This window comes from Vulpes lagopus, chromosome 1, assembly GCF_018345385.1.
Source record: "Vulpes lagopus strain Blue_001 chromosome 1, ASM1834538v1, whole genome shotgun sequence".
In the NCBI taxonomy this organism is placed as follows: domain Eukaryota; kingdom Metazoa; phylum Chordata; class Mammalia; order Carnivora; family Canidae; genus Vulpes; species Vulpes lagopus.
The window spans coordinates 105004100-105268937 of NC_054824.1; the positions used below are offsets into that span (position 1 = coordinate 105004100).

Consider the following 264838-nt stretch of genomic DNA (forward strand, 5'->3'; position numbering starts at 1 on the left):
GTAAGGGATAGGGATACCGTATGGGTAAGGGTAGGGTTAGGGTATGGGTTACGGTACGTGTTAGGGTTAGGGTTAGGGTACTGGTTAGGATTAGGGTTAGGGTTAGGGCATGGGTTCGGGTTACGTTTAGGGTAATGGTACGGGTACAGGTAAGGTTAATTTTGGGGTTAGGGTTAGGGTTAGGGTACAGGTTTGGGTTATGTTTAGGGTTAGGGTTAGGGTACGTGTTAGGGTTAGGGTTAGGGTTAGGTTTAGGGTTAGGGTACTTGTTAGGTTTAGGGTACAGGTTAGGGTTAGGGATAGGGATACGGTATGGGTTTGGGTTAGGGTTAGGGCACGGGTTACGGTACGGGTTTGGGTTAGGGTACTGGTTAGGGTTAGGGTTAGTGTTAGGTATGGGTTCGGGTTAGGTTTAGGGTAATAGTATGGGTACGGGTAGGGTTAAGGTTAGGGTTACGGTTAGGGTTAGGGTACGGGTTAGGGTATGGTTAGGGTTAGGGTTAGTTTACGGGTAAGGGTAAGGATTAGGGTTAGGGTCCTGGTTTGTGTTAGGATTAGGTTTAGGGTACGGGTTAGTTTTAGGTTTAGGGTTAGCTTTAGGGTTAGAGTTAGGGTGTGGTTATGGGTTAGGGTTAGGATTAGGGTTAGGGTTAGGGTACGGGTTAGGATACATGTTATGGTTAGGGTAAGGGTTAGGGTACGAGTTAGGGTTTGGGTTATGGTTAGGTGTAAGTTACTGGTTAGGGAACGAGTTAGGGTTATTGTTCGGGTATGGGTTAGGGAATGGATTTGGGTTAGGGTTAGGGTAAGGGTACGGGTTAGGGTATGGGTTAGGGTTCGGGTGAGGGTATTGGTTAGGGTTAAGTTTAGGGTTAGGGAACGGCTTAGAGTACGGGTTAGGGTTAGGGTTAAGTTTAGGTTACGGGTTAGGGTTAGGATTAGGGTTAGGGTACTGGTTGGTGTTAAGATTAGGTGTAGGGTACGGGTTAGGTTTAGGTTTAGGGTACGGGTTAGGGTTAGAGTTAGGGTGTGGGTACGGGTGAGGGTTAGGATTATGGTTAGGGTTTAGGTACGGGTTAGGATATGTGTTATGGTTAGGGTAAGGGTTTGGGTACGCGTTAGGGTATGGGTTACGGTTAGGTGTAAGTTACTGGTTAGGGAACGAGTTAGGGTTAGTGTTAGGGTACAGGTTAGGGAATGGTTTAGGGTTAGGGTTACGGTTAGGGTACGGGTTAGGGTTAGTGTTAGGGTACGGATTAGGGTTAGGGTTAGGTTTAGGGTACGGTTTAGGATTAGGGTTAGTGTTAGGGTACTGGTGAGGGTTAGGTTTAGGGTTTGGGTTAGGGTTCGGGTACAGGTTAGGTTTCGGTTAGGGTTAGGTTTAGGGTTAGGGATAGGATACAGGTTAGGGTTAATTTTAGGGTTAGGGTAAGGGTACTGGTTTGGTTTAGGGTTAGGATTAGGGTACTGGATAGGTTTAGGGATAGGGTTAGGGTTAGGTTTAGGGTATGGTTTAGGGCACGGGTTACGGTTAGGGTTAGTGTACGGCTAGGGTACAGGTTAGGGTTAGGTTTAGGGTACGGGTGTAGGTTATTGTTAGGGTAAGGTTACGGGTTAGGGTTAGGGTTAGGGGATGTTTTAGGGTTAGGGTAGTGTACTGGTTAGGCTGTGGGTTAAGGTTAGGGTAGGGGTTAGGGTTATGGTGATGGTTAGGTTTAGGGTATGATTTAGGTTTAAGGTTAGGGTTAGGGTTAAGGTTAGGGTTAAGATACGGTTTAGGGTTACGGTTAGGGTATGGGTTAGGGTACAGGTTAGGGTTAGGTTGAGGGTACGGGTTATGGTTCAGGTTATGGTTAGGGTTAGGGTACGGGTTAGGGTTAGGTTTAAGATACGGTTTAGGGTTTGCAACAGGATTGGGGTGAGGGTACTGGTTTGGTTTAGTTTTAGGTTTAGGGTACGGGTTAGGTTTAGGGTTAGGGTTAGAGTTAGTGTACGGGTTAGGTTTAGGGTGAGGGTTAGGGTTAGGTTTAGGGTAGGGGTTAGGATTAGGATTAGGGTTATGGTACAGGTTAGGGTATGCGTTATGGTACTGGTTAGGGTACTGGTTAGGGTACGGATTAGGGTTAGGGTTAGCGTTACGGTAAGTTTTAGGGTACACGTTAGGGTTAGGGATAGGTTATGGCTTAGGGTTAGGGTTAGGGTGAGGTTAAGTGTACGGGTTAGGGTAAGATTAGGTTTAGGGTACGGGTTAGGTTTAGGGTTAAGGTATGTGGTAGGGTATGGTTTAGGGTTATGTTGAGGGTTAGGGTTAGGGTACTGGTTAGGGTTAGGGGTAGGGTTAGGCTTAGGGTACAGGATAGGGTAGGGTTAGTGTTAGGGTTCAGGTTAGGGTAGGGTTAGGTACGTGTTAGGGTTAGGGTTAGGGTACGGGTTAGGGTACGGGAAAGGGTACGGGTTAGGGTTAGGGTTAGGGCTGGGTACGGGTTAGGGTTTGGGTACGGGATATGGTTAGGTTTAGCGTTAGGATTAGCGTACTGGTTAGTGTTCAGGTTACGGTTAGGTTTAGGTTTAGGGTTAGGTTTAGGTATAGGGTTAGTGTACGACTTAGGGTTAGGGTTAGTGTTAGGGTTAGGGTACTGCTTAGGGTAAGAGTTAGGGTTAGGGTTAGGGTACGGTTAGCATAGGGTTAGGGTTAGGTTACGGGTTAGGGTTAGGTTTAGGGAACGGTTTAGGGTTAGGGTGAGGTTACGCGTAAGGGTACAAGTTAGGTTTAGGGTTCCGGTTAAGGTGAGGGTTAGGTTTAGGGTATGGGTTAGGGTAAGGGTTACGGTTAGGGTACAGTTTAGGGTTAAGGTTAGGGTTAGAGTTAGGGTTAGTATATGGGTGAGGGTTAGGGTTTGGGTTAGGGTTAGGGTTAGGGTAATGGTTAGGGTTAGGGTTAGGGTTAGGGTTAGGGTTAGGGTCAGGGTACGGGTTAGGTCTAGGGTTAGGGTTAGGGTTAGGGTTAGAGTACGGGTTAGGGTTAGGGTTAGGTTAAGGGTTAGGTTGTAGGGTTAGGGTAGGTTAGGGTTAGGTTTAGGGTACGTTAGGTTAGGTTGTTAGGTTAGGTTAGGTTAGGGTAAGGTAGGTTAGGGGTAAGGTAGGTTAGAGGTTAGGGTAGTTAGGGTTAGGGTAGGGTAGGGTTAGGTGTTAGGGTTAGGTTAGGGTACAGTTAGGGTAGGTGGTTAGGTAGTTAGGGTTAGGGTTAGGGTTAGGTGATAGGGTTAGGTGGTTAGGATAGGGTAGTTTAGTACGGTTAGGGTTAGGGTTAGTAGTTAGGTTAGGGTAGGTTAGGTTAGGTTAGGGTTAGGTAGGTTAGTAGGTACAGTTAGGTTAGGGTTAGGTTAGGTTAGTTAGGTTAGGTTAGGTTAGTTATCGGTTGTAGGGTTTAGGTTAGGTTAGGTACAGGTTAGGGTAGTGGTTAGGTTAGGGTTATGGTTAGGTGTTAGGTTAGGTGTTAGGGTACGTTAGGGTTAGGTAGTAGTAGGTTAGGTTAGGGTTAGGTAGGGTTAGGGTTAGGTAGGTAGGGTTAGGTTAGGTTAGGGTTAGGTTAGGTTAGGTAGTAGGGTTAGGAATTAGGTAGGTTAGGGTTATGGTATCATGGTTAGTGAGGGTTAGTGTTAGGTAAGGGTTAGGGTTAGGTTAGGGTTAGGGTATAGGGTTAGGGTTAGGTTAGGTTAGGTTTAGGGGTTACGGTACGGTTAGGGTTAGGGTTAGGGTTAGGTTACGGGTTAGGTTAGGGTTTAGGGTACAGTTTAGGGTACGGTGGTTAGGGTAAGGTAGGTTAGGGTTAGGGTTAGGGTTAGGGTTAGTAGGTTAGGTAAGGTTAGGGTTAGGTTATGTACGGGTTAGGTTAGGTTAGGGTTAGGGTAGGTTAGGTACTGGTTAGGGTTAGGGTAGGTTAGGTAGGTAGGATTAGGTTAGGGTTAGGTTAGGTTACAGGTTAGGGTTAGGTTAGGTTAGGGTACGGTAGGGTTAGGGTTAGGTTAGGGAATGTTAGGTAGATAGGGTTAGGGTTAGGGTAGGGTTAGGGTAGGGTAGGGTTAGGTTAGGTTAGGTGTTAGGTTAGGTTAGGTTAGGTTTAGGGTTAGTTAGGGTTAGGTACGGTTAGGGTTAGGTTAGGTTAGGGTTAGGTTAGGGTTAGTTTAGGGTTAGGGTTAGGACGTTAGGTTTGGTTAGGTTAGGGTTGAGGGTACGTTTGGTAGGGTTAGGGTTAGGGTAGGGAGTTAGGGTTAGTAGTAGGTTAGGTTAGGTAGGGGTTAGGGTTAGGTTAGTGTACGGTTTAGGGTTAGGGTTAGGTAGGGTAGGGTAGGTTAGGGTTAGGGTTAGGGTAAGTGTAGGGTTGGTAGGGTTAGGGTAGGGTTAGGTAGGGTTAGGGTAGTTAGGATAGTTTGGGTTAGGGTAGGTTAGGGTTAGGGTTAGGTTTAGGGTAGTTAGGGTTAGGTGGTTAGGGTTGGTTATCATAGGTTAGGTTAGTTAGGGTAGGTTAGGTTAGTTAGGTTAGGGTACGGGTTAGGTTAGGGTTAGGGTTAGGTTAGGTAGGGTTAGGGTTAGGGTGAGGTTAGGGTTAGGATTAGGGTAGGGGTTAGGATTAGGATTAGAGTTATGGTACGGGTTAGGGTATGCGTTAGGGTACTGGTTAGGGTACGGGTTAGGGTACGGGTAACGGTTAGGGTTAGGGTGATGGTTAGGGTTAGGGTTAGGGTTAGGTTCAGGGGACGGGTTATGGTACGGGTTAGGGTTTGGGTACAGGTTAGGGTTAGGGTTACGGGACTAGCGGTTACGGTTTAGGACGGTTAGGGTAGAAAGTTACGCATTAGGGTACAGGTTAGGGTTAGGGTACGGGTTAGGGTTAGGGCTTGGTATGGGTTAGGGTACGGGTTAGGTTTAGGGTACGGGTTAGGTTGAGGGTTAGTGTTAGGGTACGGGTTAGGTTTAGGGTTATGGTACTGGTGAGGGTTAGGGTTAGGGTACGGGTTAGGGTTAGTGTAAGGGTTAGGGTTAGTGTTCAGGTTAGGGATAGGGTACGGCTTCGGGTAAGGGTGAGGTTACAGGTTAGGTTTAGGGTGAGGATTAGGGTTAGGCTTACGCGTTAGGGTTAGGTTTAGGGTACGGATTAGGGTATGGGTTAGGTTTAGGGTTAGGGTTCAGGTACTGGTTAGAGTTAGGGTTAGGGATAGGGTTACGGGTGAGGGTTAGGGTTAGAGTTCGGGTTAGAGTATGGGTTATGTTTAGGGTTAGGTTTAGGGTACGGGTTACAGTACTGTTTAGGGTTAGGGTTAGGGTTAGGTTACGGGTTAGGGTTACGTTTAGGGTACGGGGTACGGTACGGGTTAGGGTTAGTTTTAGGGTACTGGTTAGGGTTAGGTTTAGGGTTAGGGTACGGATTAGGTTTAGGGTTAGGGCTAGAGTATGGGTTAGGATTAGGTTTAGGGTTAGGGTTAGGGTACTGGTAAGGGTTAGGGTTAGGGTTAGGTTTAGGATACTGGTTAGGGTTAGGGTTAGTGTTAGGGTACCGGTGAGGGTTAGGGTTAGGTTTAGGGTACGGGTTAGGGTTAGGGTTAGATTTAGGTTACAGTTTAGGTTAGGGTTAGGGTACGTGTTACAGTACTGGTTAGGGTTAGCGTTAGTGTTTGGTTACGGGTTAGGGTTAGGGTTAAGGAATGGGTTACGGGACAGGTGTTGGTAAGGTTCAGGGTACTGGTTAGGGTTAGGGTTACAGTTAATGTATGGATTAGGGTTAGGGTTAGGGTTAGTGTACGGGTTAGGTTTAGATTTAGGGTTAGGGTTAGGGTACTGGTTAGGGTTAGGGTTAGGGTTATGGTTAGGGTTAGGGTACAGGTTAGGGTTAGGTTTAGGGTTAGGGTTAGGGTTAGGGTTAGGATACGGGTTAGGGTTAGGGTTAGGGTATAGTTTAGGGATAGGATTTGGTTTAGGGTTAGGGTACTGGTTAGGTTTTGGGTTAGGGTTAGGGTACAGGTTAGGGTTAGGGTTAGGGGTAGGGTTATTGTACGGGTTAGGGTTAGGGTTAGGTTACGGGTAGGGTTAGGGTTAGGGTTAGGTTTAGGGGCTAGGATTAGGGTACGGATTAGTGTTAGGGTTAGGGTAAGGGTACTGGTTTGGTTTAGGGTTAGGGTAAGGGTACGCGTTAGGGTTAGGGTTAGCGTATGGGTTAGAGTTAGGTTACTGGTTAGGGTTAGGTTTTGGGTTAGGGTAGGGGTTACGGTTAGGGTTAGGGTTTGGGTTAGGTTTAGGGTACGGCTTAGGGTTAAGGTTAGGTTTAGGGTTAGGTTTAGTGTTAGCGTTAGGTTACGGGTTAGGGTTACGGTTAGGGTACGGGTTAGGGTATGGGTTAGGGTTAGTTTTAGGGTTAGGGTTAGGGTACGGGTTAGCAATAGGGTTAGGGTTAGATTTAGGTTTAGTTACAGGTTAGGGTTAGGGTATGGGTTACGGTACGGGTTAGGGTTAGTTTTAGGGTACTGGTTAGGAATAGGTTTAGGGTTAGGGTACTGGTTAGGGTTAGGGTTAGGGTTTGGATTAGGGTACAGGTTAGGTTTAGGGTTAGGGTACGGGTTAGGGTTAGGTTTAGGGTTAGGGTACAGTTTAGGGTACGGGTTAGGGTTAGTGGTAGGGTTAGGTTTAGGGTTAGGGTTAGGGTAAGTGTTAGGGTTACAGTTAGGGTACTGGTTAGGGTACGGGTTAGGGTTAGTGTTAGGGTTAGGGTTAGTGTACGGTTTAGCAATAGGTTTAGGGTTAGGGTTAGGTTTAGGGTACGGGTTAGGGTGAGGGTTAGGGTATGGGTTATGGTACGGGTTAGGGTTAGGGTGCGTGTTAGGGTTAGGGTGAGTGTGTGAGTTAAGGGTAGGGTTAGGGTTAGGGTTAGGTTACAGGTTAGGGTTAGGGCTGGGTACGGGTTAGGGTACGATTTTTTTTTTTCCTGTCGGGTGACACCATTTATTGAAAGGCAACTTTGCTTTATCCTCTTCACATACATGGAGGTAGCTGCACACAAACATCTCTTCCCCATGACAAATCAAAGCAATCAAACATACCCTAAAGCCAAAGCACAACAGAATATCCTCTTGCCTTTGTCAAATGACACTCCGAAGCAGGGGGGAAAAATTATAAAGGTATGCGATGATTGTCTCCTCAGCATTGCATTTGGCCACATATTTGTTATTAAATAAATTTTTTTTTCTTTTTAAGCTAGCTAAATATTCTTGAGTAGGGTTAGTTCTTAAAGCAATGAACAAAAATATGAGTATATAATAAAATCAAAGAATGATAGCATGTTAGAGCTGGAAAGGAAGGACCTTGCGCCCTGGTCCTCATTTATTCCAGGCATTCTTGGGCTCTGGGAGCACACGCCCCATCAAAGTCACCCCCTGAACCCTCCCTTCAGGAGGGTTTTTTTTTTCATTCAAATTCCTTTTATTTTTCCGTCAAAGAAAATGAAGTATTCCTGAAGTCTTGAATCAATTATTTCTTCTTAGTTTTCCAGTAGCTGTCATTGGTCTTCTTTTGTCATTGTTCTTCTGTTCAGTAGAAAGTGAACTACCTGAAGTAGGACATCGTCATTAAAACCTTTCACATTATTATCCTCAATTGTTTCATAGAGAGGTTTACTTTGTGTCCCCCAACATATATTTTTACGAGGGTTATTTTGATCAGCTTGCGTAGTCAGTGCCAAAGTATTTAACTGGTAGCAGAAAAAGGAAAAGTACTTTCCATCTGTGATCACATCCTGAGAGACAAAAGGCCGAGTAACATCTGCTTCACTCCAAAATCCTTGATACATAGCTTGTGCTCCAGTCCAAGCAAAGAGGCTTGCAATAGCATTAGCTCTAAAACCAACTTCTATCTGATCAGCACAGTTCCTTTTCAAAAGCCTTTCCCTTTTTAATTTGTCAGGTAATAGATGAAACTGTGTGTGACCATAACAATATGGATCAGCTGTCTATTAGTATGGACAGCGGGTTAGCGTACGGTTTAGGGGTAGGGGTAGGGGTAGGGTACTGGTTGGGTTTAGGGTTAGGGTTAGGGTTAGGGTGTGTGTTAGGGTTAGGTGTAGGGTTAGGGTTAGGGTATGGTTTAGGTTTAGGGTTAGGGTTAGGATACGGGTTAGGTTTAGGGTACTGATTACGGTTAGGTTACGGGTTAGGGTTAGGGTTAGGGTATGGGTTAGGGTAATGGTTAGGGTACGTGGTAAGGTACGGGTTAGTGTTAGTGGTTGGGTTAGGGTTAGGATACTGGTTAGGGTTAGGTTTAGGTTTAGGGTACAGGTTACGGTAAGGGTTAGGGTTAGGGATAAGGTACGGATAAGGTTAAGGGTTAGGGTTAGGTTTAGGGTACGGATTAGGGTCAGGGTTAGGCATAGGGTTAGGTTTTTCGTTAGGGTACGGGTACGGGTTAGGGTTAGGGTTAGGGTAAGGGTACGGTTTAGGTTTAGGTTTGGGGTACGGGTATGTGTTAGGGTTAAGGTTTGGGTTAGGGTTAGGGTTAGGGAACATGTTAGGGTTAGGGTTAGGGTTAGGGTACTGGTTAGGGTTAGAGTTAGGATTACGTTTAGGGTTAAGGTTAGGGTTAGGATACGGGTTAGATTAAGGGTGAGGTTTCGGGTTAGGTTTCGGGTTAGGGTTAGGGTTAGGGTACAGGTTAGGTTTAGGGTTAGGCTTAGGGTTAGGGTATGGGATAGGGTTATGGTTAGGGTTAGGCTTAGGCTACGTGTTAGGGTTAGGGTTAGGGTATGGCTTAGGGTACGGGTTACGTTTTGGGTTAGGGCTGGGTACGGGTTAGGGTTAGGGTTGGGTTTCAGGTTAGGGTTAGAGTACGGGTTAGTGTTCGCTTTATGGTTAGGTTTAGGGTTAGGGTTAGGGTTAGGTTTAGGGTTAGGGTACGAATTAGGGATAGGGTTAAGGTTAGGGTTAGGTTACTGGTTAGTGTTAGGGTTGGGTCAGGTTTGGGTACGGGTTAGGGTTAGGGTTAGGGTTAGGGCACGGGTTAGCGTTAGGGTTAGCTTAGGTTACGGGTTAGGGTTATGTTTAGGGTACGGGTTAGGTATAGGGTTAGGTTACTGTTTAGGGTTATGGTTAGGGTTAGCGTTAGGGTACGGGTTAGTACCAGTGTTAGGGTTAGGGTTCGGGTGAGGGTTAGGGTTAGGGTGTGGGTAAGGATTAGGGTTAGGGTTAGGGTTAGTGTTAGGGTTAGGGTATGGGTTAGGGTTAGGGTTACGTTTAGGGGTAGGGTAATGGTTAGGGTTCGAATTAGGTTTAGGGTTAGGGTACGGATTAAGCATAGCGTTAGGGTTAGGGTTAGCGTTAGGGTTAAGTTACAGATTAGGGTTAAGTTACGGGTTAGGTTACGGGTTAGCTTTAGGGTTAGGGTATGGGTTGGGTTTAGGGATAGGGTAAGGGTTAGGGTATGGGTTGGGGGTCTGGTTAGGGTTAGGGTACTGGTTAGGGTTAGGTTGTTTTTTAGAGTACGGGTTAGGTTTAGGGTTAGGGTTAGGGTATGCTACGGATTAGGTTTAGGGTTAGGGTTACGTTTAGGGTTAGGATTAGTGTACTTGTTAGGGTTACGGTTAGGGTTAGGGTTAGGGAAGGAACAGGTTAGGATTAGGGTTAGGGTAGGGTACGGTTTAGGGTTAGGGTTAGGGTTAGGTTATGGGTTAGGGTTAGGTTTAGGGTACGGTTTAGGGGTAGGTTTAGGGTTAGGGTTAGGTTTAGGGTTAGGGTACGAATTAGGGATAGGGTTAAGGTTAGGGTTAGGTTACTGGTTAGTGTTAGGGTTGGGTCAGGTTTGGGTACGGGTTAGGGTTAGGGTTAGGGTTAGGGCACGGGTTAGCGTTAGGGTTAGCTTAGGTTACGGGTTAGGGTTATGTTTAGGGTACGGGTTAGGTATAGGGTTAGATTACTGTTTAGGGTTATGGTTAGGGTTAGCGTTAGAGTACGGGTTAGTACCAGTGTTAGGGTTAGGGTTCGGGTGAGGGTTAGGGTTAGGGTGTGGGTAAGGATTAGGGTTAGGGTTAGGGTTAGTGTTAGGGTTAGGGTATGGGTTAGGGTTAGGGTTACGTTTAGGGGTAGGGTAATGGTTAGGGTTCGAATTAGGTTTAGGGTTAGGGTACGGATTAAACATAGCATTAGGGTTAGGGTTAGTGTTAGGGTTAAGTTACAGATTAGCGTTAAGTTACGGGTTAGGTTACGGGTTAGCTTTAGGGTTAGGGTATGGGTTGGGTTTAGGGATAGGGTAAGGGTTAGGGTATGGGTTGGGGGTCTGGTTAGGGTTAGGGTACTGGTTAGGGTTAGGTTGTTTTTTAGAGTACGGGTTAGGTTTAGGTTTAGGGTTAGGGTTAGGGTATGCTACGGATTAGGTTTAGGGTTAGGGTTACGTTTAGGGTTAGGATTAGTGTACTCGTTAGGGTTACGGTTAGGGTTAGGGTTAGGGAACAGGTTAGGATTAGGGTTAGGGTAGGGTACGGTTTAGGGTTAGGGTTAGGGTTAGGTTATGGGTTAGGGTTAGGTTTAGGGTACGGTTTAGGGGTAGGTTTAGGGTTAGGGTAAGGGATAGGATTAGAGTTAGGGTTAGGGGTAGGGTCCAGTTTGGTGTTAGGAGTAGGGTACACGTTAAGGTTAGGGTTAAGGTTAGGATACGGGTACAGTTTAGGGTTGGGGTTAGGGTTATTGTATGGTTTATGGTACGGGTTAGGGTACTGGTTAAGGTACGGGTTATGGTTGAGGGTTAGTGTTAGGGTTAGGGTACGGGTTAGCGACCAGGTTAGGGTTAGGGTTAGTGTTAATGTGAGGGTTAGGGTTAGGGGTAGTGTAAGGGTTAGTGTTAGGTACGGTTTAGGGGTAGTGTAAGGGTTAGGGTTAGGGTACGGGTTAGGGTACGGGTTAGCATTAGGGTTAGGGTACGGGTTAGCAAAAGGTATAGGGTTAGGTTTAGGTTTAGTGTACGGGTAAGAGTTAGGGGTAGGGTATGGGTAAGGGTTAGGGTTAGGGTAAGGGACGTGTCAGGGTTAGGGTTAGGGTAAGGATTAGGGTACCTATTAGGGTTAAGTTTAGGGTTGCGGGATTGGTTAGGGTTAGGGTTAGTGTACGGGTTAGGGTTAGAGTAAGGGTTAAGGGTAGGGTATGGATTAGGGTTAGGATATGGGTTAGGTTTAGGGTGAGTGTATCGGTTAGCATAGGGTTAAGGTTAGGGTTAGGTTACGGGTTAGGGTTAGGGCTGGGTACGGGTTAGGGTACGGGATAGGTTTAGGGTTAGTGTAAGGGCAGTGTTTAGGGTTAGGGTTAGGGTTAGCGTTAGGGTTAAGGTACGGGTGAGGGTTAGGGTTAAGGTTCGGGGTGGGGTACGGGTTAGGGTTATTGTTAGGGTACGGTTTAGGGTTAGGTTTGGGGTACTGTTTAGGGTTAGGGTTAGGGTTAGGGTACTCGTTCGGGTAGGGTTAGGGTTACAGAACATGTTAGGGTTAGGGTTAGGGGTAGGTTAAGGTTACTGGTTGGGGTTAGGGTTAGGGTTAGTGTTAGTGTACGAGTTAGGGTTCGTGTTAGGGTATGGGTACGGGTTAGGGTTAGGTTATGGGTTAGGATTAATGTTAGGGTTAGGGTTAGGGTACGGGTTAGGGTAGGTATAGGGTACGGGTTAGGGTTAGGGTTAGGGTTATGGTTAGTGTACGGTTTAGGGTTAGGGTTAGGATACGGGTTAGTGTTAGGGTTAGGATACGGGTTAGTGTTAGGGTTAGGGTTAAGGTTAGGTTTAGGGTACGGTTTTGGGTTAGGGTTAGGGTTAGTTTTCTGGTTGGGTTTAGGGTTAGGGTACGGGAACACGTTAGGGTGAGGGTTATGGTACGGGTTAGGGTTAGTGTTAGGGTTAGGGTTAGGGTACTGATTAGGGTTAGGGTTAGGGTAGGGGTTAGGGTTAGAGTTAGGGTTAGGTTTAGGGTACTGGTTAGTGTTAAAGTTAGGGTTAGGATTACTGTTAGGGTTAGCGTTAGGGTACGGGTTAGAGTTACGGTTAGGATACGGGTTAGGGTATGGGTTAGGGTTAGTGTTAGGTTTAGGGTTAGGGTACGGGTTAGCAATAGGGTGAGGGTTAGGTTTAGGTTTAGTGGACGGGTTAGGGCTGGGTACGGGTTAGGATACGGGTGAGGGGAAGTGTTAGGGTTAGTGTACGGGTTAGTGTTAGGGTTAGGGTTAGGTTACGGGTTAGGGTTATGTTTCGGGTTAGGGTTAGGGTAAGGTTTATGGTTAGGGTTAGGGTTAGGGTACTGATTAGGGTTAGGGGTTAGGGTACGGGTGGGTATGCGTTAGGGTATGGGTTAGGGTACGGGTTAGGGTTATGGTACGTGTTAGGTTTAGTGTTAGGGTTAGGGTACGGGTTAAGGTTAGGGTTAGGGTTAGGGTACGGATGAGGGTGAGAGTTAGGGTTAGTGTTAGGGTACGGGTTAAGGTACAGTTTAGGGTTAGGGTACGGGTTAGGTTTAGGGTACGAGTTAGGGTTAGGTTTAGGGTTAGGGTTAGGGTTAGTGAATGGGTGATGGTGAGGGTTAGGATTAGGGTACAGGTTACGGTACTGGTTAGGGTTAGGGATAGGGTTAGGTTACAGGTTAGGGTTAGGGCATGGGTTACGGTACGGGTTAGGGTTAGGTTTAGGGTACTGGTTAGGTTTTGGGTTAGGGTTAGGTGCGGAAAAGGGTTAGGGTTAAGGTTAGGGTACGGGTTAGGAGTAGGGATAGGATGAGGGTTATGGTACTAGTTAGGGTTAGGGTTAGGGTTAGCATTAGGGTACAAGTTAGGGTTAGGTTTAGGGTTAGGGTTAGGGTACTGGTTAGGTTTAGGGTTAGGGTATGGGTAAGGGTTAGGGTTAAGTTTAGGGTACTGGTTTGGTTTAGGGTTAGGGTAAGGGTTTGCGTTAGGTTTAGCGTTAGGTTACGTGTTCAGTTTAGGGGTAGGGTTAGGGTTAGGGTACGGGTTAGGGTACAGGTTAGGGTACGGGTTATGGTTAGGGTTAGGGTTCGGGTGAGGGTGAGGATTAGGGTTAGGGTACGGGTTATGGTACTGGTTAGGTTTAGGTTTAGGGTTAGGTTACGGGTTTGGGTTAGGGTTAGGGTACAGGTTACGGTACGGGTTAGGGTTAGGTTTAGGGTACTGGTTAGGGTTTGGGTTAGGGTTAAGTACGGATTAGGGTTAGGGTTAAGGTTAGGGTACGGGTTAGGATTAGGGTTAGGATGAGGGTTATGGTACTAGTTAGGGTTAGGGTTAGGGTTAGCCTTAGGGTACAGGCAAGGGTTAGGAATGGTTTTAGGGTTAGGATACGAGTTAGGATTAGGGTTAGAGTTAGGGTTAGGGTAAGGTTTAGGGTTAGTGTTAGGGTTAGGATTATGGTACTGGTTAGCAATAGGTTTAGGAATAGGTTTAGGTTTAGTGTACGGGTAGGGTTAGGGTTAGTGTACGAGTTAGGGTTAGGGTTAGGGTAAGGGTACGGGTTAGGGTACGGGTTAGGGTACGGGTTAGGGTTAGGGTGAGTATACGGGTTAGTGGTGTGGTTAGGGTTAGGGTTAGTTTACGGGTTAGCTTTAGGGCTGGGTACGGGTTAGGGTACAGGTTAGGGTAAGGGTGGGGGTACGGATTAGGGTTAGGGTTATGGTCCATCTTAGGTTTAGGTTTAGGATTAGTGTACGGGTGTGGGTGAGGGTTGGGGTTAGGGTTAGGTATAGGGTACAATATAGGGGTAGGGTTAAGATTAAGTTACGGGTTAGGGTTAGGGTTACAGTACGGGTTACGGAACTGGTTAAGGTTATAGTTAGGGTTAGGTTACGTGTTAGGGTTCGGGTTAGGGTACGGGTTACAGTATGTGTTAGAGTTAGCGTTAGGGTACTGGTTAGGTTTAGGTTAAGGTTAGGGTTAGGGTAGTGGTTAGGGTTAGGTTTACGGTTAGGGTTAGGGTTAGGATACTGGTTAGAGTTAGGGTTAGGGTACGGGTTAGGGTTAGGGTTAGGTTTAGGGTTAGGTTTAGGGTACGGGTTTAGGGTTAGGGTTAGGTTACGGGTTAGGGTTAGGGTTAGGGTTAGGGTTATGGTACTGTTTAGGGTTAGTGTTAGGGTTAGGGTACTGGTTTGGTTTAGCGGTAGGGTTAGTGTACTGGTTAGGATTAGGTTTAGTGTAAGGTAGGGTTTAGGTTTAGTGTTAAGGTTAGGGTTAGGGTGCAGGTTAGGGTTAGGTTTAGGTTTAGGGTTAGGTTACGTGTTAGGCTTAGGGTTAGGGTTAGGTGACGGGTTAGGGTTAGGGTAGGGTACGGGTTAGGGTAAGGTTTAGGGTTAGGATACTGGTTAGGATTAGAGGTAAGGGTTAGGGTACGCGTTTGGGTTAAGGTTTGGGTTAGGGTGAGGGTATAGGTAAGGTTTGGGGTTGGTGAGGGTTCTGGAGAGGGTTAGGTTTAGGGTTAGGGTTAGGGTACAGGTTACGGTTAGGTTTAGTGTTAGGTTACGGGTTAGGGTAGGGGTTATGGTGAGGGTTAGGTTACATGTTAGGGTTAGGGTTAGGATACGGGTGAGGGTTAGGGTTAGGGTTAGGTTTAGGGTACAGGTTAGGGTTAGGGTTAGGGTTATGGTACGAGTTAGGTTTAGGTTTAGGTTACGGGTTAGGGTCCGGGTTAGGGTTAGGTTTAGGGCTGGGTACGGATTAGGGTTAGGGTATGGGTTCGGTTTAGGTTTAGTGTTGGGATTAGGGTTAGGGTACGGGTTAGTGTTCGGTTTATGGTTAGGTTTAAGTTTAGGGTTAGGGTTAAGGTTAGGTTAAGATTACAAGTTAAGGTTAGGGTTAGTGTTACAGTTAGGGTTAGGGTACAGGTTAGGGTACGGGTTAGGGTACTGGTTAGGGTGAGGTTTAGGGTTAGTGTATCGGTTCGGGGTAAGGGTAGGTTTAGTGTTAGGGTTAGGATTCGGGTTAGGGTTAGGGTTAGGTTTAGGGTTAGGGTACTGGTTAGGGTTAGAGTTAGTGTTAGGGTTAGGGTTAGGGGACAGTTTAGGGTTAGGTTAGGGTTAGGGTTAGGGTTACGGTACGGGTTAGCTTTAGGGTTAGGGTTATGGTACAGGTTAGGGTTAAGGTTATCATTGGGTTAGGGTACTCATTAGGGTTAGGGCTGGGGTACGGGTTAGGTTTAGAGTAACGGTTAGGGTTAGTGTGCGGTTTAGGGTTCGGGTTCGGGTTAGAGTTTGGGTTATTGTACGGGTTAGGCATAGGGTTAGGGTTAGGGTTAGGGTTAGGGTTAGGTTTAGTGTACGGGTTAGGGTTAGGGTTAGGGTACAGGTAAGGGGTAGGGTACGGGTTAGGGTTAAGGTTAGGGTTAGGGTTAGGGTACTGGTTAGGGTTAGGGTTTAGGGTTAGGGTACGGTTAGATTTAGGTTAGGGTTTGGGTACTAGTTATGTTTAGGTTTAGGGTTAGGGTACGGGTTAGGATACGGGTTAGGTTTAGGGTTAGGGTTAGGATTAGGGTACTGGTTAGGTTTATTGTTAGGGTTAGGGTACAGGTTATGGTTAGGGTTAGGTTTAGGGTTAGGGTACGGGTGAGGGTTAGGGTTAGGTAGTACGGTTACGTTATGTTAGTGTTAGGGTTAGGGTTAGGTTACGTTTAAGGGTTAGAGTTAGGTTTAGGGTTAGGGTACTGGTTTGGTTTAGGGTTAGGGTAAGGGTACACATTAGGGTTAGGGTTAGGGTGCAGGTGAGGGTTAGGGTTAGAGTTAGGGTACTGGTTAGGGTTAGGGTTAGGTTTAGGGTAGGGGTTAGTGTTAGTGTTAGGGTTCCGTTTAGGGTATGGGTTAGGGTTAAGGTTAGGTTTAGGGTTAGGGTTAGTGTTAGGGTACGAATAAGGGTTACGGTTAGGGAACGGGTTAGGGTACGGGTTAGGGTTAGTGTTAGGCTTTGGGTTAGGGTACGGATTAGCAATAGGGTAAGTGTTAGAGTTAGGTTTAGTGTACGGGTTAGTGTTAGGGTTAGGGAATGGGTTAGGATTAGGCTTAGGGTTGGGTATGGGTTAGGGTTTAGTTTAGGGTTAGGGTTAGGGTTAGGGTACTGGTTAGGGTTAGGGGTAGGGTACGTGTTAGGGTAAGAGTAAGGGTTAGGGTTAGGGTTAGGGTACGGGTTAGGGTTGGGTACGGGTTAGGGTTAGGGTGAGTGTACGGGTTTGCAGGAGGGTTAGCGTTAGGGTTAGGTTACGGGTTAGGGTTAGGGCTAGGTACGTTTTCGGGTACGGGTTAGGGTACGGGTTATAGTTAGCGTATGGTTTGGGTTAGGTTTAGGGTTATGTTACAGTTTAGGGTTAGGATTAGGGTACGGGTTAGTGTTAGGGTTAGGGTTAGGGTCCTGGTTAGGTTTAGGGTTAGGGTTAGGCTACGAGTTAGTGTTAGGGTAAGGTTTAGGGTACGGGTTAGTGTTAGGGTTAGGTTATGGGACAGCGTTAGGGTAAGAGTGAGGGTTAGGTTTAGGGTACGGTTTAGGATTAGTGTAGGGATAGGTTTAGGGTACTGGTTTCGTTTAGGGTTAGGGTTAGGGTACAGGTAAGGTTTAAGGTTAGGTTTAGGGGACAGGTTAGGGTACGGGTTAGGGTTAGGGTTAGTGTATGGCTTAGGGTACGGGTTAGCGTTAGGGTTAGGGTGCGGATTAGGATTAGGGTTAGGGTAAGGGTACGCGTTAGGGTTAGGGTTAGGGTACTGGTTAGGGCTAGTGTCAGGATTAAGGTAGGGGTTAGGGTTAGGTTTAGGGTACGGATTAGGGTTAAGGTTAGCGTTAGTGTTAGGGTTAGTTTTAGCGTTAGTATACGGGTTAGGGTTACGGTTAGGGTACGGGTTAGAGTACGGGATAGGGTTAATGTTAGGATTAGGGTTAGGGTACGGGTTATCAATAGGGTTAGGTTTAGGGTTAGGTTTAGTGTTCGGGTTAGGGTTAGGGTAAGGGTTAGATTTAGGGTACGGGTTAGGGTTAGGGTTAGGTTTAGATTATGGGTTAGGGTTAGGTTTAAGGTACGGGTTAGGTTTAGGGTTAGGGTTAGGTTTAGGTTACGGGTTAGGGTTTGGGTAGGGTTAGGGTACTAGTTAGGGTTGAGTTAAGGTTAGGGTACGTGTTAGGGTTAGGGTTAGGGTTCGGGTTAGGTTTAGGGTTAGGGAACGGGTTATGTTTAGGGTACAGGTTAGGGTTAGGAATAGGGATACGTTATGGGTTAGGGTTATGGTTAGGGTACGGGTTACAGTACGGGTTAGGGTTAGGATTAGTGTAATGGGTAGGGTTAGGGTCAGTGTTAGGGTATGGGTTAGGGTGAGTGTTAGGTTTAGGGTATGGGTTAGCGTTAGGGTGAGGGTTAGGTTACGGGTTAGGATTAGGGTTAGGGTTAGGGTACTGGTTAGAGTTAGGGTAGGGGTTAGGGTAAAGGTAAGGGTTAGGTTTAGGGTTAGGTTTAGGGTTAGGACACGGGTTAGGGATAGGTTTAGGGTACGGGTTAGGTTTAGGGTTAGGGTTAGGGTTAGTGTTAGGGTACTGGTTAGGTTTAGGGTTAGTGTTAGGGTATGGGTTAGGTTTAGGGTTAGGGTTAGGGTACTGTTTAGGGTTAGGGATAGAGTTACAGTTAGGGTTAGGGTACGGGTTAGGCATAGGGTTAGGGTTAGGGTTCGGTTTAGGGTACGGGTTAGGGTTAGGGTTAGGGTTTGGTATAGGGTTAGGGTTAGGGTACGGGTTAGGTTTAGTGTTAGGTTTATAGTTAGGGTTAGGCATAGGTTTAGGGTTAGGGTTAGGTTTAGGGTACGGGTTAGGGTTAGGGTACGGGATAGGGTTAGGTTTAGGGTAAGAGTCCGGGTTAGGGTTAGGGTTTGGGTTCGGGTTAGGGTTAGGGTATGGGTTAGGGATAAGGTTAGGGTTAGGGTTAGGGTTAGCGTTAGAGTTAGGGTACGGTTTAGGGTTAGAGTAAGGGTTAGGGTTAGGGTTAGGGCACGGGTTAGGGTTAGGTTTAGGGTTAGGGTACTGGTTAGGGTAAGGGTAAGGCATAGGTTACGCGTTAGGGTTAGCGTTAGGGTTAGGGTTAGGGTACGGTTTAGGGTTAGGGTTAGGGTTAGGGTACTGGTTAGGGTTAGGGTTAGGGTGAGGGTACTGGATCAGGTTAGGGTTAGGGTTAGGGTAAGTGTATGGTTAGGTTTAGGGTTAGAAGATGGGTTAGGGTTAGGGTTAGGATTAGGGTACTGATTAGGGTTAGGGTTAGGGTAGGGGTTAGGGTTAGGGTTAGGTTTAGGGTACGGGTTCAGGTTAAGATTAAGGTTAGGTTTATGGTACGGGTTAGCAATAGGGTGAGGTTAGGGTTAGGTTTAGGGTAAGGGTTAGGGTTAGGGTAGGGTTTAGGGTTAGGGTTAGGGTTAGGGATAGGATACGGGTTAGCAGTAGGGTGAGGGTTAGGGTTATGTTTAGGGTACAGGATAGGTTTACGGTTAGGGTTCGGGATAGGGTTACGGTTAGGGTAAGGTTACGGGTTAGGGTTAGGGTTAGTGTTAGGGTTAGTGTTAGCGTACAGCTTAGGGTTAAGGTGAGGGTTAGGCTTGGGGTACTGGTTAGGCTTAGGTTTATGGTACAGGTTAGGGTTAGAGTAAAGTTAGGGTTAGGGTGCGGGTTATGGTTAAGGTACGGGTTAGGGTTAGGGAAATGGTTAGGGTTAGGGTTAGGGTTAGGGTTAGGGTACAGGTTAGGGTTAGGGTAGGGTTAGGGTTAGGGTAAGGGTTAGGGTTAGGTTACTGGTTAGAGTTAGGGTTAGAGTATGGGTTATGGTACAGTTTAGGTTTAGGGTTAAAGTTAGGTTACGGGTTAGGGTTAGGGTTAGGGTACGGGTTACGGTACGGTTTAGGGTTAGGGTGAGGGACCTGGTTAGGGTTAGTGTTAGGGTTAGGATACAGGTTAGGGTTAGGGATAGGGTTAGGGTACTGGTTAGGATTAGGCTTTTGGTTAGGGTACCGGTTAGAGTTCGGTTTAGGGTTAGGGTTAGGGTACAGTTTAGGGTTAGGTTTAGGTTTAGGTTTAGGGATAGGGTACGGGTTAGGGATAGGGGAGGGTACTGGTTAGGGTTATGGTTAGGGTTAGGGTCTGGGTTAGGGTTAGGGCTGGGTACGGGTTAGTATACTGGTTAGGGTACGGGTTAGACTTAGAGTCCTGGTTAGGGTTAGGGTTAGGTTTAGGGTTAGGTTTAGGGTACGGTTTAGGGTTAGGGCAACGGCTTAGGGTTAAGGTGAGTGTACGGGTTAGGTTTAGGGTTAGGGTTAGTGTTAGGGTTTGGGTTAGGGTTAGGGTTAGGGTTAGGGTTAGGGTTAGGGTTAAGGTTAGGGTTAGGGTACAGGTTAGGGTTAGGGTTAGGTTTAGGTTAAGTGTTAGGTTTAGGGTTAGGGTACGGGTTACGTTTCAGGTTAGAGTAAGGGTTAGGCTTAGGGTTAGGTTATGGGTTAGGGTTAGGGTTAGGGTACGTGTTACTGTACGGGTTAGGGTTAGTGTACTGGTTAGGGTTAGGGTTAGGTTAAGGGTTAGAGTTAGGGTTAGGGTACAGTTTAGGATTAGGGTTAGGGTTACGGTTAGGGTACTGGTTAGTGTTAGTCTTAGGGTTAGGTTTAGGATACAGGTTAGGGTTAGGTTTAGGGTTAGGATTAGGGTTTGGAAAGGGGTTAGGGTTAGGGTTCAGTTAGGGTTATGGTTAGGGCTGGGGTACAAGTTAGGATACGGGTTATGGTTAGGGTTAGGGTTAGGGTACTGTATAGTGTATGGGTTAGGCTTAGGGGTAAGGTACAGGTTAGGGAACGGGTTAGGATTCGGGTTCGGGTACGGTTTAGGGAATGGTTTAGGGTTAGGGTTAGGGTACGGGATAGGGTTAGTGTTAGGGTTAGGTTACGGGTTAGTGTTAGGGTTAGGGTTATGGTTAGGGTTAGGGTACGGGTTAGGATATGGGTTATGTTTAGGTTTAGGGTTAGGGTACGGGTTAGGGAATGGGTTAGGTTTAGGGTTAGGGTAAGTGTACGGTTAGGTTTAGGGTTAGAATACGGGTTAGGGTTAGGGTTAGGGTACTGATTAGGGTTAGGGTTAGGGTAGGGATAGGGTTTGGGTTAGGTTTAGGGTTAGGGTTAGGTTTAGGGTTAGGGTTAGGGTACTGGTTAGGGTTAGGGTTAGGGTGAGGGTATGTATTAGGGTTAGGCATAGGGTTAGGGTACGGGTTACTGTACGGGTTAGGGTTAGGGTACTGTTTATGGTGAGTGTTAGGGTTAGGGTACGGGTTCGGGTTAGGTTTAGGGTTAGGGCTAGGTACGGTTTAGGGTTAGGGTACGGGTTCAGGTTAGGTTTAGGGTTAGGGTACGTATTAGTGTTCGGGTATAGTTAGGTTTAGGGTTAGGGTTAGGGTTAGGTGTAGGGTTAGAGTACCAGTTAGTGTTAGGGTTAGTGTTAGGGGTAGGGTTCTGGTTAGAGTTAGGTTTAGGTTTAGGACACTGGTTAGTGTTAGGGTTATGGTTAGGGTTACGGTACGGGTTAGCGTTAGGTTTAGGGTTAGGGTTAGGTTTAGTGTACGGGTTGTGTCAGGGTTAGGGTTAGGGTTAGGGTAAGGGTACGTGTTAGGGTTAGGGTTAGGCTTTGGTTTCGGGTACGGCTTAGGGTTAATTGTAGGGTTAGGGTTAGGGTACTGGTTAGGGTTATGGTTAGGGTACGGGTTAGGGTACGGGTTAGGGTTAGGTTACGGGTTAGGGTTAGGGTATGGTTTAGGATTGGGGTAGGGTTAGGGTTAGGGTACTGGTTTCCTTTAGGGTTAGGGTTAGGGTACGGATAAGGTTTAGGGTTAGGTTTAGGTTTAGGTTTGGGTACGGGTTAGGTTTAGTGTATGGCTTAGGGTACGGGTTAGGGTAGGGTCGTGTTAGGGTTAGGTTTAGGGTTAGGATACAGGTTAGGGTTAGGGTTAGGGTACGGTTAGGGTTAGTGTTAGGGTTAGGGTAAGGTTACGCGTTAGGGTTAGAGTTAGTGTCCAGGTTAGGGTTAGGGTTAGGGTACTGGTTAGGGTTAGGGATAGCGTAGGCTTAGGGTTAGGGTTAGGTTTAGGGTACGGGTTAGTGTTAAGGTTAGGGATAGGGTTAGGTTTAGGGTTAGAATTAGGTTACAGTTTAGGGTTATGGTTAGTATACGGGTTAGGTTTAGTGTTAGGGTTAGGGTTAGGGTATGGCTTAGCAATAAGTTTAGGGTTAGGTTTAGGTTTAATGTATGGGTTAGGGTTAGGGTTAGTGTTAGGGTACGGGTTAGGGTTAAGGTTAGGGTTAGGGTTAGGGTACTGGTTAGGGTTAGGGTTAGGGTACGTGTAAGGTTTAGAAAAAGGGTTAGGGTTAGGGTACGGGTTAGGTTTAGGGCTGGGTATTGGTTAGGGTACGGGTTAGGGTTCGGTAACAGGTTAGCGTTAGGGTAAGGGTACTGTTACGGGTTAGGGTTATGGTTAGGGTAGGGGTTAGGGTTAAGGTTAGTGTTAGGGATGGGGAACGGGTTAAGGTTAGAGTAAGGTTTAGGGTTAGGGTACGAGCTAGGGTTAGGGTACGTGTTAGGGTTAAGGTGAGTGTACGCATTAGGGGTAGGGTTAGGGTTAGGGTTAGGTTACAGGTTAGGGTTAGGGCTGGGTATGTTTTAGAGTACGGGTTAGGGTTAGGGTATGGGTTAGGTTTAGGGTTAGGTTTAGGGTCCGGGTTAGGGTTAGGGTTAGGGTTAGGGTTAGGGTACAGGTTAGGGTTAGGGTTAGGGTCAGGGTCCGGATTAGGGTCAGGGTTAGGGGACAGGTTGGGGTACGGGTTAGCGATAGGTTTAGGGTTAGGGTACTGGTTAGGGTTAGGGTTAGGATTAGGGTACGGTGAGGGTTAGGGTTAGGGTTAGGTTTCGATTTAGGGATAGGGATAGGGTACGTGTTACGGTACTGGTGAGGGTTAGGGTTAGGTTACGGGTTAGGGTTAGGGTTAGAGTACGGGTTACGGTACGGGTTAGGGTTAGGTTTAGCGTACTGGTTAGGGTTAGGGTTAGGGTACGGATTAGGGTTAGCGTTACGGTTAGGGTACGGGTTACGATTACGGTGGTTAGGGTTAGGGTGAGGGTACGGGTTAGGGTTAGGGTTAGGGTACAGGTTAGGGTTAGGTTTAGGTTTAGGGTTAGTTTAAGATGCGGGTTAGGTTTAGGGTTAGGGTTAGGGTACGGGTTAGGGTTAGGGTACTGGTTATTTTAGGGTTAGGGTTAGGGTACGGGTTAAGGCTAGGGTTAGGGTTAGGGTTAGGGTTCGGGATAGGGTTAGGGTACGGGTTAGGGTTAGGGTACGGCTTCGGGAAAGGGTGAGGGTACGGGTTAGCAGTAGCGTTAGGGTTAGCATAAGAGTACGGATCATCTGATCAGATACATCTGATCCGATTCTGGCAGGAATTAAAAATAAATTTTATTTATTTATCTATTTATTTATCTATTTATTTATTTATTCATTCATTTATTATTCATTCATTCTTTCATTATTTTTAAGGATTTTTTTTTTAGTCAGGGAGAGAGAGAGAGAGAGAGAGAGGCAGAGACACAGACAGAGGGAGAAGCAGGCTCCATGCAGGGAGCCCGATGTGGGACTGGATCCCGGGTCTCCAGGATCACACCCCAGGCTGCAAGCCGCGCCAAACTGCTGCGCCACCCAGGGATCCCTTAAGTTATTTTCTTAAAGTGTATTGATCTGGCATGGGATCTCTGCCTCTCTCTCTCTCTCTCTCTCTCTCTCTCTCTCTCTCTCCCTCCCTCCCTCTCCCTCTCTCTCTCTCTCTCTCTCTCTCTCGAATAAATAAATAAATAAATAAATAAAATCTTTAACAAATAAATGAATAAATAAACTGTATTTATTCAAGGGAGACACACAGAAGGAGGCCGGGAGGCAGGCAGAGGGAGAAGCAGGCTCCACGCGGGGAGCCCGGTGCGGTGCTGGATCCCCAAAACGCTGTGATGATGCCGGGAGCCGAGTGGAAGGCAGCCGCTCAAACGCGGGTATGCCACCCGGGCACACCTCGTCCGCACCTCTTCCTTCCCACCGCCACCCACGGTCTTGCGTGTTCGTTCATCTGGTTCCCACACACAGGACCTCGTGCTCCAGGTCTATCCCTAGACACACCCTAGGATCCCCAACTAGGGAATAGGTTCAGATGGGACCGATGCTCATGGGACCGTGCTCCTGTTTGAGGACTGTCCTCGGTTGCTGTAGCGGTGGCGGCGAGACAAAGGGTCTCTCTCCACACACCGCACAGGGTGTCGCGTCACGTCGTGGGGAGATGACGCGGGAAGGACGGGTTTCGGTTGGCGGACATTTCTACATCCCATCTGGGAACCGCTCCCACCCCCCCACCCTCCGGTGTCCCGGATCTGTAGGAGTGAGGGCAGCAGGAAGCCTCCCATGGATGATATTTGCAAGTGCGCCCTTGCCTGGGGCCGGAGCCTGGGCCGGAACCGGAACCGGACATGGAACCGGTGCAGCCTGGGTGGTTCGGAAGGCAGGCGCCTGCAGGACCAACCGGTGGCCAGCGTGTGGGGGTGGGCGCGTGGGCGGGTGCGGGCATGCCCCGAGTGGGGCAGATGTCCCCATCCCAAGGAGGCGGAGGAGGAAAGCCACCCCAAGGCCCCTCTTTGGCGCCCCGTCCTGCCGTCCTGTGTCAGGAAACGCTACTGACCCGGGCGGATCCGGACCGGGCTGCGACCCAGCTGCCCTGCGATCCCACATTCCTCACACCTGGACTCACTGGTGTGGCGCCTGCCTTTCCGGCTCTGCCTGCCTGCCTGCCTGCCTGCCTGCCTAACTATCTCTGCATCCAACTGGCGACTTTCAGTCCCTGAGGTTGGGGGCTTCGACTCTCTGGGTCTTGGCTAGAACCCAAACAGAGAAAGACGTTTGCCATACGATAGGTAGATACCACTTTCAATTAAGCGTCTGTGAAATGATTATGGAGGAAGGAAATTCTCAGCCTTGAACGTTTCTGGGCCCTGCTCCATTGGCTTTCACACTGACCCAGGGCCAAACGGCTCACAGAAAACTCAGCACTAGTTGGGCTCTATTTCCGTGCCACTGAATGCACGTTGCCTGTCTGCCTCCCCTGAAAAGTCAAGCAACGGGGACGCCTGGGTAGCTCCGTGTTCAGCATCTGCCTTGGGGTCAGGTCATCATCTTGGGGTCCTGGGGCCCCCGGCTCCCACTTGGGGCTCCCCGCGGGGAGCCTGCTTCTCTCTGCGTCTGTCAATGCCTGTCTCTGTGTGTCTCTCATGGATAAATAAAGAACACCTCTAAAACAGGAAAGAATGAATGATTAATTAAAAGGACTGACTGACTGACTGACTGAACTGATCGGCTGACCGACTGACCGGCTGAATGAATGTATACATAAGCAAGCCAGGAAGCAAGCAAGCAAGCAAGCAAGCAAATGAACAAATGAAATCGATGAAGGGGTGCGTGACTGCTGGCTGGCACTGTCGGTGGAGTGTGGGACTCTATATTTCTCGGTTGCGAGGATGAGCCCTAACCTGGGTGTAAACATCGCATACACCTAAAATCTTCTGAAAATTAAAAAAAAAAAATTAAAAGAAAAAAAGAAAAAGAAAAAGGTGGGCAGCCCGGGTGGCTCGGCGGTTGAGCGCCGCCTTCAGCCCGGGGCCTGATCCTGGAGGCCCAGCATCAGAGTCCCACGTCGGGTTCCAAGCATGGAGCCTGCTTCTCCCTCTGCCTGTGTGTCCGACTCTCTCACTCACTGTGTCTCAGGAGAAATATCTCTTTTTCTAATGAGTTATCTTTCTTTTATGCAATTGCCAATCATCTGCGTGAGGTCTGTTCTGTGGAATACGTTCTCATTGTAACCGGCCACTGTTGGAAGAATCCTTGTATCACCAAGGCCTGCCTTCCTTGAGTGCAATGGCATCTGTTTTTCTTTTCTCTTCTCTTCCTCCGCCGCCCCCCCGCCCCCCCCCAGGTTTATTTTTCAGAGTGATCTCTACTCCCAACGTAGGGCTCGCACTCACGACCTGGAGGTCAAGAGTCGTGCTCTCTACTGACCGAGCGGGCCACGGGCCCCTGGAATCGCATCTAAGACTCAGATAGGATCAGACAGCCTGGAGACCTCAATCCACTTCTCGGGGAGCCAGCCGAGCCCCTCGGAAGGAAACCCTGAGCCTGATACCTTCCTTCCAGAGGTCGCCAAGGCCTCACTGGGCGAGTCAAGAGTGCCACCTCCTGGCGGACGAAACCGAGAGTCAGCTGCTTAACCTCAGCGACTCTCTCACTCACTGTGTCTCAGGAGAAAATAAACAGAATCTTTACAAAAAGGAAAAAAAAAAGTTGTTTTGTTTTGTTTTGTTTCGATCGGATCGATCGATCACTAAAAGGCAACCTGCCAAAACTGACTATGAGAAAACGGAAGAAAACCTTCCTGGTTCCCACAGAGTTCAAGCCCTACAGCCTTGCCCGTACCAAGATCAGAGAATAAACTGTCCACTCTCTACAGCGTCCCTCCTCCCGAGGACGCCCCAGCTCCTTATGGAGCATGCACACGCACGTGCACGCGGACGCAGAAAAGCGGGGCGAACCGAACCAGACCCTAGAGAACCCTGCAGCGAAGGTTGAGCACACGAGACACACACACACACACACACACACACACACACACACACCGCCAGCCACAGGAAACTCTGGCAAGCTACCCCTGGGCTGCTTAGGGGGCCTATACTTACTTGCAAGTGCTCACTGACCTGGGACACGTGGAAGGGGAACCTGAGGCTCAGATGGCCCAAACCGGGTGAATGGGGTGCTTTGCTCATGCCTGAATGTTATGCTCTCCACGATTAGAGAAAGCTGGCAATGAGGCCAGCCCAGGGACCAGAACCTAACCTAAAAATCCCTCTGGCTCCATCAGTAATGTCCCGACTGTTGGTGAGGAACCAGTGCTCGGCTCGCTCGGGGAGACAGACGCTCTGGTCTTCTTCGGGTTGGGTTGTTGCTGCGGCTTTGGGTATCTTTGGAGGAAACTGGCCTCTTCTCTTTCGAAATGGAAACCAAAGGATGGATGGGGTCCGGACGCGGTCACGCTCGCTGGCCACTGGAGTTGTTGTCACCCAGCCAGTGGGGAGATCGGAACATCGGGTCTTTCATGACCTCTCCACAGATAGGAGTGAGACCAAGGCTATATACTTTGTTGGCATCTCGTCTGTGTCTACGTGTCCCTATGGGTTCTATGAGGGAGAGGTTTCCTCTACCTCCGGATGCTATATTGCTGACATCCCTTTGTAAAGGAACTGTAGCTTAGGAGTTCAAAGGCCGGCGCGGGTAAAAATCGGGAACAGGACAGCTCGGAGAGATAAGGACGAGTGACAATATTTCACAAGTTCCCACGATCTGGGATGAAGTTCTGTTCGTTCGTTCGTTCGTCCGTCCATCCGTCTGTCCGTCCGTCCGTTCGTTCATCCGTCCGTCCGTCCGTCCGTTCGTTCGTTCGTTCTGGACCCCCGGTTTCTCAATGGTTAAGCGTCTGCCTTCATCTCAGGGCCGGATCATGCGGGTCCGGGATCCTTTCCTGCATCTGTCTCCTTGCGGGGACGTGCTTCTGCCTATGTCTCTGTCTCTGTCTCTGTCTCTCTCTCTCACACGGGAATAAAGAAACAAAATAGTTTAAAAAAGGAAAGATGCTCGGTCTCGCACTCTCTCCCTCTCCCTCCTCCTCCTCCCCCTTCCCCACTTCACACAGTGCTCTCTCTCTGAAAGAAAGCTAATATATTACAATTTTGCAAAAGCCTGCCAATGGAACGGAGACTACTGGAGAACGATAAGGAAAACAACTCCGTGTGTGACAAGTAGGAGACGTGTAGGAAACGTACAAGGCGTGAGAATACATGTTTTGGTGAGGGAAAAGAAAATAATTCTGTCCTGAAATAATGAGCCTGGCTTTTTTTTTTCTTTATTAAGATTTTATTTACTTGGGATCCCTGGGTGGCGCAGCGGTTTGGCACCTGCCTTTGGCCCAGGGCGCGATCCTGGAGACCCGGGATCGAATCCCACGTCGGGCTCCCGGTGCATGGAGCCTGCTTCTCCCTCTGCCTGTGTCTCTGGCTCTGTCTCTCCTTCTATCTCTCAAGAATAAATAAATAAAATCTTAAAAAAAAAAGATTTTATTTACTTAATAGGGAGGGAGGGAGGGAGGGAGGAGGGAGGGAGGCAGAGAGAGGGAAAAGAAGGCTCCATGCAAGGAGCCGGGTATGGGACCGGATCCCAGGAGTCCGGGATCACGTCCTGAGCCAAAGCCAGATGCTCAAATGACGACCAGCCACCAGGCATCCCAGAGCCTGCTTCTTTAGACAAAGAACACTTAAGGCTGAATCTGAACAAAAAAGACCATTGTAGAAGGGGTTTCTGAAGGAAACAACTAGGGAATTTCTTTAAAGTTTTTATTTATGTATTCGTGAGAGACTCACAGAGAGAGACACAGAGACAGAGACAGAGGTGCAGAGACACGGGAGGAGAGAGAAGTGGGATCCACGCAGGGAGCCCACTGTGGGACTGGATCCCTGGCCCCCCCGGGATCACACCATGAGCCAAAGACAGAGGCTCAACCACTGAAACAGCCAGGCGTCCTGGAAGCAGATTTTTTTGAAAAGGAATTGTATGCATGCTCAGGAAAGACTGAGATTGGGAGAAGTGAGCTTTACTAGTACACTGGTATAGCATTAAGACTCGGCTCTTGTCTCTGTTAAAATGAAGAGATTTCCTTGCGTTGGTAGTCTAATCACGGCAACGGATTGTGAACAGAGAAGAAAAAAATATGTTATTATTTTCCCTCTCCAGACCAGCCAGGTTTTTATATTCCTTTTTATCCACGAATTACCTCCGTGAGAGAGTGAAAACTTCTCAATATTAAAGGAGCTACATTTTGGGGACAACTCTATAAGCTCCTGTGGAATCTCCTAGGGCCACCCTGGCGAAACAGATACTGATGTTGTTTTCAGTTTTGTAATGACCCATGATCCTTTATAGGCCTGGGCCTTGAAAGCTTCTGAGATGTTGGTTGGTTGGTTGGTTGGATGGATGGATGGATGGATGGATGGATGGATGGATGGATGGATTGTGTATCTGGCTGGCCGGCTGGCTGCTCAGCTGTTTGCTGGTTCCTTCATCCGTTCATTCATGGATTTTCAGCGGATCCCAGAAAAGTCTAGCCCTAAGTTGAGTCTCTTGACTAACATAGGTCGTTTACCTGCTATGTGAAGGCACGTGAGAAGCAGCGTCAGACAAAGAATCATAAGCCCTCTTAGATTATATTCGTTGTGTGAATGCTGTGGGTGTTCCAAAAGCGACATAAAGTCGTAAAGTGGTAACGTGCCCTGGTACATTGTTAAAATGCTGTGTGTGACAAATCATAATCCGGTTTTCTTCTCGACTGCACTCTAGCCAACTCTCCTCGGGTCTGTAACCACATCCACCGGTGACCGCCATGTCATGTACAGGTGTTCTGATGCTCTTGCAAAAACAAACAAACAACACACACACACACACACACACACACACACAGATACATTTATTTATTTATTTATTTATTTATTTATTTATTTATTTATTTATTTTTCCCAGATTCCAGAAGAACCACGCAAAGGACTTTTGACACATCTCAGTTTCTGGTCACCCCGAGATCATCGAACAACAGTATGAATTGCCAGAACTAGTGAAATAGCTGCATTTGCCCAGAACAAAACCAGGGATGCCTGGGTGGCTCAGCGGTGGAGCCCTCTGCCTTGGGCTTAGGGCGTGACCCCGGAGTCCCCGGATGGAGTCCCGCATCAGGCTCCCCGCATGGAGCCTGTTTCTCTCTCTCTCTCTCTCTCTCTCTCTCTCTCTCATACATGAATAAAATCTTAAAAAAACAGAACTAAAAGGAACAACATGGAACTGAAAAGAGCGAAAGACAATGATGACTGGTTTCTTTGTTTTTGTTTTTTAAAGATTTTATTTAGTTATTCATGAGAGACACAATGAGAGAGAGAGAGGCAGAGACACAGGCAGAGGGAGAAGCAGGCTCTGCAGGGAGAGACCCATGCGGGACTCCAGGATCACACCCTGAGCCAAAGGCAGCCGCTCCCACCACTGAACCACCCAGGCATCCTGATGACCCTTTTTAAAGGACTCTTGTTCAAATCACTGCTGATCCCCTCATGTTTGCTCTTCCAGTTTGAAGGAAACTTTGTAGAGATATCTATACCTTAGAGAAATTTTAGGAACGTGTGAGATTGTAAACAAATTAAAATCCTTATCCTTGGGCAGCCCGGGTGGCTCAGCGGTTTAGCGCTGCCTTCAGCCCAGGCCGTGATCCTGGAGACCCTGCATGGAGCCTGCTTCTCCCTCTGCCTGTGTCTCTGCCTCTCTCTCTCTCTCTCTCTCAATCTCTCTCTCAATCTCTCTCTCTCTATCTCTCTGTGTGTTTGTATCTCTCATGAATAAATACATAAAATCTAAAGAAAAAAAAATCTTTAAAATCTTTATCTTTTCTCCCTACCTGTGACCCGTCAGTGTTCAGAAACTCTCAGTGAGTTATCTCTTTTCTTTTCTTTTCTTTTCTTTTCTTTTCTTTTCTTTTCTTTTCTTTTCTTTTCTTTCTCTCTCTTTTTCTAATGAGTTATCTTTCTTTTATGGCAATTGCCAATCATCTGCGTGAGGTCTGTTCTGTGGGAATACGTTCTCATTGTAACCGGCCACTGTTGGAAGAATCCCTTGTATCACCAAGGCCTGCCTTCCTTGAGTGCAATGGCATCTGTTTTTCTTTTCTCTTCTCTTCCTCCGCCGCCCCCCCGCCCCCCCCCAGGTTTATTTTTCTGAGTGATCTCTACTCCCAACGTAGGGCTCGCACTCACGACCTGGAGGTCAAGAGTCGTGCTCTCTACTGACCGAGCGGGCCACGGGCCCCTGGAATCGCATCCTAAGACTCAGATAGGATCAGACAGCCTGGAGACACTCAGATCCACTTCTCGGGGAGCCAGCCGAGCCCCTCGGAAACCCTGAGCCTGATACCTTCCTTCCAGAGGTCGCCAAGGCCTCACTGGGCGAGTCAAGAGTGCCACCTCCTGGCGGACGAAACCGAGAGTCAGCTGCTTAACCTCAGCGAGCCTCCCAGGTTGCCCCTACAAGGTGCTTGGAAATGCTGAGGTTCTTGCCTCTTGCCTTGCTTTTGCAGGGATGATGACAGTGACCACGTCTGTCTACCTGGTGAGGAAGAGGAAACAATTCCAGGTTGCTGAACCCTGGTTTTCCACACTGCAGACGACAGGATATCACCCCCTCTCCCTCTTTCAACCTGACCCAGGAATTCCCTTACGCTGAGCCAAGGACAGGGTGGGGTGGTGGTGGGGGGGTCTTGTTGTTGTTGTTGTTGTTTGTTTTGTTTTGTTTTGTTTTCCCAGTTGTGGTAAAAAGAAAAATAGACATCACCTACAATGGAATGTTGTAGTCGTTTCTTTCTTTCTGTCTTTTTTTTTAATATTTTATTTATTTATTCATGATAGACACAGAGACAGAGACACAGGCAGAGGGAGAAGCAGACTCTATGCAGGGAGCCTGACGTGGGACTGGATCCTGGGTCTCCAGGATCAGGCCTTGGGCTGAAGGCAGACGCTAAACCGCTGAGCCACCTGGGGATCCCTGGACGCTCAACCGCTGAGCCACCCAGGCGCCCCATTCGTACTTCAGTTATTGAGAGTTCGTTCCTTCATTTTTCATCATCTCTAGACCCAACGTAGGGCTCGAACTCACAAGCCTGACTGCAATCAAAAGTTGAGCGCTCTTCCGACTGAGTGGGCCTGCGGGGGTGGGAGTGGGGGGTGGTGGGCCAACCTCGCCCCGTATCATGGGAGGCGATGGGACTTTGCACCCAAACCTGTCCATGGTCTATGGAGAAGAGAGGACATCGTGGACGACCACGCCCAGGATCCCTGCAGAGGAAGGGGCGTTGTGGTCGACCCAGACCTGGGTCCTGGGAGAGGTCGGGATGTCACAGTCAACCCCGACCAGGGTTCCATGGGGGGACGGGATGTCATGTCCGACCCTAACCACATACATACCCAGGCTGGGACAGGATGTCATGGCCATCCCTGACCGGGGTCCCCGGAGAGGAGGGGATGTTGCAGCCGACCGCAACCGGGGACCCAGGAGGGTCCATGACGTCACAGCTGACCCCGACCAGAGTCCTGGGAGGCGAGTTATGCGCGTTCAACCTCGACCAAGGACCAGGGAGGGGATGCAGCATCGCGGCAGACCCTGCACGTGGTCCCCAAAGAGGAGGGAACATCACAGCCAACCCCCGCCCTGGGTCCCCAAAGAGGAGGGGACGTCATGGCCGACCCCAACCTGGATCCCAGGAAGGGACAGGGTGTCCTGTCCAATCCCACTTGGGGCCCCGGGAGAGGACATGATGTCGCAGCTGACCCCACACATGGTCCCCAGAGAGGAGGTGATGTTGTGGCCGACCCTGCTCGGGGTCCCCAGAGAGGAGGGGATGTCATGGCCAACCACGACTGGTGACCAGAGAGGGTCTGTGATGTCACAGGTCGACCCCGACCAGGGTCCTGGGAGTTGATGGTTCAGAAACTCTGGGGATCAGGGCTGGGGATCTGTGTTTTAAGTCCTCCGGGTGATTCTAGCATAGATTCAGGGGTGAGAACCGTTGGCTTGATGTAAAACTTATGGGAATGCCTTTATTCAAACATGGAAAATACTGCTAATTGGTAGGGGTGATTTTTTTTTCCTTGACTTTTATTTAAGATCCTCATTGTAATAGTGAGGGGAGGTGTGCTGGCCATAGATGAAGAATTAATACAGATTAGGGGCTGGAGATGAGGAGGTGTTTTCATGAATCTGTCCAGTGTCTTCTGACCAAGAAAGCATTACAGAAACCAGCAGGGGCGGAGGGGCAAAGACAGTGGAGAGAAACCAACTCCCAACACACCTCCAGATCAGAGTCAAATGTTCCAAAGCACAGCTGTTTAATAGGACTGAGTTTTGTCAGCCACCTGAGTTTAAATACATTTGTAACTCAAATAAGTAAGTAAGGTGGCCAACATGTCCAGGTTTGCCTGGGGCTTTCCTGGTCTTAGCACTCAAAATCCCAAGTCTCAGGAAACCGCTGTGCATGTTTTTCCCACAGAACCAATCAATTCTGCAATTCTCAATAGATACTGACTTGGTGTCCTATAATTCAATTCAGTTCTGATGCTATCTACTTAGAGATAGTGTCAGATCCACTGGTGAAGGCCAGAATCCTACAAGGCAATCCCCTCTCTCTTCACTTCAGATGCAAGTTGCAAATCTGGGTTGTCACCTGTGCTTATAACCAATCAGTTATGGATTGGATGTCCCCACATCCTCCTCCGAGGGTTTGATGAATTTGCCACAAGAACTCATAGAAATCAGACAAATGTTTACTGAGTCACCAGTTTATTATAAAAGGATATAGCTCAGGAAAATCCAGATTGGGGATGCATAGGGTGAGGTATGGGGAGAGGGCATAGAGCTTCTATGCCCTATGCCATAGAGCTTCTATGCCCTGAGTGCATCATGCTCCTCAGATTTTCCACATGTTCAATGACCCAGAAGCCCTCTGAGCCCCATCCTTTTGGGGTTTTGTTGAGGCTTCATTTTACCTAGGCACAATTGATTCAATCATTGGTAATTGGTTGTGGAACTCCATCTCCAGCCCCTCCGTCCTCCCAAGAGCAGGGGATGGGACTGAAGTTTCCAGCCCTCCAATCACAAGGTTTATTCCCCTGGCAATCAGCTTCATTCTTTGGTGAGAAAGGGCTTTCTGGAAGTATCCTCATTAACATGACAAAAGACGCCTTGATCATTATCATCACTTTGAAAATTCTAAGAGGTTTAAGGAGCTCTGTGCCAGGAATGGGGACAAAGGCCAATTGAATATTTATTATAAATCACAGTATTGTGGGGCAAATCAAGGTGATTGGTCAGTACTCACTTTAGTTGGAATTACTGAGTGAGCTTTACAATTATGAATACCTGGGCTCACCTCCAGAGTTGGTAATAGACTTGGTCTCAGGCTCAGCCAGGGCACTAGGAGAGGGAAAGTTCTTCGGGTGACCTTATGGTGGCTGGCCATGGAGAACCTCTGCAGCTGCTTGCACAGCATTTCTCCAATTCAAAAAAAATTTTAACAAAAACAAAAGTTAGTGGTTCTGATGAAGTTAGACTCCTACCATGTACCACATAAAAAAAGGACTCAAGTAGGATCAACAGTGTAAATGTAAGAGCTAAAACTATAAAAAATGTTGGAAGAAAACATAAAAAAGTCTTCATGACTTTGGAGCTGGCAATGAATTCTATTATACTACTTCAGACTTTTTTTTTTTAAGATTTATTTATTCCTGAGAGACACAGAGAGAGAGAGAGAGACAGAGAGAAAGAGGCAGAGACACAGGCAGAAGTAGAAGCAGGTTCCTCACAGAGAACCTTATGCAGGACTCAATCCCAGGACTCTGGGATCACGACCTGAGCTGAAGGCAGCTGCCCAATTGCTGAGCCACCCAGGCACCCCACTACTTCAGACTTATACTAGTTCAGACTAGTCTGTACTAGTGTACCTCAACTCAGGCTGTGGATTAGAAATACTTTGTGAACTGTATTTATTGATAATATGAATTTAAAATAATATATACACATGGTAAAATTACAAAACTAGGTATATTAAAAAAGTATGAAAAAGTAAGTGTTCCTCTCAACCTGGTTGCTAGATTTTGACCTCAGTGTCAATTTTTGTTAAAATTTCTTGTGTGGGGGGCACCTGGGTGGCTCAGCAGCTCAGCATCTGTCTTAGGCTCAGGGTGTGATCCTGGGGTCCTGGGATCGAGTCCCTCATCGGGCTCCCCACCGGGAGCCTGCTTCTCCCTCTGCCTGTGTCTCTGTGTCTCTCTCTGTGTCTCTCAGGAATAATTAAATAAATATTTTTTTAAAAAGACAACTTCTTGTGGGTAGCCTTCCCTGTTTTATGCACATGTAAGCATATGTATACATATATATTTCCCTTTCTAATGTTCTTTTTACATACCAACAGTAGCACACTAAATTTCACTTTTCACTCAACAGCATGTTTTGGAGTTCATTTTAGCATTTGTAGATCTTCCCAATATTCTTTTTTTCTTCCAAAAAGTTATTTTTATTAACATATATTATCTATATAAATTTTCCTTTTTCTTTTTAGAATATTTTTGTGCTTTTCTTTTTGCCCAATATACTTTTTAATGACTGCATTGTGATCATCTGTAGTTGTATACTTGTAATATATATATATAACTTATTTATATTAAATCGTTAGTTACAACTATTAAAGAACATTATGTTGTTCATTACAAAGTGATAGTACATATCCTCTATGTATGTCTTTGAGTATATGATGTATCTGTGGGATGCAAGAATTGCTGAGAGATACACACATTTCAAAATTGTAAGAAATGATATAAAGATTCCCTCTAAAATGCAGTACCAATTTACATTCTTGGGAAACTTTAAAAACCGTGAAGTTTCATATTACTCTTTACTTTAACTCATGAGAATCTGTGTTTGGGGCCCAGACTTTTTATTTTCTTTCTTTGGTAATTATGATACAAGAAGGCTCTAGGATGTGATGAGAACCATAGGACAAACCATCTGGATGCTCCTACTGCATTTCCTCCTGCTCTTTATCTTTTGATGGGACTATCCCATCTCCTCACCAAGGGGACAGGTTCCAAAAGGACACGCCTCAAAGATGTTGCTTCTCTATGTTGCTACCCTGGTACTGTGCTTTGTATGACACTGATCATCTATGACAAGGCTTAGAAGAGTGGTTGCAGCTCATATGATAATTCTGTTTTCTTTTAGTCCATGGACCAAATAGAGAAAGGAACTCTGGGCCGGTCCCTGCGATCCCCACCATCCAACCTAAGAAGAAATGGATGTCAATGATGTCTTTCTTTTCCAAGATCTGTCACAAAATATTAGAAACAGAGGTCCCTCCCCAACAGCCACTTGTAACGTGTGTTTGCCTGGTCTGCATTCGTTCCATAGCTCCACTGAGGCGCCTTCTGAAAAAAGCCTGACACTTCTTATAACACAGACAGAATGTTTCCAGGATAACAAGATGAGCTGGGAAGAATTTAGCTTGCTGCAAACTTTATATAAAAGTATAGAATGAACTGCAATGAATACTGAGAAATAATGATGAGGCTCGGTAATCACCTAAATACCTAATAGGACTGTGGTCCAGTCTGCAGCCCTGCACTGCTCAGGATGGTGGGGAGGTGGCTTTTTCTTGGATCTTGTCTGGACCTTGCATCCTCTTGGTTCTGACACCAGCACATGTTGCTGTGTCCTCTAAGGCACAGAACACTGGAGCCTTCCTGGTATCAGAGGTTCACCATGGAGGTTACCCAGCTCTTGCCCTGCAGTGAAGAGTTTAGTCCTTGATGTAGATTCCTGCATTAGCCACACAGCATCCCAAATTTGTATTATATATGCATTTTTTTCCTAATCTTAATGGCTCAGACGTATGCATTCTGGGGTGGGACATCCTTTAGGTGCCCTGAAATGTTTGTAGATGTGCTTTGCTAGTTGGGTCAACTAGAAGACTGCTTCTCAACTGCTGTTGAGAAGTTGAGGAAGATGAGTACTGAGAACTAGCCACGTTAGGGAGGCATCAACCTCACTGCAGAAGGGTCAAGAGATCATGGAGAGAGGAACTGGAGGAAACAAGTATAGACACATCTTTCAAGGTGTTTAGCTACAAAGTAGAGCAGAAAATTGGGCAAGAGCTGGAGGAGTAAGAAAGGTTGGGGAAATGCTTTTCTTTGAGATGGAAGCAGTATAGCATTTCTTGTCCTGTGAAGGATCCCTGCTCTCAGCTCACAGCAACTGTCTAAAGCCCCCTTTCTTCTGAGCTCTAGCACACCCTTGGTGATCCTAGAACACCTGTCCCCTACTTCCCCCAACCTACCTCAACCAACTTTCCTCTAGCCCTGAATTATTTTTCTCTACGTCTTTCCTCTTCCATCTGTTTTCTTCATTATGTGGATCAAACTAATGTATTTGCAGCAAAAATTAGGTGTCTTTAGGTGGAGAAAGAAGGGCTAAGTTGAGCAGGCAACATAGAATTTTCTTTAGATGGAGGGATTGGGGTTAAAATGGGTATGACTCTGAACAGTTTCAGATCAATACTTTCTTGACTTACTCCCCTGGTCTCTTGGAAACAAGTTCCAGAAGCATGAGTCTCTGAAGAATGTGTTTTCCATCCTGACAGAAAGAGTCCGGGACCCCAATGATAAAAAGTGTCATATGGCAATGAGAGGCCTGAGCAACATGGTCTGTGAGACCCCTGACAAAGTAGGAGGGGAAGGTGTCACTTGGCCTGCCCTCATGGCCTGGCATCTCCAGGGCTGAAAGATGGCGCCTCATGTACTGGTTATCTGTCGCTGTGTGAAAGATCACCACAGACCCAGCACTCATCCTCTAGCATTTTCCTTAGGTCAAAAGCTTAGGTATGGCTTAGCTGGGTCCTCTGCTCAGGATCTCACAAGGCTACAATCAAGGTGTGGGTCAGACTGCATTCCTTTCTGAAGCCTGGGCTCCTCTTCCAAGCTTATGTGGCCATTGAAAGAATGCGGCCCCTCCCAGTTGTAAGACTGAGGTCCCTGCTTTCTTGCTGGCTGGCCACCTAAGCTCCTTGCAGCTGTACTCTCATAGCATGTGATCTTACTTCTTCAAGGCCAGCAGGAGAGCCTCTACCACTCGTGCCTACTAAGATGGACTCATATAATGTAATGTAACTATGGGAATGGTGTCTCATCACAGTTGTCATATACTGTAGGCTAGAAGCAAGTCACTGGTTCCTTCCACATTCAAGGGAAGGATATTGTAAAAGGCATGACTCATTTGGGGTTGAGGGTCATCATACCTCAATACTATCAGTGTTGGGAAACAGAGCTGCAGATGCAATTAATGCACACCTGGACATCACCCTCTGGAGTGAATTTCATTTATTTTTTAATAGTTTGTACCCATTTAGTAAAAGATGTTTTCCCCACCTCTGCTTTTAGCATCTGTCAACTTCAGTGACCATTTCATCTCATCCCCTATAAAAGTACCACTATGCCCTAGATGCCTAGATCATCCAGCCCACCACACTCCTTGATGTGCCCTTCCTGGCCTCATGTGCTCTTGGGCCAAGTTCTCCAGATTGCTCTTTCTGTTCTTTTTTTCAAGACTGAGCTGGCTCTTGGGTCAGGTTAATGGAAATACTTGTATTTCAATGAGAGCTGTTACAGCAATTCCTGAGGAAAGCCACACTCTCAGTCCAAGTCCTAGGTTATTGAAAGATTAGAAGTAGGATTGCTTTTAACTCACAGAGAGCAATTTCTGGATTACTCATGCTTTTCAAACCTTGTTCACAGGTGTGAAAGTATAAGAAAATTGTCCCAGACCTGCTGGTACATGGACTATATGGCCCTGTGAATGCTGAAGTCATCCACAAGACTCTGACCATCATCTTGGGCAAGATCCAGGGGAAAAGTTTGGGCTCTTTCTTTGTAGACATCACTCTTTAGACTAGGACTTTATTAGATGATGTGAGAGAATTCAGAAGAATCTGGGTCATTAAAGTGGAAGTGGGATTTGCAATGTGATCCTAGGGTGGTGTGTTGCTCAGAGAACATGGTCTGTATTATTAACTTATTTACTAAGAGATCATTGAGAGGCAAGTATTATACTGGAGGTTATGGAAGACATATAAAGAAGGATTTTTTGTTGTTATAGAGAAGTGAATATATGTACCCCAATGATGAAGATGGTGATGGATATGATGGTGAAGATGATGATAACAGTGCCAATGTATATTCAATGCTCTGTTATGAATGTGATGATAACACTAGTTAGCATTTAGCAACCAGTACTGTGTGCCAGGTACGGTGCTAGGCAGCTTTCCTAGATTATCTCATAGAATCTTCTCAATAACCCTGTGAGGTGGGCACTATTCATCTTCACTTTATAAATGAGAAAACCAAGGCACAGAGAGGTTAGGTGACTTGTCCAAGATCAAAGAGCCAGTAAATGGATATGAACCAGGTCTTCTGACTACAGGACCTGCCCTCTTCACTGCCAGGTGACATGGCAAGCTGAGCAGAAGTGCACTGATACATTGTTTACTCTGAAACTATGGGGACTCTGGGATCCATTCCTTTCAAGCTAACCAGCTAGCCTGCTGCAGTTACACACATGCCACATGCACACATGCCCTCTAACAGGGAGATGATACATGTGGAACAGGAAATGGACCTCTTATTTACTCACAAAGCACCTTGTGTGAGTTCCTCACACCTAATTCCCCAGATGGAGCTGCACCACACAAGAGGAAGAAATTATGGAACTTGGTGTTTCTATAGGAGCTTCTGGCCCATTTGCCTCTCTTCCCACTTGGAGAGACAGGAAGAACTTTGCTCTGGAATGCAAACCTGTCATCTCTGCGGGTAGTGGGGAGAGGAAGGTCTCTCTCTACTCTACCTCCCTGGAATGGAAACAGATATCTCCAAGATGTCTAAATCTCTCTGCAGGTGCCATCTTAGTTTCCAGAACTGGCTTGCAATGTAATCACTTTTTAATACCCAGATGACTATAGTTTTTGATCAGGAAGCCCTGGTTGTATAGTAACCTGGCAATACTCATGAAGAGTTGTTTCCTGACAGTTTATCTCTATTATTGCACTTTTGACCACCTGTCTTATGCTGTTGCTCACTTGTGCTGGGTTTGGATGATTGTCAGGTCCCTAGCAGGCTAGGGTCTTGTACGTCTTATTGCATTAGGGTAGTATTGGATTGAATTATACAGGAATGTCTGGGTGGCTCAGTTGTTGAGCATCTGCCTTCAGCTCAAGGCATGATCCTGGGGTTCTGGGATCGAGTCCCACATCAGGCTCCCTGCAGGGAGCCTGCTTCTCCCTCTGCCTATGTCTCTCTCTCTCTCTCTCTGTCTCTCTCTCTCTGTCTCTCATGGGTAAATAAATAAAATCTCTTTAAAAAAAGAATTTTAAACACATGCACGCATGTGCATGCACAGATGCAGACACGCATAGGTAAACAGCAAAGAAAGTGAAACACTAAAGTAATTTGTGAAAGTGCCCTATGGGCTAAAAAAATATTTTTAAATACTTCACGAGGAGTGCCTGGATGGTTCAGTTGGTTAAGCATCTGCTGTTGCCTCAAGTTGTGATCCCAAGGTTCTGGGATTGGGTCCTGTGTCTGGCTGTTTGCTCAGCTGGGAATCTGCTTCTCCCTCTCCTTCTGCTTCTTCCCCACTAGCGCGCTCTCTCTCTCTCTCTCTCAAATGAGTAAAATCTTAAAAAAAAAAAAAAGAAAATAAATACTTTGCAAAATGATGAGTGTCTGGGACCCCCCTCTCCATTCTAGTTGCTCCTCACCCCTGAAGAGGCCCAGCTCAGCTTGGTTCTCTTTGGTTTGCCTGGAGCTTTCATGGGACCAAGAAACATTGATATAAAATCCCTTCACCAATGGTCAGGAGACTAGGTACTACCCTGGTTCCTTGTCACCTGACAGTGTAACTCTGAGCAAGTCACTGAAATGCCCTGAGCCTTGGTCTCCTTATCAGGAAAGGGAGATACTCAGACTAGACCACTCACAGTGGAAAACTAGAAAGGACTGAACCCAGTGACACACGATCAGGGACAAACCAGCCAATGGTACTAAAAGCAGGGAGGGTTGGCAGGGTGTCAGGGAAGAAACACAATTGTTTTTTCTGCTGCAGGAGGGAGAAAGACCACAGGTGTGGAGAGGTGTCCTTCCAGAAACACTGGGAATGATCAACAGGAGATGGATCAAATGAATTACAATGCAGCCACCCCAAGTTCCTTTAGGTATCAACATGAAAAGAGCTCCCAGATAGATGGTTGGGTGAATAATCAAGGTACGTAACAGGGGCATGGTGTGCTTCCACTGAGTGAAAATGTGAGAAGGGACTATGTAATACACATTTTATTCTTTTTCTTCTTAGTTTTTTGGAGGGATGCACACACAATTTATAACTTTGTTCATTCATGGGAGAGAAATTTAATGGCAGGCAGAAAGGGATAGAAGGAGATTTACTTTTGTAAATAAAATGATTTGGTTATTTTGAATTTTGAACCATACAAATATGTTCTACCTCCAAAACACTGAATAATAAAGAACAGAGCTGGGAAGCCGGGATTATTAGCACAGTGATCCCCAGTCTGATTGTCTTGTCTGCTGGGGATGACATTCATTGAAGACCCAGCCTGCCTCCTCTCTGGTCCCCACCTCAGTCAGCTAAGAGCTTTAGACTGAATCTGACCCATCTCCTACCAAGTAACAAAGAACGATGGATGGCGGTAATGCATCTGGTGCAGTGGCCTTTTGGTAATGACCTGGGTTCTGTCCTTTTGTTCACCGGGATTTCCTGTGGTTTACAGGAGAATAACCACCTGAGATATTCAGCCTTTGTCTTGTTCGGGCAATTGGCGGCCTTTGCCAGGTGGAAATGGAAGAAATTCTTCACCAGTCAGGTTAAGCAGACTCAAGATTCCCTCCTGATACATCTACAGGACAGAGAACCCCAGGTTGCCAAGGTAAGTTTGTGACTCTCACCCAGTGTGGGAGAGCTCAGTGCCATTCCTAAAGTGAGCTGTGGTGCTGCCCTGTTGTGTTGCAGTGCTCAACCCTCTATTGCTGCCAGCTCTGCTATGGACACTCAGCAGTGTAGCCACATGAATCCTTGGAGGTGCCTGCCCAGTGTGTCATCTCTCTCTCTGCAAGCGTGCAAATTACCATTTGCTCCTGCCCCACCTGTCCCATCCAGCACCTGCCACTGGAGAGTGGGGGCCGAGAAGCATGGGGTTAAGCTGTGGGGCAGTAGCCCACATAACGAGAACATTAATTCATGCCCATTAGCTTCTGTCACTGTAGATTTCCCACTCCTGGCTTCTCAATCCTCTAGAGAGCTTTTGTCTTATTCTTAGAGGAAATATGTCCTAACGGGGTTGGATCGACGTCAGGCCTGCTTTGGAGTGGGTGAATATTTTTCAAAACCACTGCAAACAAAAAGGTTTCACCAAACCACTTGTCTTCTTTAAGTTATTGCACACAACAGAGAGAGACAGGGAGAGAAAGAGAATTTAGGAATTAAAGAATCCAGAACCCCTTTGATGGGACAATAACCAGGTAAACTCTAAAGTGATGCTCTCCCCACCAGCCCCAAGATGTGATTAGAGATGTGGTGATTTCAGAAGCAACATCCTTTAAGGTTGACATCTTCAAGCTTTCTGGAAGTTACTTTCATACCCTCAGTGACCCCCAGACCACATACTGGATGCAGTGCCCTTGCTTGGATTATAGAACTCTCTAATGCCTTTGACAGAAGGATGGAAATATTATTTTTCTCAGTCTTGCAAAACAACATTTTGAGCCTGTTCTCTGTATCTGAAAGGAAGAAAGGAAAACAGATTTCAGAGTGAAGAAGAATAAAGGAACCCTAAACTCTGCTGGCAGCTGGTGAGTAAGAGGGCAGGAGAGAATGCTCCCAGAGGTCCCTGCCCTCCTGGTGTCAACCCAGAAGGTGGCCAGCCACACAAGCAAGTTACTCCCCATAAAATGACTCAGGCCAATTATATTTCGACCGTAACTGACCCATCTTGCAATGTAAATGACAAAACGTCCAGAGGATTATGCACAAAATCTATTGGCACATCCAGGGTAGATCATTAGATCTATGCAGACCCTGATCTCCACCTCTGAGGATCTGAAGATCAATTGTCCTCACACTCTGCGTTTGACATCTACTCATTGTAGTCAAGGAGGTTTATTGAATCCTCCCCTCATGTGCACTTTTGCTGATGTCTTTCAGAGCCACTATCATCCAGAGCTCCAGCAGTTCCTCTATGCAAATAAGATTCTGTAAACACAGAGCAGCAGGGAAATTGTTCTAGTGAGAGCACCTTGCTGGGGGGCTGATATTGCCCCTCTTTTAACTCTTCGCATGCTTCTGCTTGCTTCTCATGATTGTAACAGAAAACGGGATGCTGGGAGAACAATTGATGGCAATTGCATGGAATTGTATAAGTCTATCCACAGTGAATTCTAAATTGTTTTCATGTATCTCATTTCCTCTCCAGACAAATTTGTCAGAAGTTACATGCTTTGTTTAAAACATTTAAAGTATATGTAGATTCGGGGCTTATTTCTCAACCTTTTCCTTCATAAGTTCATCTCTGTCACCTATCTTTTATTTTTTATTTTATTTTTAATTTCTGAGGCTAAGGAAAATATTACCTTAAGTTTTTTTGTAATCTGCTATTGATACTTTCAATTTGTTATTAATACCTTTTATTGGCGAGATCTATTTAAAGTTGGCCAAAGAATGTCCACAATAACCAAACTGTGGAAGGAGCCTCGGTGTCCATTGGAAGATGAATGGATAAAGAAGATGTGGTTTATATATACAATAGAATATTACTCAGCCATTAGAAATGACAAATACCCACCATTTGCTTCAACGTGGATGGAACTGGAGGGTATTATGCTGAGTGAAATAAGTCAATTGGAGAAGGACAAACATTATATGTTCTCATTCATTTGGGGAATATAGAAAATAGTGAAAGGGAATAAAGGGGAAAGGAGAAAAAAATGAGTGGGAAATATCAGAAAGGGAGACAGAACATGAGAGACTCCTAAGACTGGGAAACGAACTAGGGGTGGGGGAAGGGGAGGTGGGCAGAGGGTGGGGGTGACTGGGTGACGGGCACTGAGGGAGGCACTTGATGGGATGAGCACTGGGTGTTATTCTATATGTTGGCAAATTGAACACCAATAAAAAAATAAATTTATAAAAAAATAAAATAAAATAAATTTGGTCAAGGGACTGAGAAGGTGCTTTGGAGGGTATCTTTAGCTTCTTGTAACCCTCAACAGTCATTGCCTCCAAGATCATAATACAAATATTAAAAGAGAAAAAAGTCTGTAAAGCATGTGTTGAAAAATCTCAGGCTAATAGTAACATATGGATTAAGAAGTAACATTTGTGGAGAATATTTATTGGACCCTAAGTATTATTTAATATTTACAACAACCCTATAAGAAGTGCTTTGCAAGTATTATTTAGTACTTACAATAACCCTATGAGAAAGGTACTATTATTACCCTCATGTTCCAGGTGAGAAAACTCAGGCACAGGGAAATTAAGGAGCTTACCCGATGATCTGGTGAATGATTGGAGCCAGAAGTCAAGACTGGACAATCTGCCTTCTGGAGCCTATATTCAATCACCATGTGATTCTGCCTCAATGTGGAATAATTGACCGATGGCTAGCAATGTAAAAAACCCCCAAAACCCAAAAACTAAACAAATTTAAAAGCCCCCTCAGCTCCTGCTCTATTTAACCCAGTTAAGTTTTGCTTTTATATGTAGAAAGTACACACTTTTATTAATTTAATTTGTGATCTAAGTATATATTTTTACTTGTCATCTCTTGGCTAATTATGTCAATTTTTTGGAGCTCAATTCTAGTTCCATGAGGGATCACATGGCTCTTATAAAAAGTTTCAAGAAAAATCTCTTTGACCCTCCCCCCTTCTCTCCAACCAGTTTGCCTCCCAAGCTTCTCCTATAGATATTCTCATCACCAAACTTGGCGTTCAAGCTCTACTGGACCACTGTGTCCAGATTGGGAAATGGAAAACACGGAGGGTCATAAATGCTGCAGAGAGATCTTAATGTCGTTCTGAAAACTAGGAGCTCAGTCTTCTGGTCTAGTGCTCCAGAGACAGGACTGTGCAACATGGATGAGGACTCAGGTGTCTCCTAGGGGAGACGAGCATATGGTAGATGGCAGAAGGGAGAGCAGGAGCCAGGCATGAGTGGGTTTTCTTTCTTCCTATTTTTGAAGCTGGGCACATGATCTAGGGGCTCTTGGGAGTGACACAGGCTCTGGAGCAGGTGGGACGGTTCTGAGATGAGACCTCTTTTCCTTCCCAGTTGTTTGCCTGTTTGAAATTATGCTGCAAGGTCCGTTTAGAATCTGATGCAGTGATCAGTGAGTGGCCTGAGAAAAAACTGCATTTTGCTAGCATTCAAAAATGCGGAGGTAGAGTGAGGCAGGCAGAGTATGTAATGTACTCTAGAATAGAAACATCCATGTACTTACACCATTAGTTGATTAAAATTGTGGAAGATGCTGTTGAATGGACTTTAAGATTTGTGGTAGACTGTTACTTTGGTGGCCTCCAGTGAATCATGCCTCCCTGACACACATGCCCTCAAATAGACATTTCCACTTGAATCTGGGCTGGCTTTGTGATCCACTTTATCTGTTAGAATGTGCTGAAAATACCACTATGTCAATTTTAGGCTAAATTTTAAGAGCCCTAGCAGCTTCCTTTTTTTATGCTCCAGGTGAAGCCAGCTGCCACGTAAGAAGTCAGATAACCAGGATATCACCGTTTGGGAGGGAAGACCAAGCTCACTGCATGGAATGCCATGTTTCCACAAAGCTGAGGAACCCAATCCACCATGAAGTCTGAGGTCTAGACCTGTAACACAAGTTGGCCGTTCCAGCCAGACCCCAGCTGTGCAAGCCACTCCAGCTGATACCAAGTGGAAAAGAGACCGGCTATCTCCGTGAAGCCCATCCCAAATTGTAAAATTGTAAGCAATTTGATCAAATGACTATGGTTTTAAATCACTCCTTTTTGGGATTGTTTGTCACTCAGCAATAAGTAACCTAAAGATTCCTTATCATTAATTTTGTCATTTGGCCAGGTTTGTTTTGCTCTCACGAAGTCCTCTTTGAGTTTAAACTCTATTTCTAGAAATGTATGTTATCACAGCATTCTGTGGTGAGAGTGACGGATGCCTTTCCTTTCTTTTGTACCATAAAATGCCTTGTTTTCCTTTTTGTATCTCACCTTGTGTATCATAGCACCCAGCACATAGCAGATGATCCAGAAACATTTGCTGAATGACTAAATAGTTGCAAATTGTAGCAAGAACAGAGTCCAAACTAGTCTGATACTCTGGGCTCTCAGCCATGGGCTGACACTCTTCCTTTCCAGCTTTTTCTTCTGTTACTCTCTTTGCTTTAGCCAAGTTTGGCTCCTCTCTTCTTTCAACACTTCTTGGTCTCTTATGCTCCTCTGCCTTTGCTCAGACTGTTCCTTCTGCTTCGAATTATCTCCCCTGCCTAGCCATGCACATTTACAGGCACACACACATCTCCTGTGTATATCTTATCTGTACTCTAAGACTGATGAATGCTCGCATCTCTGAATTCCCAGAACATTCTAACAGCTTTATGCCACTTAACATGTTTTATATCATTTGAAAGTTTTTAAGTACATGTCTTTTGTCCCCTCCCCCACTCTGGTTCCAGTGAAGCTGCTGGAGGAAGGATCCTATCTTGTATAGTTTTTATCTGTCACGTGACCTCCAAGGTACTCAGTAGGTGTTTAGTAAATAAATGTGGATTGGGAGAAAAAAAGTCAGGAAATCATCTGAAGCTACTTCTCCTTGGGAGAAGCCCATTTTGTCAAATGAGGGCCATCATTTCTCTCCTTAAAACCAATCTGCAGGGACCCCAGGGTGGCGCAGCGGTTTGGCGCCTGCCTTTGGCCCAGGGCGCGATCCTGGAGACCCGGGATCGAATCCCACATCAGGCTCCCGCTGCATGGAGCCTGCTTCTCCCTCTGCCTGTGTCTCTGCCCCCCCCCCCTCTCTCTCTGTGACTATCATAAATAAATAAAAAATTAAAAAAAAAAACCAATCTGCAGGTGACTTTTATGCTTGTGGACTTAAAGTATCCTTTTCTCCATAAGATACCTGTTAACTTACTAAATCTTTAGGTAATGCTTTGACATTTTTTACTTTTAAACACTAGACATGCAACAGGTGAGTGAATTAAAGAAAGAAAAAGGTATGTCCAGGTGCTACTATGCTAAGTGCTCAGGGTAGAGATCTGCATAAAAATCTTGGTCTCTGCTTTCCGGTTGCCCACAAGATGGGCCTTCTTTAAAAAATAAATTTATTTTTTATTGGTGTTCAGTTAGCCAACATATAGAATAACACCCAGTGCTCATCCCGTCAAGTGCCCCCCTCAGTGCCCATCACCCATTCACCCCCACCCCCCACCCACCTCCCCTTCCACCACCCCTAGTTCGTTTCCCAGAGTTAGGAGTCTTTCATGTTCTGTCTCCCTTTCTGATATTTCCCACTCATTTTTTTCTCCTTTCCCCTTTATTCCCTTTCACTATTTTCTATATTCCCCAAATGAATGAGACCATACAATGTTTGTCCTTCTCCAATTGACTCATTTCACTCAGCATAATACCCTCCAGTTCCAACCACGTCGAAGCAAATGGTGGGTATTTGTCGTTTCTAATTGCTGAGTAATATTCCATTGTATACATAAACCACATCTTCTTTATCCATTCATCTTTCGATGGACACCGAGGCTCCTTCCACAGTTTGGCTATTGTGGACATTGCTGCTATAAACATCGGGGTGCAGGTGTCCCGACGTTTCATTGCATCTGTATCTTTGGGGTAAATCCCCAGCAGTGCAATTGCTGGGTCGTAGAGCAGATCTATTTTGAACTCTTTGAGGAACCTCCACACAGTTTTCCAGAGTGGCTGCACCAGTTCACATTCCCACCAACAGTGTAAGAGGGTTCCCCTTTTCTCCGCATCCTCTCCAACATTTGTGGTTTCCTGCCTTGTTAATTTTCCCCATTCTCACTGGTGTGAGGTGGTATCTCATTGTGGTTTTGGTTTGTATTTTCCTGATGGCCAGTGATGCGGAGCATTTCCTCATGTGCTTGTTGGTCATGTCTATGTCTTCCTCTGTGAGATTTCTCTTCATGTCTTTTGCCCATTTCATGATTGGATTGTTTGTTTCTTTGGTGTTGAGTTTAAGAAGTTCTTCATAGATCTTGGAAACTAGCCCTTTATCTGATACGTCATTTGCAAATATCTTCTCCCATTCTGTAGGTTGTCTTTGAGTTTTGTTGACTGTTTCTTTTGCTGTGCAGAAGCTTCTTCTCTTGATGAAGTCCCAATAGTTCATTTTTGCTTTTGTTTCTCTTGCCTTCATGGATGTATCTTGCAAGAAGTTACTGTGGCCGAGTTCAAAAAGGGCGTTGCCTGTGTTCTCCTCTAGGATTTTGATTAAATCTTGTCTCACATTTAGATCTTTCATCCATTTTGAGTTTATCTTTGTGTATGGTGCAAGAGAGTGGTCTAGTTTCATTCTTCTGCATGTGGATGTCCAATTTTCCCAGCACCATTTATTGAAGAGACTATCGTTTTTCCAGTGGATAGTCTTTCCTCCTTTGTCGAATATTAGTTCGCCATAAAGCTGAGAGTCCACTTCTGGATTCTCTATTCTGTTCCATTGATCTATGTGTCTGTTTTTGTGCCAGTACCACACTGTATAGACCACAGCTTTGTAGTACAACCTGAAATCTGGCATTGTGATGCCCCCAGCTATGGTTTTCTTTTTTAAAATTCCCCTGGCTATTCGGGGTCTTTTCTGATTCCACACAAATCTTAAAATAATTTGTTCCAACTCTCCGAAGAAAGTCCATGGTATTTTGATAGGGATTGCATTAAACGTGTAAATTGCCCTGGTAACATTGACATTTTCACAATATTAATTCTGCCAATCCATGAGCATGGAATATTTTTCCATCTCTTTGTGTCTTCCTCAATTTCTTTCAGAAGTGTTCTGTAGTTTTTAGGGTATAGATCCTTTACCTCTTTGGTTAGGTTTATTCCTAGGTATCTTATGCTTTTGGGTGCAATTGTAAATGGCTTTTTAAGATTTTGTTTATTTATTTCACAGAGAGAGCACAAGCAGAGTGGAGGGGCAGAGTGAGAGGGAGAAACAGCCTCCCCACACTGAGCAGGGAACCCAACACAGGGCTCCATCCCAAGACCCTGAGATCATGACCCGAGCCAAAGGCAGATGCCCCCCTGACTGAGCCACCCAGTCACCCAAGATGGGCCTTTCTTTCTTTCTTCCTTTCTTTTTTTTTTTTTCAAGATTTATCTATCCATTCATGAGAGAGAGAGAGAGAGAGAGAGAGAGGCAGAAACACAGGAAGAGGGAGAAGCAGGCTCCCTGTGGGGAACCCGATGCAGGACTGGATCCCGGGACCATGGGGTCATGCCCTGAGCCAAAGGCAGACACTCAAGTGCTGAACCAGCCAGGCGCCCCTAAGATGGGCCTTTCTTAAAGGGAAGGAGAAAGGAGAGAATGACAAAGAAGGGAATTGAGAATCTAAGAGGTAATCAGTCCTGGTACTTACTGTCAACAGAATCCAGTGGAATTCCAGTTCTTAGAGCAACTAATTGAGGGAGTGCTTCATAAATTACAAAAAGCATGAGTGTGTTTTACAGAGAAATAGCAGCTATGTAGGACAGCCAGCAGCAAATAGTGCTAGAAATAAGGCAAATGCATATTTGTGATTTTCTGCCTTTTCCAAGTTTTCTGCAATAAGTATGTATTACTTTTGTAATCATAGAACACATGCAAAAATGCTCTTTAAAATAAAAATGAGGGCAGTCTGGGTGGCTCAGTGGTTTAGCGCCACATTCAGCCCAGGGTGTGATCCTGGAGACCTGGCATCGAGTTTCACGTGGGACTCCCTGCATGGAGCCTGCTTCTCCCTCTGCCTGTTGTCTCTGCCTCTCTCTCTCTCTCTCTCTCTCTCTCTCTCATGAATAAATATATAAAATCTTTTTAAAAATAAATAATAAAATAAAATAAAAATACTTATTGATATGTGAAATGATATGCTTTGGAAAGCTGAGTGAGTAAAGTTATTACTCACTCTCGGTAGAGTGTGTGCCTTTGTCCTTTTGTGACATTCTTGTTTTAGCCTATTGATGACAAATAAAATGACTTATGTTGATTATCAGCGAATATAAGTCACTGAATTTACATTCTTTCCATATGACCATAGCAGATAAGTCTTTTGTTCCTGTATTTACTTACATGTTAAATGCTTTTAGAAAACCTTGGGTTTTAGAGAAACTCAATGCATCCCAGTTTATTGAAGAGAGATGGTTTGATATTGTAAACACCCCTTTAAATTATCAAGTTAAGCAGACTCCAAGCTGGACATATAAGATTCTTCCTAATGGTCACCAACTTATGATTGCCATTGGCTCTTCCTAAATTTCTATTACCTGGAATGCTTCATCCTCCATTTGCTTGTTTCTATCCATCATTGTCTGGGGTGATTCCAAATGCTCTTCTTTTTCAGAGGTAGAGCAGAGCAATTGGGAGGATGGGGCCGACAGTTAGGCCCTCGTTATTGTGAATCTGGCTTTGCCACTTACTAGTATAACCTTGGGTAAGTCAGCCTACCAAGCCTCAATCTGCTGATCAGTAAAATGGACATAATAACCCCACTCAAAGAGTTGCTGTGCTACAAAGATTCAATTATATAACATCGAATACTTTGCATAGTGCTTGGCACATAGAAGATACTCAGGAAATGTTAATTTTGCTTCTCATCCCCAATCAGTTATCCTGGTCCTGTTTCTTCTCTTCTTCATGCTGCCCAGGTCTTCAGCGAAGTCCATGATGGCTTTCAGTGTGGGATTTGAGTGTCATCTTGATCCTCCCAATGAATGATTATAGTTCTAGGGTCAGCTCTGCCTCTTGTTCATCACCAGGTCTCCAGAACCGTAGCTTTGAGCCTTGCCCGCCATGGGTGTTCAATAAAGAATGATCAAATTTGGAGCACCTGAGTGGCTCAATTGGTTAAGCATCTGCCTTCAGCTCGAATCATGATCCCGGGGTCTTGGGATCGAGCCTCATGTTGGGCTCCCTGATTGGCAGAGAGCCTGCTTCTCCCTCTCCCCACCACCTGTGCTCTCTGTCGTTATCTCTGTCTGTCTCTCAAATAAATAAATAAAATCTTTAAAAAAGTAAATTTAAAAAAAAACCGAATGATTGAATCTATGGAGTCACAAATACTGGTGCCCTGACCAAGCATGATACTGGCACCTCGTAGTAGGCTTTAGAATGGCCTGGTATATTTTAAGGAGAATGAGAATGATAACTGAATGAGAATAGCAAATTGTTCTTTCCCAGTGGGCTCCTGTAGGGGTGGCTGAGTGCTCAGAGCAGGAGCAGTAGCTTTTTATGCTCCAGAGCTGGCTTAAATGGGCTCTGCTCATTCCATTTGAACAGCCCCAGGGGCTCTGTTAGTAATTCTGTGTTGTATTGTTTGGGCAACCTCTTGTTAATAACTAACACCCTACCTTCTGTTTCTGAGTATGATTACTGTATTCATGTTCCTTTCAAGCTAATGAATTTCCTGCAGCACTTTGCACATGTTAACCAGGTAATGGCCCAAACATCTCCCCGCAAGAAGAAAATGTTTTTCAGAAATGTAGATCAGGGATCCCTGGGTGGCACAGCAGTTTAGCGCCTGCCCTTTGGCCCAGGACACGATCCTGGAGACCCGGGATCGAATCCCGCGTCGGGCTCCCGGTGCATGGAGCCTGCTTCTCCCTCTGCCGGGGTCTCTGCCTCTCTCTCTCTGTGTGACTATCATAAATAAATAAATAAAAAAAGAAATGTAGATCAAAGAGTTAAAATGTCATTTCCTAAACCATGCTGCTATAGGCATATGCCTTTGCCAGGCAAAAAATGCAATCGGAAATCCAAAGCTTTTCGAGATGCTCCTGTGGACCGCGTTGGCAGGTACAACTTCCTTGGAGAAGGAGGGAAACTCAGTCCCAAATGTGACATCACGTGTGCTGGAAGGACGTTATGAACTGGTGTCAGAAGACCTGGCTTTGTGCCAGTTATCTTCATCAAGTCACATAACCTTCTCAGAGCCTCAGGGTTTTCTTTTTTTTTAAATTTATGATAGTCACACAGAGAGAGAGAGAGAGAGGCAGAGACATAGGCAGAGGGAGAAGCAGGCTCCATACACGGGGAGCCCAACGTGGGACTCGATCCCGGGTCTTCGGGATCACGCCCTGGGCCAAAGGCAGACGCCAAACCGCTGCGCCACCCAGGGATCCCCGGGGTTTTCATCAGTAAAATGGGAAGAAGAACCTACCACACAAGATACTGTGATGGTCAAATGAAACAAGACAGTGTGTGTGACTGCAGAGCGCTACCCCACGACTGAGGTGTGCTTACATACACGGGTGTACACTTGCTCATGGAGCCTGTTTACACAAGCGAACGGATGGGAAGAAGGAAATGGTGTTGCCACACTATGAACACAGACCCTAACCTAAAAGTAATAGACAATTGATATTAAAAATCTTAAAATTATAAAAACAGTAAAGTTAGGTATAACACATTATTCTATATCAGGATGCTTCTCCAGGTAACATGTAACCCTGTTACAATGTGAAGTAGGATCAGTGTGCAAGTTTGACATGTACCTATTTAGTATGATTTAGTTACATCTAAACCTTTTTGATAAGATATGATGAGTAACATTCAAAAATTGTGGAAAAATTGGCCTTTTTCTTTGGACTATTCTAATATTGGGATCAAATTTAACTCCAAATACTTATGACTCTCTTAGGGAAAAGTGAAATTTTTGATCTGTTTGGATTTAAATTTTCTTTTAAATTTTTATTTATTTATGATAGTCACAGAGAGAGAGAGAGGGAGAGAGAGAGAGAGAGGCAGAGACACAGGCAGAGGGAGAGGCAAGCTCTATGCAGGGAGCCCGACGTGGAACTCGATCCCAGGTCTTCAGGATCACATCCTGGGCCAAAGGCAGCATTAAATCCACCTGGACTGCCCAGCAGAACTGTTTTTAAGCTATCTCCATACCATCACAACAGATAACCCAATATAGCCACAGTTCTTTTTTTCCTTTTTAAAATTTTTTCCCTCCAGGCACTTGAGATTTGACAACTAATCTTTGGGCTCTAGGGATAAATCCCTTCTCTGATCATCATTACAGTCTTAAGAATCCAGGGCCCTTAAAGACAACCAGGTCCTTTGCATTCTCTTGATCACTTTAAGAAAGTGTTCTCTGCTAAGATCTGCTCATCTTTTCCTCGGACCTATGCTTGGAAGTGCTGCCTGACAGATTCCGCTTACGTGGCTTAATGGCTGCTGTGGAACGTTCCTGGGAGGAGACGTGCTCTGTGGGGATTATGGCAAACAGAGGTGTCAGCAGGTAGCTTCAGCTGAGTGGGGAGGAAGGTGAGTGTGAAGCACTCCTCACTTCTCTGCATGGCTCATTTTGCTGATTTTAAACCAGGGAAGGTGTTAATAATACAGGATGCCCTTGGATCCCACACCCGTTATTCTCTCATCTGTCACAGGTGCCCCACCTTGGTGGTATCCCCTCCAGGCAGAGTGACCAATCACCCCAGTTTGCCAGGTCAGAGGACTTTCAGGGCTAACTTGGGACAGTCCAGGTCTCCTGCCCTCCAGGGGCTGAGCTGGGACTAGAAAGTAAATAGCTGTTAAATGGCCAGTGGGGGATGGGGGATGGGACAGCCAGGTGGCTCAGTGGTTGAGCATCGGCCTTCAGCTCAGGTCATGATCCTGGGGTCCTGCAGGGAGCCTGCTTCTTCCTCTGCCTTTGTCTCTGCCTCTCTGTGTGTATCTCTCAGGTATAAGTAAGTAAAATCTTTATTTAAAAAAAAAAAAAGGCCAGTGTGGGGGAGGTCGGCAAGGGGGCTGTGCCTGTTCATGGAGGAGCCAGAGCACGAGACCACAACACCCTCTTTTCTTCCCTCAGCTTCCCCTGGAGCAGTGACTGTCCCTGGAAGGGGCACAGGATGGGGGAGAGGTTGGATGGGTCGGTGTTCCGGACAATGCATTTATTCCCACGCCTCTCTCAGCCCTTGGGCAGGCGGAGGTCCTCACCCAGACTGCTCACATCTGTCCCAGGCTCCCGCTCTGAGGAGGTTACAAGGAACAGAATGGCTGCTCCTATAACCTCCCTCCCCAAATAGGATCATTTTAGAATCTAGTCTATCAGCTTTCTCGCTTTAAATAGCACATTTTTCCCATTCTGTTTCCATAGTCCCCAGGGGGGACAGTCTTCATGCATGTGGTCCCTACAGCTGGGGACAGGCTGCATGCTGAGTTCCCAGAATCCCCGGCAAGGGTGTGAGGTGCTGCAGTGCTTCCCAGAGGCTTCTCAGGGCCACGATGGCCACTTGGGGTCACTCAGAGTGTTGGTCAAAACAGCATATTCTTGAAAACTGAATGAGTAGGTCAGAGATGGGACGTGAAAGTCTGGGAGCATCTCAGGTGAGTCTCATGTGGTTTGGAGCATACTCACCCTGACCAGACATTAGAATCACCTGGAGTGTCTTAAAAACCCAGGTGACCCACTGCACCACAGACCTATGAAATCAGATGTTCTAGGAGGAAGACCTGGGAATCAGTATTTTTAAGAAGCTCTTCTGATGCTTTTAAAGATATAAAAAAGTACAGATGAAGACATTACACAAAGTGACATAAACCAGAAACAAAACAGACAAATACTACCTAATTCCACTCATGGGAGGTACCCAGAGTAGTTGATGTCATGAGGCCTACAGGGTCTGCGGAGGGGAGGGACATGGGGAGCCAGTGTTTAATGGGGAGAGAACTTCAGTTGGGAAAGATGGAAAAGTCTTGGAGATGGGCGGTGGTGATGTTGCTCAACAATGTGAATGTATTTAATGCCACTGAACTTTATGCTTAAAATGGCAAGTTTTTTTATTAAGTGCATTTTACCACAATTTAGAAAAAGGAGTGTCGAGGAAAATGTGCCTTTTTTCCCTTATACCCTTGTTCCCTTTCCCATAAAAATCACATCACCAGTTTATTGAGTATCCTTCCAGGCATATTCTATGCATTTATAAACACATATGAATATATATCTCTATATCTCTATATACTTCCGTTCAAATGGAAACACTCCACTGTATGACACATACCTTTGTTTTAAAGATTTTATTTATTTATTCATGAGATACACAGAGAGAGGGAGAGAGAGGCGAGACAGGCAGAGGGAGAAGCAGGCTCTATGCAGGGAGCCCGATGTGGGACTCGATCCCAGGTCTCCAGGATCATGCTCTGGGCTGGAGGCAGGTACTAAACCACTGAGCCACCCAGGGATCCCCCCCTTTTTTTTTTTACCTAACAATAAACCTTGAAGATATTTTCCCATTAGAACATAGTAAACAGCCTCATTACCAAAAGAAATTCATGGTGTTCCTTTGGTGGTTGTACTATGATTTATGTAACCAGTCTCCTAATTACGAATATTGGGGATTGCCCTTCTCTTCTGTTATTACAAGCTATGTTGCAATACACATCCTTGGCATTTCATCCATGTGCAAGTGTACCTATAGAATAAATACTTGGAAGTTGAATTGTTGAGTGAAAGCATCTGTGCATTTAAATTTTTGGCAGGCATTACTGAGTGGCTCTTTGTAGAGGCTGTACCAATTTGTGCAATGGATATGGAAGTGTCTGGTGTGTCCACTTGCTCACTGGCATGGCGAATTATCACACTTTTAGATCTCTGCCAGTCTCGTAGTAAAAAAATGACATCTCTGTGTAGCTTTATTTTGCATTTCTCTCAGTTGTGAGATGGAGCACCTTTCTGATGGTCTATGGGCACATTGAAGTGAAGTGGTCGGCTGGTCAGGGAAATATCTTTGGGTGGGCAAAGTATTAAAGATGTCTCCAGGCTCCCCAGGCCTCATTATTTACACAAAGGCCAGGCCAGCTCCAATCCAGGAGGGAGGGTGGATGTCCTGGTGAGCTGGATCGCACCTCCTTAGGTCTTCATGGATGAAGTTAGAGCACCACAGACAAAGGGACACCTTTTTCCCAGTCTGATCTTTATCCCTGGCCTAAGGAGAGAAACGTTCCTGGTAAGGAGTCCATCTGGCCCTGGCACGATTGTAGGACAGGGTGTTGGAGAGTTCTCTCCTCAGAACTGAAAGCTGGGATAGAAGCTCAGTTTAGGGCTTGCAGAGGGAGGCTGGCACTACACACTGGGAGTACTGCACCTTTGCAGTTTCCCCAGGTTCTCTGTGGGGGTCAGCAATGCATGTGGAAAAGGTCATGGACTTGTCTTTCAAGCAGTGAGCAGCGGGATGGGAGTGTCTGCGGAGACCCACGGGGCAGGCTGAGCCCCTGGAGCCTGCTGCGGGGGAGGATGGAGGCCACAGGCCCCCGAGGGCCAGCAAGGGGCGTGCTACCTTCCGGACCCCTGCAAGTTCAGCAAGCACAGCAAGGGGAGGCTGCTCTGGCCCCTGGGCTCCAGCCACCCATGGCAGGTTCTCCCCTTGGGCAGAGGGCATAAACCAAAGCTGCTCAGTGACCAGAAGGGGGCGACACCGTCCTGCTCTTGACCCCCTAACAGCCAATCTTTGGTCAGGGCAAAGAATGGCTTAGGATCTCCAGGCCACTGGCAAGGTTTTGTTCTTCTGCTGAAGTGGGTGGGATGCGGGTACGGGGAGGGGGTGTTGCTCTCTACAGCAAAAGCAGGAAATGTCATTTACATCTCCAGAATTTCAAGAAGAATTTGTTGAAATTGTTTGATATCTTACCTGGTAACTGTCTGCAGGTCACTCTGCCCTGTTATGCGGGAGCCACAGGTGCACCTCTGGGCTGTTGTGGTGCCCCTGTCCTGTGGACCCCCCCCCCCCTCCGGGCCTGGGCTTTCCCACGGAAAGCACCTCTCCCTGTTTTCTGAGGCTGGCTCATTCCCCTCCCTCTGCAGAGCCCCTTTCCCTTTGTGGGGTTTTTAGTGGTAATGCTCATATAACAGGAGACGCCATTGAGATCATTTTAGGGTACGGTCCAGCAGCATTAAGCAGGTTATTTAATCATCACCACTATCTAGCTCCAGAACTTTGATCCCTAGGACAGAAAGTTGTATATCCTTTAAGCAGTCACTCCCATTCCCCGCACCCCCCCCCCCCACCATCCCCAGCATTCTCTAATCCATGTGCTCTACAAATTCACCTATTCTGGACATTTTATTTAAATAGAATCATATATATATAATACATATATATGTATATAGTCTTTTGTGTCTGGCTTCTTTTGCTTAGTGTAGTATTTCTGAGGTTCCTCAATGTCATAGCATCATTATGAATTATGAGTAGATATGAATCTACTATTGTTAGATTAATTTTAATGTATGTGTTGCTTTCCTTCATCTGGAATGTGGCAATAGCTTTTTTATTTTTAACCCTCTTTAATCCTTATTCGATTCAGTGACTTAAGGTTTGAGAGCTAAACACTGGGATTTTTGGGTAACAGACTGACAGTTTTGTTTGCATAATTATAATCGGCATTGTACATAGAAAGGATATGGCTACCTTTTGTTAAATCTGCACTTTCTAAATATCAAAAAAAGGGAAATGGAGTATAAATCAATTTTTGTATAACCTGTTTGCAACATAAGTTTTATTTGCTTAATATTAGGGCTTTGCCCCTTTTTCTGTAAGTCTCTTGGGATCCTGTGTAGAAGTTGTTCTCATTAAACAAACAGTTAAGTCCATTCTCTGGTACTAGCTACAAATTCGGTTTCATATTCTACCTAACAATTTAAATAAACTGAAATATTTCTAGATGGTCTACTTCTGTTCATATAAAAACAAAACTTGATTTCAAAAAAAAAAAAACTTAACATTTGTTAAGTAGAGCACAGGGACCCAATGGTGAGCCCTAGTCCAACTGACCATGGGAGAAATTGAAATAGAACCATTTATTTTTCCTGGGTCCTGGAGGAAGTACACAGCATACTACCAGGGTGAAGAGGTCAAGGCAGAATGCAGAGAAGGACATGACCTGAGCAACAGTAGGGTCTGTGGGTAAAGTGCTTTGGGGTTCCTGAGCTAGGGCTGATGGCTTAATTTAAACTCCAAAAGCATGGTTTTTATAAACCCCAAGGGAATCTCATCTAAGGGCTACATAAGGCATACAGACACGGGGAGGCAGGAGAGAATGCTGACCCCAAAGGCTGTTGCGGAAGTCCTATCAGGAACTTACATTTGCCTATGACTCTGTGAGCTTCCATCACCTGTGTGAGTTCACAAGAGGATGCTAATGTCGGTCTGAGTCCCCAAAGGATGCCTGGCCAAACAAAATGTATGCCAAGGCTGCAATACCATGGCATAGTTCAGCTAAACTCTTGACAAGTGTGCATGAGGATTTCATTCCTTTTTTAGGGCTGGATAGTATTCCACTGCATGGGTGCACCATAATTGGTTTATTTGTACTTTTGATCCATTTTAAGTTAACTTTTGTATATGGTGTGAGACAAGGGTCCACATTTATTCTTTTGTATGTGGATATCAAGTTGTCAAAACACCATCTGTTGAAGAGACCATTCTTTCTCCCATTGAATGGTTTGACATCTTTGTTGAAAATCAGTTGACTCTTAATTCTATACCATTCTCTTTGTTTTTAAGCCTGCCGGACTATTTGAGAATAAGGTGCTTTTCTTCTATTCTCCAACCCCTTGGAACCTGGTACCTTCTTTTATTTTTTATTTTTTTAATAATAAATTTATTTTTTATTGTGGTACCTTCTTTTAATTCACCATGTGATCTCCTCCATATCTTAGCCTGAAATTCTGCAATGTCAATGTTGATGTAGACAATTCTCTTTCTCACTTGATCTCTCCGTTCTCAAGCCTCCTCTTCTGCGGCAATCTTCTCCCACCCTACCACAGCCACCTGCCTCTGCTGGTATTCTCTTGACCTTGTCCTCACCAATAACTCCACTCTCCATAACCATAGTTTCAGAAATCCTAGGCTCCAACCACCACCTCATATTTATTAGAGAATTGTAAATTAAAATAGTAAGGCATCACTACACACCTATTACAGTGGTGAAAATCCCAGACACTGACAATACCAAATGCCAACGAGGCTGTGGAGCAACAGGAGCTTTCAATCATTGATGATGGAAGGCGTGAAATGGTACAACCCCTTTGGAAGACAGTTTGGCAGTTTCTTAAAGAACTAAACAGAGTCTTATCATATGACCCAGTAATCACACTCTTAGGTATTTATCCAAATAAGTTGAAAACTATGTCCACCCAAAAACATGCACACATATGTTTATAGAAGTCTTACTCATGATTGCCAAAAATTGGAAGGAGGCAAGATGTCCTTTAACAGGAGGATAAATAAATAAACTGTGTTGCCTTCAGACGGCAGACTGTTAATCAGCAATAAAAAGAAATGAGCTATCAAGCCACAGAAAGAGAGGAATCTTAAATGCATATTACTAAATTAAAGCAGCCAGTCTGAAAAGCCACATACTGCATGATTCCAAATATATGATGTTCTGAAAAAGGCAAAACTTTGGGGGATGCCTGGGTGGCTCGGCGGTTTAGTGCCTGCCTTTGGCCCAGGGCGCAATCTTGGAGTCCCGGGATTGGGTCCCACATCGGGCTCCCGGCATGGAGCCTGCTTCTCCCTCTTCTCTGCCTCTCTCTCTCTCTCTGTCTATCATATATAAGTAAATAAATAAATAAATCTTTAAAAAAAACACTTTGGATCAGATACTTGAGGGGAGGATGGGAGAACATGGGGGATTTTTAGGGCAGTGGAGCAATTCTGTATGATACTGTAATGGTGGATACATGTCACCCATTGGTCCAAACCCAGAGAGCTGTACAAAACAAAGAATGAATCTAATGTACATTATGGGTCTCAGTTAATAATAATGTATTAATATTGGTTTTCATCAACTTTAAAAAATGTGCCACATCAATGTAAGATGTCAATAATAGGAGAGACCAAAGGGGAGTATGTGGGAACCTCAGTTCTTCTGTAAACTTAAAAATGCTCTAAGAAATAGTTCATTAATTTAAAAATATTTTAAAAACTCAACAGCAGGGGCACTTGGGTGTCTCAGTTGGTTAAGTGACAGACTCAGCTCAGGTCTTGATCTCAAGGTTGTGAGTTCAAGGTCTGCATTGGGTTCCACACCAGGCATGGAGCCTACTTAAAAACTTAAAAACAAAATCTCGGGGCACCTGCGTGGCTGGTTGAGCATCTGCCTTTGACTCAGGTCATGATCCCAGGGTCCTGGGATCGAGTCCCTTATTGGACTCCCTGCATGGAGCCTGCTTCTCCCTCTGTCTATGTCTCTGCCTCTCTCTGTGTGTCTTTCATGAATAAATAAAATAAAATAAAAAACTCTCAACAGAAGAAAATGTTTGTCTGATGTTGCTGAAAGGTTAACCCTGAAAGATTAATCCTGAAACTGCCTCGTCTCCAGAATTCTTATTGTAAGAATATAAATTGTTTTTTATTACTTTTAATTGGTCTTTACTTTCCTGCAGTTGAGAACACCCTAATTCATGTATGAATGTAATTAGCCCATTTTATACATAGATAAAGTGAGGTTAGAAGAGATTCAACTACTTGTTCAAGAACACACAGCTAGAAAGTGGTATGGCTGGGTTTCACACCTGGTTTTCCTGACTCCTAATGCTCCATAGTCTTTCAATCTAATGTGTACTTTCCTTGAGTGTGGGTAGGACATGTGATCTGCTCTTAACCAACAGAACATGGCAAAGGTGTTAGAGAGACTCTTTGCTGGCTTGATGAAGTATGTGGCCTTGTAGGAGAGACATGGGATCGCAGAGGGCCTCTAGAATGTGAGGGTGGCCTCCAGCAGACAGCAAGCAAGAATCTGGGACCTCAGTCAAATAGCTCAACAGCAGAATAAGCGTGGACATGAATTCTTCCCCCATTAAGCCTCTATGAGAATGCAACCCAGCTAAAGCATTGATTACAGCTTTGTGACCCAAGCAGAGGATCTCACTAAGCTGTCTCTAGACTCCTGACCCACAGAAACTGGGAGGTAATAAATGGATGATGTTTTAAATTATTAAGTTTGTAGTGTATTGTTGTGCAGCTATAGAAAGCATTAACACTATGCCTTGTGTGAGCTGTATTTTGATTCTCCACAATTATCCAAAATGTGTTTTACAAATCCTGACATTGATGCAAATATTAGACTTATGTTTCAGATGGTAAACAATGATCCTGGAATAAAACAATTTGCTAGCCAGAACAAAAAGTTTTGAATTGCAGGAAAACACAAAAAGAAATGTGTGTCATTTGAACAGAGCATAATTCAATTGTCTTTCTTGAGACCTTGTGTCAATCTGATTAGCAAGCAAATTGTTTTTTCTTCTGGCTCCCTGGGCCGTAAATATTCTTTATCTTCTAACTCCTTTTTCCAGAAGGGATTTATTAAATGAACTAACAAAGTACTTTCGAATTCAAATGATGTGTTTCACAGTTTCTCTTTTAATGAAAAGCTTATTCCATTTTACCCATACGTCTGATTTTATATTCCTCTTTCTAAAATAGAGACTTATTTATGCTAATTCCATAGACTTCATATAGGCAACTCCTGTTAATGACCCTCCACCAAACAAAGGGCAAAGTCTCCTTTATCATGAAAATATAAGCTGAGATGCAATTCGAAGGGAAGAATTATAATTTCCTAGCCTGATTGCCCCAGCAAACAGGTTTGACTTACATAAATTGACTGCTTTTATTTTTATCAATATATTTGTTTGTTTGTATTGAAGTATAGTTGACACGCAATGTTAGACTTGTTTCTGGAAAGGTGGGTTTTCTTTAAACCTGGGCTGAAGAGGTGAACAGAACTCCCAGGCCAACTCGAGGCCCAATTCTAGATCATAATAGTAAAACTAGCCAAGAACTCTGGTTTCAAATTATAAGCATGAGAGATTGACTAGAAACGGGCCAGAGCCCTATTATATTTTAAGGAAGCTTTATTACCAAATACTCCCAAAGCTGGCAGACAATTGCTAGGTCAGTTGTGAAGTTGCTCACAGATAATAGGCTGTTGAACCTGAGAATCCTCAAAAGGACTTCTTTTCTTTCTTTCTTTTTTATTTTTTTAAAAAAATTTTAAGGACTTCTTTTCAATGCCCACCTGAGAAGTGGTCATAGAAGATAAGCTTCAAGAGAAATCTTCAGGAAGCAGAATCAAGGGCGGAACCAGTCCCTGCTACCTCTATCCCATGGCCCCCATGTGTGGCTTACCCTTCTTCCTTTTTCCAAATGGGAATTTGTATGGCAGTTATTCTGTTCTCATTCATCACTGGGTTTTGGCCATGCTGGGGTAGGTTGCTTATTCTTTAGCCTTTGGTCACTGACCTGCTCCTCCAAGGTCTCCCAGAGGATTGTTTATCTCTCAGAGATCCTGGATTTGGAGGTGGATGAAGCAACTCGCTCATTCTTTTGGGGAGAGACTGGGCATACAGCTTATGACCTGAACTTATTAGAAAGTGTGCATATGAGAAGAATGACATAATTGGAGATCAGGTTGCCCAGGGGTGACCTATACTGGAAACTTTCTGCTTTTCTCTCTAGCTTCTAGATCCTCCTTCACTCTCCCCACAGTCTCAATCTCCACTGAAGATCCAGATGGTTCTGGGCTAAGATTTTCTGAATGTTCCTTCCCACAGGCCAGAGAAATTGGTTTTGACTGGGTAAGTCACTCTAATCAGAATGCTTCTCAGGACTTTTGTGGAAGCTCTGGACTTACATGATCTTTTTTGCTTGCCACAATGTGGTAAACAGATATGAAGGCCAAAAGGGTGGCTGCCATCTTATTTTCAAGAAAGAAGCCAGTCTGCAATGAAATTGACACATCAAAAGGAACATGGCTAAAAGAAAAACAGATAACTAGAGCCTAATCCTGATCAAACCATGCCTGAAAGCCCTTCTACCTTGGGGTGTTCGAGTTACAGAAGTCTATAAATGCACCTAGACTTTGAGAGAGTGTGCTTTGCATTTTTATTTATTCGCAGCAAAAAGCATCCTAATTGTCAGGAGATGTCTGGCTGCTACCACAGATCTGGGAGGAAAGTCCAGGATTTCAGAAAACCTGCAACCTAGAAAGGCAATGTGAGTGGTTTCATAGGCAATAGGTAAGTCTAAGGAAGTTAGCTGAAGCAGGCAAGTGATTGGTCAGAACTCCACTACAGAGAAGATAGTAAAGGTGAAATTTGCTCTATCTAAAGACATAGGTTCTACTTTTCTTTGTTAAAGATTTGTTTATTTATTTTAGAGAGAGTGAGAGAGCATGAATGGGGAAAGGGGCAGAGGGAGAAGGAGAGAATTTCAAGCAGACTGCCTGCTAAGTACAGAGCCCAGGGCTCCATCCCATGATCCTGAAATCATGACCTGAGCCAAAACCAAGAGTCAGATGCTTAATGGGCTGAGCCAGCCAAGCACCCCTAGTCAGACTCTACTTTAAGTGAGAACAAGCTGGTGGGAGTCTTAGACCCTTGGCTGAGGGGATGGAGCTCTCACTTTGGTTGTTGCAGTGCCACTCATCTCCAAATGTCTCACAGCCTTGTTTTCACAGTGGTTCTTCCGAATTCTTTACAACCTCATCTTCATAAGTGCCATGTCAAGGCACTACCCTCACTGTCCCCAATTCTTCTCTTACCCCATCCTCCCCCTTCATCTAAGATAACCTCTTTGGACTGAGAGGTGAGTTAATGGGAATCAAGGAATCATCTTGCCTCATCCTTTAGTTATTTATTTTTTTAATAATAAATTTATTTTTTATTGGTGTCCAATTTGCCAACATACAGAATAACACCCAGTGCTCATCCCATCAAGTGCCCCCCTCAGTGCCCGTCACCCATTCACCCCCACTCCCTGCCCTCCTCCCCTTCCACCACCCCTAGTTTGTTTCCCAGAGTTAGGAGTCTTCATGTTCTGTCTCCCTTTCTGATATTTCCTACCCATTTCTGCATCATCTTTTAGAGGCTAAAAGTGTTCATGACTATTACAGCTAGAACTTGGTCCCTTTCAGTAACAGATAATTTGGCATGGCTGTCCGGAAACTGGAACACATCACTGGGCTTATAGAACCGCTGCATGTCCTTGAGTACTTAGTACACTGCCACCTTAGGGCTTTTGTACTTGTTGTCCTATCGGCCTGGAATACTGTGCTCCATCTGCCCTCAGGACTGTGCCTTCTCTTCCTCAAGATGAGCTGAGGTGGAAGACCATTTCAAATAAAATAACACCTCCCATCTCTGGTTGCCAGCACTTTCCAGACTCACTGTCTTCATTTTTGTCTAATATTTGCCACCTTCTGCATATTACAGTGTTTATTGTCTATCTCCCCACATTAGAATGGAGGGCAGAGATTTTGTTACCTGTTTTTATTGCTGTATCTTTTGTACCCAACTAGGGCCTGATGTTCAATAAATACTTGAACAATTTAATCTTCTGCTAGGAAAATTGGATTTTTTAAAACGTTTTCTTTACTTAAGTAATCTCTACACTCAACATGAGGCTTGAAGTCATGACCCCGAAATTAAGTCACATGCTCTTCTGATGGAGCCATGGAGACACCGGAGGAATACTGAATTTTTTCAAGACACACAAGGAAAGAAAAAGAATGTACATTTTAAAAAGTTGCTTTTTGTTCTTTTTTTTCTTTTTTTTAATATTGATTGACTGATTACCCTTTCTGTTCTCAATTAGGTAATCAGGAATTTTGGCTGAGTGGAGTTCTGGCTCCAATTCTCTTGAATGTGAACAGCCTAAAAGCCTGGAATAATGGGGCATAAAAGACATGAGAAAAGATGCTGGAACTTTGTCCTGATTGGGAAAAGAAGAGAGGGGGAAACGTAACCAATACCCAGGCACCCAATTCCCCTGGAGCACAATGGGAAAATGGAATTGTTGTGAGGTGATACGCCAAGACACAGTGGAGGGCGAGGAGCCAGAAACAAAAGAGAGAGGCTAAGGAAAAGTCTGCATACAGAATGGCACAGAAGGCAACATTACAAGAAGAATCAGTTAAGGAAAAGATCTTGTAAATAAAACAAAAAATATATCAAATGATGGTATGATGAAGTTGGAAAGTGTCCTAGAAAGTCCAGTGACAAAAAGAACAATGAGGATGTAAAGATAAAATAAACAATCTTTCTAGGAAGCTGACATCTAATAGCTGCTCTAGAAAGAAAGATGGGAGAGAACAGGAAGACGGGGCTTACCCAATATTGTAGTGTGACAATATTGACCAGAAGGGACGTGTCAGATTAAAAGTGCTCAGCAAGAGCCTGATGAAAAATGGGGGGGAGTCCATAAGAAGGCATGCCACTGTGAAATACTGTAACAGAAGGGATAGAAGAAAATCCTAAAAACTACCAGACAAAGAGAGAAAAAAATCCAGTCACAAGAGGCCTGCTGCGGAGCATCAGCTCACAATCTAGCCTGAGACTTCCCTGCAGCTGGAAGCTGCAGAATACATGAGAACTTTGTCCTCAAAATTCTGAGAGAAAGTTGTTTCCAATGTTGAGGTCTGTTCCCATACACTATTAATTGAGTATGAAATTCAAGAAAGACATTTTGTGGCATGCAGTTTGTTTTTAAAATTTTATCTCCTGCAAAAAGTCATTAGTACTGTTCAACAAGTATTTTTCTCCTTTTGGGAATTCCTCTTTCCTCTTTGAGTTACTCTGGCCATGAAATATTGCACCTTCCGTAGGTGTCCCACAGTTCTGGGATATTCCGTTCTGTTTTTTCTTTTCTTTTCTTTTCTTTTTTTTTTTTTTCAGTCTTTGTTTTCTTTGCTTTTCAGTTTTGGAAGTTTCTGTTGAGATGTCCTCAAGCTGAGAGATTCTTTCCCAGGTTGTATCCAGTCTACTAACAAGCGCATCAAAGGCATTCTTTATTTCTGTTGCAGTATTTTTTATCCTCTAGTATTTCTTTTCGGGTTCTTTCTTAGGATTTCCATCTCTCTGCTTACATTGCCTACCTGTTCTTGCATGCTGTCTACTTCATCCACTAGAGCCCTTGGCACATTCATTATAGTTGTTTCAAACTGATAAATCCCACATCCCTGCTGGATCTGGGAATCCAACTCCAGAGATAGGAGAAGGGTGATGTGTGAGAATGAGAGCTGTAGGCAGGCCTAGAGAGTCAGGAATGTTGGCGCAGAGTGAAGCAGGCAAGTGGAGAGCTCTAGGAGAGACCCCAAGGAGAAAATGGAACCAACAAATTAACTGATAAAACGGTTTAACGGTATAGGAATTTTGGATGAGAGATGTTTTACAGAGCGGTTAGAGTGTGTGGGAAAACTTAGCCAAAGGTTTAAGAAAATGATTGAATTTTAAAAAGATACAATTATTAACCCCAAGAGAAACAAAATATAAGAAGGAAGTATTTTTTTAAATATTTTTAAATTTTTTAAATTTATTTATGATAGAGAGAGAGAGAGAGGCAGAGACACAGGCAGAGGGAGAAACAGGCTCCATGCACCGGGAGCCCGACGTGGGACTCGATCCCGGGTCTCCAGGATCGCGCCCTGGGCCAAAGGCAGGCGCCAAACCGCTGCGCCACCCAGGGATCCCAAGAAGGAAGTATTATTGTAGAATACCATTTAGCTCAGCAATAAACACTGTCAGAGTAATAAAGTCTAAATACAGGACTTAATTTAAAATCATAATTTCTTTGGGATGGGAGGAGCAGAAAGGGATGCGGTATAAGGTCTCAATTTTTTTTTAAGACTTTACTTATTTATTTGAGAGAGAAAGAGAGAGTATGAGCAGAGGCAGAGAGAAAGGGACAGGTAGATTCTCCAAAGAGCATGGAGCCCAATGCGGGGTTTGATCACCAGACCCTAAGATGATGACCTGAATCAGAGTCAGATGCTTAATGACTAAGCCATCCAGGTGCCCTTCAAATTTTTATATACTATAATAGGAAGTGAATAGATGATATTTAAGTGCTAAACCCAAAGAAAGCAGTAAGGCTGTATTAGACATAGTCAACAGACCATAAATATTGGCTATAATCATTAGTATTTATACCACTAATAGATGTCTTTATTATAGAAGGTTGTGAAGGTGTTATCAAGTGGCTATCAACCACTGGTGCCACGTGGCCTCCTTAGTGCTCATGCCTTCCTGCTCCTTGTCCTAATGGTTGCTCAGTGGTTAGTGGTGGTGCTATTGTGATTATCTTCCCATTCACCGAGCATGGTTCACAGGAAGGGACCCGGGGACCCAGATAGTTCAGAAAAGATTTGTGTGAGTTCCTCCACATTGTCTCCACGCCTGGGTGTGGCTGGAGACACACAAGGATATGACTTCTGAGGTGTTTTCCAAGGTGAAGGGGATGAAAACCCATTCTCCTATTTCAGAAACTTGAGCAGAATGAGATGCTTTGGGGCATCACATTTGCTGTGCAGAATTGAAACCAAGGGGTGAACTGAATGTCACCTTCTAGCGCCCCCATCTGACACTTGAAGCCACACCAGGAATGTGCATGCTGTAACCTAGATAACAGAATAGAAGCAGCACAGTGAGACTCCTGTAAAGAAGGCATGATGATTTTTTTTTTGTTTTTAAAGATTTTTTTTTTTTATTGATTCATGAAAGACACACAGAGAGAGGCAGAGATATAGGTGGAGGGAGAAGCAGGCTCCCTATGGGGAACCCAATGCTGGACTCAATCCCAGGACCACAGGATCACGACCTGAGCCAAAGGCAGATAGATGCTCAGCCACTGAGCCACCTGGGTGCGCCCCAAAGCACTTATTTTAAATATATTCAAACAACAAAAGAAAATCATACTTTAACAAATGTTTGATTACAATGCCTCAGCAAATAATAGAATCTCAATAAAGAAAGCAGTGGAATAACATTCAATATGATGAAAGAAAATAACAGTTAACCAACAATCTAATATCCAGCAAAACTATTTTTCAGAACTGAAGCAAAAAAAAAAATCCCAGATAAACAAAAGCTGATAGAATTTATTGCTAGCAGAACCATTTTATAAAAACGCCAAGAAAAGTTTTTCAGGCTGAAAACAATGACATTAGATAGTAATCTGAATCCAAATGAAAAAAGTACACTGGTAAAAGTAATTATGTACTAATTATGTAATTAATTATAAAAGGGTATATAACTATATATCTTTCTTCTCTTCATTGTTTTATTTATTTATTTATTTATTTTTATTATTGGAGTTCAATTTGCCAACCTAGCGTAACACCCAGTGCTCATCCCATCAAGTGCCCCTGCCCAGGGCCCATCACCCAGTCACCCCCACTCCCCCCCACCTCCCTTCAACCACCCCTTGTTAATTTTCCAGAGTTAGGAGTCTCTCATGTTCTTTTTTATTTATTTTTATTCTTTTTATTACATATTTTTTAAATGGAGTTCAATTTGCCAACATATAGCATAACACCCAATGCTCATCCTATCAATTGCCTCCCTCAGTGCCCATCACCCAGTCACCCCCCCCCGCCCACCTCCCTTTCTACCACCCCTTGTTAGTTTCCCAGAGTTAGGAGTGTATCATGTTCTGTCTCCCTTTCTGATATTACCCACTCATTTTTTCTCCTTTCCCCTTTATTCCCTTTAACTATTTTTTATATTCTCCAAATGAATGAGACCATATAATTTTTGTCCTTCTCGGATTGACTTATTTCACTCAGCATAATACCCTCCAGTTCCATCCACGACGAAGCAAATGGTGGGTGTTTGTAATTTCTAATGGCTGAGTAATATTCCATTGTATACATAAACCACATCTTCTTTATCCATTCATCTTTCGATGGACACCGAGGCTCCTTCCACAGTTTGGCTATTGTGGACATTGCTGCTAGAAACATCGGGGTGCAGGTGTCCCGGCGTTTCACTGCATCTGTATCTTTGGGGTAAATCCCCAGCAGTGCTGGGTTGTAGGGCAGATCTATTTTTAACTCTTTGAGGAACCTCCACACAGTTTTCCAGAGTGGCTGCACCAGTTCACATTCCCACCAACAGTGCAGGAGGGTTCCCCTTTCTCCACATCCTCTCCAACATTTGTGGTGTCCTGCCTTGTTGATTTTCCCCATTCTCACTGGCATGAGGTGGTATCTCATTGTGGTTTTGATTTGTATTTCCCTGATGGCAAGTGATGCGGAGCATTTTCTCCTGTGCATGTTGGCCATGTCTATGTCTTCCTCTGTGAGATTTCTATTCATGGCTTTTGCCCATTTCATGATTGGATTGTTTGTTTCTTTGCTGTTGAGTTTAATAAGTTATTTATAGATCTTGGAAACTAGTCCTTTATCTGATATGTCATTTGCAAATATCTTCTCCCATTCTGTAGGTTGTCTTTGAGTTTTGTTGACTGTTTCTTTTGCTGTGCAGAAGCTTCTTCTCTTGATGAAGTCCCAATAGTTCATTTTTGCTTTTGTTTCTCTTGCCTTCATGGATGTATCTTGCAAGAAGTTACTGTGGCCGAGTTCCAAAAGGGTGTTGCCTGTGTTCTCCTCTAGGATTTTGATGAAATCTTGTCTCACATTTAGATCTTTCATCCATTTTGAGTTTATCTTTGTGTATGGTGTAAGAGAATGGTCCAGTTTCATTCTTCCACATGTGGATGTCCAATTTTCCCAGCACTATTTATTGAAGAGACTGTCTTTCTTCCAGTGGATAGTCTTACCCCCTTTATCGAATATTAGTTGACCATATGGTTCAGGGTCTACTTTGGGTTCTCTATTCTGTTCCATTGATCTATGTGTCTGTTTTTTTTTTTTTATGTGTCTGTTTTTGTGCCAGTACCACACTGTCTTGATGACCACAGCTTTGTAGTACAACCTGAAATCTGGCATTGTGATGCCCCCAGCTATGGTTTTCTTTTTTAAAATTCCCCTGGCTATTCGGGGTCTTTTCTGATTCCACACAAATCTTAAGATGATTTGTTCCAACTCTCTGAAGAAAGTCCATGGTATTTTGATAGGGATTGCATTAAACGTGTAAATTGCCCTGGGTAACATTGACATTTTCACAATATTAATTCTGCCAATCCATGAGCATGGAATATTTTTCCATCTCTTTGTGTCTTCCTCCATTTCTTTCAGAAGTGTCCTATAGTTTTTAGGGTATAGATCCTTTACCTCTTTGGTTAGGTTTATTCCTAGGTATCTTATTCTTTTGGGTGCAATTGTAAATGGGATTGACTCCTTAATTTCTCTTTCCTCAGTCTCATTTTTAGTGTATAGAAATGCCACTGATTTCTGGGCATTAATTTTGTATCCTGCCACACTGCCAAATTGTTGTATGAGTTCTAGCAATCGTGGGGTAGAGGCTTTTGGGTTTTCTATGTAAAGTATCATGTCATCTGTGAAGAGGGAGAGTTTGACTTCTTCTTTGCCAATTTGAATGCCTTTGATTTCTTTTTGTTGTCTGATTGCTGAGGCTAGGACTTCCAGTACTATGTTGAATAACAGTGGTGAGAGTGGACATCCCTGTCTTGTTCCTAATCTTAGGGGAAAGGCTCCCAGTGTTTCACCACTGAGAATGCTATTTGCTGTGGGGTTTTCGTAGATGGCTTTTAAGATGTTGAGGAATGTTCCCTCTATCCCTACACTCTGAAGAGTTTTGATCAGGAATGAATGCTGTACTTTGTCAAATACTTTCTCTGCATCTACTGAGAGGATCATATGGTTCTTGTTTTTTCTCTTGCTGATATGATCAATCACATTGATTGTTTTACAAGTGTTGAACCAGCCTTGCATCACGGGAATAAATCCCACTTGTCATGGTGAATAATCTTCTTAATGTATTGTTGGATCCTATTGGCTGGCATCTTGTTGAGAATTTTTGTATCCATGTTCATCAGGTCTATATTGGTTCATCAGGTTTATATTGGTCTATAATTCTCTTTTTTGGTGGAGTCTTTGGTTTTGGAATTAAGGTGATGCTGGCCTCATAGAATGAGTTTGGAGGGGATCCCTGGGTGGCGCAGTGGTTTGGCGCCTGCCTTTGGCCCAGGGCGTGATCCTGGAGACCCAGGATGGAATCCCACGTCGGGCTCCCGGTGCATGGAGCCTGCTTCTCCCTCTGCCTGTGTCTCTGCCTCTCTCTCTCTCTCTCTCTCTCTCTCTCTCTGTGTGTGTGACTAACATAAAAAAAAAAAGAATGAGTTTGGAAATACTCCATGTGTTTCTATCTTTCCGAACAGCTTTAGTAGAATAGGTACGGTTTCTTCTTTAAATGTTTGTTAGAATTCCCCTGGGAAGCCATCTGGCCCTGGACTTTTTTGTCTTGGGAGGCTTTTGATGACTGCTTCAATTTCCTCCCTGGTTATTGGCCTGTTCAGGTTTTCTACTTCTTCCAGTTCCAGTTTCAGTAGTATGTGGTTTTCCAGAAATGCATCCATTTCTTCTAGATTGCCTAATTTATTGGCGTATAGCTGCTCATATTATGTTTTTAAATCGTTTGTATTTCCTTGGTGTTGGTAATGATCTCTCCTTTCTGATTCAGGATTTTATTAATTTGAGTCTTTTCTTTCTTCTTTTTAATAAGGCTGGCTAATGGTTTATCTATCTTATTAATTCTTTCAAAGAACCAACTCCTGGTTTTGTTGATCTGTTCCACAGTCCTTCTGGCCTCTATTTCATTGAGTTCTGCTCGAATCTTTATTACTCTCTTCTTCTGCTGGGTATAGATCTATTTGCTGTTTTTTCTCCAGCTCCTTTAGGTGCAATTGAGTTCTTTCCAGTTTTTGGATGGATGCTTGTATTGCAATGTATTTCCCCCTCAGAACTGCTTTTGCTGTATCCCAAAGATTTTGAAGGGTTGTATCTTCATTCTCATTAGTTTCCATGAATCTTTTTAATTCTTCTCTAATTTCCTGGTTGACCCTTTCATCTTTGAGCAAGATGGTCCTTAACCTCCACATGTTTGAAATCCTTCCAAACTTCTTGTGATTGAGTTCTAATTTCAAAGCATTAATGGTGAAAATACACAGGGGATGATCACAATCTTTTGATATTGGTTAAGACCTGGTTTATGACCCAGTATGTGGTCTATTCTGGAGAAAGTTCCATGTGCACTTGAGAAGAATGTGTATTCAGTTGCGTTTGGATGTAAAGTTCTGTAAATATCTGAGAAATCCATCTGGTCCAATGTATCATTTAAAGCTCTGGTTTCTTTGGAGATGTTGTGCTGAGAAAATCTGTCGATTGTAGAAAGCGCTAGATTGAACTCACCAAGTATAAGTGTATTATTATCTAAGTATGTCTTAACTTTGGTTATTAATTGAGTGATATACTTGGCAGCTCCCACATTCGGGGCATATATATTGATGTTTGTTAAATCCTCTTGTTGGATAGATCCTTTAAGTATGATATAATGTCCCTCTTCATCTCTTAGTACAGTCTTTTGGATAAACTTTACTTTATCTGATATAAGGATGGCTACCCCTGCTTTCTTTTGAGGACCATTTGCATGGTACATGGTTCTCCAACCTTTTATTTTCAGGCTGTAGCTGTCCTTCTGTCTAAAATGAGTCTCTTGTAGACAGCAAACAGATGGGTCCTGCTTTTTTATCCAGTCTGACACCCTGAGCCTTTTGATGGGGTCATTAAGTCCGTTCACATTCAGAGTTACTATTGACAGATATGAGTTTGGTGTCATCATGATACCTATTCAGTCCTTGTTTTTGTGGATTGTTCCACTGAACTTCTTCTTAAAGGGGAATTTTAAGAGTCCCCCTTAAAATTTCTTGCAGAGCTGGTTTGGAGGTCACATATTCTTTCAGTTCCTGCCTGTCTTGGAAGCTCTTTATCTCTCCTTCCATTCTGAATTAGAGCCTTGCTGGATAAAGTATTCTTGGTTGCATGTTTTTCTCATTTAGGGCCTGAATATATCCTTCCAGCCCTTTCTGGCCTGCCAGGTCTCTGTGGAGAGGTCTGCTGTTACCCTAATACTCCTCCCCATGAAAGTCAGAGATTTCTTGTCTTTTGCTGCTTTAAGGATCTTCTCTTTATCTTTGGAATTTGCAAGCTTAACTATTAAATGTCGAGGTGTTGAACGGTTTTTATTGATTTTAGGGGGGGGGGGTCTCTCTATTTCCTGGATCTGAATGCCTGTTTCTCTTCCCAGATTAGGAAAGTTTTCAGCTATGACTTGTTCAAATACATATTCTGGACCTCTGTCCCTTTCGGTGCCCTCGGGAACCCCAATTAAATGTAGATTTTTCTTCCTCAGGCTGTCATTTATTTCCCTTAATCTATCCTCATGATCTTTTGTTTTTCTCTTTTTTTCCCTCAGTTTCCCTCTTTGCCATCAACTTGTTTTCTATGTCACTCACTCGTTTTTCTACCTCATTAACCCTCGTTAGGTCCTCATTAGGACCTCTAGTTTGGATTGCATCTCATTTCATTGATTTTTAATTTCTGCCTGATTAGGTCTAAATTCTGCAGTCATGAAGTCTCTTGAGTCCTTTATGCTTTTTTCTAGAGCCACCAGTAGCTTCATAATTGTGCTTCTGAATTGGCTTTCTGACAATGAATTGTAATCCAAATTTTGTAATTCTGGGGGAGAGAAGTCTGTTTCTGATTCTTTCTTTTGAGGTGTTTTTCCTTCTAGTCACTTTGCTCAGTGCAGAGTGGCCAAAAACAACCTGTATTGGGAAATGAAGAAAAAGAAGAGAAAAAAGAAAAGAAAAAGAAAAAAAGAGAGCGAGAAAAAAAGACAGGTGGGAGGGCAAGCAGAAAACAAAAAACAAGGGAGTATCCTCTGATTCTGTATATTGTAAGTCCCTTGACTTCCCCTGGAACTTTCTAGTGCTGCTTGGTCAATAACTTGCTTTTCCACTGTCCATCTAGCTGGTCTTCTGGGTGAGGGGGCCTGCTGTGCTGATTCCCAGGTGTTAGCACCTGGGGGAGCTGTTCAGCCCCCTGCCTGGTGCACGGATCAGTGGGAGTTGTTTATCCTGTGAGGCCCCAGGAGGAACAACAACAGTGGTGGTGGCCAGCTCTCCAGCCGTGGATTCAGCTCCTGCAGTCACTACCGAAGCTCTCAGTCTGCAGGGGCCTGGATGCTCCGGGGTGGGGGCCGCTGATCTGCACTGCTCGCCCCCCACCCCCAGAAGCAGGAGCGTCCTTGCTGTCCCGTGTCCTCCCGGCCTCCGCCTGTCCTGGGGGGAGCACAGGATCCTGGGCTGTGTCCCTCAGCACCCTGGGCTCCGGGGCCTGCGCTGCTGGAATTGGGCTTTTGCCCATTTCATGATTGGATTGTTTCTTTGCTGTTTAGTTTAATAATTTCTTTATAGATATTGGATACTAGTCCTTTATCTGATATGTCATTAAAAGGCATGATGATTTGTAACTCCCACGGTGCCTAGCGAGTACTTGAATGAGTCTTCAAAGTGAATAATGCGTCAGCCTTGAACCCATGTCCAGCTGTCCACAGTAGTAGATCTGAAAGACCAGAGGGAATTGTTAGTTGTTCTGGAAGGTGCAGAATGAGGATGTGATGGGAAGGGATAACGACAGTTCTGTTGGGTTCGGGATTGCCACCAGGAGCAGGAAAGCTTGGGAGTAGGGGAACTTGGGTAGCCTGAGAGATGGGTTTCCCTCCTGGGAGGTAAATGGCCAGGAGGGCCTCCAGTTTTTTGGAGGATGAAACCCAAGTGTTCAGAGAAGCCTCCAGAATCAACCAAACTGCCAGGTGGTGTGTGTCAAACTCAAAGTTGTGGTTCCCACTCCAAGCCTAGAGCCACAGGAACCTCCCAGTCCAGACTACCCCTGGACAGCCCTTGCAGTGGGGAGCCATGGGCTCCATGCACTGAAGGCAGGTTGGGGAAAAGTGAGGGAAATGACTATATCATGAGTAGCAAAACCTTCAAGAGAGACATTGGCTCCCAGCATGGACTCCCCACAACCTCCCTGTGCTTTCTCCACCCATATTTATTTGTTCAGAGCCTAGTTCCAAAGAAATCAAGGTGAACTAGCCATCTTAAATATACCTATTCACCTGTCACCTTTCCTGCCACAGGCATCTATTTCTGTGTGGCATAGCTGCAGGTGTCTTTGAAGTGCCCTATTACCCCTTTTGACTAGTTTAGATTCATGTCAGTAACTACGAGGTGTTTTACTATTGAAGAATGAGACACAGGCTGGGGGCTTTCTCTGCTGGTCAGAGGGCTGGGGGTACAAAGTAATTCCTGCTAATATAGCACTCTTTGCATAGCTGAGCAGGAATCTAACACACAGCTTCTTTGCTTCATGGCTTCCAAAGACCAGAGAAGAGAGTCTTTTGTTTCAAAGTGCTGTAGAAGAAGGGAGCACTCTGAAGCTTCTCATATAATTTATTCTGATATAATTTAATATATATAAAACCCATATATACAATGTTTGCCAAAATTGTCCTGATTTTCTTTAAGAGGTTTTAACTATTCACTGTAAGGATCATGCTTCTCAATTCATAACTTATTTTTTCAACTGGAAGTTACTTATGGCAACAGTGAAAGTGGGTGCTCATCTGATAATATTTCTTCAACAAGTCAACCTCGGGTGCCTGGATGGCTCAGTCAGTTAAGCATCTGACTCGATTTCTGCTCAGGTCGTCATCTTAGGGTCGTGGGTTAGAACCCCACATTGGGCTCTGCACTCAATGGGGAGTCTGCTTCTCTCCTTCTGCCTCTCCCTCTGTCCCCTCTGCACTCTCTCTCTCTAAAATAAATAAATAAATCTTTTAAAAATCTTAAAAAAAAAAAAGTCAACCTCCTTCCTGTCATTTATATGACCTTGGAGATTATGACTGGTAAGCTAGATAAAGTCAGAGAGATGTGCAGAATGCAACCAAATGTCATTTTTTTGGGGTTCAAATAGATCCATGGATTATAGGGAGACTATGAAAAGAATTCATTTTTTAAAGATTTTATTTATTTATTCATGAGAGACACACAGAGAGAGGGGCAGAGACACAGGCAGAGGGAGAAGCAGGCTCCATGCGGGGAGCCTGATGTGGGACTTCATCCCAGATCTCCAGGATCAGGCCCTGGGCTGAAGGTGGCACTAAACTGCTGAGCCACCCAGGCTGCCCAAAAGAATTCATAATAGAATCAAGTAAATAGTCAGTTGAATCCTATCAAGCAGCTACCAGCCTAGCTGTGAGTTAGGTACACAGTCATTCAACTTAAGAATGAATTCAAGCAATTTTGTAAGATCACCCTGTCAAGTTGTGGTAAATGTTAATGTTAGAACCACTTTACAAATAAATGCATATTGCAAGAAAAATTATCCCATTAGCTATGTTCCTAATATTAGGAAAACTGGTTCAATCCTTTTGAGTTAATTTACACCAGACAGGTAATGTCATAGTGTATTGATTTGTCACCAAGATTGTTGGGAAATAACAACTTCTTGTGACAAATGTTGCTTAAACTCCAAGTGAACAAACACCATTTTCTATAATAAACATCCTCTCAAACACATTAGTCTTAAGATAGTAAGTCAAAAAAACAAAACAAAACAAAAACAACAAAACAAAACAAACAAACAAAAAAGATTGTAAGTCAAATCCTTGAACTGTAAGAATAAAACTTTCAATATTATAGCACTTTTTAGCAAACTAGACAGGATTTTACTCTGATGACAAGACGCAGGAAATGGAGACAATTAGATTACATTATTTGTTCACAGGTGTGTAAATACTCACTATTATTTCTCCTACCTAATAAGATTTAATGGTTACCTCAAGACTTGTTCTTTCAGAGCACCTGTATCAACAATCTGCAATTTTCCCAGGATTCTTCTTTAGCAACAGCTAACTGGGTCTTAGAGATTCTGCTTCTTCCCACATTTTATTATTTTTTTTATTTTTTTTTCTTCCCACATTTTCAAGCCAAAGTGGAATAAAAGAAATTGTAGTGTACAATCTGTTTCATGATCCCATTCAAAATGTATGGGCTCAGACTCACATCGGCACCATGATTATAGAAGACGGCTCTGTTTCTCCTTGTCCTGGAGAATTGCAGTTCCTGTTCTTATATCCTGCCACAATCTCTGGTCAACTTGCAAAATGGCTAACTTAAAGAAAGCCTCAAAGTTTACTTGGAAATCTTCTAATTGATTAGAATTTCCCTTAGTGGGTGTTATAGATTCAATTGCAAACTCCAAATAAAGATCAATTCAAGGCCCAATTTCTAGTACCTCAGAATGGGGTCTTATTTGGGATAAGGGTCTTTGCAGATTTGTCCACGTGAAGAGGAGGTCATTATGGTGGGCCCTAATCCAATATAAGTTGTGACCTTATAAAAAGGGGAAATTTGGACACAGATACACACAGAAAGAAGATGATGTGGAGATACAGGGAGAAGGCCATGTGAAGGTGGAGGCAAAGATAGACAAAGGCAGCTGCAAACCAAAGAGCTCTAGGATTGCTGGCTGTCACCAGAGTCTAAGAAGAGGCAAGGAAGGGTTCCACCCAGACTCTCAGAGGAATGACGGCCTGGCCAACACCTTGATTCTAGACTTCTAGCCTCCAGAAATCTAAGGGGATACATTTCAATTGTTTTAAGCCACCCAGTTTGTGAGACTTCATTATGGCAGCTCTAGTCCGTCCTTTAAACTTGGGGATGATGCAGAATTGAAAGCAGAGATTGTGAAGTAAACCTAACTATTACTATTGTGTGAAATCTGGGAATAACATGTGCAGGTGGATATTTGTCTTGGCTAGATTCCTCCTTAGAAAGCAGAGCTACAATGATGGCTTTGGGGTTAGTAATTTCTTTTGACAAGGAATCTCAGGGAATAGGAGTAAAATGATATAACTGAATGCATAATCAAACTGGTCATTGCTGCAAGTAACTGAGTCTCCATCCTACTGGCACGTTTGAGGAACATTTTGGAATGTTCCATGGAACACCATGGAACTGTCTGCCCAAGGAATGCTAGAGGAGTGCATTGAAAGAGGCACTGGTGTCTTTCTCCCACCGGACAGCCTCTCCATGGTGTCCCATCTCTTGTGCTTTAGGGTCGGTGCATGTGTGAATGCAGAGTGGTTCCCAGAGTGCTTTACTATGGGTCTGAAACAAGGGTAAAAAGCAAGAGAGGTGGAGGTGAGGGGGGACTGTCAGGTCTCACCTGAGCAGAGCTGGTGGGCTACAGCAGTAGCTAGAGCACAGGCTGAGAGGTTGTGAATAGGACATGAGAATTATCCAAAAATATTTGTAGAATTTGCCTTATTAGGGTACTTAGATCTTAAGTTGAAAAGTGCAAGAGAATTTTAGTCTATAAACAGCACTGGAACATTTAGAGGAACTTACTAATCATATTTATAAATTTAATTTATTAGATTTGTAAGAATTGTTTAAGTACTTGCAAAAACTGTTTGGTTTGCCAGATAATTGAATTAGTTCAAAAAGAAGATTGAGTATATTGGATTTATCAATACAGTTAAAATATTTAAAGGAATTTAATTAAGTTATAAAAGTCTCCTTAAAAATTACTGTGAATATTTGTGAAATTTATAAATAGAACTTGTCTCTAAATTGAACTTAAAAACTTAGGACAAACCAGGCCTTTGAATGATTTGAATATTAATTTTTAATTTTTATTTTTTAAAAGATTTTATTTATTTATTCATGAGAGACAGAGAGAGAGAGAGAGAGAGAGAGAGAGAGAGAGAGGCAGAGACACAGGCAGAGGGAGAAGTAGGTTCCAAGCAGGGAGTCCAATGAGGAACCTGATTCCAGGACCCTGGGGTCACACCCTGGGCTGAAGGCAGGCGCTCAATGCCGAGCCACCAGGCGTCCCTAAATGTTAATCTTTAAATTCCAAAGTAGCTCCTGAGTATTCTTTTCTATACAAAAAAAGCTATTCTTAAAAACTAAAAAGAAAATCATAACTATATCTTCCAATGATATGGAAATCATTTTTCTCATATCCTGTTCATTGGAAAATATGAGTGTTTAAAAGTGGGATAAATACAAGATATCCATTTAATTTGCAAGTTAAATTTTGTATCATTTAGGGTTCTCTGGCTGCAGACAAGGAAAATCTATTTTCAGCAAAACAAAGGGAATTTACTGAAGGATCCTGGGTAGCTCAGAGAATTAAATTCATTTGCAGGTGTCAGAGGCCACTCTGGTTCTTATCTGACAAGAGGACATAATACTGGGAGTTGGGTGCTTGCCAAATTCATGAAAGGCTGGAGGAGTGGGCCATAGAGCAACACCACAGGCTGACCTCTTCAGGAAGCACTCACTTTGCCACTCCCAAGAGGTCTGAGGGTCCTCTACGCTGTCCTTCCTCCCCCAGGAGCCTCATTTTCAAAATACCAAAGCGTCTAAGTCTCCCGTGGGTTTCTTGCTGCTAGGATGACCAGAGGTCAAGCCACTTTCTCCTGGCATACGCTGGGGAGTCTTTCTTGCCACCTGGGCCCAGCCCAGCATCCTCGACCCTGGCCCTGACTTTGTTTTGCTTGTTGCATTACTGTAGAACAACTGTCTGATAACTAGTGGTGTAAAACAATGAGCATGTCATTTCATTATGTCATTGATTCTGTGGGTCAAGAATACAGAGATAGGGCACAGGGGACAGGACTGTCTCTGCTCCGTGGGGTCTGGGAATACTCCAGCAGCTTGACTCTGGAGTCCCTGGAACACTTCTTTGCTCACATTTCAGGTGCCTGTTTGAAGGACAGCCCAGGAGGGGCTGTGGACCAGAGCACGTGCATGTGGTCTCTCTGGAACACCATCTTGGGTGGTGGAATTTCTCACATGGAGGCTCAGTTCTTCAAATGCTCAGGTTCCAATGAAGGAGATGGAAACAACTTGGCCTTTAATGACCCAGCCTTGGAAGTCATACAGCATAATTTCCGCTCTGGTCAAAATGATCACAAGCTTGCTTGTATTCAAGGGGAAGGGTGCAGACCCTGCCTCTTCACTTGGAGGAGTGTCAAGAATTGGCAGCATTGCACTCTTCTGAGGCTACATTCATGGCCCTCCATAAAGTTCAACTCCCCACTTGCTATAGTCCTATAACTGGAGGGCCTAGCCAGTGTGCTACTGCACATGGGTTACTGTGACATTAATCCTCACAGCCTGGGGAAGGTGGAGAGAGGTCAGCCAGAGAACCTGTAGCCAAAGCAACCTCATCACTCACCTCGATGTGCAATAAACATGTTATCATTTCCTATGGATACACGAGGTAGAAAAAGTTGAGGTGTACTGCACTACACATGAGCCCCTTGCAAGCAAGAGCTTTGTTTGCTTTCTTCATCACTGTATCCTCCATGGTGCTTGGCACATAGCGAGTGCTCAACAAATAGTTGTTGAATGAATTAATGCATGAATGAATGAATGAATGAATGAATGAATGAATTTGCTCCAATGCTCACAACATGAAAGCACCATTGCGGCTCAGCCAGACTTTGTTAGGGAAAGGCTATTCATAAGAGAATTACCAGGAATGTTCTTAGGTGATGGGGCCTCTCTCCCCTACCCGAGGGCTTTGACTCCAGGGGCAGGTCACCATTACCCCTTTCTCCAAGGGCTCTGCATTCTCCTTGTTGCTCCTTACTAGCAATTGGTGCCTCCTTAGGTTCCAACTAGCTGAGAAAGTAGAAAAAAGCAAGTCTGAGGAGGAAGAGAGGCGAAGCAGAAGCACATCAGCCAAAAAGGCATCTCGTCAGCTCTCCTCTTTCCTTTTGAGCCCTCCCTCACCAGGATAGCCCTTGACAGGCCCTTCACGACAACATAGGCTCTTCCTGGCAGGAACTCAAAGCCTTTCCAGCTTCTACCCAGCACTCAGATCCAAAGCTGCTTCCACATTTCCGGGTATCAGTTGTAGTAGCACCACACTTCCTGGACTAATTTCTGACCAGGCTGCTCTAATAGAAATCATAGACAAGGTGGCTTATAAACAATAAATATTTATTTCTCACAGTTCTGGAGGCTACAAAGTCCAAGATCCAAGATCAGGGTCCAGAAGATTCAGTGTCTGGTTAGAACCTGCTTCCTTATAGACAGCTGTCTTCTCATTGTGTCCTCACATGGCAGAAGGTGTGAGGGAGCTCTGTGGGATCTCTCTCTAAGAGCACGGAGTCCCTGCACCCCCCTCCCCCAGAAGAGCACTGATCCCATGCCTGAGGATTCCAGCTTCATGACCTAATCACTTTACAAAGTCCTTATGTCCCAACATCATCACCTTGGGAGTTAGGATTTCAGTGTATGAATTTAGGGGGGCACAAATATCTAGTCTATAGTACTCACCACCCCCTGCCTCCCCATAGGCTACCCCTAAAGCTCTGGGCATCTGACCCTAAGGCCCGATTCCACAGCCCAGCCCAGCCATAGACCAGGTGTGAGGTCACAGACAGGGCATTAAAGCTCCCCTCCCTTGGTGTTCCCATCTGGAAACTTCCTGCCTTCTTCTGGGGTGGATTGGGGTCATAAACAGATGCTCTCTGCAAGCTCTGAAGTCTTCTTATGGGGAGGGAGTGCATGTGTTTTTGGTCATTCAGGGGCTGTGGTATTTATCTGTTTTTCCAGCCCTTGCCCCAGTCCTTGGGATATAATAGATCCTCACCCCATATATGTTCATTGATGGAATAATTGAAGTATTTACTTATTTTTCTTATTTATTTTTTCATTCATTCATGCATTTTTTCATGCATTTATTTGAGAGAGCGAGCTCGGGTGAGGGAGCAAGAGTAGGAGAATGAGGAGGGGGAGGAGCAGAGGGAGAGGGAAATGCAGACTTCCCCCAGAGCAGGGAGCCTGACTCCACTGGGGGCTCAGTGCCAGGACCCCAGGATCATGACCTGAGTCAAAGGTGGATGCTTAGCAGACTGAGCCACCCAGATGCCCCTGAAGTAATTTTAATTGTCTCTGTTTTGCAGGTCAAGAAACAGAGGCTCAGAGGATGACCTGAGCTCTGAGTGACAGGAAAACTTTCAGACTGACACTTGCCGAATTGCCAATTATCTCTCAGCCTCCACATGTCCTCATTTTCTAGTGCCTGTGTCTGTTGAAAGAACAAGGCCCAGGAATCATATCCGAACCATGGCTGCAACAGAGCACAACCTTTATAAACTCAGCCTCTCTCTCTCTCTCTCCTAAACTCAATCAGTTCCTGCTCATTTGATTTCTTCTCCGATTCTGATGGAGGTCTGGCTCCAGGTACTGGGTCTGCAAGTCAGGGTCTAGGAGGCAGGGTGGCCATTTCGGGCCTAATTGTGCAGGGAAGAGCAGAGCCCGGCCTGCTGGAAGCGAGAGGATCAGGGCAGACTTCTCCTGCCTGGGCCCAGTTCCAACAGCATGAAGGGCTCAGGGCTTGCTCCTCATCTTGCCCTATCTTCCCCGTCTTCCCACTCCATGGTGTTGAGCACCGGGCCAGATAGATCTATGTGGGCTCCTGGCCTCCGAGGGGCAGGTTGTGAGGTGGGGAGCTGGCAGGAAGTGCACTATAGACATTCCTTAGGACAAATAACTCATGGGGGTAAATACACAAAAACCAAACTGAGTAACATTCTAATTCATAGGAAAACAAGCCCCTGGGCAGCTTGTGCCTGATGAGGTAAGTGGAAAAACATGATGTCACGGTTAGACGGAGTCTCCCCAGCACCTCTCTTCCTCCCTCCCTCCCCTTCTTTGTGTCTCCTCCGTCTGTCATCCCTTACTGCCTCTCTCCCTCCCCCCTCCTTTCATCTCAAGATCAGCTTCCCTCCTTGCTCTCTTGGGGGCATCCTCTCTCCTTCCCCAGAGCCCTCTGACAGTAGGCTACTCCAGTTCTTTAAGAGAAACTCAACAACAGTGAGGGGCAAACCACTGAGAAGTCACCAAATCCCTTGGTTTCCAAGGGCACAATATTGGCCTTTTGGCAAGTGATAAGCATCTGAAAGCTCCTCCCCAGGATGCCTGGGGGGCTCAGTCCTTGGGCGTCTGCCTTCAGCTCAGGTCTTGATCCCGGGGTCCTTGGGATCGAGTCCCACATCCTGCTCCCCACATGGAGCCTGCTTCTCTTTCTGCCTTTCTCTCTCTCTGTCTCTTATGAGTAAACAAATAAAACCTTAAAAAGAAAAAAAAAAGCCTCCTCCCCAAGGGAGAAGGGCTCTCTAATAATGGTAGGACTTCCTTCTCCACCTTAAGAATGAGTGTGGTGTTTGGGGGGCCTATTCTGGTGTCCTTTCCTTGAAAGGTATCCTACGGATCTGAACTACTGAACTACCAGGCTGGCAAATTGCAAATTCTACTGAATAGAAACATTTGGGGAGGTGAGAAGGAGGGGACAAAGCCAGCTTGACCACACATGCGGGCCTGTGGGATCGTTCACTGCCCCCTTCCAGACTGGAGCAGGTGCTCAGCAGACATGGACAGGATGCTTTGGCTTTGCTCGGTCGAGTCCGATCTCATTATCCTCTCTTGCAGCAGCTACTGGCTGCTCTCTCCTCAACTCTTCACCTCCCCTGCCTGCTGCCCCCCCCCTACTTCTCCCTACACCCCAAATCAGTATTCTTTGCACTTCCTGGTAATTCCATCACCAGGCATTTGACCTAATTTGGGGGGCATGGCTTCCCAAGCATGGCAGATGGAAGGCATCAGAATCCCCAAATGAAGAGCTGGTGTGGGCCACTCTCCTGCATCAGGCGGGTGATGCTCTGAGCATAAGGAACGGCCATGTGGGTAAGTCTTTGACTCCCCTTGCCATGCTGCAAGGTCCTTTCAGGCAGGAGTGGGTCGGCTGTGTTCACTGGGGGCACTTTATCAGTCATGTTGTTGCATTAACCATGTCTGGTCTTGTCTGGGGTTCCTGCTGCCTTACAGACTTGCTCAGAAGAAACCTCTTGTGGTTGCAGAGTCACCTCTCCAGGTGTGTCCACCTGAAGTCCTCCTTTCTAAGTAATCCTTCCCATTAAACAATGATACATGCATACAGGACCTCAGAGTACGTTGCATCTCTCACCCCATCAACTCATGGGGTCATCTCAATTATGTCATGGGGACAGAGCAAGGTCCACATTGCCCATGATGCAGGTAGGCAGCAGAAGGACCCAGAACTCCTGTCCCCTGGCCCGGAAGTCTGTTTGCTACTACACATTCAGGTACCCTAAGCCTTTTCCCCACATTTTTGCTTCCCTACAGTGCACCTCACCAGGAAGGGGTCCTGACCAGGACCCCTCAACCAGCCTGTTGAGCTTCACCCTGGCCCCTCATCTGGTCCCACATCTCAGCCAGAACCCTTGCTTCCCTCACCAGGGTTCTCAGATTCCACGAATGTGGACCAGCACCTTCTCAGCCTCAGCCAGGTTTCCCATTCCTGCTCTCATACCCCTCTCTCCGTGGCCCAGGCCACCCCTGTGGGTGTGGCTCTGGCCTGAGAATTGGCCCTACCCTAGCCTCCACCCCCCCACCCCTTCCTTCTAACACGGGTTTAGTGGCTGTTTTCCAGCAACCTCTTAGCTTCTTGAGACATCTAAAAATAATACACCTTCTCTGTTTTAAACATGATCCTCTCTGCTTAGTGTGTTAGCGTTTGCATTTCAAAGCCCTAATTAAAATGGCTTAACTTTCCTTCATAGTTCATACCATCCCCCTCTCCTCACTGGGAACAAAACAGCAGCAAAGATGGAGGCTTGTGGTTCCCTCAACAGTGGTCATGTGTCTTCCACTGTCCCCTCTCTCATCGCTCACTGAGCAGAAGGGACCTAAGGGGGCGCGCAGCTGTGGGAGGCTATGTTGCAGAAAGGTCAAGGGTGCTCTGGGCAGGTGAGTGCTCCATGGGGGCAAAGTGCTCCCCGTGGAAATCTAGAGTGACTGACTGCTCTGTGGGGCTGCTTCATACAGGAAACCTTCCCCTCTCAGTGGTGAAGGAGAGAGGAAAATACCTCCCACAAAATATACTACTTGGGGAATAAAGATTATTTTAAGCTGAAGGCAATCTAGAATCAAAAGATGCAGAAAGAAACCTCAGAGCTTCCCTTTCTGACTCTAAAAGCAATAAACTCTGGGAAGTAAGAGAGTGATAAATTCCTTCCTCAGGCCAGACCTACTCCCAGAGGGGGGAATGTAGATAAAATCCACCCCCAAATCCCTTCTTCAGGGTGGTTTCAAGGTCCTGAAGGAGACAGAAACCTCACTCATAATTGTGTAGAAAAATGCTATCACAAACTTTATCTCTTGAGTGTTCTCCTAAAAACCCATTTATTTTTTCCTAAAAGCTTTTTCTTCCCCACCCTCCTCCTAAGCTCGGCACATAATCTTCTAACTTCAACTATTTCATGAGCCAGCTCCTTCTTTTGTCAGCTTCTGTGTCTATAGGAATAAACCTTTATCTCCCATTAATATGTCTTTTGTCAGTTGAATTCACAGATCCCAGAAACAGAACCCTAAGTGGGGAGAGGAAAAGTCTTTCCTCCCAACAGTTGTGTGTTGTGATGAGGAGGGTGACAGTGGCCGGGACTCCAGTCCCTGTTGTCCGGTGCTTGGTCTTCAGTGGGAGGCACCCAACCCACTGTCTGGGGACTCCTGCAGATGATTTTGACTTAGAAGAACACATTTTTCTTCTGCTCGTCATCTCAATCCCCAGAGTGAATATAATTAGCCTAAATCTTAAGAGGTTTGCAGAGGTCAATCTATACATAGTTAAAAAAAACCAACTCTGCTTTATAATCTTTCGGGCAACAACCCTTGCTCATACTCATTATTGTTCACAGCATCCCTGAAGTAAGTAGAAGTACAGCTATTAAAATCCAGGTCTCTAACAAGCAAGGGTTTGTCACCGAATCCTAGTCTGATTGTTTTCAATTCCTCACTTGTTTGGTTCCATGAAGCCCCTGTAGTACTCCAGTGACACCGACACCATTAACAGGAAGGGGTGGCGCTTCCCAGGGGAGGTCAAGAGCTGGCCCCGTGATGGTGGCCTCGGGGAGCAGGAAAAGCTGGCGCTCTCTGGAAGTCTCTTTGTCGCCATCCCTCTGACCTTTGGTCCAAGAATGGCACGGCCCGCTGCCGAAGGTACCGAAGGTACCAGTCGTGGGGTTGCCCCAGGGCCATTCTCAGGGACAAGGGGAAGTGAGCCTGAGCTCTCAAGCATCCCGTGGGGGTCCTCCCGGTCCTTCCTCCTGGTGACCTGTGGTGACGGGCAGGGCAGCCCCAGCGCTCCGGCGGGCCTCCTGGGGCACAGCCGAGAGCTGTCTGAGGCTGAGCCCACGGTGGAGGATGGAGCGGCCAAGCGCCAGGCGGGCCTCCTCGGCCTCCACCGCCTGCAAGGCCCGGGGTCTCCGTGGCTGGGGTGTCCGCGGTTGGGGTCCCCGCGCCTGGGGTGTCCGCGCCTGGGGTCCCCGCGCATGGGGTCCTCGCGGCCCTGTGTCCCCCCAGGCTGCTCGGCGGGGGTAGGTGACCGGCCGAAGTGATGGACTCTCCACGGCCCTCAGAGACCGGTGTGGACAGAGAAAGGGAAACAGGACCTGCAGGGCGGCGATGCCGAGGCTTTCCCGGACCGCCGGCGGCTGGCGTCGTGTCCGCCTGGAGGCCGGCGCCGGTGCTCGGTGGGTGCTCGGGAAGCAGCTCGGAGCGGGAGGGCGGGAGGCTGCGGGGTGAGCGCCGCTCGCAGGACAGCGCTCTCAGGCTCCCGCCTCCCTCTTCTAGGGCGTAGACGAGGAGGGCTCCCGCCTGCTGGGGGGCCCTCTAGCCCCCTCGGCCTCACGGACCCGCCCCTCCTTCCCTCCGTCCAAGGGGGAGCCCTGACACAGAAGAGGCGGGAAAGGTAGAACGGCTGTCCCCTGTCCCGGGAATCCCTGAGCGCCCTGGGAGTCCGGCAAGGGGCGCGCGGCCGCCACAGCCCCCCGGCCCCCGGGCCAGGAGGCGGTGGCCCCGGAGCAGACGCGGCCTTCGGGAGCGCCAGCTGCGGGGGCGGGAGGGTCCCGGGGGCCGCGATGGCTTCTTTGGTGCCCAGCTGCGTCCTGGCGACCTCGGGAGCTGCTGCCGGCCGGCCTGGGCTGAGGAAGCCGCGGGAACGCGCCCCTCTGCAGGGCTGCCGGCGGGAGCTGTGCCCACGGTTCTGGGAAGAAGTCGACCGAGGCTCCACCTGCCGGGAGGCCCGCGGCGGGGCCTCAGAGGAGTGGCTGGCGACCGCGAGGACGTCTGAGCTGCCGAAGGCTCCTGGTGCCAGAAGCCAAGGTCCAGCTGCGGGCGGCCGGGTCCTGGGGCTCCCCAGCCCAAGGCTCCTCCTGCCCCGTCTTTACCCACCCGCATCGTGGGCTCCCGCCGGGCTGCACCTGCCGGCCTCCCCCACGAGGCATTTCAGATTCTCTGTCCAGAAAAAAAGAAAGCCTTCGGGGGGGGGGGGGCTTGCCCACCTCTCCCTGCAGAACCCCCCTTCCTTCCCAAGCGGGGCCAAGCAGGGGAGTGTTCTCCCGTCTGGTTTTCTGTCTTAGAAGAGAGGTTCTCCCAGGGGTGGGGGGCAGGTTACCTCTACCCACTTAGGTTTTCAGTCAGGACTCCAATGAAAAGACAGCTTAACAAGCGAGAGCAGGTCACTAACAGGTTACCAACAGGTGCAGGGCCCAGGAGAAACCTTAGGAGCCCCTTGAAAGTGGTGACTCAGGGCCCCCAGCCTGTCCCGCGAGGATGCAGGGCAGTAAAGACATGGCAGGATGGAGGAAGGGCCCTGGGGCTTCCCAGGCAGCAAAGTGTGGAAAGGTGAGAGCTGGGGAGGAAGCCGGTGCAGAAGCGGATTCCTCTGCGCCCTCTCTGGGCTGAGAAGCCTCAATCTGCAGACCCTGCCTTCAGACCTTTACACAGAAAGGAGGAGGGGCCCCCCACCCCCCCAGAGGGGGATCAGCAGGTGAGCATCTGCCTTCACTCAGGGTGTGACCCCGGGTTCCCAGGATTAGGATGGAGTTCTGCATCGGGCTCCTCTCTCCTTCTGCCTTTGTCTCTGCCTCTCTCTGTGTCTCATGAATAAATAAGTAAAATCTTTAAAAAAAAAAAAAAAGAATAGAAAAGACAGAAAGGAGCAAAGGTAGAGAGCATTGCTCCCCTGTTTGCTGCTTCCTAATTGCCTTCCACCCAGAGGCCGTGTCCTGGGGCCATCCTGGGGCAGTGGATCCTGCTACCCTGTCGCAGGCCACACTTCTGCCTATCCCAGCCAGCCTGCACTGACCTGTGCTCCATCCTTCAGGCTTGCTCCAGGTGAGCTGGTGAAGGCTGTCCTGCTATGGCAACATGTTCCTTCTAGGTAACGTAGTTGCAGGTGACAATGAAATGTGGTAGGTGGGACAGACGTCGGTGCTCTGGGATGGACTTGGGGTGGGGGGTGTCTGGAGTAAGGAGCTTTGTTCACCTCACCTGAGGGACATCGGCGACTCTCATGACAGGTCTCGCCCTGGCTACTTTTTAATCTGACCAGGTTTAGGTTTTTTTTTTTTCCAGGTTTAGGTTTTAAGGGATGCAGTTGTGCTTGTACAACCCTCCGCATAGGCAGGTCTTGGTAACTTTGTGTTATCATAAGGGGGTTCCATCCCTTTTGACCTAACTCTGCAAGCTAGGCTCCCTGAGAGTAAGAGGGCTTGCCCTTCATTAGGTCACTGGCCATCGGGATCCCTGGGTGGCGCAGCGGTTTAGTGCCTGCCTTTGGCCCAGGGCGCGATCCTGGAGACCCAGGATCGAATCCCACGTCGGGCTCCCGGTGCATGGAGCCTGCTTCTCTCTCCGCCTCTCTCTCTCTCTCTCTCTCTCTCTCTCTCTGTGTGTGTGTGTGTGTGTGTGTGTGTGACTATCATAAATAAATAAAAATTAAAAAAAAAAAAAAAGATCACTGGCCATCCCTGGCATAGCATATCCCGCTTTCCGATTCGACTGAAGTCTCTTCTGCATGCACAAGGCAGACTTATTGTCAGATCTAATAAATAAGTCACAGCTGTCTGTTAGTGTCCCAGGGAGCCTGAGGGTATTCTGAGTGAAGTAAGTCAATCGGAGAAGGACAAACATTGTATGTTCTCATTCATTTGGGGAATACAAATAATAGTGAAAGGGAATATAAGGGAAGGGAGAAGAAATGTGCGGGAAATATCAGAAAGGGAGACAGAACATAGAGACTCCTAACTCTGGGAAACGAACTAGGGGTGGTGGAAGGGGAGGAGGGCGAGGGGTGGGGGTGAATGGGTGACGGACACTGAGGGGGGCACTTGACGGGATGAGCACTGGGTGTTATTATGTATGTTGGTAAATTGAACACCAATAAAAAATAAATTTATTATAAAAAAAATTAAGTCACAGCTTGGAGCTACAGGACCCAAAAGTAAAATGCAGTGTCTAGCATCACTAGAGATAAATAAATTACCTGTAATCTGGAAAGCAGGTCGTCTTGATCCTCCATTCTGCTCTAGTGACTTTAGTGATTGATTTTGCTAAAGTCAGATGAAGCAGAAGGATATTCAGGTCCACGGCTTCAAGTGAAACGGAAGTGCTTGAGCCAAGAGATGAGATAACGAAACCCTTTGTGAAAGGAGATGAACAGAGGAACCATGACTCCTGATTCCCCAAGGGTGTAGGCTGAGTCCTTCCTGAGGGTCCTTCCTGCTTCTTGCCTTCAGAATGTGAGAGAGACACTATTGTGTCTGTTCCATAAACACTACTTTTTCATTTAGGGCAATTTAAGTGGGTTTGCAAACCATCTTTGATTTGCTTTGAAAGTGACCTGCCCCACAAAGACTCCATGGGGCCTGGAGTTCTACTGTGAGGGCCAGTCCTTAAGGTTGAGAAGACGAAGACCTCACTGAAGTGAAATATTATTGTAAAAGGACGAAGGCCATCATCAACCCATAGCAGTTTAGAACTGTGTTGTCCGACAGAATGGGGGTGGGGGGTAGGAGAAGTAGAATGCAGGGCACCCATGTAAATTTAAAAGTTGGTATTAGCTACATTTTAAAAAAGAGGGGCACCTGAGAGGCTCAGTGGCTGAGCATCTGCCTTCGGCTCAGGGCGTGACCCCGGGGTCCTGGGATCGAGTCCCACATTTGGCTTCCCGTGGAGAGTCTGCTTCTCCCTCTGCCTGTGTCTCTGCCCCTCTCTCTGTGTCTCTCATGAATAAATAAAATCTTTAAAAGAAAAGTAAGAGGCAGCCCCGATGGTGCAGTGGTTTAGCGCTGCCTTCAGCCTGGGGTGTGATCCTGGAGACCCAGGATCGAGTCCCACGTCGGGCTTCCTGCATGGAGCCTGCTTCTCCCTCTGCCTGTGTCTCTGCCTCTCACTCTGAATAAATAAATAAAAAATCTTAAAAAAATAAGGAAAGAGGGATCCCTGGGTGGCGCAGCGGTTTGGCGCCTGCCTTTGGCCCAGGGCGCGATCCTGGAGACCCGGGATCGAATCCCACATCGGGTTCCCGGTGCGTGGAGCCTGCTTCTCCCTCTGCCTGTGTCTCTGCCTCTCTCTCTCTCTCTGTGACTATCATAAATAAATAAATAAATTTAAAAAAAATTTAAAAAAAAAATAAGGAAAGAAAAGTAAAAGGGATCAGGTAAAGTTATCCTAACATATTCAATTTAATATAGGATATAAAATATGATTTTATTTTATTTTTTTTTAATTTTTATTTATTTATGATAGTCACAGAGAGAGAGAGAGGCAGAGACACAGGCGGAGGGAGAAGCAGGCTCCATGCACCGGGAGCCTGATATGGGATTCGATCCCGGGTCTCCAGGATCGCGCCCTGGGCCAAAGGCAGGCGCCAAACCGCTGTGCCACCCAGGGATCCCTAAAATATGATTTTAATATGCAGTCATTAAATATAAAAAATATGCAGTCAATATAACAAATGTAAGTAGGGTGTTTTCCATTGCTTTCCCTCTTTTGGTCCTAAGTCTTTGACATCTGGTGTGTATTTGACATAGCACATCTCAATTCCAACCAGCCACATCTCAAGCACTTTGCAGCCACATGTGGTCAGCGGTTACTAGATTGGACAGTGCAGGTTGGAAATGTCACCAACCAGGATTTCAAAGGGGAGGGCAAGTACATGCGGATGGGAAGAGAAGCAGGTAGGAAAGACCTCACTGAAATGATGGCAGAGAAAGGGAGGCATCTTCCACAGTTCTGAGTCCTAAGCCATGTGTGTCCTAAAGGGGGTGTGGCTGAGGGTGGGAGTGCAGGACGGGGAGGGTGGTATTCTGTGGGCTGCACCTGTAGCACATCCTTCTGGTCTCTTCTTTCACCAGAGCTGCTCCTGCCCTCTGCTGTGAAGGAGAAATATGACTGGAAATCACGAGGGAATGAGGCTTGCAGATGGGAGTTTCTCTGGGTAAATGTCTTAATCTCCAGCAAATGCAGAAGGTGGGAGATAGGAGCAGGTAGGAAAGCCAGGGAGAAGGACTGGAAAAGAGGGAGTGTGCTAAATATCTAGCACCAATCTCAGAAAATAGGCTGAGGAGATGGGATGATAGGAGGACTGTAGGTTAAGGACACAAAACCCAAAGCCAGAGGGTTCCCCTAAGCGGTAGGACGGGATGAGAGCCGGTGTCTGGCTGTATGTGGAATCTACGGAAGAGCTCAGACACTCACAGTGGTTGGGTACTTTTTTTTTTTTTTAAACAGGACAACTCACCTTTTTGGAAAAGATTAATTTATTTTACAGGGGCAGAGAGGGCAGGGGCGGGGGGCAAGAGAGAGAGACAAGCAGGGAATGGGGGGACCCAACACAGAACTGGGTTCCAGGACCCTGAGACCATGACTCGAGCTGAAACTAAGAGTCGGATGTTTGACCACCTAAGCCACCCAGCACCCCTGGGTTGGAACTTCTGCTGGTCATCTGTTCTAGGAAATGCCAGGTTCTCTCAACAAAAGGCATAAGGCTATGGAGAAACATACCCCTGGGGTCAGCCACTTGGTCGCTGGCGTGTGCGAACGCTTACCAACAGCAGGGGTTAGACAATAGGACAACAGCACCTCACCAAGGATGCGCTGAGCGTGGGAGCCTAGACTGCAGCTGTCGCAGGTCTGAGGCAGAGCAGAGCACCGTAGTGGAGGAACCTGGATCCCTCAAGTAATTCTCCATCCACTCCAAGACAGGTAAAAGAGAATTATAACTGAACACTAACTGGCTATATTTTTCTGAATGAAAATTCTGAATGTAGGGACACTTGGGTGGCTCAGTGGGTCAAGCATCTGCCTTGGGCTCAGACCATGATCTCAGGGTCCTGGGATTGCTCAGTGGGGCTCTGCTTCTCTCTCCTCCTCTCCTTCCACTGCTCATGAGCACACGAGCAAGAACTCTCTCAAGTAAACAAATAAAATCTAAAAAAAGTCTGAATGTAGGCAGTTCTAGGGCTGGTTCTGCAGCTGAATGACATCATCATCATGGACTTGAGCTAGTTTGATTCCTCTTCTTCACCTGCACAGTCGGTTTGACTTTTTGTCCTTTGGCTTGTTGCCTCATGAGCTCAAGATGGCTGCTATATTCCAGCATTGCATCTTAATTCAAAAGTAGGAAGCAGAGGGTAAAAGTTTTCTTCTCAAGATTCCCCTTTAACCTAAGTATTGAGAAGCTTCCCAGGAAATATCCCTTTATCTCTCACCAGCCAGAAATGGGTCACATGGCTGTGGGTCATTTCTAGAAAGGTTGGGAAAGCAATGTTTGCAGCCTCTGGGGAGGGAAATGGCTTTGGATTGCTAACTCTAGTGAATGCCTCAGGTCCCAAGAGAAGGCATCATGCTGTAGAAGGAGGAACTAGGAGCCACAGCCTGTATGTGACCTGCCCTTGTCACTTAGTCTCTCTGAACCTACAACCTTCTTGCCACGGTGAAGAATTGGATTCATTAGATGGTCTCTTTCTGCTACAACACTTCTGATTTTATTAAAACTCGAGGGTGTTGAATGAGCTGTCTAGGTAGGGGTAATGTAATTAATTTAATGAAAGCCATTTGGTAAAGAACAGCTGGGCTCTTCTCCTTCCTGTGGTCGGGGACATTTGTCAGCTGGATAGACTCTCCTGCCTGCAGGTTTTGATGGAAGTTTAATGACACCAACACCTTGGTGTCCTTGGTCTCTGAATGTCTCTGTTCCCAGTAAGAGTGTCAGACCTTGTGTGTGTGCTAAGCCAAAGGGACCTCTCTTGGCTGTAGCTGACCTCAGCCTGCCCAAGCCAGGTCAGTGGAGGAAAGGAGATTGCCTCCCCTCCCCCCCCCACAGGCCCTTGAACATCTTCCCCTCCTACCTGGCATTTGTCACTCGCTGGAGTTTGGGTTTACCCAACTCTGGCCCAGGTGTGGGTTTTGTCTATGTCCTTTCCAAAGCCCTTCACATCCCCACAGTTGCAAGTAACCAGGTCCACCGGGGGAAGAGAGATACAAAGGGGTGTTATGTGGTCACAGGGGATCCGATGGATCCAGGCGCAGGCAGTGCGGCCAGGTCCCTACGAGGGATGGGGACAGGGAGAAACCCCACCAGCACGTGGGCACGTCCCATCTCCTGCTTTCCTCCCCTCTCTCTGTAGTTAGGAATACGGATTGAACTGGGCGCCTCACAGTTCCCAAGTAGGCTCATCCTCAGTTCAAGCACCAGCAAGATCGACAGGCATCTCTGCATCTTAAATTAAATTCCCAGGAGGGAGAATATGATGGCTCAGCTTGGGTCAGGTGTGCACCCTGGTCTAGCCACTACGGCAGCAGTAGGGGGTTGCTCAGGGAAGAGAGTCATCACAGCACAAACCTGCACACGGGAGTTTCTCCTGTAAGAGAGGCGCATACGCCTTACAGAAGGGAGAGTGTGCCCTGGGCAAGTACTCCAAGGGCTGGTGTTTTGTCGTTGATTTTCATTTTTAATGAGGAAGTGGACCTAGGGACCCTGGGGTCCCAGGATCGAGTCCCACACTGGGCTCCCTGCATGGAGCCTGCTTCTCCCTCTGCCTGTGTCTCTGCCTCTCTCTGTCTCTCATGAATAAATAAAAACTTTTTAAAAAAAGGAAAAAAGGAATCTACAGTACAGACACCAGAACTGACCCAGGTGGTTCTGGACTCACTTCCCTGACTACCAATCTGTATAGATTCTCCACTCTCCTTCCTTCCAACTCCAGCCCCTCAAAACCCTGGCCTCAGGGGCGCAGGGAGAAGCCAACCAGGCTCCAACGAACCAGCCACTGCCCAAGACAGGGTCAGGTGATGTGTAAATGGATGAGAGATATTAAATGAATACAGGAATCTGTGTTCCAATAAAACTTTATTTGGCCCATCCTGATCAAGTTTAATAGATCTTCTTAAAACGTGAGTAGTTATAACAATTCCTCTATAATAACAGTTATATATGGATTCCTGGTTAAGGTCAGCAGCTTATTCCTTTACCAAAAAAAGTAAAGCCGCCCTCTGAGGACAAATGGCATGTGAGGAGTGGTGTATATTTCCTTTTCTTAAAAAAAAAAAAAAAAAAAAAAAAAAAAGAAAGAAAGAAAGAAAGAAAAAAAGAAATCCAAACACTTCGTATTTACATATTTTCCATTTAAAAATTGGTCAGTGTGATTAATTCTGTTTTTAAATATAAGTTTCTAATGTATTGCAGGTTTCAATGTACAACTCCTAGTTAGCGGATAGGTTTCAGGTGCTGTTGAGGGTGGGTGAGCACAGCCCAAGGCCAACGCTGGGAGTCCTCTGCTTATGGACTGGCTAGACTTCCTGAAGGTATCCTAGGGGTGCAGGGGGGGAGCAGACTACCAGTGGCAGGACTGGCACAGCCTTCCAGAGATGGACTATGCTTCCGTGAGGGCCTGCTGTGGCCATCCACCAGCTTCCCAGGCTCTGGGTGTGAGTATACCTCCCAGGGTGCATGCTCCGAGCTCATCCTGGCCTGAGCCATGAGGGGCATGGCTGCTTTGATGGTGTCTTGGGGTCTCTGTCTTGGGGTCTCTATGCTGCTGCCTGACCCGTGAAGTCTTTGACCCGTGAGGACCCTGCCTTTCGCATCTTCCTACCTTTCTGGGTTACTTGCCTGCAAGGCCACTTGCTTTCAATGCATTTCTTCAGGGCCTGCTCTTTGCCAGGACTAAGCAGATGATCAAAGTCAAGGTAAGTATTAACGAAGCATGATGGTCCTGTGTGAAATTTTCTCTCCTAACACATTTGCTCCATGGCAGGCACCTCATGGCCCTGCTTACTCCAAATGAGTAATTCACGCCGAGAACATTAGTTCCCGAGGTAGGCTGGGAGAGGAGTTCTGCACATCTGTGGGTGGGCTCTGTGTGTGTGGCTGGGTGTGGGGCTGCAGGCATTACTAGAACTGCTGTCCTCAAACACTGCTGTGTAGGGCATCCCCTGGGGGAACTGGGGCTGAAAGCCTGCATCTGTGCATGTGTCAGGAAAGTGCATAGGGAGTTCTGGAGGAGGTGTGTGCACAGGTCCAGAAGAGGAGTTCTTGTACCCACAGCCCCCCAAACCAGTCTGACCTGAAACAGGGTTTTCAGACCACACGGGGGTGAAGCAAATACAAGGGTGCTGGGGAGGGGAATATTTAAGCACTTGAGGAACCAGAAAATAGATGGTTGGCCTCAAGGGTAAAACTGGCTTCCTATCCCATTTTGGAATACAAGAAGCTTTGCTCTGAATAAAAGATGGAACAGCTCAGATGGTAATGGGCAGGGAAGAAACATCTCGGACCAAATTTTCTTGGACTGGAAAGCCACAGTGAGCCCAGCAGAGGAAGACATTTTAGAGCAGACAGACACTGGCCTGTGAGCTGGGGCTATGGGGTTCGCCTGAGGGTAAGTACATTACTTGGCTCGCCTTGGCGAGCCACTGTCCTTCCGCTGGGGGGGGGGGGGCTGCTCAGACCAGATGGTTTCGACACTGGGTCAGCAAGACCCACCTGCACCCGGCCAGGGGGTGGGGCTGGCAGGCTGCTGTCTTCCCGACAGGCTGCCGCTTATAAAACCCAAGGGCCAAAAAAAAAAATAAATAAATAAAACCCAAGGGCCCCCTCTTCTCTGGGAAAGTGATCAACCCCCAAACTAGGCTCCTGTCCAAACCTGCTCCCAGAGGTTAAAGGCTAATTATTAAGGCAGTTTAAGAAATGGAACTTCTTCTCCCTCTTCGGATCCTTCCTGTGTTCTGCTAACCCCAAGGCAGCAAGCAGAGAGGGGTGGAAGGGGTGGTGGAGGTGCCCGGGGTGGGGGCCCTTCCTGCCAGGCCCACCTTTCCCTGGGGCCTCCCCGGCCACAGCTCCCCCTCTCCCTCACCACCTTTCTTTGGAGAAGGCCTCGGTCTGCACCAGGTCGCCGGGGTGCTCGGGGATGCACGCGCCGTTCAGGTCACCCAGCTTGCTGTCCGGCAGGTCCTCCGGCTTGGTGCAGAGCTTCAGGGCGCGGGAGATGAACACGTCCAGGTCGAACTGGGGGCTGGCGCCGTCCACCGGGGCCGCGCGGCTGGGCGGGGAGGCCGTGGGGCGGCGCTCGGGGCTGCCGGGGGGCGGGCTGGCACGTTCGGGGCCGCCCCGCGTGCTCTGCACCCACTGCGCGATCTCCAGGAAGAGGCTGGCCGGCTCGTCCTCGCGCGGCCCAGGGTCCGCGGCCACCCTGGCGCTGGGGGGCGGCCCTGCCGCCTGCTTCCAGTGCGACAGGTCCAGGATGAGCTTGGGCTCCGAGTAGTGGTGTGGCTTGCTGTCGCGCCACAGCAGCTTGTCCAGGTAGGAGGGCGAGCCCACCTTGTAGTCGCAGGAGCGCCCGCAGTCGGCCTCGAAGGCGCGCTCCATGGACGAGGGCGAGCGCTCCAGGAAGCGCTCGGAGCTGCCCTGCGAGTCCTTGCGCGGGTCCACCTGCACGTCCTCTGCCAGCGCAGCCGAGCCCGCGCGGGGGTCGCGCTGCACCTCGCTGGCGTCCTGGCAGCGGTCCGGCCTCCACTCCAGGTCGGATGACAGGCTCACGGGGTACCTACGGACAGAGGGGTGATTGGAGCCCCTGACTGGCCCCCCGGGTGAGCTGGCTTCCGGGGCGGGCACGCCTGCCCCCTCAGACTGCCTTTCCATTCCTTCCCAGCTGCTCAGGTCCTGGGACCCCTGCTTCCCAACGGGGTTGGGTAATGGGGGTATTTTTCTTGGCTTAACCCTTGTAGTTATGCTGTAGTCATTCAACACCCTACAGCTACTGCTTCAACACCTTCCTGTGTGCCAGACACTGACACTCCAGACACAGCAGCAAACAAAACAACAAATCCCCTGTCCTCATGGAACCTCCTTTCAAGGGGATCCACCTATGCAGTGCTCCTCAAACTCTGACATGCACACACATCGCCCACCACCCTTGTTAAATTGAGGCTCTTGATCCAGGAACTCCAAGAGGGGGCCTGAGACTCTGTGGTTCTAACAAGGTCCCAGGTGAGGCTGATGCTGCTGGTCCGGGGACCACACTTCAAGCAGCAGGGCCCTAATAAGTGCCTCTCAGCCCTGGCTCAGACTAGAATCCTCCCACACCCTCAATTTGGATTTGTAAGTCTAGACTGAGGTTTTGTATCAGCGTGGTTTGAATACACCCCAGGTGATGCAAAGATAGAGCCAGGGCTCAGACCTCTTGCCCTAGTGGACCTGGTGGGATGCCCCCAGCACCCTGCATCAGTGCAGTGCAGGTGGGGTCTGCGGAAAGATTACAGACAGCCTCAGGAGAGGCCAAAGATCCTTGGAACTCTGCCTCCTGTCAGCTGCCCTGCAGCCACAGAGAGCAGTCAGCTACCCAAGAGCAAATGAAGCCAGGTGTGCAGGCTGCAGCTCAAGCTGGGCCCCCTCCTCCAGGTGCAGGGTGTTCTCTGCAGAACCATGTGGAGGAAGGCAGGGAGCACAGGAGAGGGGGAAGCCAGCAGCCAGCTGCTCATGTTATAGGGTGCCTAGTGCTCACACAGGAAAACTAACACACCAAGGACGGGCAGGTTCAGCTGTGAGAGGGCAGGCACACAGCAGAAGTCTACACCATGTGGTTTGTGAGGCACAGCAAAGGGCCAAGACTGCCCACCCTCTCTCCAAGTGACATCAGGAGGGCAGGAATCACCCCCAGAGGTGAAAACTGCCTCATACCAAGAGGGTCCTTGAGATCACAGAAACTTCTAGGAGGAAGAACCTGTGAAGACTCTTAATCCTTGACTGCTACACACCAGGGGCCAAATGCTGGTTCTCTGAGGTCCTCACAGAGACTCTGTGGAGTTAGTCTATCACGCTGCCTTACAGATGAGGACACTGCTGTTCAAAGGCTAAGCCATTTGCACAAAGCAGGAGGGCCTGTAGGGAGGAGCCTGCCATTGACTGCCCATCTCCTGCATGCAGGTGATGGGAAAGTCAGGAACAGAGCTGTGTCAGGTTGAGAATTGGTCAAAGTTGGTCAGCAGTGGCCAAAGAAACCCTGTGATAGTTTTCTTGGCACCAACCCTGCACCACAGTCATGAGAAGCGTGGCATGGGCCTCTCTGGGCCAGTGCTCTGTGTCCTCAAATGCTATGGAGCGGAGGAGGCCGGGCTGCAGGGACCACAGTCTAAGGTGGGAAAAGCATGGTGGTGGCAGAAGAAAGAGTCTTCATTAATCTCTATCTGCTGGCAACTCTTGATGAAACAATCGACAACTACAAACCAACAAACCTCTCCAAAAATAGCAATGTTGCCCTGGCCCTCCCTCAGTGCCTCCTTCATCTGAAACCCATCATCTGTCAAATGACTGAAAAGGAGAATTTGCTCATCTGTCACTTACATAACTAGCTGTCACCTTCTCACAACAGTGGAGCTCCCACAAAGGGCCCCTCCAAGTCCTAGCTGCTAAGCCCCTGACTTCTATTTCTAAACTGAGCTGCTCTTGGCTCTCCCTCCCAGGATTAGCAGATGGTGACACCCAAATGTTTCGTTGCCTGATTGCAACGTCAGAGCAGGAAGGGACCTGAGAAACCAACATGCCTACAGAGATTGTTAAAAAAATGTGTGTTCTATCCAATCCTGAGTCACTAGTAGTGACTTCCGGGCACACAGTGTTGGGAAGGATTGGAGGCCAAGCCCTGTGTGGCAGGCAAGAGTCCTGTGACTGCTCCACAGTGTCTGACATAGACACAGATCAAGGAGGCCCCACCCGAGGCAGGCATCAGCTGTGTGGCAAGACACTGTGTCTCCCCTCTCTGGGTTATGGCTTCGTCGTGTGTCACTGGGCAGTAATAATAATGGCACCCCCTTAACGGCACTCTTGGGAGGTGCCAACGATGTGGACCATGCAGAAGTGTTGTGCAGTAATCAATGTCGCATTGTCTCCTTGCTGTGCACTGGCGCAGACTGCTTCTCTAGGGCAGAGTCCCAGTCTGCTAGAAGTGAATTCCAGTGATGGGAACTCCTTAAGTGTTGCTGAACATTGTATTGAGCCCTGGCTCTAGTACACTCAGGCAGGGAGAAGAGGAGTGGTGTCTGTGTTACACAAAGGAAGGCCCTGGACCCACACATGCTCATTTGCCAGGAGTGCCTGGGGGCAGGAGAGAAAGGCAGTAAACTAATGGGGGAAAGCATCCCATAGGCTTTAGAGCTTGGGAGGCAGAGGGAAAGGTCAGGGAGGACCAAAGGCAAGACAGACATGGAAGGATGAGAATGTGGATTCTAGACTCCAGGGCTGGAGGCCCCTGGAACTGTACCTGTCCCAGTTGGAGAGCTGGCTCTGGTTGGCGGCCATCAGCAGGATGTCATCGATCTCGTCTTCAATGCGGAAGGGGTGCTGCGAGGTGGGCTCATCCTCAGGACATGAGTATGGGCTCATGTAGGGGTGCTGCAGCCCCATCTCTGCTGTTAGGCGATCCATGGGGTTGAAGGTCAGGATCTTCTCTAGAAAGTCTATGGCTGCGGGGAGCAAAACAAGACATGAAGGTCATTCATTGCCCTGCCTTGCAGAGAATGAGTCCTCAGCATGGTGACATTTTTTTGTACTTTCCCGTTTGTAAAAAGGTTTTTGGCCATCTTCCTCCCTCGTGATCCTCACCACCATCCAGGGATGAATTCAGAGCAGATACTGCTTTTTTGTCTTCATAAATGGATAAGCAAAGACCCAGAGCGGAAAATGTCTCTAGGAGACAGCATGGGACACACCTCACAGGTGGCTCCACTCATGTGGTCGGGGGACGCTGAGGTTCCCTATCCTCACTCCCATTTGTGGAGGATTGTGTGTTGCTGGAATGGGCAGGGAGCCTGTGGCTTCCAGGTGCCAGCAGTGATGAGCCTCTGAGAGAGAGGTCACAGAGAAGGTGAGGCTGGTGGGACAGGGCCTGACAGCGTGGAGCTCCTGAGTCCAGCCTTCCCACCATATGCTGTTTGTGCCTGGAGGTTTGACAAACAAGGCCAGGTGGGCTTGATACTAAGATACTTAGCCACCATGCTGAAGCCTTCCCAGGGACTAGGGTCTAGATCCAGGGAAAGTCCTAGGCAGCCGGAACCCGGGGACAGGAGGGGACACTGAGAAGCCTTGTTTGGTGGTTGGTTGCCAAGCAGCATGAAAGTATATCAAGACTTTGGCAGCACGTCGGGTGATGTGGGTGCACACTGGCCACACATCATCTCTGCATGCAGGACGGTGTCCTTCCTCCCAAGCAGGAGCAGGGGCAGGGGCAGGGACGGCTGTCTGCTTATGGGCTCTGCCCTGGGTCATCTCAGGGCAGCTCTGGACTGGAGGTTTATATTACCTCTCAGTGCTGGAGGCTCCATTTAAATCATGGCTTGGCTCATGCTGTTACTGGCCACATGGCAAGGGAGGAATGCCACTGAGCTCAGGAGCCTCAGCCAGCACCACGACCCTGCCCCTGACACCCTGGGTCTCTCTGCAGGAAAATCCATCAATGATTCAGGTAAGTGATGGATTCAGAAGGTCACTGGCCTCCCAGGAGGACGTGGCAAGGCTCCATATGCCTAGACCGAAAGATCAAGAAAGGGGCAGGGACTCGGACCACTGCCGAGAGCCCTGGGCTCAGAGGCTGCCTCTGGGCCAGGGCTGCACACCTGTAGGAGCCCCACAGATCACCGGGCTGGGGAGAGCCGGGCTCTCGGGTGCGCGGCCCCGCTCTGGTGCTGCTGGGCTCCGGGCTGGCCAAGTCTCCCCCATGGGGCTACGCCCTCCCCGGCTGACCTAGCACCCTGGACCTTTTGACCAGGATGGGAGAGGACCGCGCCCTCCGCATAGGCAGGCATCATCAGCGCGATCATTATCATTTCAGAAGCCCCAGCAAACCCTGAAGTCGGGAAGTGCCAACCCAAAGTCCACTCCCACCGACTAGTAAAAATGAGTCTCTTCTTTCCTCTCCCTGGCAGCTGGCCTCGGCAGGTGCCCAGACGCATCTGGATGCCCGAACATCAGCACATCCCTTCTGACACCTAACCTAAGTCTGCCCCCTCCACCTTCCCCGTCAGCCTTGCTCCACTCAATGCGTTCCCCCAAGGCAGCATGTTCTCTCTTCCCTGTGACTGTGCAAGCTCCTCCGCAGGCACCCCCGGCCTGCCCTCCTAGCCTCCCCTGCAGTTCAGTGTGAGGCTGTGTGACTGGGGCCCGTGGGTGGGGTGGGCATGATGTGTGCACTGCACCCCCAGGCCAGACACATAAAAACCTCCTGCAGGAGTCTCTGCACTATCTCCCCCTGGCTTCAGCTGGACATTGGTACCAGGGGACAGCGGTGTGTTGAGGTTGGCAGATACTGGGCCCTGGGGCGCCCAGGCTCCCCCGGTCTGTGCGGACTTGAGGTGAGCCCTGTGCATGCTGCGAGCAGGGTCCCCCTGAAGGTTCCACAGGGAGAACCACAGCACGAGCTTTGTTCTTCCTCAGTGTGGAGACCAGCTGCCACTGCCATCCCCCACCTCCCCTTTTCTGGGCCCTGCCTCCCCACATGTTCTGAAGGCACGCTGAACTCCAAACGGGACTTCTCAGAGCCCTTGGGGTTCTGGAAGGATTCTCAGAGGCATCTCTGGAGATTGGGAGGCAGGGGGCCGGGCCCTGAGGCCCCCAATCCTGCATCACCCAGAGAAATCCTGTTACTCATTTCCAGTTTTCCTCATCGGATTTGTCACTTGTGATACATTTACTTCTCAGAGTAAATGGAGTTCAGAACTCACACTTTGACCTGATGGTCCCGGGGCCCATCTCCATTCTCCTGCCATCCTCCTGCTGGGGGACCACAGCGTCATCCAGGCTGCCCTTCGAGCTCTGGGGGCTACAGCCAGAGACACACCCGGCCTTGAAGGTACAGCAAGGGAGGGGCCTCAGGCCAGCAGCTGGTGCCCCTGATAGGGGCTTGGCGCCCTTTCCCCCACCTGTACTTTATTCTGGTGACCCCTCATTCTCCTAAAGCCAGGGGTGACCTTTTGTCAAGGCCAACTTTCCAAGGCCAGAGGCAGGCGAGAGAATTTTGGTTGGGGGTGAGTTTTGGCTCATTGGGAGGCAGAGCAAGCCTGGTGCTAGTGAACCCCTGTCCAGCTATCGGATGGAGCCCAAACTCATCGCTCTCAGCCCTTCTCGCCTCTGCAGCCTCACTTCCTGCCACCAGGTCTGTGACTGGTCTGGCTGACCCAGGCCCTCACCCTATGCCCCCAGCCAGCTGCTCTGTCCCTCTCAGTGTGCGTGATTCCTTTCCTCTCCCCAAATACTCAGAGCTCTCACTGGCCCCTTAGGACGTGTTCCTTAGACTTTTTCCCACCTCTGGCAGGTGTTCCCTGTCTTCCCAGCGAGAGCACTACTCATGTCTCTAACTTCCAGCCCTAGCACTGTGGTGGCTTCATACATGTTGGCGGATGCTGTGGACAACGGTGAGGAGCTGGGACAAAGCCTAGCACTCTGAGCCTTGAGTCACCAAGGGGCTGCTGCATGTGTGTGCTGTTGCCTGGGGGAGGGGACATAGGTGACACATCTCTGATCCAGAATTTCTGAGAGGCAGATGCCCCTCTCATCTCGTGGAGGGATTTCTACAGGGCCCTAGGACTCAAGTGTAGTAGGGCTGAGTCTTAGTTTGTGGTGAAGGAAATGATCCCTCCTTTCCTTTAATGAAGAGAAAACTGAGGCTGTTATGACTGAGTGGGGATCATGGCCAAGGACATTGTTAAAGGCACTCCTAGTCTCTCTTGGTTTCCTGATGGTTCCATTCATAACAGTGGACACGAAGTGGCATGGAGTAAACACCCATTTCACAGCTTCCACTGCAGCGAACTGGGGCCGTGGACCAAGTTCTGGCCCACAGAACCTGAGTGGAGGTGAGGTGTACAATTGTGCTTCATGCCCTTAAGGACAAAAGGACCTGCCCTCCTTCTCCCCCTTCCTCCAGGGGTAAGGGGTGATACCCTAAGAGGGCAGGCCCTGGACTGTCTGCTTTGTGATTATTATATAAGAGAGAAATAAACTTTTTTTTTTAAATAAGAAATAAATCATATTTAAGCCATTGAGAATTTGGGTCTCTCTTACAATTGGCTGAAACTGTAGCCTACCTAATATAGGTAGGGGTCTCCTAAGGAAGCCTCTGGCAGTCATGAGGCACAGTGATAATGTTGACATTCCTTAAAAAGATTTTATTCATTTATTTGAGAGAGACATAAAGAATAAGAGCAGGGGTGGGGCAAGCAGGCTCCCTGCTGAGCTCTGGGCTCGATCCAGGACCCTGAGATCATGACCTGAGCCCAAGGCAAACACCTCACAGACTGAGCCCCCAGGCACCCCAATGTTAACATCTAAGATGATGGAGCCCAGGGTTTACACATTCTACTTTACTGACCCGTAACGCTGACCCCGTGTAACATGGATTGCTGTGCCCATTTTACAGTTAAGGGAACTGAGATGAGAGGTTAGAAACCTTACTCAAGGCCCAACAGCTACTCCCTGATGGACCAGGGGATTGAGTCTGGGTCTCAAGATCATAAAACTCATGTTCTCTGCAATCACGTCATCAAGAGGAGCAGGGAGAGAAAGATGAAGGAGGAGAGGGAGGAAGGCAAGGGAAAGACAACAAGGAAAAGGAAACAAAGATGGGGAGTCTATGGAGGGCCACCAGTGGCTGCCTTGAGGGCTGCCTGAAGGCTCAACCCACGGCCCAGGGACACTGTGTCTGGACGTAGCCAGGCAGATCCCGCCGCACTGGAGTGGCCCTGGCCTCGTGTGTTTTTTTTTCTGTGTCCTTCGGGAAGGGGACCACCCGCCCAGAGCCCCAGGTGAGGCCAGAGCGCAGCCTCCTGGGTGCTGGCCAGGCTGTCAGGTGGAGGTACCTTCACTGTTCACTTCGGGGAGCAGCTTGCGCAGCGGCCGCTTCACTTCCCAGGTGCTGCTGATGAAGGACGGCATCACCCTGAGCAGCTCGTCTTTGTCCTCCTCCCGGATCACAGGGATGGTTTCTAGGATCAGCTGCATCTGCTCCAGCTCGTGAGCCCCTGCGGAGCCAAACACCAGCCAGGTAAGTGTGTGGCCCAAGCGCTGGGGCAGTGGGCAGCCCGGGAGGGGCACCGCGCGGGTGGGCACACTGGGCCCCGGGCCGGGGACCTGGGTTCTGCTTTTCACTCTGCCACTGACTTGCTGCGCGAGTGTAGGCAGGGCGCTGGCCAACTCTGGGGCTTGGTGGGTCGAATGTCTCTGCCTCTGCGATGCTGGAGTCTGACACACATAGAGTCAGCCAGACCTCGGGGACAGGGACACCTGGGCGCAAGGCTTCCCCCACCTGCCTTCCCACACTCATCCCTGCGTGTCCTCTAGCAGGTCGGGAAAGGAAGTGATTTTGAGGCCAGGGCCGAGCCTCACCTGCTGTTTCCAATCAGGAGGACCCTAATGAGGAGGCGGAGTCAGAAATAACAAACTGGCTTTGGAATGCATCTCGTGCTCCTTTGGGCAGAGGGAGGAAGACAGGCTGTGCTAGGTGTGGGGGAGAAGAGTTTGGGACAGGACGGAGTCAGGCATTCATTCAGTCCTCTGCTCCCTCATTCCTTTGCCAAGCAATGACTTACTGAGCACCTTCTGCATGCCAGGCATCGGGCTGGGTGCTCGTCTGTAAGCAGCTCAGTCCATGAGTCTCAGGAAGGCAACTCCCCTTTGCCACCCGAGCACTGAGGCTGGACCAGTGCTGCAGCACGGCGGTGTGCTTGGGCCTCTCCTTGCTGTCCTCCCACCTTCAGGCTCTTCTTTCTCCCACTGCTTCCACTTCCCTCTGTGCTTGAGTAGCCTTCCCACTTACCTCTCCCAGTTTAAACCCTTAACCAAGACTTTCTATCTTCGAGAAGTCCCCAGATTCATCTGGCTGCTCAGGGTGCCTTGCCCTTACCACGGATTCCTATGGGATTCCGGCCTGCCCTCGGTGGTGCTCTTCTGTGTCCCCCGTGATTTTGGGTGTAGCACTGAGCATATGTGAATGCTGGGATTCTGCCCCAGGAGTGCCTGCAGCTCAGGCCCCGTCATGAGGAGGTCCCTCTGGCCTCCCCCGTGGGGACTCATGGAGGGTCGATTCGGGGACCGTGGGAGCCCCTTGTCAGGTCCACTCTCCAGACGAACACTCCAGACTGACTGCTCACAGTAGCAGGGAGAGAGGACGACGGGGCTGAGAATGGAGGATGGATGGTCCAGCAGTCCATCTCAGGTGTTTGAATATGTCATTACTTGATTCTGAAAGTTCTGCCCTCAAGACGTTAAGGTGCCTCCAAGTAGGTGCATAAAGCCATAAAGGTCATTTTAAAGAGAAAGGATAGGATGTTTGGTGATTGGCATGGGTTTGGTTTGTTCGATTGGTTGGTTGCTGCAGTGAGCTCCCTCCCTTCTTACAGAACGACGGCAGAGGAGAAGGAAGATGGCACGGTTAGGGACTCACCAGCAAAGAGCATTCTGCCTGTGAGCATCTCGGCCAGGATGCAGCCGGCGGCCCACATGTCGATGGCTTTGGTGTAGTTGTTAGGGGACAGGAGCAGGCGGGGTGAGCGGTACCACTTAGTTACCAGCCCTTCCGACAGATAACCCTGGAAGACAAAACCCCAGGTTCCGGTGGTCAGCCACGTGCAGGTACCCTTTCTCCCAGGTGCCTTCTTATTTCTCTCCACCCAGAGATAGCTCCCCGTCCTTCCCTGAGGCTCAGGGATTCGCCTCTGTGGTAGGGAGGCCAGATACCAACATTCTGGGAGGAATTCTGTCTCACCCCAACTGGATGTAACCATGCACAACAAATGTGCCCTCACCTAGTCAGAGGCTGGATACAGAGGAGCCAAACTCAAGTGCATTACCACCATCAACAGAGTAGTGATGAGAACCTGGGCTTTCACTGACCAAGGGGTCAGTCTCAGCAACAGCTGTACATTTGAAATCGAGCCAGTTGCTTTGGTGCTGAGGACTCGATTTAATGTGACGACTGCCAGAGACGCCAAGCCCCTGCTAAAAATGGACAAGGCCAGCTTGGTAAGGGGTGCGGTGAAGGGTATGGCAACAGCCCTGCGCAGCCCAGTGGGTGCAGCGTTGGCTGGCCAAGAGGGCTCAGGGAGCTCCACCTGTCCTGGATTGTGGGGCGATCGGCATCCTAGCTGATTTCAGCCCCTGCTCAGGGATCTATGGCCTGGGGTAGAATCCGACAAGCTTTGGTCGTGATGGAAGCATTTAGCACAGAATGGAAAATACAGGCGGGCCAGCTGGTGACTGTTCTCTACATAATCAAGAATGTGAGTCCAACAGTATAACCTGGGGGGTATCCACTTGGGTTACTTGGAACTGTCTCTCTAGATTGAGAAGGTGGACCTGATTGGAGGGTCAAGAGGGGACAATTCAGACGGAGGGCATCCAGTGTCAGATTCCAGATATGGTCCTGACACCAGCTGATGTAACTCTCCATTTGGCATCTGAAGTAAACAAAGACCCAGGCTTAAGCAGATGACATGTTAGGAAGCCCAAATACCCAGGAGCTTTTGATCCATTGATCCAGAATCCCTTTCTTCGTTCAGCAAGGATTTATTAAGTCTTTCAAACCTTCTGAGAGCCCTGTGGTATGAAAGCAGTTCCCTCTCCTCTGTGGTACGTGTTTCTTCAGAGTAGGGCCTCACACTGGTGGAGGGAAGGGGGAAAGAGGAGGTGACCACAGCATATGCATTCCTGGCCTCAATGCTCCAACCCTACGAACTCCTATAGACTCCCTGATTTATTTTCAGGTCAGAGGCTGAGGTTGTCAGAGGAAGACACAAGCAGAGTCACGCAGAGGGAGGCGAGAGGAGGGGAGGTGCTCTGATGGGAGTGAGCTGTCTGTCACCGGATGGCACTTCCTGTCATTAGCCCCTGCCTGCCTGCAGCATCTAGAACTGAAGTGGGGACACAGTGGCCCTCCTTCTCAAACACCTGTCTTGAAAGTAAAAGAAAGATATTTGCATGGATGAGGCTGCACTGGGCCAGGTCACAATGTTGGCTGAGAAAGTTCACCGTCGCTCTTCCTTACTCTGGAGTGAAAGCCCAGCACCGGCCGCTTCCCTATGGTCACTTGCCCCTCAAGCCCTTTTGAACACAGAGGACACACTGCTGTGTTTCAGAAGCCACTGGGCAGAGGAAAACGTGGGAAGCTGTAGTGTCCCCTGGCAGGCTCCAGAGCCAGAGGAGCCTGGGGAAGTGGGGAGGGGACAGCTATGGGACGGGGTGGTGGCAGGGGTCCTGCCCTCAGCCCCAGGCATTCAAGCGGAAGATGCTCTGGGGCTTTCAGCATGATCCTGGTGATCTGAGTTCAAGAAAGTTTCAGTGGATCCTGAGAGTCTTCTTTAGCAAATCAAGATCCTTTTGGACACCTCCCTTTTTCCTTTCCTCTTCCAACTCCCAGGTATATAACCTGTCTGTATCCCTTGACTATATTTCCTACCACTAAGTTGAGAATTCTTCTTATTTAAGCTGGAAAGCTAAACTACTTGTCTAAAGAATGCTGAAAATAGTTAACTCAACTTTGCATTTTAAAATATAGTTTTTTGGGGGGGAAGGGCAAGATGGCGGAAGAGTAGGGTCCCCAAGTCACCTGTCCCCACCAAATTACCTAGATAACCTTCAAATCATCCTGAAAATCTACAAATTTGGCCTGAGATTTAAAGAGAGAACACCTGGAATGCTACAGTGAGAAGAGTTCGCGCTTCTATCAAGGTAAAAAGACGGGAAAAAAGAAATAAAGAAACAAAAGGCATCCAAGGGGGAGGGGCCCCACGAGGAGCCAGGCTAAGGCCTGGGCCGCCCCCAGGACAGGAGAGCCCCGACCTGGAGAAGCAGGAGCTGCACCAACCTTCCCAGCGGAAAGGCCTCGCAGGGAGTTGGAGCAGGACCCAGGAGGGCGGGGATGCCCTCGGGCTCCCGGGGACACTAACAGGCACCTGCGCCCTGGGAGAGCGCGCCACAGCCCGCGCTGGTCTGAACCCGGGAGCAGCTCGGAGGGGCTTGGGCAGTGGCTCCCCGCGGAGGGGGCTGCGGGGCGGGGGCGCGAATCCAACAGCGCAGGCCCCGAAGCACAGGGCGCCGGGACACAGCCCAGGATCCACCTCCCCCCGGGACAGGCAGAGGCCGGGAGGGCCCAGGACCGCAAGGACGCTCCTGTCCCGAACTGAGCAGATCAGCGGCCCCGCCCCCGGAGCCTCCAGGCCCTGCAGACGGAGAGCCCCGGAGTTACTGCGGGAGCTGACTCCAGGGCTGCAGAGCTGGCCCCGCCACTGCGGTTGTTCCTCCTGGGGCCTCACGGGGTAAACAACCCCCATGAGCCTCACAGTGGCCTCACCAGATAAACAGGATAAACATTACTCACTGAGCCCTGCACCAGGCAGGGGTCAGAGCAGCTCCCCCAAGTGCTAACACCTGAGAATCAGCACAGCAGGCCCGTCCCCCAGAAGACCAGCTAGATGGACAGGGGAAAAACAAATTATTGACCAAGCAGCACTGGAAAGTTCCAGGGTAAGTCAAGGGACTTACAGTATACAGAATCAGAGGATACTCCCGCGTGCTTTTTTTTTTCTTTTTGCTTCCTGTTTGCTTCCCCCACCCCTTTTTTCCCCTTTCTTCCTTTTTTTTTTCTCTTTTTCTTCTTTTTTTCTTCCTTCTTTTTCTCTTTTCTTTCCTTCCTTCTCTCCTCTCTCTTTCTCCTTTTCCCAGTACAACTTGTCTTTGGCCACTCTGCACTGAGAAAAATGACTAGAAGGAAAACCTCACCTCAAAGAAAGAATCCTCTCTCCCACAGTTACAAAATTTGGATTACAATTCAATGTCAGAAAGCCAATTCAGAAGCACTATTATAAAGCTACTGGTGGCTCTAGAAAAAAGCATAAAGGACTCAAGAGACTTCATGACTGAAGAATTTAGATCTAATCAGGCAGAAATTAAAAATCAATGAAATGAGATGCAATCCAAACTAGAGGTCCTAACGACGAGGGTTAACAAGGTGGAAGAACAAGTGAGTGACATAGAAGACAAATGATGGCAAAGAGGGAAACGGAGGAAAAAAGAGAAAAACAATTAAAAGATCATGAAGATAGATTAAGGGAAATAAACGACAGCCTGAGGAATAAAAATCTACATTTAATTGGGGTTCCCGAGGGTGCCGAAAGGGACAGAGGTCCAGAATATGTATTTGAACAAGTCATAGCTGAAAACTTTCCTAATCTGGGAAGAGAAATAGGCATTCAGATCCAGGAAATAGAGAGATCCCCCCCTAAAATCAATAAAAACCGTTCAACACCTCGACATTTAATAGTTAAGCTTGCAAATTCCAAAGATAAAGAGAAGATCCTTAAAGCAGCAAGAGACAAGAAATCCCTGACTTTCATGGGGAGGAGTATTAGGGTAACAGCAGACCTCTCCACAGAGACCTGGCAGGCCAGAAAGGGCTGGCAGGGTATATTCAGGGTCCTAAGTGAGAAAAACATGCAACCAAGAACACTTTATCCAGCAAGGCTCTCATTCAGAATGGAGGGAGAGATAAAGAGCTTCCAAGACAGGCAGGAACTGAAAGAATATGTGACCTCCAAACCAGCTCTGCAAGAAATTTTAAGGGAGACTCTTAAAATTCCCCTTTAAGAAGAAGTCCAATGGACAATCCACAAAAACAGGGACTGAATAGGTATCATGATGACACTAAACTCATATCTTTCAATAGTAACTCTGAACGTGAATGGGCTTAATGACCCCCTCAAAAGGCGCAGGGTGTCAGACTGGATAAAAAAGCAGGACCCATCTGTTTGCTGTCTACAAGAGACTCATTTTAGACAGAAGGACACCTACAGCCTGAAAATAAAAGGTTGGAGAACCATTTACCATTCAAATGGTCCTCAAAAGAAAGCAGGGGTAGCCATCCTTATATCAGATAAACTAAAATTTACCCCGAAGACTGTAGTGAGAGATGAAGAGGGACACTATATCATTAAGGATCTATCCAACAAGAGGACTTAACAATCATCAATATATATGCCCCGAATGTGGGAGCTGCCAAAAATATCAATCAATTAATAACCAAAGTGAAGAAATACTTAGATAATAATACACTTATACTTGGTGACTTCAATCTAGCTCTTTCTATACTCGATAGGTCTTCTAAGCAGAACATCTCCAAAGAAACGAGAGCTTTAAATGATACACTGGACCAGATGGATTTCACAGATATCTACAGAGCTTTACATCCAAACGCAACTGAATACACATTCTTCTCAAGTGCACATGGAACTTTCTCCAGAATAGACCACATACTGGGTCACAAATCGGGTCTGAACCGATACCAAAAGATAGGGATCGTCCCCTGCATATTCTCAGACCATAATGCCTTGAAATTAGAACTAAATCACAACAAGAAGTTTGGAAGGACCTCAAACACGTGGAGGTTAAGGACCATCCTGCTAAAAGATGAAAGGGTCAACCAGGAAATTAAGGAAGAATTAAAAAGATTCATGGAAACTAATGAGAATGAAGATACAACCGTTCAAAATCTTTGGGATGCAGCAAAAGCATGGGATGCAGCATTTCCCTGAGGGGGGAAATACATCACAATACAAGCATCCCTCCAAAAACTGGAAAGTACTCAAATACAAAAGCTAACCTTACACCTAAGGGACCTAGAGAAAAACCAGCAAGTAGATCCTACACCCAGCAGAAGAAGAGAGTTAATAAAGATTCGAGCAGAACTCAACGAAATCGAGACCAGAAGAACTGTGGAACAGATCAACAAAACCAGGAGTTGGTTCTTTGAAAGAATTAATAAGATAGATAAACCATTAGCCAGCCTTATTAAAAAGAAGAGAGAGAAGACTCAAATTAATAAAATCATGAATGAGAAAGGAGAGATCACTACCAACACCAATGAAATACAAACGATTTTAAAAACATATTATGAACAGCTATATGCCAATAAATTAGGCAATCTAGAAGAAATGGATGCATTTCTGGAAAGCCACAAATTACCAAAACTGGATCAGGATGAAATAGAAAGCCTGAACAGGGCAATAACCAGGGAGGAAATTGAAGCAAAAACCTCCCACGACACAAAAGCCCAGGGCCAGATGGCTTCCCAGGGGAATTCTACCAAACGTTTAAAGAAGAAACCATACCTATTCTACTAAAGCTGTTTGGAAAGAGAAAAAGAGATGGAATATTTCCGAACTCATTCTATGAGGCCAGCATCACCTTAATTCCAAAACCAGACAAAGACTGCACCAAAAAGGAGAATTATAGACCAATATCCCTGATGAACATGGATGCAAAAATTCTTAACAAGATGCCAGCCAATAGGATCCAACAATACATTAAGAAAATTATTCACCATGACCAAGTAGGATTTATCCCCGGGACACAAGGCTGGTTCAACACTCGTAAAACAATCAATGTGATTGATCATATCAGTAAGAGAAAAACCAAGAACCATAGGATCCTCTCAATAGATGCAGAGAAAGCATTTGACAAAATACAGCATCCATTCCTGATCAAAACTCTTCAGAGTGTAGGGATAGAGGGAACATTCCTCAACATCTTAAAAACTGTCTACCAAAACCCCACAGCAAATGTAATTCTCAGTGGGGAAGCACTGGGAGCCTTTCCCCTAAGATCAGGAAGAAGACAGGGATGTCCACTCTCACCACTGCTATTCAACATAGTACTGGAAGTCCTCGCCTCAGCAATCAGACAACAAAAAGACATTAAAGGCATTCAAATTGGCAAAGAAGAAGTCAAACTCTCTCTCTTCGCCGATGACATGATACTCTACATAGAAAACCCAAAAGACTCCACCCCAAGATTGCTAGAATTTGGTAGCGTGGCAGGATACAAAATCAATGCCCAGAAGTCAGTGGCATTTCTATACACTAACAATGAGACTGAAGAAAGAGAAATTAAGGAGTCAATCCCATTTACAATTGCACCCAAAAGAATAAGATACCTAGGAATAAACCTAACCAAAGAGGTAAAGGATCTATACCCTAAAAACTATAGGACACTTCTGAAAGAAATGGAGGAAGACACAAAGAGATGGAAAAATATTCCATGCTCATGGATTGGAAGAATTAATATTGTGAAAATGTCAATGTTACCCAGGGCAATGTTCACGTTTAATGCAATTCCTATCAAAATATCATGGACTTTCCTCAGAGAGTTAGAACAAATTATTAATATTTGTGTGGAATCAGAAAAGACCCCGAATAGCCAGGGGAATTTTAAAAAAGAAAACCATAGCTGGGGGCATCACAATGCAGATTTCATGTTGTACTACAAAGCTGTGGTCATCAAGACAGTGTGGTACTGGCACAAAAACAGACACATAGATCAATGGAACAGAATAAAGAACCCAGAAGTGGATTCTTTATCACCTCAACTTTATGGTCAACTAATATTCGATAGGGGAGGAAAGACTATCCACTGGAAGAAAGATAGTCTCTTCAATAAATGGTGCTGGGAAAATTGGACATCCACATGCAGAAGAATGAAACTAGACCACTCTCTTGCACCATACACAAAGATAAACTCAAAATGGATGAAAGATCTAAATGTGAGACAAGATTCCATCAAAATTCTAGAGGAGAACACAGGCAACACCCTTTTGGAACTCAGCCACAGTAACTTCTTGCAAGTTACATCCATGAAGGCAAGAGAAACAAAAGAAAAATGAACTATTGCGACTTCATCAAGATAAGAATTTTTTGCACAGCGAAGGATACAGTCAACAAAACTCAAAGACAACCTACAGAATGGGAGAAGATATTTGCAAACGACGTATCAGATAAAGGGCTAGTTTCCAAGATCTATAATAACTTATTAAACTCAACAGCAAAGAAACAAACAATCCAATCATGAAATGGGCAAAAGCCATGAAGAGAAATCTCACAGAGGAAGACATAGACATGGCCAACACGCACATGATAAAATGCTCTGCATCACTTGCCATCAGGGAAATACAAATCAAAACCACAATGAGATACCACCTCACACCAGTAAGAATGGGGAAAATTAACAAGGCAGGAAACCACAAATGTTGGAGAGGATGTGGAGAAAGGGGGAACCCTCTTGCACTTTTGGTGGGATGTGAACTGGTGCAGCCACTCTGGAAAACTGTGTGGAGGTTCCTCAAAGAGTTAAAAATAGACCTGCCCTATGACCCAGCAATTGCACTGCTAGGGATTTACCCCAAAGGTACAGATGCAATAAAACGCGGGACACCTGCACCGCGATGTTTCTAGCAGCAATGTCCACAATAGCCAAACTGTGGAAGGAGCCTTGGTGTCCATCGAAAGATGAATGGATAAAGAAGATGTGGTTTATGTATAAAATGGAATATTACTTAGCCATTAGAAATGACAAATACCCACCATTTGCTTTGACATGGATGGAACTGGAGGGTATTATGTTGAGTGAAATAAGTCAATCAGAGAAGGACAAACATATGGTCTCATTCATTTGGGGAATATAAAAAATAGTGAAAGAGAATAAAGGGGAAAGGAGAAAAAAATGAGTGGGAAATAACAGAAAGGGAAACAGAACATGAGAGACTCCTAACTCTGGGAAACGAACTAGGGGTGGTGGAGGGAGAGGAGGGCGGGGGGTGGGGGTGAATAGGTGACAGGTACTGAGGTGGGCACTTGACGGGCTGAGCACTGGGTGTTATTCTGTATGTTGACAAATTGAACACCAATAAAAAATAAATTTATTAAAAATAAAATAGAATAAAATCTAGAAAAAAAGAAAGTTTCAGTGGAGTGCATGGGGGCAAAAGTCAAATTCTTCTAGAATCTGTCTATCTATCATCTTTCTTTCTTTTCTTTCTTTCCTTCCTTCCTTCCTTCCTTCCTTCCTTCCTTCCTTCCTTCTTCTTTCTTTCTTTCTTTCTTTCTTTCTTTCTTTCTTTCTTTCTTTCTTTCTTTCTTTCTTTCTTTCTTTCTTTCTTTCCTTCTTTCAAGAATCCCCAGGCGTGGACACTCAGTTTTATCAGAGAGGCCCCACGATCAGTAAACATATCGGCTCAACAGCTATCTTTCCAAGGCTTTCCTGCGAGACCTCAGGGTCGGCACAGTTCCAGCTCCATTTGTTGTGGAGGAGCCTGTCCTCAGTCACCAGCCCGTGTGCCCTTGTGGAGCACTGTCCTGTGAGAATCAACCACGATTCTCCATGGCCACCTCTCAGCACGGAACAGGCAAGCCTGGAACTGCCCTTTACCGAGGCTCCTTCCCCACCCTGTCCCTGGTGTCCCTGGTAAGAAGCTGATTTTGTGGTGCTCCCGGGAGGCAACTGGACAGGATTTCCTGTCTAGACCCTGTCAGGGGGCCTCCCGGCCTCACCCAGCTAGTGCTCCAACCAGCCCTTTTGCTTCCTTTTAGGGTATGGTGCAGCCAAAGGGAGGCTTTGATTTTAAAAGCATCATAGGTGTTTGGGGAATAATCTAGGAGCAGCTGGCCTCTGAGGAGGGTAATTAGGGGCCCCCAACAGATGCAGAGGGAAGGCATAATTAATACTCTGAGCACCCGCTGTGCAGAGGGACAGGGGGGGGGGTGGAATTCAGAAGAGCCTTGCTCAAACCCACTCCAGAAGGGTGGGCACCATCCACTGCTCAGGGAGCCAGCATGGGGGCGCTCCAGGTCTGTGCAGCTTGCTCTGCCTCTGCCCCTAGCTGGATCTCATGTGTCCGAGACGTGAAGGCTGGGGGAGAAGCCATGGTGCAGCAGGTCTTCTACTTCACCCTCCTGGCCCCTCAGGGAGATGGGGGGATTAAGTGAGTACACATTCTCCGAACAATAAAAGCCCAGTCAATTGTAGCTGAGTGTGTGGTGGGGGGATGACAAGGTGGGAAGGCTGGTGTCTCCCTTCATAGCTGCTTAGGGCTGCCCCACTTCCAGGCCAGGATGGGGGCTCTCACAGCCTCACCTTCCCTACCAGGAGTCTCTGGCACATGTTGGCAGCATGGAGCCCGCGGGGTTTGATCTCATGACCTTGAGATCATGACCTGAGTTGAAAGTAAGATTTGGACACTCAACTGCCTGAGGCCCCCAGGCACCCAGAGATCTGCCTTTAGATGTTTGCAAGGCTGTCACATGCATGAGGGGTTAAGCTTGTTCTCTGAGGCTCTGGGGACAGATGTGAGCCAGAGCATGAGACAGAAGTCTATGTAGTAAGATAATAACCGCTAACATTTACTGTGCTCCTCAAACTGCTCTGCTTTACATATGGATTAACTCACTTCATCCCCACAACAGCCCTGTGAGGCACGGCCTCTCAATACAACAATTAAAAAAAAAAGATTGTATTTATTTATTCATGAGAGACACAGAGAGGCAGAGACACAGGCAGAGGGAGAAGCAGGCTCTCCTGCTTGACTCAAATCCCACGTGGGATTTGATCCCGGGACCCCGGGGTCATGCCCTGAGCTGAAGGCAGACGCTAAAGTCACCTGAGTCACCTGGGTGCCCCTTGATGTAGGCATTTTACAGGGAGGGATCGGAGACACAGAGAGGGTAAGCAATCTATCTATGGTCACACAGGCGCTAAGTGGCAAGCTGGCATTCCACCCCAGCCTGTGCGTACAGCCCCTTTCATCTGAACACGTAGCTCTGCTGCCTTTGCCATCAGAAAAGCCTCCAAAGCCATCAGGACTGTCAAAGGGGGGACTGGGCTCCTAACAGGCAGAGGTGTCCAGGCACAGCATGGACAAGCTTGTGGAGAGATGTGCCAACAACACCCTCCTGGCGGACGTCCCGAGCACTGCTTCTCAGACTTTGGTGGGCACTCGAGTACTCAGGGACCCGGACTGATGCCATGCAGGCTCCCTCTCACCAGGCGGACAGGTGATGCTGGGGGTCAGAGGGCAGCCGGCTCCTTGCTGATCTCTCAGATCATGCCCTGCCCTGCGGATTTATGATGTGCCTTGCCCACAGTCCGGGCGGATTTCTCCATCAGAGCAGCATGCTGACCCACAGCAGGGGTTAATTCTTTGTGTTATAGACACTCATCAAAAGATCATTTAGATAAAACAACACTCTCCCAGAGGCCCCTCTAAGCAAAGACATGGGGCCTTCCTCTCTAGTGTTTTCCCTCTGAAGCTATAATTTTTTAAAGATTTTATTTGAGAGTAAGAGAGTGAGAAAGAGCACAAGCAGGGGGGCATCAGAGGGAGAGGGAGCAGACTCCCTGCTGAGCAGGGAGCCCAATGTGGGACCCGATCCCAGGACCCCAGGATCATGACCTGAGTCGAAAGCTTAACTGACTAAGCCCCCCCGGCGCCCTGAAGGTATAATTCTTATTTGTGCTGATATCCGTATCAGGCATGTTAGAAGCCTTTTTAAAAAGATATAACACCACAGCCAAATCGCCTTTCTTATTGCTGACTCCAAACTCATTCTATTAAACTCATTTCCGTGAAAATATGCAGCAGGGAATCTCTCAAGCTGAAGAAAGAAACACGATCTTAAAAAGCCCAGTGTACAGCATAATCATTGGTAAGTCACTGGGGACATTCTGTTTATGCAGCTAAAACACACATGGGGAAAGAAATACTCAGTCAAGTCAGCTGCACTGGGTCGTCATTAACTTCAAGATGCCTGAAGTGCTGAGCCGCTGTCCACTTTCGTCAGGGCTGCTCCGTCCCCACACTGTGCACTGGGGGATCCTGGCCAGTGAGGCTCACAATCTCTTCCTAAGTTTCCATGGAAATCAACCAAAGTCCAGTCAAGGTTCTATAGGCCTAAAGATTCCATGTGGTTACTTCTCTTGATATTACAAAAAAAAAAAAAATTATGATAGAATCATCACCCCCTTCCCCCCCCCCCCCGTTTTTAAAAGTAGGCTCCATACGCAAAGTGGGGTTTGAACTCACGACCCTGAGATCAAGTCACATGCTCTACCGATTTGGGCTAGGCAGGTGCCCTGATGGAACTGCATTTTTTTTTAAAGATTTTATTTATTCTTTAAATAAAGATAGAGAGACACACACAGAGAGAGGCAGGGACACAAGCAGAGGGAGAAGCAGGCTCCCTGTGGGGAGCCCGATGTGGGACTCGATCGCAGGACCCCAAGATCACGTCCTGAGCCGAAGGCAGACACTCAACCACTGAGCCACCCAGGTGTCCCTAGAATGGCTTTTTAAAAAATAATTTACTTTCAATTGTGGCAAAATATGCTTCACATAAAATTCACCACCTTAACCATTTTTAAGCATATGATTTAGTGGCACTGAGTACATTCACATCGTTGCCCAACCATCACCACCATCTGTTTCACAGAAATGAGTCTGTACCCAGCAAACAAATCCCCAGCCCCTAACAACTCCACCCCCCTGTGCTTTCTCTTTCTGTGAGTCTGACCACCCAAACAAGTGGAGTCCTGTCATCATGTCCTTTTGTGACTGGCTTATTTCACTCAGCACAATGTATTTCCTCCAACTTTTCTTTTTCTCTATTTATCTTCAAAAAGATCTTATTTATTTATTTATTTAAGAGAGAGAGAGAAAGAGAAAGAGAGAGATCGTGCGTAGGGGGATGAGAAGAGGGAAGGGAGAGGGAGGGGGGAGAATTGGAAGCGGATTCCCTGATACTTGAGAGCCGGACATGGGGCTCAATCCCACAACCCCAGGATTATGACCTGAGCCGAGCCCAAGCTTAACTGACTGAGCCACCCAGGCACCCCCTTCCTCTCACTTTAAACAGCAGGAAAGTGGGAGCAATGGGATGAGCTGCTTCTTAAAAGGCATTTTCTTGAAACGTGGTTGTCATCCAATTCAACGAGAGCTCACATCACAGATAAAAGCTTTGGACATTATCGACACAGGGTCCAAACCATGAACTCTGAATTCTATCACAGTTCTTAAAGACATGACCAAATGTTTTGCTTATTTGGAGATATACCAGGAGGGAAGGCTTGTTTGCTGCTTTAGCCTCAGTTTCCCCATCTGCTTGTGCTCCCGATCTCCCAGCACCCCTTTGTAGGGCACTAGAGTCCTAGAATGCTGCACCACAACATCCTGCTGGGCCAAAGTGATTCACTTTTAATGCGCTGGTCTGAGAGCAAAGACCCCTTTCAGGAAGACGCACTAAGGGCCTTCCAGAAAGCGCCTGCCACTGTGTGTTTCTCATGAATAGATTTTTTCTTGAATCTTTATTTTTTATTTTTTTATCGTTTCTTTTTTTTGTAATAATAAATTTATTTTTTATTGGTGTTCAATTTGCCAACATACAGAATAACACCCAGTGCTCATCCCGTCAAGTGCCCCCCTCAGTGCCCGCCACCCAGTCACCCCCACTCCTCACCCGCCTCCCCTTCCACCACCCCTAGTTCGTTCTTGAATCTTTAAAAAAAAAAAGGTAGGCAATATTTTTGAGGTCTCCCAATTAGTATAGCTTCTATTTCTAGCTCCACTTGGGATGAGATGGATCCTGGAATAGCCACAGAGGTCTTCTCCAGATGGCTGACCCATGGGAAGTAAAAATTTACTGGAAAGCAATCAATAATAACAATGGCTACCATTTATTGAAAACTTACATGATATGCCGAGGCACTATGCCAAGTATGGCTTTATTATTAGTGCATTTCATTATCAAAATGACTCAGAAAACTACAGAGCAGTGAACAATTTTTTTTTTTAAAGATTGTATTTATTTATTCATGAGAGACACAGAGAGAGAGGCAGAGATGCAGGCAGAGGGAGAAGCAGGCTCCATGCAGGGAGCCTGATGCGGAACTCGATCCCAGGACCCCGGGGTCATGCCCTAGGGCAAAGGGAGACGTTCAACCACAGAGCCACCCCTCAACCACAGAGCCACTCGGGCGTCCCTAGAGCAGTGAATAACATGACCAAGGCCAGATTTGCTATAAATGGGCAGTGCTGAGACTCAGTCCCAGCAAGTGGACAGAACGAACTCCCTGTACACTCATGGAACATACTTGTTAGTCGGAAAGATAACTGAACAAGTGAATGTTTCTGTCTGATGAAAATGGTGCAGGGAGTAAAAAGGAAGCAGGTAAGGGGACAGAGTGATGGACTGGGTGATGGTCCGGGAAGGCCTCTGTGATAAGGGGACATTAGTGACCCTATGGGGAACAGCAGAGATGATGCTCTCTGAGCCCCAAGTCTTCCCTTTCTGTCCCCACCTCACCCCAAACGAGGGTAGCAGTCCTAACCTTCTCCCCCCACCTCACACACCCTCCTCTTAGGTCTGCCGTTAGCATCTAGGTATGAATGGCCAAGAACGTCTGTGAGTGGAGAAGGACTAATGTCTGTTGAGCGCCTATGATGCACCCAGGGATCTTTTTTTTTTTTTTGAGCATTAGCTCAGCTGACCTCATGACAGCCCTGTGAGGTGTTCATTTTTTCATTTTACATCTGGGAAATTTATTGCAGCCCTACCCTCTCTGCCCAGCTTGCTGGGAGGCCTCTATGATCCTGTCTCTAAATTCACAACAACTCTGTAGTAGGGGAGGCCCCAAGGCAGGGACCAGCCACCCCATTCTCCGCGGCATTGCTCAGGATAGGTGCTCATTTTAAATGTGGCGGATGAATGGAATGAACAACGTGAGCTAGAGGAATGACGGATACGCCCAGAGCGGACGTCCACGCCATGACTGCCAGTCAATAAAGTATTCTGAAGTTTGTTGGCCATCGTAAAACCACAGGGCAAGGGTAGCAGCCCCGTCGAATTCCAGCCCTCTGAGATCCAGGGTGCCCTGTGGTGTGGCAGTGGCTTTTTATGATGCCACCTTGGTGCTGCCGCCGGGGACTGCCCTCTGGGCTGCTAATCTTGCTGGGGGTGAGGGGGCTGGAGGTCACCTCACTGCAACCCTTCCAGCTCCCCCTCAAAGGGAAAGAGGATGCCCCCCAACGGGGCATTCGGAGCCAAGTGTATAATCCTGACACGTACTTGCCAGGGCCAACCTCACGGCAGGGGCCACCCGGGCCTCTGGGTTCCTCCATCTGATTATCGTGATGGTCTCCCAGGGGCGGGGCACTGTCTCTGCTCTTTCATGACACAGTGCCAATGTCGAGTCCTGCAGCTGACAGTTCTGGCCCCCTTTCTGCCCTTCCCCCACAGCTGCCCGTATACCATCCCTTTGCAGAGGATGACCCTCCACCCCCCGTCCATGTAGCTTGCAGAGCTCGTTCAGATGAACCTTCTTGGGCTCCCCGTTCTCAGCAGGCTCTGGGATAGACACCACCTTCTTTGTTAAAGAAGCTGGGATCGAGGCTAAGAGAAGTGAGGACAGGGTCAGGTGGAGCTTGGAGGCCCGTGGCACATCTTATGGCCCCAGGGTGGCTTGACCATACGCATGGCTATGGGGCTACGCGCCAGACGCCGGCCCAGGCAGTGCACCTGCAGGGGTTCGAAACCCTTCTCTCGGGTGCCCGGGGGCTCAGTTGGCGAAGCATCCGCCTTGAGCTCAGGTCCCGGGGTCCTTGGGGTCGAGACCCACGTTGGGCTCCCTGCTCGGCGGGGGCTCTGCTTCTCCCTCTCCCTGTGCCTGCTGCTGCCCCTGCTGTGCTAGTTCTCCCTCTCCCTCTCCCTCTCCCTCTCCCTCTCCCTCTCCCTCTCTCTCTGTCAAACAAATACATACAAATCTTTTTTAAAAAAGCAAGAAATCCCTCTGTCAGGGGCCTCTGAAGGGCAGGAGCCCGGGAAGCTGGCCTTGGTTAGGGCAGGGCTCCTGCTGTGGGAAGGCCCCTGACAGGGTGCAGCCTGTTCATAGGAAAGGAAGTAGCTGCCTGCAGAGCGGGTCAGAATGAGCCAAAAAAGCCCTGCTCCTTCTGAACTTGGCAGCCTCCCTGGCCTGGGGTGGGAAAATCTCACCTGCGGGGTGGGAGCCAGTCACTGCTTTTCGTGAAGGCGGTGTTTCCAGAGACGGGCTCACATCCCAAAGATGCTGACAGGAGGAGCGAACAGTGTGGGAACAGACACCCTTGGGGAGGCAGGCAGCAAACAGCACATTTAGTTACAGCCTCAGCATCTCTTAGATGGGGTTCGGGATGCACCTCCCGGCATACCTCCCTGTCCACATCAGCAGGACCAACCTTTCCCCCAACATGCCTTGGGAAATACTGGGCAAGGTCCCTGTTGACATGTTTCCCTGGGAGAGGACACACCCACCTGCTGCCCTTGTCTTGTGTCACATTAGCAGGGACTCAGGGCACCATGGCTCCTGCTGAACATGCTCTGTTGCAGATGGACACTCACACTCTGCCTCTCACACATCTCTGGGGCCCTGAGGGCTGGGCCTGACTGCAACTGCTGTGCCAGGGATCTGCAGGTGCAGGTGCAGGAGGTTGGAGGCACAGGGGACCATAGGTTGCCAAAGCAATCAGAAATGTAGGCTACTCTGAATTCCCCACCCTTGAGGCTCGGCCTCAGAGGCCCGGGTGCAGGCTGCCCGGGATGGTGCAACCACCAAGGACGAAGTACAGGCCACCAGGTATGGGAGAGGGCAGAGGGAACAGAGAAGAGGGCAATAGAAGACCCTGACGCCAACTCCAGGTTCCCTCCAGTGTTGTCCGTCAAGGTCAGGGCTGAACTCTGGGCTCTGTAACCCTGTCTGACCCTGACATTCAGAAGGGTCTTCTCTGCTTTGTGGCCGAGCTGCCTGAGTCATATCCTCTCTCTGCAGAAACACTTCTCTTCCAAAAAGCCCTGCAGGTCCCCAGATGCATCCTCCTTCTGAAATGCCCCAGGAGTGTTGAGGGGCGGCTGGAATCACCTGCTTCAGGGAATTCAGAGGCTTTGTTGACAGGCACTTCTTCAGTTTTTCCTGTGGTTCTGGCAGTGTGTGAGCTACTCTGAGCGGGGGACGGTACTCAGGCAGCTTATAGGCCAATTCTGCGTAGTGAGTCTTCTGGTTTGACTACAAGGATCATCATTAAGCCAGGGATACCGAGTAGTGGGCGAGGGAGGGGATGGGCCCTTATTGTGTGAAGAATGAAGCAAAAAGGGGGCCAGGGAAAGCCTGGAGGGCCTCTTAAAAAGTACAAAATTATGAACACAAAACTAAATGTGAAAGCATTTATTTTTGAATCAGAGAACGGCAGCAAATTAAAAATTATAAAAAGCTAGCAACTACTATAAACATCACACGATCCCCAAAATAGCATTTTTACTAATTAGCTGCTTGCCAAACTGCAGGTAGCAAACAAGGGAATGTACTGCTTCTTCTCTGATCATCTCTTCTACGGACGTTTTGTAATATGATTTTTCACAGTCAGAATTTAAAGATGATTCAGTCTTTGAAAAATAACTGAGAGGCTAAGTCAGTCTTTACTAGGGTTGCTACTGCAGGATGATTGGTATTTTATAAATTTCTCTCACTTCCAAAACTAGTTGGATACAGTCTTATAAATTTTAAGGATCACTGTCAAGCTTGGGGAAAATGCTACTAAGCCCTCCTTTGTGTACACGCTCTAAGATCGGGGGTCGTTTCCAGTTTGCTCAAGCGGTGACCGAACTCCCTCCCTTTGAACTGATGGCAGTCATTAGCCAGGCTGCTGTGCGCAGGGCTGGGCTGGGTGTGGCCACACATTATGAGCTGGAGGTAGACCCTGTGTTTTGGTGTGATGTCGCTCCAGGACTTGATTCAGGGGCCACAGAAGGGTTCCTGGGAGCGATCCCCACAGTAAGACGATCGCAACCACTGAAGGGCTACGGGGGAAGCCGGTGTGGTTCTCAAGGATGTTTCTTTCCCTCCTTACAAAACAAGCCGGTACAATCTTTGGCCATCAGGAAGGGCCTCTGACCTCCCCTTGCCACCTGACCGCCTTACATCCCTCTACCAAGAGCCACAACCCTTGGTTTCACTCTGAGAGGAGCAGCGAAAAGAGCAAATTCCTTGCCTCCCCCAAAGAGTCGGCAGGGATTTTATTCCCTGCACTCAGCCATGCATCGTGAAGGTGTTTGGGGAATGAAGGGAGAGAGGGCAGTGCAGGGGCCCTGGACACCTAGAGGCGGCCGGGCTCTGAGGAAGGAGGGTTGCCCAGGGGGTAGGGGTGGGCCTCAAAGATCAAGCCCACCCTCTACATGATTTTCCAGCAGCCTACCTGGCAGGTCCTGCAACCCGTGGCAGACGGTTACACGGTGAGGATCTTGGCTGCGCTCTTTACAACAAGGCACTGTGGGAGTGTGTGGTCTTCAAAACTGTAGTACAAGCACCTGTTGCCAGGTGGCCTGTGGGTCATTCATTCCCACTGCGGTAGTGAACTCCAGGGCAAGCACTTACAGAGGGTGTTTGTGACGCGCAGGCCGTGTTCTGTGAGAGTCACTTTGGGTGCTGTTCTGTAATAAAGAGTCTGGCTGGTCTGTATCCCCAGGTCCTGGGAGGGAGCCTCTAAACCCTCTGGAATGTTCTGAGTGTCAGGAGGGCCCTTGTCACACACGGTGGGCCTGCAGACAGTCCGAGCATAGGTCTGGCCATGTGACTAGAGGCTGAGATGGGCAACAGACTAGAGTGTGGGGGGCGCGTGGCTGGAGACTGAGTTCGCTCAGATGGCCAAGGATTCACTCAACCACGCCCCTGTAGCGAAAGTCCAGTGAGAACTCTGGACACTGGAGGCTGAGGGACGTCCTTGGTTGGTGACACACACCTGTGTGCTGCAAGGGTGACAAAGTTTCACATGTGGGCCCCCCTGGGCTTTGCCTTCTAAATTTCTTCTTTTGCTGCTTGTGAGTTGTATCCTTCATAATAATACTGTGGTCATACGTACAGGGTTTCTTCTGAGTTCTGTGAATCATTTCAATGAGGGGATAGCAGAGCCCCCGAATTGGTAGCTGGTTGGTCTGACATGCAGGTGGCCTGGGAGCCCGGAGCTTGTGGCTGATGACTGAAGTGAGGGCAGTCCTCTGGAGACAGGCCCTTACCCTGACGTGTCCAACTCCAGGTCAGGGGTGGCTTGGAAACAGAGTCACTGCAGACATGATTAGTTAAGATGACGTCACAGGATGGACCTGAACCCAGGATGACTGGTGTTCTTATCAAAACTGGAGATTTGGACGCAGTCGCCCTCTCGGGGAGGAAGCCAGGTGAAGATGAAGGCACGGATGGAGCGTCTACAAGGCAAGGAATGCCAGAGGCTACCAGCAGAGCAGCAGGAGTGGGGGCTGCCCTCACAGCACCTGGGGGACCTGGCTTGGCCACAGCCTGGTCTCAGACTCAGCGTCCAGAAGTGAGAGGCGCAAGTCTCTGTCCTGCGAGCCACTGGACGTGGGGCATGTTACAGCCGCCTTCAAAGGGTGAAGTTTATTCCCACAGTAATGACTTGGACACATTTTTTTAAATAGCAGACATCAAATTCCCCCCAGATCCTCCTGGGTGCCTCTTCTCTGCTCGGGCACTGGGGCACAGCATGCTGAAGGGCTCTGGGGTCTCCCTGTGGCCCGCACCCCTGCCACACAGAGACACCTCGCACACTGTGGGCCTGAGTCGTGAACACGAGCATGGGATCCAGGTTCACGTCCTGCACCAGAGCTTCCGTGCTGGTGACGTAACCTTGCCGACATCTGCACAGCAGAGGGGACACTTCCTAAGGGTGTTGCTAGGGCCGAACAGAAACACTTGGAGCACCTGCTCCAAACAGGGCCCTTTGCCTTTCCTCCCTCAGTCTATTTTTATTTTTAAGAAAGAAAGTGGGGGTTGGGGAGGGGGAGGCAGAGAGAATCTTAAGCAGGCTCTGTGCCCAGTGTGGGACCCGATGGGGGCTCAATCTCACAGCCTCGAGAGCATGACCTGAGCCGCAATCAAGGTGGGACACATCACAACAGAAGCCACTGGGTGCTCCCAGCTCTGCTGTGAGGGCAGCCTCAGGAGTGTCCCTTGGCTGGCGGCGCCCAAGCCCTAAGCCAGGCTCCCCGGGTTCCTTCTGACCTGCCCCTTGCCCACGCTCCCAGCCTCTGCTCCCTGCTCCCCGGGGTCATGCCCTGCTCCCCGAGAGCTGTCTGCCACCTTGCGCTTGCTGTGGCCCTGCTGCAGTGCCTCCTCTCCTGTCCCACCTGGATCCTGACAGCCAGTGAGCCTACCTCATGCCCACATACTCTTTCCAAACAACCACTAACTTAGAAGAAAACTGGGGCCGGAGCAGGGGGCATGGGAAAAGAAAGTTCTCACCGAAAGGCCTGTCTGCACTCACTTCACACCAGGTACGGCCTGCCGCCTGTCTGCTTGGCTAACACTTTAGTCCCTGTTCCATGTTTCCAGTTCCATCCTCTGACGCAGGAGAGAGGGATCCATGCTGTTTGTAACGAATGTTCAGTTCAGATTAGTCTCCTCGGGTGCCCGGCTGAGGGAGAAGTGTAACTGCCCTCCCCCAATACCCTGCACAGCTCTTCCATGCAGCATCTGGGGATGATGACAGTGGTGGCCTGCTCACGACCAACACCTGGATGCCCTCTCACATCCTCTCCATGTCTCAGTGAGGGTGCTGCTGTGGGTGCAGAGTGGAAGGCGGCGGGAGCACAGCCTGAGGTGGGCAAGGAGGTCAGGTCTCCCTGGGTGACTGAGTGCCACCTACGCGGGTCACCGAAGCCCTCTCTATGCAAATGACTCTTCCAGGACGTCTTTTGTCGGGCCTGACAGTCCCACCTGCAGAACAGATTGTGTGGGGTTGTACTCGGGGTGTGCAGGGGGCCGCTGTTGACATGCAGGAGGACACCTGTCACTCATCCAGTGAGTATCACATGTTCACAGCTGGGGGGATACTTGCAGCCAGGAACCCACTGGAAGACTTTACGACAGGGCTTTGTCGGATGGTGAGGATGCCAAAGGCACTGACTGACAGCCCTGGGCAGCCTGCCTGTATGGGGAGGTGGCTACAGAGAAGTGAGGCCGGGAAGTGGCCCCCTGGGGTATCCCCTGGAGAACCTGAGTCCCACAGGCCTGGGGCACCCCTGGGGGATGGCCTGTAGGCTGGCTGAGTGTGCCAAGAGCAGGTGTGCCCAGTGCACATGATCCCGTGACAGTCTTTTGATTTCAATCATTTTGGGATGCAAACAGTCCCCAAATATTCAGGGCACCATTTCCAGGAGCTTCAAAGCTTTCTTTTTGTCTCATTCTTATCTTTTCTTCTAAGCAGGAGGACCTTTTGATTTTTTCCCACCCAAAGTCTCTTGCTGCTAAATACGTAGCACTTCTTGTTGGGTCAGACGCGGGAAGTCACAGGCCCGCCCGTGGGCCCCCCTGTACCCCCACAGCAGCCCCCAGGGAGGAACCCGCAGGCTCCCTGGAAGTTTGGAAATATCTGCGTGGAAAAGAGCACTGGACCCCAAGTCGGAAGTCCTAGAGTGAAGCTTCCTTCACACGGAAGCGCAGGCAGTCAGCCACCACCGGTCGTAGCTTCGTCATCTGTGAAACAGGAGGCAAAACCACAGCCTCGCCTCTACCGCAGGGTGACCATGGGAATCCCACGGTGACCGGGTGACGGGATGCACAGCAAGTGCATGGGAGCCCATGCACATAGAAGGCCCCATCTGAGGTCCTGTCGCCACTCACATCATACACACAACTGGCTTCTTCAAATAGGCTGTGATTTCACAGCCCTCTGCAGGGTCGGGACTCTGAAGAGCATGTTTGGAGCCCTCCCGTCGCTCTCAGATACCAAAGGGAGGCAAAAGCCCACACCAGAGCCTGCTGGCTGCCATTTCCCGTCACTTCTGATGCCCACCCTTGGATTTTTTTCTGCCTCCTTACTTGTCAGACCACCAGCCGTCACTTCTCTCTCCTCTAAGGCACCCATCTGGTCCCTCATCTCCTGCCTCCACGCCGTCGTGGATTCAACCAGATCATGCAGTTTCTTAGAATCGGGTGCAAAGTGAGGGCCGGCTGCTGGCTCGGGTGAGATGGAGACAGGCCCATGGGTGCAGGCTGTGCACTGTCTGGTCAGCAGCTGAGACCCCCTCCACCTTCCATCTTGCCTGTGGCCCAGGCAAACGAGGCTGTAGACGACGGGCCCGCGGTCCTTACTCACAAGTCCAAAACGTATCCTGCACGGGGGAGTCGCCAGCCAGCCCCACCGGAGCTCGCCACACAGACAGCAGAGGAGACCGCCGCTCAAGCTGATAGAAACAGCTTGGCTCTGCCCAGCTGTCCTACCCCAGCTTCTAGGTTTCAGTCTTCGCTTCCCTTCTTCCCACACGCCCTGGCTCTGCTCCACCCGGTAAGATGGGCTCATGTCCACGGAGCACTGCCTTCCTGCCAAGCACTGCGCTAACCACTTGGCATTCTTCATTCTATCCAATCCTCAGCACAACCCTGTGAAATGGGTTCTGTTATTTCCTTCTTACAGGTATGAAAATTGGCCTTAGAGGATAAATAACTTGCTCAAGGTCACACAATTTTTAAGGAATAGAATCAGGGCTCATACCCTGACTGCTACTCTGTAGAATCCTTTCTCTGGGGCATTATTACATACAGTGAATTCAAGGCCCTGCTGAATCCTAAAGGTCCAGATTCTCACCCACAGAAGCTGCGGTGGCCTGTACAAGACTTCACACGTGCCCAGTAGTCCACGGGGAATGACGTACAATCTTCTCCAGAGAGTCCAGGGGAAGCCAGCCAGCACTGGGTGGTGAGGGTACCCAAGACCTGGGCTACAGGCAGTGAACAGGGAGGTGGTATGATTTCTGCAGCAGCAGGAAGCTTCCTTGAAAAATACTGCCTCCACCTGCTGGCTGATGCCTGAAAATCCCTTTCCCGGGGATTCAACTTTTGGTTTCACAGCCAGGGGTCAAACTTCAAATACAAATGTCACTGGGCTGGATGGCTGTGTGGATGGACGTGTAAATGACTGACCACGGCTTCCCTTTTAAGATCCATGGAGGATTTTAAGAAGGAAGCTCCTCGCAGTGCTCCTGTGGGGATGAGGAAGCACGGGAAGAGGGACGGGGGTGGGCAGCAGACTGTGGATGAAAGCTCTACTGAGGGCCGAGGGATGCAGACGGGAGACCAGGAGAGGACAGACTCAACCCACTCCAGAATGCTGTCTGCCATCAGCCCCAGCTCCAGACATGCCCTCTCCCTTAAACCCCTGAAGTTGTTTCCTTCACAGAGGTGCACTGGGCCAGAACTTGTTGGAAACCCTTTAAGTAAAACCTGAGAAGATAGAAACCTATTTTGCAGAAGAATTCTCCAGGCCAGCTGCCTTCTCTTTTTGGACTCTGACTTGAGGATGATTGGCTCTGGGTAACTGCCTCTGCTTGGCCGCCACATGGGCACATCAGTGACACTGCACAGTGTGTGGGAGGTCCCACACACACGTGGTAGGCTGGGCACACAGTATGCCCCAGTATTTGTTAAGTCCAGTGGCACAGGCTTTCCTAATTTTTTCCCATCACAAAGTAAAAAAATGTCAAATTTCAGCTGATCAGGAATCATTCTGTTATAGAATTAAGTCAAACCCCTGCTCCTTCCCTACCAACCTGGTGCCCTGCCCTTCTCAGGCTTGCCCTGCCCTCCTGGCTGACTCACCTCTGGTGCTCTCATTCTGCTGTCTTGCAGGACAGATTTTTATGAAGAAAAAAATATATATATATAACTTAAAGATTTTATTTGTTTATTCCCGAGAGACACAGAGAGAGGCAGAGACACAGGCAGAGGGAGAAGCAGTCTCCATGCAGGGAGCCCGATGTGGCACTCGATCCCAGGACCCCGGGGTCATGCACTGAGCTGAGTCACCCAGGTGCCCCTATATTTTATTTTTTAACTGCAAAGTGGCACGGGTTCATTTTTTAAACGACTCCATCATTAAAGAAGTAAACTTTAAGGTGAAAATCATTTCTGATTCTCAGGATACCCTCAACCCCATGTCCTACAGGGGAATTACAACTTAGCCCCACTCCTGTTTTTCCTTCCCTCTCTCCTGACACATATGTATACTTTCTTTCCAAAAATAAAATGATTTTATTTTATTATACTTTACCTTAACTACTATCTTCACTTCATTGATCACAGAAAACTTCTCATTGGGATAAAATGAACTTTTTAAATAGTAGCCCAATGCAGAATCTCTGTTTCTTGGTTTATAATCTCTGTTTAAAGCTCTTTAAGTTTTTGTCCCAAATGCCCTGTTCTCTGTGTGAGTTCGGGTCATCTGAAACGTGTCAGGCTATGTTAGCTCACTTTGTCAAGCTGTTGATGGTAGTGAGATGCTCATCCAGAGGGTGATTAGTATAATTTGCTTATCAGCTCATACCTGGATCTAAAACACGTAGGCGTGGGGGTGGCTTAGAAAGTACGGGTACCCCTGTCCTTCTCTGCCATCGATAAAGAAAAGGCCCAGCACCTCAACCCAAGAACTGCTGTTTCTCATAGCAGCGGTTTAAACAGAGGTGCTAACAGCAAAGTGGATCTTGTCGCCTTTGGGGGGCTGTGGCTGTGCTCCTCAAAGTGAATTTGGAGGTTCTACACCCCTGATAATGCCAGCACCTGCTGGAGCCAGAGGTTATAACCACCTGGTCCCTAAGTTGGGGTACTTCTAGGCCAGCAGTCAATGGGAGGTTTCAGGAATGCCCAGACATTGGGGTACACATTTGCCCTGCCTCCCTCCCTGCAGACCGAGACATGGGTGCCCGACACCGTGCCCGGGCCCACTCTATCCAGATCATGAAGGTGGAAGAGATTGCAGCCAGCAAGTGCCGCCGGCCAGCAGTCAAGCAGTTCCACGACTCCAAGATCAAGTTCCCACTGCCCCATCGGGTCTTGCGTCGTCAGCACAAGCCACGCTTCACCACCAAGAGGCCCAACACCTTCTTTTAGATGCAGAGCCGGCCGGTGCCCAAGTCTGTTCAAATAAACTCCTCGGGTAAAACCAAAAAAAAAAAAAAAAAAAAGAAAAGGCTGTCAAGAGAAGCCAGATCAGACTGTTGGCTGAGGATGTCACCCCGATGGTCTGAAACAGCAGAGACAGGTGGACTGATGTGCCAGCAAGCAGAAGAGCCTGCCTGGGACGGGGGCCTTCTGGGGCTCTCCCTCGCTCAGTTTGGGACCCCTCCCTTCCAGGCCATCCCCGCCGAGTGCTGTGGGGAAGACTTGGGGCAGAGTCCAAGGTGGACCATGGCTTCATGCTGTCTGGCTTTACTGGTCTCACTACTGAGAACCTGCAGCTTCGGTCTCAACTCTTCCCATCAGCCAGAGGGGAGCAGAAGGACAAGTCACACTTTCTCAGATGGCTCCAGTCAGCCACGCAGCTGAATGAAGGGAGTAAAGTTCTTCTTAGTTGCAATAACAGAAGCCACTCAATAGAGTTTAAGCAAAAACGATGGGTTCCTCCAGGAGTATTTGGCGCAGACAAGGGGCAAGAGCAGAGTCAAGCTCCCTAAGGAAACATTGACCAGTCAAGCTCCCTAAGGAAACATTGACCAGAGAGCTCTCCTGCAACTGGACCAAGGCTTTCTCTCTCTCCACAGTTTATCCACCCCTGGCTCCCCATGTTTACGTGGCACCCTCTGTGTGCAAGTGTGGACCTGTCCAGCTCAGCAGCTGCATGCGCTCTGCTCTGCTAAGAGGGGCAGCACACCTGACCCACTTCCTGTTGGACAGGGTGGGAACACGGATAGTGAGTCTGCGGCTGAAGGGGGATGTCCAGAGAGGCAGAGGAGTGACCCAGCCCTTGTTCTGTTGCTGCTCCATCTCCACGCAGCCCCGTGTCCAGCAGCGCTGCCCCCCTTCCCACACATCTGGGAGGACGAGAACTCTCTGTCTGAGGCTGAAGGAGTTTTGTGGCAAACTCTGGGACTGTTAAGGATATCTAGTCTAGGGATCCCTGGGTGGCGCAGCGGTTTGGCGCCTGCCTTTGGCCCAGGGCGCGATCCTGGAGACCCGGGATCGAATCCCACATCGGGCTCCTGGTACATGGAGCCTGCTTCTCCCTCCGCCTGTGTCTCTGCCTCTCTCTCTCTCTCTGTGACTATCATAAATAAATAAAAATTAAAAAAAAAAAGGATATCTAGTCTACAGAAGCTTCTCACCTAAATACAAACTCCATGAAGTCAGGGACCTCGTCCGGAGTATCGAGCTTCAGTCCTCAGAAGCTAGATTGTAGTTGACATTGAAATACTTGTTGATTAAATAATATTTTTACCTTAAAACAGCTTTGTTGAGTGACACACAACTGCACACACTTAAAGTGTGCAATTTTGATACATTCTGACATACATATGCACCTGTGAAATCATCACCAATCCAAGCAATCAACTCGTGTCACCCCTAGAAGTTTCCATGCCTCTTTGTCTCTCTCCATCCCTAGGCAACCATTAATCTTTTTACTATTACTGTAGATGACATTTTCTAGAATTCTATATACATGGAATCTTACAGTATTTCATTATTCACTCATTCATTTAGGTCTGACTTCTTTCATTCAGCATAATTACTTTGAGATCCATCCACATTGTTGCAAATGGTTCATTCCCTGTTATTGCTAAGTAATAATTCCACTGTATGGATATACCACAGTTTGTGCATCTGAATGCTGATAGATATTTGGGTAGCTTCCAGTTTTTCCTCTATGAAACACAAAGCTACTATGAACATTTGTATACAAATCTTTGCATGGACATATACTTTCATTTCTTTTGGGTAAATAGAAGTGGAATGTCTGGATCATATGGTAGATGTAAATTTAACTTTTAAAGAAACTGCCAAAACATTTTTCAAAATGGTCATAACACTGATTTTCAGATATTAAGCCAAACTTGCATTCCTGAGATAAAACACATTTCGTCAATATGCATTTTTCTTCATATATATTGCTAAATTCAATGTCCTAAAATTTCGTTTAGACATTTTGTACCTATCTTAATGGGAGACATTAATCTCTTGTCTTCTTTCCTTGTAATGTTTTTGTCAGGCTTTGCTATCACTCTAATGCTTAGAATGAATTGGGAAGTATTCCTTTCTAATTTTTTTTGTTTGTTTTTTCCTTTCTAATTTTTTGAAATAATTTATAAAATTAGTACTCTTTGTTCCTTAAATATTTGGTAGAATTCTCCTGCGAAGCTATTTAGGCCTGGAGTTTTCTTTGTGGAAGGGTTTCGAACTACACATTTTCTATTTCTTATTTTTAAAATATATCGTTTATTAGTTCATGAGAGAGAAAGACAGAGAGAGAGAGACAGAAACAGAGAGACAGAGACTCAGGCAGAGGGAGAAGCAGGCTCCACACGGAGCCCAATGCGGAACGCAAACCCGGGACTCCAGGATCATGCCCTGGGCAGAAGGCAGGTGCTAAACCTTGAGCCATTCAGGGATTCCCAAAATTCACCATTTTAAAACATACCATCCAGTGGTTTCTAGTGTAGTGGCAACATTGCAGGACCATCATTACTAATTCTGGAACATTTTCATGATCCCAACACAAAACCTCATACTCGTTGGAAGTCACACTATTTTTCCCCAACTCTCAGCCCCCAGTGCCACTAATTTATCTTCTGTCTCTATGAATTTGTCTATTTTGTACAGCTCACAGACATGGAATCATACAACAGGTGGCCTTTTGTGACTGGCTACTGTCACTTAGCAAAATGATTTCAAGATTCATTCATGATGTAGCATGCATATCAGCACTTCATTCTGCTTCATGATGCAAAGAGCCAAAACCATCATGAAAAAGAACAATGTTGGAAGACCCACCTTCTGATTCTAAAAACTACAAAACTACAAAAATTTAATTATCAGGATAGTGTACTGACATAAGGAGACACGAATGAAGCTGGACCTCTCTCCCACACCATCTACAACAATGAATTCAACAGGGATCAAAGCCTCAAACATAAGACCTGAAACTATAAAACTTTCAGAAATCATAGATGTAAATCTTCATGACCTTGGATTAGATCCCAAATGCAAAAACAACAAAAGAAAATATAAACTGGGTATCATCCAAATAAAAAAAAAAGTGCTTCAAAGGACAACACTAAAAAAAAAAAAAAGGCAAAAGATAACTCACAGTATAACAGAAATTTTTTTCCTGCAAATTATATATCTGTAAGGGGTTTATATCTAGAATATATAAAGAACTTTTACAATTCTATAATAAAAAACCCAATTAAAAACAGGCAAGCAATCTAAACAAACAGTTCTCCAGAGAAGGTCTATAAGTGGCCAATAAGCACACGAAAAGATGCTCAATGTCATTAACCACCAGGGAAATGGAAATCAAAACCACAATGCCACACCACCTCATACCCACTAGGGTGGCCAGAATAAAAACAAACAAAACAGAAATTGAGAAGTGTTACTAACAATCTGGAGAAACTGAACCCTTGTTGCTGGTGAGAATGTAAAATGGTGCCACCAGGTTGGAAAACATTCTAGTAGTTCCTCAAACAGTAACACACGACTCAATAATCTCACTCCTAGGTTTATATCAAAGACAAATGAAAATGGAAACCTATGGACCCACAAAAGTTGGTTCATGAACGTTCACAGCAGCATCATTTACTATAGCTGAGAAGTGAAAACAAACCCAATGTCCATCAACCAAGGAACAGATACAGAAAATGTGGTGTGTCCAAATATTTGGATGTCATTTGGCAATAAACAGAAGTGAATTGGTGAGACCTGCTACCATGTGAATGGAGCTTGAAAACATAGTAGTGAAAGTGAAAAGAAAGAATCCAGTCACAGAGGTCCACATACCATACGATCCTATTTATATGAAATGCCAGGAATACGCAAATCCATAAAGAAAGACGGTAGATTTCTTGCCCAGGATTGAAGAAGGGGAGGATGGAGACCATAGGGAGTGATGACTCAAGGGGTTGAGATTTTATGTGTGTGGGGGGGAATGAAGATGTTTTAAAATGGATTCTGGCTCCTAAATCTGGGAAACGAGCAAGGGGTAGTGGAAGGGGAGGTGGGCGGGGGGATGGGGTGACTGGGTGATGGGCACTGAGGGGGGTACTTGATGGGATGAGCACTGGGTGTCATACTATATGCTGGCAAATTGAACTCCAGTAAAAAAATATACATAAAAAATTGATTCTAGGGGCACCTGGGTGGCTGTCGGTTGAGTGTCCGAACTCTTGGTTTCTGCTTAGGTCATGATCTCAGTCAGCACTGTGGGATTGAGCCTACACATCAGGCTTCCTGCTCAGCATGGAACCTGCTTGAGGTTCTCTTTCTCCCCCCACTCCTCCCACAACTCATGCATGCTCTCTCTTTCAAATAAATTAATTCTTTAAAAATAAAATAAAAATTGATTCTGGAGACAGATGCACAACTCTGAATTTACTAAAAGCCAGTGAAATGTACATTTTAAATGGGTGAATTGTACAGTATGTTGATTACGTCTCCATAAAATTAGTTTGAAGGCCAAAAGAAACCACTGTTCTACTGAAATGAGCACCCTAGCTGGCAGCCTTCTCCCAAATAGCTGTGCACTGGGGCAGTGAAGCAGGCCCTGGCCCCAGTAAGTTTCCAGTGGGGAGAGATAGAAGGAAAAAGCTGTGCAGGAGCACTGGGGAGGACAGCAGGTGGACATGGGAAGGTGCGAGCACAGTGAGAAGGTGGGAGAATGTGTGGGGCCCACAGAGAAAAGGAAGGACCCAGGACACAAGGATTGCAATTTCCTGTCCAGGCCTCACTACCTTTGCTTACTGTGGGCCCCAGGGAAGGTTACAAAGCTGCTCTGTTCTCTGGCTTTCTTAATGGGGAAAGCAGAAGTGCTCCCCACTTCATGAGTCTCCCCTCTTCTCATCACAGAAAGTACCTGTGAGACCTTGAAATCTGGAGCCGAGTCCAGTTGCATCCATTGCTGTCCAGGTCCCCAGAGGCAGGTCTGGTCCAGGCTCTGCTTCTCATTAGGGTCTTTGATGAGCTTCAGGGTTTCCCTAGTCCTCACAGTTATCAACTAAGGACAATAATTAACCTGACCTGCCGCCCTCAGAGGGTTGGTATGAGGATCCAGAGTTATCACTGGTGGGAAAGAACTCCCAGAGTGCATTACTATGAATTCCAGGAAAAATTTCAGGGTAGATATGATGATATTGATCCTCCCGCTACAGGAGTCATCAGCTGTTTATGCTCTCTCATTAGCATTTGCAAATAGGTCAGGGTCAGGGTTGAGGGCAGCTGGTGACCATAGAATAGAGCTAAGACAAAAGGCCTATAGGGACCACTAGGAAAATGGGAAATGATAAAAATTCATCCCCAAGAACATGAGTCCTGCTTTTCACAGCTGCCTAATTGAGCTCACTGCCAGGAGGACACGTGGCTTCTGCAGATGGTCGTCATTCTGCATAGAAGATAGAGCAATACCATCTTCACGACCATACCCTAGGGTCTCCCACACCCTGGAAGCCAGCTGTCCAGGACATCTGGGGACACAGGAGAGACAAGCATGGTGCAGCAGGCAGAACAAGGAAAGGCTCCTCCTTTCCTGCTGCCTCAGACAACATGGGGATCATGTCAGGTGTGTGATGGACAGCATAGGCATGAACAATCATCATGGAGGAGAGGAGAAAGAAGAAAGAATGAGCATCAGTGGCACAAAGGCTTGCCCCTTCCCAAAACAGCTGTGCCAGGACATGCTTTCTGGTTGCTGCTCCACGTGCCTGGAATTGGAGCTGGTGATGGACATCTAAAGGAGGACATCTGAGGAGGCCGGACCCTCCTCTCCAGTCTCCACAAGGGAAAGGGTGCAGGGGTAGGAGCAACAGGCGCTCACTGCTGGGATCCATTCTGAAGGGCCAACACCAACGTCTGTTCTGATTGGTTGTCCCCAGGCTTACCAATCATTAAAATATTCTGGAAATCAACCATACTGTGTAACCTCAGTACTAGAATCGGTCCTTGGTTAGATTGCAAAAGTGCCAACATTTAGTGGTTTGGCCTCCTTGTGGGTCAAACACACTCTTCCAAGTGCAGTGCTTCTTCATCTGTCCATTCAGACAATTCATTCCAATAAAGGTTCTTTGACTTGCTTCCACTCTTCCTCACTCCCTCAATTTGTATCTTAGATGAGGAACTAAAGCAGGTCAGCTGCCTCAATAACATTCATCATTACTGGGAGAATTCTAGGTGTTGGAAAACACAGACACCCTCTCCAACTGTGATTAATAATCATTGTGAAAAAGAGCTAATATTGACCGAGTGTTTCCCAGATGCCTGACGTAGTGCCATGCACTTGTGAGAGGCAGGATCTAGTACTCTGAGGACGGAGCCAGCCCAAGGCAGGTGAAGCAACCAGTTCTGGGCCACACAGCACGAGTGAGGAGGCTGATCTTCCTTCCCAGGGGCACGGCACCCCAGAAGAGCCTGTCCCATGGTCTGCAACAGAGGCAGCAGTGGAGGCAGGGCTGCCATCTGGGTGAGGAGGTAAGACACACATGACACGTCAGGCACTGCACAATAGAATGCGGGATAGGACCAGCGTGCACCTGCTTCTGGGCCAGATGCCCATGTGCTTCACCCTTGTCTCTCACAGATGGATCATTTGGACTTACCACTCTTTCGTAATAAATAAGTTCTTGGTAAATGGACTCTTGCAACAAACTTTTGTAACCTCCCATCTGAAAAGGTTACTGTGATAAAAACCATGTCTGTTCCTGTTGCACATTTTTGGGAACTACAGAAAAATAAACAGAAGTGAAAAAATCTTCTTTTTATTTATTATCTTGTCTAACCATTGTTGACATTTGGGAGTTTTTAGCCTCTAGCCAATTCTAATGCGTCATTCTTTCCTTTGTATTTCAAACTGTTATGAATGATCACCATCTATACAATGCTGTATCTTGCTTTTTAAACCTAATCATTATTACATAAACATTTTCTATGCTATTGCAAACTCTTCAAAAAACACTATTGAAAATAGTCGTATCGTATTCTATTTAGTGGATAAGCCAGTTTACTTAAACACGCCCTAATCTCCAATATGATTTTAAGTTTAGATGCTCATGTGTGATTTCACTCTAAGTGGTGGTGTTTGCCAACATCTGAGTTCTATGTATCAAGGGATTAAAGTGTCGCAGCTGGTCATATAGTTTGAATTTGGCTTTTTTAAGCTTTAGGATGAGTTTTAGATTGTACTGAGGTGGAATGAGAGGATTCTGTAGACAATGTCCCTGAATCTCAACAAGGCACTTAGCTAAACCTGTTAGGATACCTTTATGGACAGTGAAGAAACACAGATCAGATAACTCTACAATTATGTAAACTCACAACTGGTTGGCAACTAAATCCAAAGAATGCTAGCTTAGGGTCCGTGTCACCGTGGAGAGAAGTGTTGAGCGGCCAGGAGTCTAAGCTTTTCACCTAATCTTCTTTACACATTTTAAAATCAGTGATACAGATGAAGTCCTAACAGAGAAGTTTATAAATTATGCCACTGTAAGGGATAAGATTATGTTGGAAAACAAAGACCCAAAAAGGTCTCATCATGTTGGAATATTTGCCTAAAGATGAAAAACAACCATATAAGAGTAAAACAGATAATACAGAACTTAACTGAACTTGGTTGGCAACGAGCTCAGGATGAGACAATAGTTGACAGGCTGCCAAAAAAAGCCACGGTAGCACAAATAGTAAATTATTTATGGGGCAGAGATGTCACACTCTCACTTTAATCCATAGTTCTGAAAGATACATTTTAAGAAAGTTCATGAAAAGTTGCAGGACATCAAAGGAAAGACAGTCAAGGGTAGAATGAGCTCTGGCAACATTATCATCTGGACAGCCGATGAGGCACTGTAGCTCATTGACTACAGCGTGGCCTCTGAAGCTACTGCGAGGCTGGGACACCCGACTCCACCATCTACTAGCCAGTGACCTTGGACAAGTCATTCTATGCGCCTCAGTGTCTTCATCTGTAAAATGGGGACAACAGTAGCACCTCTCATCATCACCATTATTACTATATTACTATTGTTAGGGTGTTATAAGGACTAACAAGGTTAACACCTGTCAAGCACCTAGAACTATGTGACTGTACGAAAACAAAGGGTGTCTAGGCTGCAGAGATTTAGAGGGGCATGATGGATGAGTTCAAGTTTGGGAAGCTAAAAAATAAAAAACAAATTAAAAAAAAAAGTTTGGGAAGCTGCCCTGAGGAGGAGAAATCATGCTTTATTCTGAGAAGCTCTTGTGGATCATACTCAATTCAGTGGAAAGAAAGAGGCCTGGCTTCTTCATGAGTCAATAAGCAGTTAATGTGGACATACTCCCAGTCAGATACAGTACCCGGCGCTAGGAATACGGAGATGAATGAGATACACACTCTTTCCTAAGGGCCCCGATGTCTACTGGGAAGAGGTATGTGAAGGGATAAGTATGGGAATAACTGCTTTGGACATGGGAGGAAGGTGTGATTAAGTCCCTGGGGAAGCAGGGAGAAGTTCTGCAGAGGTGGGGCTCTTGGAGCTGAGTCTGCGGGGATAGTAGGAGTTCAAGTGGGAGCAGAGGAACAGCATGTGGGACCAGAACTGTCACCGACTATGGGATTTTCCAGTGAATGGTGACAAGTTGGTGAAGTTACAGCACCAGGTAGGTGGGGTGGTGAAGCTAGAGATGAGGCTCAAAGTAATATACTACTGATGCACAAGGTCGCCAAGAAGTCAGGATAACCCTAGCAATGACCCCCACCCCAGGTCTCCTATTTCTATACTACTGTCTTCCCAAAAGGCAACCACAACCACGGCTGGTTAAAGAGCTTACATGTTAGGTGAGAATCTAAAAGGATTTCATTCCATTTTCCAATCGCTCTTCTTCAGTATAAACAGAGGAATATCTGCCTATAGAGTAAGACAGTATCATGTTCCTGTGGCACTGACACCCTGGGAGTACCCCAGTGGAAGGACTAGAACAGGGGCTGGAGCAGCTGGGATCCTCCCCATCAGGACTGAAGATACTGTGTGAAAGGGAGCCCCCTCCTGCACATCTACTCAGCTATAAAGGGAAGGAGGAGCAGTGCATCGTTCAATACTTAGCCCCCAAGCTGTCCACTTGATCCCACTGAATAGTATTTTTTTTTAATTAACTTTTATTGGTGTTTAATTTACCAACATACAGAAAAACACCCAGTGCTCATCCCGTCGAGTGTCCACCTCAGTGCCCGTCACCCATTCCCCTCCAACACCCGCCCTCCTCCCCTTCCACCACCCCTAGTTCGTTTCCCCGAGTTAGGAGTCTTTATGTTCTGTCTCCCTTCCTGATATTTCCCAACATTTCTTTTCCCTTCCTTTATATTCCCTTTCACTATTATTCATATTCCCCAAATGAATGAGAACATACACTGTTTGTCCTTCTCCGATTGACTTATTTCACTCAACATAATACCCTCCAGTTCCATCCACGTTGAAGCAAATGGTGGGTATTTGTCGTTTCTAATTGCTGAGTAATATTCCATTGTATACATAAACCACATCTTCTTTATCCATTCATCTTTCGATGGACACCGAGGCTCCTTCCACAGTTTGGCTATTGTGGCCATTGCTGATAGAAACATCGGGGTGCAGGTGTCCCGACGTTTCATTGCATCTGAATCTTTGGGGTAAATCCCCAACAGTGCAATTGCTGGGTCGTAGGGCAGGTCTATTTTTAACTCTTTGAGGAACCTCCACACAGTTTTCCAGAGTGGCTGCACCAGTTCGCATTCCCACCAACAGTGTAAGAGGGTTCCCTTTTCTCCGCATCCTCTCCAACATTTGTTGTTTCCTGCCTTGTTAATTTTCCCCATTCTCACTGGTGTGAGGTGGTATCTCATTGTGGTTTTGATTTGTATTTCCCTGATGGCAAGTGATGCAGAGCATTTTCTCATGTGCATGTTGGCCATGTCCATGTCTTCCTCTGTGAGATTTCTCTTCATGTCTTTTGCCCATTTCATGATTGGATTGTTTGTTTCTTTGGTGTTGAGTTTAATAAGTTCTTTATAGATTTTGGAAACTAGCCCTTTATCTGATATGTCATTTGCAAATATCTTCTCCCATTCTGTAGGTTGTCTTTTAGTTTTGTTGACTGTATCCTTTGCTGTGCAAAAGCTTCTTATCTTGATGAAGTCCCAATAGTTCATTTTTGCTTTTGTTTCTTTTGCCTTCGTGGATGTATCTTGCAAGAAGTTACTGTGGCCAAGTTCAAAAAGGGTGTTGCCTGTGTTCTCCTCTAGGATTTTGATGGAATCTTGTCTCACATTTAGATCTCTCATCCATTTTGAGTTTATCTTTGTGTATGGTGAAAGAGAGTGGTCCAGTTTCATTCTTCTGCATGTGGATGTCCAATTTTCCCAGCACCATTTATTGAAGAGACTGTCTTTCTTCCAATGGATAGTCTTTCCTCCTTTATCGAATATTAGATGGCCGTACATTTCAGGGTCCACTTCTGGGTTCTCTATTCTGTTCCATTGATCTATGTGTCTGTTTTTGTGCCAGTACCACACTGTCTTGATGACCACAGCTTTGTAATACAACCTGAAATCTGGCATTGTGATGCCCCCAGCTAAGGTTTTCTTTTTTAAAATTCCCCTGGCTATTCGGGGTCTTTTCTGATTCCACACAAATCTTAAAATAATTTGTTCTAACTCTCTGAAGAAAGTCCATGGTATTTTGATAGGGATTGCATTAAACGTATAAATTGCCCTGGGTAACATTGACATTTTTACAATATTAATTCTGCCAATCCATGAGCATGGAATATTTTTCCATCTCTTTGTGTCTTCCTCAATTTCTTTCAGAAGTGTTCTATAGTTTTTAGGGTATAGATCTTTTACCTCTTTGGTTAGGTTTATTCCTAGGTATCTTATGCTTTTGGGTGCAATTGTAAATGGGATTGACTCCTTAATTTCTCTTTCTTCAGTCTCATTGTTAGTGTATAGAAATGCCATTGATTTCTGGGCATTGATTTTGTATCCTGCCACGCTACCAAATTGCTGTATGAGTTCTAGCAATCTGGGGGTGGAGGCTTTTGGGTTTTCTATGTAGAGTATCATGTCATCGGCGAAGAGGGAGAGTTTGACTTCTTCTTTGCCAATTTGAATGCCTTTAATGTCTTTTTGTTGTCTGATTGCTGAGGCGAGGACTTCCAGAACTATGTTGAACAGCAGTGGTGAGAGTGGACATCCCTGTCTTGTTCCTGATCTTAGGGGAAAGGCTCCCAGTGCTTCCCCATTGAGAATGATATTTGCTGTGGGCTTTTCGTAGATGGCTTTTAAGATGTCGAGGAAAGTTCCCTCTATCCCAACACTCTGAAGGGTTTTGATCAGGAATGGATGCTGTATTTTGTCAAATGCTTTCTCTGCATCTAATGAGAGTATCATATGGTTCTTGGTTTTTCTCTTGCTGATATGATGAATCACATTGATGGTTTTACGAGTGTTGAACCAGCCTTGTGTCCCAGGGATAAATCCTACTTGGTCATGGTGAATAATTTTCTTAATGTGTTGTTGGATCCTATTGGCTAGTATCTTGTTGAGAATTTTTGCATCCATGTTCATCAGGGATATTGGTCTGTAATTCTCCTTTTTGGTGGGGTCTTTGTCTGGTTTCGGAATTAAGGTGATGCTGGCCTCATAGAACGAATTTGGAAGTACTCCATCTCTTTCTATCTTTCCAAACAGCTTTAGTAGAATAGGTATGATTTCTTCTTTAAACGTTTGATAGAATTCCCCTGGGAAGCCATCTGGCCCTGGACTCTTGTGTCTTGGGAGGTTTTTGATGACTGCTTCAATTTCCTCCCTGGTTATTGGCCTGTTCAGGTTTTCTATTTCTTCCTGCTCCAGTTTTGGTAGTTTGTGGCTTTCCAGGAATGCGTCCATTTCTTCTAGATTTCCTAATTTATTGGCGTACAGCTGTTCATAATATGTTTTTAAAATCGTTTGTATTTCCTTGGTGTTGGTAGTGATGTCCCCTTTCTCATTCATGATTTTATTAATTTGAGTCTTCTCTCTCTTCTTTTTAATAAGGTTGGCTAATGGTTTATCTATCTTATTAATTCTTTCAAAGAACCAACTCCTGGTTCTGTTGATCTGTTCCACAGTTCTTTTGGTCTCGATATCATTGAGTTCTGCTCGAATTTTAATTAACTCTCTTCTTCTGCTGGGGGTGGGGTCTATTTGTTGCTTTTTCTCTAGTTCCTTTATGTGTAAGGTGAGCTTTTGAATTTGAGATCTTTCCAGTTTTTGAATGTATGCTTGTATTGCGATGTATTTCCCCCTCAGGACTGCTTTTGCTGCATCCCAAAGATTTTGAACGGTTGTATCTTCATTTTCATTAGTTTCCATGAATCTTTTTAATTCTTCCTTAATTTCCTGGTTGACCTTTTCATCTTTTAGCAGGATGGTCCTTAACCTCCACGTGTTTGTGGTCCTTCCATATTTCTTGTTGTGATTAAGTTCTAATTTCAAGGCATTATGGTCTGAGAATATACAGGGGACTATCCCGATCTTTTGGTATCGGTTCAGACCCGATTTGTGACCCAGTATGTGGTCTATTCTGGAGAAAGTTCCATGTGCACTTGAGAAGAATGTGTATTCAGTTGAGTTTGGATGTAAAGTTCTGTAGATATCTGTGAAATCCATCTGGTCCAGTGTATCATTTAAAGCTCTCGTTTCTTTGGAGATGTTGTGCTTAGAAGACCTATCCAGGGTAGAAAGAGCTAGATTGAAGTCACCAAGTATAAGTGTATTATTATCAAGGTATTTCTTGAGTTTGGTTATTAATTGGTTTAAATATTTGGCAGCTCCCACATTCGGGGCATACATATTGAGGAGTGTTAAGTCCTCTTGTTGGATAGATCCTTTGAGTATGAGATAGTGTCCCTCTTCATCTCTCACTATAGTCTTCGGGGTAAATTTTAATTTATCTGATATAAGGATGGCAACCCCTGCTTTCTTTTGAGGACCATTTGAATGGTAAATGGTTCTCCAACCTTTTATTTTCAGGTTGTAGGTGTCCTTCTGTCTAAAATGAGTCTCTTGTAGACAGCAAATAGATGGGTCCTGCTTTTTTATCCAGTCTGAAACCCTGCGCCTTTTGATGGGGTCATTAAGCCCGTTCACATTCAGAGTTACTATTGATAGATATGAGTTTAGTGTCATCATATCTATTCAGTCCTTGTTTTTGTGGATTGTTCCACTGAACTTCTTCTTAAAGGGGAATTTTAAGAGTCCCCCTTAAAATTTCTTGCAGAGCTGGTTTGGAGGTTACATATTCTTTCAGTTCCTGCCTGTCTTGGAAGCTCTTTATCTCTCCTTCCATTTTGAATGAAAGCCTTGCGGGGTAAAGTATTCTTGGTTGCATGTTCTTTTCATTTAGGACCCTGAATATATCCTGCCAGCCCTTTCTGGCCTGCCAGGTCTCTGTGGAGAGGTCTGCTGTTACCCTAATATTCCTCCCCATAAAAGTCAGGGACTTTTTTTCTCTTGCTGCTTTAAGGATCTTCTCCTTATCTTTGGAATTTGCAAGCTTCACTATTAAATGTCGAGGTGTTGAACGGTTTTTGTTGATTTTAGGGGGGGATCTCTCTATTTCCTGGATCTGAATGCCTGTTTCCCTTCCCAGATTCAGAAAGTTTTCAGCTAGGATTTGTTCAAATACATATTCTGGCCCTCTGTCCCTTTCCGCGCCCTCGGGAACCCCAATTAAACGTAGGTTTTTCTTCCTCAGGCTATCATTTATTTCCCTTAATCTATCCTCATGGTCTTTTAATTGCCTGTCTCTTTTTTCCTCAGTTTCCCTCTTTGCCATCAACTTGTCTTCTATGTCACTCACTCGTTCTTCCACCTCGTCAAGCCTCGTCGTTAGGACTTCTAGCTTGGATTGCATCTCATTTAATTGATTTTTGATTTCTGCCTGATTAGATCTAAATTCTGCAGTCATGAAGTCTCTTGAGTCCTTTATGGTTTTTTCTAGAGCCACCAGTAGCTGTAAAATAGTGCTTCTGAATTGGCTTTCTGACATTGAATTGTAATCCATATTTTGTAACTCTGTGGGAGAGTGGGCTGTTTCTGATTCTTTTTTTTGAGAGGTTTTCCTTCTAGTCATTTTGCTCAGTGCAGAGTGGCCAAAAACAAGTTGTATTGGGAAAAGGAGAAAAAGAGAGAGAAGGAAAGAAAAGAGAAAAAGAAAAAAGAGAAAGAAGAAAAAAATAGGGGAAAAAGAGAAGAAAAAGAAAGAAAAAGAAAGAAAGGAGAAAAAAGAAAAAAGGGGGGGTGGGGGAAGCAATCAGAAATCAAGAAGAAAGAGAGAAAAAAAAAAGCACAAAACAAAACAAAACAAAAAACAAACAAAAACAAAAACAAAAAAACAAAAAACAAAAAAACGCACGGGGGAGTATCTTCCGATTCTGTGTAGTTTAAGTCCCTTGACTTCCCTTGGAACTGGTCCGTCTCGCTGGTCTTCTGGGGGAGGGGCCTGCTGTGCTGATTCTCAGGTGTTGGCACTTGGGGGAGCTGCTCTGCCCCTGCATGGTGCAGGGCTCGGTGGGGGTTGTTGACCCCGTGAGGCCCCGGGAGGAAGCCACAGTGGCGGGGGCAGCTCTGGGACCCTGGATCCAGCCCCCGCAGTAGCTCCGGGGCTCTCCGTCTGCAGGGCCTGGGGGCTCCAGGGCGGGGCCGCTGATCTGCTCAGTTCCAGGCAGGAGCGTCCTTGCTGTCCTGGGCCCTCCCGGCCTCTGCCTGTCCCGGGGGAGGCCGGATCCTGGGCTGTGTCCCGGCGCCCTGTGCTCCGGGGCCTGCGCTGTTGGATTCGCGCTCCCGGCGGTGCAGCCCCCTCCGCGGAGCCGCCGCCCGAGCCTCTCCGAGCTGTTCCCGGAGCCGCGCAGCCCCCTCCGCGCGGAGCTTCTTCCTCTGCGTGAGCCGCCGCCGCTGAGCTGTTCCCGGAGCCGCGCAGCCCCCTCCGCGGAGCCGCCGCCCGAGCCCCTCCGAGCTGTTCCCGGAGCCGCGCCGCCCCCTCCGTGGAGCTTCTTCCTCCGCCCGAGCCGCCGCCGCTGAGCTGTTCCCGGAGCCGCGCAGCCCCCTCCGCGGAGCCGCCGCCCGAGCCCCTCCAAGCTGTTCCCGGAGCCGCGCAGCCCCCTCCGCGCGGAGCTTCTTCCTCCGCCCGAGCCGCCGCCGCCGAGCTGTTCCCGGAGCCCCGCAGCCCCCTCCGCGGAGCCGCCGCCCGAGCCCCTCCGAGCTGCTCCGGTCCCGCCGAGCGCTGCAGCCCTTAGGGAGCTCGGCGCATCTCCCGGGGCGCAGTTCCTCTGTTACTGTCCCAGGGAGCCCGAGGGCGTCCCCGCCTTTCTGGGGATCCTGCTCCAATTCCCCGGGAGCCCCTTTCCGCGGGGAAGGTCGGTGCAGCTCCTGCTCCTCCGGGACGGGGCTCTCCTGTCCTGGGGACACTCGCCCCGGCCTCAGCCCGGCTCCTCGCGGGGCCCCTCCCCCTTGGAGGCCTTTTGTGTCTTTATTTCTTTTTCCCCGTCTTCCTACCTTGATAGAGGCGCGAACTCTTCTCACTGTAGCGTTCCAGCTGGTCTCTCTTTAAATCTCAGGCCGAACTCGTAGGTTTTCAGGATGATTGGATGGTTTTCTAGGTAATTTGCTGAGGACAGGTGACCTGGAGACCCTACTCCTCCGCCATCTTGCCCCTCCCCCTCCCCACTGAATAGTATTGATAAGCGTGCTGACGCATATTATAATTCATATATATTATGCAATGAATACTAACATTCATTAAGCATGCTACTAGGATGCAGAGATAAGTAGGTCTCCAACACTTTCTGCAAGGTGCTTACAATCTAGCATTCAAAGGTGGTCAGCTACATGGAGCTCTACATCATTAAATGTGAGGGCTGGTTGCTTCTGGTCATGATGGAGTGACTGGTCCTGAGTTTGCCCTCCAATCATAAGCAATGACAAAACTGGACAAACATACATAGTAGATGTTTCTAGGCACTGGACAATGGGCTGAGCGGTATCCCTGAGAGGAGGGAAGGAAATACACAAGATGAACTTCATATTCACCCTGGCACGGTACCTGGGTAGACTTTCCAACCACAGTGCAGGAGGTGGGGGGAAGCAGAACATGGCTGTCCTACTGATCTGGGGAAGTCGAAACTGGAGTTTGGGGCTGCTGAAGCATCTAGAGCTGTCAGGGCAGGACCCTGGAGAGGAAGGAGCTTCAGCAGGGTGGGGGCCCAGAAGTTGGTTGTGGGGTGGGGCTCGCATAGATCTCTGGCTGTGGGCTGTGTTGTACACACACAGAGTGAGACTCTGGTGTGGGCTGGCAGTGAGCAACTACTTTGATACCAAGAGCAGAACAAGATTATCAGAGGTTGTAGAGACACAGGAACCACAGGAGTTCAGGTGTAGCTAGATGGGCAGCACGAGGTATTCCAGGGAGATGACAGAGAGGCCAGGCCCTGGGAGCAAGGGCCATGCTCTAGAGCAGGAGTTACTTTCATCCTGCCCTATCAAAGCCTAAGAATAAGACTTAACAAGATTTAGGAGAATCATCTGTAGGGGAACTGCCTGCCAGAACAAAAACCAAAACTGGGTTCCAGATTCATTAAAGGAAGACAATATAATTCAGGCTCCCTTTCAGAGTATCAATTACGATGTCCACAAAGAAGCAAAAATTACCAGAAATGTGGAGAAGAAAGAAAATGTGACCCAAATTCAGGAGAAAAAAGGAGTCAATATTAAACAATCTGGGGATTTCTGTTTTTGAACTGGCAAAGACTTTAAAGCAGCTATTTTAAATTTGAATTTAAAGGAAAAAATGATCTCAATGGATGAAGATGGCACATCTCAGCACATAAAGGGAAACTATGAAAAAGGAACCAAATGGAAATTCTGGAATGGAAAAGCATGTTATCTAAAATGACAAATTCACCAAATGAGCTTAATGAGAAATTAAAGATAGCAGAAGAAAAGATTAGTGAAGTTGAAGACAGAACCACAAAACTTATCCATTCTTTTTCTTTCTTTCTTTTTTAAGATTTAATTTATTTGAGAGAGAGAGCGAGCGAGAGAGAGAATGAGCATATGAGCAAGCAAGGGGAGGGAGGGGACAAGCAGACTCTACACTGAGCACGGAGCCCAACATGAGGATCTATTCCAGGACCCTGAGATCATGACCTGAGCTGAAACCAAGAGTTGGATTCTCAACCAGAACTTATCCATTCTTTAAAAAGGACAAAAACAAACAAACAAACAAAAAAAAAACAAAAAAAACAAAACAAAAAACAAACCCAAAACGCTGTACTATCTTTTGGGGCAGTACCAAGCTGATTAACATACATGTAATCAGAACCCAGAAAGAGAAGAAAGAAAAAATGAAGCAGAAAAAACAAAGCAAGTGTAGAAATGTCCCAAATAAACCTGCAGATCCAAGAAGCTCAGTGAATCCCAAATAAAATAAGCACCAAGAAAACCACCCCTGGGCACATCACAGTCAAGATGTTGAGAGTCCAAGGTCAAGAAAAAAAATCTTGATAATGAAAGAAAAAACCCCACATTACAGACAGGTAAAATGATGTGAATGAAGACCTGCTCTTCAAAAAGAATAGGAAAACAAACAAACAAAAAACCCAAAAAGAAGAGGGATGGGATATAAGGCAATGGCATCTGTAAGTACTGAAAGACAAAAATATCACAGATTCAGAATTTTATGTCCAGGATGTGGCTCAGCGGTTGAGCGTCTGCCTTTGGCTCAGGGCGTGATCCCAGGGTCCTGGGATTGAGTCCGGCATTGCGATCCCTGCACACAGGAGGAGAGCCTGCAGGTGGGGAGCCTGCAGGTTGGGACCTGCTTTTCCCTCTGCCTGTGTCTCTGCCTCTCTCTCTCTCTGTCTCTGAGGAATAAGTTAATAAAATCTAAAAAAAAAAAAAAATTCATGTCCAGAGAAAACAAACTTCAAACAGGAGAGCAAAATAAAAACACTTTGTAGATAAAGCAAGACTGTCAGCAAAGCCCGTAGTGCACAGACTCCACCCCTCTCCAGTGTGGCTGGCAGGACGCCGGCTTCCTGTTGGTGAGCACCAGGTGAGCAGGAGGCTGGTGTTGAAAATAAGGAGGGAGCTCCTGATCCCTTTACACTTTTAATCAACAGCTCACACCCAGTGGAGACGCAGACCCACAGCAGTGAGAAGGGTGAGCATTGATAGGACGAGGAAGGCCAAGTGCGGCTGGCATGCCCTGGTGCAGTGAAGTCAGCAGTAGAATAATGAAATGCTGTAAACTGGCTGGGAAATAGGCATTGCTCCAAGCCCTTGATTCCCTCTCTCATCACCGTAGCCTCACTCCTGGATGCTCCTCGATCTCGCTATGATCTGGCAATAAAGGGTCAATTCCTGGTGAGCAGGGCACCTCCAGGACACGGCCGGCTGTAGGCCTCTGGCTGGCTTCCTTTCCCATTGCTGGTGTGTGGACCCTGCCCATTGTTAAAAGATTTTTAATATCGCCCTGGAGCTAAGTGGGGTTGCGTCTCAGGCGTCTGGGTATGCTGTTCTAGGAGTATACAGAAGAGGATCCCAGAGGCCCAGGGACATAGTGAAGACCCCACTCCTGGGGCATGGGGCTGCAGTGGGCAGCAGGTAGGGAGACACTGAAGGCCAACAAAATTAGCTTTCCAAATTGGCCTGAGTGTTCAGGGACACTTGTCCCTCTACTACAACCTCTGTTCTAATCCCCTAGGTCATGTTTTTTCCTTTTAAAAAGGGATATTTCATAGCCTTTTAAATAAATCTTTTCAGCTCCACTGATTTGGAATAACATGCTTAGCAGCTTAAGAACTTCTAGCTGGGCCTTCAGCAAGTTGTCTTTCCACAGCCCATTTTCCCATGAAACGCTGGCCCTGGGGTATGGCTGGGCCTCTGCCAGGGCCAGCACTGAGGACCCCGGCCCTATTCTGGGATCTTGGGCAAGCCCTTCCTCACTCCCTGCACACAGGGACCTGTACTTCATTCCCTCCAGGTGCAATATGGGGATCATTCGAACAAAATATGAGCTCAGAAGACACCAAATGGCCACTCTCTCAATCAGCAGCAAAGAGTCTATTTCAGATGCAAGAAATGAGAATTCCTCCTCTGAGGATGTTTCAAGGGAATCTGTGCTTTAGGGGGGCTTTTCTGTATGTCTGCCCAGGCAGACGGGGGAGGTTATGTTGGCCTAGACAGACAAGAAGCCTCGAGAGGAAAGCAGGGGCCAGGACAGGAGGGGGTGAGGCGGATCAACACAACACACCAGCATAAACGCTGCTGACTGAGGCACCGTGCAAAAAGCTTTTGGAAGCTGACTGCGCATGTTCAACGTCAGGCACCTTCCTGCCTCCTTTGGGACCTTGAACTACAAGCTTAATGAGCTATGGTCATCTGCCGAGCCCTCAAACAGCTTCACTGAGCTGTGAAGGCAATGCCTATTGTTAAAGAACACGGAGTGGAGCAGTTTATACCAGAACAAAAAGTATGCGTTTTCTCAAACTGTGTTCATTATCACCTCACTATTGTGAGAATCACACCTAAATAGAACCAATGCTCCTGCAAAAACAAAACAAAACAAAACAAAAAACACTTGGACATTTTATTTTTTATTATTTCTTAAAGATTTTAAAAGACAGCATAAGTGGGATGGGGCTAAGGGGAAGGGTAGAGGGAGAAGGAGAAGCAGAGTCCCCACCGAGCATGGAGCCCGATTTTAGGACCCTGAGACCTGACCCGAGCTGAAGGCAGAAGCTTTACTGGCTGAGCCCCAGGCGCCCCAGAACCAGTGCTCCTTTTGGTGTAGATCACTGGTTTGTGCAGCTTTCTAGCAAACCCGAGTGATGGCGGGCAGGCCAGGCAACTTGCAATGTGAGGTGATGGAGAACCCTAACAGTCATCCTGCCAACAACAATCGTCAGTGTTCTTGTTGCCCCATCCCCACCATTAACGATCTCCTTTAGTTGAAAAGTGTCTGCTGCAAATACTGCCCTGTTATCTGGGCCTTGGTAGCCTTGGTGACACTGTAGTTTGAGAACCACAGTTGCAAGCGCCAGCAAACACGTCCAGGCATCTGCGTTCCATCCACAGACAAGCTATGCTGTGTCTTCAGATCAGTGGTTCTTGAAAGTTAATCCATCAGAAGCAGCTGGGGGCTTCTTAGGACGCAGCTAGCTGGGCCCTACCCTGAGCTTCTGGATCCCAGGCCTGAGATGGAACCAGGACTTGGACCTCCGGCAGGCCCCCGGGGTGAAGTGCAGGCTCTGCTCCAGCGCCCACACTGAGAATCAGTCACTGTACCCTTTACCCCTAGGGCGCCTCAGTGAGCTACATACATAGGCAAAGTGTGAATGTGTTCTGAGAGGAAAGGAGGTCTGCAGACAGAGGGCTCTCAAGAGAATGGGGTCAGGGCCCAAAGATGGGCCAGCCTAACACAACACTCGGACCTTCTCAAGGGATTCCAGCAAACACAAGCGCCATCGTTGGCCATCCACATTCCGAGGGGCCTCTTACTCTGGCTCTGTCTCCTGGCTGCTTTCTGCCTGCTGCCCCCAGAGGAAAGGCAAGTCTGCTGGCAGGGCCCTGGCAGCCCTAGTGAGGTTGCGAGGTGGCTTCTCCCCTCAGCAGGGGTGGCCCCTCCAGGAGGAAAGTGTGTGTACACAGCTAATCTGGTGGGCAGCGTGCCGCAGGCTCTCGGGAGTTCCTGACACCAGTCGGAATTCACACAAGACTCAGCGAAGTCTTAAACAACATATTCCCCCCTCTTTGGAAATCATCGACTTCCTAATGGGATAAATTCAAAGGAAAATGTGCCCCAACTCTTCGGCATCCTCTTGACACAAGAACTCCTTAGCAGGCGGGCTGGCTGAGGATGCAGGCAGAAAGGGCTTCATGACAGGAGCAGAGGCTGGGTGGCCCCATTCAGCGAGGGCTCACGACTCGCCCTGAGGCATGTCAGGAGCCGGGTCTGTGTTCCAGCAGCGGGGGGGGGGTTTGGGTGGGGGGCTGGGTGGGGACCGACACCTGAATGTCCACGTGGAATTATCATGGCCTCTACGGGGCAGATGGTTCTCAGTGATTCAGCCCTTTTTATATCTCAAAGCACCTGACATCTTCCCCTTTCACGTGACTCTAACAAGAATCCTAGGAAATAAGCAGAGCAGAACAGTGACCCTGTCAACAGAGAAGACGACCGATGAGAGAGGTGAGAAGAACCAGTGGGCAGGGAGTTGAAGCGCGTGGGTTGGCCACTTTATTTTATTTATTTATTTATTTTTAAATTTTTATTTATTTATGATAGTCACAGAGAGAGAGAGAGAGAGAGAGGCAGAGACACAGGCAGAGGGAGAAGCAGGCTCCATGCACCGGGAGCCCGACGTGGGATTTGATCCCGGGTCTCCAGGATGGAGCAGTTGGGCCAAAGGCAGGCGCTAAACCGCTGCGGGGTTGGCCACTTTAGTGAGACCCTTGTGGGCCTCCTGCCCTTCTCAGGCCTGGGTTTTGTCATCTGTGAAGTGAAGGGGATGGACAAGATGGTGGTGAAGTCTTCTTACAGATCTCATTCAGGAATGAGACGCACGGAGCCAGGCCTGCCTGACATCATGCCATCAGTGAGGTAAGTGACACAGAGACAAGTGCTCCCCATGCCACTGAGAAGCCCCCACGGCCACCTCCCTGACAGTGTGGGCTAACTGGGAGCTCCAGCTGCCCTCCGGACCTGGCTAAGACCCCCAGGGAGGGGTGGTAGGAGAGACCTAGAATATTCTCTGGCTGTGTGCTGACGTCCCAGCCGCCAGCTGCTCACTGGAGAAGAGGAGGCCATTTCCTTTGGCACCTCCTTCGCCAGAAAAACTCAGTGGACACTGCCCCATGGCGGGCCCCATGTGAGATGAGGGATGTGGAAGTGAAGGAGACTCACTGTCCGCCCAGGAGGAAGTCACAGTGAGGAGAATGAGACTGCTCATTCTGGGTGGGACGCTGCTGCGTCCCATTGAGCAGGTTGTGCTCAGCCAAGGGGCCACGTCCAGCCACCAATCAGAGCACAAAGCCTGTCCCTGGAACTGGGCTGAATCAGCCTCGAAAAAGGAGTGCCCTTTGATGACCAATGCAAAGGTGCTGGCTAGGGGCCAGTGAGCACTGTCTCCTTCCAGGTGAGTGCAGGATCCATAAAACTTTAGGGAGGGTCAGACTTAAAGACTTTTCTTTCTTTCTATCTTTCTTTCTTTCTTTCTTTGAGAGAAAGAGAAAAAGCACAAGCAGGGGCAGAGGCAGAGGGAGAAGCAGACTCCCCACAGAGCAAATTATCTGATGTAGGGCTCAATCCCAGGACGCTGAGCCCCCCGGGTGCCCCAAGAAGGGTCAGACTGAGAGCAGCTCCCATGTAGACATCATCCTCCACACACAGAGGGGACAGCAGATGCACATGTCTGACCACATGAAATCAGTGAACCCCAGTAGCTTCCTATTTGTGATGTGCTGGTAAATGACCACTCTCCCATCTGTTCAAGATGGTCACCAAGGCCAACTGGGACACATCTCAGGCACAGTGATCTGACTTGCTGGGGAAAATTAGATGAACACAACATGCCCTCAAGAACCAAGGGGCTCTCAGCCGAGGGGAGCATGGGAGAGGCAGACACAAATACCCATGAGACATGGCAGGGGATAGCTGATGCTAGGAGATCCAGGTTATGGGCTGGGAAAGAACCGACAGGGCAATTCAGAGGAAGAAAAGACCATTCCCAGCTGGGCACCAGTAGGTCCTCCTGGAGGACATGGTTAAGTCTCAAGAAGGTCCAGCTCTAGAGTGCCTCCCGCCACAGGTGCCAATCATCTCACTGTAGCTGGTTCTCTCCATTTTAAAATGGACCATTTGCCCCAAGTGCCTCTCAGCATCATGAGGATGAAAGGAGAACTGATTTAAATGCACCAAATACACAGTTTTGTCAACAGAGAAGAGACAACACCTGAGGGAGAAGGGGTGCGGGGGCCACCTGCCCGATGCGGGGCCACAAGAATGCCTCCTGGGCTCCCACTGGCTGCCATTTTTTTTTGACTTCCCACAGCTAATTTTATTGAAGAGACTCTGAGAAGAGTAAGTCAGAACATCTAAGTCCTTCTGCATCAGGAAAATGAAAGTCCCCACCAGAGAGGTTTCTTCCCAGCCCTGAGTAACCGCAGCAGCACCATATACAGCCGGTGGCCAGGGAACCTGGGCCCAGGCCCACTGTGCTCAGCAAACACTCCTTAACAGAAACCCATGGGCTCCCTCCTACTTCCCAAGGGGCTCTGCATTCGCGCTCCATTTTAATGTGTAACCACAAGCCAGTGGGGCAAACAGCATCTGCTATCATCCCTGCCCAAGGTGGGGAGACCAAGGCTCCCAGAGGGCAGGTGAGGTCCACGTCCCCAGCCAGCACTGTCAGAGAGAGCCTGGACCCTCCCTCATCACCCCCTCACACCGGGGTTCTCAGAACTGTTCCACAGCCAGTCTTCACCCCAACAAATCACCTTTCCTAACCTGAGGGAAGAGCTACTATGTGCTGTTCAGGGTACCTTCCCGGGAATGTGTCACTTAGTCAAACCCTTTCATCCAGGGAGGTCCTAATTTTACGCCCAAATGGACTGGTTTATTCCAGTTCTGAAAGTGGTTTTGTGCATCCCAGAAATAAGTATCATGGGTTCTCTGGTACTTTTACCAAATAAGAAGTGACTTGGGTTCAAACTTTCAGTTTGGTTGTTTGGAGTCATTGCTTCTCAGAAGAAAGTGAAGATACAAACAGCAAATGGTATTAGGAATAATAATAATAATAAAAAAGGAATAATAATAATAACTATTATTATTACTTTTTTTTTCTACCATGGATACTTTTTTTTCACCATGGATACATTTTTCTATTTTTTTTTCATTTATTTTTTATTGGTGTTCAATTTGCCAACATATAGAATAACACCCAGTGTTCATCGCATCAAGTGTCCCTCTCAGTGCCCGTCACCCAGTCACCCCCACCCCCCACCCACCTCCCTTTCCACCACCCCTAGTTCATTTCCCAGAGTTAGGAGTCTCTCATGTTCTGTCTCCCTTTCTGATATTCCCCACTCATTTTTTTCCCTTTCCCCTTTATTCCCTTTCGCTATTTTTTATATTCCCCAAATGAATGAGACCATATAATGTTTGTCCTTCTCCGATTGACTTATTTCACTCAGCATAATACCCTCCAGTTCCATCCATGTTGAAGCAAATGGTGGGTATCTGTCGTTTATAACACCATGGATACTCTTGCCCACAAAGTCAACTGTCAGTTTTGACAGCCGGCCTGGCTGCACGAGGGGGGACAGGGGGCAAGCTCTTAGCTATGGCCCCAAGGAGCTAGAGCTGGTTGTGTTGATTTGGGGTCTGAAATCTGGGCTGGAGTCCCAGTTCCAGCCAGGGAGCCCTACATCCTTGTCCCCCGAATGTCCTCCCACTATAGCCACACCAGACAGGTCAGTGCCTTTTGTATGAGCCTGTGACCTTCTGGCCGCGGGCAAGGAGAGCAGAGGAATGGGGCCCCAGAGAGAAAGCTGAAGCCCATTCAAGGTCAGAGCTACCCTCCCTTTTCATGACCCACCTCAGCCCCTTGGCTGACCTACTTTCTAGGGAATGCTTTCATTCTAATAAAAATTCATGGTTCAGAGGTTTTGGCAGAAGGCTAGAAATCAACTCCCCCCACTCTGTGGAGGGGTGCCTGGTGACATGTGCTCAGGCCAGATGCTCAGAGGCTCCCCCTAAAGTGGCAGGAACTGGGAGTGGGGGGAAGGGAATGTCAAAGGACTCCCAACTCCCGCAGGGAGCAGTGGGTTAGTGAAGAAGAGCCCTGGGGCCTTGAGCACGAGCGTCAGTGTAGTGGGGACAGCTGTGATCTCTGCGGCTGGGACAGTGGTTGGGCACCCTGAGACACCTGTAGCCTTCCTAGGACACCAGGAGGTCAGGGCATCATGGGACCTGGGGTCCGAGCCACTAGCTGGATGGTGCATGCTGAGGATGGGTGTCCTCTGTCACCGGGAGGCTGGGATATCATGGGACCTGGGGGCCAAGGCACCAGCTGGATGGATGGTGCATGCTGAGTATGAGTACCCTCTGTCCACACACAGGCAGAATGGGGCACGGGGCGGGGGAGGCGGCGAGCTGACCTGGAGCACAGGGCTTGTGCGGTGGGGAGCCAGCCGGGAGCCCCGAGAAGGTAGGAGAGGGGCTACTGGTGGACAGCGGATAAAGATGATGCCAGAGCAAGTTCTCCAAGCAGGGTTCTAAAGCCACGGGGTGCCGAGCTGGGAGAAATCCTGGTGGTCACCTCCTCCAGCCCCATCTCATACAGCTAGGAAGTCTGAATCGGGTGGCTGTGGGGTGCAGCACGATTAAGAACCAGGCTACCACCCCCACCCCTGCCTGGCCAGTGGTCTTTGTAGCACCGTGCGGCCTCCTCCAGTGCAGGACTCCAGCCCCGTGACTCCAGTGCAGCCAGGAAGATGCTCCCGAAGGACCGTGAGCACTCCTGGGGCTTCTGCAGCACCCACACCAGCCATCCCGGCCACACATACCTTGTGTGAATAATGCTGGTCAACGATGCGAGCCAACCCGAAATCCCCAATCTTGAGCACAAGATCCTCTGTGCTGATGAAGATGTTGGCGGGCTTCAGGTCCCTGTGCAACACATTGGCCGAGTGGATGTACTTGAGGCCACGGAGCAGCTGGTACATGAACAGCTTGGCGTGCTCCTCTGTCAGCGTGCCCTGCTCCAGTAGCCGTGCCAGGTCGGTCTCCATGTACTCCTGGACAATGTAGGCCACGCTGAGCTTGAACAGCTCACCCTGCAGGTCCGCACCCTGGGGTCCCAGCACCTCGTACACCTTCACAATGTTGTCATGGTCCAGGCGCCGGATGATCTTGATCTCTCGGAGCGCATGCTTCATGCTGCGGGCATCACTCAGGATGATCTTCTTCACGGCCACCTTCCGGCGGGTCCTGCTGTCCACAGCCGATAGCACCAGCCCATTGACGCCAAAGCCCAGGGGTTGGAAGTCAACAAAGCGGCCACCGAGGTCATACCCGTAGACACTGGCAATGCAGTCCCCCTTCTCAGCCATGGTCACTCAGTGGTCAGGGGCTGCCCGTGCAAGGAAGGGGTGGTCGGCAGTGGCCAAGTCCCAGGGTGCGGCCTCCCTAGCACACCTCATTCTGTCAAGACCCGGAGCCGAGGGCTGTTTTCTCTCATGACGGTGTCACAGCCGCTGGCTCCCCGGAGACAAAAGAGGCATGCGTCCATGCCTGCTGAGCTGCGGAGAGCGAAGGCTCAAACCAGCCCCCTCACCTGCACTGGGCGGGCTGTGCCCCCCCGAAGCCCAGGGTGGCTCATGTTTCTTTCAAATGCAGCATCTTGGAAAGAAAAAACAGTCTCACGATCTGAAGGAAGGTCAAGTTTTCTACCACGACGAACCTCAAGGTAAGAGATGCAGACGCCGTCCTCCCGGCGTCCCGCGTGGGCAGCTGCTCCTTCGGGTGGCCATGCAGGGTCTCGGCAGGCCGCACTCCTGAGCTCATGAAGGTCCAGACTCAGCTCAACATAGCCTCTGGGAGCTCGGGTGCCACTCTCCGTCCTGAGCAGGAGGAGATCCCAAGCAATGGCTTCTGGAGGCTTCCAGGGGCTTCCATCTACTTCCTCCGGTCCCCTTGCTTCTGCGACCCAAACCAGGCTGCCAAGCACGGGCCAAGAAAGCCAAGAAACCCACCACCTGCCTGGAGCTCCTCACAATGAGCTGCGCTTGAGGCCTCAGAGCCAGGGGACTCCCCACAGCCACGCCAGGATCCTCCGGGGGCTTCAGCTCGAGCAGCGTCCTCCGTTGCCCCCGCCTTCAGGCCGCCTCGAGCAGGACTGGGTGCTGCCGGGCTCGCAGAGGCTGCAGGAACGCGGCATCCTTCAGACCATGTCTCCTTTCCTGTCAGAGAAATAACACTGGGTAAATTTCCACTCCAGCTTCCAACACCTCCCCACGTGCGTGTCCTTTGTGAACCAGCCCGAGTGTCATCTGATCTGTCCAGCCAGCTGAAACACTGCTTGCTCAGGGGATTCCAGGCTTTGCTGCTCGGCCACCCCTGCATGTGCAGTGCTCCTCTGGAAGAGACAGAAGATGGGTTGATTTGATGGGATCGTCAAGTGGTGAGTGGGGTGCCGAGTATGCAAATGCCTCCCCCCAAAGGTTGACGTGCCCACGTGGTGGGTGGGAACAATCCACTCTGACTTGTAAGAAATCAACTTGTTATGCTCTCCAAACACCTACCTCATGACTAGCTGGCGGCGGGGGGGGGGGGGGGGGGGTTTGCCAGTACAAAGTTAATTAGTTGCAGGCAAAAATAAAAGGTCAATGACTTTGTTTCTCTACTTGGACCCCTTTTCTTCCCTCGTTTGCAAATGTGTTTGAATACCCTGAGAGAAAAAAAAAAATGGATACCTTGAGAGAATCTGCTGCACGTGGGTATTTAATTACGTGTATCTCTTGCTTTTCATGGAGGTGGCACGAGCACACACACTAAATAAGACAGCTCTCACTGCCGCCCTAACAGAGGGCCTCTGTGCTCTGGACTGGCCTGTGAGCTGTGCAGGGAGCTGGACACAGCAAGGACTAGAATCCTAGCCTGACTGCACCCTGGCGGCGGCTGATGCAAATTACAGGCAGAAGACCCAAGTGGGGAGAAGAAACCTGCCGAACAGACAATGTAAATTCAGGCCTCTCAGGTAAAGGCAAGGCCACAGCTTTAAAGGTGGGGGCGTTTTTTTATTTTATTGTTGTATTTGTTTAAAGATTTTATGTATTTATTTGAGAAAGCGAGTGTGTGCAAGTGTGCAAGAGCAGGGGGCAGGGCAGAGGGAGAAGCAGACTCCCCCGTGAGCAGGAAGCCCGATGGGGGCTCAAGCCCAGGACCCAGGATCACAACCCGAGCTGAAGACACATGCTTCACCAACTGAACCCCCCAGGTTCTATAAGTTTGTTAAGTCCACAGACACTCGGAGAACCAGCCCTGTACCACTGGGTACCCTGCACCAAGGAGTGATGTAGCAGGGCTATTTCCTAGTTCTCATCATCCTGAGGGGCCTTGTGGGGATGCTTTCCTATCTGAGCTTCGCACAGTTCTGCACCTGATAGATGAGGTGAAACAACAGTCAACTCCATGTCTGAGATTCAGTGAGCAACTGAGGGGAAATAGATGATCTGAAATAGTCCCTAATCAAGACTCCTAACTCTGGGAAACGAACAAGGGGTAGTAGAAAGGGAGGTGGGCAAGGGGTGGGGGTCCCTAATTCAGACTCCTAACTCTGGGAAACGAACAAGGGGTGGTAGAAAGGGAGGTGGGCAGGGGGTGGGGGTGACTGGGTGATGGGCACTTGATGGGATGAGCACTGGGTGTTATTCTATATGTTGGCAAATTGAACACCAATAAAAAATAAAAAAAAATAAAAAGATTCAAGACACAATGGTGAGCAAAAAAAAAAAAAAAAAAAAGAGAGAGAGAGAGAGAATGAGAGAAAGAAAGAAATAGTCCCTAATCAGACCCCTCTGAAGGCTGCTGATGAGAGACATTTACATGGGCCTGGAACACAGTGACTACTCAACAGATGTTAGCCAGTGATGACTTTGGTCAAAATTCCCTTGCACTTGAATAAGACGTACCTACTACTCTAATGCTTTGTCAGGATCTTCAGCAGTTCTACTCTGCATGTTTTTATTGGTTCCAGCAGCAAAACAGCCTTGGTCTTACAGAAGTTCAGACTGCGGCCCATCACTGGGGCTGGGGCTGCCCTCCCTGGCTAATCCCACTAGGAGTCACCCCTGGCCATTCAGCGGCCAATCATCCTGCCGAGGGGGTCCACCAGTGAGTCATGGACACCCAATACAATGCCAGCACTTCTGCTGAGAGAGAAGGATTCTGGCCTAAGTCCTCACTTTGCAGATGAGGGCACGGAGGTGCTGAGGGACACCAGCTTGGTGCTTCGGGCACAGACAGCATTGACAAACGTTCGATGAATTGAGGAGTGAGCACCATTCACTCAGGATTCCCCGCCAGTTAGAGACGGCGCTGGGACCACCCTCTGAGCCCCACTCTGCAGCCCATGCGAGGTCCACCCCCTGGGTACCGAATGCCAGGGAACCAAAGGACCACCCAGTGCCCCATTCCACCTGACTCCACTGCCCGACAGCAACGGAAACCACGCCGGAGCTTCTTTTTCTCAATACCCACATCCCCGGCCCAGCTCCCAAGGGCACAGCAAACAGGCAGTTATATCATGTCACTTTATGAGAGGAGACACGTAAGCCTTCCTCCTTTGCCCACTCCCACTGGGTTGTAAACAGACAGGGCTGAGCACCTAAGCAGGGACAAGGTGACATCACCGGCAGTGAGAGCAGGATTTGTTCCAGATCAGCTGCAATGCAGATAATCTGTGAATAATTAAGAGGTGCTTTATTTATTTTTAAAACTCCTTCCTCTTCCTCTCACACGGGGGAGGGCCTATCTCCCTGGTGCATGTGCACATGCGTGTGTGTGGCAAGTGGTCTCCTGACGCGCTGTCAGCTCTGTGGGCAGGTACCAGCCACCCTGACCCCTAAGTACACTCGTTCGACTCCTGCCTCCCAGTTGGTTCCACCTTCCCCCTTCCTGAAACGTCCTCTTGCTTCCCGCCCACTCGCCCATCACTCAGCACCCAGATGGCATCTCCCTTCCACTCCAGAGGACCCGTGCCTGGAGTGTCCCCCGTGGATCCTCGCGGCTCTGAAGCCCTGCAGGGCCCATGCGCACTGTCCTGACACCATATGCTCACCTGGGCTGCTACTTAGCCCTCACATGTGTCCATGTCTCCTCTAGACTCTGGCCAAGTCCCAGGCACAAAGCGGCGCTTAGACAGTGACTGAGCTGGGAGGAGCCTGAGGGGCATCCGTTATGTCTGCGAGGTGGTCGTGCCCACACGTCCTATGCGGCCAGCCTCCCCTCCCGCGTCTGCTGCCTCCATACAATTTGCTCGGAGGGCTCCTCTCACGAGGAGCCCCAAATGCACCTCGACCCTCTTGGTAGGATCTTCTGCTCAGGGGCCGCCTCTCAGAATTCCAGCACCAAGCAGGAAGCCCTTGACTGATGGCTTCTCTGTTCCCCGAGTTCAGTCACTCATCTCACCTCAGCCCTCTTGACTTTCCCAGTTTCTAGAATGCCTCTGTCATTTCCACTATGAACCTGTGCCTTTCTCCACAGGTGGACTGATCACCCAATACCTGGCATACCTAAGATGTCTTGGCCTTGTGATGCACTGTTTGCACGACACATGGGGGCATGGGGTCGGCAGCCCTGAGAGGGGCAGACCCAGCACCTGGTGGTGCCCACTTGGGCAGAGCACTGCCTGGCAACTTCTCGGAGCAAAGCACAGCCACTCTCCATTTGAATTTGGCGGCTCCGAGCTGCTTTGAATCAGGACAGATTTCAAACTGGGAAGTGGCATCCACCTTGGAGGAAGGGAGGGTTGTGGTTTCAGGGGCACTGGAGCAAGAACTCATGTAACTCCAAGGCTCCAGGGCTTCGTGGCCAATGTCGTAATAAGATGCAGGAGTACAATTATCTTCCCCGGGACCCCAACATTGGCGTGTTACCTTCTCAATGACTTTTCAGAGACTCTCCTGCAACACTTCAGTTGAAGCCAATTAATCATCCTCTCACGCATCCAGCCTTCTAACGTGTGGAGGCAAACCAGAGATGAGACGGTGCGTGCTCACTGTGCCTTGCTGGGGTTCCTTGGGATCTGGTTTACAAAGCAGCTTTGGAAAACCTAAATTTAGCCTCAACTCTGTAGGCTGACAGCCTCTAAAACCTCGTGCTGCTGTTGACTTTCAGCACAAACGACAGCCCCCGATGAGGTGCTGGTATTTCACAGGCTGAGCCTCCTTTTCTCTCCTAAGCACCCAAAAACTTGCAGGAAATCCTTTCCAGGACAGGCTGATGTTTAGGCTTGAAGAGGCTGCACACTGCAAAATTCTAGGTGGCACCATTCCCATTATAGTCAAGACTGTGTGACCCTGATCACTATAGTCCATGTGTATCACATCCCCTAGACGAGAGATCAGCACATTTTTCCCATAAAGGGTCAGAGAGTGAACACCTAAAGCTCTGCAGGTCATACTGTCTCTGTTGCCATGACTCAACCCCACCATAGCACAAAAGCAGCCAGAGATGACACCCAAACGAGGGACATCGCTGCATTTAAAAAGAAAAATTTACAAAAATAGGAGGGAGATGGAGTTTGGTTAGGGGCTGTGGCCAGTTGAGCCCTTCTCCAGAGTAGCTTATTCTGAGGCAGCATCAGTGAGCCATCACTCAGACTTCCTGACTCCTCCTGCGCGGTCTCCTCGTCCTGGATTCAGTCCTCCTGTTGCTCTGCATGACGGTCCTGCCCCAGGCCTGCCTGCCCCCAGGGAGCCACCCCAGGCTGAGGTCGGCTCTGGTGTCCACACGCACTCGCCCTGAACAGAGGCTTCCTGGACAGGAGGAGATGGCAACACGATGGAGACTCGGACTGAAGGGTCACCACAGGCCAGGAGCCGCGCCAGGGATGGCAGCCTGAGTCAGACTCCCGGGAAGCTCCCGGAGGGACATCAGGCATTAGGAGGTGACAGCTCCAGAGGCGCACCTCTCAGCACCAACGTCAGATCTGAGCCCAAGTGAGGCATTCTCAGCGCAAGCACCTAGCCCCGTGCAGCCTCTGGGCGCAAGGAAGGGCCAACCTGTGACAGGCACACTCTGTGGCTCTTCTCCAACGACAGCAAGAGGCGGCCACCTCTTCAGCTATGCTCAGCCCCGCACAGAGAGCATGTTCATGGCCCGCTTTGTAGAAATGGAAACTGAGAAACAGAACATTAGAACGAGATTAAGAGTAGGGAAAAAAAAACAAAGACCAGGAGACAGCACATTTACACGCCTGTGATGCTACCTTCCAAGCAGTTCTTGACCTCCTGTTACGTGACCCTCAGAAGCCAGAGCCCAGGTTGCGGGGACCAGCCGCCCAAGACGGGGACTGAACCAAGCGTTCTCACAGCTGCCTGACTCCTAAGGTCCTGGGGCCACCTGCCTGGGAACCATTGCTACCTCCCCCGAATGGCCAGACAGCTGGTGCGGGGCAGCCATGAGCAGCTCCGCCGGCCCAGGGGAGACTCGGGGCGGTTCTCAGGGGGGGTCCTCAGCAGCAGACAGCCTGCGCCATGGGATCCGCAGCAGGTCCCCTCGTCTCCCCCAACTCCTGAGCAGCCCCAGTTGCCACGACCAAAATGTCTTTGACGTTGAGAGCTACCTGTGGTGGGGGAGGCACATGCTCACGCCAGCTGAGACCCCCGGGCCTAGGCAGCCGTTCCCTGCAGGGGTGGTAGCTGTGTCCAGGGGTCTGCTCAGCACCCAGGGCTCCGCCACCAGCCTCTACTCACCAGATACCAACAGCATGTCTGCCTCCTGGGACACGTTTCCAAGACCCGTAGAGGCTGTGGCACAGCCCACACCCTATCCATTGAGGGCCTGTGTCAGAATGTGGTCAGCGGCACACCTTGGGCAGCACCTGGTCTTGGGGCAGTTTTAGGATCCAGTTCTGGATGGGGGGTCTCACAGGAACGCCTGCTGTGGGGACGGGTGCTCGGGAAAAGTTCTACTTCCCAAGAAGAAAAGCCAGTCTGTCCTTGGATGCAGTTGTGGGAGCAAGTGATGTTGGTGCTACAGCAGCCACGTTGAGAGCACATGGGGACCGAGGCCGGCACGAGAGTGGGAGCTGATGTCCTGCAATGCCCCGTAGCTGCACAGACTTGGACATGGCTGCCTGCAGCTTTCTCGCCAAATGAGGCTGCAAAGCTCTGCTGTTGTCTGGCATGTTTACTTTTTTCTCTCACTTTTACTTGACTCTGAAATTATCTGCCTGGCAGTGCCCGGCAGGTACCTGTCGTCGGGGCGAGAGATGAAGAGGAGCAGAGCACAGGGCCCCCGACCTCGCACAGTGCTTCTGGAAGAGGAAGCAGGCAATGACATCACAGACACTGAGGAGCCCTTGAGGTGACTTCACGATTTCCACACGAGTGCAGGACTTGGGACCTGACCCCAGTGACCCCCACCTCCCTGGCCCAGGTCATCGCCGCCTCTTCGGGCTGCACTTGGACTCACCTGCTCACTTCTGAGAAATGGGGCAGCAGACACATGAGACGTCCACTGTCAGATTGTTAGAAAACGGTTGTGGCTTCCACTGGGGGGACCTGGTCGGGGACGCCAGTGGGCACCTCACCAGATGGCTCCAGAGCGACACCCGTGGAAGCTGTTGCAAGGAGCCCTTCTGAGGCGCCCACAGCAGCAAGCTCAGGTGCAGGGCCCTCTGAGGTCGGCTGGGACAAGCCCACTGCAGTAGGTACGCGCTGGAGGGGATGGCCCTGGATCAAGCCCTTGGCACCTCCAAGGTGGCAAGACAGGAGCCCGGCCCTCGATGTTGACAGTTCTTGGGCCCGGGGTCCTGCGTCCTCGCTGGTCTGACCCTCAGCACGCAGAGCCTGATAGGGCCTCGCAGACGGCAGGAACGCCCTCTCTCCATTCTCGCCACGTAGCTCCAAAGTCCCATCCGCGTCTGACAGATGGGAGGGCCGCAGGGAGTCAACAGCAGGCGACGTGGGGTTACCCGTGCTGGCACTGACTCGGGTCACGACAAAACAACCCAGTGGAAACTGAAACTGTCCCTGAAGCCCAGGACAGAGAAGGATCCCCTCAGGAGGAGTCGGCGTAAAGGTGGAGGTCAAGCCGGATGCCGGACGGGGCCCCAAACCACAGGGTGATTGGAAGGTACCTCCTCAGCAACGAGGAAGGGCTGGGCCTGAGGCAGTGAGCGCTGGGTTACCTGTGACCATGAGCACAGCCGGTGCCACTCTGCGGCAGTGGGGCTGCTCCTGGAATCAGGAGAAACAACTTGCCCCCGCCTGCTGCTTTTTTTTTTTTTTTTAGACGTTGTATTTATTTACTCATGAGAGACGCAGGCAGAGGGAGAAGCAGACTCCCCACGGGGAGCCCGATGCGGGACCCTATCCAGGGACCCCGGGGTCACACCCTGGGCCGAGGGCAGATGCCCCACCACTGATCCCCCAGAGCCCTGCCTTCTGGGTTTCAGAACGCAGTGCCAGTCCGTGCCCCAGGAGGGGAGCCAGCCGAGGTTGTGCAGGGGTGCGGGCACTCTGCTGCAGACGCTACCGCCCCTGCTGCCACCTCAGGCCGCATCTCCCAGGCCCGGCCTGTCCTGCAGCTGCCACCACCGCCGCCAAGCACCCGGGTCACCCCTCTGCACGCAGCCGGCAGGAAGCCACGGAGCCGAGCCAACGCGTGGTGACCCTATGTGTCAGGCAGGGCAGCAGGCCCTCGGGCAGCCTCCCCGGGATGTGCACACACTTCCTGTCCTGTGATGCAGTGATGCCACCAGCCCAGCCTGCTTCCCTTTCACAGCCTCTCCAGAACACATTAGGGGACGCGAGAAGCAGGGGGGAAGCTGTTTGTCTTCATCTCTGAGACGGAGTTGACGGTGGTGCTGCTGAGGGTTGGGAGACACAGCCGAGGACTTGGGGCTGTGACATCACCTCTTCCCCCAGCGCCAAGGCCAGGAGCACCCCGTCCAGCCTCTGCTCTGCCCTTGCTCTTGAAATTCTATCAGCAGCAGGAGAACAAGACGCTCAGGCTCTCAAGGAACTGACACTGTGGGCGAGGTGCGGGCACCGGTCCCCTCGGGTGAGGTGTGGGGTCCCCGTGGGTGAGGGGCGGGGTGAGGTCCCTGCGGGTGAGGTGTGGATGTAGGGTCCCCGTGGGCCCAGCGGTGGCCGCAGTATGAGGTTAGCACAGGGTGGAAGAGGGGTACCAGGAAGGGGGAGAGGGGGAGAGGAGGAGAATGAGGAGAGAGGGGAGCTAAGGGAAGAAAAAGGGACCACATCCACCCCCAGAGGCGACCGCCTGCCTGCCTACCTTGCTGCTTGGCTGCCCTGAGCACTTAGCACGCACAGACCGTCCTCACTGCCTGGGAGCCTTAGACACACGTCCATAAAGTCCTTAGGGCAGAAAATGTGGCACCTGGGAGCCTTAGACACACGTCCATAAAGTCCTTAGTGCAGAAAATGCGGCACCTTGACAACAGTGGCCGCGCGGCCAACACAGCACCGCGTGGTGGCTGCACACACATCACCCTGGGTGGTGGCTGAGGACCCACAGCCCCTGGGTGCAGGCCGCCCTTGGGGCACCAGCTGGATTTCACCTGCCCCATGCAGTGGGCTGGAAGCCCGGGCCGGGGCGGGTGCTGGGCCAATGGCAGGCTGGAGCTGGACGGGTACACCCTCATGCCTTCTGCTTCTCCCTTGCCCTGCACACACCTACAAACGGACTTCAGGATTTACTGGGGTTCAAAAAGCAATAGCACAAACCAGGCTCCGTCTCCTCGTTAGGAGCTCCCCTGTGCTGGGAAGGAGAGCGCAGCTGAGGGTCCGGGCAGGGGGCTGCCCGCAGAGGCTCTTGGCCACCACCAGGCCTAACGAGCACCCAGCCTCCCAGCCCTGCTGGGGGAGGCCCCTCGATAGCTCCTGCCTTCCTCCCCCTCAGGCCTGGTCCTCTCACCAGGCTCAGTGCGGTGACTGCCCACTGGGGGTGGGACGGTACAGGACCGCCAGCTTCCACGAGAACCTTCTGGATGGAGAAAGGTTGCTCTTAAACCAAAGCTTAATTTTACCAATGACAAAACCGTTTTCTTTTTTCAAGCTGCAATGTAAACTGGTCTCACTTCTGACTCATTTCAACCGCCTAAACTGCAAATTAGAATCCCAAGCATAGGAGATGCAGCGCCTTGGGGCAAGGCAAGGCCGGGCCAGGCCTCAGGACACAGGAGAAACACAACGTGGGGGTGGCAGGGGGAGCCAAGGGCTCAGGCAGGAGTGTGGGTCCACGGTCAGCAGGGCCACCCAAGCCACCCGGCACGGAGAAAGAGGTCTCCAGCCAGGGCCTGCCCCCACCCCGCCCTCTGTTTACTTCTACAACACTGACTATGAGGGTCCTCGGCTTCGAGGATCCACGTGCTGGTGTCTCCCTGACACGACTGCACTAAGGGATGAGCGCCAGCCTTACCTGGCCCCCAGGACCCAAGATCCGCCCCCCGCTGCCAGAGAAGGTGCCGGCCGGGAGCTCCCGATGACCTGTCTGCCCCGTGCCTGCGCCCAGGGTGCCCCCTGCCCGTGCTGCCATGTTCCACTCACTGCCAAGGCCCTGCCAGGAGCTGTGTGCGGGGCAGAAGTTGGTGAGGGCCATGACCGGATGACGGCAATGATGAGGGGGGAAGTGAGGCCCTGAGAAATCTTACGGCCTACCCAGCTGTCTTCACCTCGACTGCCTCAGTGTAGGTTCTGGACATGCCTCCATGTGCAGACCCGGTGCCCTCCCACCTCCAGCTCTGCCCCCGCCCCAGGGCAGGGCCTGAGAACCTTCCTCTGACGCTTCCCTGAGGCGGGGCACAGGGCCCCCTCAAGGAGCGGAGGTAGAGTGGGCAAATGATGGGAGTCCCACACCTCCCAGGTGCTCGTCCTGCGACCCTGTGCTGCCCCTTTTTTTTTAAGGATTTATGTATTTTTCTGAAAGATAGTGTGCGTGCAAGCGGGGGAGGGGAACCGAGGGAGAGGAGAATCTCAAGCAGGCTCCTGCTGATTGTGGAGCAGGACATGGGGCTCAATCCCACGACTCCAAGATCATGACCCGAGCCAAAATCAAGACTTGGACGCTGGACCGACTGATTCACTAGGTGCCCCTACTTCCAAAATCTCCAAAACACATCTGATCACTTTTGTCTCCTGGTTAAAATATTTCTTAGCAGTGCTCCACTGCCCAGAGATGAAGCCCGAACACCGTGCACAGCCTCAGGTCAGACCTGCTCTGCCCTCCAACTTCTGCCTACCACTCTCCATGAGCTGTGCCCAGCTGCACGCTGCAGGTTGGGGCGAGCGCCCCGGAGTCAGCACGGCCCTGGCCCGGTGGCCTGCCTGCGGGTGACACCAACTCATTGTGCTCCTGGGACGGCCCTGCATGTGCCCAAGGCCACCTCCCCCTTGGGAGTGACCCTTCCCCAAGCTCGTAGGGCACACTGCAGTTGGTCCGCCATGTGTCTTGTGGGGCTCTACGCGTCCACCTTCCTCCCCATGGACTGGGAACCCTGAGGCAAGAACAGCACAGGCCCCCGCAGGCCACCTGCCCATACAGCTCCCGTCCAACGGCAGGTGCGGAGTCAACAGCTGACGAACCAGCGACCAGACGGAGGGGAGGTGGGGCAAGGGACTGGGCAGCGGAAGGTGGGAGAGGCACTGGGAAAAGGCGATCCTTAAAGAAGCACATGCCCCTGGAAAGTGTGACCTGCTGGTGCAAACACACAGCTCCTGGGACACGAGTGGGGCGTTGGCGTGGCATGAGGCAAGCTTTACAGACCAGGCTGGGTTGACAGGCCTCAGGGGGTGCTCGGGACAGGGCCAGGGTGCAGGGGCGGGAGGCGGGGGGCCGCTGAGCGGAGGGGCAGACACAGGAAGCATATTTCCCAGGAGTGTTGGCGTGAGTGCAGCACAATGGAGATAAAGTGCAAGCACGGGAAGGGTCTTGCTGGTAGGGTCCCAGCAAGGGCATGCTCCCTCGGGCGTTGGCGAGGCCAGGGCACAGTCCACAGGGCGGGAACAGCCTAGCTTCCGCAAAATAAGCCCCGGGAAGGACCACACACCATTCCCTTGGGCGTTCACCTCTGTTGCTTTCTTCCCGGCTTTCCAGTCATAGCTGACAAGCTCAGGATGCTAAGCAGGGCGTGTGTTCCACGTCTGGGCATGGGCCACCTCCTTGGCTCACTTGCTATGCTCCCTCTTTGATACTCTACGGCCTCAATGAAAAGATCTTGCAGCAGAGATGCCTCCACATAAGCAGTTCTGCCCACTTCTTCTGGAAGCCTCAGCTGCCACAGACAGCTCTTTCACTGCTCGCCCATGGATGGCAATAAAATCAAGACGAAAACTCATCTGCAGAGCGACTCTCCACGGTCCAAGGCGTTTGCATGTAGTATCATTTAATATTTAACACTTCCATGTAATATTTATCGAGCCGGCTGTGCACCACGCAGTGGGAACCCAGGGGCCCCGGCAATGCACAGTTCCGGGGCCAGTGGAAAGGATATGACACAGATAGTGGCACAAACAGCGCCTGTGTGTGATAATGACTGTGACGAACATATGACGGGAAAGTGCAGGATGCTGTGGGCCTGAGTGACCAGGACACAACCCCTTTGGGGAAGCAATGCTTATGTTGCAACCTGCAGCATGAGCAGGGGCTTCCCAGAGGCAGAGTGGGGCACAGAGGGCGTCCCATGGCGTCAGCGCCCTGAGGAGCCTCGTGAAGTCTTATGTCGCTGGAGAAGCGACAGTGGGAGAGGTCAGATCTGCACCCACAGGCGGCATGGAGGGGGCCGTGGCCAGGGCGGAAGACGAGTGGGTGGCACGTGAGGACAAGGAAGCTCCGGGCGTCACTGTCTTGGTCCGAAGCAACTGTGCACCCTGCGAGTCCCCTGCAGGTCCTCTGCAGCGGCTCACGCTTCCTGCTGTGTGCTCAGTGGTCACGCTGGGCCAGGCTCGGGCCTCGCTGGGGCAGCCCGCTCAACACCGTGCCCCGGGGAATCCCTTGCTCCAGCAGGCAGCTCCAGGGTTAGGGGTGCTCCCTGATGCTGAGGTCACAGGTACAGAGCCCCGTGAGGCCTCCCGACCAGTGGCAAACAGCCAGGGGCTAATGATCCTTGGAGCCATCTCATGGCTTGTCACAAAGAGCCATGTGAAACTCGTTAGAGACTCCCCACAAGGCAGAGGGTTCTGCAGAGGGAGGCCCACCCGGGGGGTGAGAGCACTGGGAGAAGGACCGGGAAAGGCGCCGGGGCTCATGTCTGACCTCTGCCAGCTACAGACGATGTGGCCCTGAGCCTCAGGTGCCTACCGTGTATATCCCACAGGGTGTTTGAGAGAATCAAAGCCACAGTCATGAGGATAATGTAGAAGGTGAAAGCGGGACAGGAGAGACTGCTCAGAGAATGATCGCGGAGGCCAGCCTTCCCCTGAATCACAGCGATGCTGAGTGACAACCCTACTGAATCATCCCAGCGCTATCTAACCACGGCAGGTCCTGAGGGGCTGTGTGTCACCTGCCTTCAGGGAGCATCCCTGGAGACAACGTGGCACAGCTTGCAGCCCAGGAGGGAACATGCACTGGCAGCAAGGGAGCGAGCCCAGCGTGCCTGGCTGGACGAGCGGACCGGCACTGAGCTCCGGGTCCAAGCTCTGACCACCAGGCCAGGCTGCCTGAGCCAATGAACCCCAGGACACTCTCCCGGAGCTGTCCTGGCAGCCAGATGACGGGGATGTTGCGCCGGCAATGCCACTCTACGGCCATTAGCTTGCCCTGTGCTCCTGGACGAGGGGTTGCCTTGGTCCTCCTTCTGTTCCCTTTTGGGACCAGAGACGGCAGTCAGATTAACGGGTTTGTTGTAGGAAAACCCACAAAAGGTGACTGGCTGCCGCCACGGATGTCAAATGTCTCGATGCAGCTTGAATACTCACATGGAGTGGGATCCTGTGTGGATTCCTCAGGCCTGTCCCTCCTCCCTCACCACACCGCTACCCCCTCTGGGGCCATCTAGGATCAGCATTCATCCCTTGTCTGAGCCCCATTCACCTGTCAATGTTCCACAGAGAGCTCCCTCACCTTCTGGCTTGCCGGTTTGGGACCTATCCCATCTTCCATCGGTCCTGCCTCCCACTCTCGCCTGGCCACCCCCTGCCTGCCCTCCCTCCTCTTTCCCCAGATGGCTCTCCTCTGCCAACCCACCCCTGTCCCTTATTCTCCCCCATAACTCTGTGCAACATGCCCTCAGAAAGGGCCACATGGGAGTGGTGGGTGCAGGTGGGGGACAAGGGGGAAATAGCCAGGCTCAGGAAATGGTGAAGAACATCCATCTGGGCAGCTCAGAACTCACTCTTTGCTCCTTTTCTTTCTCTGCAATGTCCTCTCAACTATTCAGACACTCCTACTTTTCCCCACATGAGGATGTAGGTCCGGCCAGCTTCCCTCTCTCAGGAGCTCTATGGGGCTTTTGGGTTTTGTTTTATTTTGTTTTTATAGGGTTTTTAAGATTTTACTTATTTATCTGAGAGAGAGAGAGAGAGAGAGAGAACACAGGGAGAGGGAGAAGCAGGCCTCCTACCGAGCAGGGAACCCAATGCAGGACTCAGTCCCAGGACCCCAGGGTCACACCCTGAGCCCAGGGCAGGTGCTCATCCACTGGAACAGCCCAGGAGGTCTGTGGTTTTTTTTTTGTTTGTTTTGCTTTTTTTAAGATTTCATTTATTTATTCACGAGAGACAGAGGGAGAGAGAGGCAGAGACACAGAGACACAGGCAGAGGGAGAAGCAGGCTCCATACAGGGAGCCCGACATGGGACTTGATCCCGGGTCTCCAGAATCCTGTCCTGGGCTGAAGGCGGCACTAAATCGCTGAGCCACCTGGGCTGCCCAGGAGGTCCGTGTTTTAAGCCTTCTCTCTAACCATGGAATCTGAACTGGGGCCCTGGTTGGGAGAGGCCAGGCATCACCCTGATCATTTGGGGGAACTGTTCCTGGCACCTTAAAAATGACATCATGACCCAGGACAATTTACACATTTAATGCAATCCCTACCAAAATACCATGGACTTTCTTCAGAGAGTTAGAACAAATTATTTCAAGATTTGTGTGGAATTAGAAAAGACCCCGAATAGCCAGGGGAATTTTAAAAAAGAAAACCATATCTGGGGCATCACAATGCCAGATTCCAGGTTGTACTACAAAGCTGTGGTCATCAAGACAGTGTGGTACTGGCACAAAAACAGACACACAGATCAATGGAACAAAATAGAGAACCCAGAAGTGGACCCTCAACTTTATGGTCAACTAATATTCGATAGGGGAGGAAAGACTCTCCACTGGAAGAAAGTCTCTTCAATAAATGGTGCTGGAAAATTGAACATCCACATGCAGAAGAATGAAACTAGACCACTCACTTTCACCATACACAAAGATAAACTCAAAACGGATGAAAGATCTAAATGTGAGACAAGATTCCATCAAAATCCTAGAGGAGAACACAGGCAGCACCCTTTTTGAACTCGGCCACAGTAACTTCTTGCAAGATACATCCACGAAGGCAAAAGAAACAAAAGCAAAAATGAACTATTGGGACTTCATCAAGATAAGAAGCTTTTGCACAGCAAAGGATACAGTCAACAAAACTAAAAGACAACCTACAGAATGGGAGAAGATATTTGCAAATGACATATCAGATAAAGGGCTAGTTTCCAAGATCTATAAAGAACTTCTTAAACTCAACACCAAAGAAACAAACAATCCAATCATGAAATGGGCAAAAGACATGAAGAGAAATCTCACAGAGGAAGACATAGTCATGGCCAACAAGCACATGAGAAAATGCTCTGCATCACTTGCCATCAGGGAAATACAAATCAAAACCACAATGAGATACCACCTCACACCAGTGAGAATGGGGAAAATTAACAAGGCAGGAAACCACAAATGTTGGAGAGCATGCGGAGAAAAGGGAACCCTCTTACACTGTTGGTGGGAATGTGAACTGGTGCAGCCACTCTGGAAAACTGTGTGGAGGTTCCTCAAAGAGTTCAAAAGAAACCTGCCCTACGACCCAGCAATTGCACTGTTGGGTTTTACCCCAAAGATTCAGATGCAATGAAACGCCGGGACACCTGCACCCCGATGTTTCTAGCAGCAATGTCCACAATAGCCAAACTGTGGAAGGAGCCTCGAAAGATGAACGGATAAAGAAGATGTGGTTTATGTATACAATGGAATATTACTCAGCCATTAGAAACGACAAATACCCACCATTTGCTTCAACGTGGATGGAACTGGAGGGTATTATGCTGAGTGAAGTAAGTCAATCAGAGAAGCACAAACATTATATGTTCTCATTCATTTGGGGAATACAAATAATAGTGAAAGGGAATATAAGGGAAGAGAGAAGAAATGGGTAGGAAATATCAGAAAGGGAGACAGAACGTAAAGACTCCTAACTCTGGGAAACGAACTAGGGGTGGTGGAAGGGGAGGTGGGTGGGGGGTGGGGGTGAATGGGTGACGGGCACTGAGGGGGGCACTTGCTGGGATGAGCACTCGGTGTTATTGTGTATGTTGGCAAATTGAACACCAATAAAAAATAAATTTATTTTTTAATGGACCAGACATTAACAGATACCTCACCAAAGAAGACATGCAGATGGCAAACAAGCATATACGAGGATGTCCCACATCATATGTCATTAGAAAAATGCAAATTAAAACAACCACTATGGCGGCTCCTGGGTGGCTCAGTGGTTGAGTGTCTGCCTTCGGCTCAGGGCATGACCCTGGGGTCGTGGGATCGAGTCCCACATCGGACTTCCTGCGAGGAGCCTACTTCTCCCGCCACCTGTGTCTCTGCCTCTCTCTGTTCTCTCATGAATAAATAAATAAAATCTTAAAAAAAAAACCCATACATTTATTTCTGTGATACATAATGATACAAACGGGAAAATGGTTTGGTAGTTTCTTACAAAACTAAACATATTCTTACCATGTGATTCAGCAATGTTGATTCCTGGTGTTTACTAAGTGGAGCTGAAGACTTACAGACACACAAAAACCCATTCATGGATGTTTATAGCAGCTTATTTGTAGCTGCCAAAGCTGGGGAGCAACCAAGATGTCTTTCAGTTAGTAGATGAATCAACTGTGGTCCATCTACACAACGGAATTTTATTCATCAATAAAAAAGGGAATGAGCCGATACCCCCTTCCCCAAGGAAAAGAGAGACGGAGGCTGATTCCCAACCACCCCTGGAAGAGTATTAGTAAAGGAGAAGCCACTGGAGTCTATGCCATGTTAGGTCGCATACCCAGCATCATCTGACTCCCGAAAAAGAAAAAAAAGGTAATCAAATGAGGGGCACCTGTTCCGTCCAGGGACATCAGGCCTAGGAAGGAATTCTACGCAGTGCTTCACTATGTTTATCGTTATAGGGTGAATTTGCTCCTGAAAACAGCTTCCTGATAACCCTGACTACTTGAGCTTCAGCAATTTCTTGAAGCTCTTCTTCACTAAACGTGTTGGGTGTTTTTTTTTTTTTTATAAAACAAAACAAAGGAAGGAAGGAAGGTGAAATGCAAATACCAGCAAAGTTTTTCTAAGCCAAGTCTGGAGTCATCCTTAGTAATTTAATTTAGAATGATCAATTGAGCAATCACCTGAAACTTATTCCCTGAAGTTCCCCGGGGTAGAAATCTTCTGGTGCATAGGCTAGCCTTTAGTCTTCTTCCCAAATATACAATAATGGGTTTCAGCTGACAGCCAAACAGTGGGAAAAGTTAATTAGCAAATTCATTAATTAGGATACTGCCTCCATTTCTCCTGTAATGGTTATCATTTACTTATTTTTACTATTTTAATCCTCTGCCTTTTACTAAAGCCATTAGTGGTAATTAGTATATACTATTATGTCTGGAGGGTCTCAAATATATTTTGCTTTACATGTAAAAGTGTTATTATACAGAATATTAAGTCTGAAGGGTTCTCAGAGGTAGTGTTGCCGAAGGTGTTGAAAACAAATCTTGCAGGAAACCAATACACACAACAGAGAACTGCTAGTAATTATCGAACATTGACACAACAGACCCTGGACTATGCTATTTAATTTACTCCATTTTTAGTAAAATTCTAACCATTGCATTATAAAGAGACAATCCATGATTGTCTGACCTTGATTATGTTAAGAGTTTCTAATAGTTTAGAAATAGTTTACTTCTAAATTTTAATTATTATTTTTAAAGATCTTATTTATTTATTTGAAAGAAAGTGCAGAGCGACAGAGAGAGCATGAGCAGGGGTGGGGGGCAGAGTGAGAGGGAGAAGCAGGCTCCCCCCTGAGCAGGAAGCCAATGTGGGACTTGATCGCAGGACCCTGAGATCATGACTTGAGCCGGACGCAGATGCTCAACCACTGAGCCCCACAGGCATCCCTTAATTGTATGTTATTGAGAAAATCTGAGTCTCAGAGGTTAAGTTATGGCAAATGTGTTAACAGCTTTTTTTTTTTTAAAGTTCACATTGACAATCTCAGGTTATTTTTAAGTTAAAAAAAAAGATGTCAGAATAAACTTTGAGATAAGCTAAAAATAAGATGAACACATTGAGAGTTTCAATATGTTAAGATTTGAGAAACAACCCATTTGAGAGTGGGGGGGGCATTGGTTATAATTCTTAGAAGTTAAAAATATACTTTCAGTTCAAATCAAGTATATATGGGACAACAAAGCACCTTCCAAACACAAGTTAAAAATTACAAATCAACATGAACTTCTTTTTCTACAGATGAGGGAATCAAGGTCCAAAAAAGGTAGGGAGACTTATCCAAATTCCATAGATGATCGTGATGACAGAGTGAGATTACAAACAATTTCTCCTGATAGAATGTCCCCACCACTCTTCTGTTCCCATGTTTCAGAGACAGATTGCTTTAAGGGGATTTTTTAACGGGAAGTGGCTCCTCTGGGGTCTTCAGTAAACTCGTGACTAGTGAAAGATGAGGAACAGAGTGTGATTTTGTGTGTCACACACTGGACTTCCCACTCAACCAACGTTTTTTTCAGGTAGGAGCTCATATCATTCTCCTGAAACTGACAAATAATAATTTGAGGCAATAGCAAAGTTAAAAAAGCAACACACTGTTTTGTGAATTTGCAAGTAATTTTTGTTTGCTACAGGACATTTGCTTTTGTTTTTTTTTTTTTAAGATTTTATTTATTTATTCATGAGAGACACAGAGAGAGCCAGAGACATTGGCAGAGGGAGAAGCAGGCTCCATGCAGGGAGCCCAATGCAGGACTCGATCCTAGGCCCCGGGGTCACACCCTGAGCCGAAGGCAGGCGCTCAACTACTGATCCACCTTGGGGCCCCATTGTGTGTAGCTCTCTATCAATTTCCTTCCAAACATCTTATTGCTGCAGGAATTTTTATATCCCTGGTGTGGTGTACTTTGGGGCCCTTCCGCTCCGACACATGTGCTTGCATAGAGATCACATATGGACGCGGGTGTAAATAACTAACACTGGGCTGCACCCACTATTCCCAAGATGAATCATCTTTCTCTAATATTCATTTCCAGAACAAAAGGCTTCTGACACATGTGAACTGCTTCTGTTGGGAGGACAAACGGATGGAGGTGCTATGAATGCTGATGTGACACTGTTCAGACCACTGCTAGTTGACATCAGATATATCTAAGACTGATATTCGATAGAGTTGGTTATTATTAGAAATAATAATTAACAGAGTGAGTGGTACATAAATAGCATCAATGCCCCGAGCTAGATACCCCGTTCTGCTGTTGGAGGATCCTGATGGGATATCCTAACAGGTGAGATAATCCAAGGAAGGACCCCTCAGCCATCCTGATGCCCAAAGGGGAAAGGCCTAATTAGATTATGGTTCATCACTCAGTGGGGGAGAAGGCGAGGAGGACCTTTAAAGATACTGGAAAATGCGCATGATATAGCAGCGCATGATATAGCAGGTTACTAATGATGCCAGGTATGATCCCTTTTTATCTTAAAATTGTACAGGAAAGATACTGGAAGGGTAGGGATTCAACATTTTGACGGTTATCTGCACGTGGTAGATTACAGACATTATAGGGACACCCAGGTGGCTCAGCAGTGAGGTGTCTGCCTTCAGCTCAGGGCACAATCCCAGGGTCCCAGGATCTAGTCCTGCATCGGGCTCCCCACATGGAGCCTGCTTCTCCCTCCACCTGTGTCTCTGCCTCTCTGTGTCTCATGAGTAAACAAATTTTTAAAAAATTTTTTTAAAGATTACACTTTTATCCTTTATAATTTTCTCTGTTTTCTGTGACCACAATTTTGCAACCAGAAAGAAAAGTAATAAAGGGAGGGTGCTCTGACACTAGATCACATTCTCTCCCCATCTCCCCCTGCCTCCCTTAACAGCGCAGCAAACGAGCCCACTCAAGGGAACAACAAGGTATCAGTCCACTTTCCAGCTTGCTTCCCTTTGCAGCCTTCAGGCCAGCCCCTGGAGAAGGACTCCCCCATCTCCAGGGTGCCTGCTGCCAGCATCCCAGGGTGGAGCTGTGCTTCCCTCCATCCTCTGGATGTCTGAAGAGGAGAGGTCACCTCAGATCTGACCTAGGAGGCGGCGCCCCTACCTGTCCGGCACCACCAGGGGGTGTCCTTGGCCACGTGGGCTGCAGGCTCTGTGGCTACAGGCCGGTTGTTGAGCGTCAGAGCCTAGGCTGCAGGTCTGAAGGGCAGGGACCCTGAAGGCCTCTGGGGTGGTATGCAGGTGGGAGGTGGTGCCTCAAGGAGCTTCACGCAGCGCCAGGCACCTGACAGGCACTTGTCAGCAGCAGCTACTATGACCCTGGTGACAGTCTGGGGGTCCTCGGTGTGTCTTCCCAGGACTCAGTCTGTCCCTAAAAAGGCTCCGACATTTCTTTTCATGTTCGCCACCCCATGCCAGGATCTGCACAAACTCAATGGCTCTAAGGTGGTGTCTCCACACTTTGGGCTCCTGCAGGCAGCTCACCTCTACCCTGTGACTCTGGAAAGCTGGGCTCCCAGGAAGAGGCAGGAGGCCAGAAGTAAACACAGGACGCTTGGGGATGCGGCAGCAGGGTGCCTGCTGTCATCTGAATGAAGAGCGCTGGTGCTTCGGCTGTCCCATCACCAGGGGAACAGGCTGCTGCCTTACTTGGGGCAGGAGGATAAACTCACATTTGAAAGGCACTAACATCCTTGGATAAAATATGTCGTGCAAGTTTGAAGGATTGTGATTTATCATAATTTATTTTTCTAATACTTCAAGGCCTCCAGTGTTAACTCAATGACTATAAACCCGGCCACAAGTGATCTAAAATGAGGGAGAGATTTTTTTTTTCCAGTCTAGAAATAGCTGCCAAACAGACAGATTCCACCCAGTGCTCACTCGCCTGCTGCCAACAGAATCGCATCTCGTCATTACCCAGGAATAAAGGGGTGGATGTGAAGTCAGAACTGTCAGGGAGGGGAAGGACCCCAAATTAATGGAGTGCCTACACTAGGTGAGGCTCTCCACACAAGACGATGCCCTTGAAGATGCACAAAACTCTCTTGTTATGGCTGAATTGTGTTCCTCTCCATTCGTTAAGTTCAGGTCCTAAACCCTCCAGTACCTCAGAATGTGACTGTGTTTGGACACAGGGTCTTCAAAGAAGTGATTAAGTCCTCCTGGGCAGGTCCTAACCCAGTATCATCTGCATCCTTATAAAAACAGGAGGTTGGGACACAGACATGCGTGAGCACACAGGAAAGATCACATGAGGATGGAGCAAGGGGCCATGCGAAGCCCAGGGGAGAGGCTTTGGGAGAAACAACCCTGCCGACATCTTGGCCTTGAACATGTAGCCTCCAGGACGCTGAAAAAGTAAGTGGTAACTGGTATTGCGTTATGGCGGCCCAGGCAGACTGACGACCTTGTGCAGTCATCACTCCTATTCTACGTGCGGGAAAGCAGGTGCCTAAAAGTAGCTGGCGGGGTCACACAGCCAGTAAACAACACAGTCAGTCCTCAGACTAGATCTGCTTGACTCCAAAGCCGGGTCTCTGTCTTCTCCTCTGGCTGGTGAAGAGCAGGGACTTTGGAGCCGGTGTTATTGGGTTTGAACCCTAGCTCCGTCATTTCCAGGCTCTGTGGCTTTGAGTGAGTTTTGGGGGTTTTGTGTGTTTTTTTTTAAATTTTTTATTTAAATTCAATTTGCCAACATATAGTCTAACACCCAGTGCTCATCCCGTCAAGTGCCCCCCTCAGTATCCATCACCCAGTCACCCCATCGTCCACTCTCCTCCCTTTGAGCGAGTTGCTTAACTTGAGAAATCCTTACTTTATGTTTGTAGAGGGGATTAAAGAATCCTTAAAATGAGATATAGACATATGTGAAATAATAGGAGTTATATACACTGGGCTCTGCACCCAGTTCCTGCTAATATTTAGTCTTTTTTTTAATTTTTTTTTATTTTTATTTATTTATGATAGGCACACAGTGAGAGAGAGAGAGAGGCAGAGACACAGGCAGAGGGAGAAGCAGGCTCCATGCACCGGGAGCCCGACGCGGGACTCGATCCCGGGTCTCCAGGATCGCGCCCTGGGCCAAAGGCAGGCGCTAAACCGCTGCGCCACCCAGGGATCCCAATATTTAGTCTTTGATCTTAATTCCTGATGTAGAACTCTTAAAACCCTTGTAATCTCCTGAGTAATAGGAGCATCTTTTGTTCTAAAGAGACACCTTTTGGTGGGCTCCTGAATGGGAGCTGGTCACCAGCAAAGCCAAACCATGATTAGAGGCTTGGTTGAGATGTTTAGCCCCTGCCCCAACCCTCCATCCCCATTCTCCAGAGAGGGCAGGGGAGCTAGAAGTGGGGTTAATGATGGATCATGGCTATCTGATGAAGGCTCTATAAAAATCCCACAAGGATGGGATTTGAAGAGCCTCCAGGTTGGTGAACAAGAGCACGTCCATGTGTCAGGAGGGTGGCACACCGCAACCTCCACAGGAACAGAGTTCCTGTGTTCAGGATGCTTCCAGACTTCATCCTACATACCTTTTCATTGGTCTGTTCATTCATACCCTTTGATACACTTTGTAATAGCAGAAATCTAGAATTGGTTTCCTGAGTTCTGTGAGCTGCTCTAGAGAATTAATGGAAGCCAAGCAGTGAGACTTGGAACTTCTGATTGAGGGCCAGTGGATCAGAAGCACAGATGACAACCTGGACTTGTGGGGGGTCTGGTGTGGGGGTGGTCTTGTGTGACTGGGCCCTCAACCTGCAGAACCTGACCCTACCTCTGGGTGGATGGTGTCAAATTGAACTGAATTGTAAGATGCCCCACCAGTGTTACAGAGTCAGTCAGAGAACTCCCCACTGCCGCCACATGTGGCATCGCAAGTGTTGAGTGACAATAAAACAGAAACACTGCATTTTCCTCAGGCAACGTAAAATACTTAGCATTGACACATGGCAAGTGCCCAATAAACGTCAGCTACTATTATTACTACTGTCATTATTACAATTACTTTTACTACCATCGTAATTATTACTGAAGGATCCTTAATAATCTCATCCAAACTTCTCATTTTACATCATCAGGAAAGTGAGGCCGCTCATGGGGAATGTCCTAGAAGATCACAAAACCAGATCACAGTGGTCTTACTCAATGTTCTGCCCACGGTTTGGTGGAGGCTCACTGAAACAAATGTTTGGCTGTGAGGTTTAGTTTCCAGTGAGTTTTGCGGTGAGAGCAGGGTGTGCAGTGGAGTAAAGGCAGTCAGGAGGCCGCGGTGGGCACAGGGACTCTGATTCTGGGCCTCAGATTCTCATCTGCACCCTGAGACACTCACGCACTGTGCCCAGCCACCCCCGAGCATCACCGCGAGCACACAAACACTTTGTGAAAGCAACAAAGTGACACAGGACACTAAGGCATAGGATTCAAAACAAAAAAGAACAACTCCTGAAATTCCTTGAAAGCCAAAGGGCAGAACAGAGGATACACCTTAGGTCAAGACCTGAAAAATTAAAGAGATTAAGAAACATCAAAAGATTCTCACAGAAAAGCAACCGGTGGATGTGGGTACGAATAGATCTTTAGGAGTTTGATGAAAACAGGGCAAAGCAGACACGCCCTGAGGGACGGTGTGACTGTGCTATGAGGAACAATTTGTCAGGGGCTCAGCAGGAGGGGCAGCCCCGACCCAGCAGAAGAGGGGACAAGAGAAGCCAGCAGTGACACCTGCTCATGGAGCTCCAGGATCAAAGGGGTCTGGAGCTGTTCTGCAAAAGCACCCAGGCATCCAGGCACAGCGACCAGACCACGGGGCCTGACAACCAGACAGGGGAGTGTGGTCTCCTAACAGCAGTGGGAGTCACAGAAGACTTTTAATGAAGAGACAATGAGATTGCATTTGTATTTTATGAAGATGACAACTGTGTGGAGAATGAGTGGACTGGTGAGGAGGGGCCGCTCATAGGCAGCCTGGCTAGGGAGCTCTGGAAGGAGCTGGGGCCCTGATGACAGTAGGTGGGATCAGGATGTGCACAGATATGAGAGGTACTCAGTATGCAGAGTCACCAAGCACAGTGAAGATCTGCAAGTGTGGGGAGGGAAGGAGGCGGGACCACAGATGAAACCCTAGTTTCTGGCTTGGGCTACCAGACGGGCAGGCGTCTCAGGAGATCCTGAGACAGGGGTCCCTGGATGAGGGATGGGCACCGGGCTCCATCTCAGAATCACACCGTTTGAAGCTATGTGGCATCTACGAGGAGACGCGGATGGGAGGCACCGACATGCGTGGGGTACTCCCCCCATGCCAAGCACCCCAGGGGGCCCAGCAATAAAACAGTAAACAGAACAGACTCCCTGCCCTCAGATGGCTGGTGGTCGGCCTCAGCCGCACACCGGAGTCCCCTGGGAGTCTAATGACCACGATGCCTGGATCCTATCTGCAGGAGTCACAGTTAATCAGATGTCAGGGTATGGGAGGGCTCCCCTGGTGATTCCAGGGTGCAGTCAGGGCTGAGACCCTGGAGCGTGCAAGACCCAGGGTGGCCTGTGTCTGATCACAATGGAAGCGGAAGCAGCAAGACTCGTGACTTTAGGACTTTGGAATTTAGGACAGGAAAAACTAAAGCAGGTGATAAAACAGGAATACTATTATCCATATATTGAATCAAAATATACCCATCCTTAGTAAGTCCTGACTCCTGCCTATTCCGCAGCTCTCTTATTAAGCGCTGAGCCTCTGACCATAGTTTCTTCCACAACACGGAGGAATGCCTCTCCCACCTGTGGGAGAATGAGAACTGGATGACCGACGGTCCCTTCCTGACGAGCGGATGCTCTAATACAAGACAGGAAGCGAAAACAACACAGGCAAGATGTGATACAAGCTAATAACCATGGGACAGAATAAATGCCAAGACACTTCAGGGAAGCAACAGAGGTCTTGTGTCTTAACTCTCTCTGACCTCTCTTCCTGGAATTGAACTCATCTTGCCCCTGAGCTCAGTCTGAGAGCACACGTTCCTCAGTTTTCCTGGAAAGAAAAAAAACCTGATAGGCTGGAAAAGAGCTGTTGTGCCAGGCAAACAACACCGCAACAAGTGTGCCAGGTGCACACACCACGCCCTCCTGGGGAGCGGCGCCAGCTCCACGCGGAACCTTCCAGCTCGCCGCTGCAGGCTGTGGATGGAGGCGGGCCCCACTGAGCCTCCCTGGGAGAGAAGTGCATCTGGAGATAGAAAGGGCGGCCCGTCAGGGAGCAGCAGGCATCTGACAAAAACAAACCCTTCAGCCTTGAAGGGCACTCTCCCCCACCCCTGCCCCATGCCAAGAGCGTGGTTAGCCCGGCGCTCTGCGCCCTGCCCCATGCCCGCGGGCGTCCGTAGCACAGGGCAGCCCGCCGTGCGCAGGGTGGGCTGAGCTCCTTCAGGACGGACACTGGTGACCGACGGCCATCCTCGTCCCCGAGGCTCCAGAAGTGACCGTCAATGCAATCAAATCCACTCACCGTCTTCGCCGGCAGATCACCCATCCCGAGGAGACTTGTGAGGGCTACCAGATGCGGTCCCTGGCCTCAAGGGTTTCAGGGTAAGATCAAAGGTTTTAGATTTTAGCCCTTGGTAGTCGGTGTGAAGCCTCTTGGGGTTTCTGAGGGATAGGATCACGGAATTTTGGCAAGACTCATCCAACTGCCTTGCATCAAGTATCTTGGATGGTAAGACAATAAACAAAGGAACCAAGCCCTCAGAAGCCAACGTGTTACCAAGTGCCCAGAGAGGCCCTGGAACATTCTCTGGGCAACATGTGTCATGCTAAGTCACGAGGTACTTACTTGCTCAGTGCTCAGTGCTCTTCAGGCCCCTGTGCCTCAGGAGCTTGGTTCAGACCCTGAGCGCAGCCATCCCATCCCAGGCACCCGTTTCCAAGCAGCAATCTAGACACATGCATGTCGCCATTCCCTCAAGAGTCCCAGTGCCTGAGAGGGGGAGGACTTCCTTGTGCCTTCCCACCCCTGTGTCGATGGCCTCTTCCCTCAGCACTGAGAAGAGCCGAGCTGATGGATTCCTCTCTGCCACAGAAATACCTCCTGGGATAGGTGACAGTGTGACACAGACACATTCACTCTCTTACTGCCCCAGGGACCCAGGTGTGGAATCATAACCTGCTAACCAGTTCAATAGGTAAGAATAATACTAGTAATGAATCTATCACACCCTGGGCAGGGTCTTAGGCACACGGTACATAGGAGACACCAAACCAAGCCCAGTCCCTGTGCTCAGGTGATGATGAAAGTCCAGAAGATGCTTAATGCTATTCACAAACATCCATGGTGAAAGACCGACTATGACAGGATGTGAAAGAATTCCAGAGAAGCAGCTGAGGAAACACCACAGGCATGGGGGACACCCAAGTGACTTGTTCTGCAGGTATGTATCAGGATGGTAGATGCTGACAGACCAGAAGAAGCTCTGCAGATCTGATTAGGTGGAGATCAAACAACAGCAAGAAAAATGTACTTCTCCTGAATGAACAACAGAAGAACACCGGCGCACGTGCTCTGCAGCCCGCCCAGGCGGCCCTGGACTCCCTACAGTCGCTGGGCAAGGATGTCCCCAGCCCTCACTACTCTGGCCATGTGGCAATTGGCGGGGAAGCACATGGCCTGTGCCAGGAGGAGATGCAGTCCCAGGAGGCTCCAGGACATCTACTCCAGGACTGTCTGAAACCTTCCTTTCTCCCCTCAGCAACATGAAATACTTGGTGGGTTTGACACAGTGGGTCCTGGTTGGAAAGGTGACAAGCAAGCCCCTCTAAGCCACAGCAGGCCCCACTGGCTTGGCGATGACCGGCAGCCCTCTGACCATCCCCTCCTCACAAGGCCACCCACAGATGCCAACAGTCATGTTGTACATGTAACACGTACACAGCACCTTCAAAGTTCACTGGGTTCTTCTGCAGACATTGCTGAGTCAGTCTCACAGCATCCCTGGGGGGTGGGGGTGGGGAGGCACTCAGAAGCCCGGGCTGCTGATAAAAGTTCTGCTATACTGTTTCCTACTGTGTCTAGGATGCATCTGCAGGCACATTCCACTCCAATGATTTCTTTGGCTTCACTGTCTCTTCATAGCCTCCCTCCCCAGGAAGGACACCATGACAGCCACTGGTTCTTCACTCCGAGACGACTTCCTGCCCATCTAGGGGCTATAGGAGAGTCAAAATAATAATTAAAGGGCATCAGAAGGCAGGTTTGGATCATTATCAAATAAAATAGGCGGACACTGATGCAAAATGGGCTCATGGGACAGAGAAAGCATCAGCCTAGCTGCAGTAGGAAGCCACAGAGTACCAGGGGGTTGGAATGATGCCTGGCAGTTAGCAGAAACTAACTAATGCTAAATGCTTTTTTTTTTTTTTTTTTTTTTTGTATAGTTGATCCTTAGTATTCATGTAGTCATATTCTACAAAGTCTCCATTACCACTGAATTAGCGGTTACTGGACCATTGCCCCCAGGGGAAACAGAAGGTCACATGACTCTGAGCCACTGGTCAAAACCACAGAGCAGCCCACACACATTTGAGTGAATCTCCCCTTCCTGTTTCTGGATTGCTGAGTTGTGAACGCCGAACCCAGTCAACAGCACTACAAGGCCCGAAGGATGCTTGTGTAACACACGGACTGTCTCCATTGGGCACGTCCCAGCAGTCTCATGTGCAGGGACCCCAGGGGCTGGAACTGAGGGCAGCATGTCGGCTCCAAGCTTATGGCCATTGTAAACAGTGAAGTCATCAAGAAAAAGTACAGAAATGCATAAAAGCGGCATTAAGTAAACCACAGAAGGAATGCCTATTCACAGTACGAGAGCTGCACCAGGGGGCAGGGCGCGGTCTTACAGGCTCCCAGTGGGCACACGGCATTGGGTACCGATGACTGCCCCCTTGGTGCTCTGAGCAGGTCTACAAACAGCTGCGGGGGCACAGCGAGCACTGACTCTGGGTCACGAATCAGTACTAGCGGGTGGGTCAGCTGCAAACCCAGACCTATGAATCATGAGGAGCCGTCCTTTGTTGCAGAAGGGATGTGAAGAGAGGCACTTGGTCTGTGTCTACGGAATGGGATCAGAGCTGTGAAGACAAATGAGTTCTCAGGGCAACAGACACGGAGGCCAATGAAGTGGGAGAGGGCAGCCGGCCCTGCTCAGGCAGTGGCAGGAGGGGGCACGGCCCAGGGGCGGTGTGAACAGGCGGGGAGGGCTGTGGATATTACCCGCAATCTCGGAGAACCTGGCCAGGTGCAGGACCAGAGAGGTGCAGAATTTCAGGACCTCAGAGGGTGGCCCAGGAGAGGGCCCAGATCAGGTTGGCACCGCCCAGCACCCTTCAGAATCCCCAGGATGGAGAGGACTGGCTGGTCCGGGGGAGCAGGAGGAGCAAAGGGCTCCAGAGTGCCAGGCCTCCAAGTCTCGGGATCCAGTATCTGTACAAAAGGACATGGGGGGGGGGGCGCTGAGGGTAGGGGGTGCCAGAGCTGGGACCGGGGACCAGAGCTGGGAACCAGGTGCCAGAGCTGTGGGCCAGGGGCTGGAACTGGGAGTTGGGTGCCAGGGGCTGGAGCTGGGGGCCAGGAGCTGGGGGCCGGGGGCCGGGGGCCGGAGCCGGAAGCCAGGGTTTGGAGCTGGGGGCCGGGGCCAAAGCTGGAGGCAGGGGTCGGGAGCTGGGGGCCAGCGCCAGAGCTGGGGGCCAGGGGCTGGAGCCAGGGGCTAGAGCTGGGGGCTGAGGGCCGGGCAGGTCTTCCCCAACCCCACCTTCTGGCTCCCTCCTGTGCACCCCTTCACCTTCCAATGGTGCATCACTGCTGACCCGTCTCCTTCGCAAATGTTGGTCAAAGCCCTTGACATGCCTGGACACCTACACGTGCCTGATAAAAGGCTTTGTCCTTAGGCCAGAGCTGGGCACTCTGATCATTCAGCTCATGTACAGACAGGAAACAGACACAGTTAGGGGGAGCTCTTGGAGCTTTTTCATTTGATCCCATTCCTTTATTTTCCCTTGTGTTGTCCTCACTTGAAGAGACTGATCCAAAACTACTGTTTGAAATAATGTCAAAGAACTTACTGCATTTGTTTTCCTCTAGGAGTTTCATGGTCTCAGCGCTTCAGGTATCTAATGTATTTGGGCTTATTTTTCTGTTTTTCTGTTTGGTGTAAGAGAGTGGTCCAGTCTCATTCTTTTGCATGTGGTGGTTCAGTTTCCCCAACACCATTTGTGAAGAGACTGTCTTTTCCTCATTGCATATTCTTGCCTCCTTTGTTGTAGCTTAATTGACCATCGGATGTGGGTTTATTTCTGGGCTCTCCATTCTGTCCCATTGATCTATGGGTCAATTTTTGTGCCAACACCATACAGTTTTCATTATGATAGCTTTATAGTAAATCATGTGGATATCTAGGACTGTGATGCCTCCAGCTCTGTTCTTCTTTCTCAAGATTGCTTTGGCTATTGGGGGTCTTTCCTGATTCCATAAAGACTTTAGGATTCCTTGTTCCAGTTCTGTGAAAAATGTCATTGTTACTTTGATGGGAATTGTACTGAATCTGTAGATGGCACAAGGGAAACCATCAACAAAACCAAAAGGCAACCTACCTAATGGGAGGAGATATTTGCAAATCATACACCCAACTAGGGGTTAATATACAAAATACATAAAGAACTTACACAACTGAACATAAAAAACCAAATACCTCAATTAAAAACTGGGCAGAAGACTGGAATAGATCTTTCTCCAAAGAAGACCTACAGATGGGCAACAGGCACATGAAGAGATAGATGCTCAGAGTCACTCAAGAGGGAAATGTAAATCCAAACCATAGTGAGACATTCCCTCACACCTGTAAGACCAGCTATCACCACAAAGACAAAAAAAACCACAGGTGTGGAGAAAAGGAACACCTGGTACCACTGTTGGTGGGAATGTAAGTGGTGCAGCCACTGTCAAAAACAGTAGGGAGGTTCCTCAAAAACGAAACAGAACTACCTGGTAGTCCAGTGCTTCTACTTCTGGGTATTATCTGAGGACGTGAAAACACCAACTGGAAGAGAATGCACTCTTATGTTCACTGTGGCATTATTGATAACACCCAAGATACAGAAGAAACCTAAGTGTCCGACAGACAGATAAAGAAGATGTGATACCCACAGACATGCACCATGGAATATTATTCAGCCATAAAAAAGAATGAAATCTTGCCATTCATGACAACATGGATGGACCTAGAAGGTATTATGCTAAATGAAACAAGTTGGGCAGAGGGAGACACATACTGTATGACTCCACTTACATACGGAATCTAAACAACAAAACAAACAAAGCAAAACAGAAATAGGCTCATAGATACAGGAAACAAACCCCTGGTCACTAGAAAGGGGAGGGCTTCTGGGGATGAAACAGGTGAAGGAGATCAGATATACAAACCTCCAAGTAAAAAATACATAAATAAGAAGATGCAATGTACACACAGGGAACACAGCCAATAATACTGTAATAACCTTGTACAGTGACAGATGGCAATTAGACTTTCCACGGGGATCATTCTGTGATGTATATCAGATCTCTATGATTTATGCCTGGAACTCATAGGATATTGTACGTCAGTTACACTTCAATTAAAAAAACAAACAGAGTCTCTGAGCTGACAGTCTGACGCCAGAGCCCTCAGCTTTAAGCAGGGGCCTAACAGCTCCTGCATGCTCACTGCTGAGTCCCCGCAGCTTGGGGTAGAGCTGGGGCGTCCCAGGGACCGCAGAAATAGAAGCTGGATCACGCTCACCTCTGACCTTCCAGGGGAGCGCCTTGAAGCCCCAGGCTCAGTCCTTCCTTCTCCAGCCGCTTCCATCAGGCACAAGGGTGTCTTCCCCCTGCCGCCCCTGGTCCTGCCCCAGGACTTGGGCCAACACTCTGCTGTGCTGAGACTCTTCATACTTCTCCAACAAGGGGCCCGAATCTTCACCAGGAACCAGGCTCTGGCTCCTGACCCCGCAGGCTCCCCTCCCACGGAGAGCTCTGTGGTGGGCCAGCCCTGAGGACCAGAGACAAGTCTGTGCAAGCAGCCACCGCCCTGCTGAGAACTTTCCATCCCAAATTAACACATATGTTCTATTCCGGCCACAGAGCCCACTAATGCGAGTAACTTAATCACACTGTTGTTTGCTCAGTCTGGCCATAAAGCCCGTAAACCTCATCCTCCCAGGGGCTTTCGCCACTGGCTGGGGAATGAACGACACACGTCAAGCTCGTTACATGGCTCCCTCAGGACTGTGCTCCCATTTCTGCTCTCGGGCCTTCCAACCCAGAGCCACTGCATGTCAGCCCCGAGCAATGCCCTCCCTTGAATCACTGAATGCCAGCACCTAACCTTTAAAAAGTCCCGACAGGTCAGAGAGCAAGGCGGAACAAGGAAACTCTAATCAGGCATTGCTTCTATCTGCACATGCTCCTCATAAATTCTGAAATCTCTTTTCACCAAGTGTCTCCCAAAAAAGACAAAGAAAATGGATCTTTTTCTGCTCCCCAATCTAATCTGGGTATAAAGTGAAATTAAAATCAACAAACAGCTAAGTGTGCCTAACCCTTAGTCTATTAATCCAACAAATGGGTGGAACAATGCATCTACATTTAATAGCACAGGCAAATAGAACAGCGGTTGGCTGCTAGCCCGGCAACGATGAAACATGGACATGCAGCGTGGCTGAGAGGCAGCAGGACATGGGTGGGAGAAGCAGGGGCCGGAGGGGCTGCAGGAGGCCCTGCTGTGTCACCGAGTAGCTCATGGAGTTGGCTGTATATCACTTCACTCTCCAGGTCTGGGTTTCCTCCCTTGGAAAACACTGACATAAAGATAATTTGGTCACTGTGAGGGGTGCCCAGATGGCTCCGTCGGTTGGGCGGCTGCCTCTTAATTCCCACCCCAGTCAGGACTGCGGGGTCCTGGGGTCAGGCTCCGTGTCGGGCTCCACATTGGGCCTGGAGTCTGCCTGGGGTCCTCTCTCTCTGCCCCTCCCTCCCCACCTCTCTCAGAATAAATAAATACATCTGTAAAAAGGTTTATTTGGTGACAGTGAGAACAAATAAGGCCCCGGGCCCAGAAAGCCCTTGTGAGACCCTTTGGTCCTGCTCTGAGGCAGACGAGGCCCCTGGGCCCAGGTGTCCCATGCGCTGAAGGGCCTTTGGAAGGTCTACCCTGGATTCCAGCAGAGCCCAAGGAAACTGCGCTGAGAGGATTTCGAGAAATCCCAGCCGGGGGAGGCAAGCTCAAACTGGATGGAAAGAATTCGTACTCCCCGTGGCCCGCCAGCCCTTGGCCTCCTGACGTGATCAGATGCTGGATTTGGAAGCAGCTAACACTATCAAATTCTTCACACTTCTAATTACTTCATGGTTTGTACACACATTTTGGCGGTTGCGTCAAGGCTGTTTTATTAATTCACAGATTTTCACTATTTTTGCTTCTCCTTTTCTTGCCAATTAGCTGCCCCTTGGCATCTGGGGAGAGCTACAGTGGGCACCGGCCCTCCCTGCCCCCTGGCCCCCACCCAGGGTGAGAGTCAGCAGCCAGCATGGTGTGGGGGGGTGGCCTGGTGGGGCCATTCCCCAAGGATGCCCTCACTGCTTCCTCTGCTCGAGAGACCAGCCTGTAGGCCCCCCATGGCCTCAGGCTGATCCTACACACGCTCCAGGCCCAGGCTCACACCTCAGGGAAAAGCCTGCCATCGCTACCCCCGTGAACATTCTTCCATTAGTCCCCCCAGGAAATTGGGAGAGAGCACCCGAGGCACCCAGGTCACCAGTGTGGCCAGTAAATACCACCCAAACTCACAGCTGCGTGAAACCCTGCCCGTCTGTCAGCCCTCGGCAGGCAGAACAGGGCATGGATCTGGTTCGAGTCCTGCCACTCGTGGGCTTACCTCACCTCCCCAGGGTCACACCATACATGCTATGTGCAGAGGACGGAGGTTCCAGGACTGCCACAAGCAGCCGGCTGAGGGACGCAGTACCTAGTGGCAGGGCGTGTGGGCCTGACTGTCAATCAGAAGGACTGTCGGAACTCAAGACTGGGTTCCGACATGGAGCCAGGGCCTTGCCCTCGCCCAGGGCCCAGGCTGCCTGATGCTGGGGGCAGGAAGCAGGAGGGGGAGCCTGTGGCTTTACGGGGCCATAGGCCCCCGCCCTGCCCTCCTCAAATGATTTCCTCAACCCCCTTCTTTTGGAATGACCCCCCCGGGGGAGGGCCAGGCAAGACCCAGCTGAGGAAATGCAGAGGGAGTGGAGATGGAAGCCGTGTGGCAGGGCTGGGGGGCCAGAGCGCGGGGCTGGGAAGGCGAGGCAGCCCCCTTGGCCACAGGGCCTGAGAACATACCTACTCGTGTCAGGGTGCCGGGCGCCAGGGGCAGCCCGCATGTGAAAAATGGCACACGCTGATGGACGCCAGCAAGGCCCTGACACCCGCCATCAGGCCTGGGGCTGACACGGGGCATCCCTGACGGCGGGCAGGAGGGGTGCAGGAGTGACCCTCTGAGTGCTGCTGGCCGCCTGCCACGCCCACACCTGCACTGTCCCCCCATCGGCGGCCAGGCTTCCCGCGCCCAAGGTGGGCTCCCGAGGTCGCAGGCCAGCTGCCCCTGGGCACACCACGTGTCTCCCGGGGCCAGCCCTGTCCTCGTGCCCATCAGCACAGGGAGGCATGGCACTGGCGGAGCCTCAGGCAGCCTGAGCGGCAGCTCCTTACAAGCAGCAGCTCCTTGCACGTGGCCCGGGCTGTTTCCAGACACTTCTCACCCTCCGGGTCCCCGAGGCTGAATCAGGTTGGAATTCGGTGCCACAGGCCGAGGGGGAAGACAGGGCATCACACTGGCTGCTCTCCAGTGTCGTGTCCTGAACACACCGTCCTCCAGGCCCCAAGGCAGCCAAGGCTCCCCAGGAGGCCGCACCAGAAGAGCAGTCCAGACCCGGCCCTCAGCAAGGACACCGCATAGATTAAAAGGGATGTTTCTCATTGTTATATTTTCTTAAAGATTTTATTTTTTTGAGACACAAAGAGAGAGATCATGAGCAGAGGGAGGAAGAGGGAGAAGCAGGTTCCCCACCGAGCAGGGAGCCCGACGCAGGACTGGACTTGACCCCAGGACGCTGGGATCATGACCAGAGCTGGGGGCGGGTGCTTCACCGGCTGAGCTCCCCGGGCGCCCGATGCTCTTGTTCTAAAGCCCTAAACCCATATACCTCGCAGTTTGTGGTGGCTGCTACTCGATCATCCATAAAAGTCTTTCCTTGCCTGAAATAAATCACTGTTTCTCAGATGCTGCATTTCCAAACCTCCGGGCCTGTCACAGCCGCAGGGCAAGGCCCAGTGCCACCCAGGGCGACCGTTCCCACCAAGTGTCTAGCACTGGCACCATGGACCCACACACCCCCAGGGCCCTCCCCAGGCAAACCACATCCGAGGACACATGGCAGGAGCGCGTAAGGGCCTCCGACCCCGCAGCTCTAAAGGGCCATTCCAGCTGTGGGAGGCCCTTGGCTAGAGGGGCAGGACAACAGGACAGCCTGGTGCTTGTCCTCAGGGGTCCTCACAAACGCCCTCCACACTGAGCCCTCTCCCACAGCCTGCCTCCCTGGGACAAGGGCAGGGCACAGGGCAGCCCCTGGGAGATGGGCATGGGCTCCCCGCCCTCCAAAGCCCTGGGGCCAGCAGGGGACAGACCTGCGGGTGCACCCTTGCTGTCATGAAACACCGGGTCTCCCCGCAGAAGATTCCCCCAAGCCCTCCTGGCTGGAAGGCAAGGCCCTCCTCCTGCTCTTTGGCCCACTTCTGCTGTTCCTTGTGTTTGTGGCCACCATCGTGCCTCTGCTTATACTAAAGTCCCCCGAGGCCACCGTGAACTCCAAGGTTAACTGGTACTATGCACACATCCTGTCTCCCCAGAGGCCCTGAACGGCCCACAGCGGGGACTCAGAGCCGGACACGGGCAGTAAGTGTCGGTGGACATCCGGGCGGGAAGGAGTTGCTCTTCGAATGATGGCATCTCTAATGTTGTGCCACATGGAAACCACAGACATAAAGTCTTGGGCATACTTGGCGAAGAAAGAAACTGAAGAAACTCCAGGGAAATCTTAAGAAAGGTGTTGGCAAGAACCAGCCTACCAGGGACAATGCAGGTTTCACTTCCAGGGAAAACTCTGCTCCTGGCGGCATCGGTACCTGAATTATCAAGAGCTCAATTCTCCAGCTCGCCAACCCTCTCTGCCACTGTGTGGGCTCCTGGTGGCACTGACTACCAGCTCTGGATGGAGACAAGAGTCAAACCTCAAACCTTTAGCGGCTAAAGCAAATGGTCAGCGTGGGGAGTCGGCCAAAATCGATGACTTTGTGGTGGACTGAGGCTCTCATGACTTTTCGGTTCACAGAGTCGCTTACCCCCAGACCTGTAAGCACCTCTCTGCCACAAGGACCAGGTCCATTTCCCTCCCTGGGATCCAAAGGCCCTCAGGGGCAGACATCTTCTCTCTCTGCCTGCAGGTTTGGAAGGCCCCACAGTGAAGAAGTCAGAGGGTCTGAATCTCAGCTTTATTGCCAACTACCCAGAAAACTAGGTGCGAGCTACTTAGCCCATCCAAGGCTTGGTTTGCCCATCTGGAAAATGGTGATCATAGGGCCTCCGTGATGTGCTTAAGTGAATGAACACATACAGAAGCATTGAACACAGGCTCCAGTCATGTAACGAGTGGTCAATAAAATTAAATACTGCTCTTCCTCTTTAATAGCCTCCCAGGATCCTGTTTCCTAGCAAGTCCCATAACAAAAAGGCTACTTGGCTCAAAAGAAGTAAAAATAAGATGGCATAATGATTAAGTCGATAGTTACCTAACTACACAGATAAGGTCTCCAAAGGGGGAAGGAAAGTGGACGGGGGGGCGGGGCGGCCTACAGGTGGATTTTTCTTCTTCCTTTAAGTTATGTTAGTGTCGTTATGGTTCTTTGTGCTGATTCTGAAAAATGAGTAGGGGTGTAGAGTGATCTTCATAGTGAACTATGTAGCCCCACTTCCCGCCCCGTTTGCAAACAAAGTAAATGCTGAGAAGCCAGTTTCATCTTAGTGCACGCAGGGCACCTCGGATTGTAAAGAGGCGCATTCCACAGGCAGATTGCACGCCAGAATTTCCAAAGAGGGGACCTAAGAGTCTGCATCTTATTAAATAAGTTCCTCAGGGGATTATACGCCCAAAAGTCTGAGAGCTTCTAGAAAGAACTCTGGGTTTGCAATCAGAAGATCCAAGTTCTAGTCTTAGCTCTGCAGCTGTCTTTTAGCAAAAGTCCCACATCCTCCTGGGTTCCCTTTTGCTTTCTGCTTGTAATGCTTCCAACTGGATGATCACTGAGATCCGTCCTAAAAGAGAAGGGGTCAGTCACATTCCCCATCGGGAACCCAGGACAAAGGAGAAAAGCTGGCCAGAGAGCCCAGATTCCTGAGGATAACTAAATAATCCTCAGGACAAATAAATATTCAGCAAGTGATCAGGCCTCAGCAAAAGTGAGATGCATGGTGACGTCTGCCAAGCCAAATAACGCCACCGCACAGCCTGCATTCCCCGGGAGAGCCAGGACCCAGCTCTGCTTCACAGCTGGCAGCTGGCGGCAGGGCCCAGCCTCCTCTCCTGCCAGGCCCCCAAGGAGCCGAGACAGAGAGAAAGGACTGTGGGAGGAGAGAGGGAGCTCACATTCCCGGCTCTGGGAAAAGGCCACCATGGCTACAAATGGGAAATTTCCCTGAGGGCGAAGTGTTGGTTGCACTGAGGGAGAAAAAAATCACTGGCAAGACTGGAGAGGAGGGCAGCCACCAGAGACCCCCGAGCTGTACTCACCTCCCTGGGGCAGTCGGAGCCCACGTCCAGCGTCATGTGAACGCCCAGGACCTGATGAGCCCGTTCACCTGCTGAGTAGACATCATGACTCACAGAAAAACAGACCATGGCTGATCATTTCATTCCTTCTAATGAAGGAGTAACAAATATCCTATTTGCAGACTGCCTGGTACAGCATGTAGGAGCTCGTACCCCTTAGGCCAGGATGCTCTGCCTGGATGTTAACCCAGGTTCACAGAAGGTCGAGTTTTTATGTCGACTCGAAAGATCCTTTAAATACCCCTTTCTCTTTGCTGGGGGGGGGGATTCTCATTAGGATAAGACATTTTGCACTTACATTCACCTGCTTGCAGTGGTAATGTGCAGACTTTAGCTTCCTTGGGGCGCAGAAAGACATGCTGTAGGGAGGCAGTTACCCCGCCCGGAGCCTGAGACAGCAAGTGTCCAGCACACCGACTTTCTCTTTTTGGGAGGCGTGGGGGCAAAGGGGGAGGGAGAGAGACAATCTCGAGCAGGCTGCATAACCAGTGCAGAGCCAGAAGCGGGGCTCGAGCTCATGACCCCAAGATCATGACCTGAGGTGACACCGAGAGTCAGATGCTGACCCACTGAGCCAGGCGCCCCTGCACACTGGCTTTCCGACAGTATTTTGTAGGCCACAGTCTTTGTATTCTCTCTCCAGGTTTGGGATTTTTTAAATCCTAATCCATCTCTTCAAGCACCTGTCCCACATGGGCTCACCCCAGTACGATGATGACGCTCGCTCTTATAAACCGAGCAAATGCTTCCTTGTCAGGCTTGTAAATGGTTCCTCGTTGCTTGTGGTCTCTAACACCTCTACAGATAGAAAGAGATTTTAAAAGCACCTTGATACATTTTAGAGATAATTCAAAAACACAAGCGTCCTCCAAGACAAGGGAAATTAGCAGGAATAAATAGAAGACACAGCCTTTACCCTCAGTTTTATTATGAGATACAAAGGACAGGCATGGCCACCGGAAAAGGCCTGAGGGTCTTAGAGGACCCCAGATTAACATCGGAATCATCATGGCAAAAGCCATCTTACCACAGACATATATGAAGAAAAATATGACTTCAGAGCCTGTGTATCTTTCTCCTCTTATTTTCCCCCACATCACTCAAGCCCTTTTTCAGGGTATCCTGTTCAGTTTTAAAAGTGAAATGAGGAATAAAGGGGGTGGGGGGAGTATAGTGAGAGCAGGTGCAGGGTACTGTAACTAGTTTGGTTTACTCACTTGGGTAAGTATACCTTCCTTAAAGCCAAAGAAGCTCAGACAATGATGACCAGCAGAACAGGGGTGTCACCACGCGAAGGGTCAGGGGAGCTGAACATGTTAATGCTAGAGATACAGGTGGATTTGGTGCAGGGGGTAAAAAGGGCTGCAGGGAGCACACATGCACACACCTTACTTACAGATCAAAAAAAGAAAGTATCAGGGGACTCCTGGGTGGCTCAGCAGTGGAGCATCTGCCTTTGGCTCAGGGCATGACCCCAGGGTCCTGGGATCGAGTTCCACATCAGGTTCCCTCCATGGAGCCTGCTTTTCTCTCTGCCTGTATCTCTGCCTCTCTCTCTCTATGTCTCTCAGGAATAAATAAAAATGAAAGGAAAGAAAGAAACGAAGAAAGAAAGAAAGAAAGAAAGAAAGAAAGAAAGAAAGAAAGAAAGAAAGAAAGAAAGAAAGAAAGAAAGAAAAGAAAAGAAAAGAAAAGAAAAGAAAAGAAAAGAAAGAAAAGAAGAAGGAAGGAAGGAAGGAAGGAAGGAAGGAAGGAAGGAAGGAAGGAAGGAAGGAAGGAGAAAGAAAGAAAGAAAGAAAGAAAGAAAGAAAGAAAGAAAGAAAGAAAGAAAGAAAGAAAGTTAGTTTCAGGCTCAAAGAAGAAAGTTTGCAAGTAAGTGCATGCTCTCGTCCAAAGGAATGGCTGGCTCCTCACAAAGCAGTGAGCTCCCTGTTGTGGGACATGTTCCAGGAGAGGCAACAATCTGTCACAGATGGTATGACGGCTCTGGCACTCGGTGCTACAATGTCAGGAGCATCTAAACAAGGGTAGTCACGGAACTGGAGCACAAGATGGATGGGCGGTAGGTAAACGTCTGTGGTCACAAGTCTGAGTATGATTTCACAGGAATGTTCTAGAGAGGATTTTAAATCCTAAGATGGGCAGGTGGATCCGAAGGCCTATGACATTTCTTGCATTGGATTCCTGGTGTAACATCGGACTGATCCACGAGGACAGGCGCAATCACCGAGCTCTGGGCCTTCTCTGCTCCAGGATCCAGTTCTGCGTGAGAACATCCTCAGCTCTGTGACAGAGCTGGAAAAGAGGCCCCTTGTGGGAGCAACAGACTGGAGTTTGTTAGAGGTTTAACCAAATGGAATAAAAAGGGGTCGCAACTCTAAGGAGGGTCTAATCCTTGGAAAGTCAAGTTTGACAAAAAGTAATTATCATGAGGTTTCCCATGGGCTTACCATTAACTATTGAAAGTGCTTTTAAAACGAAACAAATGAGCAAAGGGGGGAAAGGGAGAGGGAGACAAACCAAGAAACAGATTCACTGGAGAGACTGAGGGTCTCTGGAGGGGAGGGGGTGGGGGGGATGGGGATGCAGAGGGCTCCTGCGATGTCCTGTAGGTGTCCTATGGAGGTGCTGAATCTCTATACTGTATACCCAAAACCAATGTCATGCTGTATGCTAACTAACTGAAACTTAAATAAAAGCTTCGAAAAAGGACATTAAAATGGAGAAAATTGAAAAAGTCAAAAAATAAAGTGCTTTTTAAACCCTACACTTTAGTTCCTGCCATGTACCACTTTTTAAAAAATGGAATCAAAAATAAATAAATAAATAAATAAATAAATAAATAAATAATGGAATCATTTTTCTCTTTGATTTAAAAGATCAAAATTGTTTTCTCTGTTAAAAAAAAAAAAGGGCTATCTCAGTATTGCCTCTGAAGTTACAGAACCCTACATGTTACTTAGTTGAAACTACTTTAGCCAGAACGGGCCAACTCTGCCCTCATTTTGAGAAAATCTGCAAAAATCCAAGAGTAAAGAGAAAAAACCCTGGGTAATTATTCACTTTATAAAAGCGTCCTAAAAAAAAAAAATAAAAAATAAATAAATAAATAAATAAAAGCGTCCTTCGTTTTGCACACCAGCTCACAGAGACACGTAGAGCACGAAGCTGAGCCTCAGAGAGGAGGATGACAATGATGGTGACAATTATCCCCACATATTAAACACTCCCTTTATGCCAGACCCTTACCTATATGCCCTCTCAAATACGTTCACTCACTTAAGACTCAAGACACCCAGTGAAAGACCTCGTTTGTCAGCCATCTGCGCATAGTGGGAGGCGTGCAGAACTAATGTGTGCAAACCCAGGGAGGGATCCCTAAAAAGAGAGGAATGCCCTGCTTTTCATCCTTTTCCCTTCCTTCTAGCTGAGTTGCACACGTGGTGACCCCTCCTGACCCATTCAGATGAGGGCACTATCGGAGGGAAAGGGGCACAGCCAGATGGAGAAAGCCTGGGCCCCGACTCTCGGGAGCTGCCGCAGCCCCATGGGCAGAGAAATAGACTGCTGGGCATTTCAGTGATGAGAGCATGGAGACTCAGCCCTGGACTCATGCAAGAAGGCCGTGTGCACCAGGCCCACACTTTAGAGAGCTCACAGTATCGCAACACATGCGCACACACAAGCACACACACATGCACACGCACACATACCAGTCACTCGAGACCACTGACACTGTGCAACCAGTACCTAGAACATCCTCTGGCACGACTAACATCACTCAAGCCCCAGGAACACATTTCTCCCCGTCTCTTGCCTTTGTCTTCAAAACAAAAGGCCACTGTGTCCACATGTCCTGAGTGACTGGGGCCTGGCCGCGACCGACGTCAGGAACAGAGGCAACAAGGGTACAAGGAGAACCTGAGCAGCGCCAGCACTCGGGCCTCAGCTCATCACATGCTCCTCTCAGCGTCAGCGCAGCAGGTTTCTGCATAATGAACAAGTACTGCTTCCCAGCGGGACAGATTATCTACTTTTTTTGTTGTTGTTGTTCCTCTTCATCTTCCAATTCTTGGTTCCAGCAGCACCACTGGGTTAAGCGTGGTATTTGTGAATTGCATACGAAAGTGGAGCAGTAGTTGCTCAGTATTAGACAATTTATGTGACTCTTAAATCTACACAAATCTATGTAGGTCTGAAGTCAATGTATGTGAGATGTGACCCTGTGTCTCTACACCAGCAACCAGATAGTCTTTGAAAGTGATAACTACAAGTAGTTTTAATTTTTTAAAAGACTTTTATGTTTTTTTTAAGATTTTGTTTTTAAGTAATCTCTACACCCAATATGAGGCTCAAACCCACAACAACCCTGAGATCAGGAGTCACATACTCTGGGGCACCCGGGGGGCTCAGGGGCTGAGCATCTGCCTTCGGCTCAGGGCGTGACCCTGGGGTCCTGGGATCGAGTCCCACATTGGGCTCCCCGCGGGGAGCCTGCTTCTCCCTCTGCCTGTGTCTCTGCCTCTCTCTGTGTCTCTCATGAATAAATAAAACGTTAAAAAAATGAAAGAGTCACATACTCTACTGACTGAGCCAGCCAGGCATGCCTATTTTTATTAAAATATTTAATAATTGAACTAAGGTTCAAGGAATTAAATAACAATTCAGCCTAAATTATTTTAATTTAAAATGTAATACTTATTGTTTATGATTTGTATTGCCTTTTAACAGATTTTTTTAATATTTTAGTAATCTTTTGAAGACTCATTTAAAATGATTTTTGATGACTTTAAATTTATATTTTGATGAAAATACATCCAAATTTCGATGTTTATAGCAACAATGTTCACAATAGCCAAACTGGAAGGAGCCTTGGTGTCCATCGAAAGATGAATGGATAAAGGAGATGTGGTCTATGTATACAATGGAATATTACTCAGCCATTAGGAACGACAAATACCCACCATGTGCTTCAACGTGGATGGACCTGGAGGGTATTATGCTGAGTGAAGTAAGTCAATCGGAAAAGGACAAACATTATATGTTCTCATTCATTTGGGGAATATAAATAATAGTGAAAGGGAATAGAAGGGAAGTGAGAAGAAATGGGTAGGAAATATCAGAAAGGGAGACAGAACATAACGACTCCTAACTCTGGGAAACGACCTAGGGGTGGTGGAAGGGGAGGAGGCAGGGGGTGGGGGTGAATGGGTGACGGGCACTGAGGGGGACACTTGACGGGATGAGCACTGGGTGTTATTCTGTATGTTGGCAAATTGAACACCAATAAAAAATAAATTTATTATTATTAAAAAAAATTTGACATGCATTTTTTAATACTTCAGATTTTTTTAAAAATTATTTATTTATTTGTGAGAGAGAGAGAGAGAGCACAAGTGGTAGGAAGGAAACAGAAGGAGAGGGAGAAGCAGACTCCCTGCTGAGCGTGGAGCCCAACCCCAGCCTGGTCCCAGGGTTGACCTGAGCTGAAGGCAGACACATAACTGACTGAGCCACCCAGATGCCCCTAATACTTTAGATTCTTATTGTCAATTGAAAACCAGGTATGGTAAACAACATAATGAGTGATTTTTTTAATGAAGGTAAAAAAATGTATCTTATGAAACATTTAATAATGTTTGAATTAAATGTCTATTTTTTTTTAATTTTATTCATTTGATAGTGAAAGGGAATAAAGGGGAAAGGAGAAAAAATGAGTGGGAAATATCAGAAAGGGAGACAGAACATGAGAGACTCCTAACTCTGGGAAATGAACTAGGGGTGGTAGAAAGGGAGGTGGGCAGGGGGTGGGGGTGACTAGGTGACAGGCACTGAGGGAGCACTTGATGGGATGAGCACTGGGTGTTATTCTGTATGTTGGCAAATTGAACACCAATAAAAAATAAATTTATAAAAAAATTGTATTCATTTGAGAGAGAAAGACAGAGATAGTAACAGAGATAGTGAGACAGAGCACAAGAGGGGAGGAGAGGGAGAAACAGGCTCCCCGCTAAGCAGGGAGCCCGACGTGGGGCTCTATCCCAGGACCCTGAGATCATGACCTGAGCCGAAGGCAGATGCTTCACTGACTGAACCACCCAGGCGCCCCTAAATGTCTACTTTATTACCCCATCCAAACATTTCCCATCAGCATAATACCAGAGCATGCAAAGTAATCATTAAATTCCATTATCAGGAATATTTTGCCAACTTTCAATGACATAAAGACCATGGCTTTATCTATATTCTGTTATTATAAAAGCACATTTGTCAAAGCAACAGAACATAGTATATGTAACACTGAGTTATAACTCTCATTCTTTAGACATATGGTATGTCAGCCATTTGCAGCCTTGCCTGAGGTCTGACGGATATTAGAAAAGGGGTCTTTCTTCAAGCAACTCAACTTATGTCCCACACAATGTGGTGCCTTTGTTTATTTCTCAGATAAGTCAGAGCTCACAAGAGTGAGAAATAAGATGCTGAGTGGCAATCACTGAAGGAATTTGTTGGCTATCTCTACATCCTGTATGTGGTACAGCAGACTCAATGTCTGTAGAGCCATGTGTCAGTCACTAAGGGACTATTCTGACACAACCAACGTTTGCAGACAGTGTGTGTGTTAGTCATCTACTGCCATGTAACCAATCCCCACAAACTTAGCAGCTTAAAATAACATGCATTTATTATCTCACGGTTTCTGTGGGTCAAGAATCCAGATACAATTTAGCTGGATCCTGTGCTCAGAGCCTCAAGCTTGTAATCAAAGTGTCAGATGGGCTGCATTCTCATCTGCAGGCTTGACTGGGAAAGAACCCAAGCTCATTTGGGTTGTTGGCAAAATTCATTTCCTTGCAGCTAAAGGACTTAGGGCCCAACCTCTTACCAGCTATTGGCTGGAAGCCACTCAGATCCTAGAAGCCACCCAGTTTCTTGCCACATGGCTCTTTTACAATATGCCCATAAGCTTTTTCAAGGCCAACAGCTGACCCTGTATGTACAACCTGCCAAGGCAGAGACTTATATAACACAATTAAAGGAATGACATCCTATCACTTTGCCATATTCTATTGGTTAGAAGCCAAGTTACACATTCTGCCATGTTCAAGAGAAGGGGATGACAAAGAGGTTATCCTCTTCGGGGGGGTCACCTTAGGATATGTCTGCTAATGTGTATATCTATCTGTATGTTCTGGCAGAATGGTGAGATCCTGAGAAAATTCCCACGTAGGGGCACCTGGGTGGCTCAGCTGGTTAAGCCTCTCACTCTTGGTTTTGGCTCAGCTCATGATCTCAGAGTCCTGAGACTGAGCCTGGTGTTGGGCTCCATACGCAGTGCAGAGTCTGCTTGAGATTCTCTCCCTCTCCCTCCTCTACTGTCCCGACCCCCCCACACACACTCTCTCTCTCTCCCCACCTTCTCAAATAAATACATAAATAAAATATCTTTTTTTAAAAATTCCCATCTACCTAGAGAAGAAAGGTGATGGACACAATTTTCAGAAATTCATACGGGTCGTATATTTGTCCCAGCTGGAAGGTTCCACACCATGAATTGTACTAAAACTGCTGTTGTTTGCCCTAGATCTTTCTAGGTGTCTAATCAAAGTAGCAACCAGTCATTTTCTGCTCTCTGCCTAGTTACAAAGTTCTAGGTATACTATACATACTCTTAGAGAAGACATTTCTAGTCACGAATTCATAAATTCCAGAATTTCCTGCTAGATCCAAACTGTAAGGTCCTATAAGATATACACAGAAGATGAACCCAACACTGTTTTATTATCATTTGCAGCCCTGTTGGTAAGGAAAGACAAGACGCACATCCAAGAATGAAATTTCATTCTAATATCATCTTCTCCCTGAGGCCTCCAGTGAAAGCCTCCTCCCCTCCCTCCTCCTTATCCTCTATTAATCCACATACAAACACAGCTTCTTGTACAGAGTCCTGCACCCTCTACATCTTGACTATCCCCCTATAATCTCTCTCCCATTACACTGGGATATCTTTGAGGGCAGGGCAATTTACTCATATCTACATGTCCAGCCCCTGGAACCACCCCTGACATGGAGCCATCTCTCCACATGATTCAGATGGATGGACAGATTGATAATAGATGAGCTGTATGATGGTAAACAGTATAGGACTGCAGGGGTGAAACTCTTGTTCAAGCCATGCCACTTCTCTGAAGTTATTTCTAATTTTCCCATTAGTAAAAAATGGAATTGTACAATATTCAGCAAAGGAACTGGACATAATAAAATTCTTTTTATTCCTGTGATTCCATCTAATAGGAAGTTCAAAACCAGGCAAAACTAATTCTTAGTCAGAATGGGAGGGTGGAAGAACTGCCTGGGAGTGACATGAAGAAAACTTCTGCTAGAAAAATAATCTAAAGCCTGGTCTGTAGACAAGTGTAGGCATATGTTAAATATACATCAAGCTGTTCACGTAAGATCTGTGAGCTGTACACTATGTAGCATACTGAAATCTTTAAAAATCTAAATTAGGGCCCCCGGGTGTCTCAGTGGTTGAACATCTGGCTCCGGCCAAGGCCGTGACCCTGGAGTCCCGGGATCGAGTCCTGCATCAGGCTCCCCAAGGGAGCCTACTTCTCCCTCTGCCTGTGTCTCTGCCTCTCTCTCTCGTGTCTCTCATGAATAGGTGGATAAAATATTTAAAAAAAAAAAATCTAAACTAAAAAGAGGCTGAGAGGACTGTGTCTGGGGGCTCTGTGTAGAGCACAGCACCATTACTTCACTAGGAGTCCTATCAGGGAAAGTGGTGTTGGCAGTGTGATCATCTTGAAGGGATCAGCATGAGAGTCCTCCTCAGTTGTTTAACCCAGGGTTCGCATGACTTGCTGACGTGGGCAGGTGCCGCTGGAGGAATGCTACCATTTCCTCTGGGTCACGTTATCCTCCTCTGTGGACCTTGAAGATCAGGTACTGCTTCATTAAATGATTCCCTGAAGTCTACCTTAAAGCCAGGGAACATCATCCCAGCTGTCAGAGAGACATGCACCTGTCTCTGGGGCGACATCCGCCAAGCTATACTCTGGTCCAAGGCTGCACAAGGAGCTCTGTGACGCCTTCCGGCACAAAGACCACGGGCTCGTTTGCTAGAGGTATGTGAGGATGCGTCCAGGGCTGCTCCCAATGGGACTCCTCTGTTACAGATTTTCTGCAGCTGCAAACAGGTAACTGTGCTGGCTGTTCTCTTGTATCTCCACATTCATTTGAAAAAGCAGTTAATTGTACACTACTGGGCTCATGATGCAGGGGAGAAAGCACGACATCAGATGCCAGATGACAAAGATTGCAGATTACATGGCTCCTCCCAAAGCACATGTGTTTGGAGAAATTGTGTCTCCAGAAATTGTGTCTCCGGAGAATTGTGTCTCCTGTGTATGGGAGGCTGATGAGAAACCAGGCCCTCTTGAAAATGACTTCCAGCAATGTGGACCTATCTCCCTTCTGTGAATTCAAATGGCACCTGAGCCTAGCCCAAAAGCTGCTGTGTGCTCATCAGGTCTATCTCACTCCTAGAAGGCTGTAAGTTCCCTCATAGCCAAGCCACGCCTTGTGTGTGTCCTGCTTCCCCAGAGTCCCTGGCCTAGGGCTGGGCACCGTCTGGTCACTGAACACTTGATGACTTACATACGTGTCAAAATCCAATAAGTAAACAATTCAAACATGTAATCAATGCCCTTCAAGCACTGTCCTTGGCCTAGACAAGGAAAAAGGACATGTAAGGTCTCAAGATGTCCACTGCTAAGAGGGGAGAGGTCAGGAGAGGATGCATCTTTCTGCCATGACAGAAGCCTAGTAGAGAGGTAAGTGGGGTGCCATTCACTCCCTGCACATCACTTTACAAATGAAGTGTACTACGAAGCCCTTGTCTATCAGCTCTGAACCACCTCTTTGTACCTTGCTCAGCAATGCTGGGCTGGAAATTAGCAAAATGCAAGTCACATTGTCCTTTGACATTGGTGCCCTGTCTGTTTCTACCACCAGGGGGCTTTAGACCGAGCCTGCAAGTGGAAGGAGGGGGTTCCTGACTGTGATCCCCACACTGGCTCTGCACACCTGCCAGAGCTACCAGCGGCATCTGGGCAGGGCCCACCTCTCCAAGGTCAGAGTCTCCGTTCTGAGAGGCCTTCCTCCAATGCCCCACGATATCCACACCAGGCCAGCGACAGTCCCTCCTCTGCACTCTGAGCCATGGCATGGCAAGCCTCCTACTCCAGGCTTATTTCCTTGTTCCCTCAACCCTTTGGGGGCAGTGGCTGCCTCTGCAGTTACCTCTTCTGTTTTGTGCAAGTTCCCTTCACCTTTGCAGGCCTCTCACACCTATTTAACCAATTTCCTCCATTCAACTGTATTAACATTAACTAGTATGTTCTGCTTTCCTAACCATGGTCCTGGTCAGAAGGGAGGTGACCTGCCCAACACCTCTCGGGTACTCAGGGGCACAGCTGGCACCAGGAACCAAGCTCCCTGATCCCAAATCCTAATTTTCTACCCACATTTGCAGACTGGAATGGTCAAAGGCAGTACAGCAAAACGATCAACTGGGTTTTAAAGTCAAACTACCCAGATTCCAATCTTGCATCCAGCAAGGTCTAGCTCTAGAACCTACAGCAAGTTACTTCTCTGTTTTTCAAGTTTTCCCATCAGTAAAATACAAATGGCAACAGAACCCATCATACGGATGTTGTGAGGTGTTAACACATGTCAAGCACTGAGAACAGGACTGGTATAAGGAATAGTCCTGGCTCCATAATCACCATCATCATCACCAAGAAGCAGCATGGCAGAAAGAGTATAGTCCTCAGTCACAAAGATCAGTGTTTAAATCTCAGTTCTGTCTCCTACTGGCTGTGTGTCCTCAGCAAGCCACGTCACCTATCTGAGCTTGGTGGCCTGTCCCTATCGTGAGGCAGATCTCACAGAGGAAGAATCAAGACAAACACATGACACTCTCAAGGTTCAGCAACCAAGTACTTAATGAAAGGTTATCTCTGCTGGTACTAATTTTATCAAAATTTTGGTCTAATGGACCAAAAATCTAGATCACTGGGACAGGCATGTAATGAGTTTAGAACAAAGATGCCCTGGGTTGTCATCATGGAAAAGGAAGTGAGTCTGTGCTCTCAAGACACCTCAAACTCTCGCCACACTCCTAGATGACACACAAGGATGGGGTCCAACCAGGACGACACAGTCAGCGGCTCCCAGTCTGAGCTCCGCAATACTCACTGACTTGCTATAACATGGCCATGGGAAGTTTAACTATGATTTACATCTTCTCTACTTCCAAGAAGGATTTTCAGTACCTATAATAGAATGTTATAAGATGGAAACTTAAGGTCAGAAACAGAGATCTGAACCAAGAGGTGAAGGGGGAGAAGGATATGGATAATCTACTCTGATCCTGTGTCAAAATGGGTATTTTCTCTAAGTATTAAAGAAATCCTGTTTCCCAACAGCCAAAGTAAAAAGGGAATCATAATCGTTTATGTAATTCTCATTTTTCATTAGGGGAAGGTATTGTTTTAATGGCAGAAAATTTTCCATGACACTAAATAAGGAAATTTAATTAAGTGAGACTTTACGTAGGGAATATTGCATTAACACAGTGAATCGTCCCTTCAGTGGTCACTCTTCAGAAGGTATGAGAACTCAATTTGGGGCTGACTACTTGAGCAAACAGTCAGGTCATTGCAGCATGAGGCTGGTAGTTATCTGTAGGAGAGATCAAAGATGACAGTTCTAGCTTGCTCCATCCTCCGCCAGGCCAGGAATGGGAGTCACACAGTTTCTTGAAACACTTCCAGGATATAGATTAATTTTTTCCCTTCAAAGAAAGGCAAGAACATGATTGAGAATAGAAAGGCAACGTGCTGTGGAGGTGACAGATGGAAACGTACGAACACGTGACCAAGAGCAACTCCTGAGATCTGCCTGTCTCCAGCGCGGTCGGTCACCTGCCCATGTGTGTCTGTGCTGCCAACCCGATTCACCCCTCTGGCTTCTCTGCCCCACCTGCCCCACCTGCCCCACTGCTCAGGCTGGGGCTCTTCTCCCTGCTGACAGGGCCTCCACAAGTCATGTCTAAATAACACTCGCAGCCAAGAGCAGCCATCAGAGATGAAAGGATAAAAGAAAAAAATAATCCCAAGAGCTGAACCCAAGGCAGGACACACAGGAGTTAAAGACCTGGGATTTAGAATTAGAAGACACCAGCTCAGGTCCCAGTTCCAACACTTAAGGGTTTGTGAGACCTGTGGGCACAGTATTTCGCCTCCATCTACTTCCCCTCCCATTTCTGTGCCAGTGGATATTGCCACACCGCACAGGGGGCATTGCTGTTGGAAGGAGTCACTGGAACAAAGCCAGTACAGGCCTCCCATCCCTCTTGGCCACCTGCTCCGTGCTAGCTGTGAGGAGGAGGACGAGAGGCCCGGAGGGGTCCCCTGCAAGGCAGCACGGCGTTCTCCAGCAGAGACACGTCAGCTCCAGGAAGAGACGTCAAAATCTCAGTGGCATCACGCCGCCAAGCTGCCCTCTCTTTCAGGCTCAGGGTCCCAGGTGCGCGTGGCTCCGTGATCACTGCACACCAGCCAGTGTGTCCGTCCAGGAGGCTCGCTTCTGCTCAGCACGCCTGAGGCAAGGTGGCCGCACGCTCCTGCCCACCGGCCGGGGGCTTATTTCCCTAAATGCAGTGTTACTGAAACACGGCTTCTCCCAGTCTTCACAGATAGTCTGTGACCGCTTCCCAACCAGGACAGCAGAGCCAAGTTACAGCAGAGCCCCAGGGCCCAAAAGCTTAAAATATCTACTGTGTAGTCCTTTAAGAAAAATCTTGGGACCCCCCCAGGTGGCTCAGTGGGTGAGTGTCTGCCTTCGGCTCAGGGCGTGATCCTGGGGTCCCAGGAGTCCCGTACTGGGCTCCCCACAGGGAGCCTGCTTCTCCCTCTGCCTCTGTCTCTGCCTCTCTGTGTCTCTCATGAATAAATAAAATATTAAAAAAAAAAAAAGGCAGAAAGAAAGAAATCTTCCTGACCCCTACAGTGGTCTGAGGGAGTCAGCCACCAACCTTGAGGCAGATGAGAAATGCAAATCCCACCGTGCCAAACTAGAAGTCCATGATGGACAAGCCCAAAGACCGCATGCGGCTCGTACCAGGCTACGGACAGGGCAGCTTGCTGGAAAGCTCCTTCCCCGGGAGCAGACACGGATTTCGGCAGAATGAGGTATTGCAGGGCTAACCTCACCTGAGCACCCCCCGGTGACATCCCTGCTTGGGAACCTTAAATGGATCCCTAGGGTAGAAAAGATGAAACTTTAACCCCTCTGCTTGACGCCTACAACCTCACATGGCTGGCCCCTTTCACCGAACCTGTAAAGTACCCACAGGGTTCCTGGCCGGGATTCCCTTGCGTCTTCCTGTCTAATGTCCCTCAAACATGGAGGAAACGACCACGGCTATGCAGTGGCAGGTGGCACTCTCCCGGCTGTGCCTGCCTTCCGGACGGACCGGCTCTCAGCAGTGCTCTCAGTGATCCCACAATACCTGCTACTTCCCCTTGCTTCCTCCTTTCTTGGATCCCAAGGGAAACACAAGCGTCACTCGTGGCACAGCCCAGAGTTCCCATCAGTGGCTCAAGATGCCTTCAGCGCATCTCTCTGCCTGCACCCTCTACCCTTCAAGATCTCGGTCCAACCCCCCCGCCCCTTCCGCAATGGCTGCTTACCTAACAGACAAGCTCGAGGAGCTGGGACCAGGTAAGGGCAATGCTCGAAGGCTGCTGCACTCCCGGGAGCCGGGAAGAAGCGGGGGAACAGAGGCCAGGATCTCCCCGGAGTGTGGCACCTGCTACGGAATTCTGGCCTGGGGAAGGCAGCCCATTCTCCCCTCTCCTCCTCCTGGGACGAATCAGCTCGGTGGCCCCAAGAGACATATCCCCAAACAGAAACCCTTCACACTTGAACTGAATCTCTAAGATCAGCAAACTGCTTGGTCAGAAGTGACCCTGGAAAAAACCCCGAGTGCACAGTTGGCCAGGGTAGCGGGGATGCAGAGAGCATCCCTTCATGCTGGGGGCGCTCCTGCTGTGGCTGCATTCAGCTCTGGCATCTAGGGCAGGGCCCCGCCCCCCCCAGGAGAAGCCTTCTGACCTGGCGGCCTCAGGGCAGTACCTGCCTTCTCCCAGGAGCCCTCTCTTGGCTTTTTCCTCCACACAAAGGCCAGGCTGCTCTTCAGGGAAGGAGATGGTCCCTGGCGCATGACCACTGGGGACAAGACAGATCCGGGTTCGACGTCAGCTCCTTTCAGGTTAGCTACGTGCCCTTAGATGGACACTAACCTCTCTGAGCCTCGATCTTCTTATTAAACAAGGTATGTGTTGGGTCAGATTGCTGGCCTCCAAGACGGAGCACTGACGTGTGCTCAGGGCCTGGCAGAGAGGAGAATCTGACAACTGGCGGTGATGATGTCAGCTGCCATGGCCATCCTCCTCTCAGATGGGCAAGCAGGGCCAGCACCTAGGGCTCTGTTTCTTGCCATATCAGTCATGACAGACCCTCAACTCCCTGACCTGTTTACCAGCTTAGGTATCTCCTTGGAAGATGCAAGTCAGAACCCACACGGGGTCATTCCCGGGTCCCCGGTAGGGCAAACCAGGAGCCTGCTCAGGCCACCCGTCCTCAGGACGGGCCTCAGATGAAAAACCAAGCAAGCTTTGGTTCAGGGGTCTTCTGACAATCCACAGCCTGAAGCAAAATATTCCACAGGCTTCCCCTCGTGTGTCTAAAGTGTATCTGATCCCAGCTCAGCAAAACATAACCAGGAAAGGCCTTATCCGGCAAGACAAAAAGCAGATGGCGAAAACAGGACTCAGAAGACAACCGCCCTATTTACAGGCGTGGGTCCCTCCCTCCGGTCTGGACCCCATCCCCGGGCCTTCTCATGGGCGTCTGTGAAACGCCAACAAGCATCAGGTGTGGGGCTGCGACTGCACATCTCCCAGGGGAGTGTCTGTTGCGGCCCCATGAAGGAACGCCCACTCATCCAGACCCCTGGGCCCAGTTGTGCCGCATCCATCCTTTGAGAGTAACCATTTTCAGCATCACAACTTTGACATTTACCACTTTGTTGGAAGTTCTAAAGCTTATCACATACTTTCCCGCCTCATTAAGCAAAGTGTGCTAACGATCACCTCCTCTCTTCAAAGCCGTTGGGGGACATGGTTACAGGGCTTCAGCACAATGGCAGCATTCACAAGCCTCGAGGAATGGGGCTATTTTGTCTTTTTTTCTACCCAAAGGATCCCAGAATTCAGAGTGCTTTTGTCTGATTTTCATATTTATGTGACTATTCCTTCACTGGCCACTAGTCATTTCTTGTCTGACACAAATTCCTCCTAATTCACTGTTTCTAATCTTCTGTGAGTAGGAAAGCAAATTGTGCTTATTAGAAGTCCATGGAGAGGCGCCTGGAACCTCAGTCGGTCAAGCGTCTACCTTTGAAATGTCATGATCTCCAGGTTCTGGGATCAAGCCCCACCCTGGGCTTCCTGTTCAGCAGGGAGTCAGCCTCTCTCTCTCTCTCTCTCTGCCCCTCTCACCACTCGTTCTCTTTCTCAAATAAAATCTTGAAAAAAGAAAAAAGCATGTAAACCAAAAGCAAGTAAGCTCTAAGTAAGGGCCAACAGGACTCTTCTGAGCAAGCAAGTGAATGCTAGCACCAGGTCCACACACGGTCTGTCGTGCTTCCCGGAAGCCTGTTAAAACCTCAATGGAGGAATGAGTTCATTCATTCCTCACGCTGTAGTGAGCCTGCCTGTGAGTGTGAAGCTTTGATAATCAGAGACAGAGACAGAGGGAGGGGAAATGGACACATGTAGAGGCTCACAAGCCGCTGGGCAGCGTTCTGGGGGCTTTGTCCCTATGAGCTGGTTCCCCCACAACAGGCCACAAGGGCGACCCTATTACTATACACCCATCCTGCAGATGCAGACTCTGAGGCACAGAGAAGGGGAGACTGACCACAGGGGCTGGAAGACTGGGCTCTGGAAGGGGGACAGTGTGGCATGTGCTGCTACAGGGACGGCTCCTGCAAGAGCTCCAAGGACATGGGGCCAGGAGGAGAAGAGGAGGAGGGCAGCACACTCCAGAAACACCTGTGTGTGCTGCTCATAGGGGAGGAGGAGATGTGGGTGTCCCTTGGCAGAGGGCCTCAGTGGCGGGGGCGGGGGGGGGGGGACAGCCACTTGAGCCCCTGGGGCAGGGAGGGGGCCAAGGAAGCCCACAGCACTGGCAGAGCTCCGGGGCGGCTGACCACTCTGCCCTGCTCAGCACCAGCCTGAGCATTAGCGGGGACAGGCTCAGGGGTTAAGGCCGCTGTCACCCCCTGTGGGGAACTGACCCCTCTGCTGACAGACCAAAGTGTCTGCCAGGTTTTCGGGGAACTTTCTCTGTGACCACCTTGCTGAGTATGACTCGATTTAAGCAAGTCTTAGATAAAATTCAGCCGACTGTTGAATATTCATTAGCAGGCCTGCAAACAGTCATGGGAGCGGCTCCTGCAGCTCAGGAAAGTCCCCACCTTGGCCCTCAGCCAGCACCTCACTTCTTGGAAGGCTGCACAAACCAGGCCAGTTTCTGGATGCCACAGCAGGAGGCCTCCAAGGGTTGGAGCCTTCAGGACCCCAGGTGCCCAATGTTGCCTGGACCTGTGGGATTCATCAACCTCATCCTGCAGGAGGCGCAGCCCGGATGACCTTCCCCAAGGATCACTGACCTCAGACACCCCTCATTACACAGGGGACAAATGGTTCCTTACATACCTTATGCTAATGAAGCCTCAGGTGTTGCTCTCAAGGGTACCTGGAAGCTGAGTAGCTACCTATGGAATGCTGATTCCTGATCAGGATATGTTTCAAATGCTAAGCACTTACCCTGAGGTATGGAATGAAGTTAAATTGCGTCCTTGCTTCTTGCTGCAACTTTCAAATGGAGATGTTTTAAAGTGAACAATGACAAGGACGCTCCACTGCTCTAGGCTGGGGGGGCGGGGGCGGGGGGGGCAGAATGACTGGCCATTCTGTTATAAAGACAGGCAGCGAGGGTGTCCAGGTAAGAAACCTCCCCCCAAAGTGGAGGCTTAGAGGTAGCAAAGCTCAAACAAGCTCGGGAGATTCTAAATTCTACTCCATGGGTTCCGCAAGGTACTAAACAGAGCCTGGGGCTGGGGCAGGGGGGAAGGGGAGCAGGGCAGCAGTGGTGGGGCAAGCTGAGACCCAAATAAGTGACCCAGTTGTCCTGTGTCACAGGATCCCGGACCCTATAATGTGCTGATATGCGTGGCAAGTCCGGGAAGGTCTGCAACATTTCTCAAGTGACTTAGTCTATGGCATCTTTTGTCTACAGAGCACTTTAATTTTTTAAAAAAGATTTTATTTATTTGAGAGAGAGAGCAAGAGAGAGCATGACAAGCAGGGTGAGGGGCACAGGGAGAAGCAGGCTCCCCGCTGAGTTGGGAGCGTGATGCAGGGGTTCAATCCCCAGATGCTGGGATCATGACCTGAGCTAAAAGCACAGCCCAACCCACTGAGCCAACCAGGCGTCCCTACAGAGCACTTTAAAGGAACTAGAGTCTGAAAATGATAATTTGAAAAACGCAGTGTAAAAAAGTAAGAGGATAAAGCTGGATCACACCAACCTGGGAAGATACGGGCCTGTGAACTGCAAAGAAAAAAGAAATGCACTTAGTGGGTTAAGATTTTGTTTAGGATGGAGAGAAAACAAACTGAAGTGTCCCTGGGGGTGGAGAGAATTTTCCCCATAACCCTCCATAACGAGCACCTGTGGGGGCAGTAACTACGGCAAAGGAAGGTGAGCAGAGTGTAGACAGTGTCTGGTGACCCCGCAAATTACTGGAAAGTGTGAGAAACAAGGTTCTGGGGCTTGGAGTTGGGGAAGCGTCAGCATGCACAGCCCTGATAAGAAACAAGACAATCCTGAGTTGATGCCATAAAGCAGCAAACAGGATCTCTGAGAAACAGTCGGGGGAAGCTGGAGGGCGGGTGCTGGGGAAGGGGGACATCCTACCACCAAGACCCGGGTGGGCTAGCCCCGCATGTGGAGACAGCCGCCCACAGAGGATGGCCCGGACAAAGGGAAAGAGGGGATGCCTCAGGGGAAGGGTGCAAGGACAGAAAGAGATCTGTGGAAGAGAGAACTGCATGTGTTTCAGGGGAGGCTACAATCTAGACCATTTTGTGAACCTAGAACCCATGCCACGGGCGTTCTAGAACAAAACAGACCAGGGCGCCAAGGTGGCTCAGTTGGTTGGGCATTCAGCTCTTGATCTCAGCTCAGGTCTTGATCTCAGAGTCATGAGTTCAAGCCCCTGCTGGATGTGGAATCTACTGTAAAAATAACAACAAACAAAAGAAAAAAACAAAAAGATCCCAAAACAGCCCAACCTCCTGCACTCTGTTTTACTTTATAGCTTTGAGCCATTAACAGTACATAACATTTAATGAACAAGTTTATGAAAAAGGAATGAATAAGAATAAAAACCACATATTTAAAAAATTTTTCTCACTGGTATGAAATTACCTTCCTAAAGGGACCTCGTGCTTCTTGTTCAACTTTCATCTCTTCTTTCAAAGAGGCCAAAGACTCCCTTTGGCACTAAAACCCACCAAATAAAAATATTTATTGACAATTCTGCATCATTCAGGCTGCCTTTGGCTGCAAGTGACAAGACCCTTGTCTCCAAGTGGCTTCAGCAGTAAGTACACTTATTGTTTCACAAAACTGGCAGCACAGCACAGCCCGGCCCCAACCAGTCCCCCGACACTGTCCTGGTGTCATGCTTCCCCGGAGGTGACTGCTCCTGAGCTCCAGTGGTCATAGTTACACAGGAGAATGTCCCAGGCACGGGAACCACCTCACTTCCTCCTGTAGTTTTCCTCAAATTGGAGGAAACGTTTATGAGAAGCCCCCCGTAAGCTGTCTATGTCTATCCGGCCCCCCTATGTGGGGCCGGATGCACCTCCTAAATTAATCCTGAGAGCGTGGAGAATGAATGCCCTCAAAGCAATCAGACCCACCAATGGAGCAAGGGTGGGCCAGTTTCTCCTGAGATAGGTGGTTCAGAAGGAAGACGGCGTTCAAATAACTGGGGATTCTTGACTAGGAGGAGAAAGGCAAACGGAAGTCGAACAGACAACCTGCAATGTGTACTACAAATGCCATATGCCGGTCACCACTGCAGACGAGCTGGAAGTCACGGGCTGTTCTCTGAAGATGTCTCATTGCACGGTTGGGGCGAAGCACAGATGCACAGAAGTGGAGAATAATCATACTGCATGAGGCAATGTATGTTAAGTACCAAATACAATGCATTTCTACCAGACAGAGACCCAAGGCGGATTCATCTTAAACCCAACCTGTCCTACTGTAGACCAAATCATAGGAGACTGGAGCTGTAGGAGAACCCAGACACCGCCTAATTAGGTGTCATGATTGGCTTTGCGCTCCTTCGGAGTTCCGTTACAGGTTGTGATATAATAAATAGATTAAAATCCAAGGCGCCTTTCACAAACATTTTCTTTTAAATGACTTAGGATAATGCTCCACAGGAAAGTAGAAAACACAAAGTAAAACATTTGCAGAAAGTCACCCACACGAAGGCTCTGTAGATAAGCTCCTTAGGAATCGCTCAGAGATACAGCCCAGCCCCAGCCGTTGCTGACACCACCGCCTTTCGGCTATGTAAATCTCCGCTTAGCAGGGAACTGAAGACTGACGGGTTTGTAGAGAAGCTTCTATTTACAGATCAGTAAAGCGAGAATTAGTGAGATTCTGCTATAATGTCTAATTAGGATTAATTAGCTAATGTTCTCAAAGCACAGAGCACGGATGAAATTTAGCACAAGGCTGACTGGTGCTGTAGCAGAGAGGCTGAATATCCTGCTAAAAACATCCAAACAAGTTATATACATAGACGCTGCTTCAGGAGCTGACGCTTAGCTGACGCTGTCCTGGACTTGGCGGCCCACTTCCAAAGCAGAGAGAACAGAATGGGAGAAAGGGCACCTTTATGGGGAAAAGCCTGGGAAACTCCTCTTCCACCAAGTGATCAAGGTCAACGTCATCAGCGATGTCTGTAGACGTCACACGTCCCCTGAGACGCTGTTTTGGGAGGGGTGTTTCACTGCTGTGAGGTTCTCTCCAAAAACCCACAACCCCAGGCTGATCATGAGGAAAACAGCAGGCAAACCCAAACTGGCAGACAGGCCACATGGTACTGAGCCAGCAGCACTCCTCGAAACGGCCAAGGTCATGGGCAAGAAACAAGGAAAGGCTGAAAACTGTCACAGACCAGAAGAGACTGGGGAGGCATGACAGCTAAGTAGGGTCTGGATCCTGGAACAGAAAGCGGATGTTAATGGAGAAGCTGGTGAAATTCAAAAGAAAGTGTCATGTTTAGTTTAAAAAAAAAAATTAAAATAGCTTAAGGCATAAATTCCGAAGTGAAGGTGTATGGAAGTTTTTTAAACAAAAGCAATGCACGAACTGGTACCACAGCAATATCAAGTCTACTTATAACTCTGTCAAAACACACAGTAATTATTGATTTTTTTTTTTTTTTGGTCTTGTCTTCGAAGTTCATAAGAGGATTTGTTCTTGATGAGGCCACTGCTCACTGTGGAGAGGAAGCCCAGGAATTATTGGATGTGTGAAAAAGCAAAGACTTGGGCAAAGAGAGATGAACTAGTAGGAAGTGCTGGTTAGTGAATGAAACAGGGCACAACATGTCTGGGACTCTCCTGATATGAGTGATGTGATCGGGCTGTGAATTCCTGGAGGGCAGCAGCTCCTTTTATAACCTTCACAGTGCTTGACGCGCAGGAGATGTTTAATATTAAAGTCAGCTGACTCGGTTTAGAAGATCAAGTTTCAAAGTCTAACGTTTCTCAGAGGTTTCAGCCTGGGGGGGCGGGGTATGGGAGGTGACGAATGAGGGAGGAGGTCTTGTAGGATGAAGGGCTAAAGGTGAATTTTCAAGCAGAGAGGGACTAGAAAAGCTTTTCTTTGGTCCCAAACTGTACTACTGGTTTTTCTCCCCCACCAGCTCACCTCTTCAAGGAGCTGAAGCCACAGCTTCACCAGGCAATGCTCCCTAATGTCACATTAGTTTTAGAGCCCTATCCCATTAACCACTAATCTTGAGATAGAGACACAGCATTAATCCCAACTTTTAGATGAGGACTTGGCAGGCCAAAGAAGTTAAGAGTATATACAATATTGACCCCTGGACGGAGCTGCAGGGAAACCCTGATATGCCTTCTGAGAACGAGCATCTGGATCAGGCACCTCCCCAATATGCAGCACACCCCATGTCCTGAGGGTGCCTCCCGATCCAACTTGTTCTCATGTCTTCTTTTTGTTTGACTTTAAGGCCAATCTGACATAGACTATTTAAAAAGTAGATCATCAAAAGTTCTAAATAAGAATCCTAACTCGCCACCTGGACCTTTTGAGTTAATTAAATGCTCGTGACAGGTCCCCGGGGATGAGAAACCAGAAACCTATGCTTCGATCTAGCAAGACTCCTTGGGACCACAGGTCTAGAAAGAAGATGAGCAGGACAGAGTCATGATTCCGGTGCAGGTGAGCATTATCCAGGGTTAGCCATTAGGCTTTTAGTGTTTCCACCTGGTAAGACTGGATCTGCCTCAGAGGTGAGTTACCTCCAGCCTATGCCACCCACTGCTAGAGGACTCTTCCCCTGCGTTTGTGATGTGTACAAAGTGCCTGGTAAAAGTTAGTAAAGAAGAATCCCAATCCGGTCCAGAAGACGTCTTCTTTCTGGATCAAAATATGCCCTTGGTGAGGGCGAATGGAAACTGGCTAGGAAAGGACACGAGGAAACTTTCCAGGGTAATTGGAAACAGTCTTCAGTGTCTTGATTGAAGTGACATGGGTGGACACGGCTATCAAAACCCAGTGACCTTGGGGCAGCCGTGGTGGCGCAGCGGTTTAGCGCCGCCTGCAGCCTGGGGTGTGATCCTGGAGACCTGGGATCGAGTCCCACGTCGGGCTTCCTGCATGGAGCCTGCTTCTCCCTCTGCCTGTGTCTCTGCCTCTCTCGCTCTCTCTGAATGAATAAATAAATAAATCTTAAAAAAAAAAAAAACAAAAAAAACAGTGACCTAAACATTCCAGATCTGTGTAAATTCTACCCAAATGTTAAAAATAATAACGATGACATCTGAAATTGAGCATGCTGAGATTTACTCTAAACAGTGATAAGTGCTCCTCATGTCTGAACCTTCTACTTCCATTAATGTGGCTTGAGACTGAGGCCACATTTCTGTTTTGATGATGTTTTCAGCAGCATCACACTCTTTGCCATTTATGGAATTTGCAGTAAATGAGAACTGTCAAATCTCTCTTCCTTTAGGCACCAAGCGGTGCCTCCCCAGTCTGACCTTCTGCCACTGATGGCTATTCTGGTGGACACACGGGACAGAAGCAAGCACCTCAGGGATTATGGCTGCTACTGAAGGAACTCTTTGAGCTGTAGTGTGTGGAAAGAGGCCGGGAAGGCTGGAGGTAGAATGAGACCTGGAGATAATGAGGGCCATTCCCTAACCGGGCCCCGCTGCTCCTTCATATCAGGTTCTCCCATGAGAGTCCTGCAAGAAATTTCTGCTCTGGTATGATCCTCCTCAGGGGTGCTACCTGGGGTGAGTTATTCTAAGCAGATTAACCAGAGACGGATCAAGCCAATTAGAGTCAAAGCGTCACGCAGAAGCAGCAAACCGGAGATGAGGCACCGGGTATCCCGGGAGCTAACTGCACAGATCTCGGCATTGATAAGCCCTGGATTTGAGTTCCAGCTCCATCCCTTACTGACCACACAGCCTTGGACAAGTCACCTGACCTCGCTGTGCCTCAGATCAGTTCGTATAAAATGGGGGTGATGACAGATCCCCTCCCCTGGAGTTACTGAGAATTACCTCAGTGAGCGTGTGTAAAGCTCTAGAGGAGTGCTTGGCATTAAGTACTATCCAGTCACAAGCTATTATTATTATTTACAGCACCACTCTCCTGAAATATCACCTTTGTTTATCTAAGTTCTATTGATTCCTTCCAGGGCTACCTATAGATCCACCTGGACAAAGGACGTATTTGAGAAAGAAGCACCGCTGGTAGCAATTCACGCTTAAAAGGAAGACAGTCTTGGCAGTTTTCTTTAGCCACAAATTCCATAAATGTCAAGAACGTAATGGAAATTCCCACTTAAAAAAAAAAAAAAAGCCAATGCAACTTCAAGCCACATTAGTAGAACTAGAAAGTTTATATCATAGGAATAAGAGCCTAAACACTTCACAGTATTTAGAGTAAATTACAACATATTCCATTTCAGATATCACTATTATTTTTAAATATTGAAGTGGAATTCACCTAGATGTCAAGTATTTAAGGTAATGAGTTCTGGTGACCACATCTGCACATATCACCATCACCCCAATCAAAATACGGAATGTTCCTGTTATCCCTGGAGGTCTCTTCATGCCTCCTTCCAGTCAATTCCCATCCCTTTCCCGGAGGTGACCAATGTCATGATTTCTCTCACCCTTAGTTTTGTCTGCTCTTGAACTTCATTTAAATAGAATCATTTATGAAGTACCTTATTTGCTGGCTTTCCCCCCACTATTATGTTTTCGAGATTCTGTCTCATGTATCTGTATATCATTCATATTGCCCATCCCCCGCTGATGGCTCTTGGGTTGATTCCAGATTGGGACTATCATGAACAAAGCTGCTGGAACATTCTAATGGGTGTTTCTACAGATACCTGTTTCCATTTCTCTCACATAAGGATCTAAGAGCAAAATAGGGGGACCATGCAGTAGATGCAGGTCTAACTTTATGGGAACTGCCAAACCAGTTCTCCAAGATAGCTCTATCATCTTACACTCCCACCAGCATTGTTCAAACATCCTAGTTGTTCCATATTCTTGCCAACATTGGATATTGCCAGTCTTTCTGATTTAGCCATTCTAGCAGTTATGAATAGTATCACATTGTGGCTTTTCTTTCTGTTGTTGTTGTTATTTTAAAGATTTTATTTATTTATCCATGAGACACACAGAGAGAGGGGCAGACACAGGCAGAGAGAAAAACAGGCTCCCTGTGGGGAACCCAAAGCGAGCCTCGATCCCAGGATCCCATGGTCACGTCCTGAGCCGAAGGTAGACACTCAACCCCTGAGCCACCCAGGCGTCCCATCTCATTGTGGTTTTAATTTCCATTTCCCTTACAACAAATGATGTAACCTCCTTACTGGCCATGTGTATATCTTCTTTTGTCAAATATCTGTTCAAGTCTTTTGCCCATGTTTTCCACTGGGTGATTGGTATTTTATTATTGACTTATAGGAGTTCAGTAACTATTACATATTAAGTCTTACTTATTTCTATGTGTTGCAAAATCTCCTTCCAATCTATATATTCCCTATTCATATTCTTAGTAACATCTCTTCATGAAAAGAAATATCTCACTTTGATAAAGTCCAATATAGTTTTTGTCTTATGATTAGTGTTTTGGGGTTCTAATCTCCAACTAATCCACAATTACAAAGATATTTTCCTATCTTTTCTTTCTTTATTTTTTTAAGGTGGGGGGTAGGGAGAGAAAGAGACAGAATTCCAAGCAGGCTCTATGCTCAGTGCTGAGCCTGATGCAGGGCTCAATCTCACAACCCTGAGATCATGACCTAAGCCAAAATCAAGAATCGGATGCTCAAAAACTGAGCCACCCAGGTGCTCCTCCCATATTTTCTTCTTCAAGTTTTCTGTTTAGCTTCCACATTACTTCTACCATCTAACTCATTAGTTCTGATATGTCCAATGGAGTCAGGTAGATGACCTTATTAACAGGTAGATTTTTTTTCCAGCACCATCTGTTAAATAGTCCTTCTTATTGAACTGACTTCTTATCATTGTCAAAAAATCAATTAATTATAGATGTGTGGGTCTATTTGTAGACTCTATTCTATTTCATTGATCTATTTGTCTTTCTCTACGCTGGTACCTTACTATGCTACTCTAGCTTTACAGGAAGTCTTGTAATCAAGTTGAATCCTCTTTGTTCTCCTTTTTAAATATTGTTTTACCATTTTAGATCTTTTGCATTTTCATATACACTTTGAATTAGCTTATCAATTTCTTCAAATTAGCTTGCAAAAGTTTTGATTGGGATTGTATGAACCTACAGATTAATTTGTGTGTGTGGGGGGGGGAATGAATATAGTCGTCACTGCAGCTGTATAGTTACAACAGTGAGTCAGGGAGTTTAGAATTAGTCCCATTTCACAAATGGAGGACTCTGCTCAGAAGATCGATAAAGTATCTGCTCAAGCATATATAGCTGGTAAGCAGGGAGGCGGAGATCCCAGTACAGGTAGGTCCAACCTTAAATCTCAGGTGCTCTTTACCAAGCTGTCCAAATTTGGCATGCAACCAGGGGAAGCACCTGGAGCATAGAAATCATGCCACATGAGAAACTGCTGGAAGAACTGGAGAAGAAAAGATAATGAGAAGAAATGACAGCTTGTCTGAAAATAATTCGATGAATCATCATGTTGAAAGACCCTGGGGTAGAAACTCCAAGGGACCAACTTTGGTTCAGAAAAACTTAATGACCAGAAATGTCTTAAAGAGGCAGCAAAGCTGGCAGTTAAGTGCACAGACTGAGGAGACAGGCTGCCTGGGTTCCAGTCCCATCTCTATCACTTACTAGCTGTGTGGCCTTGGGCATGTCACTTAATCTCCCTGTGTCTCAGTTTCTTCATCTGTAACATAAGGATAAAAACTGTCTTGGATCAATGGCCTAATGATCATAAAGGACTCATGCCAGCATGGTGTACAGAGCAGGTACTATGTAAGGGTTAGTGGGTAAAAAAAATGGAGAATGGATGGAACAATCTCAACAGCCAGTATATTCTAACTTTCTCAAAGTGTTTTTTTTTTTAATTTTTATTTATTTATGATAGTCACACACACACACAGAGAGAGAGAGAGAGGCAGAGACACAGGCAGAGGGAGAAGCAGGCTCCATGCACCGGGAGCCTGACGTGGGATTCGATCCCGGATCTCCAGGATCGCGCCCTGGGCCAAAGGCAGGCGCCAAACCGCTGCGCCACCCAGGGATCCCTTCTCAAAGTGTTCCAAAAATATCTGAACTGCCATCTATTCTGGTAGCTATAGAAAAGGTACCTGCATTACATGAAAAGTTGGACCACACAGTCTCTGGGATTCCCTTTTTTTTTTTTCAGTTTGAAGATCCAATGACTCTAAGTCAATTCCTTCAAAAGTCATGAAGACATGACTCTCCTCTTGCCTCTGTCAATCAATACATTCTCTCTTCATTCAATCAAGAAGAGCCGACTTGCCTGGAAACAAAAGCCTCTAACTGATGGAAGGAATTCTATTTTTTTTTTTTTTTTTTTTAGATGGAAGGAATTCTAGATCATGCCGTGCCCTCCGTCACACACGCACATGAAGGAAAACAAAACAGAATGGAAGAGGAGGAGTGAGGATCAATTTGCTCACAATGTAAGTTGGTAGCTTCTGCATTTCTGAGGGCCTGCGTCTTTGGTTCACCTGTAGAGATCTCTCAAAGCCCATGGTGAGGCCGACGGCAGTCTTCTGACTCAGAGAGTGGGTGTCTGACTATCCTCGGCTCCACATGGGGGATTATTCATCTCCAGCCCCAGTCTTCAGAGATTTATATGCCAAAAACTTGTTGCCTCTCGAGTACTCCCTGCTCCAAATAAGGAGCCAAGCAGTTGGGTCATCTGGCATGTCCTAGAACTCTTTCCTGGGCCTTTCTTCATCTTCAACTCTTGTGGACCTCTAGCATTTTCCCAGCCGGATTTCTTACACCTGACAAGCCTGCGGCGGCAAGCTTGGAAAACACTCTCATTCCTGAGCCCCTTCCTGTCTCTCATTGCCCCCTGTCCACAGGCTCCAGTTAAAAACGAGTGGCTTAATTAGCTTCCCAGGCCATTTTGTCAGATTAAAACTGTCCCTGCTCTGGAAGAGGCTGTTGCATTTCTCAGGACTCTGGCAGACAGTGACCATGTTTGTCCCTCTTCACAGAGGATAATCAATCTTGGCGTTTTATGAGGTACTCATTATGAGCCCTATGGCCTTAGAATCAAACCATCTCTCCCAAGTTTGATGATCTACCGGAGAAGCTCCTGGAAATGAGGAATCAGGGGCCAGTGGAGAACCAGGTATCAGAAATATTTGATATTTCTGAAATATCCAAACTATGTGCTGCCATTTACCAGACACGTCCTCTAGAGCAACTCAATCTCTCTGAGCCTCTTTCCTCCTTGGTTAGGGAAAAAGTGAGAGCAAGACCTTTAACATTTATCCGTGCCTTATGCTTCCTCTTATGATGCATCAAAGAGATACTGTAGATAAAATGTTTTGTAACCATGAATGCCCTAAACAAATACAAGGCTCATTTAATGAGGCTGCCCTTGGCCACACTGGATGAATAAACCAGCAGCAGTGCATATTCTGGAGTCATCAAATTCCGCATGATCACCTAGGTCAGTGTGATACATCTACAATTTCACTAAATCCTATTTTATTAGGTGTTTGGGGCGCCTGGGTGGCTCCATGGTTGAGCATCTGCCTTCGGCTCAGGATGATCTCAGGGTCCTGGGATCCAGTCCTGAGTTGGGCTCCCTGCTCAGCAGGGACTCTGCTTCTCCCTCACCCTCTGCCCCCAGCTAGTACCCTCTGATTCATGAGCTCTCTCATAGATAGATAGATAGATAGATAGATAGATAGATAGATAGATATCTTAAGTCAACATGACTGTGGCCAGATACAGGAACATCCACAACAGGTAGGATTAAAGGAAGGACACAGAATCAAAAGGTTCCAGTTTTTGCGTATTATTCATTAGTTGTGGGATCTTCTCTGTATCTCTAGTTCTCCAGACTCTCCCACTGAAGAGGCTTGCTATGAGATCAAATCCTACATGACAAATAATTTACTAAGTTAGAAATACAGTGGGGAAAATATTATCAGGATGGTTTTACTGATTCATTTACAAATAACCAGAGATTCATTTCCCTGTGGTTCAACCAATCCAAAGCCAGCAGAAGTCAGGCCCTTTAGGGTACCAGTAAGAGTTTGAATAAGCATTATCCGTTTTATTTATTTTTTAATTCCAGTACAGTACAGTTAACATACAGTGTTCTATCAGTATCAGGTATACAATACTGTGATTCAACAATTCTATATCTCATTCAGTGCTCATCATGAAAAGTATACTTATTCTTCATCTCCTTCACCTGTTTCAGCATTATCACTTTTATTTTTTTTAAAGATTTTATTTATTCATGAGAGAGACAAAGAGAGGCAGAGAAACGGACAGAGGGAGAAGCAGGCTCCCTGCGGGGAGCCCGATGCAGGACTCGATCCCAGGACCCTGGGATCATGCCCTGGGCCAAAGGCAGATGCTCAACCATTAAGCTGCCCAGGCGTCCCTGCATTATCACTTTTTAAAAGGAAAAACTTAATCAAGGAAATAGCCCTGATTTTGACCTCTAGTGTCAAGAAGAATAGCTTAAAATTAAAAGCACAAAATATACACTGCTTGTATGGTTACTCCTGTGCAGATGTTACTGGCTTGTCATGGGAGGGAACTGATCCTTCCTGAGTGCCCATGATATGTGGAGCTCCATGCTTTGGGGGACCAAACGTACCACCCAAACCTGAACACTTATGGGAGTAAAGGAGACACATTAATTATGCAAGGACAACAAAGTGCACCAGGCGCACTGTCACTCATCCCCACATAGCTCATAGCACAGCTGTGAAGAACTCCAAGGACAAGAGAATCACTAATCCACACTAGAATTTTCCCATATGGTATGACATTATTATTCCATTCCAACACTATTTCTGTTTACCTTTCAGCTCTAATTTTAGCATAGTGGTGAAGCCTATTAGTTGCTATTGAGCAAGTTTCTTCATTACCTCGTGTGATGTGTTCTGGGCAGGGCCCATAGGACTGCTGATGGAGCCCTGAACTCACTGTTCTGGGATTTCAAATTTCCTATCTTCTACAAGAAAGTAACCTTACTCAGTGTTATCTTACAGAGTTGCCATGAAAATGAAATGTAATAATCCATATGAAAACTCTCTGAAAAATAACAAAAGGTTCTCCAAATATATTGGCAATGCAAATTTGCGGGTGAGAGGACAACCACACAGAACAATAGAAGCACCAGTTGTGAATCCTCTGTTAGCTGCAATTTGAGGTCTTATACCCAATGCTCTCAATGCAATTAGGAGCCAAGAAAAGCTTGCTCAGGAAGTAAGAATGGGGTCAGATGGATGGATTGGAACAAAAAGAGAGGACCATTTTCCAGCTACGAGCAGTTGGAGAAGTGCACTGACCATGTTATTATGATCTGAATGGTCATTTGGGTCCAAAAGGCTCTGGATGCACCACTATTATGACATTTAGGGTTCTTATTTCTCTACCAGCTTTTTGGTCATTTCTCCAAACTTTTACTCTATCCATAAATGTCTGTCTGAATTGAGTTTGGGTTAGGTGCATCAAGTAATTTTTAGGACCAAGGCCATGATTCCTGAAACTATGGGCAGGCCCACAGAGGAGCCCAGTGGAGGACCTGGATGGGCAACCAGCCAGAGGACTCATGTTCTAGGGCTGCTCCTTAACCATATTTTCATGTCGGGCTCAACTTGCTATTCCTGAACACTTCATGCAGGCGTGGTGTCCTTAACAGATAGTCTTCGTTGTATTTAGCGACAGTACATAGTAGCAAAAACGTTTGTTTCTCTTAGCAAGTGGACATATGAATGTCACTGTGGTTGAGAGACTCCTGATTAGGCCACCAACAACCTCTCCCAACACTGCATGTGCTTGCCATTCACCCAGCAAGAGGTTGTCTCTAATTCTCCTCCCTGTGAGTCTAGGCTGACCTTTTGACTTCCCTGACCAAGAGACAGTGGTAGAAATAGTGTTTATTCCAGGACTTTTGAGCCTGGGTCATAAGAGAACTGGCAACTTCTGTTTACTCCTATGAGGAAGTCTGGCTACCCTGAAACCACCATGCTATGAATAAGCCCATGCCAGACACAGAAAGAGATTTCATGGAGGAGTATGGAGCCATGAGACATGTGAGGGAGGCCTTCTTGGGCCTCCTGGCCCAGCCCCACATAGCCAGCAGCTGAGAGCACCCAAATGAGCAGTCCCATTTGATGCCACAAGGAGCAGGAAAATCATCCAGCCAAGCACTGCTCAAGTTACACAATTATGAGAAATAGTAAGTCATTGTCGAGTTAAGACGTCAAGTTTTCAGGTGGTTTGTTACACAGCAGTAAATAAATGAAATAGCAGTGTCTCTTCATTCTACCACACAGAGCACCCAGAAATACTGACATAAATGACATCATCAGCTCTCTAGACAGAGAATGCCAAACCCTTCTATGTAGCAAATAGCTAAAATCTTTTCTTCAGCAGCAGTCTTGAGAAGTTACATGGCCTTTCAAGTGCTCCAACTTCCCACTTGGCTTGATAAACACTCTCTGGAAGTCCTCTATCACGCCTCATGCAGGGGCTACACCTAATGGGAGCTGGAAGGTGCTCATGATAGAGACCTGAGAAGCCTGAGTTCCAGCACTCACTGTGATCTTTTGAATTAATCCAAATTTTGGGCAAGGTATTCATTCTCTGCTGCCTGTTTCCCACCTATGACAGGGAGATGATAATACCTCTCCTGGAGTGCTGGGTGGCACAGTTGGTGAAGCATCTGACTCTCGGGTTCAGCTCAGGTTGTGATCTCACGGTCCTGAGATCAAACCCCAAGTAAGGCTCTGTGCTCAGCGTGGGGTCTCCTTGATTTTCTCTCTCTTTCTCCCTCGACCCACCCCCCTGTATGTTCTCTCTCTTTCTCTCTCTCTCTCTGTCAATCTCTGGCTAAAATAAACAAACAAATCTTTAAAAAAAATAATAGCACCTTGCCTATTTAACTCTACAGACTTGTAGTAACCAAACGAGGTGGTGTATGTTAAATGAGCTTTAAAAATATGGTGCTGTTTTCCTACCAGCTGACATTTCGTAACTATTTCTTCAGATTGAAATTTTTACAGTAAACGTCACAAAAAAGAGAGAGAGAGAAGGCACAGCCCCCATCAAATGACCTGAAAACAGACTTCCAAGATGGTACCTAACACATGGCAAACTTCCTTCAGGGACAAAAAGCAGATGGGATCAGGAGAAAAGCAGCTTTGCATTAGCTAACTAATGATCAAGGAAAGTTCCCTTGGACATTTGACCAAACATCTTCAGCGAGTCTGTAGCAAAAGAGTCCCATTTGGGCATGTCACTTAGCAAAATGTTTAGGGCAGCAATCAGCAAGGCATTTAGACCATGTGTCTGGCATTTCTCTTGCCCTGACCAGCCACGACAGCAAACACGGACAGCGGGTCAGGCCTGCTACTCTCTGCTCTTACCGCCCCCCAAGCTGAGGCAGGCTCCCCATCCTGCACCTCTGTTCTCCTATCTACCACGTCCGTCTGAGCAGCAAGAGCCACCTTGACGTGGGTGACCTATAAACCTTGAGACATTACGTCAGAGCACAGACTGCTTGCTGACACTGGTCATGTGGGTAGACCCCTGCCTTCCCCACAGCAGCCCTCTCAAGGCTTCTGGGGCAGGCAGGAATTCCGCCAATGATGAAACCCCACCGCCTGAGAAAAAGGAGACAACTAGGAGACAGCCTGCAGAAACGTCCAAGCATGTGTCTGGGTCATGGTGAGATGGGCAGTATCACTTTCCCATGAGCCAAGTGTTGGGGATCTATCAGTTACGGGTGATGAGAGCCCCAGAGAGGAAACCATGAATCAAATTTTCATTACCACGAAGGGACAAGGAGCACAAGTGGAATCCATCAGCATGGATTCTTCTCTGCTGCGGCCACCACTCGGCCACGGTGGGCAGAGGGCTCTGGCCTGGGGCAGAGACGGGACACCACACGGGGAAGTGGCCCCTGAGGGCGGGGAGGCGGGCCCCTCTGAGCGGGTCTGTAATCTGTCCTCATGCTGCCGCACAGGGAAGGGAAACGTGGCTCCCACGCAGACCCCAGGGCTCCCAAGAAGACATGCTGCCCGCCGCAGGGCCCTACCAGGCGCAGCAGGGGCGGACCGCCAAGGCCGCCCCTACATTTATTTTAACTTACTTTTCCTGGAGAAACAAGTGGTGCAGGAGGAGCAGAGAACAATGGCCTGGTTCCACATAAAAGCACACGCAGGAGAAGCCAGGTAAGGCACCTAGCAGCCATGGCTCTGGAAGCCTGGAATAGCCAGCAGAGGCAGAGCGCGAAGCAAGGACAAGATGACATACGGGTTGTGCCTCTGGGGCCGCATCACCTCCCAGCGGTCGCCCACATCGGCCTCCATGTCTCCTGCAGCCACATGCTCTTCCAGGCACGCAGCAGCTTGTAGGACATCTGACCACATGGCTCAGCACCTGGAACCCCTCAGGGAGGCCCCGACTCCGCCCCGTGGAGGACCTGCACCAAGATCCTGGCCCTCGCCTCCCTGTTCACGCAGAGCTCCCTCCCCAGCAGTCCCCCCACACCATGTGTGCCCCCACCCAGCCTCACTCACACTCCCTCAGCTGCCTGCTCTGCTCCTGGAACATGGCCCCATGCTCCTCACCTGGCGCACCCTGACTCATCCTCAAGGTTCCACCCCAGCACCACCTGCTCCTGGAGCCACCTCGGAGCCCCGCCACCCCCTGCCCATGTGCAAGCCATGGGAGCCCCAGGTTGGCATCACTGTAACTCCTGATCTTGTGACCATCAGGTAGATGTGCAGCAACCCAGTAACGTCCTTTCCCTAAACAGCATGGGTCCCTTCCAGGTCCTTCCATCAAAGGGCGGTCCCCAGAGCTGCCTCAGAAAGTGTTAGACATGCAAATTCTCAGGCCCCACCCGAGTCCTGGTGAATCAGAGAGTCTGCAGGTTGACACTTCTCTAGGGACTCCGACGCGCCTGCACAGTGGAAAGTCAGTACCCAAAGAGCCTTCAGAGACCCTGTAGGAGCAGCTCAGATCCCGCTCAACAAGCAGCTGCGCTGAGCCCTCTGCCCGGCCAGCTCCCCTCCTCTGGGACGGGAGCCTCTCCACACCGAAAGCAGCTGCACTACTGGGGCCAGATGCGGAAATACCTCCCCGCCCTGTCCCCCTCGGACTAAACAAGAATCACCTAGGGAACAAAGGAAACCAGGCAACTGGCTCTGGGCTTCAGGGAGCTTTCACTAACCCTCAGCACAAGCCTGCTGTGCTGGCCAGAGTTCATCTCAGGCTAACTCCATGGCTGGAGCACCTTGCTCTCAGAGAAGCCAGTTTCTGCTTGTTTTTCTCCAAAGGACAGTGGTTAGACACCATGGGAGGGTGACAGGCGGACCTGCCACTCCTGCAACACGCAGATACAATGCAACAGAGCAATGAGAAGACCCTGGTGGTTGGTTTCAGCCACAAGTTCCATGGGTCATCACAACAAAGGCTATGGTTGTGAGCTGAACGCATGAGGTTTTACAGCCCACTCCCCCTCCAATCATCACGAACACATTCAAGCCTAGAGAAAGGCCCAAAGACCCAGATACTGACTTCCCTTGTAGACCCTTCAATCTAGCCTTCATCTCACACCTTACTTTAATTGGACACCTGCTATGCACAGGGTTAGCCAGGTCTCCTTCACCCGTGGATTACAACCTTGGCCTCATATAAGAATCATACAAGGAGCTGTGAGAAAGTTCTGATGTCCAGTCCAGAGCCCTGACCAATTCAACCAGAATCCCTGGAGTCAGACCCAAGCATCAGCATTTTATTATTATTATTTTTTTATTTTTAAAGATTTTATTTATGATAGACAGAGAGAGAGAGAGAGAGAGAGAGAGAGGCAGAGACACAGGAAGAGGGAGAAGCAGGCTCCATACCGGGAGCCCGACATGGGACTTGATCCTGGGACTCCAGGATTGCGCCCTGGGCTGAAAGTAGGCGCTAAACTGCTGAGCTACCTAGGGATCCCGGCATCAGCATTTTAAAAACTCCCCAGGAGTGATTCCAATGGGCAGCCAATCTGGGGAACCACAGTTTTGAATGTTGACATCTGGATCCTACCCAAACCACAGAAATCAGGTCTGAGGGCTGGAGCCTGGGCATGCATGTATAATACACACATGAAAATGGAATGTTCAGAGGCATCCATTCCCACAACAGTCTTTACAGCCCTGCCTATAGGGTTAGTGCCCTCCAGGGCTGTATGAACCTGACAGGGAAGGCACAAATGGCACATGATTCATGAAAATGGCATTCTCACCAGTAAATCCTGCCCTCAGGGCTCCCACAGTCCTCACACTCTGGGTACTGGAGTCTCCCTCTCCGGAATTTCTCTAGCTGTTTTTCCTTTGGGTGCCTTCAGACAAAAGAAATACCTTTCCAGCTCCCTTCTCACCATGTTTGAAAATTGGGAATGGCTTTTGGTCACTCAGTGTCCCAGGTTAAATTTAAGAATTGGAGGGCTCTCTGCTCCCTACTGAGGAAGAAGATAGGTGGCCCATTCACCAGGCCAGAAATGGCCAACAGGTAAGATAGAAAATACTCTTGATTCCTCATTTTACAGGAGTGCCTGGGTGGCTCAGGTGATTAAGTGTCTGCCTTCAGCTCAGGTGGCAATCTCAGGGTCCTGGGATGGAGTCCTATGGGTTCCCTGCTCAGTGGGGACCCTGTTTCTCCCTCTATCTCTGCCCCTTCCCCTGGCTTGTGCTCACACTAATAAATAAAAGTATTTTTTAAAAACCCTTATTTCATAATTTTGATGCTGTGTGCCTTGATTTATCCAACAAGTGGGAAAAAGAATGTGGTTGGGATACCAGCATCTAAAGGATTCCTAATACAAATCCTCTTGTGGAAATGCTGATGTTTATATGACAAGTGAGCACTTTAAAAGATGTAAGCCTGCAAAATCACTCATTAAAACTTGGAAAAATAAGCTCAACACCTCCTCTTCTTTTCCAGATTACCTCTGCACAGTTGCCATTTTAATTTAGCGTGACCTACTGTTTTGCCAGCACTGACCATTCATCTACATGCCTAATGACCAAGAGAAATATTCTCTGTAATTTCTGTTGCATCAGGAACAGAGCTGGGCTGCAAGTTAAGAGAAGTGGGCTCTGGGTCCCACATCACCACTAAGCCCCTGTGTGACCCAGAACAAGTTATTTGATCTTCAAGTTCTTCATGTATAAAACAAGAGAATAAATCCTCACAGGGATGGTTTTCCTCCAGTTCAAACATCATGTGGTTCTCATTTGCTTGTGGACAATGACATTAGCCTGGTGGAAAAGGCTAATAAGCTTATTACTTTGTTTCCCTAAAAATGGATAATTATTTGAGAGAAAGTACCTTGAGTAACCAATCCCATAAAACAAAGATTAAGTAACTAATAAATACACCATAACATCCCAGATGTCATAAGCCTACAGAAAACAGAGAGACAGCGTATGCTGATAATATTAATGAGGAAAACAATCACACATCTAACCATGATTTCAGAGAAGGAAACAGATGTTGTGGCAGGAACATACAAGGAGGCAGCTTGGGACATTTAGGAAAGAATGTCCAGAAGCAACAGTAAAGTTCTTTCTCCTACAGTTTCTAGGGAACTTAGGGTTAAAGGAACAAGGAACGTGACTTCTAGTTTTTGGACTTCCCAGGTAGTGACCCGTGTTGCCTAAGACGAGCCACTCGTCTTCCCCAAGCTCAAGGCTTCCCATCTGTCAAGTGGGAATCATATAATACAGACCCAATGTACCGGACGGACCACTGGAGGCTCAAGGAAGGCACCCCGGTTACAGAGATGGCTTGATTTAATACGGCTTCATAGAACTATGCAAAGCTGAGGAAGATGTACGTGAGTGTGTGTCCCTATTGGTCTTGACCTGGCCCACTGAGAAAGCACCTCGAGATAATACTCAGAGCTGATGGGCTCTCCTATGATGGCTTCTTTCCTTTCTCTCATCTTCTTCATTTTCCCCTTATTTACTTAATAAACCCAAATCTGTGCTTATTTTTAAAATTAAATAGTACAAGAGGGTATAAAACAAAAATAAAAAGTCCTTGCCCTCACCCCCTCAACCCCCAGTTGCTTCTTGCTTCTTACCACTAGTAACAATGACTTCTGTGTCCTTCCAGAAAAAAACTTGCGAGTAGCTCATAATCATAACTGTACATGAACATGTTCCTATACCTGCCCCCTCTCTCTAGAGCCAGATACCTTCTTTTCCAGGTATCTATTACTGGAGAGGAAAGATCTTATTTCACATAATCTCAGTTTAAGGCAATACAGTTTTAGATTACTGAAATCTGACATTGCTTTTAGTGGTGATAATTAAATAATGGTGCTATCATTATTTCTTAGCAATAGGAAAGGGGGAAGAACAGAACAAGAAGGTTATTTAATACGTTATGAAAGCCAATTCCTGAATTCAGGAGTGTCGAGCAAAACACTGTATTGTTTGTTGGTTAAATAAGAGAAAAGTCGGCTGTGAAAGGACAGATAAATAAACCTTTGGTTCTGTGGATCTACTTTTGAATAAGCTGAATAGAGAAGTCAAGGGGTTTTTTACCTCCTCTTGTTCCATAAATGTATTTCAGGTTCACTTTCAAAGACAGCTCACCGAAAAAAAAAGGGGTGGATTAACAAATTCACTGAATAACTTTTGAAGAATGAAGGCATACACAAAAATTTAAAAACAAGACTTTAAGCTTTTAGCTAAAGTAGTTTAATAAACCAAAAGCATTTTCACATTGGACCGCATACTCCCTGTCATCCTTCATCCAACGAAATTAATAAGGACCAAGTCTTTTTATTTGTCTTTAATCTCAATTCAGCTCAAGAATATGGTAAAGTAGAGAAAGAATGAATAGTTATTTAGGCCGTGACATGCCCAGGACTATTCACCAGACATACTCTCACCCATGCTGTTAACCAATGGTCTCTCTCCTTACTCTGCACATCGTGAGGTTCTGTCATTTTGATGGGACATATGTCACTGGCTTTATTACACAGCAGATGGGTGGGTTGCTCAAGCCCTCTTTGGTGCCCTTTAATGGGCATTAAAACTCTATAATAATTGGTCAAGACATTGCTCCTTTTCTCTCCTCCAATCTGGAAAGCTCAAAGCAATCCAGTGTAGTTACCGTATTATATATATCTCACCTCCTCTCCTCAAGTGGTTACTGCAATCCTCTTCCTGATTCTCTTACAAATATAATCATTTCAGATTTCTGAATCTCTTTGTCCCTTTTTTCCTGTTGAAAGTGGCATAAATACTTTACTGTCCTGAGTCCTCTTCAAAAGTTCTGAGTATCTGGTAAAAAGTGCCATTGCCACCATATGAGAAGGCAAAGTCCTAGTCTCTGTGACAAGTACAAAGATTTGCTCATCTAACTTTGTCTGAACTCCCTGTGGTTCTCACGTATGTTACTGAAATCATAGCATATTATATCTTATTAACAGACAAAATGGTCTCAAAATGACTGGAAAAAACTCAAATTCAAATAAATAATAAATTGACAATAGAAATATAGAAATGGCCTTGATGGATCTCAAAATAACTGTACCTCTTTAGAAAAGACTTCAAGAGCCCTACTTACTGATAAATTAAAGAAATGTGGACTTGTCCCTAAAGCGAATCATGCTGCAGGAATTAATTTACTTCATTTCAGGCTGAAGACTTTTCAGACATCATGGTTCATAAATTCTTATAGCTGGTAGGGCTTTCTAGTAATTCCACCTCTAAAAATAATCATGGAAGGGTCATTTTCTGGGAGAATAGAAAATTTGCTTCTTCACAATTAAGTCATTTATCCTTTCTTCCAAAGACATCAGTCACAATCTAGAACTACCTGGGAGTGGAGTGACAGTTTTGTTCCTTTAAGGACAGTTATTAAAGCCTAATTGAAGGATTTCTATTTCTAGCTAAGGGTAGACTATGTTATATATAATCTTTCCTATGTGTGAAATATTTTAAGATAAAAATAAAAATAAGCTGGATAAGTCATAATGGAATACAAAAATAGCTCCCTGGTATAAAATGGTCTCCAAAAAATTGGTGGGAATAGTCTCCCAGAAATCAAGTCCTTTCCAGAGGGGCAGATCCCTGCTGGCCACACCTGCCTTTGTTTTACCCAACAGCTCCACATCTCAAGAGTGAGAGCAGATTGTGTTTTCCCGGGCTGATAGCCACTTCCTGAGAGGACAGCTCTTGAGGTTTCCGGGGACAAAGTACCCCAAAATAAAAATAAGAGCCTCCCTCAAAAAAAAAAAAAGGCAATGGATGCTCTGATAAGGTAAGTGGAGGAAGCTGGTGGAGAGGGGCTTCCCGCCATTTGGTGCCTCTATGCCCAAGCTTTTCAAACTCAGCAAATGCATTTTTTTCATTGTAAAGGCTTCAGGAAGATTGGGGAAAACCTCTATGCAAAGAGCTGGAGCAAGGTAGGGGGAAAATACATTTGGCTAGTGATCCTGAGAACACATGGATAAGCATGTGACTTCTAAAAGCCAGACAGGATTACATAAGCTTCTTTGGAAACATTAGATTCAACAAGAGTCCCCTGGAAAGGCCACCCTGACTCCTCAGCCTGGACACAAATAGTTCAGTCTCCACAAGGACTAGACTTGGCCATGGGTGAAAAATTCTGCTTTCCATGGAAAAATGCTGGGACCAGGTTAAAGGGAAGAAATCTTACCCAGCTAAAATCCAGGCTACTCATTTTCCTTCTTAACAGTTTCTGGCATAGAAAGCATCTTCTTATCACGTCCCTTGGTCCTAAATTTGCATCTCTCTGCCAGGCCAGTATGGATAAGAAGGAAGAAACCAAATGGAGACTTATGACTGACAGCGCTCCAGGTGCCACTCCTCCAACTGCTTACCCAGCCAGCTCACCTGCCTTATTAGGAAAAGCCTAAGGGATTAGTCTTTTCTATGTAGGGAAATATATCTACATTTAGCTGGATCCAGTTTGCAGGGACGTATTCGTCCCAACCTTGGCTTTCCAGCTGTCACCAGGATGATATATCAGGAGTAGTGGAGAAAGGTCTCTGGGCACGGGCAGGCAAAGGGCAGCAGGTGTTCTGTGCTCCTCTCCTGTCTGTCTCTAGGGTAGACCACACTCGTCTCCACTAGAGTGGTGAACTGGGTAATACGAACCAAACTTCCCAAAGAACACAACAAAGAAACCTAGATGAAATATTTGTTGAAATTCGTCCTAAAAGCACAGAGGAACTAACAAGATTGGGAGGGACTTCAGACTTAAGATCTGGAAGACAGAGGTCCAGAGACGTGGACCTAAGCCTACTTAGGGGGCCACTTTTACCTAGTCAAATGGACCGTGAATCCAAATGAGGAAGTTAGGAGGCTGAGCAGCACTTTCGGCAGCCTCTAGAGCCTGGGGGCCAGCACATTCCTAGACTAAGGCCCAGTAAACCACTTCATGTTTACATTTGGGACCCTAGGAGTAAGAGAAAACAAAAAATAAACTGGTCTGACTTCACATCATGTGGGTGGCCTAAAAAAATTCAAGTCCCCAGACCGTCCCAGGATTGCTAGTCCCCCCAAGAAGCCTGAAGAAGCTATTTAAAATCTTCTCTGAAATTCTTGTCATTTTTTCCCATCATTTTTATCAGCATCACTCAAAGCCTCAGATTACTGCATTTCATCAATCTTAAATATCACTAATTATATGATTGCACTACTATTTTAGGTACCAGTGAAGAAGAAAAAAAAAGTCAGGTACCTACTATTTTAGGTAGAACTATAAATTTAAGACTCCATCAACTATAAACCACATCTGAATTTGACATTAAAGTGTGGGGGGGAAAGTACATCTTAAAATTGATGAGATGACATTTATGCAAATATTTTTTCAAAACAATATCTAGCACACATTCAAAGATAATCAGGCACATAAGGAGATATAAACAGGAATCAGCATGATCCTATTTATAGGATCCACTCCATATGGATAGACAGAAGAAACACATCTATCCACTCCATGTGGATAGACAGAAGAAACACAGAATGTGAAACAACTATACTTACTATGCTCATGGAGATACAAAGTTGGCTTAAACATTTCAAAACAGGGAAACAGGACTATATAAATGTAACATTAAAGATTTGAAAAAGAACTAAGAAACTTTAGAATTGAAATTCAGTAACTAAAATTAAGAATGCAACAGATGGATGTATCTCAGATTAGATACAGTTGAAGAGACACCGTGTGATTTAGAAGACAGATCAGAAGAACTATTGGAATGTAGCCAGGAGATATAAAAAAGATTGAAAATACAGAAAAGAGCGAAAGAGATAAAGAAGATACAGTAAGGAAAATTAAGAGAGTAAAACAACCTTACAAACCAAAGTTCTCCCAGAAATAGGCAAGAGAATTCAGAGGACATCACTAATAACCCTAATAACCCTCAGCTTTTTCAACAACCAACTGCACCACAGTAGTAGGTCACCCTAGTGAAGACCCGGAGATGGTATAACCCTGGTTACAAGTTGCAATGTTGCATTTTATAAGAAATAAGTATTTGGCCAATCAGATGACCAAAAGCCATTTCTCACATATATCTGGTCTTTGTCCCTGTCCCTAGTTCCTGGCTCACAACTCCCCAAACCTTAGGAAATTTCCTGAGCAAGAAGAACAATGGGAACATCTTTTGGCATAATATGTAGTCTCTGTCCTTTGTTCCTGATATCACTTCAGAGCCAACAGGTAAGATGGGTATCTTGCCATTCATAAAAAGCCCCACTCCTTACAGTGACTGTGTTTATGTTAATCCGGTGACTCTTGGAAAGCACCGAAGGATGGGGTTGGTTGCCAGGGGAACTAACCATGAACAGAGCGATGGAACTTTCAGTTCCATCCCCTGACTTAACGAGTAGGAGAGGGGGCCAGAGGCTGCATCAGCCACCCATGTCAATGATTTAATCACTTATGCCTATGTAATGCAATCTCCATAAAAATCCAAAAGGAAAAGGGTTCAGAGTGCCTCTGTTTGGGAAACCTGAATGCTTCCGCATACCACGGGCGCCTGGCCCCAAACTCCATGTGGACAGAAACTCCTTTGTTTGTTTGGGACCTCACCCTATGTATCTCTTCATCTAGCTGTTGATTCATACTCTTTAATACCCTTTGTAATAAACCAGTAATCTAATGAGTCAACAGGTTTCCTGAGCTCTGAGCCACTTCAAATTTACTGAACCCAAGGAGTGGGGAATGGGAACCTCTGATTTACAGCCAGTCAGAAGCAAAGAGAACCAGTGGGGCTTGCAACTAGCTTGGGGGTAGGGGGTGGGAGAGGGAGTCTTGTGAGACTGAGCCCTTAACCTGTGGAATCTGATGCTCTGTCCCAGGACATGGAGGCAGAATCGAGTTGAACTGCAGGACAGCCAGCTGGTGTCCAAGAACTGCTTGAATGTGTGGAGAGAGTAGCCCTGTGCCCCAGAACTGATGACGGAACTCTTTTGAAAGAAGAGACAGAACATAAAGACTCCTAACTCTGGGAAACAAACTAGGGGTGGTGGAAGGGGAGGAGAGTGGGGGATGGGGGTGACTGGGAGACGGGCACTGAGGGGGGCACTTGACGGGATGAGCACTGGGTGTTATTCTGTATGTTGGCAAATTGAACACCAATAAAAAATAAATTTATTAAAAAAAACTTTCAAGTACAAATACATAATGAATATTAACATACCAAAAAAAAAAAGAAAGAAAGAAGAGGCGAATATGGTGATTTTACCTTTCTGTGTATCACTCTCCTCGTAGGTGAGTGGACACCACCTCACAAGCTGCTGGAAGACTTGAGAAGTAACACTTGAGCAAGGGCTCGGACTGAAGGGCATGCTGCTTGATACCGACGCGCTGGGGCTCCCATCCACCTAGCCTTGCTACAGGAACTGAACACGCAGCTCCACACTATGAACAAAAGGAGTTTAGCCTAAAACATGGCACCTGATGTGTCAGAACTGTGGAATGTTAGGATCGCACGAGATTCTTCATAGAATATCCAGGCGATCGGAAGTTCATTGCCTTTCCTTTTAAAAACTGGTTTTATACACTTAGATCAATTTTTTAGACCCCTAACCACAAATAGAAAACTAGATGATTAACAAAAGATACAAACAGGGTAACAGTCCTATAGAGAAATGTTTAGCTGTACTGGTAACCAAAATGGAAATGAAAGCAATAGTGGCATATTTCCCATTTATCAAATTAATAATTTTTAGAAATAAGCTACCCAAGGGGCACCTGGGTAGCACAGTCAGTTAAGCGTCTGATTCTTGGTTTCAGCGGGATCGTGGTCTTGGGATCAAGCCCCAAGTGGGGTTCCACGCTGAGCACAGGGTCGGCTTGGGAATCTCTCTGCCCCTCCTCTCTGTTCTTGCATGCTCACTCTCTCTCTAAAATAAATAAATCTTTAAAAATAAAATAAAATAGCCTGTACTATCAATGATATGAAAAAATCATTTCCATTTATAGAATGCAACTAGTTAGCATGGTACATTTCCACTCCTGGTTGAATAATTTCACTATTGGAAATATATGCCAAGAAAACAACCCAAATTATAGGAAAAGTATGAACACAAAGTTGCTCACTGCAGTCATACAGCAGTGAGAAACTGGGAGCAAACAATGTTTGCTAATAACAAAATATTGCAATAAATTAACAGGCTTCCAAAGTATTGAGTGAATTGTGTAGCCACTAAAAGTCATGTTTACCAAGAGCGTGGAAAAACATAGAAATTGGAGCATCCAGGTGGCCCAGCAGTTGAGTGTCTGCCTTGGGCTCAGGGCGTGATCCCGGGGTCCTGGGATTGAGTCCGGCATTGGGCTCCCCACAGGGAGCCTGCTTCTCCCTCTGTCTATGTCTCTGCCTCTCTCTGTGTGTCTCTCATGAATAAATAAATAAAATCTTTAAAATTTAAAATAAAAATAAAACATTTTATGGAGATATAATTGACATATAACATTATATTAGGTTCAGGGGTACAATGTAATGGCTTAATATTTGTATGTACTGTGAAATGATCACCACAGTAAGTCTAGTTAACATTCATCACCACACATAGTTAGAATTTTTTTTCTTGTAACGAGACTTTTAAGATCTACTCTCTCAACGACTTTCAAGTATACAATACAGTATTATTACTGCAGTCACCACTCCTCACATAGGAAGTTTTGTGAAATAATCTCATTCCACTAATCCAATTGTTTCAATTTTTTCCTGGTTCCGTTTGGTACTACTCATATGCATACATCTTTGGAACAGGTGTAATCAGTGTGAATTAATGATTACTTCTACCCGGATTAGAAGACCTGGAAACTCTTCTCTTGCCTGGATTCCCCCCCACCCACCACCCACCCCCCAACATGCTCTTAGGAACCAGGAAGTCAGAACAGTGTTCCAGTGACTGTGAATGTCAAAGGGTATGGGACAAACTCCTGACCCCGAGCCCAGCACTGGCACTAACCTTTGTGTAACCTCGGCAAGCCACCTAACTTCTTTCAGTCTCAGTTTCTCCATTAATACAATGGGCCAAGGAGAGCTGGGCTCATGATCCTAAAAATCCCTTGCAGGTTTAATCTCTGTGCTGGCATGTAAATTTGATCTAAAATCTCCAAACAGATCTTGACTTTTGAAAAACTCTATAAAAATCAAATCTGTTTAAACACAAATGGAAAACTAGCTATTTTTTAAAAAATCCCTCCTACAATACATCTTCTAGTAAACAGTCTTTATTTTTGTTAAATCTAGACATTGACATATTGACAGTTCAGTGTCACATACAGTCAGACACATTTAAACACCAAAGCAATAATCATAGTACTTTCTCTTCCTCACTGAAGGTACATTGATTTAGATTAAGGAAAAATACGTGCACGAATGAAAAGTCTAAAATACACAGATTTTTTTTTTGGTTTGTTTTATTATCTTCAGTTTTCAAATGCTTCGACTATTTGCCTACCCCCATCCCCAAAAGGTATTTCCTACCCAGCCTGTTGCAATGCAAGGAAAAGTCTCATCCCAGTCTTGGGTATTCCAAAATGGAAGCTGGAATCAATGAAATCTTACTGTAAACTTTCTACACACCATTACGATACGCCAAAAAAGAGCTTCCTTCACTTTCTGAATCAATAACTTGGGTACCAGGCCAACCTCACTGCTATCGCCTGGGAGAACTCATGAAGCCTCCTGCTAAACTTGAACTAACCTTGCCCCCAGTTGCATCCTACAAGATGCTGCTGGTGCTGATGCAGACCTGGAATTGCTGAAGCTATGGCAGTTTATTTCTGAGGACAGATGGCAAGAGGAGTACAGGCCACCCTGCACTTAACCATATTCTATTTCGGTCCATGCTCTCTATGTCAGTCAGGTCTTTGAGGAGCTTCTCTTAACCCTGCCTGTCATGGGTAGAGGTAAATGTCTACTTTCCAATTCCTACAGCCACAGTTTCCTGTCACTCCGCAGTTCATTCCCGGAGGAGGCTTTACTTGCAGCTAAGGAAACTGAAACCCCTCTTGCAGGACCCTTCCAATGCCCTACAACTTCTTCATCTGGTCATTCTGTCCTTGTCTGAAAGAGGATCCCTCTTACACAAGCATCTTGTCCCACCAGCACTAGATCCTCTCCCCACTTCCCTCCACACTCCTGTCCCCCCGCCATGGCCCAAGCAGCAGTTAGGATGACCCTGTGGGCAATGGTGGTTCTGCGGCCCACACTTTCGGTATATTAGTCAGCCACACACTAGGGGAAGAATTTGAGATTTAATTTTTTGAGGGGTGGGGGGGGACTCAAAAGATTGACTTAACATCATGAGCAGATTAGGCTATGTGGGATGACAAAGGACACTTGCTGATTTATGAAATTATCCATATGGAAAGTTCCACAAAGTTAATTTCACATTTACTAAGTTGCCATTATTGAAAAGAACCAAGTTACGTTAAATAAGGCCTCTCCCAGAAAAGTGGGAAGTTATACAGAATGGCACATACTCACCAATAGCCCTTAAGAGAGTGTGATTCTCAGTCAGGGGTGGTTTTGCTACAACTGGAGACATTTCGGATTGTCAGGACTTGGGAGGGGGGAGTACGTTACCGGCACTGACGGGACAGAAACCGGCAGACTGATAAACATTCTACAATGCACAGGACGGTTCCCCATAACAAAATATTGTTCAGCCCACAACAACAATAGCGCTCAGGCTGAGAATCCCTGCCTTATGATGATGGGCAGGTACGGACAGGTAAGGAAGCAAGGATTCTGTTTGGAAAACGATTAACCTTTAAACACGAGAGCAGGTGAAGACCAGGTCGACAGGCAGCTCAGGCACAGCTGCTACCTGACTTTAGCTGCCACACGAAGGTCAAAGCATGGAAGGCTCTAGACTTTGACGGATCACAAGACCCTTGCCAAGAGTGGCTACGTGAAGAGGTAGTGGCATAGTTTCAGGAGCACCAGAAAGGGCACTTGGCCTCCCCTATTACCTCCAACACGCCCTTGTCTGTGCTTGAATTCCTCTCATGATGGACAAAACCTTTCATTCCATGATGAGGCTTAAAGTGCAAAGACCCCTGGAAGAGGGAACCCCTCTTCCATTCAGACTCAAGAGAAAGTGACTGATGACAGATTGTTTTTCCCCTGAGTTTTCATACAGTGAAAGGCTCTGAGCAGCTCCAAGTGGCGCATGCAAAGAAAGAAAGAACAGGCCCTGATGGGAGGGAAAAGGGTGAAGAAATGGGCAATCCGGCGTTCAGACATAAACGTCACCTAGGGACCGTGCCCGAGCCTGCAGGGAGGCAGGGATGCAGAGAGGGAAAAAAGAAGGCACATTCTTGGCCTTGAAGAAGATTACAATCAAGTTCAGCTCAGGTGAAAAAACTCCAGGAATGCTGGAAAGAATGGCAGAGATGCAGTGCTATCCCTGCAGCAGACAGCAGACAAAGGTCCTCACCAGCCCCGGGATCACAGTGAACCCCAAACCGGGCCCACCGGGTGAAGCCCCCACCCCAGACACCAAACCAGGTCATGGACGCAGAGTAAAATGCTCAGGCAGCACGTCTTTAAATGAACGGGAACTATGCTAGATGAAGAACTATTAAATCCCTGGTTTGTTTTCCTTCACACCTTTGCTTTTTCTCAATTTGGGAGGAAGCTTTGGTCGAAGTCTTCTCTGCCCCTGAGGATCCTATTCCATCTCACAAGGCCAGTTTATGGTATTCTGTACATTCCTGATTTCAGCCTCTGTGAGGTTTTCCTCTGCTCTTCCCTTAAGGACAGAGCCTCCAAGCCACTCACCTAAAGCTTACCATATTTCCTTTGTATCTTTTATAATGGGCCTAATTCCAGAAAGGATTTGAGAGGGGCTTTCAAGTTCATATCCAAAGAAATCAGACAATGTAGCTTAAAAAGAATTTAAGTGGGAAACTGGACATAATTTGGGAAGAAAAAGATCACTGTACCATGAAGCTGGAATGAAGCAGTTACCATGAATCACTGGAGGCCAAGGTAAAAAGATGAACACACTAGACATATGGAAGGTTCTCACTAAGAAGAGGAAGGCCACAATTCCCTGACAATTCCCTCAAAATTTTCTTTGACATTAAATTCTAGGAGGAATTGGCTCCTGGCTTTTCAAGTTTGCTGCACAAACTGTCATTTTATGTGTTTATCTCAAGAACTGTTAGGTCCTTTAGGACAGAATACATCTTAGATTATATCTCCCCGGTAACAGCCTATATTAAATATAAGTACTCAAATATTTGCCAACAGACTGATGAACCACAGTTTGCTTGGCAACCTGGATATTCCAGTGTGTCTCAGGCTCCTAAGATGATCACAGTAATAAGAGGCATCAAATCCCTTAGCAGAAAGTACTACTTCATTCTTCCACTTAGTCCCCAAGCCACCCAAACGATGGGATTTAAAGACATGCTCACCCCACCTGCCGTCACCAGTTTGAAATCAGGGGCTGGAAGGTCCAAGCTGGCCCTATCTTTCTGCCTCCCCCCACACCCCCTTCATGGTTTAGTCGATTGTCCTTTTGTCTGTCTTTCTGTCCACACCACAGATTCTCCGATCTTTCTGAGTGTCAGGGCTTTGCCCTATTAACCTTCCATTCACTGCAGTAACTAGCGTGGCACTTTGCACAAAGGAACTGCCTCCTTCTTACTATTTTTTTTTTTCAGTGTAAGGAAAGTGAATTGGGAGGGGGTCCCAGAACAGGCTTTTTCATTCTTCTGCCCGGCTCCCCTCTAACCACCCCCAAGCTGTGGTGTAGAAGCCCAGCTCCACATGGACAAGCAGTCCAGAAAGGTTAAAAAGCAAGTTACTAAAGGAAGTGAAGACTCAAGGGTCCAAAGACACATTCTCTCTTCCTTGTTTCCACGTGGCCCCCAAAAGTAGGTTGGACAATCCTGCAGAAATACACACATATGCAATAACAAAAAAACCTTTGTACATAGAAGGTGCTCAGTAAAAACTTGTTAAAATAAGGTCAGAGCACAACTAACCAGAACACAGAAAGTCCTCCATTAATACCTACTAAATTGAAAAGTCTGTAACACGTCTACCTTGTACCTAGTTAAGATGATCCTGATTTTTGCCGCGCACATAGTAGGTCCCCTGTAAGTGACTATTAAATCGAACAGCAGTAACCGCTCGCTCAAAGAAGCGGGCAGGGCTGACGTTAGTCAAATCCCAGGCGGAGATCCGTGAATGGAAATGCGCGTCTCCAGGCAGCGCTTCCGAGGGTGCCCGGGAGGCGCGTGACAGCGCGCGGCCGCCGCGCACAGCGCGCTTCCCCGGGAGCCGCGGACTCACCGCCCGCCCGGGCGCAGGCGAGCGACCGCGACCCGCTCCCCACCCCGGCGCGGCGGTCCCCCCCCTCCCTAGCCCCCCCCCCCATACCACCTCGGGGCTGCACCTGGAGCTCGCGCAATACCCGCCCCCCACCGGCGCGTCCGCCCACCCCGGCTCCTCCGATTCTGGAGAGTTGTGGGCAGAACAAAAGCAAATCCGATTGCTTTTCCGAAGGAGGGCAGCCCCGGAGGAGGCTGGGGGAGCCGGCCCCGGGCCGGGTTGCGGGGTTAAACCCGATCCGCGGCCCGCGGCCACCCGCCCTCCGGCAGATCCAGGCTCCAGATTGCAGCGCCGGGGAAAGCGGCGGGGCTCGCTCCTTCCCTCCCTCCCCGCCCTCTCGGGCGCCCCGAGCCCCCGCCCTGGGTCGCAGGGGCGGAGAGGGGCCCCGGGATCGGTGGGGCGGGCGACATATTAACCCTGGAATGTAGCGCGGAGGAGGCCGGAGGGGAAGATGCTGCGGGCTGGGGCAGACCCCACCACCGAGCTCCGAATTTGAACTCGCATGCGAACCACCCCTAGGCGCCCCCAAACGCGCCAAACTGCCCGCGCGGGTGGGGTCCCCTCAACGGCGCCCGGTCCCTAAATCCTCCTCCCCTATGCACCCCTCGGGGATGCCCAACTGCAACCTTCCCATCGGGACCGCAGATCCGGGGCAGCCCGGCGCGCGGGTGGCGGAGGACCGGGTCCCGGAGGGCGGCGACGTCGGTCCCAAGGGAGGCGCCCCCCGCGCGCGAACTCGCTAGTTTGGTATCCGCTTGCTTTCCCGCTCGGGGTTTTCTCCCCCAGGTGAGGCGGGGTGCGGAGAGAGGGGGAAGGAGCGTCTCTGCTTTCCGCTCGGCTTCTCCGGGGCCCCCGAACTCCGAGAGGAGCAGGCACCGGAGAAGAAAGAAAGCGGAGGGGGAGCCACTCACCCAAAGCAGAGCCCGAGAGCGCGGCGGCCCGGGCGCAAGCGGCGCCTTTGTCTGAGGTCGCGGCGCCGGCGCGCTCGGCCAGGCAGGTCCCAGCCCCGGCGCGCGGCAAGCTCCCGCGGGCGTCCGGACAGCCCGGCTCGCGGCTCCCGCCCCGGCTCCCGCCGCGGCTCCGGCTCCGCTCCTGCTCCGCTCCCGCCCCCGCCCGCACCGCCCCGCGCTCGCCGCAGCGGCCGCCGCCGCCGGCTCCGCCCCGCGCCGGCCCCGCCCCCGGGCCGCCGGGCCCCCACCTGCTGCGGCTGCCGGGGAGCGGAGCGTGGGGAGCCGCGCGTGGGGAGCGGAGCGTGGGGGGCGGCCTGGGGAGCCGCGCGTGGGGAGCGGAGCGTGGGGAGCCGCGCGTGGGGGGCGGCCTGGGGAGCCGCGCGTGGGGAGCGGAGCGTGGGGAGACGCGCGTGGGGAGCGGAGCGTGGGGAGACGCGCGTGGGGAGCGGAGCGTGGGGCGGAGCGTGGGGAGCCGCGCGTGGGGGGCCGGCCTGGGGAGCCGCGCGTGGGGAGCGGAGCGTGGGGAGCCGCGCGTGGGGAGCGGAGCGTGGGGAGACGCGCGTGGGGAGCGGAGCGTGGGGGGGCGGCCTGGGGAGCCGCGCGTGGGGAGCGGAGCGTGGGGAGACGCGCGTGGGGAGCGGAGCGGGGGGAGCGGCGCGTGGGGAGCGGAGCGTGGGGAGCCGCGCGTGGGGAGCGGAGCGTGGGGGGGCGGCCTGGGGAGCCGCGCGTGGGGAGTGGAGCGTGGGGAGCCGCGCGTGGGGAGCGGAGCGTGGGGGGCGGCCTGGGGAGCCGCGCGTGGGGAGCGGAGCGTGGGGGGCGGCCTGGGGAGCCGCGCGTGGGGAGCGGAGCGTGGGGAGCCGCGCGTGGGGAGCGGAGCGTGGGGAGACGCGCGTGGGGAGCGGAGCGTGGGGGGCGGCCTGGGGAGCCGCGCGTGGGGAGCGGAGCGTGGGGAGCCGCGCGTGGGGGGCCGGCCTGGGGAGCCTGCTGCCTCCCCGCGCACCCCGCTCCCGCCTCCCCGCCGCCCGCGCAGCCCCCTACAGAGACGACCTCACCTGAGGGCCCGGCGCCTGCAAGCAGGGGAGCCGCCGTCGGGGGGCGGGGTGCGGGGGGCTGGCCTCCCTGCCGGGGTGCACGTCACCTTGGAAGGCGGCCCTCACTTTGCCCGGGAGAGGGGAGCTGTCGGGCTCCGGCCAGGAGGGAGGGGGCTGCGGGAAGGAGGGTCTCCCTAACCCCGGCTGAAGCCCGGCCTCCCAGCCGGGTCAGCCCCTGGCGGGTGAGGGCACAGGGGAGGGGGGAGGGGGGCGGCGACCGGGGCCGGTTTGGGGCCGCTGCCGGGCCGCGGGAGCAGGACCCGGGGGCCTTGGAAGGGGCGCTGGGGGGGAGGGGCGGGCTCGGGTGCAGAGCCGGCCACCTGGGCTGTGAGCTGTGCCGGCTCTTTCGCAGGGCGAGGGGCGGGGGGGGGGGGGGGGGGGGGGGGGGGGGGGGGTTGAGTAGCAGGGGGAACCTGACTTTGGAAGCTGCCAGCCCCGCAGGAACACTGGTTGTAACTGGAGTTTAGATAGATGGCACCTTCCAGCAAATCCAAAGTGGTCCACGCGGATTAGGTGCGTCACTTCATGGGTTCACCGCAGTGGAATGGCTGAGGAGCCGCTTTCCTAGGCAGAGAAAAATATCCAAATAGTGTGTAATGAGGTCACTAGCGGCTTTAGCTGCCTGTGGCCCTCCCTCCTCCCAACTCCCAAAGCATTCTGAGCAAGAATCTTACCTCCAGGCTTCACAGAGTCAGCTGTAGCCTATGGTTGCTTCTGCTTCACACCCCATTTCTGCCTCCAGGGCGTGGGGCCATTCCAGGTGTGTAATATTCATGCAACTGTGCTGATTGTAACGTGCGCAAAACATAAAGATTTTAAATTGTGGGATCATGTAGGGAAATGCATCAAGTGGGGGGAACACTAATGGCCGTGTGAAGGGTGACAATGCCAGCTCTAAGTAGTATGTAGATAGAAATGCTACTTATTGTATGTGTGCAGGTAATAGGTTAAGGTTACATATTGACTTAAAGACAGCGGTTATCTGAACCTTCATTAACCTATAAGAACAGGTAAGGATAAGGAGAAAGTGTGTGACAAGCAAATGTGTGTGCATCTGTGGTAAGACTTTCCTGTGTATCTTTCCCAAAGAGAACATTTTAACATTTGCTTCTTTAATTTTCATTACAAATAAGTATTATCAATTCAGTGGGTATGCATAAATATGAAATACTCTGTTAATTTATTCATTTTTATAACATCTTTTCTAGAAAGAGGGAACAAGAGGCCCCAAGGATTCTCGTTTTGTCAAAAAAAAGCCAGAAACAAAAATGTCCTGCCACAGCACACCCACTGAGCTGAGAATCTGGTAGGTCTGAATAAAGAGACTGACTCAGAACAGCACCACCAAAGCTCCCAGTCTCCCTCCTGGGTGTTTTAGATCAGTGTCTTGGGTCTGTGAAACTGCTCTTGGGAGCAATGTGCATGTCCACGTGAGATAATTTATCTCTTCCATTTGGCAACTGGGAAAATGTAATTTTCTCCGTGTGATGAGCATGAGTGAATGGCTCATGCATAGTGAATGGCTGTCCTCCAAATTGTGGGATGAGGGTGTGAAATATGCATTTTAATATCAGAGTCCATTACCACACAATGCCAGTAGAATGAATAGGAACTGGGATATTTTATCCTGGCCCCTTCCGACTTATCAGCATCACATGGGTTCTTCTCCTATGGATGCTGTTGTTAGGAAACGGTTTTTTCCTTATTTTTACCCCAACCAGAAGACTGCCAAAGAAACAGCTGGCCTAGATGGGGTAAGTAGAAAATAACCACACAGAACCCACAGGGTGGCAAGGTTTCCAGGTTGTTTTAGAACTTCTGTTTTCCAGGGGGAAATGTACCATGACTACATACCTGTAAACTATACCTCAGTGACGGTCACAGGTTCTTTTTTTTTTTTTCCTTTTTAAGATTTCATTTATTTATTGACACAGAGAGAGAGGCAGAGACACAGGCAGAGGGAGAGGGAGAAGCAGGCTCCACGCAGGGAGCCCTATGTGGGACCCGATCCCCGGTCTCCAGAATCACACCCCAGGCTGTAGGCGGCGCCAAACTGCTGCGCCACCGGGTCTGACCCAGTCACAGGTTCTGATGCTGTGCACAGTGATCCTGGAGGACACAGGAGTGGGGAGCGGCTGCATGGAGCAGGAAATGCCCTGCCACCTGCTTTAGGGCATTTAGATATGACGTTTTTGAGATAGTGTTTCCGTAGATGGAAGATTGTATATTCCCCCCACTGGTCGTTGAAACTTAATCCCTACAAAGTGTTAGTGTTTGGAGATGGGGCCTTGGGGAGGTAAGGAAATCAGGACAGTGGAGCCCTCAGGAATGGGATTACTTACTGTCTTGATAAAAGAGACGGCACAGAACTCCCTTCACCCCTTCTGCCACGTGAGGACACAGTGGGAAGACAAGCATCTTTGAACCAGGAGGTACGGGTAGGCCCTCACCAGATACCAGATCTGCCACCACCTTGATCTTGGACTTCCTAGCCTCCAGGACTGAGAGAAGTTTCGTGGTTTATAAGCCACTCAGTCTCTGCTATTCTGTTAAAGCAGCTGGAATTGACTAAGACAGCAGAGTAACCTTCTCAGGAAAGGCTGGGATCTAATATGAGGTAACAAATGACCATCTTTCTCCCTAGGACTACAAATAGGGGGGGGGCACCAGGGTGGCTCGACGGTGGAGCATCTGCCTTTGGCTCAGGTTATGGCCCCAGGGTCCCCAAATCGAGCCTGCTTCTCCCTCTGCCTGTGTCTCTGCCTCTCTCTCTGCATCTCTCAGGAATAAATAAATAAAATCTTAAAAAAAAAAAAAAGAACTACAAATAGGACTTATATATTGTGATATAATAAGAAATACATCCGCTCTTTGCCCCTCAGTTCCTGGCACAGAACTCCTCAACCCCTTGGAATTTCCTGAGTGATTGGAGTGTCTTTTGTCATTCATAAGGATGCCCTAATAAGATGACTTAGAGTGGGCCCCACCTGTAGCCTCAGGATGGGAGCTGGTCATCCACTAGAAAAACCCTAGTAGGTTAGAGGTTTGGAACTTTCAGCCCCACGTGCCAACCTCTGGAAAGATTAAACTCTATAAATATGCTGGAACAGCAGGATTAGATCAGGTGCCAGGTTAGAGAACACATCCATTTGCCAGGGGGATGAGGAACACCAGTTCCCTGGGGACAGAAGCACCTGCGTTGGGACCTTCTGGACCTAGCTCTATGGATCGCTTCATCTGTTCATCTGTGACCTTTCTAGTATTTTTAGTATTTTTTAAAGATTGATTTATTTATTTTAGAGAAAGCGTGAGTGCATGTAAGTTGGGAGGGGGTAGGAGCAGAGGGAGAGAAGCAGACTCCCCACAGAGCCTGGCACAGGGCTGGATCTCACCACCCTGAGATCAGAACCTGGGCCCAAATCAATGCTATATCTTTTGCAATAAACTGCTAGACATAAATAAATGTTTCTTGGAATTCTGTGAGCCAGTCTAGCAAATTAATTGAACCTGGGGTGGGGGGGAGGGGCATGGAAATCTGAAGTGAGCATGGGGGTACAGTGTTGTGTGACTAAGCCTTTAACCTGTGGCTCCTGATACTATCTCTAGATAGTGTTGGAACTGAATTATTAAATTGTAGAGAAACCAGTCAGAGTCCACTGAGAATTGACTTGCTTGGTGGGTTTGGGAAAAAACCCATAGTGGATTTATGAATTGCACCTATCTGTTTCCCACTATGGGTTTTGTTTTCCAGAAGAAAATCTATTTATGATTACTATAGTTATTCCCGATTTATACCCTGTCGATTACAGAAAGGGATGTGAGGAGCTTTGGAATATTAAAAACCATGTGAAATTATAAAGCGCTCTTCTAAGTTTTGGTGCATCTGTCTTGGTTTACAGTTATTACTGGTATTTTATTCAATCAGGATGGCCATGATCCAATTCTGGCCCAACCTGTGGACAGCCCCTGCCTATTATTGGCAGATGCAGTGGGTAATAATAGACTTCCACTTAGCTTTCACAGGGCTGCCCCGGCCCCCAGCTATGAAGGAACCTGGCTGACAAAAAATCATCATCATAATAATGTTCTGATTAAGATGTGCACAGAGTCTATGATGGATGAAGTTGGCGCTGAAGCCACTCAGGAAATTCAGTTGAGAAGGGTCAGAGTTCTGATTATGCTTCCTTAAGTTGTCAAGAGGGAGGAGCAGCCAAGAGGCCCGAGGGATGATGTCCTATAAGATAGAGGAGCCGTGAGCTGAGCTCAATCCCCTCAATCCTCCCGGTGTCTGGCTCTACCCAGGGACTCTGCAGGCAGGGCCTAGGGTAGTGCCTCACCTGGTCATGCTTTGCACCTCTCGCTTCCTGCCATGGGCTTTCCCCGTTGCCTCTGAGCTCTGAGATGCTGCAAGACCCAGGAGGGCCCTAAATGAACAGGGGAGTTAAGGCCCCGGTGACGTAGTAATACGTGGGGTGGGGTTGTTCACCTCCTCCAGAATGCAGAAGCTCACGTGGCCACTCAAGAGGATCCAGCAAGACCAGGCCATCAGTCGCACCAGATCTCGAAAGTGCTTATTTTTTCCCTCTTTGCTTCTTGCACCTGCTCCCTGGCAGGACTGCAGTCCCTTCTGGGGGGTGCGGGGTGCTGGACTTCTTCACAAATAGTAACACGGGGGCTTTTATCTTGGGATCTGCTCTGGGAATCCCAGGGTGGCACCAAGACACGCTCTGCTTCTCAGGGTCCTGAACATTCCCCCAGGGGCCGGGCCTGACACCCACCTCCTCAGTGAAGGAAGAGCAGGACCACAAGGCAAGCAAGTGGTTTTATGGGACATCTTTCTATGTAAAGTTCATTCAAGACAGAAGAGTTCTGATATGAAAACATGATTGAAAGCCCTTGGCCTGTTTAATATTGGGACAAGTTTGGGAGAGGCCATCACGGATGGGAAGGTGGGTTTCAGGGGGAAGGCTCTGAGTGCGTGTGTGGGGGAGCTGCTGCCTGAGGAGTCTAAGGAGAAAGTCCGGGGGAGGCTGGCTGTGGCTGGAGACCCAAGATGTGAAGGCATCACTACATTGGGGTTAGGAGGAGAGCCTGCGCTCAAGGTTCCCAGGGAAGCAAGTCCAGGGGGCACAGGGTTGAGGGCACAACCTGAAACCACCAACTCCAGCAACTCTCTCATAAATAAATTATTATCTGTCTCCATTATGGAATATTCCTCCAGCTAATATATAGGAGGTCTTGAAGGAATTTTTTTAATAGGATGGAGGGATATTCATAATGGATTGGTTAAAAAACCAAGCTATTTCTTTTGTTTTATCCCTTCTAGGGCCGCAGGTCCCATATCTGCAAAGATAGGAAGAGGCACCTGAGTAATGTAGCCCAGTGGGAAGGGCCAAGGCCTCCCAACACGGCCCAGAGCCCCTGCGGCCAGGAGACACGGGTAGGAGACAGCAAACACCCCTCAGGGCAAGATGCAAGTCAGAACCTTTATGAGGACGGAAAACAATACACAGCAGATGGACAATACCCATGTACCCAGAGCACATTATATGATATCAGATCGACAGGAGGAGAGGCAAGCCCCTCCTGCAAGGGGTACCCAGGTGGCTCTTCCTGGTGCCCATCTGGAGGGATCATGACAGCCGGCCACAGAGGTGCCTAGTCTCCCACTGTGCGCACAGAACGTAGGAGGCAGCACTCCATCACACCTGGAGAGGTGCGTGTGGCCCCTGTCCGCCCACCTCCCCGCTGCCCCCTCAGGTTCAGGCTCTAATGCCTCAGGTTGGGTTACTGGGGCCTTATGATGCCCTCAAGACTCAAGGCCAGTGACCAAAGTTCTTTTTCTCTGGAGAGATTTCATTTTAGAGCAATGTCTGACTCTCGTTAAGAACAAACAAGGAATGCACTTATTAGGCTGTCAGCCATCCTATATTTAAATCTGAATCTCCTAGAGGGGCACGCGGGGAACACGGTTTGGGGAAGGAGCCTGGCGCCCAAGCCTGGATGGAAGTCCTTGCTTCCTCCTAGGGCAGACCTTCCCACGTGGTGGTTATGGGGTCAAATGAAGGTATTAATATGCAAACACTTCATAAACAATGAGAAGCCATATAAATGTAAGTCACTGTTAATTATTACCACTCTACCGGAGCCAAAGTCTAAAATGGATGTTGTGTCCTATTTCACTCTTCTTGATGCCAAGCCACTGAGAAAATCCTCAGGGCAAAGAGCTGAGCCTAAAACCTGAGTAACTGCTTCCAATTTATTTCAGCAAACAGCGTGCCCCAAGATTACCACTTAGAATGGAAATCTCTTATTTGGTCCCCCAAAATCCCTGCTGTAGGCCTGAAGAAAGACTAGGTGATTGTCTCGTACAAAGGAAAGGGAGGTGGCAAGTGGAAACCCTCAGAGGGACTATCTCTGGCCACAGTTAAGCGGAAGGCCCTCAAAATATTTGTTGAAATCACTGCTCAGATCCTATGCTGTCATAGCGATACCATGAGCTCAAGGGTGGTGACAGCCGCAGCTGTCACCCCAGACGGGCAAGTGCTGGAGAGGAGCCCGCCCCACGGCAGCCCGGTCCCAGCAGTTCCCGGAGGACAAGCAGCGAGCCGGCCTGGACCACGGAGCTCAGTGCAGCTGCTGGGGGCAGTGGCCGCGGCCTGGGGGCATTTAATGAAAGAGCAGAGGCAGGTGGCAAGTGCTGGCTGGACCTGAGTGAGCCAGGGAAGGCCCGGGCCCATCGGGGAGCGAACGATGCAGACAAGCCTCACTCGGAGTCAAAATTAACATGTGTTCCCTGCAGTAGTCATCAAGTTTTGGTTTTTTGGTTTGTTTTTGTTTTTTTTTTAGATTTTTATATTTATTTATTTGACAGAGATAGAGAGCACAAGCAGGGGAGCTGCAGAGGGAGAGGGTGTAGCAGGCTCTCCCTGAGCAGGAAGTCTGACATGGGCCTCATCCCAGGACCCCAGGGCCAGGACCTGAGCAGAAGGCAGCCGCTCAGGAGCCCCCCAGGCCCTGATAGCCATCAGGTCTTAAGAGGAGCAGGAATTAGTTGCTCCTGGGCTCACATGATGTTCACGGGACCTTCCCTGGCCCAGAGCATAGTGTGGCCACAAGAATAAAAACAATACAGTGCTGTTCCTTTCATGGCTTTCACTCCCAGAAGGGAGAAGCTACACTGTTCGCAGCAGAATGAGGAGGTCACAAGGGAGTAGGAGGCAGGTGACCAGTGAGGCCCCAAAACAATTGGAAGGTGAAAGAGGGGATGATGACTTGGGACTAGAGCTCAGGGGAGGCTTTCGTTCAGGATTTTTTTTTTTTAATTTTTATTTATTTTTGATAGTCACAGAGAGAGAGAGAGGCAGAGACATAGGCAGAGGGAGAAGCAGGCTCCATGCACCGGGAGCCCGACGTGGGACTCGATCCCGGGTCTCCAGGATCGCGCCCTGGGCCAAAGGCAGGCGCCAAACCGCTGCGCCACCCAGGGATCCCTCGTTCAGGATTTAAAGCAGATCTTGAGCTTCAAGGAAGCACAGAATTGACCTGTCTGAAGAGGAATGCTCCAGGTTGGGGCTTGTGTGTGTGTGGGGGTGGGGGTGATGAGGGTGGGAGGAGCAGCAGGAGTAAAGGCAAGGAGGCAGGAAGGAGCAGTGCTTGTACTGGCAGCAGAGTGTCAGCCCTTCTCTGGTGAAGGCTTCGTGAGGGCCACGGTGGGGATCAAGGTTCGGGGGTAACTCCGGTCTCCATTGCTCCATGAAAGGGGCCTGAAATGCAGCTGAGGCCAGTGCTGTGCATTCCCACGAGTGGGGCGTGGGGCAGCACCACACCTGCCTCAGGGGCCCAGGGACCCCACCAGACCCACCTCTGGGCCCGCATTGGGCCTGCAGACCCCAACCAGACTTGCTTCTAGGCCTGCAGACCCCACCAGACCCGCCTCTGGGCCCCGCAGACCCCAGCAGACCCATCTCTGGGCCCTGCAGACCCCACCAGACCCACCTCTGGGCTGCATCACACCCCTAGACCCCACCAGAGCTCCCACTGAGGCAGCCCCGGGAGCCCCAGCTGTGTCGGAGCAGCAGGGATGGTAAATGCCACTCGAACTACAGTGGGCGGGAAACTGGGGGTGGGAAGGGGCTCACAGGCACCAGATCGGTGCTTTCCAGGAAGGGGGTGAGTAGGCAGCAGGGAAATCAGAGATGTGAGGAAATTCTCTCAGGGACTTTGTTCCTGCAAACGCAGCAGAGTGGAAAACAACTGCAGGTTGACAGGAATTGAGGGCTTTCCCTAGAAGTCCTGCTGGGGAGCTCCCAGTGTTGGGGAAATGGGTGATGTCCCAGGGGAGAGGTTGATTGGGGTGCCACTAATTCTTTTTTTTTCTGAGAGTTTTTTTTTTCCTTTTTTAAGATTTTATTTATATATTCCTGAGAAATACACAGAGAGAGGCAGAGACATAGGCAGAGGGTAAAGCAGGCTCCATGCAGGGAGACCGATGCGGGACTCGATCCTGGGACCCCGGGGGTCACACCCTGAGCTGAAGGCAGACACTCAGCCACTAGGCCACCCAGGTGCCCCTCAGAGATAGTTTAATAGGCCTCTGTTTGGGACAGGTCCTTGGTCCTCAGTTTACCGCTTACATCTGATCTCCTTTGGGCAATAACAGGGCTGTTCCATTGTTCTTCTGGCCCAGAGGAGATTTCAAGTGGGTTCTATTTAGCCCTTCATGAATGCAGGCATCTTTCTCCTCCACCCTACCCCACCTCTTTCTTGGCAACCGATTGCAAAGTTTGGGGAAGTGGGAGGTAAGTAAACCAGGACCCGGCAGGTCCCAGAGCTCAGGGCGGCGGCGAGCCCCCTCAGGCAGTCCGAGAGGTGGGAAGCAGGGCATCCCTGCGGCAGTGGGCAGCCCCGAGCCCCCAAGAGGCCAGCCTGGCACCGGGGCTGTGGACTAGGAGCAGCCAATGCCGAGATACCACCTCTCACATCGCCCAAGCGTCTGACGGGCCCCCCTGGCAGGGCTGCAAGGAAGCGAATTGGTACCAGCTGCGGAAGAAGACAAGGCAATATCCACCAAAGTCACACCTGCGTATACGCTTTGCCCCAGTAATTCCACTTCTAGGAACTTACCTCCATCTTCTGCGCACGAGAGACTGTGGTTCTCAGAGGTGCTCGCTGCAGCCAAGCGTGTGATAGTGAAAGGTCGGAAACAACACGACCTCTCAGGAGGCATTAGCTAAATCAGCTGTGATACGTCTTTCCAATGGAGAAGCACAAAACTTTAAAAAAGGAAATAGAAGAAGTTCTATAGACTATCAAGGAAATATTTTCAAGATGTGTTCATTAAATAATAATAATAAAAAAGAATGAGGTGCAGAATAGGGTAGAGCTTCTCCGTTTCCAAGAATAATCTTATAGAAACAGTAACTCCCTGTTTTAGTATCAGAGACATGACCAGAAGCAAAAGGCATTTTTTTGATCAACACGTACGATTGTGTAGATGGAGGATCCAAAAGCATCTGTAAAACCTGCGAGAAACAGGAGGAGTTAGTTATGAAGTTTGCAGAAGACAAGATTCATAGGAATACTCAGCCACAAAGAGCTGGAGGAAAAAATGGCTAAGTCCTACCAGGTACAATATCATAGAAACAGAGAACAGGAATAAGCCTAACAAATGATTTCTGTGCCTTTACACTAAAATTACAGAATATTGCCAAATAAACGGAGAGACACACCATCTTAATTGACTGGAAGACTCGAGGTTGCTAAGATGCAGGTTCTCACTGTTTCGTATCCCAGGATATTACCACGATGCGAGTGAAAAGGCTTGTCTTCATTTTACCCCCATGTATGAGCCTCTCTCTCCACAGCTTGGCCATGAATTTATGAAATGCAGGGGGACAAATGTGAGGACGGGCTCCTGGAAGACCCAGAGTGATCCCTCCCCTTCGACACCTGACCTGCACCCTTTCCCAGGTGGCACTTCCATCTCTCAGGGAAAACCTGAGGAAGACCTTGGTGGGGGCCATGTCACTAAGGGGTGAAGACATAACCTCGATCCCAGTGAGCATGCATGTGATGCCAGTAGCCCTTTCTTCTTCAGTATATGATTTGGTTGGAGAAGTTTTAAGTCTCTCAAAAGCAGTAAAGAACATTGTAGGTTGGTCTTGCACACCCCAGCCTGGCACTGCCCAGGGGACCCTCTGCTGTCCATACAGCAGCTGCGCATTGAAGGTAGTTAACTGAGCACTTGAAATGTGGCTAGAATGACTGGAAAACTAAGTTTTAGATTTTATTTCATTTTCACTGTTCAAAGTTTAAATTTAAAAAGCCACACGTGGCTAGTATCTCCCATAATACACAGTGCAAGTCTAGTCCTTGCACATCCTGAAGAAATCCCTACAAGTCCTGATGTTAATCCTGTTCCAGCAACCTATCCCCACTTCCCTGGGTTAATTCCAGAACTGATTAAGGATACTAAGTGCCACCTGATCAGCAGAATTAAACATTTGCCATGGGTGCAGATGTACGTTGCTCTTTCTTTTGTCCCCTAAATAGTGCCTAGCCCAGAGTCGTCATTTACTAAGGTAGACAACGTGAAAGAGGAGAGAGGGAAGTACACAAAGTCACCTCTATCTTCACCTCCTTCACCCAGGAAGATGTACCACCTCACCCAGGAGCTCTACCACCATGGTACCCTGGTCACACCCCAGGCCTGAATCTCTGTTTCTCATCAACCCCCATAAACTGCAGACACGCAGAACCTGTGATCCTTTCAGGCAAAGACAGTGTTAAGATGCTTGTGAAGTGGGGGTGAGGTGGGGAGGAACTCCAAGAGACCATGCCTCTACAAAAACAGTGAGCAAACTGGCAAAAGCTGTCAAAATCAATTTTATTGGAACACTGGAAGCTAGTCCAAGATTCACAGCAACCAGATGAATGTTTAATCAAGAAAAAGGAGACCGATTCTCAGGAGTAAAGCTTTGTGGCATTTAGCTTCTCCTGGCCCCATCCCCGCTTCCCTGGACCAGCAACAGTCTTGAAGATGGAGCCCACGTCATGGTCCATGTGGGTTCCTGGGGCCAGAGGACACAGAGCAGATCCTGTTCTCAAAGAATTGTGGCTGATTGATTCAACTTGTCTGGTGCCTTCCTGAAGAACCTGCACAAGGGGCTTCTTTTGTGTTGCCTCAACCAGAGTGGAACAGTGGCGACCTGAGGGGCATTTGTCAGAAACACTTGAGGCACACAACAGACATACTGAAAAGCTCAAGAGGAAGGGATAGGAGTGAGATACTTTAGGAACAAGGACTTTGAAGAGCGCCCACATATTCGCAGGAATCTAGAAGACCATGCACATGCCCATGTATGGTGTATGCTCAGAGAAGACCTGAGAAGACCTGAGCTCTCACCTCTGGCTGACCTTCAGACTCTCTGTGAGCAGGAAGTAAAGGCTAAGGCAGAGCTGCAAACTGCTCGGCGGAGTGTTGAAGGCACGCGCCAACACACACCCTCATCAGTAACGACATGGGCAGTGTTCTGTATTTGGTTCCAGGCACTTCAGGAAATCTGGATCAAATTACTAGCTGGCCTGTTAGTCAAACAGAGCCTTCGGTGGCCACACACAACAGAGAATATCTATTTTTTTAAAGACTTTATTTATTTATCAGAGAGAGAGAGAGAGAGAGAGAGAGAGAGAGAGAGGCAGAGACACAGGCAGAGGGAGAAGCAGGCTCCATGCAGGGAGCCTGATGCGGGACTCGATCCCAGGTCTCCAGGATCACGCCCTGGGCTAAAGGCAGGTACTAAACCACTGAGCCACCCAGGGATCCCCAAGAATACCTATTTTTAAGCACAGTTCAGAAAAGTGGCTAAACAAACAGCAACCACAAGTATCAATAACAAACCCCGAGGAGGGAAGGGAATCTGATTTCCAGGACATTATAACATTCAAAACGTCTAGTTTTCAACAAAAATTCTGAAGCAAGCAAACAAACATGGGAGAAAAGGAAATAAGGAGTGACTGCTTAATGGGTACAGGGTTTCTTTTAGGGATGATGGAATGTTCTGGAATTAGTGGTGATGGCACAGTCTTGGGTCTATACTGGAAAACACTATATTGTAGACTCTGAAATCATGATTTTTATCTCAAAAACAAAGACTCATTACAAAATGGAGTTTTAAGCAGCATGCCAGGGCTTTGCTCATTTCCCAACCCTTCCAGAAATCCCTCTTTTGCTCTTAGACACACATCTCAGGAACCCCAGGTCTTCCAGGATCACCATATAGGCTGGTCTCTAAGCAGGGGCCTATTTCTGGGTGGCATTCACCTTGGGCCCTGACAGTAGCTTCAGATTGTCACAGGAAGTATGTGGTTTTCACAATCTCCCAAATGCAGTATTTCCAAAACACCCCCCCTGACTTCTTGTTCAGAAGCATTTGCGAGGGCCTCTTATGCCATTCTGGACATCTCCTTACACCCACTCCAGTTAATCCCTGTGTCTGGATACTTAACTCCTACCTGCCTTTTGAATCTACTCTCTTCTCTGTATCAACACTGCGGCGACCCCCATTCCTGTGACAACAGAACCAGATGGTATCTCCTCATGCTCTCTTGACCCCTTTCAGGCTATTTGCCACTCTTCATTTGCATTTTTAAAATGCAAATCTAGGAACGCCTGGGTTGCTTAGTTGGCTGAGCATCCTACTCTTTGCTCAGGTCATGATCTTGGGGTGGCAGGATGGAGGATCTGCATGAGGCCCCCTGCTCAGTGGGGCATCTGCTTGTCCCCCGCCTTCTGCCCCTCCCTTACTGTCTCTCTCATGAATGAATAAAATCTTCAATAATAAAAATAAAATGAAAATTCAATTATTTCTCTCCCCCATTTAAAGTCTTTAATTGGCTTCACATTTATTCTCTTAGAATAAAATTCACAAGCATTGAAATGTCTGCAAGGCCCTGTATGACCTGGCCTCTGCCCAACTCTCCAGCCTCCCCACTGAGTCACTACACTCCCAGCACAGAAACAACGTTTTCTGTTTCTACTTCAGGGCAGTCATCTACATGCTCATTTTGCTAGAACACTCTATGTTCTCTCCTCTCTGCGCTTACCCAGTCCTAGTAATTTTCGAAGCTTAGATGAAAGATCACTTCCCGGGGGTGTCTGCGTGGCTCAGTTAGTTGAGCATCTGACTCAATTTCAGCTCAGGTCACCATCTCAGGGTCGTAGGACCAAGGACTGCATCAGGCTCTGAGCTCAGTAGGAAGTCTGCTTGGGATTCTCTCCCTCCATCTCCTTCTGCACCTCCCCCTACTTTCTAGAATAAATTAATTTTTTTTTTTTTTAAAGAGAGGTCACTTCCTAAAGGAAAATCTTCCTGGCCCTGCCAGGCTTGGGTAAGTTCCCACGTGTAGATTAAGTGCCAGGGCCCCTCTTTTATGGTCCATAGGATTCTTATAACTTCTGGGATCAATTGCTCAATGTCTGACTCCCCGACTAAAGTGTGAGACCTACAAGGGCAGGTACCATCGTGTTCAGTGCTGTAGCCCTGGCACCAATCACAGCGCCATGCGTACTGCAGAAAGTCCACGCGTATTTATAAACTCATATAATAGAATGCAGTCAGGTGTCAGAGACGGTGCCGTACTAATCAGCTGGCCCCGTCATGAACTGACAACCTGTTGGAGAGAGAATGCGGCCCCGTGTGCTGCCGGCTAATATTCTCCTCACCGTAGGAGTGGGGTGGGTGATTGGAATCGAGATGATGCTCCCACCACCAAGGAGCCCTATTCTGAACCAGTCAGGCATACCCACTCCTCATTGCAGGTCCGGTTACAACACGCACTCTCCCAGAACCGTGGAATCTATGGAGGGAATTATCCAATCTGTTCAACCTGACCGCCCAGACTGTTGATCAATTCAGTGTCTTTTCTCCAGACTCTCAGGTGCTCCTGATGGCCAGGGGGGAAAGAAACATCTGGTTCTGGAGTCCTCTTTCTCTCTTAGCTCCTTTCCTATAGCCTCTGAGTTATTTTTAATTCCTGTGTTCCTCCCACAGCCTCCATCCATCCCGGTGCTCCCGGGAGCCCCGTGTCTTCTAGGAGGAGGCTGCCAGCATCAGCTGTCCCTCATTCCCTTTACCCAGCCTCACTGCTAGGGGCGACCCGACAGTGTGAGAGGTGAGGAGGGGAGGGAAGGTGCCAGACCCTCAGCAGGTCCTAACGTCTGGAGAGGTGTGGGTACAGGATCACATCTTTCATCTGGTGGATGTTAACCTCCTGCCAGCTTACCTCCTGGACATTATAATGCCAAAGAGAATGGCTGCTTCCTACTGTGCCTCTCAGCTTCAGTGTGTGTCGGGCAGGATCCCCAAACGTGGGAGAAAAAACCTGCAGAGACATGACACCAGAAGGAGTGGCACCAGTGGGGCAGAGTGGGAGCTGATGGAGGTGATGGAAGGAGGGCTGAAGACAGCCTTCCTCCGGCTCCCAGTTTCTGAGAGTCGGAATGATTTCTGTATTTTTTGCATAAAACAGGTATCAGGGAGGAGCAGTGCAGAATCATTTCCAAAGAATGTCTGAAACTAAAAATGATGTGTTGGAAATGACATTGAGCAGACGGACTCCCAACTCCTTCCTCATGCACTGCAATTTTCCCCACCAGAGAGAAAAAGCCTTGGACTGCAACGGGCGGCCCGAACATGGTGCGCTGGGTGGTCAGAGCTGACTGAAGAGCAGTCTGAAGGAAGAGGAGCTGGCCTGAGTGCCTTGAGCCTCCCTGCGGGGGGGGGGGGGGGGGGGGGAGGGCGGGCGTGAAAGGGCCCACACGTAACACTCATCAGCCCATGTCGTGACTTCTGAGGACCTCAGAAAAGGAGAGACTCTCGTGCCAGGAGACTTGATGGTGGCAGATTTGATGTCAGTTCAGATGGTAGAAGTCATGGTCTGTGGGCATTGAGTGGAAGGAAGAGGCAGTCATGGAATCTGCACGGAAACTCTGATCTCGTTCCCTTGGAACAGAGATCCAAGGGAAATAGGATTACATACCAAGTGGTGCATCTGAGTGTCTACAAGGTGTTGGACACTATGGGCACCTAAGAGCGTCCATACTGTCACCACCTGAAGACAGAGCTCTGGAGACATCCTCAGAGCTCCTGGTTCAGCCTGTCCTGTCCCCACACTGTCACCATTAAATTTACTTGTCCTTGCATTGTGTATATTTCCCAAAGGACAGGACTTAATAAAACTAAATATAAAAAAAAAAAAAAAAAAACTAAATAGTGATGAATATAAGGTCCTGTCCTTTAGTCTGAAAAATCAGCTGCACACTTCTAATGCAAGAGAGACATGGTTTACCTGGAATGGCATTTAAACCTCTTGAGGGGTAATAATTTGCCTCGTTCTGAAAGGATCCTCGTTGCAAGTGTTACGAGTCCATTCATTTTATCATCCGATATCAGTGATCTACAGCCTGATCTCAGCTCACACATAGGCTAACTGTCTTCCTGAAGGGCTTTACAGTGAGCTGATTCCCTTTCTGGACGACAGGGTGGGAGGGCGGGAGTATCTCCATCTTCTGTTTGGCCTCCAGTGGCTGGGTCGAAGAAGCTAACCAGCCCAGAATTCACACCCAGGGAACAATGGAGAGAGGCCCCGCCTCAAGAAGCCCATTGTATCCACAGCATTCCCTAGACTTTAAAAGGGCTTTTCACCCACTCACGTGATCCTACGAGATAAGCCAAGCAGGCATCCCTGGTTCACCGGCCAGGGATCATGTAACCTGAGAGAGGTGAGGGCTCCCCAGCTTCTCAGTGTCACAGCTGAGCCCGGAAGCCAAGCTGTGACTTCCAAGTCCACCCTGCTACACACGAAACTGGACAGCATGGATGTGCCCATAAAATCAATAATTTAAAACCAGGTTGTCTCACAAGAAAGTGTGCCCTGTATCTATGCTTAATTCGACAACTAGACAACTATTAATGTTTAACGACCGTTAACTATTTAAAAGAATCTATTATGTGTAAATGACTGCTGTCATTGAAGGGGGATGAGTGGATTGTGCGGAGAGCAGGGCAAGTCGTAGAAACCCTGTCAGCCCCCAGGGCTGTCACGGAAGTTGGGAGCTCTGACCCAGACAGCGAGGGTGTGGGCGGGAGGTGATCAGAACCTGCAGGTGCGTGGCCGAGTTGGGGTTGGACACAAGCGGGCCTCTAACGGATCTGCTCTGGTTGAATCCATTACATGTTCAGAAGGAAGCACCCAAGGATCTGTTGTTGTTTCAGATGGAGCCCCGACCCCCCTGACAGGGTAAAGGAAGAGCTGCCTGGCTTTGGGGCCCTTCCTCGAGTGTCCTTCAATTCCCAACGTGCAGGGAGACCCTCCGCATCTGCCTGGTCTTCCGGGCTGACCAAGACTCAGACCTTTCTGGTCCTCCTCCCTCTGCTTCTCCAGTTCGTTTGGGGTTTGGGTTCCTTGGCTCCTTCCTCCCCCAACATTGTATTGGTTTGTGACCTTTTATTTTTCCCGTCCCTGACCAAGCCTAATTCTGGTCTTTTTGGGAACTAATGTGCCAAGTTTGCAAAATAAAATTTCAAATTTCCTCACCATTGTTTTACATCAGTGGTCCTCAGAGTGTAGTCCCAGCCCAGCCATGACCTTGCCACCAGGAACGTGCCAGAAGGGCAAACTTTGGGGCCCCACCTCAGATCTCCTGAATCAGACATTCTGGGGCTGGAGATCAGAAACCCGCGGTTAACGAGTCCTCCTGGTGATTCTAATGCATGTTCAAATTTGAGACCCTCTGGCTTAGAGAATTGGAACATTAAGCAAAGTGATGATCTTTTCTTTGCCCATTTCCTGCCCCTTCCTTCAAAATCCAGGTCGCACACCACCTCCCCTTGCCACTTGTCCCGACTTGCTCTGTTTGGCCTCACCCTCCTTGCACCACCGACCACATTCGATCTGGCTTTGTATTGCCTTTTCTCCCTTATCTATATGTTTCTCCATCTTGGCTGCTGTGGCCAAACCTACTGGCTGGGCACTGGGCCTTCAGTGGAAAAACCCAATGTCCGCTTTGCCCCCAGAACGTCTAAAAGGGACATCCATCTCTCTCTCTCACACACGCGTGCACACACACACACACACACACACACACACGACTCCTCCCGTGATGTCACCTTGTCGCAATGCATGCTGGGCTTTGCTGCAGCCAGGGACATAGTGTCTGCCCACGACTGCTCTTATCCTACTGCAGAGGCTTCCAGAAGTCCTTGCTCTGCTCCTCCTCCGACTCAACCACCTTTCTCCCAAAGACAGGTTTGTCAGTCTCCTGTACATCACAGCCTTGGCAGGAAGCCTGTCTTCCTATTCCACTTAAGACACAGATTATTCCTGAGATCCTGCTGGAAGCCTCTTCTCTGTGTATCACCTGACCACCCTGACCACAGTCCCCAACCACGCGTTCTAGCGGCTTTTCCAATACCATCCGTCTCCAGTCAGCTCACAGGATGGTAGTGTTTTATTCTCCCTCCTGCCTCTGCCAGAATTCAGGATGTGCATCCTGAACAGACCCCATTATCTTCACCGGAATCCTTCCCTTTCCCTCAGCTCCCAGCCTTTTGACAGCACTTCCTTGACACAATGTCCTCCTTCAGGGATTTCACTGGGCTCTCCCTTTCTGACCACCCTAGCCAGCAACCGTTAACTACAAAGATGTGTAATTCGCTATGGTTAATCTACCCAGTTTCCCTTTGTAATCTCTGACCAGCCAGATACAGTATCTGTAGACTTAGGGTACTTAAGAAATAATGCTGCTTGAGAGACTTACTTGTAGAAAGTACCTATTCTGGACAAAATACTATTATAAGAATTTTGCATAGAATATTTTGGTGCTATTTGATAACATTACATAAATAAATCTTACCAATGTAGGATTTTTAAGGGATGCCACTTGTCTATTTTATCCACTCCAGGCACAGAGTGTGACTGTAATAGGGTTCACCAAGTCTAGACAGCTACAAACAACATTCCTGGCTGGTTTCTTGAACTGGAGGGCTGACATCAAAAGGACTGAGCATCATGCTCTTTCAGGGGCATATGTTTATGGGGAGACTGATATATAGATTTTGATGTGACTATATTGAGGCAACTATGAAGAGGATCATGAGTTCCATACCACCCTCCAGCTCTTTTTCCCAAGGAACTGTTGATTAGTCTTGATCAGTATAGCCAAGAGCATGTCCTATGGGGTCCAATCTGGGGCTCTCCACCACGTCTGACATGATGTGTATCTATTCAATTCCTATATTGAGATGCCTATTTCATACTTTAGGCTGAGCCCTCAGTAGTAAGTTTCCCACCAAAATATGTAAGGAAACTTCCCTAGAAGCTCAGTTCTTATTCCTAAGTGGTTTCTACAAAAACTGTGCCACCAATTCCTTCTAGGAGAAGCCGGCTGCCTATGATAAAGTAGTGAATCTGACTGTGTAGCATGGATTATTTGTGTCCCTGTGTTCTTTGTTAGCTGCTACCTCTCTTCACAGCCAGCATTATTCTATATGTGGCAGCAATAGAATGAATGATTTAAATCTCTGTTAGGGAGAAGAATAATTTTCTGGGTTGGAGAGGAATCTAAAACCTGATCCCTAATTAATCAATTTTGTGAGGCTTTCTGGGAAATACTGTTAAATATCCTGAGGGGCAGCAACAGGGCAATATTGTTTAATCACTACATTAGGGATTATAAGGATCCTATCAGATTCCTCACTAAGCATTGCCCAGGAATATAAGACCATAATAAGGATCTATTGGATCCTGCTGGTATTTTATGGATCCGGTATAACAAGGATCCTATCAGATTCCTCACTAAGAGGTTCTATTACTTAGATCAAAATGTTATGTGACTTGTCCAAGATGACCCAGCTCATGTGAGGCAGAGCAGGGTCCAAATTCATGCTCCTTCCACTCTGACACACTTGCTCCGAGCCTTGGTTAAGGGGAGGCGTCACTCTGCTCTTCCACCAACTGAACCTCTTTGATGGTCAGCTCCCCTGGGCCTTCTTTACCTGGACCTCATACACTTGAGTGTTCCTTCCACATCTGTGGTATTCTCAGAGCTGCCTTACTCATCAGCAGGGCTGGAGTAGCCCGAAGACTAAACGTACAGAGAGTAGAACCAAGATCCACAGGCTCCAGTCCAAACTATTCACTGGCAGTGTGAACAAGCCGTGTGACCTTAGGACAAGCCTTCCCTGGGTTTTGATTTTCTCATTTGTCAAATGATGACAATTGACCACCTACCTACCTCCCAGGCTTGTGAAGTGCTTTCACACAGGAAAAGCACTAATAAGAGTCTCTGTCACCTAGCCAACATACATACGTTTGCTATTATTTTTATGTATCATTTTCACCATTTCTCCCCCTCACCCTCCTACCCTCTGTGCCTTCTCTTCTGTTCTGTTTCCTCCTTCTTGTCATCTGTCATTCACCTGCTCTGTTCCTAGTATCCTCAGCCCATTTGCTCTTGGAAGGACCTGATTCCAATCCTTTTCATTAACTGTGAACCCAAGGATCAACTCCTTTCTCTTGCCTCTTTTTTTTTCTGTTCCAAAATTCTCTTTGCTATATGACAGGGGCCTGGTGGGGACCACAGATGAGTTGGGAAGACAGAAGACCTTGGCTCAGGTCTGAGCTCTGCCTCTTAGAGCTGCTGGATCTTGGGTAAGATATTTCATTTCCTCAGCCTCTTACCTCAGGAAGAGGTGAAAGTGTCTCATGACCTTGTTGCTTAGCTGCTCTGCTCCAAAGCAGTGCATTGCTGCAAGTGAGCGTGACCCACAGTTCATAGCGGTCCTCTGAATAGCATGCCTCTGCCCAGCCCCTCCCTAGGAGTGTATGTGGCAGCTCTTGGGAGGCAGCAAGAGAATCTGGGGCCTTGCATCTCACTGCTGCAATCCTGCACACCAGCGTGGCTTCTCGTTATGGTTTCATTTATTAGGAGTACATCCCAATTCTCTATTTCTGATCTCTACTGCGCTCCCTGCAGGGAGTCACAGGCATGCTATTTGAGAGGTAGAAAGGAAACCAGAGCCCCATATTAAATTCCCTGCCACACTGGTTATCCCTGAAGGAGTTCATTCTAATTTCCAGTTAAAATTTGAAATCCGCTTTTACTGCACTTTCCATGGAGGTAAGGTGCCATTCTTGTTATTAGGGTGGGCTTCTGGGCTGCAGTTAAATTTAGGGAAACCATTTACCTTTGTTTTTATTTCCTGACTCCATAGGGCCACTTGTCTCTGCCCCCAGGCAGGTAAGAATGGGCTCCTGGGGATGATGCCTAAGCTTGGAGCACAGCTACTCTCCACCTCAGCTGCTGGCTTTTCCCTCTTTGTTCTTTATTTATTGCTCTGGATATTTTCCTTTGTATGTATGTATGTATGTATGTATGTATTATTTTTTAATAAATTTATTTTTTATTGGTGTTCAATTTACCAACATACAGAATAACACCCAGTGCTCATCCCGTCAAGTGTCCCCCTCAGTGCCCGTCACCCATTCACCCCCACCCCCCCGCCCTCCTCCCCTTCCACCACCCCTAGTTCATTTCCCAGAGTTAGGAGTCTTCATGTTCTGTCTCCCTTTCTGATATTTCCCACACATTTCTTCTCCCTTCCCTTCTATTCCCTTTCACTATTATTTATATTCCCCAAATGAATGAGACCATATAATGTTTGTCCTTCTCCGATTGACTCATTTCACTCAGCATTATACCCTCCAGTTCCGTCCACGTTGAAGCAAATGGTGGGTATTTGTCATTTCTAACGGCTGAGTAATATTCCATGTATACATAAACCACATCTTCTTTATCCATTTATCTTTCGATGGACACCGAGGCTCCTTCCACAGTTTGGATATTGTGGACATTGCTGCTAGAAGCATCGGGGTGCAGGTGTCCCGACGTTTCATTGCATCTGTATCTTTGAGGTAAGTCCCCAACAGTGCAATTGCTGGGTCGTAGGGCAGGTCTATTTTTAACTCTTTGAGGAACCTCCACACAGAATAGAGAGCTCTGGATATTTTCCAATCAAGCTTCATCCATGGAATTACACCATGGCCACCTGAGTTTCCTGGAAAAGACTGCTCTTTCCATGGGAATGTGTCTATCAGACCCTCTGTTTGGAGATGTAATTTGATTTGTTACAGCATTTTCTTGTGATTTTAAAATTGAGCCATGCCATTTGGTGCAAAGTCAAATATTCCTCGCCTATGTGCATCACTACCTGCAGAGCGTGAGATAAGACGCTGCCACGTGGACAGAGTGCTCAGCCTGGGAGCTCTGGGCTGCAGCGAGACTGCTGAGGGAGAAGGGGAGGTGTGAAAACTCCCATTTGGTGGCTTCCTTCAGTAGCCAAGGGACGTGTGGCAATGTGGTTGTTGTTCAGGGGGCAGTACAGGAGGCCACGGTAATGGGTGAAGAGGAGGAACAGGGAGCAGGAAAACCGGATTGGAGCCTCCAGCTCTGATGAGTAGAAATAGGGTTTTGAGTTCCCATAAAAGTGATTGAACAAAGGCCTCAAAACTTCACCTCTTGGCCTTAATAATCTCAACAAGACCCTCTCATTCAGCTCTAATTAGCCACAAAATTGGATAGCTAAGTTTGGGGGGAAAAATAAAAGGTATGAAATAGTCACAGAATATTTTGACTGCAGTACATTTTTAAATTGTTCATGTGATTTCCCATTCCTGAAACTAATTATTGTTCCTTATTCTCTCTTTCCTTTTCTGAGCTAAATTTGTCACATAATCATGTCATTCATGGTTGTAGCCCAATGTCAATGTTTTTGCCTCAGCAAACTTATTTAGCCTGGCTTTGCCCCTAAAAACAATGTCTTTAATAATGGGCAGGAAAATTTTTTATATGGTCATAATATAACATTACCCAATACTAAGATCTTTTTTTCTTGTTTAAGCAAGGAACTCACATAGAAGAGGCAAGACTGCATCAACTAAACCGGTGGTTCTCGGTGTGGTTCCTGGACCAGCAGCACCAGCAGCACCCAGAAGCCCATTGGAAATGCAAAGTCCAGGGCTCCAGCCCAGACCTCCAGCATGAGAAACACCAAGGTAGGGATGCAGTCACAATCTGTGAAGCCTTCCTGCTGATTCCCTTGCACCTCAAAGTCTGAAAACCACTGCTCTGGAAGGCCCTCCAAGTGTGCTCTGCTGCACTGAAGTTGTTTTGGCAACATGGAAGCTCACTGGGATGCTTAGCCTGAGAGACATGTGTGGGGGCAAGT

General features: G+C 48.2%; 1 protein-coding gene, 1 non-coding gene and 1 pseudogene across 4 annotated transcripts; 2 read left to right on the forward strand and 1 right to left on the reverse strand.

Annotated features, from left to right (window-relative positions):
* Nucleotides 1-31434: 31434 nt before the first annotated feature.
* On the forward strand, nt 31435-42063 carry LOC121487332 (annotated as a pseudogene).
* A 52810-nt stretch (nt 42064-94873) lies between these two features.
* Nucleotides 94874-241597, reverse strand: MAPK4 (mitogen-activated protein kinase 4). Of its 3 annotated transcripts, XM_041768680.1 has the most exons (6): nt 241420-241597; nt 154778-156172; nt 104723-104867; nt 103140-103301; nt 98552-98753; nt 94874-95839 (listed from the first exon to the last, which is right to left on the reverse strand). In XM_041768680.1, the coding sequence occupies exons 2-6, from the start codon at nt 155321-155323 to the stop codon at nt 95146-95148; spliced, it is 1749 nt and encodes a 582-aa protein (XP_041624614.1). In that variant the 5' UTR covers nt 155324-156172; nt 241420-241597; the 3' UTR covers nt 94874-95145. The 3 variants fall into 3 exon arrangements, with proteins under 3 accessions (XP_041624614.1, XP_041624635.1, XP_041624625.1); XM_041768701.1 differs by lacking the exons at nt 154778-156172; nt 241420-241597 and adding an exon at nt 154370-154752; XM_041768691.1 differs by lacking the exons at nt 154778-156172; nt 241420-241597 and adding an exon at nt 134027-134164.
* LOC121475261 lies at nt 128593-128726 on the forward strand. The gene has a single exon (XR_005983692.1). It is a non-coding gene; the product is annotated as a small nucleolar RNA SNORA68 (small nucleolar RNA).
* Nucleotides 241598-264838: the final 23241 nt, after the last annotated feature.

What these genes read in the sequence shown, in the direction of transcription:
- MAPK4 (XM_041768680.1), bottom strand. Translation starts at nt 155,323, where the DNA reads ATGGCTGAGAAGGGGGACTGCATTGCCAGTGTCTACGGGTATGACCTC. An exon ending in ACCAGCATTATTCACACAAG is followed by an intron (nt 104,868 to 154,777) that starts GTATGTGTGGCC and finishes TTTGTCTTCCAG; the next exon opens with GGTTATCTGTCGGAAGGGCT. An exon ending in AGGCAGAATGCTCTTTGCTG is followed by an intron (nt 103,302 to 104,722) that starts GTGAGTCCCTAA and finishes TTGGCTCCGCAG; the next exon opens with GGGCTCACGAGCTGGAGCAG.